At 46.8% G+C, this 262,046-nt stretch overlaps 4 protein-coding genes across 36 annotated transcripts; 2 read left to right on the top strand and 2 right to left on the bottom strand.

Moving 5' to 3' along the window:
- Window positions 1-20,701: 20,701 nt before the first annotated feature.
- Window positions 20,702-55,997, top strand: VSTM2L (V-set and transmembrane domain containing 2 like). The gene is made up of 4 exons (XM_004272831.3): window positions 20,702-21,075; window positions 44,605-44,774; window positions 46,365-46,415; window positions 55,554-55,997. Exons 1-4 carry the CDS (start codon window positions 20,955-20,957, stop codon window positions 55,827-55,829), a joined length of 618 nt encoding a protein of 205 aa, XP_004272879.1. The 5' UTR covers window positions 20,702-20,954; the 3' UTR covers window positions 55,830-55,997.
- A 19,749-nt stretch (window positions 55,998-75,746) lies between these two features.
- On the bottom strand, window positions 75,747-131,553 carry TTI1 (TELO2 interacting protein 1). 7 transcript variants are annotated; one of them, XM_049699991.1, is made up of 10 exons: window positions 131,299-131,418; window positions 123,220-123,278; window positions 119,804-119,916; window positions 115,045-117,387; window positions 110,683-110,892; window positions 107,596-107,744; window positions 104,517-104,657; window positions 101,951-102,155; window positions 101,574-101,661; window positions 75,747-78,492 (listed from the first exon to the last, which is right to left on the bottom strand). In XM_049699991.1, the coding sequence occupies exons 4-10, from the start codon at window positions 117,344-117,346 to the stop codon at window positions 78,408-78,410; spliced, it is 3,180 nt and encodes a 1,059-aa protein (XP_049555948.1). In that variant the 5' UTR covers window positions 117,347-117,387; window positions 119,804-119,916; window positions 123,220-123,278; window positions 131,299-131,418; the 3' UTR covers window positions 75,747-78,407. The 7 variants fall into 7 exon arrangements, with proteins under 7 accessions (XP_049555948.1, XP_033289595.1, XP_033289596.1 ...); XM_033433704.2 differs by lacking the exons at window positions 75,747-78,492; window positions 131,299-131,418 and adding exons at window positions 83,164-89,657; window positions 131,451-131,508; XM_033433705.2 differs by lacking the exon at window positions 75,747-78,492 and adding an exon at window positions 83,164-89,657 and having other exon boundaries at window positions 131,299-131,417.
- Window positions 131,554-131,705: 152 nt separating this feature from the next.
- On the top strand, window positions 131,706-208,673 carry RPRD1B (regulation of nuclear pre-mRNA domain containing 1B). Of its 27 annotated transcripts, none has more exons than XR_007472375.1 (9): window positions 131,706-132,140; window positions 137,681-137,810; window positions 145,223-145,356; window positions 154,324-154,436; window positions 155,993-156,119; window positions 162,450-162,625; window positions 199,115-204,515; window positions 204,774-204,890; window positions 208,522-208,673. XR_007472375.1 is itself a non-coding variant. In XM_049699993.1 (8 exons), exons 1-7 carry the CDS (start codon window positions 131,990-131,992, stop codon window positions 184,996-184,998), a joined length of 981 nt encoding a protein of 326 aa, XP_049555950.1. In that variant the 5' UTR covers window positions 131,717-131,989; the 3' UTR covers window positions 184,999-185,003; window positions 199,119-199,251. The 27 variants fall into 27 exon arrangements, 6 of the variants coding, with proteins under 6 accessions (XP_049555951.1, XP_033289609.1, XP_033289608.1 ...); XR_007472373.1 differs by having other exon boundaries at window positions 204,979-208,673; XR_007472380.1 differs by lacking the exons at window positions 199,115-204,515; window positions 204,774-204,890; window positions 208,522-208,673 and adding exons at window positions 182,802-182,982; window positions 183,075-183,175; window positions 184,849-184,999 and having other exon boundaries at window positions 131,709-132,140.
- Window positions 208,674-220,799: 12,126 nt separating this feature from the next.
- TGM2 (transglutaminase 2) lies at window positions 220,800-254,166 on the bottom strand. Its single transcript, XM_004272835.3, has 13 exons — window positions 254,009-254,166; window positions 250,350-250,529; window positions 244,251-244,493; window positions 240,506-240,624; window positions 237,721-237,849; window positions 236,498-236,675; window positions 234,075-234,210; window positions 233,071-233,174; window positions 231,254-231,496; window positions 228,973-229,245; window positions 224,527-224,687; window positions 223,403-223,539; window positions 220,800-222,687 (listed from the first exon to the last, which is right to left on the bottom strand). Exons 1-13 carry the CDS (start codon window positions 254,016-254,018, stop codon window positions 222,537-222,539), a joined length of 2,064 nt encoding a protein of 687 aa, XP_004272883.1. The 5' UTR covers window positions 254,019-254,166; the 3' UTR covers window positions 220,800-222,536.
- Between the last annotated feature and the right edge of the window lie 7,880 nt (window positions 254,167-262,046).

Genomic DNA, 262,046 nt, shown 5'->3' with positions numbered 1-262,046 from the left:
CAAGAGATAAACCAGCAAGGCAGCCTGAGATGGTGCTTAGGAGCTATAAGGAAAATAAAAGAGTAACTGGAAGGAAGGGTAGCTACTCTGGTCTGGATGGTCAGCCTTTCTGAGGAGGTAATGTTGGAGTTGAGACAGGACTGCTGAACAGAGCAGCTGCCGGGGGAAATTGGGAATAAGGTTCTCGACAGAGGAAATAGCAAGCGCAAAGGCCGTGGGGCAGGAGTGTGGTTCACCTATTGAGGAACGGCCAGATGCGCCATGAGAATGAGGAGGAGAGCGGGAGGAGATGAGTTTGCAGAGTGGGGCTGGGACCAGACCGTACAGGGCCTTGCCAGCCACAGTAAGGAGTTTGGATTGTCTCCCACATGCAACGGGAAGCCATCGGAGGATTTTACGCAGAGAAGAGACATGCGTGGAGTACGATGACTGAGTCAAGGAGGGAGGGAGGGAATGGTTGAGGGGAGGGAGGATGAGAGGATGAATGATGGAGGGAAGGGTGGAGACTGAGACTCTGGCCGCCTGCATGGAGGAAGCGCCACCGTGTGGGACAGGATCTGTTCCCCTCCTGTCCCTCTGGCCCACTGTCGGGAGGGGCCGGCGCCCAGCCTGGGCTCACAGTGGTCAGAGCGGCAGCCACAAAAGCGTCTTGAGTCAGGGTGGGAAGCAGTGGGAACATCTGAACTGAATTATGTCTGGGAAGGTCCCCGCCACTTCCTGGAGGAGGCTGCTCTGGCCCAGGAATAAAAGGGAGAGTGGAAATTCCACAGGTAAGAAGACAGGAGGGGCTTCCAGGAACAGAAATGAGCAGGCAGAGGTGGGGAGGCAGGAAAAAGTCCAGCTCTGAGCTGGGGACCTTACAGACCCAAATCCAGTTAGTTGTCACCACAGCCCTGTGAAGGGCAAGCTGCTGTCCCTGTTTTATAGATGGGAAAATCAAGTGTCAGAAAGAGGAAGAGGCTGGACGGTCACAGGCTATTGTGGGTGAGAGCTGAGACTTGAACTCAAAACCCAAGAGGGGTTAATAAAATACATCCCCACATTCTTTTTTTTTTTTTTTTTTTTTTTTTCATCCCCACATTCTTGTGGGAAATGAGGATTCTACGTGGAAAGCAAGTGGGGAGTAGGGGGAGGATACTGTCAAAGACCCACAAAAACACTTGTGGGCAAGCAGAGTAGCTCATTCTCCCTGGGGCATCATGGAGGGCTTCGTGGAGGAGGTGGCATCTGAATTCAACTGTGAAGCGTGGAGAATTGGGTGGAGAGGAGGGAGCGGGGCAGGAGGGGAGAGGTTGCCGAGGGAAGAGCATGGCAAAGGCCCAGAGAGGGAAAGCGTGTTGGAGGAAGTGTGCCCGCTCCAGGGTGGCCAGAGCAGCAGGCAGGGAGGCGGGCGGGGCAGTAGTAGAGACGGCGACAGGGAGGTGGGCAGGAGCCAGATTAGGAATGCTCCAATGCCAAGGCCAAGCCTTTGTACTCTTTTCAGAAGGCCCAGAGGGGCCCTGGAGGTGTTCTGAACCAGAGAGAGGCAGGTCACATATGTATATGAGTCCGAAAGACGCTCCGGTCTTGCACATAATGGATAGAAAGGGGTAGATCAGGAGGCTGTGAGAGCCAGGCAGCGGCTGGTACTGCTGTCTAGGCAAGCGTGCTGGTGGCTTCAGCCAGGGCCATGACCTTGAGGATGGAGAGGAGGAGATGTATCTGAGAGCTATTATGGAGTTCTAGCGGGCCGGGCTCGGTCAGGGAGAAGGGGGCTGAGAGCAGAGGTGGGTCCCCCTGGGGGTCGGATAGCACTGTCACCTCCCTGGCCCAAGACTAAAGCCATTCATTAATGCATTTATCCATCTTTCCAACCATCCATCCACACATCCACCCACTTACCCTTCCTGCCATCCAGTAGGTATCAGTCCCCTCTCTGGGAGGATTCCTCTATGTTTTGCAGGGTGGAGCGGGGCATGAGATGCCTGGACCGGTCCCCAGCTCTCTGGAGCACTTCGTGGTCTAATAGGGAGACCATCGTGACAAGCGATGGTCACAACCCAGTGTGCCGAGCACGGCTGAAAAGGGAGACAAAGTTGGAGAAAGAGGGTTCGGGGGAGAGAAGAGGAGGAGAGAGGTTCAATGCAGCCCAGCTCCACTTTGGGACGGTGGGTCTGCAATGTCATTGTCCCAGACAAAGGACAGTACATTATTAGTATTATTAATTATCATTAATCTAATTAAATGGCAATTACAATTAAGAACACAGCGATAAAAATGCCACCTTGGGTTTAAATGCCTCTTCTCCTCCGGCATCCGAGTGAGGGATGCTCCACGAACTCAGCCCACCCTCCACTGTGGCACCACCTCCAGCCCTTGCGTCTCAAAGTCCCCGCTGAGGGGTCACAGAGTCTGACTCCCCTCGTTTTACAGATGGGCAAACTGAGGTCCAGGGACAGGAAGTGACAGGCACCGGGGTCGCCCACAAATCTGTAGCTAAGGTGAACTTAAGCCAAGAGGCCCCATTCTTGCTGCTTCCTGACTCACCCCATCCCTAATAGCATCGTTTTTTCTGGGAAAAACAGCTGTCAGAGGCAGCCATCCTGTTACTGATTAAACAAGGCAAATTCTATCGGCGCAGAATCAGAGACACCCCTGGACACCTACTTACATGGGCGGAAACGAGGAACACAGGCAGGGAATAGAAATATGAACAAACAGTGCAGGGAGACAGCTGAGGTGCCCTCTCCGTCACCCGAAGCCATCATATCCCTGAGGCTTCCAGACAGGAAGCATCTCCCAGTCCTTGAATAAGATGCCTGCTCCCGAGGAAGGTGTTCCCCAGCCGGGGTTCACACACACACACCCCAAAAGACAAAGAGACAAACTGGAGCTTGTGCACGCTGGACTGGAGCCGTTCCCCCCCTCGGAGCTTCCTGCAGGGCCTCACGGACAGCCGGTGTCATTTCAGGTCTCCAGCCAGGGCCATCGGGGCCAGGTGAGATTGGGCAGAGCTGGGCTGGAGCCCACACTGGCCTGGCCCCAGTGCTCTGACCTAGACAGGACCCAGGGCTCTGTCTGGATGCTGCCCCAGGCGCACTGCCCCTCATCTGGCCAACCCCCGCAAGAGGGCTGCCCCAGGAGGTTTTATCCCGTCAGTAGTGTTAGGTACAGGGGGCTGGGCTTTGCTGAGATCCTGCGTTTACATACTGGGCAGGATTGTGAGCATGTGAGGGCAGAACATCGGTCTAATTCCATGTCTGCATCCCCCACATGGACAGGCACAAGGCGGATACTAACGAACAGGTGAATTCAAAGTTCATTCCACCATATTTGTTGAGCTTTGTGTTTCTGCCGGGCTCTGGGGAGATGGAAAGGAGCAAAACAAAGCTCTCTACTCTTTTATTTCTTTTTGGCCACACAGCATGTGGGATCTTAGTTCTTCAACCAGGGACCGAATCTGTGCCTCCTGCAGTCGAAGCGGAAAGTCTTAACCACTGGACCACCAGGGAAGCCCAAAGATCCCTGCTGTCAAGGAACTCATGAGTGGAAGGAGACAGGCACAGAGCAAGCTAAACCAATCAAAAGAAGAAGAATGAAATGATATGATTTCAGATAGAAATAGGTGAGATGAAGAAAATAAAGTAATGAGGTAAAGAGCAAATTAGAGGGACTTCCCTGGTGGCACAGTGGTTAAGAATCTGCCTGTCAATGCAGGGGACACGGCTTCGAGCCCTGGTCCAGGAAGATCCCACATGCTGTGGAGCAACTAAGCCCATGCGCCACAACTACTGAGCCTGCACTCTAGAGCCCGTGAGCCATAACTACTGAGCCCGAGTGCCACAACTACTGAAGCCCGCACGCCTAGAGCCCGTGCTCTGCAGCAAGAGAAGCGACCGCAGTGAGAAGCCCGCACACCGCAACGAAGAGTAGCCCCCGCTCGCCACAACTAGAGAAAGTCCGCGTGCAGCAACAAAGACCCAACGCCGCCAAAAATAAATAAATAAATTTATTTTTTTTAAAAAAGAGCAGGGCTTCCCTGGTGGCACAGTGGTTGAGAGTCTGCCTGCCGATGCAGGAGACACGGGTTCGTGCCCCGGTCTGGGAGGATCCCACATGCCGCAGAGCGGCTGGGCCCGTGAGCCATGGCCGCTGAGCCTGTGCGTCCGGAGCCTGTGCTCCGCAACGGGAGAGGCCACGACAGTGAGAGGCCCACGTACCGCAAAAAAAAAAAAAAAAAAAAGAGCAAATTAGAGAGTGTGTTGTATGGGAGTGGCGAGGTTCTACTTGAGATAAGATGGTTCTGGAGGGCCTTTCATAGGAGGTGATGTTCCAGCTGAGACGTGAAAGGTGAGCAGGGCAGCCAAGGGCAGAGCTGGAGGAATGTTCCAGTCAGAGAGAACAGCGAGTGTGAACAGAATGAACCCCTGAGTGGGTGTACATGTGAATGAGGAGGAGGGGGTCTCCTGTGAGAAGACAGGCTGGGAGCCAGGGCCAAGCAGGTGTCCCCCCATCAGGCCCCGCATCCTCGATGGCTCACAGGCCTCTCCGAGAGTCCCATGTACTGGCCTGGTGCACCGTCAGGGCGTCCTCGCCCCGCCCTCCATCTCCCGCAGCCCCCGTGAGAGGCCTCCCCCAAGGTGACTTGTTCATTGTTTACTGTTGGTATTATTGGTGCACATTAATAATCATCAGCCCTCAACTGCCTCCCTGCTGTTCACATTCTACCTTTATTTTTGGCTGTGCCATGTGGCTTGTGGGAGCTTAGTTCCCCGATCAGCGATGGAACCCGAGCCCCAGCAGGGAAAGCGCCGAGTCCTAGCCACTGGACCACCAGGGAATTCCCTACTTTCCACCTTAACGTAGGTCAAAGGGCCTAAGTCACTGGGCTGTCTGAGTCTTGGGTCCCCCATCCCAGGGTTCGGCCTCTTCCAGGCCAGGCTCTTCCAGGGCTCTGACTCTGGCCTTCATGTCGTGTGACCTAGAACAGGTTACAGGTCCCCCTTAGCCTCCCTTTCTGCCTTGAACACGGAGAGGGGGGCAGTACCTGCACCCCCTCTACCACATTGCTTCCTACCCATCACCCAGCGGCTCGTTGTATCCACACCGACAGCAACCCTACAAGATAGAGATAAGATTGTTACCTTGACCGCCTGCTTTAGATGTGGAAGCGGGGCCTAGGAGGGGCCCTGTGGCTTGGCTGGAGTCACACAGCCAGCAAGTGATGCAGTGGGTTTAAAACTCAGGCCCTGGCTGAGATTAGACACAGTGATGTTTCCACACAAATGTCGCTATCCCTGTGGTTATATTGTGGTTTTGTAAGAATACGTCTTTGTTTTAGAAAATGCACACTGAAATTTGGAGGTAATAGCGTATCACATACCATGCTTGCAACTTTTCTGTAAGTTGGACATTAGTTCAAATTTTTTAAAATTTAAAACATCCAAAATACAGAAACAAAAACCAAACAAACAAGGCCTGTGTTCCTTCCACCCGGAGCTCAGTGTCTAGGCACGGCTGGCCAGGCTGCCGCCAGCAAGTTGGGTGATGTGACTTTACCCCTCACTTTGCAAACCTGGAAACAGAAGCTCAGAGTTGTCCAGTCATTTTCTGAGGCCACACAGCCAGTGAGGGGCAGGATGCATGCCCATGGGGCGCTCCCCACCTAGTGAGGCAGAAAAACCAGAGAGAGGGGAACACAAGGGTGGGGAGGGCAGGCGGCGGCTGGCGATCTGCGGCTGGGGGCCCCAGCAGGAAGGCCCTCTGGGGGATGCGGGGCTGGTGTTGGATGCCAGGCTGCTGGGGGCCAGGGCACTGGGCCAAGTGGTACCCCTGACCCTGCCTTGTAGACCCCTTATTGGGCTCCCACCCCGGTCAAGGGCTGATTGATCCTCTACCTCCCTGGAGCTGGTCCCACGTCCGCACCTGGAGCTGCTGCATGTTTTCTTGTCTCTGATTGTAAACAGATTTGACTAAAGAGGTAAATTAGAAGTTAATTAGAGAGAACATGATTGATGAGGCAGTTTGCCGTGATTGGGAGGCGTGGAAAGGTTGGGCCTCCCTGCACGGAGGCGACGGGAGAGGCGGGTAGAGGAAAAAATTCACAGGCCCATGGATCTGGAGGGGGCACCCAGCGTGGTGAGGGGCCCGCTCAAGGCTGCCCTTTCTCCTAGGCTCCAGGGTCAAGGCCAGGGCCACCTGGGCACGAGGGCCCAGGTGAGCACTCCGTGAGACCCTGTAAATGGGGCCCAGGCCCTTGCTGGGCTTGGAATGAAGCAGCTAGTTTGTCCTGTGAACGGCCAGAAGTTGCATCCTCGATGTGCAGGCTGGGCTGGGGAAGATGCCGGCACTTTCCAAACACTTACATGGCTCCAGGCCCTGTGCAGCTTCTCCAAACCTTGCAAGGTCAAGGCTGTATCTCTGTTGTCTAGATTAGGTGCCCTTGGAGATTCAGAGCTAAACTAGCTTGCCCAAGGTCACACAGCTAATAAGGATGGAGCTGAGACTGACCTCTAGAGTCTGTGTCTTTCCCAATTCCAGGCTATGTGCCTGGTCATGTGTCCAACTGCCCAGGCAGTGCGGGGGTCTTTCCCCACAGCGCCCCCTGCTTATATACCTCCAGCAATGGTGAGCTCACTTCCTCATGAGGCAGCCGGTCCAGCAGCAGGACAGCTCTGACTGTGGGAACATTTGTCCTTATGTGGACCTGGTCAAACTCCCTCCAGTCCTACCTCCAGGTCCCAGCTCGGCCACTTGCCCACTTCCTTCTTAACCCCCTGCTACCCTCCACGTTAGACGTCACCTCACCCAACTGCCTCATTCTTCTGGGGAAACTGAGGCGCAGAGAGGGAGCAAAACCCCAGAGTGACACAGTGAGGGGGTGTCAGTGCAGGGCCCGGGCTCCCCTGTGGCTGCAATGCCATCCCCCACCCCGTGCCCCACATCTTTTGCTCCCCAGGCTGAAGAGTCAGCTCTTCATTTATTTATCCATTATTTCCCTCGCTCATTCAATCAGCGAGATTCACCGAGGCCCCCCTACGTGCTAAGCTGAGGCTGATCAGGAGATGTTCACTCCGGGGTGGGGCGGGGCAGGGGGCTTGGGCATGGATCCCATCTCAGGGACAGGATAGGTGGATGGACGGGGGCCGCTCCTGAGATGGGAAGCCCAGATGAGGCGCCAGACTGGAGGGGAAAGATAGAACTTCGGGTGGGGATGGGGCGTGTTGGGTTTGAAGAGCCATTCAAGAGGAGATGGGCTCTAGGCAGGGGAATACCGGAGGGCTGACCAGAACCAGAGCCAGCCTTGAGTCCCCCAGAGGCTGATGAACTCACCCAGGTGAAAATATGTGGTCTGCAGGCCCGCCCGGTCCTGACACCTCCTTCCCTGCCAGTGGGTCAGTGTCCCTCTTAAAAGGGGTGGGAGGGTTGGGGGAGGGTGGGGGGAGACTAGGGCTGGACAGAGCAGGGCAGGCCATCCCTTCCCTTGTTCTAGGCTGTACCCTCCTGTCAATGCTACCAGTGGCCACGTGGCCTGGTCACTGGCCTCACCCTACTGGTGTCAGTGGAGCTGGAAGCCTCCCAAGGGCCTTGAGGCCTGACTGTCAGCTTTCCTCATTCCTCAGACTCCTCCAGACCCGAGCTGAGCCCATCGGGAGAACGTCCCCTGAACCAGACCAGCAACACGGGAAGTCGGGCCTCACAGCTACCTTTCCTGAGCCTGAGCCACCATCCACCAGGTGCTGCAGTGAGTGATGGGTGTTTAGCTAGACAACGATCCTATGTGCTAAGCTTGGTTTTTATTCCCAGTTTACAGATGAGGAAACAGAGGCTCAGAGAGGGAAAGGGCCCAAGGTCACACAGCCCAGAAGAGGCAGAGTCGGGATCCAAACCCAGAGCCAGCTGCCTCTTGAGAGATCAACGGGGCCTTCCCAGCCTCATTGGGGTGGGTGTGGGGAGTGGGACGGAGCCCCTGCTTAGAGGCAGTGGGGCCTTGCATACCACATCTGGTTGAGGGGAAAGGAGCACGGGAGAAAAGAACAGTGATCCTTAGAAACTACCTTTCTAGGGACCAGGGAAGCAGGAACAGCAATTGAATATTGGACACTGAGACCAAGGTGGAACAGGGGCCCAAAGGACACACACTTGACCCGTGGCCAGAGGTGGCCTCCTTGAGGACAAAGGCCTTCCAGCCTGCTCAGTGCTGGGGCTTCTGCTTCCTCCGGGCATGAGTGGCCAGTGGGGCACAGGGTGGAGGATTGTGATGGAGTGGGGTGGCGCCCTGGATGCAGGCCTCTTTCTCCCTATTCATGGGATGTGTGGTCTCAGAAGTCTCTGCCCTTCCCTGGGCCTCAGTTTCCCCACCTATACAATGAAGTAGGGCAATAAGATGACATCCAGAGACCCTGACAGCTATAGATTATCCTAGAGAGAGTGAGGACAGACAAATCAAGAGCTAGCATTTATTGCGCCTCTACTGTGTGCTGAAGAAGGGCTTTTCATGCTTATCTCACTTAATTTTTATGAAACCCAGTAAGATAGGGATCACTATCTCCACTCTAGAGATCAGGAAACTGAGGCTCAGAGAGGTTGAGTAGCTTTCTCAGGATCACACAGCTGGGATGGGGTGAGACCAACTTCAAGCCTGCCTCTGTCTGGCTTCAAACGAGGCCAGTGTTTGTTCTGCTGCACACAGCCCTGCACGTGGGTTGTGAGCGTATGTCCCTTCGGAACTCCACCCTCAAGGGTGTTGAAACAGGTGGGGTTTGGGGGAAAGGGGTGGACGGGAGTATGGAAAGAAAAGTGCGGTGAACGTGGGTAGAAGTTAGCGAGAATAAGTCAGCGTGTGGCTCTGAGCAAGTTTCTTTACCCCCTCCAGTCTCCGTTTCTCCATCGTGAAATCGGGGTAATCCTGGCCTCCCTCCCTGGGTGGTTTAAATGCGATGATATATTTAAAGCCATAGGCACAGTGCCTGTTGGTAAAATGAATGCTGAGATTCTGTCTCATCTGCTCTTGCAACAGCCCTACGGTTGGGGGAGGGGAGGTACACAGACGAGGAAACTGAGGCTCAGAGAGGTGAAGAGACCCTCCCAAGGTCACACAGGGTAGGATTTGAAGCCAGTGGCTGACCTTTCACTACTGCACACACCGCACTAGCAAAGAGGAGATGTTGGATGGATGATCAAAATTGGATGGATGGATGGACAGAAAAAGGACAGAAAACATGCCCATAGTCCTGGGAACTCTTCAGAGCCCCTGAAGCTGCCTTGTGGCTCTTAACCAGGTTTCTCCTGGGGGGTAGGAGGGCTGCACCTCCAGGATCGTGGGCTTCTGCTCAGCCTCCTGTGTCCCTCGCCTACTTCTGCTCCTGGAAGGCTGCCTTCCCCTGGGGGTGGGGAGGCTCTGAGAGCCACCCCCGCCGCAAGGTGCTGTGCTGCGTTCAGGATCACAGCTGGAGGTGTTCCTGAATTAGAGGGGAATTTATCCCCTCCCTGAGCTGCTGTGGCATGATTTACAGGCCTTGGCAAGTGGCATGAAACTCTGGAGCAAGTTCCAGCTGTTTAAATATAATTACCCGGCACCTCCATCCGGATTCTCCCAATAGATCGTTAATATGAGAGACCCAGGATGCCCGATGATGTGTTCACTTCAGCAGGGACCCCTGGGGAAAACCCTCTCCCCCGACCCAGGCCCAGCAGCTTGGGTCAAGTTGGTCAAGACTTGTCCCTAACCCCAACCTTGCCTGAAATTTCACCATTAGAATGTCATTCCTTTGGTTTAACACTACAGCTCTGGCTTTAAAGGGCATTTTCTTCAGGGCGGAGAACAATGGCCCAGGTGTCTAAAGATCTATGTTGGAAACCTTGTATATCTTGGTCAAGTCATTATCCCTCATTTCCTTCTATGGTATTGAGCTGGAAGGGCTCTGCAGTGATGATCAAGCTATACCCTCCCATTTTCGAGATGGGAAAAGCTGTAGTGCAGGGAGAGGATGGCTACTAGGGGAGACTTAGAATGCAGGGGAAGAGGGCCTGATTAGGGCCTGGCGTGCCTGACTCCCAGGTCCACCTGATGGGGGACAAAATCCCAACATCATCAGGAGTGGGCCAGGCTGACCCTCTCCCCTCCAGTCAACAGAGATTTTGGCCCCAAACCACACCCTTCTTGCGATTAAGAGCTCAGGCCCTAGAGACAGGTCACCCGGTGGCCACAAGCTGTGTCATCTTCAGCACACGTCTGATCCCTCAAAGTCTCAGGCTGCTCATCATTAAACAAGAATGTCAGTGGTGGGACCTCACGGGGCCACTGTGGCTGCGAGGAGGACAGTGAACATCGCACTCAGCTCAGTGCCCAGAGGGGCCAACGCAGGGAGTGTTATTTCCTATTTGGAGTCAGGAAGGGCCAAGCTGGACCCCAGATCTGCACTTGCCAGCTAGAAGACCTTGGGTACCTCTTGGGACTCAGTTTCCTCATCTGTAAAATGGGCATGAAATATCTACCTTTCAGTATCGTGAGGATTTAATGAAAAAACAGGTAAGCGCTTGACGTATGACCTGGCACATTCTAGACCCTCAGCAAACGACGGCTGCCAGTCATGGTAACACAGAAGTCATAACCCTTCCCGGAGTGTGGTGTGTCCAGTTCCACACGGCCAGTAGCAGCTGAGGGCCCACTGTGTGCTTGGCCCTGCAGGAGCAAAGTGATGAGCAAAACCAGCTCGGCCCCTCCCAGTCCCTGGGGGAGACCAGCACAAACAAGTTTCAAAAACCACATTTGTGTGTTCATTCAATAGTTAGTTCTTGAACACCCACTCTGTGCCAGGATCCAGGCTGGAGAACAAGACAGCCACTGCCCTTGTTCTCATGGGGTTTCCATTGTAGTGAGGGCAACAGAGAGTCAAGAAATAAACATGTAATGTGGCAGATAATGGTCAGAGTTCAGAAAAACAGAAAGGTAAGGGGCTTCAGAGGGGCAGGGACCGCAGTTTTATATTACATGGTCAGGACAACATTTGATCAGAGGCTGGGGGTCTGAAAGGACCGTGTTCCGCGGAACACGAACATCAAATGCAAAGGTCCTGAGGCAGGAGTGTTCCAGGAATATTTGAGGAGCAGCAAGGAGGCCAGTGTGACTAGAGCAGGGGAGGCGAGGGGACAGCAAGGAAGATAAGGGCAGAGAGGTGACGAGTGACAGGCCCAGATCATGGTGGGTCCTGTGAGGTGTGGTGAGCACCCGGTCTCGGCCTGAGTGACAAGATGAGCACTGTGAAGAGAGTCACCAGCCTCGGGACCCCTCAGGTCTAGCTCTGGTGCAGAGCACATGGCAGGCACTCCAGACACGCTTGAAAGGAAAGAAGGAAAGAAAACAAGCAAAGGCACTCAGGCGGTAGAGGGGGCTGGGGACACCTGGGCACAGACAAGAAAACATGCGGGCCTGGTCCCTGTCTTCAAATATCTAAAAGGCACAGAGCCCTCTTCTCTGGCCCAGAGGGTCCACCGAGGGCCCACCTGTGGTTGTGACGTAAGTCCCATGATATTAATAAAGGCACCAGTGGTAACTGACACAGACACAGCAGAGAACAAAGTGCGTCCCATGTGCCTTTCCCTCTGGTCCTAAAACAACCCATGAAATGGGCTCTTTTATTCCCATTTTACAGGTGAGGAAATTGAGATTCAGGAGGTTTGAGTGACTTGTCCAAAGCCACATGTAAGTAAATGGCCCAGCAGGAGCTTGAGCCCAGGCCTGGGGCTGCCTTTTCAAACAGATCATGCCCTTCAGAGGTGGAAGGAGCCTCCTCTGGAGCTCCTTGTGATGGAGGAGGTTGCAGAAGAAGCGACCTCAGAACCTACCAGGTGCAGCTGGCTGGGGCAGGCTGTTTGGCCTTGAGGATATAGTGGGGAATAAAGATCACACTGTTTTTTCCTTATAAGAGCTCACCGTCGAGGAGGGGAGACAGACACTAAACAGCTAGTTGTACAACTAATTAGTGAATTAAAATCGTGATACGGGTTCTGTCGTTGCTGCCACCCTGGCGCTGGTGCCCTACTCCCTCTCCAAAGCTCAGGACGAGGCTGGCCAAACCCCTTCCACAGGCTCCCTTTGCTCGGCAGCCAGAAATCTCAAAAAGATGTTTGAGGGGGAAACGAGAGGGAAATAACTCCTGAGGATTCAGGCTCATGTAAGGCCACCTCGCTGAGCCTCAGCAGAAGTCTCGGGCAGCGGACCTTGGTCCCAGCCACTGTGTGACTTCAGCCCAGTAACTTCACCTCTCTGAGCCTCAGTTGTCCCAGCTATAAGATAGGGTGAACATCACCTGCATTCCAGATTCGTCGTGGGGATTTAGTGACATCAGTCCCAGTGCCTGGCATATAGTATGTGCTCACTAGGTTCCTGTTCCCTCCCTCTGTGTGGGGTCTGTGGAGACACCCCAGCCTCCCCCTGGAGTGGTTCAGCTCTTTGTTGTCTGCTAGGGTAGTCAAGAACCACATGTGGCTACCGAACACCGGAAATGCGGCCAGTCCGAATTGAGATGTGCCATCAGTGTGAGATACGCACCAGATTCTGATGACTTATACGTAAAAGGAATGTAAAATAGCTCATGAATAATGTTTTATATTGATCATGTGTTGAAATGACAATATTTGGGGGTTACAGCAAATATATTATTAAATTAACTTCACCTGTTTCTTTTTACTTTTCGTTATTGTGGCTACTAGAAGCTTTTTTTTTTTTTTTTTTGCGGTACGCGGGCCTCTCACTGCTGTGGCCTCTCCCGTTGCGGAGCACAGGCTCCGGACGCACAGGCTCAGCGGCCATGGCTCACGGGCCCAGCCGCTCCGCGGCATGTGGGATCTTCCCGTACCGGGGCACGAACCCCTGTCCCCTGCATCGACAGGCGGACTCTCAACCACTGCGCCACCAGGGAAGCCCCTAGAAGCTATTTTTATTTATTTATTTTTTTGGCTGCGCCACGCGGCTTACAGAATCTTAGTTCCCCATCCAGGGCTTGAACCGGGCCCTCGGCAGTGAAAGCGAGGAGTCCTAGCCACTGGGCCACCAGGGAATTCCCGAAAAATTTAAATTACACATGCAGGCTCGCATTTGATTTCTACTGGACAGTGTTGGTCTAGCTAATTACTCACAGCCATGGAATATTTAGACTGGCATTAACCACACCATTAACGTCATTTTAGGATTTAAAAACACTCCCACAAGCAGAGCCTCGAAATTGGCAGAGACCCTGCTGTCCTGTCGTGTTTAATAAGCACCCGGTTGGCAAGGGTGAAGGGCCCTAGGAACCCCATCTTTCTGCTGCAGTTAATTGCCCTTGATGGGCTTATCATTAGGCTCCTTGCTGGGACAGCACAGATACACAGCTCGGGCACGTTTCACTGGCCTTGGTAGAGTGCAATTTATGGGCTTGGGTTCAAACCTGAGAGCCAAGGCCTAGGGGGGTTCTCTGGACCTCAGAGAGGTGTTCCCTTTGGGAAACCCCAGAGTGGGATGCCTCTGGAGTAGCTGCCTGGCTGCAAAGTTGATGATGGGTTCTGTCTGCTCTCCTCATGACATGTGGAGGAAAGACTCCAGCTGGAGTCAGGAGACCTGGGCCCTTGGCCTGGCTCTGTCATTTCCTCCCTGTGAGACCCTAGGCTTGTCCTTACCCCTCTCTGGGCCTCAGTTTCCCCATCTATACAATGGGGCAACCGTGGTTGATCCTTGATGACCCTTCTCTGTTAAAAAACAGAGTTATTTTAAATTCTAGGTTTTAGATGATGTCTTCACTCTACGTGGTCCACCCAGGCTGCAATCCAGAAAGAAAACCTCCGAGTGGCCCCGCAGGTCTTCATGGGGTTACTCAGCCTAGAAGGGACAGGGGCCAGCCTGGAAGACCTCCCCCTGTCTCTGGCTTCTGGCCCAGGCATGGCCCTCAGCCTAGCTAGGGGCTTCCTAATTGGCCCATGAGTTCTGAGGGAGGCAGAGTGCAGATGAAGTTTCAGAATCCACGAAGATGGGAGGATCTGGGTCTGCATCATGGGTGAGCCACCTGGGCAGAGGGAAATCTGGAGGCTCATGTGACAGAGACATGGCCTGACTGTAGAGGGCACTCACGGCTCCTGCCCAGCTTGTGGGAGAACGGATAAAGAAATCAGTCATCAGAGAAGAGCGTCCCAGACCTGGATGGGAAGGGGTCACAGCTCGGCCCCCTGTGCTGCCCTGCACATGAGAGCTGGGGCAGGTGGCCTTCTTGCCCCAAGAGGCTGGCTGGACCCAATTCAAGGACCAGAAGAGGAGGAGCCCCTGTCCTCCCATCCTGTCGGGGTCCTCACTGTGGCCCACTGGATCCCTACACGAGGTACACCTGAGAGCTTGGTAAGCCGGCAGATTCCCTGATACCTCCCCCAGCCATACTGGAAGAGAACCCCCAGGAGTGGGGCCTGGGACTCTGCAGACACAACCAGCCTCCCCAGAGAGTCTGAAGTCCACTAACATCTCATAACTGTGTCTAGGCCAGTGGTGCTCAACCCCAGCTGTGCGCTGGGATCACCTGGGAAATTTCGAAAAAGCCTGATACCAGGCCTAGCCTCACCCAAAGCAGTTGGGTCAGAATCTCTGGGGTGTGGTCGGAACATTATTATTATTTTAAAGCTCCCTAAGTCACCCCAGTGTGCATGCAGAAGGGTACCCCAGACCTCAATCAACTCTAAAAGCCTCCAGATGAATGTTTGCAGAAAAAGGGAACTCATCGAGCTCAAAGAGGGGAAGTAACTTGCCCAAGGTCACACAGCAAGATGAGAGCAAAGTCAGTCCCAGAACCCAGGCCTCTTTTCTGAGCCTGGGCCAATTTTTCTCCTGAGGCTGCATCTCCTTTCACAAACCAGAGCCCAGGCAGGCAATGCCCACAGTATTTCAGTTTAATAATATTGGATCTTGGTACAGTCAGGGCCACCACAATGATGGGATGGGAGCCGTGATGGAGATTAGGAGAGCTGTAAGTCTTTTGCTTTATCCAAATTTTGGGCAGTAATTTAGGAAATTTAATTAAAGGGGGAGAAATCGGGACACCTCAAGCTCCTTGCCTCCTGTTATAATGAGTGAAATACACCAGGCTGTAAAAGGAAGTGCTCTCTGAGACACAGCTCCGATGTTTTATTGCCAAGTTTTATTCGCTGATGTAAACATAATCGCTGGAAACCAGAGCTCTATTAACGCACATATTTTTACCCATGCAGGGCCCCGCCTGCCCCCTCTTCCCCTCTGGGTTTGCTCACCCCCTCCCAGGGTCAGCCCTAGTCCTTTCTGGGCATGTCTCTGCTAAGTCTGGATTTCCCCGCAGGTTTCATACCCTCCCATGACAGATAAGAGTTTAATAGAATTCCATTGCTCCTTTGAGCTCAGTAATGCATTCTAGAAATTAGGCGGTTACATACTGAAGCCATTGTTCCCCCTTACAAATGGGCTCCCTCCCAGCCAGCGACCGTGGGGTCTCCGATAAGCTCTCGTGAAGCCGCGCTGCACATGTTATTGGTGTGTTAAAAGGGGCAACTCGGGGCTCAATTGCTCATTGTTAGGAGATGATACATTCAGGTAGTTTCTCCATGAATCAGGCAGCTTAGGTATTTCCCCCCTCTTGGCATTGATAGATGAGCAGAAGGGGGCCATTTAGACGACGCTATATAGCGCCCTGGCCCACGTGGTGAGTGATTCCCAATACCTGGTTTAATTTATTTTTAAATGAAATTTGTTATTGATTCTGGATTAAAAGGACAAATCTTATGGCTGTTACCACTGACAGAGCCATGGTGCTCAAGTGACACCTCTCAAGGAGGAAAGGGAGGCTGGCCTCCCTGGGTCAAGGGGAGGCTGGGGACTCTCCAGGGAGCTTGGGTCAGAGACAGGGGACAGTGCGAGATCCCCTGCTTGAGGGGAACTTTTAAAAGATCGTCTTTCTTGACTGAAATCCTTAACATGATGTTCACCTTCTGAGCCTCATGTGGGTCATGGAAATAACAGTGATATTTGCCTCTCGGCATCCACGTGATCACTAGATGCTTGTTTAATTGCCTCCAGGGATGGGAAGCTCACTATCTCCTAGAGCGTTCCCAGAGTGAAATGAGTGACAGCAGCCACCCGCCCTGGTGAATTCCTAGAGACTATTTCCTGGAATAGTTTTCGTTTACCTTGTGCCTCCACTAAGCTCTTAGCTTCCACAGTGTCTGCTGTTTGCACTTGGATCGCAAAGCAGAAAAGAGGCAGAATTACACAGAGGAGAAATATGGGCTGAGGATTCGTCCTTTCACATCCAGCTTTTGCCCTGCTTCCCTGTGCCATGTTGAACAGGTTACTTCATCTCTCTGAGCTTCAGTTTCCTATGTGTAAAAGAAGGAAGGTAATGATAGTGGCCTCGGGCTTCCCTGGTGGCTCAGTGGTTACGAATCCGCCTGCCAATGCGGGGGACACGGGTTCAAGCCCCGGCCCAGGAAGATTCCGCATGCCGTGGAGCAACTAAGCCCGTGTACCACAACTACTGAGCCTGTGCTCTAGAGCCCACAAGCCACAACTACTGAGCCCGCAAAGCACCTAGAGCCTGTGCTCCACAACAAGAGAAGCCGTAATGAGAGGCCCATGCACCACAAAGAAGAGTAGCCCCCGCTCGCTGCAACTAGAGAAAACACGCACACAGGAACGAAGACCCAATGCAGCCAGAAATAAAATAAATAAATAAAAAATAATAGCGGCCTCAGGGGTTGTTGCGTGAACTATATGAGACATGGATGTAAATGTGATTCATAAACTGTAAAGTACATTTTAGGTGCTGTAAGAAATACAAATGGGACAGTCTGGTATTTTGGGAGAGCCCTGAGCTGGGAGTCAGAGGTCCTGGATCTAGTTCTGTCATGGTTGGCTCTGTGACTGAGGAATTCACTCATCCTCTCTGGGTCTTAGTTTCCTAAGCTGGGTGGGTTGAACTAGATGTGCTTAGGTATTATGCCAAGAGCATCGGCTCTGGAGTCAAACATATCACGGCTCTACCACTGTCTTGTGAGACAGTGGGGAAGATACTTAACGTCTCAGAGCATCTGTTTACTTATCTGTAAATAATAATAACAGTAATAATAATAGCCAACATGTATATGGCTATGTATTTACTGTGTATTACTACTTACTATGTGCCAGGCAATGTTCTAAGTGATTTCCGTGTAGCAAGTCATTTAATCCTCACAATAATCTTGTGATGGAGGTGTTATCTTTAGTTTACAGATAAGGAAGCTCAGGCACAGAAAAGTTAAGTAACTTATCTAAGGTCACACAGCTAGCAGTTGGCAGGATTCAAAATGAGAGCCCATACTTATAACAACACTATTCTACCCTATACGGCTTGGTAGTTCTGAGGATTAAGTGGGATAAGTAAAGTTCTTAGCACAGTGCTGGGTAGACAGTAATGGGCCAACAGAGGCTCAGAGATCGGGAGAAGGCAGCAGGCATTTCTTCCTGTGGGGGATGCAGACTGGACCTTGGCCAATGGAAGACTCAGCTAGACAGAGGGGAAGGCATGCATCTGGAGGGGGAAGCACTGGGAAGGGTAAGGACGGGATGAAGCTAGGGCATGTTCAGGGAGAGGACATGGGGCGAATGATGTCTGGCATGTGCAGGAGGTGAGGCTGGGACCTTGAATGCAAACCAGAGACGTCAAGATTTCTGTGATAAACAAGGCCATTAGAGGGTTTTGAGCAGAGCTATTACAGCACGAGCCTTTTCAAACTCATTAAATCCCTGGAGGTCTGTCCTTGAAGGAACCTCAGAGGTTACAGGGTTTAACCCTGTCCCAGACTATAAGAAAAAAAGATTCCTCAAGGTCAGTCAGTGGGTTAGTGGCAGAGCTGCTGTCCCACCCTGACCTCGTTCCTCTGCAGCCCGCAAGCAGAGTCTCTTGTTTTCTCCTGTCTCTCCTAGTCTCCGATCTCTCCCTGTCCCCTTGCCTCTGCCCCCTTCCCTCCAATCTGAGGTTTAAGAGGAGAAAGCCCTGGGTTTGGGCCCCATTTCTGCCATTACCTTCTCCTGGAGAGGCTTCAGCCTGGGATTGAAAGAATCCTGGGTTCCACTCTTGGTGCTGTTATGTGATCAATTTTTTTTTAAGATTTATTTATTTTTAAAATTTTTGGCTGTGTCGGGTCTTAGCTGCAGCACATGGGACCTTCGTTGAGGCATGCGGGATCTTTGGTTGTGGCGTGCAGGCTTCTCTCTTGTTGTGGCATGCGGGTTTTCTCTCTCTGGTTGTTGTGCACAGGCTCCAGGGCGCCTGCGCTCTGTAGCTGTGGCACGTGGGTTCCAGAGTGCGTGGGCTCTGTAGTTTGTGGCGCGGGTTCTAGTTGAGGCAGGCGAGCTCAGTAGTTGTGGCAGGTGGCCTTAGTTGCCCTGCTGCATGTGGGATCTTAGTTCCCTGACCAGGGATCAAACCCGCGTTCCCTGAATTGTAAGGCAGATTCTTTACCACTAGACCACCAGGGACGTCCCTGCTATGTGTTCTTGAAGATTCTCAGTTTCTCCATCTTTATAGTGGGGGCAATGAAGCCCATTTCACTGGGAGTGAGAGTCAATCGAATTAATGAATGAGGAAATACTTTCGTACCCAAGACAGCTGGTCAACCCAGGATAGCCTAAATACCACCTCTGAGTGGGAAGGAAGTGAGAAGTAAATTAATCGGGCAATAAATAAATAAATAAAAGGCCACTTCTTCCAGATAATATGGGCGGGAATGAGCTAGGACGGAGTTTTGTCCTTCTGCGGTGCTGAAAGCAGTGCCGCGCCACCGGTCCTGTGAGGGCTGTCAGTTGTGCAGAAACAGTATTTGTAAGTGCGTGACACTTCAGGGTGCTGAGCATAGTTTCGAATAAACTGTATTGTTGCTGGTGACCACAGGCCCCAACTGGTGTGCTGCCCGCCATACTGTTGTAAAGGGGTGTGCATGACGGAGTAAAGACAGGGGTGGAGGGGTGGAGGGAGAAGCTGTCCTTCGGGCTCTAACTTCATTCTCAAAGTTGGGGTGCTGTCCACAATGCGGGATCCACCTATGTGTGGTCTGGAGACGGATGTGGGCCGTCTCAGGCGCTGACTCCCATTCGGCGGGGGCGAGGGAGGAAATCAGAAGGTCAGTCCTTGGTGCTGAACCCGTGGAGCCCGCGGAGGTGCGGTCGGTGAGCTTGAAAAGATGGGTGTCCGTGGGGCTTCCCTTGTGGCACAGTGGTTGAGAATCCGCCTGCCAATGCAGGGGACACGGGTTCGACCCCTTGTCCGGGAAGATCCCACATGCCGCGGAGCAACTAATCCCGTGCACCACAACTACTGAGCCTGTGCCCTAGAGCCCGTAAGCAACAACTACTGAGCCCGCGGGCCGCAGCTACTGAAGCCCACGCGCCTGACGCTCGTGCTCCACAGGAGAAGCCACCGCAATGAGAAACCCGCGCACCGCAACAAAGAGTAGCCACCGCTCACCACAACTAGAGAAAGCCTGTGTGCAGCAACGAAGACCCAACACAGCCAAAAACAAATAAATAAATTTATCAAAAAAAAAAAAAAAAATGGGTGTCGGGGTTAACGCTGTCCTCCTCCGTGGTGCTGAAACAGCGGCGGACACGGCCGTCGGGAATGATGCCTGGCAAAGCACAAGGGATGAGAGCAGGAGGGACCCTGTCCGGGAATCAGGGACTTAGCCCCAGACTCGCTGTGGGGCCTCAGATAAGCTACTTCTCTGATTTAATGTGCTTAATCTTCTTTTAAATGGGGCCACAGTAGGTCCGCCTTGTGTCTGTACTGAAGGTCTGTCCCAGCTGCCCCAGTTAAGCAGTTGGAGAAGGAATCGGAGTATCTCGTTGCATTCCTGCTCTTGGGAATGAAAATGGCTTCATTCACTACCACCTCCTTCCCCCTCACCACCCGCCCAACATTCCACTATGCCCACCTGTCCGAGGAAGGGAGCCCTACAGTCCAGAAGGGGGCGATCCAATCCACTGTGCAGGGCCCAGCATCTCTAAGCTAGAAGAAGACCCAGCAACTAGCCTGCCTTACGCCCACTATTACAGACGCGAAAACTGAGTCCCAGAGAGGGGAACAACAACAGTAATAACTATTGAGCTCCTACCACGAAGGCGGCATTATGCTTAGCGCTTTACACACATGATTTTGTAAATCCTCACCAGGATCCCTGAAGGCAGCTATTATTCCCACTTCTCAGTTGAAGACCTTGAAGCTCAGACAGGGGTAGACACCCGGACACGATCACACTGGGAGCCAAAGGCAGGCAGGTCTAACCAGGTCTAACCAGGTCTCCTGTGCCTCAGCCCAGGTTCCCATCCTACCTCAACCTCACCTCCACCCCACCCCCACGTGCCTCCCTGACCCTGGCACCGCCCTGCTAGCAAAGTTGAGGAGACCCTCCTGAGCGCGCTGGGCCTGGCGGCTGGTCGACTGGTTTTTCCCCTTTTCCCGATGGAGAGTATTTCTGTTTCTGAAGCCAGCGGTGTTATGCTTTGCAGGAACCGGGTCCCTGGGGTGGCTTCCTCCACCCCATCTCGCCCCCGCCTGCTCTCTCCAGCCGGGGAAGTTGCGGGTACCGCTTTAAAAATCCCAGCCTGGGCAAAACTTTGATGATAAATCAAGCGACAGATCCCTCCGCCGCCGCCTCCTCTGGGCGGGCGGGAGGGGGTGCGGCGGCGGCGCACCGAGCGGAGTGGCCTTCCGCGGAAGGGAAGAGTCCCGCAGTCGGAGACGGCCGGCAGGGCGTGCGCTTGCTAACCGCAGCCGGGGCTGGGCCGGAGCCGGGCGAGGACTGGAGCCGGGGCCAGACCGGGTTCAGCGGGCGAGGGGCAGCAGCCGCAGCGGGGCAACCAGGCCGCACCGGGCAGGGGACGGCGGGCGTGGTGTCTGCGGTCTCCTGAGCCCCGATGTGAGGCGGCGGCGCCCCCGGCCCGAGCGCGCACCATGGGGGCCCTGCTCGGCGTGGCGCTGGGCGCCCTCCACTACCTGGCACTTTTCCTGCAACTCGGCGGCGCCACGCGGCCCGCCGGCCACGCGCCCTGGGACAACCACATCTCCGGCCACGGTGAGTTGGGTCGCCGCCCTCGCGGACTTCCACGCCAAACCCCACCCTGGGCCGCGCGTCTCCAACTTGGCCGTCCCCGGGCTCGAACCCGTGCTGCCGGTGGCGGGAGTCCCGGGGCGCCTCCTGCCGGGTCTATGGACCGGCCCTGGCTCCCTGGCCACCCCTGCGGAGGAGGGGGCACCCCTTATGCCCCTCTCGCGGAGGGCTCTCTCCAACCCCCCCACCCCCCCCAACTCCCTGCGATACACACACCTCCATGACCACACACATATTCACAGCCATGGACACACAGCCACACTCACTGCTTTCTCACACTCACAACTCCTTCCCTCACACATCTCCAGACACCATCTCAGATCCCCCTTCTCACTCATATGCTCACTACACACACAGCAGGCACTAGGGCTGGAGCACTCAGACCCTGCCAGCTGGCACCCAAGCGCACAACTCCTGCCTGCCCGCCTGCCTGCAGACACACTGGCATATACAAACACTTTGTGAACACACTCTGCTCACCCACCGCTCTCCGCCCATCTGCCTTTCCCCTTTGTGGGTTTAACCCCACAGCTGTCCTTGTCCCTTCCCTCTCCACACCTCCCCCACTGGGAAAGGTCCTGGGGGACAGAAGACCCCACCACTTGAGAACTGGTAGCCTGGGCTGCAGCCACCCCTGTCAGGTGGGTGGCATCTTGGGGACGAAGGCTTGGTGGGAGCCCCTCGAAGACATTGGAATAGTTGGCATTGTTGCTTCCAGCCAGAGGCATGGAAGGGGAAGAGGGAAGCCAGGAGCTTTTGTCTGCCTCTGGGGAGGCGGGGGGACAGGAAGCCCCTGCCATCCCTCAATAGGGTACCCACCCGTCCTCATCTTTGACCCTAGAGGACTGAAAAGTGGGAAATCTCAACTCAGCCACTGTGAGAGCCAGGGAGCAAGAGAACATTCCCAGCACTGGTTGCCTGAGTGTCAGAAGCTCCTTCTAGCCCCGGAGGAGCCCAAGTTGGCAGTAGAGTTGGATTGTCTGAAGCTGGCAGCTCTGGGGGCGCCCCTTGCCCCCATGAGCCAGGCTCCTTCCGGTATGGGGACCAGGGCATAGATGAAAATGGAGACGCTTTGTCCATCCATCTCTTCCCTGCAAAGGCTTCCAATCTGGTAGGAGAGGCTGCAGCACCAATGTTGGGCACTGTATGCCCAGGGCTGGGGAGAGGTTTGCACAAATGGCAGAGAACTGGGTGATTTATTCTGATGGAAAAGAGTGAGGGCCATGGTAGTAGGTAATCAGAGAAGGCTGCTGGGGCATGATGCATGAGTGGAATTGCTTTGGAAAGTAGGGGGCACTTCCAAAGCCCTTCTCAGGGACTCTGCTTTTGGGAACCATGACTCCCTGCACCCTTCCTCCTTACCATGTTAAATAGAAACCGCTCTGTGTACCATTTACGTACCCTTCTTATCCTTCATCTAATTTCTACTGACCTGGCTGCAGTGGTGGTAAATAGGGGAAGGCTTATATTGATCCTTAGTTTACAGATGGAAAAATCAAGGCTCAGAGAGGCAAAGGGACTCGCCCAAGGTCACACAGTGAGTGAGTGGTTGAGCTGAGACTGGCCCCAGGGTCTGTTGGGCAAAGACACTGCTTTTTCCAGGACATTCATCTCCCTGTCAGATTGCCTCCCATTCAAGGGAGACTGGGAATTCCTCCTTCCGCTCCCCTTCTGGCTCCGCTCAGTTCGCTCAGTTCCTTGGCACAGTTGGAACTTACACTAGGAGGGTTTTCCAAGGAAGGGCTTTCCTGAGTTTGCGGTCCCGAGACATACAAGGACTGGGGCTCTGAGGTTTACCATCATCCTGTCCCTGGATCACCAGACCCCTAGGATCTGGGTGCCACTCTGTCATTCCTGAGGCCCCAAGGTGACCCCCCCATAGGAAAGCAGGGTTTGCCCTTTGTGTGGCAGTCTCTGCCTGCCCCCTGGTGCCAGGCGTGCTTAGGGCACAGCTCTGCCCCACTAGCTGTAACGTCCCTGCTGAACCCTGGGGAGGGCCAGCAGAGGCCCAGAGGAGGGGTTGGATGTCAAGGACACAGCACTGGCTGCGGGGGAACCTGGCTTCTCTTAGTGACCCGCCATGCAGTTCTGGGCCAGCGAGTCACCCCTCTAGGGCTCGTTCTGTCCCCCAAGAAGCGAGGAGGCCAGGCTGCTCTGCAGGGGCCAGACTGCCATCTCCCAACACTGCCAGGTTCAAAGTCACCAAGTAGTAGATGCCGAGGAGCCCCCGTGCTGCCCCTTTGCCAAACGCCCGAAACCACGGGAAGGGTTTGGAGCCACTCACTTAATCACAAAAAGAAACTGTTATTAATGATAGTGAGACACGGCGGAGAAGTGGGTCATGTCTAATAGCCGTTTGCGTTCAGGAGGAGAATACCAATTTAATAAAAGCTACGTGTGCCGAAAAAGCCCAGAAATTGCTGTTTAGCAGATTGGAGCCTGATCATTTCATTATTCCTGGGCTCCGCGTGTCCTCAGCTGATTCAGGAAACGTGGCTGGGTCAGGCAGGTGTCTCTGCGTCTCGGGTAGGGGTAGGAGGCTGGCAGCGGGGGTCCCGGGGAGGAGTCCATTGACCCCAGCCGCCTGGTAGCTGCTCACCTCTCCAGCTCGGTCCCAGCCCAGCCGCCAGGCTAACGCCTTCCGCCTGCTCGCCCCGGGGCTTGTCACAGGGAAAGCCCGGGGTCAGATGGGTCCGCAAGGACATCTATCTCACTTCCTCTCTCCCTGCTACCTCCACTCAGTCCGCTTCGCAGAGGGCTTTTTAAAGGCATGAGGAGTGAATGGGGAGTGAGTGGTACCTGCCTCTTAGGGAGCCCTCAGGGAAGTGGGAGGCGGGGGTGGTGATGGTCAGTGTCTGTGCCCAGTAGGTATTCAATTAATGGCAGCTACTTTGATTTTTCCTCATCAGACAGGGTTAGCTCATTGCCATGAGCACAGCGGGTGGGAGGAAAGGGAGCTGACATTTATGAACTGCCTACTGTGTGCTGGGTGCTACCAAACCCCTTGCCAGTGTTAACTCACTAAGGCTGACATTATTCGTGCAAGGCTGGTGCTGGACATATGAGGAAACAGGTTAGAGAGGGCCAGTGACTTGCCCAAGGTCACTGAGTCTGCACAGAGAGCTGGGGAGCTGTGCCTACACTGAAGGTGTGTCTGGCAGTTCTGCTCTGGGCCTGCCTCCTCCGGGACAGCCTTGAGGCAGGCTTGGCTAGTTGTGTGATGGGTCTCCTTCCTCTGCCCAGCTCTGCCCAAGGGACTCCCTTCCACTTCCCCAGAGAACTGGTAAGGCAGCAGGTTCCACCAGGAGGAGCCAGTAGCTCAGAAAGGTGTTGGGATCTTGCTGAGGCCACATGCAAGTTAGAAGCAGGAAGCTGGATTAGCCGCCTTCTCCAGGACTCTTTCTAGATCTTGTCCACGGCAGGCAGGATCTTGTCTTCTTTTTTTCTGGCCGCATTTCACGGCATGTGGGGTCTCACTTTCCCCAGACCAGGGATCAAACCCATGCTCCCCTGTGGTGGAAGCTCCGAGTCTTAACCCCTGGACTGCCAGGGAAGTCCCCGGAAGGCAGGATCTTTATGAAGATCTCTGTGCACCTCTTGCATTGCAGTCACCCAGGGAGTTTGTTAAAATGCAGATCCTGGGGTCCTCCCCAGACCCATTGGCCAAAATGATTGTTGATGGGACCCTGGAATTTGCATTTTAATAAGCTCCCGAGATGATTACCAAGCAGCCTGGAGTCTGGGAGCCACTGCCTTAAGTATTCACTCAAACCTGATGAGACATGTAGGGATGGGAAATTGTCTGGTGCCAGGGGCTGCTGGATTGGTCTGGTTTTGCAAGGGAGGAAGAAGTTCAGGCTGGAGCAGGTATGTGGACCCTCAGAGGAGCCCCAGGAAGCCTTACACTGCAGCAAACATGCATCCTCCCGCCCCTGCCCTGACACACACACACACACACACACACACACACACACACACACACACACACACACACACACACACACACACACACACACACACACACACACACACACACACACACACACACACCCTAAGCCAGCACCTTCAATTATTAATACACCCTGCAGCAGACAAAGATCCTGGTTTGGCCTGGCGCTTTGTCCATTGAGTAATTCACTGTCCTGAGGTTTTCTCTGTTGCCAGGAGGGAGCAGCGGGGCGCTGGGGGAGGGGGCGGGGGCCGCCGGGCCATTTGGCAAACAGCCTGTGCACTGAAAAATGACTCTGGCTTTCTCGCATTCCTCAACGCACTATAGGTATCTCCCCATCAGTAAGCTGGCTGGTTTGGTGGCTGGGAGATGGAGAAAACTGAGTGCTGTCTTCTGAAGGTTATGATGTTAAAAATGTGTTCGCCGTTGTCTCCGGTGTTCGTGATTATTCTATCAATTACGCCCGTAAACACTCCGCCTTGGGCTGAGGGTTTCCCGGCCTCCGGGAGGGAATTGACCCTCGCAAGCGGTTTTCCCCAAGTCCTTCACACCAATTGCTTTTGACACTTTGCCTATCGGCGGCTCCCTCAGCCTTTTCCCCAAGTAAGGGGAGCCACAGGCAGCCGGCAGGACGGGGAATTTGGCTCGCTGCCACCCTGACAGCAGGGGTGTTGGGGAAAGTCTCCTGTTGACAAACAAGTGGGCAGGATCGGGGGTGCCAGGAGAGTGGTCCCTTCCCACCCACCGGCCACCGAGGCAGGAGATAGAGCGCTTGGAATGAATCACTAAGGCTCAGGCCAAGCCAGCAGGACCTCTGGGACCATCTCCTTCTACCCATCTAACAGAGGGGAAGACCAAGGCCACGGGCAAGAGAGCGTGTGCCCAAATTGCATGGGAGGTTAGTGCTTGGCTTTTGGGATCACCTGACCCAACTCGATACAAAGAGAGTGAAAATTATACGCAAGCAAATGTTTATTGTCATGCCAGGGCCGTAAATGGCATTGTCTCATTTGATCCTCATAAGAACCCTAAGGGGAGGGGACTTTCCCTGGCCCGATGTTTTCATGAGGAAACTGAGACGTGGTGAGGTTAAAGGCTTGCCCAAGGTCACGCACCTAGCAAGTGTTGGAGCCCAGAGCGGAGCCCGGAATGTGGCTCCAGGGCCCACGCTCACAGTGCTGTTGTGTCCCAGAGAGGACGAGGGAGAGGCCCAAGGTCACGAGACTTCCTGTGGTGGAAGGAGTGAGCATGGTGACCTCCACATTCCATGCCCCAGCTGTGCAGCAGCAGACATGGCAACCCCCAGACCAGGACCCTGCCTCAGTGACTTTCCAGCTTCTGTTGGAGGTTGAGAAAATCATATGCGTAAGGAGAGGAAGTACGTGGTGTGAACAGTGATGTTGGCACCCACATGAGGGGCAGGTGTCAGAAAGAGGGGAAAGGGGACATGAAGCAACCTCACCTACTGGTGCTTGGCCATGACCTTGGACTTCAGGGACTGAACCGGCTGTTGAGGGGGTCGTGGGAAGAGTCTCTCGGCCCCGAAGGGGATTTGGGGCCAGCTGGCTATACAGTGGCCAGCATCCGGCCACTCTCACCACTCCCATTGTAATGACCGGGGGTACAGGTCAGATTCCCTTGTGTCCTGGTACCCTCCACAATGCCCAGCCTAGGGAGGTGGCAGGGAATGACTGAATGGGTGGCAGGGAGGATAAGGCAGAGGTCTAAGGTCTGAAATTCTTCAACTTTTGCTCATTCCAAGTCAGTATTGTTTTAAACATTCACATAATTTTAATTTCATTAGAAATCCATGTTATTAGTAGAAAAATCACAAAACTGGAACCCCTCCTCATCCTTACTGACCACAACAAGGACATCTGGGGTGGGTAAGGCTGATTTCACCTTGCAGTGGGTGGACTCAGGCCCAGTCCCTTGGGGTGCATATGAGATGCTGCAGCCTTGAGGGTAATGGGGTCCCAGGATGTATCTTCTTCTCCCAGACCCCAGTGAGATTCTTCCAACAGGAAAAGGGGCAGTGGTCTCACTGGGGGAATAAATCCGCTCCTTTCCCAGCTGGTGACCCCGGGATCCCTCTGGTACCTGCTGCTGTGGAGAAGGGAAGTAGGGATGGGGGGGCAGAGGGGCTGCTCCTCCTCCGGGTCCCCCTGCCCACCGCTGTGTCCCCTCCTCTTTCTTGAAGCCAGCAGAGGACTCAGCTCCACCATACCCAGTTGAAACCCTTCTTTAAGAAGCCTCCGGGGCTTCCCTGGTGGCGCAGTGGTTGGGAGTCCGCCTGCCGATGCAGGGGACACGGGTTCGTGCCCCGGTCCGGGAAGATCCCACATGCCACGGAGCGGCTGCGCCCGTGAGCCATGGCCGCTGAGCCTGCGCGTCCGGAGCCTGTGCTTCACAACGGGAGAGGCCACGACGGTGAGAGGTCCGCGTCCCACAAAAGAAAAAAACACATAGTGGGTTAGTTTATAGAAAAACACAAACGACATACTAGTACGGGTGGTACCCAGGCCCATCTGTGTGCGGGGATGACTGGACTTGGGGGCTGCTGGCCTGCAGGCCAGCCCCTCCCATCTCATACTCCGTACTCCTCATACTGGGAACTGCTGGCCTCACAGGGGCTGCTGCCATTTATTGGGAGCTTGATCATTCCTTCCTTCCTTCATTCCTTCAACGAATATCAGTTGAGAACTTGCCATGGACCAGGCTCTTTTAGCCACTGGGGACATATCAGTGAAGAAGACAGTTAAGGCTCTTGCTCAGACAACTAAACTTATAAGATACATATAAGTATAAATTGTGATGAGTTAAGAAGCAGGGATGATGTTAGCCTGGAGAAGGGCGCTCACTCCTGGAGCAGTTAAGGTACCCAGTGGTGAGCTCCCCATCACAGAAGGTATGTAAGCTGGACCAGTCATTAGTTGGGGATGTCACGGGGGGATTCCTGCCTTCTTTCCCAAAGGAGCAAAGACTGGTGAAGTGGGCAGAGAAGGCAGAACACAGTGGGCGGTTAATAAGGATGTTTTACCCAGCAGTTTAGTGGTGGGGCTGGATCAAGGGCTTAGGTGGGCGGAGCTCCAGACTCCGGGGATGCCTGGTCCCACACAGGGAACGGACATGGTGGGAGTGGGGCCTTCGCTGCTCCCCATGTTGAGGGGTGGGGATAGCGACTCCTTTGTCATTTCGGCCCCCAGTTAAAGTGCCAGAATTGGGGCGGGGAATGGGACCTGGGTTTTTATCCACCCTCCCACTGCCTCCACCTTCTGGGTGGCTTGGCACGTCCCTGCCCCTCTCAGTTTCCCCACCTGAACAGTGCCGAGTTCTCCTAAGCTCTAAGCATCTAGAATACCTCCATCTGTATCCTCCCAAGCGCTATTCAACAGGTGAGGATGGAGCCGACGATGGCGTGGGATTCCGTCCAGCACATGGTGCTTAGCTCTCAGTGGCCTTTCGGGCTATGAACCGAAACACCAGCCAGCACTCATGGGGGATTTTCTCTGTGCCTCACTTCCCCCTCCTCCTCTCGTCTAATCCTCGCCCGGCCTGGGAGGAGGGCACTCCCATTTTACAGATGAGGACACTGAGGCTTGGGGGGTGATGCGATTTGCCTGAGGACACACAGATGCTGGATGGCAGAGCCAGGCCTGAGCCCAGCCTGTGGCTCTTCACCCGCTCATCTGTCCTTTCCCGGCTGCCAAACCGCATGGGCTTGTGGGCAGGTGCTTTGTTCCGCAGTGGCGCCCTGGATGCGTCAGATTCTCTCAGGGTCCGTGATGCCAGAATGCTGAGAAGGCCTGGGTCTGGATGAAAGAGCCCAGGGCTGAGAGTCCAAGCTCCTGGATCCAAGTCCAGCATTGTCAGTGGGGAGCAGCGGGGGTGTGGGCGCGCCTGCCCGAGTGTTCTACTGGGGGCTGCTGTTTTTGTCTGAGCCCGAGTCTAGAGTGAATGTTCGGGTAGGGTATTTGCTCACGTGCAGTTGGAGGAGCTGTGGCAGTGGGGGAAGGGGCCTGGGAGGTCCTTTAGCGGGCTGGCCTGAGGGGCCAGGCGGGTGCCCTCTGCCTTTGCGTCTGTACCAGCCTCCCCCTCCAAGCTGGTGCCCTTGGGATGCGAGGCGTGGAGGCTCTGGGAGCATCTGGAAGGTGAGAGCCGGAGCCGGGAGGGGGGCCTCGCTCAGAGCCATCAATTAGGGGGGCTGGCATTGCCCATCGGTGGCACATGCTCGCCTTCCCCTCTTCCTCCAGCTCTCTCTCCGTGGGTTTCTCTCTCTTTCGATCTCTGTCTCTGTTGTTCAGTCTCTCCATCTTTCTTTGTCCCTTTCCCTGTGTCTGCTCTATCCCTCTCCCTCCCTCTTCTCATCTCTCCCACCTTGGTCCTCCCTTTCCCTCTCTCTCTGTAGACGCGCGCGCGCGCGCACACACACACACACACACACACACACACGTGCGCTCCTCTCTTCAGGGGACATCTCAGGATTACACATACACAGGTTCTGTGCTTGACGATGACACCCACACGGAGCAGGCACCCAAGAAATGTTGGTTGAATGAATGAAGCGAATAAACGAGTGAATGACCGCGTGGGGAAGCTACAAGGGACGCTGGACATTGTCTAGACCAGTGGTTCCTAATTTTTTTGGAGGTTGTGATCCTCCTGAGAGCTGGAATGTTGATGAAAACTGGATTGTTTCCTGAAAATGCCACATGGTTTTGTCCAGCATCAGAGGGTTTGTTGAGGCCCCCAGAGCCCACCTGTGGTCCTCCAGGGAAGCCTTCATTTCACTGGGGAGGTAACTGAGGTCCAGACAGGAGCCAGGGCTGGCCCTAGGACACAGGGCCGGTGTGCAGCAGAGCCAGGCTCTGGAGTCCTGCCCCCCACTCCCCCACACAGTGCTCTCTCGTGACCTGGAAGAAGCTTCATTCACTTTCCTGGCAAGTCCTTGGTGAGTGTCTTCAGGGGGTGAGTACTGGGAGAGCTAATGGAGGACAGTCAGCCAGAGGTGGGAGCCCAGGAAACAGGGCAGGTGAGCCATTGGAGGGAGGTCTCTGGAGGTTTCCAGCGAGAGTGGTTGCTGTGTCCTGGTGCAGTCAGGGACGACTTCCTGGGGGAGGTGGACTCCTTTTCTGCCTGTATCCGGGGACCATCAGGGCTGAGAGGAGACTGGTGGTCAGTAGGGAGCCTTGCCTGACTGCCTGCGTCTGGGAGGGGCTTCATTTGGAGAGTCGTGTGTGCATATCCGGAAAAGCAGGCTGCAGCTGGAGGTACTGAGAACAGGCTGGGAAGCTTGGTTTTGATTTCCGGGGCAGGGGCAGCCCTGGAGGGTTTCTGAGTGGGGAAGGCACAGGGCGTGGCTGGAGTTTGGGTGGGGATGGCACTGTGAGTTGAAATGGGGGCTCAAACAGGACTTGGAGGCTAGAGGGGCTAGCGGAGGAGGAGAGGCTGTTTGCCGGGGGCTGGGGGGCTGAGTTTCTGGGCTCATAGGATGATGGGGCTGGTCCAGGTGTCCAGGGAATGATGGGAATGTGGGCCTGAAAGGAGATGGAAGCCCGTGTGCGTGTGTGTGTGTGTGTGTGTGTGTGTGTGTGTGTGAAGGTACACTCGCTTCCTTTCTTGAACACCCAAGTTCCTCCCTCCTCAGATCCTGCATTCTGGTTCTCTGCTTCGTGTACGTCCTCAGAGAGGCCCGTGACCTCCTGTCAGAAGCTCGTCATGGTCACCCCAGCAGGCACCCCAGGCACCCATCAACACGCCCATCTTGACCAGGAGGAAACTGGGGCTTAGAGAGGTGTCTGGGGCCCCCCACCTAGTTCAAAGCAAGGGAGCAGAGCCCAAACTTTGTTTTCCCCCAGCCTGGCATGTTAAGGGTGTCTCTGGGGTTGGGGGGGTCTTAACTGAACCCCCCTTTCTTGGAAACCTCGGGCTTGGTTCCCGGCTGAGGGCGGGGAAGGCGAGAGCAGACGGCAGGGTGTCTGTTTTGCTTTGTGAGGTTTTAAAAAAATCGTTTCCGACCTTCAAGGCGGCAGCAATTACTGCTGGCTCGCTGGGGAGCTGTTGGCTGCCTGTCAGCGGCCCCAGGAAAGGGTCCCTAATGGAGGCCCGGCAGCCAGAGCACATGGTAGTGGAAATAGTGCTCAAAACAAAGCCACACTAATGGTCTCGGGCAGGCAGAGGAGAGGGAGGGGGAGGGCAGGCTGGCTGACAGCTGACAGGAGGGCCTGGGGGGGCAGGGGCCCTAAGACTCACCAGCTGGTCTCCTTATGCCCCCCAGAGACCCCCAGCAGTGGTCACTGAACTCCAGCTAGGTGCTGGGTGCCCCAAGCCCCATCCCAGCTCTGCTGCTTTCTGTCAAGTCCCCTTCCAGGCAGAGGGAACAGTAAGTTCAAAGGCCCTGGGGTAGGGCAGAACCCCTTCAACTAGGGCTTGTTTGGTTCTAGAATAGTCCTTGTATTTAAAAGGCCAGGTCAGGCTAGTCTTCTAGGTGAGGAAAAGGGAGGTGGGAGCCTTGGGGAGGCAGGAGGTGGACCAAGACCCCCTGAGAGAGGAATAGCAGCCTGGTCATTGCCGTCATGATAATACTCCATGGTGTGTATGACCCTGTTGAGTGCCCACAATACCCATTCTACAGATGAGGAAGCTGGAGCTCAGAGATTTGCCTACCTCGAGGAAGTGCAGTCGGGGTTCAAAGCCAGGTCAGCTTGACTCCAGAGCCCACGTGTTTACAGCTGCATTCTTGGATTTCTCAAACACAGTTGGACAGGAGTAGGAGGGGCTGGGACGGGGGCAGGAACGAGGTCCCAAGCGGGGCCAGGTGTAACCCAGGCCGGGCCCTGGCGGGGAGGGTGTGGAGGAGGGGCAGCATGGCCGCTCTGCTCTCTGCCCCGCCTGCTGGGCGCCCTGAGAAGCTCTGCTCTGGGGGAAGCACCCCTGGGGGCTGCCTCGGTTTCACCTCTCCGCTTGGTCTCTGCACCTGGCTTTCAGATGCCCTTGTCTCTGCCTCTCCCCTTCTGCTCTGTTCTGCATGGCCCTGGCCTCCCTGGCTCCACACTTAGTGCCTCCAGACATTGCTTGCTTTTCTCTCCTCTTCTCAGTGGATCTGGGGATGCTCCTTTCTGGGGTTCTGGGGTAACCACTCATACGATGGCTGATGCAATCTCCCTGTGCTTCCTCCATTTGCCCCCTCTCTGCCTGTGACAGGCATTAGGGATGGGTACACGCCTGGGCTTTGAGATCAGACACTGTTGGGCTCAAGTTCTGGCCCCCACTCAACCTCACTGGCCATAGGTGCAATGGGCTTACCCCACCGGCTTCGCAGGATGTGCAGGTGAGGATGAAAAGAAATGGTACCTGCACAGACATCAGGATGCCTACTTGCATTCTCCCGTCCCTGGCTGCCCCACCCTGTCCCCGCCTCCCTGCACATTCCCACACTTGCCTTTCTCCCTCCCAAACCCTTTCATCCCCTGTGGCCCAGATGTGTGGGAAGAGGCGGCAGGAATTCCACTGGGGAAACCTGCTCAACTCCCGCAATCCTGCAAGTGCCAGAATAGTTTCACTCTCCTTAAATCTCCCTAGATTTGTAATTCCACTGCTGTCTCCTTCAATGTGCGCTGGTGGCCTTGGGAGGCACTCTGCCCGCGGCCTTAGGTGCCAGCACTGCCCACCTGGCTGTGTTAGGCTGCCTGGCAGGGGACCTGGGCAAGTCCCCACCTTCTCTGTGCCTCAGTTTCCTCATCTGTAAGAAGACGAGGGTGATAGTGGTTACTTCCCAGGTCGTATTGGGGATTCAGTGAGATATTTTATTAAAGAAACACCTCTACAAAATGGAGTGACATCTGATATACGCTACAATGTGGATGAACCTGGATAACATTATGTTAAGCGAAAAAAGGCAGTCCCCAAAGACCACATATTCTATTATTCCATGTATGTGAAATACCCAGAACAGGCAAATCTATAGAGACAGAATGCAGATTGGTGGTTGCCAGAGGCTGGGGGAAGGGGGAGTGACTGCTTCGTGGGTAAAGAGTTTCCTTTCGGGGAGATGAAAACGTTTGGGGACTAGATAGAGGTGGTGGTCGCACAGCATGGTGACTGCACCAAACGCCACTGACTTGCACACTTTAAAATGGTTAATTTCATGTTATGTGAATTTCACTTCAATTACAACTAAATGAATAAATAAAAAGGAAACATCTTTATAAGCACATACTTGGTGTCAGGCAGTCACTTTATAAATGTTAACGCATTTAATCCTTACAACAGCCTTATGAGGTGGCGGTTATTATTATCCCCATTATAGAGATGAGGAAACTGAGGCACAGCATCTCCAGGCACTTCGCACATAGTCAGTGCTCAAAAGTGTTAGCTATTTTAATTGTTATTGGGTGGGTCATCAGCCAGGGCTGGGCAGGGGCCCCACCTGGGTGAATGTGCTTGTGTGTCCCTAAAACTCAGCAGTGAGTGGGCGTTGAGGCCCTATTGTGTCCCGAACACTGAAACAGGCTCTTCACCCGCGTGAGTTCATTTAATCCTCAAAAATAAGCCTTTAAGCAATGACACATGTGGGAACCGAAGCCCAGAGAAGTGCAGCAACTTACACGAAGCCACGCAGCAAGTCAGGGTGGAGCTGCAACTTGGCATCTGCATCTGTAAATCCTGGGCTTCCCCCTCCCCCAGCCCCTCTCTTTCCTCTTGGTCCCCTGCCCCTTCTGCCGACGCATCAGCACTCCAGCGTGCAGAGCATGGTCTGAGGAGCCTGAGGCTGCAGAGGTGAAAGCAGCTTCTGATTGGATCAGATGGAGGCCCTGGACAAGGGGTTCTCCCCATGCAGGAGAGTAAACAGCTCCCAACCAAGGACAGTATCTCTTTGATGTCTCCTATTTCATTCAAAATGCATGAATTCTGTATTCTATGCCATAATATATTCATGTTTGTTTTAATACAAAAACAGTGCTCTGTCCCCACTTGGGGGGAGGGAAACCAATGCCTCAGGAAGTCACTGCCCTGGTCTGAGCAGCACAGCACAGAAGGGAGCCCTCCATTCATATCTTTGGTCATTCATTCTACTAGCGTGCATTCGGGCCTCCTCATTCCTGAAATGGGTGTTAGCCCTCCCCATGCACAAGGCACACGGAAACTTACAGCGAATCAGACAGGATGCTGCCCCGTATAGGTGAGTGGCAGGAAAGGCTTCCAGGTCTATGGGCCAGAGTGAGCAAGGTCTTGGAGGTACCAGCTAAAGGTGAATCGTGGGGGACTGGGCCAGCGGCCAAGGAAGTCAGAGCCGGGGACAGTGGTGGCGGTGGTTGCCCACTGATGCCCACTGGTGTCAGCTGGACCTGCATCCCAGGCCCTTCTGATCAAGAAGAAAGTTTCTGCTCGGTGCTGCTCTGAATTTAACGCCTAACTCTCGCCAGTCTCCCCTGTTAATGAGAGGAATGGGGACTGAGGCGCGTAGCCTTCAGCAGGCAACCTCCCCTGGCTAGAATTTACGAACGCTGTTTGGTTTTCGTAGTGTTTATTTGTACTGTTACCCTCTCTTTATGGCACGTGTTGCTGATTTTCCATTTATGGCAGCAATAAAAGTCTCCTTTTAAGCTGAATTCTCCTTTTAAGCTGAATTTATTTAGTAAAAAGGGAAAGATGCTTTCGAAAATAAATATTAAGTAAATGATAGTGCAGGTGGTACCGGGATCCTACGGAAATGGTAAAGGTGGTCCCCCAAAGGTTGGACTTGGGAAACTCTACTTCTGGTATGCCCTTTCCTGTCCTGAACACCCCCAGCTGTGCAAACCCCATCAGTGTTTAAGTCCAGTCATGTCCCCACTTCCCAGAAGCCTGACTCTCCAGGCAGACATGGGCCTGCCCTTTCCTCTCTTAGCACGTGCACCTCCATCCAGAGCTTCTGCATGCAGTTGTGCCCTGCACATCTCTGTGCACTATGATTCATGGCTCTGTGAATGGTGCACACCCTGAACAACTGTACGTGCCGATCCAGGCTCAGTCCCAGCTCTTGTCCAGACTGTTCTGTGTGTTTGTCACTCCTGCAGAGTGTGGGCCCCTTGAGAGTCAGGGCCTGACCTAAGCATCTTAGGAAGCCCAGCACAGGGCCTAGCTCAGGGTAGGAGTCCATGAAATTTGATCTCTTTCATTCCTTCTGCAGGGAGCCCTTGAGCCCCTGCTGTGTGCCCAGCCCCCCATCTTCCCAATAAGGCATATTGCAGTTCCTCAAGCTTTGGTACAAAATGCATTCCCTGTCACTTCTTGAGAAGGGAAAACCTGTCCACTCCAAGATGAAACAGCCTTCGTTGACTCACACCTCGATCCCTGTTGCTGCAGGCCGCCTGCCAGAAGCTGGGGGCTGCCCAGGAGGAAACAAAGAGAACCTCAGGTGCCTCCCCTGGGTCCATCCCAGGGCAGGTGCCCTGCACCCATCCCTTCCAGCCTCCCCATTCCCTGGAGGCTTTTCCATCCCACTTATTTAGGTTTTCCTCTTATGGACATTTTACATCCCCTGATTTCAGGAGCTCTGTGAGACTCGCCTGTGAGCTGGGGCTTCCTTGTAAACACTCCCTCTGCAGCCCTTTTCCCTATTCTGCCTCCCAGCTAGGAGTTCCGGGGACTGCAGGCCTTCCTGACCCTGTGTCACACACCCTTTTGGCCCCGGCACCCTCCTGAGCTGGGTACAGAGCAGCCTTTCTGGAAATGGCCCTCAGTGAGTCACACTTTTTATTTTTTTAATTTAATTTAATTTTTTAAATAAATCTATTTATTTTATTTTTGGCTGCGTTGGGTCTTCGTTGCTGCGTGCGGGCTTTCTCTTGTTGCGGTGAGCAGGGGCTACTCTTCGTTGAAGGCTTCTCACTGCGGTGGCTTCTCTTGTTGCAGAGCACGGGCTCTAGGCGTGTGGGCTCAGCAGTTGTGGCTCACGGGCTCTAGAGCGCAGGCTCAGTAGTTGTGGTGCACGGGCTTAGTTGCTCCGCATGTGGGATCTTCCCGGACCAGGGCTCGAACCCATGTCCCCTGCATTGGCAGGCGGACTCTTAACCACTGTGCCACCAGGAAAGCCCTATTGATACATTCTTATGTTTATACTACCTTCTAAATTGAGTGTGGACCTAACTGAACAGCCATCTCAGTTTGGACTAGCTGTGTTTCAACTCTCCACAGCCACGTGTGGCTCAGGGCCACCCTACTGGACAGCGCAGATTTAGTGGAAAGTTGCCTTGTGGCACAGATCCCTGAAAACACACCGCTGCAGGGCTGGGAAGCCACGGGAGGTGTTTTTTAAAAAGTTGTGTTTAAGATACGCATAATGTAAATTTCACCATTTTAACTATTTTTCAGCGTACAGTTCAGTGGCATCAAATATAATCAGGTTGCTGTGCTGCCATCACCACTATCCACATCTGGGAATGTTTCGTCATCCCAAAGTGTAACTCTGTACCCATTAAACAATGACTCCCCCATCCACCCTCTTCCAGCCCAAACATTCTGCTTTCTGTCTCTGTGAGCCTGACTACTTTAGGAACCTCATGGAATCATACAGTATTTATCCTTTTGTGCCTGGATTATGTCACTTAGCCTGATGTCCTCAGGGTCCATGCATGTTGGAGCACGTGTCAGAATCTCCTTGCTTTTTTTTAAGACTGAATAATATTCCACTGTGTGGAGGCGCCACATTTTGCGCATCCATTCATCATTGGAGGTTTCGAGTAAGCGGTGACTCTATGTCCTGGCAAGAGATGGGGCCTGAGATAGGGATGACCAAGGGGCCCTTGGGGCAGCACTGGTTCTCTCTGCTCTGCCCCCTTTGTCTCTCTCTAGCTCCAGTTCTGCCTTGGTTCCCCTGACTAGGGCATGCCCCTACCACCAGTCCCCAAGGGGAATCCTGCTGTCGCTCTGGCAAAGACTTATGGGTGGGCTAGGGTCCAGTCCCTGCAGGCTTCCTGGACCAGAGGGTCTGGGATGGGGAACCTGAGCTCAGAGATGGAGGGAGGTGGGGCCTGGGCTGGGGTCACCTTGGTTGACAAGCCCCTCAGGACCTGTGTGAATCCCCCTGGCTTGGCGGGGGGACAGCTGTTGGGAGCAAATGAGGAAGGAGAGGAGGTACAGGACTGATGGATGAGAGGTCTCGTGGTCCAGGTGTGAGTGAAATACAGATGTCGCATCCATCGTATAATCTGATGAGGCTACAAAGGAGCATCTTTAAAAATCTTCCTGGTGATGGTAGAATTTTGAGCTAGAAGGTGAGAGAAGGGAGTGCTATTTGGTGAGCACCTACTATGTGCTGGGCGTGAGGCATATGTTGCCTTGTATAACCCTCTCTCTGTCCTCTCATTCTCCCCTTTTTTCAGCTAAAGAAACTGAGGTTCGGAGAGGTAAAGGGGCTTATCCAGCTCACACAGCTAGGGACTAGAGGAAACAGGGTTCGAATCCAGACCTGAGGCCAAGCCCTAGGTGTGTGTGCTGAACCAGGGCCTGAAAGGTTAGGAAGAAGGTTAGGGTCCTGCTCTTGAAGGGCGGGTGAGATCTTCCAGGTCATCCCCTGCCTTTCCCAGAAGCCAAACTCAGTGACTCAGGCCAGGGTCACGAGCTGTTTCCTGCAGATGATGCCCTGTTAACCAGTCCTGGGGTTAATTAATACAATTAAAAGCAGAAAGGAAGGAGATGTTGCATTCAATGAAGTCCCTTTCTCATTCTCCTGTAGAATCCTAATTTGTGGACAGTGGTTCTAATTGTCTTCCCAGCAAGCCTAGCCCTGCTCGGGCCCTGGGGCTGGAGAGCACAACTGCATCCTTTTCAAAAATCTGTAATTAGGGCTTCCCTGGTGGCGCAGTGGTTGAGAGTCCGCCTGCCAATGCAGGGGACGCGGGTTCGTGCCCCGGTCCGGGAAGATCCCACATGCCGCGGAGCGGCTGGGCCCGTGAGCCATGGCCGCTGGGCCTGCGCGTCCGGAGCCTGTGCTCCACAACGGTAGAGGCCACAACAGTGAGAGGCCCGCATACCGCATACCGCAAAAAAAAAAAAAAAAAAAATCTATAATTATACCAGCCTCCCTAGGCACGGGCTGCGAGGAGTTAACTGAACAGGGAGAGGGGTGCTCAGGGGTGGGAGGATGTCAGAGAGGAGAGAGGATTTTAATGTCCCGAACTCAGCAGGGATGCTGACGTGGAGATGGGGTGGCGTAGGGAGTTGGGGATGGGGTTGTCTGAATGGTGGAGGGAAGGAGGTTGGGGAGACTGGGAAGAGGGGCTATAGGAGCATGGTCTAGAAGTTACGAGCTCCCACTCCTCAGTCCTCTAGATCTGGGTTCATATGTAACCACTTACTCACCCTGTGATCTTGGGCAAGTCACTTAACCTCTGTGAGCCTCAGCTTCCCCATCTGAAAAATGGGGATGGTAATGATCACACCTACCCCATAGCATCCTGGTGGGGGCATGAGAAAATATGTGTAAAGAGCTTGGCAGAGGGCCTGGCAAGTACTCCGTATTTCTCAGAGATCATCATCATCCTCCTCATCAAAACTAATGTGGATCAGGCTTCCCTGGTGGTGCAATGGTTGAGAGTCCGCCTGCCGATGCAGGGGACACGGGTTTGTGCCCCGGTCCGGGAAGATCCCACATGCCGCGGAGCGGCTGGGCCCATGAGCCATGGCCGCTGAGCCTGCGTGTCTGGAGCCTGTGCTCTGCAACGGGAGAGGCCACAACAGTGAGAGGCCCGCGTACCGGAAAAAAAAAAAAAAAATTAATGTGGATCACCTTCCAGTGTCGGGTGCTGATGCCACGTCCTCGTCACAGAGTTAGGAGAGGGAGCAAGAACCTCTTGCCGATTAGGGCTGCCCACTTTCAGTGGATGCAGGAGAAACTGAGTTCCCCATCTCTGGAGGTGTGCAAGTGGGATACAGACGTGTGGAGCCTGGTGACTAAACTCAACCTGATAATTCAGAACAAATTCTGATGGGAGCTGATGGACCCCTGGGTCTTGGTCATGCCTGCTGGTCAGACCCAGGTTCAAATTCCAGCTGTGTGTGTGTCTTGGGCAAATGATGTCACCTTTCTGAGCCTCATTTTCCTCATCTGTCTAATGGGAGTGAGTGGATTAGAGACTGTTAGAGACGATGTCTGCACCATGCTAGGCGTGCAGTAGGTGCTCCGTAAATGGTGGACGATGATGATGATTTGTGGCTGCACCGCGCGGCACGCAGGATCTTAGTTCCCCGACCAGGGGTTGAACCCATGCCCTCTGCGGTGGAAGCTGAGTCTTAACCACTGGACCACCAGGGAAGTCCCTATTATTATCATTTTTAAGCAAGGCTCCCTGGGTTTCCCTCCTTTCCTCCTTGGTTCACACCATCCCTTTTATCCTCCTTGGCTTGTCAGTATCCACGCCTCCTTCGGGGCCTGGCTGAATGACCAGGCCACCTCCTCCTCCCTCCAGAGTCCCCTTCTCCCCCAAGTAGTAGGGACCCCTCCCCTTCCAATGCCCAAACCATGGCTCTTAGGACATACATCACTTTCTCCCTCAGGCCGTCTGAGCTGGTGGGGGTCTCAGACCGTGATGTACAATCCCCATTGTATACAGGAGCAATCTGAGGCTCAGAGAGGGGGAGAAATTCTCCCAAGGTCACACAGCAAGTCTGTTGGCAGAAACAGGCTCAGTCCCTCCTCCCCATCTCAGTCCTGTGCTCCTGGCAGTTATCTGCACACAGCTTCTCCCTGGGGGGAAGGGGCTTCCTTGGGGTGGAGCCCAGACAAACCTTCGTGTTGCTGCCTCTGGAACAAGAAGACTCAGATACGCCATCAAATGTCTAGAGCCTCGGTTTCCCCACTTGTCCTGAGGATGCATTGCCCCCATCACCACTGAGGTTGGAGTCAATGGGATCCTGAGGGCGCCTCCCCCAACCCATTCCACCAAGTGCCTCCAGGCAGGGTCTGAGGGGATCAGAGCCCACCGTGGCGAGGAAGAGCTGGTGGCTACACCTGCAGACACCTCTCCTGGCTCCCAGGAGTTCTTGGAGCTGGGTTCTCCCTCCATTCTCCCAGCCAGTGCCCCTCCCCACTCCAGCGCAGGACCATCTGGCCCACCTGGGGATGGGGGGAGCAACACCCCCTCTGGAAAGCCTCCCTTGATCGCCTCAGCCTGGGTGAAATGCCTCCTCTGTACCCACCCAGACCTTTACGCTCAGAATAAAACAGACTCCCCACCCTGTCCCAGAGGAAGGGTCCTCTCCAGGACCTTCCAAGGCAGGGTTGGCCATTTGGGACTGTTCCTTTTTAAGAAAGAGCCCTCTGGGAGTAGCATGGCCTTGGGAGTCAAACAGTCCTGGATTCAAATCCAAGCTCTGCCGCATGGCCTTGGAAGGGTTACCACCCTATGCTGGGCCTGGGCCGCCTCCTCTGAGCAATTGGGACATGTGAGGGAGAGGGGAGCGAGGCTGGCCCAGCGTCACCACCTGCCAGGACACCCGCCGTACGTGGCAACTGAGCAGTGGGAATGTGGCTAGTCTAAATTGAGATGTGTTGTAATCATGTAAAATACATGCTGGATACCCAAGACTTAGCACAAAAAAGAATGTAAAATATCTCATTAATAATTTTATACCTGTTGAAATAATTTTTTGATATCTTGGGTTAAATAAAATAAATGATTAAAATTAATTTCATCTGTTTAAAAAAATTGTCACTTTTTAAAATATGGCAATAGAAAATTTAAAATGCCGCATGTGTGTTGCCTGCCTGGCTTGCATCTGGTGTCTGTTGGACAGTGCCCTCTAGGGGATGGTTATTGGGATCCGGGTTGGGGGATAAGGGCTGTGTGTTGGGAGTGAGAGGGCCTGAAGCCTGACCTTGCTGACCCCTGGCTGCTGAGTAGCCCCAGGCCAGATACTGCCCGCTCTGAACCTCATTTTCTGCATCAGTAAGAAGAGCTGGTGGGCCAGGGTCAGGGTTTTTCAGTCAACTGGGGGAGCTTATGGGCAGGGGGAGGCTGAGTGAGGGTGGATGGAGGCTGGCCCTTCCCCGGGTCACCCTCATGGAAACCCCACCCAAGGACAGCCCATCTGTGCCCTTCCTTCCACCCATGAGACCCAGATGTACCATTTCCCATCCTCCTGTCGGACAGATGTGCTTCCTCCACTCAGCCATCTCTGGGAGGAGAAGGGCCGTGGCTGAGTCACGCAGGCCCAGGCTCCAGGGCTGGCTCCGCCCTTCCTAGCTCTGTGATCCTGGGATGAGCAAACCCCCCACCCCCCAGTAGCTCTGGACCCCCTTTCTCCATTTGCAGGAGGGAGAAGTGTGGGTACTTTCTGATTCCCATGGCTCAGGCAGTGGCACCTGGAGAGGGTCACAGCTGTGTCCCTCCCACTGTCTCTTGGCCAGCAGGGTCACACTGCCGGTTACCTTGGATCCAACTAGGGGGCCTCACCACTCTCCTCCTTCCTCTGTTTGCAAAGGGTACCGGGTGGGCAGGGGCCCGGATCAAAGCCGAATCCGGCTGTCCCAGAACCGGGGGCCAATGGCTCGCTCTGATCACCTCCCAGCCCTCCTGGTGGCTCGGTCCTCAGCGGCCCCCTTCAGTCCTGCTTGAGTTGGCAAGTCAGCGTCAGAGCAGGCATGGAGGGCTGAGCCTGGCCTGGGACCCTCGGACAGGGCCCCTCCTGCCTGTGGACGCTGCTCCACCACTGACAAGCCAGGTCTGCTCATTTGTTTATTCAAAAAGTATTTATTGAGCACCTACTATGTGCCAAGCTGGGGATATATCAGTAGACAAGACAGGCACCGCCCCTGCCTCCTGGAAGGGAAAGCAGACCATAAACATAAATATTAGCTGTGCTGTCCGATACAGTAGCCATTACCTAGCAATGGCCATTTACATTTAAATTTAAATGAATTTAAATGGAATAAAACTTAAAATTCAGTTCCTCATTCACACTGGTCATATTTCAGATGCTCAATAGATACATGTGGCTGGTGGCTACTGTATTAGCTCAGATATAGAACATTTTCCTTGTCACAGAACGTTCTAGTAGACAGCACTGTTAGTATATGGGAAGGGAAGAGGGATTTGAAGCACTGGGTTGGGGCAAAGGATGCAGTTTGTTTGTTTGTTTTTTTAATACAAATTCAATTTTGCAATTTTCTTTTCATTTAAAAAAATTTTATTTATTTGTTTATTTTGGCCGTGAGGCTTGTGGGATCTTATTTCCCCGACCAGGGATCGAACCCAGGCCCTGGCAGTGAATGCGCCTGAGTCCTAACCACTTGACTGCCAGGGAATTCCCAGGGATGCAGTTTTAAGTGAGGTGGTCAGGGTAGGCCTTGCTGAGGAGGTGACATTTGAGCAGAGTCCTGAAGCAGGGGAAGGAGGGAGCCATGTGAGAATCTGGGGGAAGAGCCTTCTAGGCAGAGGGAACAGCACGCGCAAAGGCCCTGAGGTAGGATCTCAGCTGGAACGTTGGAGAAGCAGCAAGGAGGCCATCGTGTCAGGAATGGAATAAGCAAGTGGAAAAGTAGCTTGAGGACAGAAGAGACAGGGATTGATTTGTGTTTTGCCAAATTACCTCTGGCTGCTGTGTCGAAAATAAATTGTCGGGGAGCGGGCAGGGAGGTCAGTGAGGAGGCTCCCCTACTGTTACAGGTGAGAGGTGGTGACGGCTGGCCCAGCATGGGGCAGTCGGAGTGGGGACCGGAGAAGGGACCAGATTCAGGAGATGTTCTGGAGGCAGAACCCATGGGATTCCCCAGAGATTGAAAGGGGGTGTAAGAGGAAGAACGAGGGAGGCAAGGACAACTCTACAGTTTGGGGCCTGGGCACCTGGAAGGCAGAGGCGGGTGGGCGGGTACCTTCCTCCAGGAGCCTGCTGCCCAGCTCTCAGCTGACCGCACACCTCGCCTGGCTTGTGTTCAGTAACTCCAACAACACCCATTCTTATTAAATGGGCCTTATTATGCAACAGCGGCCAGTCCCTCCCGAACCTCAGAGGATGTGGGCAGCCTGAACGCATGACCCTGGAGGTCAGGGATGTCACAGACTTTCTCTTAGCCCAGAGACTCGTTGCTGGAGTCAGGCTCCACTTGGAAACCCTCTGTGCAGAGCAGAAAAAGCAACTTATCAATCCCGAACCTCCCACAGCCCTTGGGATCATGGGGAGGGGGTGGAGGGAGGTGGCCCCAGAGCAGCACCCCCGCCCCCAGTCAGACTCTGTCCTCCTCCTGCCCTGAGCTGAGCGGTGCCTTGAGGGACCACGGGGGCTGCAAGGTGGGCTTGTCTGCCCACTGGGTCGGGGTGTCTGGCGGGCTGCAGCAGCAAGGTGGGCATGGGATCGGGGCACTGATGGATGCAGCATTCCCTGGGTGACCTGCCTGTTGCCAGGTGTCTTTCCAGGGTGAGAAAATCTCTCCTGAGAAGAGGAAAGGATTCTAATTACATCTCAGGACAGTATTTGTTTGGAGAGACGAGTGTCAGAACACATGGTGGGGAGCGGTGCTGGGCCGCACTGAGCAGGGATTTTTCTCTTACCTGCCAGCCTGGTGGGCATGGCAGTGGGTGGGGCTCCTGCTGGGTCCCAGGAACCACCTGCTCTGGGATTTGGTGGGCGAGCTGGACCCTGCTGGAGGGATGGGGGTCACATGTGTCTCCCACCGCCTCCTGGGGCTCTTGAGAGGATGGAGGATATATCACACCTACGAGGTGCCAGGAGATGTGTAGCCACAGGAGAGCTGGTCCCTGTTCTCATGCAGCTTGCACAGGCAGTGCAGGCAGTGAACCGATGCAAGACCGTGACCATTCCCCAGGCAGGTGGGAGGTGGGGGGTTGAGGGGAACCTACCCACGTGGTCAGGGAAGGCCTCTCTGAGGGGACCAAGTTTCAGCTGAGCTTTGAGTGACTTGCTGGACGAAGAGGGACCAGGGGAAGAACATTCCAGGCATTGGGAACAGCGAGGGCAAAAGTGAGGTGAGAAAGTGAGGCATGTTCACAGGACAGAATGGAGACCAGGGGGAGGTGGGCAGGGCTTGCCCCCCAACCTGGTGCAGGGGGGACCCGAGGAAGGGTTCCGAGGGGGCCGGGGGGGTAGGTCTGATTTGGTTTTGCAAAGACGGTGATGAACGCTGTGCCCTGGGGTGGGGAATGATCCAGAATGGGGGCAACTGGAGAAATCGGGGAAGAACTGATGAAAACAGCAGCTTCCTCCCTGCCCTCCTTGCTCACACCTTCCAACCAAGCCCTCCTCGGATCCATCGCTCCCTTCTCGAGAATCTGGTGCCCGCGGGCTCCGGGATCAAGGCCCAGCTGTGTGGGGCTTTCGGGGCCCCGGGCCTACGCCTTCATCCCCAGGTCTGGCCAGCTGCCGCCGCACAGGCCTCTGCGCAGCCTCGCGGAGCTCGTCTAGGTGCCCCACCTGCAGCCAGGCCACACCCGCCCGCAGGCGCGGTCGCTCCCTCTCTCTCAGCTCCAGCCCCCGCACCAGCCCCGGGCCGCCGGCCCCGCTGTTTCCTGAGCCCCGGCCACCCCTCCCCCGGTTTCTCCGCACAGCCCTGTTCACAGAGACGCCCCACGACATGACGGCGCGGACGGGCGAGGACGTGGAGATGGCCTGCTCCTTCCGCGGGAGCGGCTCGCCCTCCTACTCGCTGGAGATCCAGTGGTGGTACGTGCGGAGCCACAGGGACTGGACGGACAAGCAGGGATGGGCCTCGAACCAGGTACCGCCCCTGGGGAGACTTCCGAGTGGGGCTGGGAGAGCCCTGGCCCACCCACCCCCGGGGAGGAGTGTGTCTCTGCCCCTCAGCTCCTCGGAGGGGCGTGGGCCCCGGCTACGTTCGTCCTCTGAAGCCCCCAGCTGTCTCCTTCCCTTTTTCCCGGAACGGAGGCCTGTTTGTGGGGAGGGGCAGGGGGCGGAGCCAGGCTGAGCACTTGGGATGGGCCCAGTAAGAAGGGCCTTCCAAGGAGTAGAGTCCCTCCCTTCGTGTACAGGTGGGGAAGCAGGCCAGAGGGACAGAAGCTGTCACACACACGTGTACATGCATGCCTTTCCACATACGTGCAGGCACACGAGGCCGCCCAGTCACGGCACACACATTCACCTCTGCACTCGTACACGCTCCCACGCACACACTGCGCCAGCCTGCGGCGGGGAGCGGGGGAGGGGGTGGCGGAGTGCAGACGCTATTGGTGTCCCCGCCCACGTGCCGGGTAAGCACCGTCCCCTGCCACCAGCCCCGCTGCCAACACTGCTGAGGGTTTTCTCTGGACAACAGAGCCTGCTGGCTAGCAAGGCGGGCTGGAGGAGCGCCCCATCAATGACTGACGGGAGTTGGAGGGTAAATACCCCAGCTCCCTTGCTCCTCCGTTGGGATAACTGAAGAGCATCTGCTCCCTTTCCCCCAGGTGCCCAGTGGGAGTAAGTTCCAGTTGCCCAGGGGGGTAACTGGCTTGATGACATACCCATTATTGACTTCCTTCCCTCTTCTGTCTCACTCACTCATTCCTCTCCTGATGTTTCCTGGGATCACCTACCAAATAAACCACTTGCACCTGAATCTTTGTCTTAGGGTCTGCTTCTGGGGGAACAAACTAAGACACTCTCATTCTTACGCTTGTGTATATGTAAATATTATGCAAACATATGTCTGCCCACCTGTTCACTTATGAACACTTACATGACGCACCTTCATATGCACATACGGGCATGCTCACACATTCTTGCATGTTTCATGAAATGGCCTCTAACATATTCACAAATATATATTAAACTCATCTAGCTCCTGGAGGTGTCAACCCCCCCAGCACACAGGCTCAGAGGACTCCAGTGGTCAGAGAAAGCCCTTAGGCAAAGAGTTGCAGGCTTTGTCGTTGGATGCCTCTGGGGTCAGCTTGCCGGGGGATAGTATGTGGGCAGGGCTCCGACAGCGTCTGCTGCAAACACTCCTGAAAACACAACACATTCACAGATAGAGAGATGCAAGTGTACAGACAGACACTCCTACAGACACACCAAGCCCGAATAACGTTTTTGCCTGTTCACACGTACCCTCCCTGTGTATCTCTAAATACCGTATATATCAGAATGTGTAGCACATGCACAGTCAGTTTTATAGGCACCTCCTTTATCTTCCTTTGCTCTGACTCACCTCCATGCCCTGAGTGGACATAGAGCTGAAGGACCCCAACCTCTAGACCCGTAGTCCCCAGAGCATCACTTGCGGTTACGAGAATCTTAGCCATTGCTCGTATCCCCACCCCGTGATCCTAACACATTGTCTCTGTTTTCTCCACCCTCCCGCTCCCAACAGCTAAAAGCATCTCAGCAGGAAGACGCAGGGAAGGACGAGACCAAAATAAGTGTGAGTTTTGGTAATGACTTCTCACAAGGGCTCTAATGGAGGACACAGCTGTAATTTAAAAAAAAAAAAATCCAGTTCAGCAGGGAACTTGGGCAAGAAGATGGAGGAGAAGGAAAAAAGAAGGGGGAAAAATTGGCCTGGCTCTGTTTTTTAAAAGCCAGAGGTTTTTCAAGTTCATTGAATGACAGGCACAAACAAATGACAGGGGGTGAGAAGGCGCATTCTCTCCTGTTGGGGCCAAGGCTGTGTGCCTCCCTGATGCTTCATGTCTGTCTCAGCAGCATTTTTTATTTGGGGAACCAACAGGGTATAATGAGACTGAGCCGGCTTTTTTTGGCCCATCACGAATGACTGCTGTGGCATCTCATGGTCACTTGGGTCATCTGGTTCCAGACGTGAGGCAGGACAGGGGGACTACAGCTGAAGGATTTCAAGACTGGCCGGGCCTTCTCATGCATTGACTCATTTTATCGTTGCTCCATCTCTATGGGGAAGGGCAAGCTTTCACCCATTTTACAGGTGAGGCAACTGAGGCTTAGAGGGGTCAAAGCCTTGCTGGAGGTCGTGACTTGGCTGAGCTGCCTCCAGCTTTTTGTCTTCAGGCTACGCTGGAGCCCAGTGAGGTGGGGCACCCAGGGGACTCAGGGATTGACAGTTTTTGTAGAGGAGGGCACCCAAAGCAGGGCCTGGTAGAGGCAGGCAGGATCGAGAAAAGAGACTGTGTAGAGGGGACCGGCCTGGTGACACATGTGGCCATGGGACCAGCTTGGGTTTGTGCACGGGGCATGTGGTCAGCCTGGCAGGAGGTTAGAAGTCCACTGGACACATACTCAGAAGATGCAGGTGCCCGCCGGGGTATGAATGTGCATGTGTGGGAGTGACCTCCAAAATCACTCTTTTCTGTTGCTCCTTCTGAAGTCCTTCAAGGACCTGCGGGGGAGCTCGGGACCCCAAGGCCAGTTAGATGCAGAGGAGCTCCCTGAGCGGAAGTCACAGTGTAAAGAGTGGGCATCGGGAGGCATGAGGTGCTGTGCCAGGCACTGGAGGTGGCAGAACGGAGGCAGGGAGGCCAGGAGGGAGGCTCCCACAGAGGCTCAAGCAGGAGGTAGGCAGATGACAGGCAAGGGCCTTCAAAGCATCATTAGTGCAGTCTGCCCGGGGCCTTTCTGAGTTGCGATCTGGAAATTTGAGCCATTTCCAGCTCAGGGCAGCTGCTGGTCCACCCTCTCTAAATCCCTAGCCCTCACCCGAACCCTCTCTCTCTGCCAAGGGCACACCCATACGTAATACCCCATTTCTCGCCCAAACACCCATCCGTTAAGCCCGGGAAGGTAGAAATCGGTGTGTGTATTAATATACCCCGTTCATGGCAACTCTCTCGCCGATGATTTTGTTTGGGGTTTAAGGAGCGTCTCAGGCACAGGAGAGAATAATCTAATTGACTTAGAGGATTAGAATTCAAGGCTGTTGGGCCCCACGTGAGGGGAATGCGAAGGTGCTAACTAGTTAAATAAAATAAATGTGCTCAGCATGACTGTGCAATCCCCCCCCACCCCATCCTAGCCCCGGCGATTCTTGCACCAGCGGGGGCTCTGGGGCTCTGGGGCTCTGGCCAGGAAACTCACAGACAAGCACAGACCCAGTTCCTTGTGCAGACAGCGTCTTGCACGTGACCGTTCTTAAATACACAGACGCGCAGCTAGTGGACACCTGTAAGCAGAGGCACACGCCGGTTTCCTGCAGCTTAGGAGAAGGCTCAGACTTTTCTCTGCGGGCTTCGAGGTTCTGTTGCAACTTGCTCTGCTCACCCTCTGGGCTATCTCACCTCGCTTGACCCGGCTCACACTGCCCCCTTCCACCCGCTGCCTTCCAGCCTCCCATTCCTTCCACCTCTGGGCCTTTGCACAGGCCAGTCCCTCTGCCTAGAAAACTGTTCCTCTCTCTTCCTTCAGAGCTCAGCTCAGCAAGCCTCCCTGGACCCTGGAACTCAGCCGGCATCCCTCCCTTCTCCCTGCTGGCTGCATTTCTGTCTGCATTTATCCATGCCTGTGAGCATTTGTCTCAGGCCTGTCTTCCCCGGAGACAGTGGGGCTGGGACTGTGCTTGCCTGATTGACTGGTACATTTCCAGAGCCTGGCACAGCGCCTGGCAGGTAGTTAGTGCTCAATAAATATTTATCAGGTGACTGTCACATGTACCCACACACCCCCAGGCCAGTGGCAGTGTAAAGCCAGACACAGATTTTTTTTTTTTTTTTTTTTTGCGGTACGCGGGCCTCTCACTGTTGCGGCCTCTCCCATCGCGGAGCACAGGCTCCGGACGCGCAGGCTCAGCGGCCATGGCTCACGGGCCCAGCTGCTCCGCGGCATGTGGGATCTTCCCGGACCGGGGCACGAACCCGCGTCCCCTGCATCGGCAGGCGGACTCTCAACCACTGCGCCACCAGGGAAGCCCCCAGACACAGATCTTGATAAACGGACATGCCAACACTATGTGCGTCATGCCTGTGCATGGACGTGTACGGGGGACGTGCAGCCATGAAGGGGCTTGTGTGAAACTATGGGACCTGGGGACCGCAGGCCCTGTATCTGCAGGAGCTAGATGAGCCAGGCAGGAATTCCGGCCCCATAGCCCCATGTCACCTAAAAATCCCGAGTTCCATGGAATAATCTCCCAATTTTTAACTGTTGGGACCTAATTTGATTTTTGAAAAACTGTGAAAACCAAACGGCTCAGTCTCCCCGCTGGTAGCGTCAGCACCTGGGGGGCCTCGGGTTCGGAGGAGGAAGTACAGTGAGTTTCTGGGAGTTTGGTGTGGGCAGGGCTCCATGATGGGCTCTGTAACCCATTGGGGCCGCCGTGGTGGCCCTGGGCAGGTTGAGATACGGCAGTGCTAAGTGCGGGGGTGCGACAGTGAGGACACAGTGGAGCCAGCCCTGAATGTCACAGGACCTGAGTCCTGGTCCAGCTCTGCCAGTCCCCTGGGCCTCTCTTTCCCCCCTTCACAGCTGTCTAATGAATATATGAAAACACTCTGGCAACTGTGAAATTCCTCCGGATTTGGTCATGTGAATGACAGTGGGTAGTAGAGTGGAAACTTAATATGAGTATTCGAATCACGTGACTCCTATTCCTAGCATGTGTGGAGCGGGGAAAGGAGGCCCAGCTTCTCTACAGGAAATGGGAGGGAATGAAAAGAGCTCAGAGAGATCATTTATATGGGAGGACAGGCATCTGTGATGATGATGATGATAATAATAGTAATGATAAAGCAGCTAACATTTATTGAGTGCCCGCCATATGTCAGGAACCATGATGAGTACTTTACATGAATTACCTCATTTAACTTGGGGCCTGGGAAAGGACCCCCTGGCCTTAAAAGTGTCTCCCTTGGGAGCTTGTATATGCTAGGATTCTACCATCAGGGCCTTATTCCTGTGGCTCAGGTAAATTTTGCTATGTCCATTTTCAAGTTCTGGACGCTTTTCTTTTGACCTAACTGAAGTTCTGTCTTTTGGAATTTAGGTTAATTTCCCCTTAACCAGTTTTGCAAGTTGAGATGGCCCCCGACTTCCTAATTGTAAAATAAGGTGAAATTCTCCACACACCTTTTTTCCCAGGGGGCTTCCCTGCCTTCATTACTGTTAGTTCCTCCTTTGGTCTAACCAAAGTCATTTGTGCTGTAGATTCAGTTCATGTAACCTGTTTCAGTCCAAAATAGCCGTGGGCAGCCTGGGTCTCCATGTACGTGTAGCCTCGTGCTCCAGCCCACTCTTCCTAAGCCCCGCCTCCTCTCCAGCTAAGCCCCAAAAGCCAGGTACATCCAAAGTGGCCTCAGGAAGCATACTGCAGCCCCCTGTCCCCCAATCTCCATAAATGGTTAAAAGGCAGCTTCATTGGTCAGATCAATCAAGTGGCCCTATAGGTCAAGCCCCTGTTTACCCCGCTTGGCTGCCCCACAGGTATGATACACATATGGATACCGCATCTTTTCTGGTGTGGGGGATGGGGGCTGGGACCACTGGAGCAGCACATGAGGTCTGCATCCTTCACTAAGGATTAACAGGCCAAGTGGCAGGTCATGGTGTATTATGACTTTATTTTCTGCAGTAGGCGTTTCTGTATTTTCTTGAAATTCCTGCCGTGATCCACAATATACAAAGGGCATGGAACTCTGAAGTCTGAAAGGGAGGCAAGATTCATGTGGAGTCAAAAATCACTCCATCCATCTTGGAAATCCCTTGAGACATCCGTAGAGCAGCCGGCCTCTGGCTGGGACTGAAAAGATTCCTCTGTGAAGGCCATGGTCACACACTCCCAGTCCCTGCTCTCACGGTACTCCCAGTCAGTGCGGGGGATGGATGTTAATCCAATAATCCCTCATGATAAAAAGTAAAATTACAACAACGACCATCAAAATGAGAAGGAGCGCAGCCAGTAACAGAGGACCTGACCTAGTCTGGTGGGTCTGGAGGGCTTCCTGGAGGAGGTGGAGTGAGGTGAAGTGAGCACTGAAGTGTAGAGAGGTTGACTAGAAGTAGGGGGAACTTCTCTGGGTGTGTGTGTTGGAGGAACTGCAGGAGGCTGTTGTGGCTGAGGGGAAGGTGGGGATGAGACCCCAAAGGTCCCCCCCAGCAGCCACTGCTGGGAGCCATCAAAGGAAGCGTTCTCAGTTGGGGGCGTTTTGGGAAGATCTGTCTGGCTGTCACGGGAGGACGGATTGGAAGGAGCCAGAGTGGCTCTGGGGAGACCCTGGAGGAGGCTGCGATGTCCTGGCCAGTGCCTGGGGATCTGGATTCTGGAGAGCAGGGGAGGGGGCCCAGTGATGTTTAGAGGGAAGGTCAGTGGGATTCAGAGATGGATTTTGCCAGAGTGTGAAAGGAGCAGCGGGGATGACGACTTGGGAAGGTCTAGCTGGAATGGGTGAAGCCCTCTGGGGCCCAGATTTGGGGAGACTCTGGGTTGGGTTCTGGACATGCCAAGGGGCTGGCGGCTGGGTGTTGCTGACGGAGGCACGGGAGTGGCGGAGCTCAGGGCAAGCCCTGGCCTGGGGCAGGGACCCTCTGACCCCTCTTCCCCACCCAGCACCTTCCCAGGGCCACCACGTCACTCCTAGGCTGAGGCCACGTGGAGGAAAGGTCTGGCACCATGGTCGCAAATTAGCATCACCCATTCTTCCTGGCTCGGCTCGGGAGAAAGGTCCCAGCCCGCCCACCTGATGGTCTGTGGGCTCCTGCCGTGTCCAGAAGGGCCTGGGCCGTGGGCAAGCAGGGAGGAGGCTCAGCTTGGTCCTGGTGTGGACTGGCCTTGCCTCTTTCAGCATAATTAGGTGCTTAACTGCACTGCTAAGGCCTGTCGATGCCTGTGCCGAGGTGATTACGATTTACAGCCAGGCTGCCGCCTGGGGGTCTCTTCCCCTCATAGCCTCTCCGGCTGTGTTGGAGGCCTGGGCCGCAGGATTTTTCTGCCCAGTCTGTGAATGTTGAAATCCAACAGGCTGCTCCACCACCCACAACAAGCCTGGGTAGGATGATGGGCCCCCTCCCACAGGAGATGCTTCTGAGGCGGGACTGGGCTCCCCCAAGACATGGAGGGCTGGGGGCCTATGGAATGACGGGGGAGGGGGTAGAAAGACCTGTGGTTTACTGGTTCCGGGAGGCTCCCCAGAGATGTGGTTAAGGCCTGGTCTCTGTCACCAGCTGGGTGGCCTTGGGCAAATCACTTCACCTCTCTGAGCCTCCGTTTTCTGACCCATACAGTGGGTATCCCAGCAGTGCCTACATCGTGGGGTTATTATGAGGTTTAAATAAGGTATAGACTATTTAGCGCATCATTTCACAGGGATCAAGCGCTCCATAAACACTAGCTACCAGCAATACCGTGACTGTTGTTACTGTTTTTATTACTTGCCTTCTCCGGATGGTGCTTAAAGGCGCAGACCCCTGGGGCTGGGAGGGAGCAGCCTCTGATGTGTGTCCTCTCCCTTCGTCCTGTTGGAAACCAGCTCCCCGGGGTGCTCGGTTGCGGGTGTGAGGTCTGGGTTTTCCGTTAGACCTGGAGCCCGCACGGATGTTGCTGGGGTCTGGCTGATTCACAGCTGTATCCCCAGCGCCCAGCTCGGAGTGGGCGCTCGCTAATCGTCAGCTGGATGGATGGATGGATGGATCTAGCCCAAGAAAACCGAGGCCAGCATGCTGGTGACTTGTCAGGGTCAGAATCAGCCTCCCAGCACTGTCTGCTGTGCTCCCTGTCTCCCTCCTCCTCCCTGAGCGGGGAGGCCACACAGGGGCGACAGGGCAGGAGGGAGCTGGTGCCCAGGCCTTGGCCTCTGGGCCGGGGCTGGGCGGAGAAGGGGGCTGGGCTCGGTGCTCCCTCCCTAGCGCTGCTCCCAGCCTTCACATTATTACTCCATTAGCGCCTTGTAGGGTTGACAAATGAAGGATAATTAATATCCGTGAGGGAAACAGATGTTGAGGTAATTCACTCCCCGCTGCGCATTTGCAGCAGCATCTCCTAACTCTCCTGAGAGCTTGGCAGGGCCGCAGGACCTCTCCGTGCCCTTGGCCAGAGGTGATGGAATCAGCAGGGCTGATGGCCTCCAGCTGGGCCCAGCCCCGGTACCCGGAGAGGAGGGGTCCCCTGCCCAGGCGGGCAGCTGGAAGAGTCTCCCGCTGCTTGCTCTGGTGGAAAGGTGGGAAGTTCTGCCTCTGTCCCACCTCCTGCTTCCTGCCGTGCCGTAAGCCCATGCTTTCCTGCCTCGTGGGGGGATGACGACCAGCCAGGAAGGCTCAGAATAAGGGGGGACGGGCCAGGCTCCTTGTGGCTGCCCACTGCTCTCTTCCCTTCTGGAGCCTGGGAAACCCCCCTTGGCCCTGCCAGCTCTGCGTGACCCTCTGTGGGCCTCCGTCATGCCTTTGGAGGGTTAGAGTGCATGGACTCAGGCCTGGGGTCAGTTCCCGGCTCTGCCGTTCACTGACTCAGTGCCCATGGGAAAGTCGCTTCTTTCAGAGCCGTAGCTTCACTATCTGTAAAGTGGGTAGGATCATATATACGTGACCTAAAATCAAAAAGCATAATATCTGGGTACCACTTCATTTGGAGAAAGGAGCTAGAGTGAGACCATTCATTTAACAAATGTTTTTATCGTTATTATTTGCAGGGTACCAGCCTCTGCGATGGTCACTAAGATGAACAAAATAGGTATCATCCCTGCCCTCGTGGAGTTTATAGTTTAGCCAGAGAGAGAAACAAAAATCAAGTAAACAAACTGGTTCTCAAATTGTGATGACTGCTAGGAAAGAAACAGACAGGGAGATGTGATTGAAGGCTTTTTGGAGGAGGTGATGTTGGAGAATGAATGGGAGTCATGGAGACAGCACCCAGGCAGAGAGACCAGAAGGCTGTGAGGCCAGAAGGAGCTTGGCATCTGGGAGGAAGGGGCCAGGGAAGCTGGAGCAGATTAGTGGGGTGATTAGAAGTCACGTGCGTTGAGTGCCCGGCCGCACATGAATGCACTCCCTCAGAGACCGTCCTCTTCCTCATCCCGGCCTCCTCACTGCAAGGGTGATCGGCCGGGGTGTCCTCCTCCAGAACTTGGGGTGTGGCAAGAATAGGCAGGCTGGTTGTCCCCATTGCCCACCCCCCAAGGGGAGAGGGACCAGATGGGCTCAGCACTGGGGCCACAGGTCTGAATCCCACTCAGCTCCATCCTGGCCCTGGCGAGCCTGCAGTGCCAACTGGTGGTGGAATCATCGGGCAGGGGGCCCGTGGCTGGTGGTTGGGGACTTTTCTCCCCTGTTCTGTGTAGGTGGGGCAGGGGCTACAGGAGGTGGGGCAAGGCTCATTTTGGTTGTAAGAAATAAGGGGACAAGGAAGGATGGAAGCCCCCTCCCATTACCACCCCCCCCACTCTATAGGCCCAGCTGTTCTCTTTTTTTTTCCAGCTTTTTATTTTGAATTGCAGACTCATAGAAAGTTGCAAAAAGAGATCACAGAGTCCCCTGTCTCCTTCACCCAGCTTCCCCAACGATTTATCTTATATGACTGTCCTTTTCTTTCTTAATTGAAACTGCCTTTTCTTTCTTAATTGAAAAAAAACTCACAGTAGCTTTATGTTTGTGGCAGATTTATTCGTAAGAGCTGTAGTCTGAAAACTACCCAAATGTCCATCAACAGGTGACTGGATAAACAGATTGTGGTATATCCATATGATGGAATACTACACTGCAGTAAAAAAGAACACACTGAGCCGTGCAACATGAAGGAATCTCACTGATACTATGTTGTGTGAAAGAAGGCACACACGGAGGAGTTCAAGAACAGGGAAAACTAATCTATGCTGATAGAAATCAGACTAGTGGGTAACCCCTTGGGGGTGAGTATTGACAAGGAGGGGCCACAAGGGTGCGCTCCAGAGGGCTGTAAGTGTCCCATGCCCTGCTCTGGATGGTGGTCACACTGGTGTACACGTGAGTAAAATTTCATTAATCTGTGTGTACCTTACTCTATATAAATTATATTTTAATTTTAAGTAAAATTTTTAAAACCATATCAAATAAATAAACAAGCAAAAAGCCAAAGTACAAAGACGGATGTCACTCTCTTGCTCCCCCCCAACTGGACAGTTGTTAGCATCCTGATATACTTGTGATCAGCATTTATTTATTTGTTTTTGTTTGAGAAACAAAGCTAAGAATTCACTTTGCAGTCTACCCCAGGTCCTCGGCCCTTCCCTGGGCTCCACTCCAGAGACAGCCATGGTGGTGAGGCCACTGTGTTCCCTCCCATCTGTTTCCAAACTTGCACACACACAAGTCATCAAAACCAGTGTAGAGTATTTTCCCGTGTTTCTTTCCAGAAATGGCATCACACCGTATGTAGGAGTTTTGCAATGAGATCTTTTCACTTCCTGCATGTCCCTGAGCTCTAACACGCCTAGTTCTAGCTCATTCTTTTTCACTGCTGTGCAACAGTCCACTGAATGAACTGACTACTGCCTATTTATCTGATCTGTTGATGGCCATTGAAGTTGCTTCTACTCTTTTGCTGTTAACTCCGCGTGCCCTCATGGGAGTGTCTGGGGCCCCACCCACGGAGTGGGCTCCTGTGGCCAGGTCACCGTCTCTCTGTCGCCCCCAGGTGGTCAAGGTGGTGGGCAGCAACATCTCCCACAAGCTGCGCCTGTCGCGGGTGAAGCCCACGGACGAAGGCACCTACGAGTGCCGTGTCATCGACTTCAGTGACGGCAAGGCCCGGCACCACAAGGTCAAGGCCTACCTGCGGGTGCAGCCGGGAGAGAACTCCGTCCTGCACCTGCCCAAGGCCCCGCCCGCAGCGCCCGCCCCGCCGCCGCCCCCCAAGCCCGGCAAGGAGCTGCGGAAGCGCTCGGTGGATGAGGAGGCCTGCAGCCTCTAGACTGATGCCCAGCCCGCCGCCGGCCCGCCCTGCGCCCCTACGGCTGTACCGAGTGCATGAGGAGCCGCTGGACCGCTGGGGACGGGACTGCCCGGGTCCAGCTGCCTCCCCATCCCGAGACCGCCCGTGGCCCCCACGTCGGCCCTCCTCCCACCACCCCTCGGCTCAGCATGTAAGGCCCGCCCAACCCTTCCCCTTCAGACCCTCCCCGTGACCTGGCTCAGAGACGGTGGCCCGGGCACCGAGGGGACAACCGCCCCGGAACGCTGGGGTGGGGCACCAGGCCGGGGCCGGGCTGCCCCCTTGTGTCACCAGCTTCAGTAGAGTCCAGTGTTTCGCTTTGCTTGCTTGTCCCCCATCCCGTCCCAAGCTGGGGCCTCCCAGCCTCACTCCCCCTCCTTCCAACCATCCCCTGCTTGGACCTGGAGGTGTGGACAGTGACCCCTCCCCAAATTCGGACTTGAATCTTCTGAGCAGAACTGGGGCCTCTCCTCTGGCAAAGAACTGGGAGCAGAGCCCCCAGGAGAGCTGTGGCCAGTTGCCAGGGTGGCTCACAGGGGCCCTGGGAGGAGAGGGAGACCCCACTGCCTCCAGGTGGGTCCTTCATGTTCAGCCTCCTTATACTAAGAAACAGCTCCCTGCCCGCCCCAGGGCAGGAATCTGCCCCTTCACATGGCAAGTCGGAAGGAGGGCCTTTCCTTTCTGACCCCACGGCCCCATGCAGAGTTCTGCACCAGCAGGACCCCTTCGAGGGGCTTCGAGGCTCTCCAGGAGCCCCCTCTGCCAGCTCCTAGTGTCCCAGCCGCCTCCCAGGACCCATGCCGAATCCACCCAAGGGCCTGGGGCTGTTGGGAGCCGAGGGCCCCCCAATACCAATCCCCTCACAATTCCTGATCGGGGGCACCCACCCCCTGGTGATTTGTAAATATTTCTATTGGGCCCAACACCCCTTCAGAACTGGCTCAAACCTCTGGCCGCACCTCAGCGATGGAGTCGGGGGACGTGGGAGAGGCTTTGCCTAGGGGTGTGTGGGTTACCCTGTACACATGATCCAGTCCGTGACTACCGGCCAACCTGAATAAAGCGGTTTAAAAAAGCCTTTGGGCAGTGTCTTTCTGGGGCATTTGTATCTGGGAGCAGCGCCACCAGAGAGGGGCAGGTGGGAAGGGCTTGGCCAGCCCACGCCCCCGCCTCACTCAGCATCTTCTCGCTCCTGCTCTCTGCCCCCCAAGCACAGAAGAAGCACTGGAGGGGACACAAAAAGTCAAAGGAAAACCAGCCTTTGTCCAGGGCCAATCCAATTACCAGGCACTTGAATTATTCTCAGATTTTGAGATAAGGACACACACAGAAGAGAGCATAAAATATGTGTACACTGTTCTGTGAATAAATAAATTATAAAGCAAGTAGGGGTGAGCTACCAGCTTATCAAGCAGCACCCCATAACTGAACCCTCTGCCCAGCCCATGCCTTCCAGATCACTCCCCTCCCTCTTAGAGGTCACCACCACCCTGATTTTTAAGGTCATCCCATTCTCAATGTTCTTTTTACACGTTTACTACCTATATGTATATCATCTTAATATAGTTGAGTTTTGTCTACGTTTTTTGAGCTTTATATGCGTGGAATCATACCATATCTAGTCCTTAACGCACTGCTGTATTGTGAGATTCATCCATGTTTCATGTGTCTGTAATTTGTCCATTTTTATTACCGCATGACTATCTACAACTTACCAACTTATTTATCCATTATACTGTTGACAAAAGTTTGTGGTCCTATCTGGGTGCACGATAACTAACAGCACTGCCCCGAGCATGTGAGCATGAGGGTGGACTGGCTGGGTTGGAGGTTTAGGCACTGCACATTAGGGGTCTCATTTTCTCCTCGGGTATCACCATCCCCATACTACAGTTGAAGAAATGGGCTCAGAGAGGTTAAGTGGCTCGCCCAAGGTCACAAGGTCACAGCGATCGAAACCTGCTCTGCCAAGCTGAGCTCCGGCTCCCACTATGCCCTGGGCTCTGGACTCCCCCCTGGCTCATCCCAGCCTAGAGTCCCACCCGCCGTGTGAGGGCATGTCCGTTAAGCCTTGGTAGCCACTATGGCTAGCTGCTGCCTCCTTTGTGCATCTACAGAAATCACGAGCATCACCCACACTGAGCCTGGGGCATCTGCCTGCCCCTGTGCTCCCCTGCCAGCCAGACTGAGCGAGCCTCCCTCAAGGGCAGGGGCCGGGAACTGTGGAAATGATGACTGACATTGGCTGAGCACTAAGTGTGTCCCAGGCACTGTGCTGACGGCCACAGCAGCCCCAAAGGGAGGCATGTATCCTGTTTTGAGATGAAGAAACTGAAGTTCAGAGAAGAGTGGGTTGGAGGCTGGCTGGCTGGCTGGATGAGGACATGGATAAACCAGGCTATGAAGCAGGCAGGGCTCTGGACCGGTTGCAGAATCCTTGGGCTGGATGGTCTATGACCTGTGGTCCTTTCAGGCCAGCAGCCAGTCTTTATTCCATGAACATGGTCCCTTCTAGAAATGCCCAAGTGCAAGGCAGACTCTGAAAAGCCCAGGTCCCTCTGGGAAGGTCTGGAGGGTACAGGCTCATGCTAGAGTGATAATAATACTTACAGGTCTTGAGCACCTCCTATGAACTAGTGAAAGACTTTCCACAGGAAATCCTGAGGCTCCACAGGATCTCATTTCACCCTCCCCAGGGCTTGTGTCTCATCTCCGGTCCCCTCCCCCTTTAGAGGGGTCCCCACCTCCTTGGAGGGATTTTTCTTGCTCTATTAGGAATGCAGCTCAGGGGAAAGAACAGTGTCTGGGTTAGAATCCTGCCTCTGCCCACCCTTGTTTCAGGACCCGGGGCAAAGCTCTTCATCTCTCTGAGCCTTAGTTTCCTTTTCTGTAAAATGGGAATGCTCCCAGGGAAATGCAAATCAAAATCATAAAGAAATACTACTTTGCACACACTGAGATGGCAAGAATCAAAAAGACAGAGAATAACAAGTGTTGGCAAAGATGTGGAGAAATTGGAACCCTCATACACTGCTGGTAGGATTATAAAATGATGCAGCCTCTTGGGAAAACAGTCTGGCAGTTTCTCAGAATGTTAAACATAGAGTTACCATATGACCCAGCAATTCCGCTCCTAGGTATATACCCAAGAGAACTGAAAACATATGTCCACACAAAAACTTGTACATGAATACTCACTCATAGCAGTGTTATTCATAAATAACAGCCCCAAAGTGGAAACAACCCAAATATTCATCAACTGATGAGTGGATGAATAAAATGTGGTGTGTCCAGACAATGGAATATTATTTGGCAATAAAAAAAATGAAGTACTGATAACATGCTATACTGTGGATTATTCTAAGGGATAATCAAAACGTTATTCTAAGTGAAAGAAGCCAGATGCAAAAGGTTATGTATTGTAGGATTCCATTTATATGAAATGTCTAGAAGAGAAAAAAATCTATAGAAACAGAAAGCTCAGGATTTTCCTGGTGGCACAGTGGTTAAGAATCTGCCTGCCAATGCAGGGGACATGGGTTCGAGCCCTGGTCCGGGAAGATCCCACATGCCACAGAGCAACTAAGCCTGTGTGCCACAACTACTGAGCCCACGTGCCACAACTACTGAAGCCTGCATGCCTAGAGCCTGTGCTCCGCAACAAGGGAAGCCACTGCAATGAGAAGACCGTGCACCACAACGAAGAGTAGCAGCTAAAAATAAATAAAATTTTTTAAAAAGACCCCTCCTCCTTTAAAAGAAAAGAAAGCAGACTGGTGGTTGCCAGGGCTGGGGGAAAGGAAAATGGGGAGTGACTACTAGCGGGTATGTGGTTCTTTTTGGGGTGATGGAAATGTTCTAAAATTGATCGGGGATGTTCTAAAATGATTTACACAACCTGTAAATAAACAAAAAACCAATGAAATATTAATATAGTACATTTTACATGGGTGAATTGAATGGGATGTGAATCATATCTTAGTAAAGCTGTTGAGGGAAATGGGACCCTCTTAACGACAGCCCAGTGCCCACGTGCCCACAGCAGGCACATGGGAGGCACTTGGAAAATTCTGGCCGCTATTAATATTGCTGTGATTTTTATGTGGAAGCCAAAGCCAAGGTGTGCTGACCTCAGAGCAGAGCTGGAGGTGGTAGCCTGGGGGGTGGGGCCAGGGGGCAGCAGAGAAACAGGAGACCTGGGAGAGGGAAGTTCTTAAAGGGGGTCCCCAGGCCCTGCCCTGAAAGCTCAGAAAACCCCCCTCACACCCCCAGGTTAGTTGTCCCCCAGTATAAGAAAAACCCAGGGGAGGTGTTTTTCTAAATTCAGATGTGCAGGCCTCCTCTTGGCCTTCATACCCACACGCAACCACATCTACAGCTAGTGCCCCTGGCAGTTCTCATGCTTCTGAGTGACTCCAGCCCCCCAGCTCCCTTGGTCTTCAAGGCCCTGAATTCTGACCCAAACCCTACCCACGCTGCCTGCCCAGCTGCCCTCAGGTGTGGACCCTCACAGGGCTCCCCTTTCAACTCTACCCCAGAACCTCCCTTTCCATCCCCTGCTGGGTGAGAATGGGGGAAACTGACAGCAAGGATCAGGCCTCTGCCCCCTCATTCTTTTTTAATTAATATTTATTTATTTATTTGGCTGCACCGGGTCTCACGCGGGATCTTCGTTGTGACATGTGGGATCTTTAGTTGCGGCATGTGGGATCTAGTTCCCTGACCAGGGACTGAACCCAGGGCCCCTGCACTGGGAGCATGGAGTCTTAACCACTGGACCACCAGGGAAGTCCCATCTGCCCCACCCCCTATTCTTGATCCTTCATCCTAGGATTCAGAATGTGAGGCAGGGACGCCCCATTTCAGAAGGTGAGAGAGGGTCAAGCAAGTTTCAACCCAGGGGCTGGACCCTCCCAGCACAGGGCAGGACTGACTGTGCTCCGAGCCGCTAGTAAGCGCTAGCTTATGATTAGCTAACCAGAAGGGCAGGGACTGTGCAGAATCATCCCAGCAGTTCAGTAAGAAGCCAGCTTGGGGCAGGGGATAACGGAGGCCTGGTCCAGGGAGAGGGGGAAGGAACTCAGGAGCCCCATCAGGATCCCTGGAAATGGGTGAGGCCCGCTGCCCTCTTGGGGCCCACACATCACCTAATCCTGGGGCCATCTGAGTCATGGCAGCTTGTGAGCAGCCCAGGTTTGGGGCTCTATCCCCAAAGATTCTCACCCAGTAATTCTAAAGTGGAGCCCAGGAATCTATATGTCTAACTGGATTCTGATGGAGGTGGCCAGTGCAGTATAGTTGGAGAAATATTGTACTATATGATTCTTTAAAGAAAAAGACACAGATAACTTAAAAAAAATACTTTTTTATAAAAGTGGGTGTTTGTTTCACTTAACCACATGCCACATATAGACCTATCTCATTTTTGCTGCTAACTGGAGAGCATTTCAGCAGAGGATGCACCACAATTACCCTCCCCACTTGCCTCCTGATGGACATCTAAGTTATTTCTAATGATTTGCTATTACAGGTAATAATTATCTGAGTATGGCTCTATGAACAGCGTGGCACTCTTGGGGTATTTCAGAGTGTGTGGGAAATCCTTAAACATGGAATTGCTAGCACCAGATATTCTATCAAATTGCTCTCCTCAAGCAACCTTGACTATCTTAAAAAAAATTTTTTTTCGAATAAGTTAATGTTAAAAGTTCAAAAGAGAATTACATTCTGTTCCCACCCATCCACCATTTCCCAGTTCTTCCAGGAGCCAATTACCATTAGGAAGTTCTTAACTCTCCTTCCCGTTATAGTGTGTGTGTTTGGGGGTGTGTGTGTGTGTGTGTGTGTTTGTATGTGTTTAAATACCCAGATGATAGTGTGATATACACAGTTCTGCATCTTGCTTTTTCCACCAAACAATCTACCTTGGCGATGGTTCCACATGTTTATTGGCTGTAGAATAGCCCGTTATATGGATGAACCATGATTTATGTAGCCAGTCCCCTAGTGATGAACACGGAGGTTGTTTTCAATCTTGTGCTATCATAAACAATGTTTATTGTGAATTTCCTAGAGTATAAATCTGCGCGTACATGTGCAAATATGTCTGTAGGATAGTTATTTAGAAGTTAGAATTGCTGAGTCAAAGAGTTTGTGCATTTTTAATTTTGGTAAATATTGCGAAATTGATCTCCACAGAAGTTGGACCAATTTACACTCCTGCAAGCTGTGTTTGTGAGAGAGCAACCTGTTCCCTGATTCCCCCACTCTCATGTTTTGATCCTGGTCAAACTGTTGGCTAAAATGGGATCTCATGGTGGTTTCAATTTGCACTTTTCTTATGAGTGAAAGTGAGCATCGTTTTGCTTATTTAAGAACTATTTGGGGACTTCCCTGGTGGCGCAGTGGTCAAGCATCCGTCTGCCAATGCAGGGGACACGGGTTTGAACCCTGATCTGGGAAGATCCCACATGCCACGGAGCAACTAAGCCCGTGCACCACAACTACTGAGCCTGTGCTCTAGAGCCTGCAAGCCACAACTACTGAAGCCTGCACACCACAACTACTGAAGCCCGTGTGCCTAGAGCCCGAGCTCCACAAGAGAAGCCACCACAGTGAGAAGCCCGTGCACTGCAAAATGAAGAGTAGCCCCCGCTCGCTGCAACTAGAGAAAGCCCACATGCGGCAACAAAGACCCAACGCAGCCTAAATAAATAAACAAAACAAAACAAGAAAAAGAACTATTTGTACTCCCTTTTCTGTGAACTGACAGCTCATAATCTTTGCCCATTTTTCTATTGGTTTGCTGGTTGTCATCTTACTGATTTATAGGAGCTCTTTGTGAGATGAATTGAAATATTTTTCTCAGTCTTTTGTTTGTCATTTGGCTTTGTTTTTGGTGTTTATTTTTTTCTCCCAGGTAAATTTTAAAAAATTGTTAAGTACTTTATATCTATTAATCTCTTATTGTATCATTTCCATATTATGTTTCATTTCTATAAATGTAAATTTTACTCTTCAGGGATTTAAATTGCTTCAAAGTATGAGATAAGGTTCCCATTTTATTTTTTTCTAGATAGCTATTGCTTATCTCAACACTATTTTTCCTCCACTGATTTTAAATGTCATCATTATCATATTGCAAACTCCCACATATATATGGACCACTTCTCAACTTTCTTTTCTACCCCCACCTCCCCAGTTCATGGGTCAGTACTATACTGTTTCAATTGTTATGGCTTTATAACATATTTTAGCATATTCTAAGCCTGTTTTCTACTTCCCTTTCTGTTTAATTTTTGTTTCTAGAACTTGCCTGGATTCTTGTTTGCTTTTCCATGTGAACTTTAGAATCAACTTCTCTAGTTAAAAAGAATTTGATTGTTATTGTAGTTGGGATCAGTAAAACTCATAAATTAACATAGCCAGAACTTGCATTTTATGACAATGCCTTCCTATTGTATCTCAACACTCCCCTCCCTGGTAATGCCCTCTCATTTTGTCTGAGACTTATTTTGTGTGCTTCTAAAAAGAGTACTTAAAAAATAACGGATTTTTGAATGAACAGAAGGATTATATATGGACTGATATGTGTAATACATGTGAAATACAAAAGATGTTATTTGGAGAATCTAGGTGGTGGGTATATGGGTGTTCTCCGTATAATTATTTAAACTTTTACGTATGTTTTAAAATTTTTATAATAAGATGTTGAGGGAGAAGAGAGCATTTAGATGTTTCCTTCCTACAGACTTTGCATTTTAAAAAATTAATTCCAAAACACTTGTGTTGCTGCTATTGTGATGTAATCTTTTCTTCTGTATGTCTTCTAACTAGATGCAGCTGGCATAAACATGAGTGCTATTAGTTTCTGTATTTTAACTTTTGTATCCAGCCACCTTATTGAATTTTTATTGTTTATAATAGTTTTTCATCTGATTACTTATCTCCCCAAGTAAGATTATCTTTCGTATTTCTTTCTGATCTATATAAGCTTTATTTATTTTTCTCTTGTCTAACAGCATTGGCCAGTTCCTCCAAGACAATGTTAAATTATGGAACTCATAGAGGACATCTTTGCCTTGCTTTTTAGCTTTAATGTGAATGCTTCTCATGTTTCCAATGCTGCCTTTTGAATATACATCTGGAGTCTCCTGTGAATGATTTAGGAGACTCAAGTCTTATTGATGAGACACTCAAACACTTCAATGTGAATGCCCATTTCAAGTTGGCACCATCCAAGCCAGGTTCCAGGAATATGCCCACCCCACTCCTTAAAAAAAAAAAAGGGGAAAAAATGACTGGACCATCAGGTACAGCTCTGAAAACCAACAGGTATGGTATTTAGAGAATGGACTTTGGGGTCTGATAGACATGGGTTCAAATCTCAGCTCTGCCACTTCTGAGTTATGTGGTGTGAGGGCCACCTCCCCTCCCTGAACCTCAAGTGTCTTTGGGGAATTGAAGGGGACACTGTGAACTCAGCATCTAGCACACTGAGGCTGTTCTCATTCACCAGCATGGGGGAGGGCAGGGCCTAGGACTCTGCATTGCTAACACAAGAACGTTTGTAAGCTGGTGGGATATCACATGTGCATAGCAAGTAGTCTGAAAAGACATCCATTAAGCTGAGAGCTGTGGTCACTTCTAAGGAGTGGGATAGAAGGGATATATTCCAGTAGGCTGAATATTTGTAAAAGGCAAGTTTTATATCTGTACCTTGAAATGCATACAAATGTTTAAAGAAAACCAACCAAGAAACAAAAGTAAATAAAACGGGGGTGGGGGGCGGTATGTAAGATGCCAAGGTTGGCAGGAATCCTAGTATGTCTGAGTCCTTTTGACAAGGTCTCTTCCTCCAGTGATGAGAAGTGTTCTCCCTCTGAAGGAAGCCCTCGCTGACCCTACACAGAGCAGACCCTGGAGTCAAGTTCACCCCACTCCTCCTCTACCCTACTCTCCCACCCTCTTCACACTCTTACTTCTTTTTTTGCTTGAGTTAATCCTGATTTAGTTTAGATATCCACACTCCTTTGAAGTCACTTGTCTCAGTAAAGACCTGCCCACTCCCAGACTCAGTATGTGAATCTCAATTAATCTAAGCTATGGGCTTTTAATGAAGTCCACAGACCACCCCTACCAAGGGTCTGTGGATGGAATGCACGGGATTCACAATCTTGCATTGGGAAAAAAGAAAAAAAAAAACTATGTCTTTCTTTTCATTAAACTCCAACTGAAATTTATCATTTCCTTCTATTACGAATGTAAGCAACAAACCGCAGTATCATTAGCAGTAACTTGTGACTTTGTCACCAATGGAAATCACAAATATTTTCATATCACAAAACAGTTATTACAGGTATCTCAGAACATTGTTTACCTTTATCACTACTTAAAAATTATGGTTGTTATTAGATCTGCCGCTAGATTTTGTTATTTAGTGCACTAATAAAGAAGCCAGTTTATTCCTATATCGCTTAAAAAATATATTTTTTGATATAGTTGGTTTCTTTTGTAATCCGGTCATTTTATTCTATGCAATTAAATAGAGTATTCTGGGAAGGGGTCCCTAGGTTTCACCAGACTGCCAAAGGGGCCCATGGCACAGAAAAGGTGAATAAACCCTGGTCTAAGCCAATGCTGGCAATTCCATTATCCGAGCTGGAGACTACTTAGGAAGTATCATGTGACCTAGTGTGTCACATTCACAATGAGACGCAATGGGACATCTGTTGGAGGGAGAGTGGAGTCCCTCTTGGGAAAGGTTTCTTAAGAGGAGACACGAGGAAGTCATACTTTCTTCCTCTACTTCTTAGTGTCTGAGCATGTGAGCTGGGAATTTCTTCCACCATTGGGTAGCCATGTGAAGAGCAGCTGATCCACTTGAGATGCAGAAAACACTGATGGGAGAAGCCTGGGTTTTTGAGGATGTGGTTGATCTGGTGAATTAGCCAGATAGGAACCTCCCTACTTCTAGACTCCTGTTATCAATCGATAAATTCCTTAAGACTTAGGCCGTTAGGTCAGTTTTCTTTTACTTGCAGACAAGAGCACTTTCTCTAATCCACCATGCTATTTTTGTTCCCCCATGTTTTCCACGCTTGGTCCTAACAATTAGTGGGGTGACATGGAAAAGAAGTCAGCTCCTTGTTCCATCTGAGTCTTATGATTGGTCAGATCTTCTTTCCTCAAGGCTGAACATCTTCAGGTCCTTCAACTGGACTCATGTGAGATGGTTTTGAGACCTTTTTCTACCACTAACACATATGTCTATCCAGATCACTGGTTCTCAAACTTTAGCATGCATCAGAATCATGCTAATGTTTGTTAACATAGGTTTTTTAAAATACATTTATTTATTTTATTTTTAAATTTATTTTTGGCTGCGTTGGGTCTTTGTTGCTGCACGCGGTCTTTCTCTAGTTGCGGCGAGCGGGGGCTACTCTTCGTTGTGGTGTGTGGGTTTCTCATTGTGGTGGCTTCTCTTGTTGTGGAGCACGGGCTCTAGGCACGTGAGCTTCAGTAGTTGTGGCAGGTGGGCTCAGTAGTTGTGGCTTACGGGCTCTAGAGCGCAGGCTCAGTAGTTGTGGTGTGTGGGCTTAGTTGCTCTGTGGCATGTGGGATCTTCCCGGACCAGGGCTTGAACCCGTGTACCCTGCATTGGCAGGCAGATTCTTAACCACTGCGCCACCAGGGAAGCCCCAGCATTAGGTTGTTAAAACACAAATTTCTAGGGTCCCACTCCTGGAGTTTCAGATTCAGTGGGGCTGGAGTGGATCCCAATAATTTGCATTTTCTAACAAATTCCCAGATGCTGCTGCTGCTGCTGCACTTGGGGACCACAGTTTGAGAACCACTGGTCTAGGTCCGTTTAAAAACATGGCTTTCAAAAATGAAACCACTACTCAAGGCGGGGGTCTGGCTAGTGCTAAGCAGAGCAGAACTATTACCTCCCTCAATACCAATAGCATGCTCTTATTATTGCAGCCCAAATTACAAACTGCTTTTTCATGCTGTTGAACCCTATGTCACCAAGACTCTGAAACCTGTATCACACATCTGGCTCCCAAACTCTCTCCCTGTTTTTGTTGAGTGCCTATTGTGTGCCAAGTGCTTTAAGGAATTATCACATTTAATTCTCATGACAACCCTTGAAATGCGCAGCGATTTCTTTGGGGGAGGCTGATGCCCAGAGAAATAAAGAAAAACAATTCCCAGGTAAATAAGTGAAGGACCCAGGATTCGAGCCTGGGTTATAGAACTCTACAATTAAGAACTCTCCTCCGTCTTAACAGCATCAATTAATCAGCTGCCCTTTGGGGCCCAAGACAAATTTACCTAATTGTGCCTCATCTAGCTCATTTCTCTTTCTTGTTTACAAGGTCATCTAATGTGATTTTTTTCAAATGCCCCAGGTTTCTTGAGTACCTCCTTCACCCACAACTCAGCCCTTTCACTGCCCTCACTGCTGCCCTAAAGAGAAGGAGGTTAAGTTTGCTGAGTTGCATTTAGAGCCATACGAGTTTAGTCTCTGAAAGTGTTAACTGTGGGCACATTTTAATAAAGGCCATTTTCTAGGCTACCGCTACATAAATGTTCCAATTTAATATGCAAATGTACCACAAGTTATTTAGGATGTGCTGGGCCTTTATTGTTCTAGTTGCTGTTATGTTGATTTAGCCCAGAGCTTTATAGTTAATAATTTAGTAGACAACCTTATTTTTTAATCTCCCTTTGTCCTCATGCCTCACCCTTTTTTACATTACGGGACTTAGGTCTGTCTGAAGATTCAGTTTAACGAACGATCAATCCTTGAATAAGTGTAGTGGCCAAAGGACTCCCTTGAAATCTAGGAAAAGCTTTAGGTTCATGAGTTTTCACCTTCTTGATGGGATTCTTGGTTTCATCATAAATATCATGACTCAGTTTATCCCTAGTAGTCCGTTTTGTATTATATTCTGCTTTGCCCAATAGTAACATCGTTAGATGAGTTTTCTTTGGTTAGTATTTGCCTGGTATATCTTTTTCTATTTTCATCATTTCTGTGTCATTGTCTTAGGTATATCTCTTACACACAGCTTATGCTGAATTTTGATTTTTTAAAATCTTATCTTATAGTCTCTGACTTTAATAGGTAGGTTTAATCCACTTACATTTCTTGTGATCACTGATTTATTTGGACTTATTTTCTACCATCTTATTTTGAGTGTATGTTTGTGTGTGTTTTCTATTATCATGAGATTTTTTTTTGTGGGGGGAGCACATATGGTTACTTTAATTTTTTTCTTCTTTTTTGACTTTTGATGGATAGCATTCTTTAGCACCCCCATCCTTTTTCTTCCCCACTGATTTAAAAGCTGTGTATCACATTTCTTTTAGGGTTTTCATTTTAATTTTTAACATACTTAAGTATATATTTTCCTAACAGTACAAAGTTTTTCAGTATCTATTTTCCTCTTAACAAGACAATCCCTCTAACACCATGTAACTGCCAACTGAATTGCCCCCCTCCCATCGTTCTTGTTATTGTCTAGAATATTAGTTCCACTGTTTATCACAGAAATTAATGTTCATATTATCAGAAATTATTTAGATCCATCAGTATATTTGACTAATTTCTGTACTTAATGTCTTCCTTCTTTCACTTTCCCTTTTGCTGAAGTACTTGCTTTAGTAATCCTTTCAATGAGGTATAGGTGGTAAACTCTCTTAATCTATGAAAGTCTGAAAATACCTGTAATTTGATTTCCTTCTTTAGTGTCCATCTAGCTGTGTATTGAGGTAGGCTGATCATATTTTACCCTCTGCATGATCAACATATTATTTCTCTGTCTCTGTCATCCATTGCTGTTGATGAGAAATCTGCTGTCAGCTCAACTGGATTTCCTTTCCTTTGTAGGCAATTTGTCTTTATTCTCTGTAAATCTTAAGATTTTTCTCTTTATCTTTGATATTCTACTCTACTATTACAATGTTTCTGGTTGAGATTTTATTAATTTATTTATTTTAAATTTTATTTTTTTGGCCACAATGCGTGGCTTGCAGGATCTTAGTTCCCCAACCAGGGATCGAACCCAGGCCCCAGGAGTGAAAGCATCAAGCCCTAACCCACTGGACCACCAGGGAATTCCCGAGATTTATTTTTAACCATTCTATCAATATTTTGCACACGGTATGTGTTTTTCATCTGAGGACTTTCATTTTGATTCTGAAATATTCTCAGTCACCATCTCTTAAATATTGTGTCTCCATTACATCCTTTATTCTATCCTTCTAGAATTCCTATTACACATATGTTGGACTCTTTCCATATGCTCACTATGTCTTAACTGCTCTTTCATATTTTCCATTTCTTTATCTCTCTGTGCTGGGTGAATTACTCAGGAATATCTTTCAATTCATTAATTGTCTCTTCAACTGTGTTTTATTTAGAATTTATTCCATTTGAATTCACTTCAATAATGATACTTTTCAATTTTAGGATTTCTAATTGTTTCTTTTTCACAGCAACAGTCAAATCTGTTTGTCTTTGTTTCATAAATTTTTTTTTCTTTTTACAAGTTGTTCATTCCTTTACCTTTGTTAGGATCCTAAACCTGTAACGGAATTTTCAGATTGCTCTATTATTTGCACTTATCATGAGCAAATTCATCTGTTAAGAGTTGAGTTTGTTGGCCATCTCTCTGTCAGTTTACTTCAAGTGCTTTAGAATTTTGGTTTGCAAGCTTATTTTGAACAGGAATCTTTCTGTCCATTTTCTTTCTTGGCACTTGTCTAAATCCTCAGGACCCTAGTCCCAAACTGTTCTTCCTATTGGCAGCTCAGGATTCCCAGTTTTGGGTGCTATCAGAGATGTCACAGATGCAGTTAATGAGTCAAGGTGGCATAGCTCAGGTCCCAATTGCTAGACCTGCATCTGCTCCTCCCTGTTACCTAAGTTATGGTTTCAAGCAAGAGGCTGATGCTAGACCTCCACTTCTTGACCTCCACTTCCCCTCACCTTTTTTCCCCCTCCTCCTCTTTTTTACTATTGTGGTACTGTTGTACCTTCCAGTTGTTGATTCATCAATATTTTTATTTTTATAACCTTCCTAACATATCTGTTAGTTTCCTAGTCTAATTTTATTTTTTACTTTGCTATTTTTATTTTATTTTATTTTATTTTGCCCTGGGTGGCTTGCAGGATCTTGGTTCACGAGGCTGGGGTCAGGCTGGAGCTCCTGTGGTGGGAGATCTGAGTCCAAACCATTGGACTAACAGAGAACCTCAGACCCCAGGCAATATTCATCGGAGTGAGGTCTCACAGAGTTCCTCATCTCAGCACCAAGACCCAGCTCTACCCAATAGCCTACAAACTCCAGAGTTGGAAACCTCAGGCCAAACAACCAGTAAGACAGGAACACAATCCCACTCATTAAAAAAAAAAAAAGAGAGACAGCAAAAAAATATGTCACAGATGAAAGAGCAAGGTAAAAACCTACATGACCAAATAAATGAAGAGGAAATAGGCAATCTACCTGAAAAAGAACTCAGAGTAATGATAGTAAAGATGATCCAGAATCTCGGAAATAGAATGGAGACATGGATTGAGAAAATACAAGAAATGTTTAACAAAGATCTAGAAGAACTAAAGAACAAACAAACAGAGAAGAGCAACATAATAACTGAAATGAAAAATACACTAGAAGGAATCAATAACTGAGGCAGAAGAACGAATAAATGAGCTGGAAGACAAAATGGTGGAAATAACTGCTGAGGAGCAGCATAAAGAAAAAAGAATGAAAAGAATTGAAGACAATCTCAGAGACCTCTAGGACAACAATAAATGCACCAACATTCGAATTATAGGGGTCCCAGAAGAAGAAGAGAAAAAGAAATGGTCTGAGAAATTATTTGAAGAGATTATAGTTGAAAACTTCCCTAACATGGGAAAAGAAATAGTCACCCAATTCCAGGAAGCACAGAGACTCCCATAAAGGATAAACCCTAGGAAAAACACACCAAGACACATATTTATCAAACTAACAAAAATTAAATTCAAAGAAAAAATATTAAAAGCAGCAAGGGAAAAACAAAAAATAACATACAAAGGAATCCCCATAAGGTTATCAGCTGATCTTTCAGTGGAAACTCTGCAGGCCAGAAGGGAGTGGCAGGATATAATTAAAGTGATGAAAGAGAAAAACCTACAACCAAGATTACTCTACCCAGCAAGGATCTCATTCAGATTCAATGGAGAAGCAAAAGCTTTTCAGAGAAGCAAAAGCTAAGAGAATTCAGCACCACCAAACCAGCTTTACAACAAATGCTAAAGAAACTTCTCTAAGCGGGACACACAAGAGAAGAAAAAGACCCACAAAAACAAACCCAAAACAATTAAGAAAATAGTAATAGGAACATACATATCGATAATAACCTTGAACGTAAATGGATTTAATGCCCCAACCAAAAGACACAGACTGGCTGAATGGATACAAAAACAAGACCCATATATATGCTGGCTACAAGAGACCCACTTCAGACCTAGGGACACATACAGACTGAAAGTGAGGGGATGGAAAAAGATATTCCACGCAAATGGAAATCAAAAGAAAGCTGGAGTAGCAATACTCATATGAGATAAAACAGACTTTAAAATAAAGACTCTTACAAGAGAAGGAGGGACACTACATAATGATCAAAGGATCAATCCAAGAAGAAGATATAACAATTATAAATATTTATGTACCCAACATAGGAGCACCTCAATACATAAGGCAAATGCTAACAACCATGAAAGGAGAAATCGACAGTAACACAATAATAGTAGGGAACTTTAACACCCCACTTACACCAATGGACAGATCATCCAAACAGAAAATAAATAAGGAAACACAAACTTTAAATGACACAATAGACCAGATAGATCTAATTGATATTCATAGAACATTCCACCCAAAAGTGGCAGAATACACTTTCTTCTCAAGTGCACAAGGAACATTCACCAGGATAGATCACATCTTGGGTCACGAATCAAGCCTCGGAAAATTTAAGAAAATTGAAATCGTATCAAGCATCTTTTCTGACCACAACACTATGAGACTGGAAATCAATTACAGGAAAAAAACTGTAAAAAACACAAATACATGGAGGCTAAACAGTGAGCTACTAAATAATCAAGAGATCACTGAAGAAATCAAAGAAGTAATAAAAAAAAAACATAGAAAAAAAAGACAATGAAAACATGATAACTCCAAACCTATGGGACACAGCAAAAGCAGTTCTAAGAGGGAAGTTTATAGCAATACAATCTCACCTCAAGAAACAAGAAAAATCTCAAATAAACAATCTAACCCTACACTTAAAACAACTAGAGAAAGAAGAACAAAGAAAACCCAAAGTCAGTAGGAGGAAAGAGATCATAAAGATCAGAGCAGATATAAATGAAATAGAAACAAACAAAACAATAGCAAAGATCAGTAAAACTAAAACCTGGTTCTTTGAGAAGATAAACAAAAATGATAAACCCTTAGCCAGACTCATCAAGAAAAAAAGGACGCAAATCAATAAAATTAGAAATGAAAAAGGAGAAATCACAACTGACACTGCAGAAATACAAAGGATTATAAGAGATTACTACAAACAACTATATGCCAATAAAATGGACAACCATGAAGAAATGGACAAATTCTTGGAAAGGTACAGTTTTCCAAGACTGAACCAGGAAGAATTAGAAAATATAAACAGACCTATCACAAGTAATGAAATTGAAACCGTAATTAAAAATCTTCCAACAAACAAAAGTCCAGGACCAGATGGTTTCACAGGCAAATTCTATCAAACATTTAGAGAAGAGCTAGCACCAATCCTTCTAAAACTCTTCCAAAAAATTGCAGAGGGAGAAACACTCCTAAATTCATTCTACGAAGTCACCATCACCCTGATACCAAAACCAGAAAAAGGTATCATAAAAAAGGAAAATTATAGACCAGTATCACCGATGAACATAGATGCAAAAATCCTGAACAAAATACTAGCAAACAGAATCCAACAGCACCTTAAAAGGATCATACACCATGACCAAGTGGGATTTATCCCAGGGATACAAGGATTCTTCAATATATGCAAATCAATCAATGTGATACACCACATTAACAAATTAAGGAATAAAAACCATATGATCATCTCAATAGATGCAGAAAAAGCTTTTGACAAAATTCAACACCCATTTATGACAAAAACTCTCCAGAAAATGGGCATAGAGGGAACCTACCTCAACATAATAATGGCCATATATGACAAACCCACAGCAAGCATCATACTCAATGGTGAAAAACTGAAAGCATTTCCTCTAAGATCAGGAAAAAGCCAAGGATGTCCACTCTCACCACTCTTATTCAAAACAGTTTTGGAAGTCCTAGCCACGGCAATCAGAGAAGAAAAAGAAATAAAAGGAATAAAAATTGGAAAAGAAGAAGTAAAACTGTCACTGTTTGCCTATGACATGATACTATACATAGAAAATCCTGAAGATGCTACCAGAAAACTACTAGAATTAATCAATGAATTTGGTAAGGTTGCAGGATACAAAATTAATGCACAGAAATCTCTGGCATTCCTATATACCAACAATGAAAAATCAGAAAGAGAAATTAAGGAAACACTCCCATTTACCATTGCAACAAAAAGAATAAAATACCTAGGAATAAACCTGCCTAAGGAGGTGAAAGACTTGTACTCAGAAAACTATAAAACACTGAGGAAAGAAATCAAAGATGACATAAACAGATGGAGAAAATACCATGTTCTTGGATTGGAAGAATCAATATTGTGAAAAATGACTATACTGCTCAAAACAATCTACAGATTTAATGCAATCCCTATCAAACTACCAATGGCATTCTTCACAGAATTAGAAAAAAATTTTTTACAATTCGTATGGAAATGCAAAAGATCCCAAATAGCCAAAGCAATCTTGAGAAAGAAAAATGGAGTTGAAGGAATCAGGCTCCCCGACTTCAAACTATACCACAAAGCTGCAGTAATCAAGACAGTATGGTACTGGCACAAAAACAGAAATATAGATCAATGGTATGAGATAGAATGCCCAGAGATAAACCCACACACATATGGGCACCTAATTTATGACAAAGGAGGCAAGAACATACAATGGAGAAAAGACAGCCTCTTCAATAAGTGGTGCTGGGAAAACTGGACAGCTACATGTAAAAGAATGAAATTAGAACACTACCTAACACCATACACAAAAATAAACTCCAAATGGATTAAATACTTAAATGTAAGACCAGACACTATAAAACTCGTAGAGGAAAACATAGGAAAAACACTCTTTGACATAAACCACAGCAAGATCTTTTTTGACCCACCTCCTAGAGTAACGGAAATAAAAAGAAAAATAAACAAATGGGACTTAAAAAAAAAAAAAAAAAAAAGCTTTTGCACAGCAAAGGAAACCATAAAAAAGACAACCCTCAGAATGGAAGAAAATAACTGCAAATGAAACAACAGACAAAGGATTAATCTCCAAAATATATAAACAGCTTATGGAGCGCAATATAAAAAAAAAAAAATTCCAGTTAAAAAATGGGCGGATGACCTAAATAGACATTTCACAAAGGAAGACATACAGATAGCCAAGAGGCACATGAAAAGATGGTCAACATCACTAATTATTAGAGAAATGCAAATCAAAACTACAATGAGGTATCACCTCACACCAGTTAGAATGGGCATCATCAGAAAATCTACAAACAACAAATGCTGGAGAGGATGTGGAGAAAAGGGAACCCTCTTGCACTGTTGGTGGGAATATAAATTGATACAGCCACTATGGAAAACAGTATGGAGGTTCCTTAAAAAACTAAAAATAGAACTATCATATGACCCAGCAATCCCACTACTGTGCATATGCCCTGAGAAAACCATAATTCAAAAAGAGACATGTACCACAATGTTAATTGCAGCACTATTTACAATAGCCAGGACATGGAACCAACCTAAGTGTCCATCGACAGATGAATGGATAAAGAAGATATGGCACATATATACAATGGAGTATTACTCAGCCATAAAAAGAAACGAAATTGAGTTATTTGTAGTGAGGTGGATGGACCTAGAGTCTGTCATAGAGTGAAGTAAGTCAGAAAGAGAAAAACAAATACCCTATGCTAACACATATATATGGAATCTAAAAAAAAAAAAAAAAATGGTACTGATAAACTTAGTTGCAGGGCAGGAATAAAGAGATAGACATAAATTTTAAAAAATACTTGAAAAATTATTGAATAAAAATATTTCAAGCTAAAAGAAAAAAAGAGATAGAAAATGGACTTGAGGACCTGGGGTGGGAGGGCGAAGCTGGGGTGAAGGGAGAGTAGCATTGACGTACATACACTACCGAATGTAAAATAGTCGACTAGTGGGAAGCAGCAGCATAGCAGGGAGATTGGCTCGCTGCTTTGTGACCGCCTAGAGGGGTGGGATAGGGAGGGTGGGAGGGAGGCTCAAGAGGGAGGGGATATGGGGACATGTGTATGCATATGGCTGATTTGCTTTCTTGTCCAACAGAAACTAACACAGTGTTGTGAAGTAATTATACTTCAATAAAGATGTATTAAATTTTTTTGATGGAAAAAAAATTTATCTATTTTTGCAGTGTATAAACGGAGGTTATTTTTCCTCACTAATTCATGGATGGTGTGGTTAAATTTTCTTACATCATTTTTATTGAGGTATATATGATTAATACACAATAAAAGCATCCATTTAAAGTGTATAACTTGATATAGTCATACAATCACCATTATGTTATAAACATATACAGTCATATAATCACATTACAATCAAGAAAAGAACACTTTCATCAACCCCCAAACTTCCTCTGTACCCCTTTGCTATCAATCCCCTTCCCCAAACCCCAGCCCCAGGTAACCAGTGATCTACGTTTATAGATTAGTTTTGCCTTTCCTAGAATTTCATATAAATTGAATCAGACAGTATATACTCTTTTGTGGTTGGCTTCTCTCACCAAGTGTAGTGATTTCGAGATTTATCCATGTTGTGTATACCAGTTCTTCATTCATTTTTACGGTTAAGTAGTATTCTGTTGTATGGGTATATCACAATTTGTTTATCAATCCTTCTATTGATGGACATTGGGGTTGTTTCTAGTTGGGGCTATTATGTATAACTCTGCCATGAACATTCATACACAAATCTTTGTGTGGACACGTTTTCATTTCTCTTGGGTAAATATCTAAGAGTGGGATTTCTGGGCAGTATGGTAAATGTATGTTTAACTTTATAAGAAACCTCCAAACTGTTTTTCAAAGTGGCTACACCATTTTGCATTCCTATCTGCAATGTATGAGATTCTGGTCGAGGAGCAGGTTATTTTAAAAGTATGAGCTCAATGCCATATTCACTGAGGGTGACTGTAAAAACACTTAGAAGGTACACTGAGCTATAAAGTCAGGAATGGTAATGAAGGCTCTGTGAGGGCACTAACTTTTAGTGTCCTGTGTACTGCTGAGTCCACAATGCCTGGCACAGGTCTTGGCTCATGGCATGCACTCAATAAATGAATCAATGAATAAAGATTTGTCCCTGACAGACATTAACAGCTTTTAAAGTTTGGGTCAAAGTTTGGACCTACTGCATCCTATTTGAGCAAAGGAAGTTTTTTGGAGCCCTGTTTTCTCCTTCCCTAAATTTCACAAGACCGTTGTTTTGAACTAGTTGGCATTTCTACCCCATTTCTATGAGATCTACCATCCCTTTAGCCAGGCTTCTCTTCAAAGCCCAAGATGATCACTGTACCCCCAGTGCTGCGTCTGCATTGCAGCCAGGAGGAAGGAGGAAAAGGGAGAGAAGGGCACACACCCTCTCTTTAAGGATACTTGCTTGAAGTTGAAGATCATTTCTGCTTATCTATCATGAGCCAGAACTTAAGCCACATGGCCACATGGCAAGGGAGATGGGAAAGTGTGACCTTTACTCTGACCAGCTGTGTGCCTAGATAAATAGCGGTTCTTTTACTTAGGAGAAGAGGAGGTTATGTACTGATGACTTCTAGCAGGGCCTACCCTGAGCCTGCCTTTGTCCTGAATGCTAGGCACTAGTTCAATATACAGTATTAGTAGAAAAATATGTTTATTCCTCAACTCCAGGGAGAACTTTTTTTTTTTTTTTTGCGGAACGCGGGCCTCTCACTGTTGTGGCCTCTCCCGTTGTGGAGCACAGGCTCCGGATGCGCAGGCTCAGCGGCCATGGCTCACGGGCCCAGCCGCTCCGCGGCATGTGGGATCTTCCCGGACCGGGGCATGAACCCGTGTCCCCTGCATTGGCAGGCGGACTCTCAACCACTGCGCCACCAGGGAAGCCCCAGGGAGAACTTTTTGATTCACTACACAAAAGGATGCCACGCTAGTGGGTAAGGAGGTGTCTCAGTCAGCAATTCCAGGCCTCACCCCCTGCCACCAGACCAGCCACTGTGGCTTCTCCCTCAAGGTTTTCTGATCCAGCTACAGGGGGTAGGGAGCAGTTGAAGGATGGTGCATTCAGAGAAGGGGGAGTTAATAATGGAATCTGTAGACAGGCCCACATTGTTGACCACCCTGGGACCCAAGTGTCTGCCTTCTGGTGACCTACCTGAGGAAGCTCTGATGGGCCCAACGGCTGAGCTGGGTGCAGAGAGCTGGGTCCACTCAGCTGCCCTTCCCATGGTCCATCAGGCTGGGTGTCCAGGAAACTAAGCAGCCTACAGAGGGTAGGGTATATCCCAGAGCTGTGTGTCCAATACAGTAGCCATTAGCCCCATGTATTTATCTCAATCTAAACTAATAAAATAAAATATTCAGTTCCCTAGTTGTACCAGCCACATTTCAAGTGCTTAGTAGACACCTGTGGCTAGTGGCCACCATAATGGATAGCGCAGACATAACACACTTCCATCCCTGAAGAAAGTTCTATTGGACAGTGCTGCCCCAGAGGAGAGACATCTCAGGTTGAATTATAGAGGCAGAGTACTAAGAAAGAGGCAGGTGATGGGTCTGATCTACACTGTGCCAGGCAGACCCAAGCTGGGCCACCATGGTCCATGGGCCCCACACTCTGTGAGGGAAGCAAATGAGAGAGAGGAAGGTGTCCAGGAAAGGGTGCAGTGGGGGCTGGAAACGTATCTGTGTCTTGTTTAAAGGATGTTTTAGTATGGGTTCCTCCAGAAGCAGATGCTGGGACAAAGGTTTAATGGCAAGTAGTTTTCTGGGGAGGTGATTCCAGAAAGTACCAGAAGGGGAGGGAGGAAATGAGACAGGGAAAGTGTGAGTGGTCAGGCAAGCGTCCACTGTGAGCAAGTGGGGCTCCGTCCTACCAGGGAGCTCTGGGAGCCACTGCACGGCACGTACCTCAAAGTCACCCCAAGGGCTTGGGGAGCTGTGGTTTTGATACATTAACTTCTACTAGTCATTGGCTGAAGGCTGCTCCCAGGGTGTTAATTTGCTAAGACTTCTGGTCTGCTAAGTATGGAGATAGAAAGCCTTCCTTACCTGTGGAAAGTCCTCAGGCAGAGATGTAAACATGGGGCAGCTGGAAGTTGGCTGGAGCAGACTGAGACGGTAAGACTTGAAGGATATGGGCTGGGCACCTGGAGAAGACCAACATCCTTAACCCCCAGCCTCATCTCTCTCTCTCTCTCTCTCTCTCTCTCACACACACACACACACACACACACACACACACACACACACACACTCCTTGCGTATCTCTCATCATGCTGGCCTCTTCCTTTTCCTCAGACTCACCCTGCTCCCTCCCACCACAGGACCTTTGCATATGCTGTTCTGGGAATGTCTGAAGCACTCTTCTACTCTTTCCCATCCTTTTTCATCTAGTCAAGTCCTACTTATTCTTCAGATCTTGGCTCAAATGTCCCTTTCTCTAGGTAGCCTTCTCTGAGGGACACCCCACCCCCACCCCAGGACAAGAACAAGTCCTGTTGCACACCATCCCAGCTCCCTGTCCTATAAGCGCGTCATTATATATTCACGAGGTTAGTTGATCACCACTGTCTTCCAGTCAGACTGTAACGAAGGGATCTTGCTTGTCTTATCCACAGTGACACATAGTAGGTCCTCAAGAAATATATGTGGGGTGAATGAATGAAAAATGAGTGAATGAATGATTGAATTCCAGTCCAAATGACTAGGACTCCCAGTATCCAGAGAGAATTTACTAGCTTAAGACCCCAGGAAGAGGAAGAAGCTAATTAGCAATTCATTAGGATCTGTTCTCACTTCTGTAGTCAATGCTAATCACTTGTTTGTTTAAAACAGGAAGTTCTGCACTCATTAAATCCATTAGTAAATGAAAACGTTTCTCAGGGAAGTCTGGCCTCCCACACTGGAGTGTAAATTCTAGGGCTGCACCCCCACCCACCCCCCCGCACCCCCCGACTTTGTATAGACTTCACAGAAGTCAGGAAAGCAGGGTAATTACTAGCAAGCTGTAATTACCCTGGGAGAGGACTTGAGTCCTCCTTCACAGTGGGACCTTAGGAACCTGCTTCTTCAGCCCTCTGAGCTCAGTTTCTGCCCCTGTACAACGGGCACATTGTATCTCATGGCTAATTGTGAAGATTAGAGGGAGCTGTGGCGCCAGGAGTGTCAGCTCACACCTTGGTGTTATCCTCCCTGATGGCCGGTAGAGGGTCTATTTTGAGAACATAGCTACCCGACTGTCCTGAACTCTTTCCTTCTAGTTAACAACCAGGCTCCTCTCTCCTCCTAAGCAGCCCAGCTTAGAGGCTCACAGGCCATGATGTGCTCACCCTGGCCTTGCATTAGCTCATTTAGTTCGCACAGCAAATCCATTATTAGCTGCATTTGCAGATGTGAAAACTGAGGCTTGCAGAGCAGAGGCGCTGGCACATGGACTTTTCTCCTCCCCACGCTGGGCTGTCTCCTCCAGGAAGACGCCTCTGCCTCGAGGCATACTGGGCTCTCCCCAGTCTGTTCTTCATCAGGTGTGTCTGTTGGTCCTGGGTCTTACTCATCCTCCTGTTCCCAAGGACCTGATGCTCTGTAGAAATGGAACATCTACCTGGGTCCCGGCATTAACTACATACTAGCCTCAGTGCTGCTTTTCCTGCATTAAATCACTGAGTCCTCACCAAAATTCTACAGGCTGAGCTACTATTATTAACCCCCATCTTACAGATGAGGAAACTGACGTGTCAGAGGTCACAGGGCTGGAAAGTGCATCAGTGGCCAAGGCAGGCTGCCTTCAGAGCTCGTGCACTTCACCCCACAGAGGACTGTTCTGCCCTCACAACAGGCCTCAGGAACGGTGGAGAGGAGGGCTTGGGGGTAGCCTGGCAAGGGCGAGCTCAGCCCTCCATCCAGTCAGAGCCCTGCAGAAAAGCCCCAGACAACAACTTCCCTGGTGCAATGCTACCAACCCATTCCTTAGGCGCCTACTGAGTGCCCACTGGTAGTAGAGTTGTGTCTGCCTTTGGGTATCGAACAGATCAGCCTCCCTTCCCGAAGTTTCATCCTTTTGTTCAGCCTTATTGTTTACTGTTCCCACCTCCCATTCACATGAGCCAAACACCATACGTGCTGTTCCCTCTTCCCAGAGGGGATCCTTCCCTTTGCGTCTGGGGGGCAAATACTGCAAAGCCAGTTTGGACAGCCTCTCTTCCATGAAGCCTCCCAGTTTCCTTTCAGTTCTACCTCTGGGCTGCCACTCATACCTCTAAGGTATCATCGTCATCATCGTGACCAACTCCAACAGAGCACCGCCCAGGGGCTAGGCCCTGAGTCTAGCACTTTATTCTCACCATGCTCTCAGGGAGGTATTATTTTTATTCCCATTTTGTCAAAGCTCGGAGCAATGAAGAGACTTGCCCAAGGCAGCAGTGTCAGAAGTCAAACCCAGGCTGTCTGTGTCCAGAGGCCATGCTCTTAACTGCTGCTCCCAACCTCCTCCCAATCCAAACTTTATTGCTGCCTTCTCATGATGATGGTTTTGTTTAGCTCTCCTCTGAGCCTGGCTCCTAGGGGACAGAATTTATGTCTTTTTGTCTCTGGGCCTGGCACATAAAAAGCCTCGGAAAATGCTTGTTGAACAGAATTGAAGTTTCCAACCTGAAGATTTTGAATTCTGTTGCATAAACCTGGTGTAACTGATCATGTAACTCATCATTTGATGTTGGCAGCCTCAGGTTTGAATCCTATCTTTGTGCTTTATTTGGTGCCTTTGGGCCCGTCACTGGGCAGCTGGCATTCTAACAGCGAGAGGAAGGCACAAGCCACAGCCCTGTCCAAGGTGCTGAAGGTGCAGTCATGAATGCAACCCCTCCACGAGGGAAAAGGCTGCAAGCTGGACAGAGCCTCACTGGGGGCTGGGGCAGAGGGCACCATGCAATGCCCTGAGAGCAATGAGTGTGCGTCCTAAATTCTGTCTGGGCAGTCAGGAGAGCCTCTGAGGCTCGACCTGCTTCTCTTGGGGTTCTGAGGGCTCAGGTGAGCTGGGGCACGGATGGGAGATGGTTTTTCTGCATTCATACAGGGGCTGTGGGTTGGCTGTCTGTACAGCACACAACCCATCCCCTGAAGGGATCCTCTCTAAGATCCCTTTTCTTATTTGGCTTAAGCAGTACCTCCTCTCCCCCCAGCCTGGTTCCCCTTGAGAAATGCACAGCACAGGAGAGGGAGCCCAGATGATGTTACACTCCTATCACCAAAATGTGAGTTTACTATAGAATTATAGACTCACAAACGTCTTATATTTTAATAATAACATTTTTGTGAGTGAATAAGTTACACATATATATGATTTAAAAATGTGAAGAGTAAAGGGAATTCCCTGGTGGTCCAGTGGTTGGGACTCAGTGCTTTCACTGCTGAGGGCCCGGGTTTGATCCCTGGTTGGGGAGCTAAGATCCCACAAGCCATGTGGCATGGCCAAAAAAAAAAGTGAAGAGTATAAAGGGTACAATGTGAAAAGATTTCTCATCACTAATCCTGCTACCCTTCCTAGAGGCTGCCACTTGAGTGTTCTTTAAGAAAATTCCACACATAAAGTACCCCTGTCCCTCATAAATAGTATAAGTGTTCTGCTTGCCTTCTTCTTTAATAATATATCTTGGAGATATACACAGAGAACCAGCTCTTTCTTTTTAAAGGCTACTTGGCACATTACACGTTAGTAAGACACTTATTTAGCCAAGACTCTCTGGATGGACTTCTAGGTTGTTTCCAAACTTTGATTAATGCAAACACTGCTTCGATGAACTCTTTGTCCCTCATCTTTGCATGTGGACAAGGAAATTCCTAAAAGCGGGACTGCCGAGTCAAAGAGTACGTGCATTTAAAATTCTGATAGCCATTGTTAGTTTATTCATTTTATTATATGGACGGACCATAGTTCATTTAACCGGTCCATCCCTCCCTCCCTCCCCAACCCATACTCCTGCTTTCTTTTTAATTCCATATTTACATTTAGGAAATAGTTAACATTTCATGACTTTTGATGTACCATTTGTTCAGTACTGTTCACTAGAATTTCTCTTTTGGAGGGGAGCAAGAGGGTGTTTCAGTCTCTTCTGGATGGATGTTTAAGTCCTATGATTAGGTTACTTCCTATCTTTTGCTTCCAGTCTCTTGAGATGTTCATGTAAAGCATTAGGCATAATGCCTGATACATACTGGGCATTTAGTATTTGTGAGTTTCTATAAATCAGGAACAACCTCGCAGTGACTTGCCTGTGCATGTACTCCTTTGTGCACGTGTGAGTATTAAATTCTTAGAGGCAGAATTGCTGGTCAAAAGGTGTGTACATTTAAATTTAGGAGATATGGCCAAACTGACCTCCAGGGAGCTTGTACCAACTTACATACCCGTTTCCCCCAATACTTGCCAACACTTTATTATCCAATCACAGTTTAGGAGATGGTGCAATTTTGGAGACCAACAGTTTTAAATCCTAGCAGACAGGGAAACTGAGACGCTGGGGAGGAGGAGGGACTGCCCAAGGTCACCTGTGAACTGTGGCACAGTTAGATTCCCATTTCTGGCCTCTCCGTCCTCTTCTAGGGGATGGAGCAGTGCCCAGGGTGGAATGTGTGAGAGCACCAGGTGGGGTCCATGAGGTAAGAAAGGATGTGAAAATGGGGTGGAGGGGAGGTGGGGTGCACCAAGGTCTGGGTCCACTACACACCTCTGCCTTGGGGAATGTAACATGTTTTATTTCTTGTTATTTTATTATTATTATTTTTTGGCTGTGCCATGAGGCATGTGGGATCTTAGTTCCCTGACCCCGGATCGAACCCGTGCCCCCTGCGGTGGAAGCGTGGAGTCTTAACCACTGGACCGCCAGGGAAGTCCCATGTTTTATTTCTTGAAGAAACTTCTGACTCTTCTCCGTTACCTCTCCTCATCTCCACCCCCACCCTACCCCCCAGCATCTTTTCCCTTGGAAACAGCCTCAGAGATTCTGAAAGGAGTTTTCCTTACTTCAGAGCCTGCCTGTGTGGGAGGAAGCTGAGGACGTGAGGGTACTGACTGAGAGAGCAGGTTGAGACCCAGGAGCCGTTGTGCGAAAAGAATGGAAAATTATATAAGGAGGGAAAACGGAAGGGGGTGGTGGAGGCAGCCATTCATCAGTGCTTTTTAACCCTTTCCTGCTGCAAAAGCAGGCAGCCCCAGATGCTGGGAGATGGCTGCAGTGAGAGACGTTTTCATAAATGGCTTGTGCCTAAGGCTTTGAAGGGTGGTGGGCACCACGCCCTCCTAGCCCTTAGCAGGCGGGTTTTGTACTCTGGGTAGAAGTGTCAGAAAAGGTAGAACAGCTCCTAATCTAGGAGGTGATTCCTCTGGGAAATCAGGCTGCTTTTCAAGTGTAATTTGAAAAGTCGCTGCCTCCAAACTTCATTGGGGGTGGGGGAGGCAGGGGGGCAGAGGGAAGAATGCCGTTTATAAAGCAATCAGTGCTTCGACAGAGGCAGCCATCACTCAGAACTATTTTCTGAAATTTGGCCTCTCTTCCTTACTCTGGAGGAAAGGCAACATGGGCACTTTGCTTCCAGTCAAGCCCGACACAGAGGCTAGGGTAAGTCACACAAAGGGAGAGGAACCCTGCCCTGTTCATCAGAGCTGGAGCTGCGGAAAATCATTTCTGGGCTTCTCAACTCTTCCGAATGAGCTGGAGGAAGCCTCATCAGAGGTTCCATTCATCTCACTTCTTACTTTTAAACTTTAAAGCACATATTTATGTGCCTCAAGTTGCCCATGAACTATGGCGTGTCAAACAGTTTGGGGTTGATGGAAGAGGTACATTTTCTCGTCCTGGGACTTTCAGAAACACAATTTCATCACCAGGCTCTCTCCCTTCCAGTTTCTCCTGTATGCTGCCACGAGATGCATATTCTGCAAACGCTTTCAGTGCATTACTCACCCGTTCAAGAACCATCCAAGACCTCCCCTCTTGATCTCTTAAGTCTGGGAACCCCAGGTTGACAGTCAAGGCCCTTCGTACATGTGGCCTCAGTGACCACAACCTTCTCACACCCACCATCCCTAGACCACCAAGCCACCCTTGTCACTCGCCACAAATATGGGGTGGTGAATGCCTGTCATTTTGGCCCCTCTGCACCCTGCAACACTTCTCCTGGTAACCGAATGCAGGGCTTCCTTTTGGGGGAAAGCACCGCACCCCAGTTCCCTCTCCATATGGTTTGGGTGAGCTGACCTGACACCTGCCTCCAGGCCTGCTCATGAGAATGTAGATCTGGGCTTGGCAAACTAAGGTCCCAGGGCCAAAAAAAAAAAAAGGCCTCCAGCCTCTTTTTTTTTTTTTCTTTTGCGGTACGCGGGCCTCTCACTGTTGTGGCCTCTCCCGTTGCGGAGCACAGGCTCCGGACGCATGGGCTCAGCGACCATGGCTCACGGGCCCAGCCGCTCCGAGGCATGTGGGATCTTCCTGGCCCGGGGCACGAACTCGTGTCCCCTGCATCAGCAGGCAGACTCTCAACCACTGCGCCACCAGGGAAGCCCTCCCCAGCCTCTTTTGAAAGACTCCTGAGCTAATAATTTTTACATCTGTAAAAGGTTGTAAAAAAAAAAAATCAAAGAAGATGCCATAGAGAACCTATGCCCACAAAACCTAAAATATTTGCCAACTGGCCCTTTACAGAGAAAGTTTGCCGACACCTGCTTGAATGCACAATGCTTGGTTTGGTTTGGGGCGGGGCGACGGAGGGGCTGAGCTCAGGAGAGCAAGTCCCAGGACTTGAGCTGGAGCCGTCAGAGGGTCGTGCACACTCTCCTAACTTTGTTCAGCAGAACGAACATAAGTCTGGAACTACTGGTGGCCATCTTTGACACTTTACAGAAAGAGGCTGCTGGAGAAGGAAGGCAACACTGGGGGAAGCAGAATCAAAAGACAGACTGGCTGTGGGACCTGGAGCCAGCTGGGCTGGTTGGTCGTGCGAGCCCAGACATTTCTTTCAACTCAAGCCAGTTTGAGTTGGGTCTCCTGTCAGCTGCAAGGGAAGGAGTTATGATGAGTACAGATACTGGCAGGTATGGCCGATGCATTTGGGCATGTTATTACCTTGTCTGGAATGCCCTTTATCCTCTCTGCCTGCCAAAGAGTCTGCTTGTCTTGCCAGGATCTTTTTTTATTATTTTTTTTAGCTTATTTATTTAATTTTATTTTTGGCTGCGCTGAGTCTTCATTGCTGCGCGCAGGCTTTTCTCTGGTTGCAGTGAGCGCGGGCTACTCTCGTTGCCGTGCACGGGCTTCTCATTGCGGTGGGTTCTCTTGTTGTGGAGCACAGACTCTAGGCGTGCGGGTTCCAGTAGTTGTGGCATGTGCGCTCAGTAGTTGTGGCTCACAGGTTCTAGAGCACAGGCTCAGTAGCTGTGGCACATGGGCTTAGTTGCTCCAGGGCATGTGGGATCTTCCCGGACCAGGGCTCAAACCCGTGTCCCCTGCATTGGCAGGCGGATTCTTAACCACTGCGCCACCAGGGAAGCCCTCTTACCAGAATTTTGTCCACGCCCCAGCCCCCCACCCCCGCTGTGGTCCTCTGTAGTTCCTGGGTAGCTCGTTCTGAGACATAACCATCTATTTCCTCATCTATAATTGTCTTGGAAGAGTCGGTATTGCATCCCTAACAAAGCCACGAGCAATGGGGTGGGGATAGGGGGAAGGAAAGCATGTTGTCGAGCCCTGGGCACTAGCTAAACACCATAAACACTACAGCACTTATTCCCCCTGAAGCAGCCGTCAAAAGAGGGGGAGGCAGCAGCTCCATTTTAGAGATGGGAAAATGAAGTGAAGTGACTCACCGAGGTCACGCAGTTACTAAGAGGCAGAGTCAGAAATCAACCCCAGCTCTGATGAACTCTACATCCATGCTCTCTCCACAGTATGGTGCCCCCTGAGGGCCACATCCAGCTCTTCTCGGGATCCCTTGGATCCAGCTCTACACCTCCCTGAATCCTCCAGGAGCCTCTGCAGATCAGACCTCAAACATCTCATCCTGAAATGCAAAGCCTTTCAGTATCTGCCGATTAATCCCTTCCCCACCCGTCTCCAGCCACACTGATACTCAGAGTACTCAGGGTGCACCCGGAATGAGAGAAGAAACCCTCACTGCACCAGCAAGTTTTAACAGGGGAAACGATCACTTTGCAAAGCCTTCGTTAACAAAGACTAGATTGAGTCAGCTGGACAGCTTCAAAATTAAAGTTGCCTGAATATAATAATAACCGGAGAGGCACTCTAATTAGTTTTTGTTTTTTGTTTTTTAATCAAGTGCAACAATCTGCCTGCAGTAATCTGAGAGTGACTCGGGATGTCTTAACTCTTTGAGGAAGAGGTGGGTTTTTGGAACATCACGGCAAGTCCTCCCACGCAGATGATCTCCTGGAGGGCTTCCCCAGAGCGAGAGTTTTGTTACAGCACAGGGTGGGTGTGCATGTCCCCCCCCCCCACTTCTCAGCACACCATCACGGCCTGCCACACCTAGGGACCTGGGGAAGGAAGGCAGGCTGCTTTAATCTCCCTGGGAGCTAGGTCATGCTCGACAAGTCACGCCACCTCTCTGACCTGTTTTTTCATTTGTCAGGACCTAGAGATTGAATTAGCCTATCACTTTGTGTCCCCAGTGGAATTAGGAACAATGCTCTGTGAATCCTTCTACAATCCCCTCAATTAGAGGGCATTTCTCAAAGGAAATCATCCCAGAATTTTAAAACTGGAAGAGAGTTAAGTGGTTCTCTCTCAGGACTTCTTAACTTGGGAGTTCCTCTGGGGTCTGAGGTGAAGTCTCTGAAATTGTACCCAGAATTTTGGGAGGTCAGCTAAGCAGACCCAGCGGGAGGTGGAGATGGTGCGTGACTGTAGGCTTGGAGGATGCAGCGCCCTCCTGGGAGTGACAGGGGAGGAGGAATGTTTCGGGGGACTGGGTCCTCAGATCTCATCTGATTCCTGGAAGAGCGCAGAATCCTCAAAGCTTAAGAACTCTCTCTGTGGCCCATTCCCTCCACTTTACAGGTGGGAGAACTGAAGGCCAAAGGTGGGTGGTGATGACTCACTGACAGAGCCAGACCAGAAGCCAGCTGGACATCTCATTGCCCTTGCAGGGAAGGTCCTAAAAGGAAAGGAGTGGGGCCTTTCTGGAACTGGCTGGGGACCCTTGCTCCAATAAGTCCCCATGCCAACCATCTTGTTTTGTTTTGCTTTTTTAGAGCTTGGGGATTATCTATGTCACTGGAGGAATTATGTACATAGTGCCTCACCATGCATCTGGGGAGGAAGCATTCATCATTCTCGAATGTGCATCTTTCAGCATGGGTGAGTGAGTGTGTGCATGTGGCTGAGTACCTGAATTTACATAATCTGTGGGTTTTAAATCTCCCAGCTAGAAAAATCAAGTGTTTATCCTGCCTTTTCTACACAAACTCCCTCAAGGTTACCACGTGGTTGATGAAGGGACCAAGGCTCTAGCTACAAGCAAGCCGGCATGGCGGAGCTGGAACAGCGCTGCTCTGTAATCCCTAATGAACGAGAGGGTCCAGGTGAGGCTCACCAATGGCTGCCAACTTCACAAGAAGAGATCAGACATCATGTACCTCCTGATGGAAGTAAATAATACCACCCACGGCGGAGTGCAGACAAAAAGCAAAAACAAAAAAACCAAACCCGATCAAGCCTCTTGTTCTGCTTCCTCATTTACAGGAAACACAGGTGACAGGAGCAGCCCATGAAATGACCCCCCACGGGGATGCAATCAGTAAAGCCAGACTGTGGGAAATGCTGCAGAATAAATGACCTTGTTTCCTCAACAAAAAACTTCCCAGGAAAAGAAAAGAGAGGTGGAGGGAGAATCTATAAATTAAAACAAATTTATTAAGGGACATACCGATAATGGCAATGTACACACCTTATTTGCATCCTGATTCAAACACACAGGACCGTTGTTAAATGTTTTAGGTGTGATAATGCTATGCTGGCTGTACATTTGTTTTAAAAAAAAAAGAAGTCTAGATATGACATCTGGAGTTTGCTTAAAAATAATCCAGGGGCCAGGTGTGGTGTGGAGGTAACTGGGAAGGTGCAGGATGAAGCAGGGCTGGCCACGTGCTGGTGACTGGGTGCAGCTGGGTTATGGGCACATGGGGCTTCAGAGTACCATTATCCCTGATGGAAAGTTAAAAAATACTTAAAAGGTATCCAAAAAAACTGGCATGACTATTTGCCTTTGGAGAGGGAAACTAGATGTCTGGGGAATGAGGATGGGGAGACTGAGTTTTCATTATTTTGTATTGCTTGGATTTTATACCATGACTTTGTATTATCCATTCATGAACATAGACTCAGTTTTTTTCTTTTTTTTTTTTTTGGCCTTCCCTTGCGGCATGCGGCATCTTAGTTCCCTGACCGGGGATCAGACCCAGGCTCTCAGCAGTGACAGCGCACAGTCTTAACCACTGGACCACCAGGGAATTCCCCATAAACTCATTTTTAAAAAATCACCCAATTTAAATAACAAACTTCAAAGTGAGTTCTTGATCGTACTTTTCATCCAAGAAGTGCCTTTATTTCATTTTCTTCCAAAGAACAGGTAGGTTCTTATCTCCTTCCTTGAAGAGGGGGAGGTGTGTGAGTCCATGCTGCAGGCCGGTGATCTGAAAACTCTCCAATGTGTGATACTTCCACGTGGTCCTCAGGCGGCCGAGGTCATACATGATGGGTAGTACAGGCCTCCGCCCCATGTATCCTCAAGCTCTTGGGTGTGGGTGGGTGCGTGGGGCGGCTTGAGAGGCAGCTAGGGCCGCAGAGATGGTAAGCTAAGGAGTTAAGCCCTTAGAGCTGCCAGACAATGTCATTTGAAAATACCAGGTATGAAAGAGAAGTAACAGCTGCTTTCCTTCAATCCAATTTCTAAGCAGTGTGATCGATCAATTTATAAATCGATTGGCTGTCTAATCCACCTTGGCAGTCTTCTCTGAGGCCGACGCCACCGCCCTCGGCCAGGGTGGGGTGGGCCCACATCCTCGGCAAGCTCCGCTGGGGACCTCCTCGGGCGCCTGCCTGACTCGGGGGCGGGGCGGGGTCACTGCAGCTCCTGGAGCAGGCGGAGAACGTTGGCTGTGTACGGGTTCTGCTGCCCAGTGGCCCCCCGTAGCTGCACCGGGTGCAGGCTGGGGTGGGGAGGTGTGAACTCCTGTGGGCAGTAAAGCTCGTTCAGGAGGAGCCAGGTGGAGTCGGGGTCTGCCTTCATCAGGTGGAGGAAAAGGCTGTGGAGAGGTGGAGAAGGGAGTGAGGGCACGAGGGAGGGCTGCTGGTCCTCCACCCCAGAGGCTGCTTAGCGGGCTCTTGGAGAAAACAATGATAATCGCATCACTCTGCACAGCAGAACAAAGCCCACTTTCGTGCCTAATACAGGGCCATTAGGACGGTCCCAAAGCCTAACAGAAAGAGAGGTAAAGAGCTTCATATCCGTTGACATAGAGAAAAGGAAAGTAGTTAGTCTGAGCAGAACAATATTGACATCAAACAAGCTCTTGGCAAAGAAACCGGTTAAATGCTGGGCTATAAAACAGTTCTCAGAAGGAATAAAATGGATAGGGCCCACCCCTTATTACAGAGTCCACTTCGCTCACAGGACCAGCCCCAGTGTAGGGACTCCCTCTCCTGCTTGGGGAGCCTGGGCAAACCCTCAACTCCTGAGTCTCAGGTCCTTATCTCTGACCCTCCAGCACGCTGCTGAACTCAGTAGTTGGCCCATTTCTGGCCCCTGAGAGCCATGGATTCTCCGTGGTCTGGATCCCACAGAGGGATCAGATGCAGTTATTCTCCCATGGCAGGATCGGCTGAGCCTGGCTCTGGGACCTTTAGCAGAGGCAGAGCACTGGTGCCCTATACACGACATGAACACAGCTGAAGGGCCGGGGCCACGCAGCACCAGACACCCACCACGGGTGAGGTTCTTTATCTTGGTCTGAACCGTGAGGTCACAACCCTTTGCCTCGTATCTGCTCACATCCCATTTCTGAACGATACCCAGGCCACTGTGCCGGGTAATCCAAGTGTAGACTTCCTATGCCTGGCTGACTCAGCGATTCGGAGTCTGGCTTTTCAATCTCGGGAAGGATGAGGCCCTCCCCTAGCTGGGCGGCTCTCTCTCAGCCACCCTGCCCATCTCAGCTCACGTATCACCCGTGCAGAGAGGGTGGCCTTCCTGACCATGTCACCTAGGTGGTTGCCCCTTATTTCTCTCTCTCAGGACACCCTCCCCAGCATTTATCAATTGCCTGTTTATTGACCATCTCCCATCTCCCTTCCTCACAGCACAAGCCCCTGAGGGCAGGGACCATGTCTGTTTGGTTCACTGCTGTATCTCAGGCACTTAGCACGGCACATGGTTAGCATTCAACCAATACTTGATTGAACAGGTTTCATGTTTAATAAGGGACTTATTATGCTGCACACTAATGATTTCAGATGGCATCCCTCTTTGAAGTAAGTTATATTCTGTAAAATGATCTAAAGGAGAGGTCAACTGCTCACTACCAAGGAAGAACCAAGGATGTTACTAACAGGAGTCACGTTACCGCAGATGTCACTAGCTGTATGGCTTGCCTCCGTCTCAGTTTCCTCATTTCTAAAACTGGGGATGTACTTCACCCAGGGTTCTGCTGGGGTTTAAACGAGAAAACACAGATCCAGCCCTACACAGGGCCTCCCACATGCGATCCCTGTCTACCAACTAACAGCGGATAGAATCTATTTGATGGATCACATTTTATTTTTGATGACCATTCCTAGGAGCCTCTCCCGTACTGCTGGGCATCAGACAGGAATGTAAATGCTTGCTGAACAGAGCTAAATTCTGTTTTTAATTTCGTTAATCTAAAAAGCCTATGACGTCAGGGGATTTGGGTTTTACTTTGGTGAAACCAATTTTTTTTTTTTTTTTTTTTCCGGTACGCGGGCCTCTCACTGTTGTGGCCTCTCACTGTTGTGGCCTCTCCTGTTGTGGAGCACAGGCTCCGGACATGCAGGCTCAGCGGCCATGGCTCACGGGCCCAGCCGCTCCGCAGCATGTGGGATCTTCCCAGACCGGGACACGAACCTGTGTCCCCTGCATCGGCAGGCGGACTCTCAACCACTGCACCACCAGGGAAGCCCCGGTGAAGCCACTTCTGCTTTCTTCCTTGGGTTTAACAGACATATGCTAAGGAGGCAAGGGAGACAGGTGGAGGGGGCACTTTGACACACTTTCTGGCCTGTTTTGTGCCCGAACAATTTAAGTTTTCTTTACTTAGGATAATCTTGAATTTATAACCTCAGCGGTGGTTGCTGGAGAAGTGATTAGAATATTCTAATTCATCGTTTCCACTTCACCGCAGAAAGGAGATGGGGCCTGCGTGGGAGACAATTTTTGTTTAAAAACAAAAATATCTTTGATAATTAGAGTGGCAAGGGAAATTATGAAAAAAATGCACCAAAAATGGGAAGCAGATTTCTATTTACACGTGACACAGTTGACAGTTTTCCCTGGTGCCAAAGACTGTTAGAATGCAAATGGTTTCATTTGATTTTTTTTTTTTTCCCCTTCAAGAACTGGAACAAGCTGCAGCATGGGCGCACCCTCAGCTTCAAGGAGTATTTTGATCTGGGCGACACCCAGCAAAGTGGTGCCGTGGCCCAGTTCAGTCACAGCTCTGCTCTGACTTACACGGCATGGAAACGTCGCGGTGTTCATTTTTGGTCTCCTTTTTAACTTACTAAATGCGGGTGTTGTACTCGTTGGCAGGAAAGGAAAAGGCAGGAAGCCACTCTCTTTGCCCTTCGAGATCCCTAAATAAAATGCCAACAGGGAGGCAAAGGAAAAATCGTGTGCAACGTTCATCTTCTTTTGGTAAGCTAGAGCCATATCTTGGAAGAATTATTTTGGGTCTCACTTCTGAGCTCTTAAAGAGGTAGAATCCCCAGAATGGCAGGTGGCAACGCAAGTTTCTTCTCCACCTCTGTGGCCGGGAGCAAATTATTTTGCCTTTGTGAACCTGTTTCCTCCTTCTCCAAAGGAAAATAATCACACCTACCCGACCCTCCTCACAGGTTTGTTCTGAGGCTCTAAGGAGATGAGGTGCAGGAAAACACTCTGAAGTGTATAATGAAAACACTGTTCCTTCCAGAGACTGTGTGTGTGTCTAAGGAATAATTATCACTACCAACCCTGGCAGCACTGCCATACCATGGAAAATTCTCAGATGCTCTGTAAAGGGCAGAACATTTGTCTTTTGTTTCCGTCATAATTTCCTTCATACTGACTTGATAGGGGTCCCAATTCTCAGCCACTGGGGTTGTAATTTTGTCCATTACTTTCAGGAAGAAACGAATGTAATATTCTTTGCCCTCTGCATGCCTGAGGTTGGGAGCAAATGCCGTGCCATGCAACCAGGTGGCTGGCAGGCATAGCTGTGCTCTTGCTTGGCAAAAGGCATGCAACCCGCTGAACACTAAACACTGACAAATTCTGAACCTGGACCCTTGTTCACTTTGAGGCCCTGGGAGCTGAGCCTGAGACCCAGGAGGTCTTGTCTGAGTACTCAGCGGCCCAGTTTTCCCCCAAACTCCAGTATTGCTTTGTCCTGGGACCAGTTCCTGCCCTTTCTGAGCTGGCAAGAGGGGCTCCCAGACAATGAAGGGAAGAAGGCTGAAGACCTCGAAAGCATCCTTTTGCATAACCAAAAGACAAAAGACAAAGAGGAGACCTCTGCTTTGAAGTGATAGGAGTAACTGCCTGGAAAATGTTCCTAACACATCTTGAGACATGGCCGAGATGGCTGTTGAACATGCCAAGTGGCTGACTCCATCTTTTTTCAAACCCAAAGAGAAACACTTTAAGAAAATATATGTACACCATTTAACTCCTGAACAAAAATTTCTTTCTCTTTCCCCCAGGCCCGAATCAGTGGCTCCAGGGAGCCCAGTTATCAAGAGATTATCTGGTCCCCAGAGTTTCGGGAGCCACTCAGCTGTGCCTCCTGCCTCTGAGTGTCCTGAGGCGAGTGATTATCTCTCAATAACCTGTAGGGTCCTGTAGCTTAAATGATAACTTGACTTTAAAAAATTTAGAACTCGCTGTTAGGCAGTTTCTAAGCAACCTCTGTTTCCATGGCAAAGAAGCCTGGTGTTTATACTGATTTTTCACTTAAAATGCGGTTTTATTGAATTTCACTTCATGCAGGCAGCCATTTCCCTGCACTTCAGCCCTATCTACAATTGACGGGTATCAGTAAGTACCTAATAAACTCCAGACACCAAACCAATAGAAGGGATTCATTCCTTTATGATCTATATCAGGTGATCGGAGTGACAAAGCTGGGGGTGATGTCGCCTGGGGAGTTGGGAAATGTGCTGCTAGAATCTGGCTGGCCGGGTCTGGTTCCCTCTCTGCGTGGTTCACCAAATGTTTACTAGCACCTGGTCCAGCTCAGGCACTGCGTCAGGTGCGTGGGACACAAAGACGGATGGACAAAGGCTCTGGCCTCAGGGCTCCCTGTCTGGTGGGGAGGACAGACTGACCACAGAAGCCCATGATACAATGTGAAGAGGGCCAGGCTCAAGTCACAGGTGGGCCAGAGCCGGGGAAGGATTCCTGAGGTGGGGACATGGCAAGTCACTTCTCTGTACATCAATCAGATCAGTTCTAACCCCCTTCCAGCTCCAACACTCCCAGCAGTTCTCAAGCATAGGGGCTGGATCATGGGCCCTTTCACCCCAAATGCAGCAAAAAGACACCCCTCTGTTGAAGATGCAAATATTACAGAGTATGTCCTCACCATCTTGGGTTAGACAACACCTGCTCAAGGGGAGCTCTAGAAAACCTCTAGCCAATCGAGGCCCAGCAAAGCTAAATAAACTTAACTGAAATTCAGAGCTCCCAGCTCTCCTGGGTGACAGGCTATTCTTTCTCTGTCAATTACTTGCTTGAGGGATCTGCTGCTCCTTGTCTCTTTCTGGGTTTATAAAATGCTCTCATGAGCTGTCTGCGTAAATGCCGGTGGTAAAGGACTTGCGGCTTTGTGATGTTTATTTATTTATTTATTTCGGGGCATCTGAAGAAGTTATTCAGGGTGTCTCCTTAGGGACACGATACAGGCTATCTCTACGTGGGCACAACTAAACGCAATCGGAGGGTAAACTCACTTGTTGGAAAGCAGGCACACCTGCAAAGTTATTTTGGCTTCCCTGTTATTCCCCTTCTGGCAGAACAGCCTTCGCACTCTTTTTTTCTGTGGCCATCTCTTCTCCCGTGACTCCGTACATGATGATGCTACAAATGAGGTTGTGTGTTTCCTTTTAAATAAACGGATGCTCAGGGTGTCGACGTGTCCGAGCCAGCAAGCAATGGGGCAATGCTTCCATACTCAGTAATTTACTCTAATGGGTCTCGGTTCATCGGTTAACCAGTATTTCAAGCCTGTCCTTTCTTGCTATTCAATTTAGCTATCTTCCCCTGCACGCGGGTCGTTTTTTGTTTCTAAATGTTGGAAATGGAGGATTATGACTTGAAGCAACAATTTACTCTCCAAATAAATACTACCAATTACCTCTGCAGCTATACATACTCATTCGACTTAACTCTATTTACCTGTTCACAGTCATTCATCTATCGATCGCCAACCCACACACTCACACAGAGGCCGATATTAAAAATATTTAAATGCAACGGGGACAGGATTTAAAACCATAAACACCAGTGGAAGCTTACAATGATAATCGAGTCCCTAAAGTACCACAAGACAAAGTACCATAGATGCTGTGGAATGACTCCATTGCTTTGTGCATATTTAAAAAGATATGGCACTGAGAGGCCCAATCTGTTACTGACAATTCAAAAATAAGCCAGAACCAAGAAGGGTTTAAATCCCACTGGGGCAGAATCTAAAAGCAGCCCTTTCCATCTGGCCAGCTCTCCCCGCTCCAGGCCCCACCTTCGGCCTAGATCCCATGATGACAACGCTGCTGGGCGCAGATTTCAAAGTGGCCCCGGCCGTCTGCACTCTCAGGCCGCATGCAGCGTTTCCTGGTCCTCCCTGGAAGATTCACACCCTTGCAGATAAAGACATCTTCGTGGCAACCTACCTGTTTTGCGCCCCCCTGCCCGCCACCCCCGAACTGTTTTCCTGTAACCCACGCTCTGGCACTAAGCCAGCAGCCTCCACTGATGGAGCCATCAGAAACAGCTCTAGGAAATGGACTTCTGTATTTACTGCAAGGACATTAGGAATAATCAGTCACAATGGTACCTAGCGTTCTTCTAACATGGCCCATGGGGAAATTTTCTCAGGGTTCAGCACCAAGGGAATTCCAGAGCTGTGCTTCCTTCTAAAAGCTTTCTTATTTCAGTGATGACTGGAATTTGTGCAGCAGATGCGTTTCCCTCTTTGCCTTGTCTGTTAGGAGGCCCAGAGCCACGCTGCAGGCTCATCTCTAGCGGAGGTGAAGAGTTCAAAGCCTGCATTTTATATATTAACCTCAACCCTGGCTTCACCTTGTTCTCCCTCTTATTATTTTTCCCTTAAAAAATGTCTTCACTTCTTATTTACCTTGCTGCATACACTTAAGTTTATAAGATGCTTTAGGTCTTTTTTGGAATGAGGAGGAAGTTTAAATACTGATAACAAGTATTATTGATTGACTTTTTAACTCTGGGCTGACATTTTGTGCTAAAGACTAATGTACATGACTTTACTGAATCTTTGTGATAATTTTATTAGGTGGAAAAAATAGATATGCTTATTCTAGTCTTGTAGATGAGGAAATTGAGACTTCGAGAAGGAAATTAATTTGCCCAAGGGTATACCACTACTGAACAGTGATGTGAGGCCAACTCTACCTTGATCTTCAGCTTAGAACTCTCAACACAGTACGTGGCTAATAAGAGACTCTAAAGCATCTTTTAAATAAATACACATATAATAAGACAATTGAGGCCATGTCCTTGGCTACTTTACTTGGTGCTGAGATCATCAACATTCACTCCTGCCTCCCCTGCAAAGGGATGAAATGACCACCCTGTGGTCGGCCAAGGCTTCTGATATTTGAAATCTACTTTGTGCACGTGGTCCACCTACCAGGCTCGATCTCCCGCCAAGAGCATCATGGTTCCTGACCCAGTCTGGCATATAAAAGTGCATGTACGCCCCACACTCGGCTTTCCAACTGGGTGGTGAAATGGATGACCCTGGCAGATTATCAATCACGTGACAACACCAAGGAAGCAGGGGAAGGGCTGGCTGCATTTGATTTTAGTAGCACAGAGGTCCCTGCCTTCAGATCTGAAACTCAGCAACCCACTTTGTCTGTAATCTGCATGGCAGATGTCTCTTATCTTTGACACCAGGAAATCATGCCTATATATGCACAGTGAACAGCTTCAGATCTGAGTGTATTTTTAGAACAATGAGCCTTGAAGAGAAAAGCAGCAATGCCTGTCAAAAGATGGATAATGGGAAAGCTAACTACTTGGGTCTGGATTTGTCAACTATTAATCGAATGTCAAAAGGGAAAACATTAGGAGTGCCCTCATTTCCATAGGAAACGGCTTTGCAGCCCAAGCTCAAACAAACTGCCCACACCATTTAAGGGGCTGAGCTACTAATTTCAAGCTCAGCTGAACTACTGGATCACCTCTGTGGCTCCTGATCCATTCAAATATAATAGGCCCACGTGTGAGAGGAGTTGGGGCTCTGACGGGGATGAAATGAAAGAGCTCTGCCAGTCTGACTTCCTCCAGGGTTTGAAGGCAGCGGCTGCATTTTTGATGGGCTGGGATCCTACTGCTAGAAAGAAAGCGGGGAAGTCAGTCAGTAAATGAACCTTCAAACTCTTGGTCCTGGCTTCTCATGCAAAAGGCGGTAGGGGGAGGTAGAACAATTAACATGAAAGAGATCCTTCTGAGATGAAAACCCCAGTTTAGATTTCAGTCAAGATGAAGCAGGCTTCCAACAAGAAATTCCATGCCCAAGTGTATATGTGTACATGTAACATATACACAACGCATTATATATTTGGCAAATTTATATATCTCCCATAAGGGTGTGTACACACGCATAAATAAAACTCCAGAACGTAAGCACCACGAGGGCAGAGGCCTCCTCTCTCCTGCTCCCTTCTATTTTCAGTGCCTACAACAGTGCCGGGCACACAACAGCTCCTCAGCCAATCACCAGAATGAATGAACGCCGAGCGTACTCTCTTACATATTAATGCTATTCATCCGCATGATGGTTCTGGAGGAAGGTGTTATCACCAAACCCAGTTTACAGAGGAAGGAAATGAGGTGCAAGGAAATGAAGTCATTTGCTCAAGGTCACAGAGCCAGTAAGATGTGAACCTAGGTTTGTCCACCTCCAAGGCTGGTGCCCTTTGCCCGTACATACAATGGCTAAGCGAGGAAGATGGGAGGGCCCTCTCCCTTCGCCACCACACACATCAGGAACCACAGCACCCAGCACCTGTACAACCAGGAGGTGCAACAGGCTGGTCACTACTTGCTGACACCCTGCGTCCCCACCTGGGTTCTGGGGTTGACAGGTGGAGGTAGGACTAGGGGGTGGAAACCACGTGGCCTAAGAGCATTGTTGGGCATGGACTTCAACTTTTAAAAAATAGATATTTCCTAGTTTTGTTCCGTTTAGCCCCAGGGTGGAAGACTGACTGATTTATGCACAAGAAAGGGAGCCTCAGAGGCTGCTCAGAGAGAGGCCTAAGGAGTGTGGTTTTAATGGAGTTGAGTTGAACCAGGCTGAGAGCATGTACTGGTTGGAAGGAAAAAAACAGAAATTTGGGGAATGTGCTCTCATCTCAAATTCCTTTCATATGCAGGAAGGAAGAGCTCCGTGGCCAGGAAGGCACAGAACTGTGGAGGCCCACTGCATGCTGGGAGGTATCTCAGAGGCTTCTAGGGCCACTGGAGAATTTATATCAGTTAAGTCTGCCAAGGTTGAGATGCGGGCGTGGCTGATATAACCTGTTATTTTGTAATCCAGTGCTTATTCTCAGGGACTCGGCGTTAATTACAACTCATGATATGCTGACCCCTCTTCCCATACGCCAAATATGGTTTTCTCATTTGTTATCCACTGAAGTCATTTAAACTAGGTGGACTCTGGGCGAGTCGGTATTTTTTCTTGCATGGCCAGTTCACAGTGACACCTGGTGGTAACAAATGGCAAGGTTACACCCTGCTCTTACCCCCGCCCCCCAACCGCCCCCCACCCAACCAAGTTGCAAGATTTATGTCCCTCCTTACAAGGCACATTTGCTAGATAAAAGCATTAAACTGGAATGGCTTCTCCGTTCTTAGCATTTACAGCCTTGGTTGTATCAACCACCCCCTGATCAATTTCCATTTCTAGAGTTTACAGCCTGGATGTAAAAGCCTGCCACAAAGGCTCTATTTAATACGACAAATTAAAAAAGCAAACACAGGCTTGGTCATTCTTTGGAGCCAGGAGAAGCAAACAGGAGGAAGGAAAAATCCAACTGTAATGCACACAAAGAGCAACTTTCACGGAGCTGCCGAGTTCGCCTCCATTCCAACGTGAGGGAGGCTGCTCTGCAGAGGTCCCCACCACCACCTGCCAGACCTACAGACACAGCTGCTCATCCACCTCTCTGAGAATGCAGGAGGCCTCAGAGCAGCCACCTGCCCTCACAGGTTTCCTCACCAGCCCCGCCTGATCCAAAGCCAGCCGGTCAGCTGCCCAGTGTCGGAAAGTCACTACTTCTGAGGGAGCTGGGGCGTCTCTGGGTGGCTCTGGCTTTCACTAGTTCTTTTGAATACGGAGCTGAAGCTTGAGTTTTTGTAACCCTCTGGCTACAGATCTCCCCCTTGGGCCCTGGCAAAGAACACACAGCCTTCTCTTCTCCCCTGAGTGGGTGGAGGTGTCACTGACAGCTGTGTGGGGAACACTGAAGGGCATGTGTGGAAGCGGGGGGCTGGGGTGGAGGCTCCTGCAGGGGATCAGGTAAGAGATGAGGGTGACCTGGCCTGCCCTGGCAGCTTGGAGGTGAAGAGAAGCAGTTTGAAGAGAGATTTTGCAAGTTAGGTAGACAGGCTTCACTTCTGGAATGGATGTGGGGTGTGATGGAAAGAGAAGAATTCAGGACAAACAACCGGATGGATGTGCGGCCACCTGCTGAGCTGGGAACTCTGTCTCACTCAGGGACCTCATTAGTTCCCGGAGGTCTGACTGTTTTCATACTAATTGGCCCACCCATCTCCCTCTCTTCGCTCTGTAATGAGACTCACAAAGAGACCAGATTTCCTATTGTCCCAGACGGCTTCTCCCATTTAGAGAGCTTATTAATTTCTGAATCAAGATGCCAAGTCAGCTCCTGATCAAGGACAACACAGATATTTTTTTCCCTGACTTCAAAATAAGTTTGCAGATGATATGTACGTAAAGCAGTCAACTTTGCACTTCCTCCCTGCCCCGCCCGTCAGAGGGAGGTCATCTGACTCAACCTCAAGTGGAACAAAGAGGTGCTGCAGTCAGGCCTCTGGCTGCAATCTCCTCCCCGCAAGGCACCTGGAATTCCAACTCAAGAGTCAGTAAGGTCCAATTCGGGTTTAACTGCTTTCAGTAGCAAATAAGGAAAATTAGAAATGAAAAGATAATGAATTGTGAATATAAGCTTGTTTGATGGGTCTAAACTTGAAGGATGGGTATGGGGCGGGTGTAGGAACAGTAGAATGGGACAGGGAATGAGAAAACCAGATCTTTGGGACTCTTGGCTGTAACAGGCACCCAGAAGAATTTGCTTCAAGATGGATTCATCATGTTTGTGAGTTGTACTTTAAGTCATAGCACAATTAGCTTCAGGAACACTGCCCGGAGGGGGACTATTTTCATCCTAAATTGGTTCTTTAAGGAATAAGAATGTCCGGGGACAAGAAGCTCTTTGGGATGCACTCCTGTGCTTGAGAAACCATGATGGATTCTGGGCCTAGGGGATGTGACAGGAAAGGGACAGAAAGAAAAAACGGAACTGGGGAAATCAAGAGCAGAAAACTGCAAAGGATAATAAGTCAATTCAAAGAGATATTTCCATCGCTCCAAGAGAGTGCAAGGCTTATAAGGGAGCAAGTTGGCTTTCCTCATTTCACAGACAGAGCAGCCTTTCAGCCCTTCAGGGAGTAAGATGACACCTACCCCACCAAGGAAGATCAGGGACACATTTCCAGAAGCTGATGAAGTGGGAAGAACTGTTTCTTTGCCCGGGGAGGTGGAGCTGCAGTGCCCAGAGCGGCAGGCAGTGCCAGGCCAGACAGGCCGGCTTTCACCCCAGCTGTAGATGTCCAGGGCTGGCAGTTCCAGGGCACAGGCTGATCCTGGCTAGAAGGAGAGCTGGGGAAAGGGGGTCAGGGTACATTTTGGGTCTCAAGTCTGGGGAATGCTCCTGTGCTCAGAGTTTTAGCTTTTGATAAATAGCCTTTAGGACTCTAGGAACCAGACATAGCTTCTCCTGTTAGAGGTGGTACAGCTACTCTCTAATAAGCAAAACTCTTAGAAATTAGAATCACATAATTTCAGAGTTGAAAAGGCCCTTTAAATCATTAGTCCAGTGGTTTTGAACGTTTCTTGGTTCACAGACTCCTATTATAATCGGATGAATGATGTGGAATCTGTCTAGAAACAGATACGTACATGTCTGCTTGCACACACACAATTCTGCACACAATTTGTGAGGGTTCACGGCACCTGACACCCATTAAGATGCTCTGTGGAGCCAAGGTTTGCTAGATCAATAACCCAATGCTTTCACCTTGTGGATGAGGAAGCTGAGAGAGAGGTGCCAGGGTCACCTGGTCACCAGAAGAGTAGGGCCTAGAAGCCGATCACCCTCTGACCAGGAGAGTGCTTTGTCCCCTACAAGACACCACCTTTCTGCTTTTTGCCCCTTTGGAATTGTTGCTGATGCTGCAGCAGCTGAAAAGGTTACTTTCAAAGAGAAATGTGTCTAGTAAAAATACCATCTCTAGATGTTGGCATAGTTAAAGAAATCATCTTAACCTGGCAAGAAGAGAGAGAAGAGAAAAGAACAGAGATGCCTCAACTCTGCTCCCCATTAGCAAATCATCTATAATTTAGGACAAACGTAAAGAGATGCGGGTGATCAAGCAGACGTACCTCCTGGCAGCCTCTTGTAATTTCACGGGCTGTTTGGCACTGAGGTAAATCAAGCAGGCATCAGCTACTTTATTCAGGTCACCCTCACCTGCAGAGAGGAAAAACAAAACAAGCGTTGGCCCTCAGGCTTCAGTGGGGATGAGCAGGCACCAACTGCTGTCTGATGAAACTGGAACAGCTAGGCAAGATGCTGTGGGCTCTGTACTCCATCCCAAGTCAAAAAACACAGCAAGGTAAATGGATAAATGAGGCCAAAGTGAGATGGAAGGATGTGCACAGGACAGGAGATGACAGGAGCATGGCTTAGTGAGGAGGGCAAGGATGGGGGTGAGACAGTGTACAGTGTGTGTGCCCAGGTGAGACTGGCTGGTACCTACCTAGGTCCAGTCTCTCACAGAGGGGGCCCAGGCCCTGCAAGACGGCCAGCTGCAACTTGAAGGCCAGCGTGTGGAAGTAAACTGGTCCAGCCCTGGCACTGATGGGAGCCTGGCTGACTAAAGAGCCAGCCAGCTTTGGCAGGACATCTTTGCAGAACCGGTTCCTTAGAAAATCGCCACACTTGCCTCCCAGGGTACGCAAAACCTGTGGAAACAGACCCCAACCCAGTGACTGAACGTTGCCAAGGCAGCGAGAGCACTAAAAGAATGTTTGCTAATTCAATTTCATCTAGGTCTCTGCTTGAAAAAGAAAAATAGAATTATTGCTGTTAATTCCTTGCCCACGGTTTGTGATTCTGACAGTTATGAATTTGGAGGTCTCTGCTCCCGAGGCATGGCTGCTTCTATCCATAAATACAGATTACATGGAGAATAATTCAAAGGAATCTTGGGTTGGATGAATAGTATGGTTAATACCTGGATTTCCCTTCCTTTTTTGTTTAAAAAAAAAAAAAAAGAGCTTAAAGCAGTTCACATAGATCATCTCTTGAATCTTCCTAACATCCCTTGAGGAAAGACTTGTGCTTTTAACTCTAGCTAGCTGAACAAACATAAACAGGCCCAGTAGCTGAGGTCCAGCTCAGCTGCTGCCACGTACAGGCATCGAAAAGGGCAGTGGCTGGCTGAGGTCCTTGGCTGGGTCAGGACAGGGTCCCCAGTGGGCCGAGCCGAGTCAGAGTTCCTTCTGTTCCATGGCACAATCTCTTACGTACATCACCCTCATTCCATCTTTCACGACAGGCAGTCTCTTTGCATGTCTTGTTTTAAACCTTCTCAAGCAGAACATATTGAAACGTTTTGCCCCACTGCACAAGACTGAGTATACAGGATAATAAGAATTTCTTTAAAAATTGGTAAGCAAGGGACTTCACTGGTGGCGTGGTGGTTAAGAATCCGCCTGCCAATGCAGGGGACACGGCTTCAATCCCTGGTCCGGGAAGATCCCACATGCCACGGAGTGACTAAGCCCATGTGCCACAACTACCGAGCTGGCGCTCTAGAGCCTGTGAGCCACAACTACTGAGTCCGTGTGCTACAACTACTGAAGCCCACGTGCCTAGAGCCTGTACTGCTCAACAATAGAAGCCACCGCAGTGAGTAGCTCCTGCTCGCTGCAACTAGAGAAAGCCCGCACACAGCAATGAAGACCCAACACAGCCAAAAATAAATAAGTTAAATAAATAAATAAACCAAAAAAATTGGTAAGCAAGGCATATCCAGGACAGAGAACATTTACCGACTTTGTAGAGAACAAGGCACATATTTCAGGGCCCTCAGCAAGACTGCACAAGGCCTTACGGACCTCAAGGGTCACTAATGGGTCTGGGAGTGGAAAAGCAGCCTCAGTTACAGTGCACGTATCTTTATATTTTTTCATTTTTCTATATTTGCTGTCATTTCAGATAAACTATTAATTTTCATAAAGGAAAACGGCACATCTGAGTGACTTAGCAAGACCTCCCTCCTTCTCCTCTCCCCAACCTCCCTCCTTCCCTCTCCCCCACCTCCCTCCTTCCCTCCCCCCCCCCACCCACATGTGCGTGTGCGTGTATGTGTCATTTTGTGTATTTTGGTTTGGAAAAAAATATTAACAATTTTTTATATGTTTTAAATGTAAGCTTACATTTTGGTCCAGTATATGCTGAAGAATCTTACAGAAACAAAATACTTTAGCCAAGTATATTAGCTGCATTCCTGGCTTCATTCTATATCCTACGCATCTTTTTTCTTTGCCTCACCTTGCTCACCCACTTCTAATTGATGTTAGCTTGCTATGGTAAATGTATCTCTGTAACTTGCCTTAAGTGCTTTTCAGAACAAGGAAGGATATAAATAAATAAACCAAAATATGTGTGCTAATATAAGCCAAACTAAGTCAGGGAGAATAATACCTTACATACACAGAGGGCTTTTAACTTTTCAAAGCATTTCACTAAATAGTCCCACTTTATCCTTGACAAAACAACTATGAGAAAGGTGGGATAGGTGGTCATGGGCTTTGTCCAGAGTCACTCAGCTGGACAGAGGATGCCCATTGCTAGAACCTAGTCAGTCTTCATCTTGACTCTTGTGCCGTGCACAGAACATGGGCATGAACTCAGATTCAGGTACTATCACTTTCTAGCTGTGTGATCTTGAGAAAGTTCCTTAACTTTCTGGGCTTGTTTCCTCCTCTGTCAAAAATGGGGATACCAGTATCTTCCTTATAAGGTTGTTGTACGGAGATGAGCTCATGTGTGAAGTGCCAAGCATGTCGCCCGGCACAGAGGAGGTGCTCAATGAATACCGGTGGCCCTTTTCATCTACTAGTTCTCTCTGCTTCAAATTCAAAAGGAAACTGACTTTATTTTCTTCTTTGTGCTTTTCTTATTTGCCTATACTTTCTTCAAGGTATAGTAGGTCACAATTGGATAAAAAGAGAACTACCCCCAAAAGACACCACTGAGCTCTGTGCTCACTTCCCTCCATCCCCATGACTGATGGCGGTGGGGCAATAGTGCAGTACCTTGAAGGCTCTGAGCACTGCCAGGGGGTCATCATTTGTGAGTCGGTGCACGAGCGAGGGCCACGCCCGATGGGCCAAGGGAAGGAGCTGGTTCTTGTGGGACTGCAGAACAACCACACACAGATCCAGCACATCTAAAACCTGCAAGAAAAGAGGACAGTGTTTCGGCAGATAGTCAAGGCTTGAAACCAAATACCTGGGATCAAGTCACCATTTTAAAAGAGTAAAACTTAGAAACTCATGAGTCAAGGAAATCTTTACGAGTCCTGACTACATGCCAAGCACTGGCTAGGTACTGGGTGGGGGGCACACAGGGACAAAATACTTACGTTTCCTTTCCTTGGCTTATGGTCAACTGGGGAAAGACTTCAGATAACACCGAAATAACGGGATGAATGACTACTAATTGTGACAAGTACAAGGAAGGAAAGTCAAGGGGGAAATGCAAGACAATAAAGGGGGGGGATCTATACAATACAAACTGTTGGGAGGGCTTCTCTGAGGAAGTAACTTCTATAAGGAGGCATACTGGAAACAGTAACGAGGAAGACCCAGAGGAGGGAGAGCTTGCAGTGCTTAGAAAACTAAAGCAGGGCAGCGTGAGGCGTGACAGCGGAGGGGTAGGATGGGACTGGACCTCGACGACGTCACATTAAGACTTTTTAATTTTGTACTGAATGTGGTGGGGAGCCGTGGAAATGTTCAGGCACGTGCTGTGATACAATTCATGTTTTTAAAAAGTCACTCTGGCTGCTGAGTGGAGAAGGGACTTGAAGTGGGAGTGAGAAGAAGTGAGGAGGCCCTTGAGGGAGCCACGGCGCACCACATGGGAGGCGGGGAGTTACGCGGCTACATGGTCGTGGCCGAGGCAGAGAAGTGAAGGGTTTGAGATCTGTTTTGGAGATGATATGGCTTAAATTGCTGAAGGACTCACTCTTGGGGAGATGAAGAGAGGAATCGAAAAGAGCTGCTTGGGTTCAGGCTTAGCAACTGAATAGATGCAGGTGCAGCTTAATGAGACAGGAACAAAGGAGAAGGAGGAAACCGGGAGGGTGGGTGAGATCAAGTTCTGTTACCTCTAAATGGAGAGGTCAAGTAGGCAGCTGGGACACAGGTCAATCTCAGAAGAAAGGTCTGGGGTAGACTAGATGTAAATTGGGGTTTTTATCTTCCCTGAGAATATGTTTCCTGATCTCTCATGTCTCAAAGCTCACTGAAGACAGACGACCTGCTCAGTGTCACAGGCAGTGGTCGCCACGATAACCAAGTGCAGGCTTCCCTCCTGCACATATGGGCCAGCCTTCCCAGAGCAGGGGAAGGTACACGTCTGAGTCAGGAAGACAGAGTAAGGTCTGCAGTAAACCCTTACTGGATGACTACTGTGTGCTGGTCACACGGAGACTGGAACAGAAACAAAGAACAAAACAGGCCCTGCCCTTGAGGGCTGAATAGTTAGGCAGGGGAATAAGAGAAACCTCAGGAGAGCAGAGTAGTACAGTGGAAATGGCTTTGGTATCACTGACTGGCTTTGGATTTGAGTTCTGTCACTAACTGGGTAAGTTACATCATACTCCAGTGAATCATTCCCCTTCTGCCTGGAATGTTCTTCCCCCTCCGTTTGCCCCTGCAGGGCTGGCTCCTTCTCAGCCTTTAAGTCTCAACTTAAACATTATCACCCGACAACTGGTCTAAATCAGAACGTAGCTCCCTCTTATTCAACAGGGTTTGGTAGAGTAGGTTCCCAAAATGTGTTTACTACATGGGTGAATTTTCTATCATAGAACCTTCTTATTACCTTCATAGCATTTCCTCCACGTATATGTATTTGTGTATTACCCCTTTCCCCTCGAGAGACAGGAAGTTCCGTGAAGACAGGGATCATGTCTGCTTAGTTTCCTTCTATATACCCTCTGCCTGACCTATAGCAGTCCTCAATAAGCATTTAGTGAATAAGCGAATAAGTGAATGAGTGTATATGCCATGTCTGATGCTAACTGTTTTATATTTATAGTCAATGACCCACTGAGGTAGGTACCATCATTTTCATTTTACAGATAAAGAAGTTGATGCTCAAAAAGGTGAACTGACTTACTCCAGGTGGCACGGCTAGTGAAGGGCCGAGCCAGGGCTGGAACCTGGGTATGCAGATCTGACTCCAGTGTTGATGCTCTCAATAGCTACAGTGTATATACGCTGCTACAAAGCCTCCAGAAGAGGGAAGACACTTTACTGATGTGTCAACCAGACACCACCAACAAAAGGCTCCTGAAGAGTGCCTCCTGAGTGGAAAACCCGACAATGCTAAGTATCTCTGGGAAGACTAAACAAATTCCGCAAAACCCAGATGCTGAGTGAGGTAATCTGTGGGTCAGGGTTTCCCAGCCCCCACCCATGACCAGGGCAAAGTGCTCTCATCACTATCAGTAATGCATGGAGGCGGCTGTTTCTCACTCCTGTTTGGGGCTAGGGAGGAATGGGTCAGGCTGTGCTTTCCTTTGGGTATAAGATCTGCCCCCAGGTGATTCTGAAAGCTGTGTCCCCCATGCCCACCCCGCCCCACTGTCCTGTTATCGGAGTCACTACTGTATAGTTTAAGTCTTTGCTGATGGGGAGGCTGCTTGGGAAACTGCTAGCAAACAAGGATGTAAGATTAAGAAAAGTATTGGTGCCAGGCCTAGGATGAAAATGGAAACAGAAACAGAGACAAGGGCTAGCGTCAGGCTTGGACAAATGACCACTTCAAAATATTTAAACCTGTGTCCCACATTAAGTCAGCTCAGAAAGTGATATCCTTTCCAAATCATATGACTTTTTCCCCCTTGGAGATGCAATAACGCTCCAAAACTTTGTGGTTTTTAATTCTACCAAGGGGACTTGGATCCCTTTTGGCCTCTGGGCTGATACAGAAAGACGTAAGACTGGCATCCCACAGATAAATTCCTCCTGATGTCTTCTCTTGGCCACTGCACATGCACTGGGAGATAAGGGGGGGCTCCTTGCTCATCCATGTAGTCATTGCCAATAGACCAAACCTCAGTCCCGCAGCTCTGTGAATGCAGGGAAAGGGCCGCACACTGACCTTCAAGCGGATTTTCAGATTTTTGTCTGACATCAAGTGGATGCAGCGCTCCATCACGTCCGTGGCTATTTGGATCTGCACTGGCAGTGGTGGCTGCACACTGGGATCAGTGTCATTCTCATCCACTTCGGGAGGGTCTGACTGCTCCTCTGGAAAAAGAGCATAACTGGGGGCAGTGTTTTACGAGAGATGCCCCACCCCAACTTGATCTCCCAACTTCAGATAAGGAGTAAGACTTACAAGGGAAAATGTCTAGGAACTGATTCCAAGGAAACCATGTAAAATTTGGGTCAAGCTACGAGTCAAGATATTCACCAAAGCATTACCTGTAACAGCTAAAAACTGGGGGAAAACCTTCTATGTCCACTCAAGGGGGTACGGTTATATAAACCATGGTATATCCATACAATGAATGGCACATTATGAGGGCCTGAAATTTTGCATTTACCAAGGGCTTTAATGACAAGGGAAAATGCTTATGAAATAACATTGTGTTAAAAAGAGAAAAGCAGGATACGAAATTGCATACACAATGTGAGCACTATTATATAAAGTTTTATATAAAGATAGGAGGAAGTTCAAAATATTAACAGAGACGGGGTCATGAGTTAATGGATGATTTTTATTTTTTCCCTATATCCTTAGTTTTTTCTAAGTTGCCATTAATAAATATTTAAAATAAAAACATAAGAGGGCAAGATTCTAATTTGGAGCCCCGAGGCTGGCAGTTCCCTAGCTGGCCTCTGGCCCTTTACTCTCTTTCCTTTCCTTTTGGTTCATCTTTTGACTAAAGCGGGTACATGTCTGTCTTCTCTACCAGCCTGTAAGATCTTCTGAGGGCCAAGATGAAGCCTTACACATCTTGGTATGAGGGACAACACCAGGGCAGCCTGGTGCAATATACAGGGATGGGGTTTGGTCAGAGGACTAAAGTCTTGCCTCCACATCCTATTAGCAACTCCTCTCATCCCATGTCACCTCATTTGAAAAAAAGGGATAAAGCATGTATACCTCATCTGCTTGCTGAGAGAGTTAAATGAGATGCATGGCACCAGCTATTATCATTTTTCTCATTGCCTGGAGTGTTGCATTGCATGAGATAGGTGTAAGTTTGTAAATTAAAACAACAAAAAGACTTGAGAGTTGCATGAAACCCTGGCCAAAATTCCTCCCCTGAAGGTTATCCTCTATCTGCTTATAGCCTCCAGTCTCCCCACACCCTCAATACCAGCTGTGTTCATTTACACTGAGCTAAGCATTGCTCCCCTAACTTTCTGCCATTTCAGTTTCCTCTGCTGGAAAAACAGAACCTTACAGTAGAGTCCACACCTGTCTCTAACAGATGCTGAAAAGATAAATGAAAATGCATTTGTAGAATGCTTGGATTTCTTGGAGGAAGGGACGTCAGATATATAAGGTGCTCTTACTGTGGTTAAAACAAAAAACCCATGTCAAACCAACATCAATCCAAACATTCCTTATAATGCCAAGTGTGTGGTGTGTACTTGATGAACGATAATTATAAGAATGATAAGGCTGTGCTTTTCTTTCTAGAGGAGGATTTGTTGTTTGAAATTCACCTACTGCGAAATGTTATCTGAGGGATGTGGATTTTGCTACCGGAAGAAAGATTTGATTCATTCAATCTGCTCCTAGCCAACATCAGCTAGAACCAGAAGATCCTAATCATGAAAGAACTGATTCAGTGACAATGCTAGAATTTCAAACAAGAATGGCAAATCTGGATTATGAGGGATCAAGATGCCTCTTCTTCACGGTTTCTAGGCTTGAGCAAGGGGTGCAGTTTATGAGAAGGATTGGGTTGGCTCAAGAGACAAAACTGAGAAGAAAAAGCCTGATAGATTTCTGATTAGAAAATTCTGTTCTTGGGGAGAATAACAACTCAACTCTGCATAAATCATTATTTGGGCCTTGTGATGCTTCCCTGCTATTTAGAAGGAATTTGTTGCAGTTAGTTGCACTGAACTACTATTTCCTGTTATCCTGGAGGTATTTCCTGTTATCCTGGAGGTATTGGCTTTAGTTCATCAGAGTCTCAGAGTAGAGTGCCAAAAAAAAAAAAAAAAAAAGAAATCTGCTCTATTCCAACCTAACAAACTAATTTGGGACTCAGTTTGATTTAGGATAGTTCTGAGACCACCAAGCTCATTATGACTTGGCATTTTATATTTGCAGAGGAGATTCTAATAATTTATTAATCCTTCCATGACCTGAAGCTCCAGATTGAGCTTGTGAATAAAACAATAGGCCAGAGCTTCAACTCGCCTGAACTCCCTTCTCCTTTATCGTATAAATTGGTAAGAAAAACACTGGAATCTACTCCTACCAATAAATAAAATAAATGGACAAAGCATGTGAAAAGATAATGGACATAAGAAAAAATTGTTAGGAAAGATGCATATAGAAAGATGTTCAACCTTTCTAGCAATCAAAGAAATGCAAAATAAAATCACGAGAACCATTTTAGTTTAGCAAGAAGTAAAACTGGTAATAGTCAATGTTGGCAAGCTTGTGGTGAAACCAATATTAATCCTGAACTGCAGAAGAGAAGGTGTAAATTGCCACAACCTTTCTGAAAGACAATTTGGCAAGCATAACATGATGTTCATATCCCTGACCTAGAAATCCCACTTCTGAGATTTATACAGAAATATGCAAAAAGAAGGAAAAGGTCACGTGCCTATAGAATCATGCACTGCAGCACTGTTTATTAGAGTGAAAAGCTAGAAGCAACCTAAACTTCCCACAAGGGAATGTATACTTAGTGGCAGCTATTAAAACATTAATTATGAAAACTCCATAGCAACATGAAGAGTTCCTTATTATATAACTAAATGCAAAAAGGGTATAATGCATTTAAACTGTGGCTGCAACCAAACAAAAACAGGTTTGCAATAGAAAAGGATGGAAAACGACTACACACAAAGAGAATGCTTACGTTAGCATGGCGGGGGTTATTTGTGACCTTTCTTATTTCCAAACTTTCTATCATGATGTTTCATTGTTTTTACAATAATCTGCTTCCAAAAGTAGAAAACAGCTGAGGCCAAAATAAATAATAGTTACCTTCTTCATTATCAAAACCCGAGACATTTCCATCTGCTACATCCTTTTCCTTGAGGTAGTTCAGCACAAACTGTTCAATGTCTTCGGCTGTTGTGGTATTCTCAAGTCCTTTCTCAAGACTTGCTGGTCTTTGGCTCAAATGACTTCCCTCTTCCCCTACACTTTGCTCTTGGAGTTGCCCGAGATGATCTGCGTCTGGGAACCACTGGGCTATAAATAAAGTGTTATAATGATCACCTTGGTCATTGACAACAGGCATTAGTACTTTCTAAGTAGAATAAGCTCTCTGCCATGGCCTGCATGGTGCCCACAGGAGCCAGTCCCTACCTGTCTCTCCAACCTCCTCTTCTAACCACTCCCGGCTGCCCAATGTGCCAGGTATCCTCCTGCCTTAGAACCTTTGCACATGCTGTTCTTACTATCTGGAATACTTTAACCTCCTATGTAACATCTGGTTAATTCCAACTCACTTTTCATGTTTCAATACAAATATACATTACCTAGTAAAGCCATTCCTTGACCCCTGTGCCCCCCCAGCCCAGCCCCGCCAATCTAACTTAGGTCTTTTATACGCTGTCTTATACAGCACCATGTTCTTTTCTTTCAACTCATCACAATTTGTAATTACTGTATTTACTTTGTATGTATTGTTTAGTGTCTGAATCTCTCATTAGACACTGTGTTCCATTGATCACCACTGGAAAGCCAATATGCCCAGCATGGAGTGGGTGCTCAAAATATATGCTGAATGAATAAATATGCTAGACTGGAGGAAAGCTACCAGTGACAAAATTCTGAGTGCAGGATACACTGCTCATTAGCGGAAGAAAGACTCTGCAGAGCCTTGAGAACGGACACAGTCTCACATAGATATCTGATATAAAATGCTTCAGAAGGCTGGCATTTTCTCTCCAAAGCTTTTCCTTTTTTAGTGATGCTCCAGTACTTCTGATGTGTCACCGCAGAATAAGCCTTAAACATTACAGAACCAGTGGTTTTCAAACTGTGTCTTGAGGAGCCCTAGGGCTCTGCAGAAATGTCTCAGGGTCACAACAGGGAGGGCACCCAGAGACAGCAGGTTAAAGGGTGGGAACAGAGTTTCTATGCCTTCTTTTACCAGCCCTGCTCTAATTTGAACTCTTTTTGTATACTGGGGTCCCCCAGGGCTTCATTTCAAAAAAGGCTCTTGATACTTAAAGAATGAATCAACAAGAAAACTCTATGGCCTGAATTTTTGCCCTCCTTTTGCAGACAGCAGGGGAGAAGTCTCTGATGACCTTTAGCACCTGCTAATCTCTTTTCTATCAAGGAGCATCTGCACAGAGCCACAGCAACAGCAGATGGGCTACGCCAGGGCCAGGCCACTGGGAGCAGCAGAGAGCAAATGCTGGATATGAGAGCGTTTGGTCCAGTACCTGGAGATTCCTACGTGAAGGGATCGATTATGCCATTTCTTCAGTGCCCAGACATAAATCTGTCCTTAATGTACTCGGAGGGACTGCATTCCCAATGGGTTAAAGCCAGGGCCCAGCATTTACACTGCTAAAAGTAGACATGCTGCAAAGATTATTTTCTAGATTTAAGGCAAAGCAGCTCGACCTCACTCTTAATGCAAATTAAACTGTAATAAGGTGCACTTTTTCTCCTACTGGATTAGCAAAGATCAAAAAGCTAGGTAACATACAGTGTGGGTGACGGGGTGGCAAAATTGGCGCTCTCTTACATTGCTGATGGGAGTTTAAACTGGTGCAACCTCTTCACGGAGCAATTTGAAACTCTTTATCTATCACAGATTTAAATGTAATACCCTCTAAGCCAGCAACTGTCTTAGGAATATACTCTACTGGTATACTCAGACATGTCCATGACCTACAGAGAGTACACTACAGCATTTTGGGGGTGGAGGGGGGCAAAAGACTGGAAACAACCAAAATGTCCACCAAGAAAGGGCTGCTTAAATTATGGTGCAGCCACACAATAGAACATTATGTGTCCAGAAAAACACGGCCTTGCATGTGTGGATGTGGCACAATCTCCGAATGCTGAGGTATGTGGTATGGATGCTTTCTCATTTTCAAAGCTACCCAACTTTTTTGTTGTTATGAATAATCACTGGATCAGTAGGTGGTGCTAAGTAGTAATTTAACTGATGGTTCTTGCCTTCACTGTGGAACCTAATGCTTTTTTAGTCAATGCCTGTGAAACACTGTGTATGTGGTAACTCAATTTCCTAAAAGACATAGTGGGTTCTTTTAAAACCTTTTGGAAGTTCTCTGAGACCACACTTCCACTCCCATCTTAAAAGAGTGACCATCAGTTAGACAATTCGAATGACAAGAGGAAACGCCAGCAGGCAGTGCTACTTTGATTTGTGTGAGACCGATCCACTCCCCAGGACTGCTTACCATTCAAAATGCAAGTGTGGTCTGGGTTATTTCAAAACTTTCAGAAAAGCTATCCCCACTTCTGCTGGTTTTCCTAGGATGCTCTCAAGTCAAGCTTAACCATCCTCATTTTCCTCTCTGCAATTTAGAGAAAAGGTGCTACACAGGATTCCTCTTCAGAGATGACCAAAGACACTGGCAATCCAAGGCAATTCAATTTTCATGGCCCAAATGGAGATATCTCCTGAGAGGATATATTTAATAGGCCTTTTGTTAATATATATTTTAAAACTCAAACTGACATGTAGTAGAGTTCCTCAAAACACTAAGGATGGAAGCCTGGGGTATATTTGGGCCATGGAAGCCACTCATAGTCTAAAATCTATAAGCAGTAAGCCAGTCTTAGGAGCGTTTCCATGTTCTTCTTGGTCACCACTGCCATCCCAGTGACTAGTCCAGCACACAGGCTTCCGAGTGGTTGCAAAATACAACCCCCACTCCTTCCCTTGGTCTACAAGGCCCCGTGGGATTCATCCTCACCCAGCCTTCCAATTTCATCTTGTGTCACTGTCTCCACAATGATCTCTTCTCCATTCTCCAAAGACCCCAAGCCCTTTCTTCCCTCCAGGCCTTTGCACCTGCTGTTCCCTTTGCCTGAATGTTCTTAAAAAACATAAAAATGATGTGACAGCTCCATATGTACTGATGGGCCCTTCTCAGCCTTCAGGTCTCAGCTCTAATGCCGTTTCCTCAGAAAGCAAGTGCCATGATCAAGTCCCCTGACCACTCTGCTACTGTCCTTTTGCCCTCCTGCAGTAGCAGGAAAGCTCCTTGAGTTTATTCATCTTCTTCACTGCTGAATCCTGATTACTTAGCACAGTGTCTAACATACTGCAGGTAAGCTTTACTGAATGAATAAAAGAATATGTACACTGCATGTGAACGTTCATGAATGAATGAATGAACACTGGAAGTGGTATCAGCTACAGGGCAGAGAACTGTCCCTGTTCAGTCACCTTCCTTGAGAAACTTTCTTACATGGTCTTAGCTTTTTCAGCTGACAAAATGAGGTCAGTGACCTTTCCACCTACTTTGGCGGCTATTAGAAGTACTGAAATAAATACTGGAGGTATGCTCTTTGGATAAAAGGAACTCATGTATATAGCTCATATATATATATATATATATATATTTTTTTTTCATTCGAAGATTGACTATCCAGTGAAGGGATTCTCTTCCTTATAGTCCAAAACTTTGCCATTTTAATGGTGGGTTAACACCTCCAACAGACACCCAACAGGGTGAAAGGGAAGTAGAGAAATTCAAACCACCTCATACAATTAAAAGGTTAAAAGAAAGTTTCTAGACCTGCTCTGTCCATCATGGTAGTCACTAGCTAGCTACATGTGGCTATTTAAATAAAAATAAAAAATTCAGTTCCTCAGCTGCACTAGCCACGTGTAGTTATTATATTGGACAGAACAGATATAGAACAGTTCCATCATCACAGAAAGGTCTATTGGACAGTACTGTTCTAGATTATCTGTGGACTGAATAATTTAAGTTAGCCCTGTTCTCCATTAGCATAGACACTGCTAACTCTAAATATTGTCAGAAACAGTCTGGTATATTGAAAAGAACAAAATTGTCATAAATCCTGACTTTCCTCCTTATTGTGTGACCTTGGCTAAGTAGGAGCTCACTGAGCCTTAGTTTTCCTTACCTGCAAAATAATGTTTACATTTAGTCTGCAGGGTTTATGTCCCTGGGACAGAGCAGGGGTTCAATAGATGGTAGAGATTATTAAAAGTATAAAAACATAAGCAATGGAACTCTACCGTAACATGTGGGACCAGACAGACACCTAGTCAAATAACGTCCTCCATAGCATAACCCCAACCAAAGAAAAAAACAGTTAGATGAACAAGGATACTAGTCCTTCCCTCCAATCAGCATTAAAAAAGGGCTCTCAATGTACCTAATGCTGTCAGCAGGGCATGCAGTACACTGACAAAGGAAGTTGTTCTCTTATCATAAAATTGGTCCAGGGTAGCCAAGACATCTTGAACCACATCTGCCACCAAAGGGAGCAGGCTAGCATCTGAGTTCTGTAGCATGACTTCCAAGACCTTCGGGGTATGCGGGTGGAGAGATAGATGACGCAGATTTAAAGAGATCCCATTTACCAAATAGTCTGAATTCTGATTGATCAGCTGCTGCAGGGAGTCGTAGCCACAAGCCTGGCAAATGTCCATCATGGTACTGATGGCCGCCTGACTGATAAGCAAGGTTTGGTCTCCAGCTTTCTCCAGGACTGGATAGAGGGCTGACATCAAGAGCAAACGGAAGTCTTTCCCTAGTGCGTGTGCAAAGTGGCCAATCCCTTCCAACTGGATGCATATTTGCCAGATGTTGCTGTTCATGGAGCAGATCGTGGGACTTGGCTTTGAGAAGGTGGGAGAAGAGGTAGCCTGGCAGGTGTGTGCACCAGAAGTGAGGGCCTGAATGCCTGACTGCATCATCGTCAGCTCCTCTCCCACCTCTTCAGCTTCCAGGCAAGTGACCAAATACCAGTTTTCTTGGCTTGTGTATTCTTCAAGTATTGATGTCACGATCTCCCTCAGTTCCTCTGGGTTTGTTTTAATGTGTTTTTCATGAACATTCTCTACCCCTAACCCAGCAGCCCCTACAACCAGTTCATTTAGGATCATGGCGGCCTGCTTCCGGTAAACCACAGACTCGTGGTACAGTTCCATAAAGGGATCCACGAGCAAGTAGAGGTTCCCATAGAAACCAAGAAGCTGACAAACCTGCCTCAAGAGCAGGAAAACCCTCTCGTCATTGAAGAAGCGAAAATATCTCCTCTGCATTTGAGCCCACGGCCGGGAGGCGGAAGTCTCTGGAGAAGTGCTCAGATGCTCAGAGTTCCAATGCCGCTCTTCAACGATTTTGACGTCGGCCACATCTAATTCCAGAACTTGGATAAGCGCTTTGGAAAGGCGCTGGAGATGGGCCACAGAGTTGAGGACAAAGTTCACTTTGGGGCCCAAGAGTTTCAGGTACCCGAGTAACAAGGAGAGAGTAGACAATCTGCCCTGATCGTCTTGGGAGTTCATCAGGCGGGGAAGGGACGTGGCAAGGGAGTGCAGGTTTTCTGACAAGATGTCAGCAAAGGCTCTGCTGCCCACCACGACTTTCTCATCTGCAAAACGTCTCAGAATTTTATTGCATTGGGCTTGGACGTCAGGACTCTCATCATTTACCAGACTCACCAGAGCCTTCAGAAGGGGACCAGCCGATTCGACCAGTGACTGACTGCACTTCAAGAGAAGGGCCTCGACAAAGTCTATCACTTCCAGCCTCACCTTCCAGTGTGGGTGAACTGAAACGCACTCAGTTATCTTTTTAATAAGGACAGTCAACCTGTCGCCGGTATTTTTTACCCAATTGGCTTCCCTGTGAACCAACAGCTCCGCTACTCTGTGCTCCACGGCAGGCTTTTCTCGGACCTCTGAGACTCTTCTGAGCTGTTCATCAGCCATAATGAAGCTCACTGTCTTGTAAAAGACCTTTAGGGAAGACACGACAATGCTGTGCCCTTGTTTAAAGTCTCCTGTGATGATCCTGGTCAGTGTAGTTGAGAGGCCAGGTAAAAAAGAAGCAAACAAATCCCCCAGCTGCTTTTGCTCAAGTTCATCCAAGGACCTTGGATGGTCTTGACACTCACATTGAAAGAGTAGAACCTGTAAACATTTTAAGGCAGCCATTTTAATTTGTTTTGATTTCTCCTGTTCTGCTAGGCCTAACAATAAAGATACAGCAAATCCTAAACGAGGCAGAATGGAGGGCTCATAAATAGTCAGAATGATGTCCCCATAAGCCGAGTGCATTAATGCACTGAGGCCCTGGATCACAGCCAATTTCAACTCCTCTGACACAGCTGCAGGTTTCTGAGAGTTGGGTGAATACAGGCAAGCAGAGAGTTCTGAAAAGAGTTCCTGGAGAAGTTCTTGTTCCTTCACACACGTTGAAGAGAGGACAAGGGTGATGCATTCCACCACACTCTGGATCAAGTGCTCTCTTTTGGGGCCCGGGGTCTTCAGGGTAAATCGCAAAGGGAAGAGGATGTACTGCTGAAGTTCCTGAAGGGCAGAGTCACTCACGACTTGTAACTGTGCCTGCAGACACTCCACATTCTCCACTGTCTGGGTCTTTGTGAGCTGAACACAGATGGGACGCAAGACGCCAAAGGCCTCCTCTGGAGTATCAAAAACCGCCATTGTGCAAGAGGCTTCCTCTCACTGAGCAAACACCCTGCAGGCTGGAGGGAGGAGACTTTTCAGTAAAGAAGGCCAAGCTCAAAGAAAATACAAAGTGAACTTGCACTCATTCATTCAACAGACATTCAGTGGGGGCTTATGTACCAGTCACTCCACACAGTGCTAGGGGAGCAATGGAACGGAAAAGAGCCGGTTCCTAGTCTTAGGGAGCTCCCAGTCCAGGGAGGGAAGCAGATGTACAGTTACAACACAGTCTCTTAAGAATTAGGCTAGGCCTGTGCTTGTGGTCCTACGTGAGTATAGAAGACGTATGCGTCATAACACTCAGAAAGCCAGGGTGGGTTTCACAGGAGGAAGATGCTTGAGCCAAGACTCCAGGGAGGAGTGAATTGGAACCTGTGGGCTATTCTAAGGAGTATGGATTTTAACCTGTGATAGTGATGGAGAACCACTGAAGGTTTTGTCTTTTTTAACTTGAGGTATAATATACATAGAGCGAAAGGCAATAGTCTTAACATAGCAGCTCAGTGAATTTTAATGTACGCAGAGACTCACAGAACCACTACCCAAAATAAGATATATAATATTTCCAGCACCCTGGAGGGCTCCCTCATGCCCCTTTGCAATCAATTCCTATTTCCCCTGCCCAGAGGTAACCATTACTCTGACTTTTATCAGCCTGGACTAATTTTGCCTGTTCTTGTCATGGAGAGATTTCAAGCAGAGGTGATAGGAACAACTTTATGCATTGAAAAGACCCCCTGGCAGCCAGTAATACAGGAGAAGACTCAGAGCTGGGTGAGACTGAAAGCAAAACAAAATGAAAGGGAGTGGCCAGAGAAATGGGAAAACCAGGAGCACACACTATCACAGAGACCATGGGAGAAGAGAGATTTGAGCAGGATGGAGAGGTGGATGGCAGGCAGGCAGTGAAAGGAGACAGGTTTATAGGTAAGTGAAGGAGCTGTGTGACTTTACACATGGGCTATCAGCCCATGACTTTGCATTTCCCCTCACAGAGAAGAGGCTCTTTTCTCTGTGAGGGGAAATGCAAAGTCATGGACTGATAGCGAATAAGAAGGCGGGTAAACAGAGGGCTTGAGGAGAGAAATAAAATTCTCAAATATTCCCTTTGGGGAAGCAGAGCATGCTGGGAAGACACAAAAGTATGGCCCAAGGGTACTGAGGACTGAGTTGAAGCTGGAGACCATTAAACATGCACAACTGTAAAACGCTGGTACCGGATGGAGGCTTAGAGATCACCTAGTCTGGTGGTGTCTCCTTCTCTCTCTCTGTCTCAGCTCTATTTGCTGGGGGCTTCTGAACAGATGATGACAAGAAAGTGTCCGCTGCTTCTCGCTGTCCCCAGTAGTGCTGGCAGGCAAGTGGTGCCTGGTGGGTGTGGGCAAGACCTGCTCAGCCCAGAGAGAGAGCTGGTGCTGGATATCCTCCATGGGTCAGGAGAGGGCTCCAGGGCAACAATCAGGCTCTCATACCCGGGACAGAGTCTGGTCCACAGAACTCCATGAGAGGAAAGGCAATGCTGTTCTGTGAGGTTCCTTGGGGGGATATCTCCTGGTCTGTGACCCTCAAGAAGCCAGGGAAGGGAAGAAGCTCAAATTTTCCCTATTCCAGACTAGCAAAATGCCAGGTGTGGAGGCCAGAAAGCTGGGCCAGGGACTACTGACACCCTATCAGCACCAGCTCACACACTGATGACCCCGAGGCTACTGTGCCACCCCTTGCCCAAGGTACTAGTATTTAGAACAACAGAAGCAAAGGAAGTAACCACTTAATGGGACCCAACAGTCAGGAGCAGGAAATGCAAATATAGCACCCTTGAGGTGGTGAACCTTAGTTTAACAGAAATGCTAAAGGAGACAGACAAGAATATGAAAAATAATTAAGACCAATAAGGAAATTCAATTACAAGACAAAAGATATTTCTTAGAATTTAAAAACATGTCTTTCCACACTAAAAAAGCTCAATTGATTAAAAAAAAAAGGCGGTTAATTGCTGAGATCCAATTAGTGGCTGGGAAGATCAAGTAGAGCTATCTTAAAACTCTGAGCAAAAATACAAAGAGATGGAAAATGTGAGACTTGGAGCACAGATCTGGGAGAATCCACATATAAATAGCTGGGAATTCTGGAAGGAAAAAAAGGAACAGATGGAGGAGCTAAAACAAATAAATAACTGAAACATTTCTCTGAGCTGCAAAAGTATTTATCTGGAGATTGAAAAGACTGAAGGATACACACGTAGTCAAATTGTGGTAAAATTCCTGTACACTAAAAGATAAACGGAAAAGAAAATCACATATGTCTTCAGGAAGAAACAACAAATAACTTACAAAGGAAAAAGACCGGCTTTGGACTTCTCATTTGCAATAGAAGACAGTGGAAGAGCATCTACTGACTGCAAATAAAGGATTGTGGCCCCCAAACCCTACTTACAGCAAAGATATTCAGCTGTCAGGGTGAAGAGCCATATGTGAGGATTCAGAGAGGGTAGCGCCACATGTCCTACCAGAGGACTCCATTCAAACAAGAAGTGACTCGAAACAGACCTAAAATGGGAAGATGAATGAAGAAGGAAACGTTGCTGAGTAACTTTTTTTTCTTTTAGCATGGAAAACTTTCTTCAAATAAAACGTTTAAGTGGAAGCCCAGCACGTAAAACAGATAAAATCAGAGGGTCTGGTTAAAGCTGGGGTGAAGGCGATGGCCAGGGGCTCTGCATCTCTCTTATTTATCTCAGGAGTTTCAAGACAATAACCTGGGGTCCCCTGAACTATGTTCTCAGATTATATGACAAAAACTGTAATACAGCAAGTGAGGTGAGAACACAACCTGTGCCAAACTGAACTTATCCGCTTTCTTCTGTATTCCCTTTGTGATTTATGGTCCTCACCTGGGCTAGACGCCTTAGCCTCTCTGCTTTCTTTCACCTCCCTCTTAATTCCACTGTTCCCTAAATTTCATCAGTTCTACCCCTTCAACATCTTTCAAAGCTGTTGAGGATGATAATCATCTATTTGATATTGGACTGACCGTAATGGTTTCTTCTCTGGCCACCCTTGCCCTGTGTGCTTGCCCTTCTTGAATCCATATTTCACACTGACATGTAAGTAATTTTTTTAAAACAAAAATCTGGATCACTCTTTTCCATGTTTAAAATCCTTCACCTGCTCTTTGTAGCCTGCCTAAAGTACAGACACCTTTCTACCATGGCATACAGGGCCCTGCACCATCAGGCCCCTGCCTGTCTCATCAACCTCATTTCGCACTGCTTCACCCCTTGAACTTGAAACTGCAACCATGTGAAATTATAAAACTTGCAATTTCCTAAACAGGTAGTGCTATTTCATATTCTCCTCCTTTCTCCTACCACTGTACACACTGCTATTACAGTATTTAGCATGCCGAATTATTTTGTATATGCCTGTTTTACCTACTTTAGACTGGGCAATCCTACACCTAGAACCTACAAGGGCATCTGGTATATGATAAGCAGTCAGAAACATCTGTACAGATTCTCCTTTCAAGTAGGATACAGTAGGGTATGGCAGGCCAATACTCCTGGTGACAACTAGAGAAACTAGATAAATTATAAAAAGCGTTTCTTAAAGCATCAAATAGTTGCAGAAGCAACAAAGACCAGATGAACTAATACTCTAGTGAAGGATGAAAGTTCACAGTGAGTCAACAATCAATAGTTGGGTTTTTTTGTTTGTTTGTTTGTTTTCCATTTGCTGATCCCGGACATGGCTCAGGATTACGAAGAGGCCCAGGCTGAGGGCTGTCACTGAGGAAAAAGAAACCACGACGCTTTTAATGTGGTCATATAGGACTGGAGTCCTATATGCAAAACCGTAGTCTTCAGGGATCTCAAAATACATGACTTCTGAGAGAAGGCCACTGCTGGGAGACAAATGGCTGAGAAATGTCCAAACAAATGAAAGAGATCAACCCACAGATTCAAGAAGCTCAGCAAAGCCCAAGTTGACAATACAAAGAGAAACACACACAGACACATCATAGTCAAACTGCTGAAAAACCAAAAGTATGGAGAAAAATCTTAAAAGTAATGCAGCAACAGAAGTGACAGGCAACTTCTCTAAAGAAATGATGAAATCCAGAAAACAACAGAATGACATCTTTGAAGTGTGAAAGGAAAGTAACTGCCAGCCTTGAATTTTACACCCTATAAAACTCTTTCACAACTGAAGGTAAAATGCAAGACAATAATGCACAAAAGGTGCATGGATAGTATAAAAGGAGTTAAGTGTATTAAGAGTCTAGCAGTATCAGGAAGTGATAAAAAAAATCTGTATTAGATTGTCAAGAATGCATGTTGAAATCTATAGGGTAAACTCCAAAAGAGCTATAAAAGTTCAGACAGTAGTAAAAATGGGATAATTAGTACTTCTGATTGATCCAAAAGGTGAAAAATGAGAAAAAGGGAAGCAAAACTGGTGGGTCAAACAGAAAACAAATACTTAATAAGATGGTGGACAGAAGCCCAATTGAAACACTGATTACATGAATTCAGAGTTTCTCAACAGTGGCACTACTGACATTTTGGGCTGGATAATTTGTTGGTGGAGAGCTGTTCTGTGCATTGTCAGATATTTAGCAGCATCTTTGGCCTCTGTCCCCAACATGCCAGTAGCACTCCCCCAAGAGTACCAACCAAAAACGTCTCCAGATACTGCCAAATGTCCTGTGTAGGGCAAAAATCGCCCTGGATAAGAACCGCTGGTATAGAATCAACATAATCCCAATCAAAACCCCAGCAGCATTTTTATAGAAAGTTATAAGACGACTCTAAAATTGATATGGGAATGCAAACAACCTAGAATAGCAAAGACAATCTTGAAGAAGAGGAATTAAATTGGTAAATTTTGGTGGTGAAGTTTTACACTATCTGATTTCAAGATTTACTGTAAAGATACAATAATTAAAGGGCAAAAAGAAAAACAAACAGATTAGTGGAACTGAATAGAGTCCAGAAATAGTCCCCATATATACAACAGAGACTCCATATATAGACTCACATACCTGACAAAGTTGACACTGAAATCAACTGGGAAAGAATGGTCTTTTCAATTAAAGGTACTGTGCCACCTGGCTATCCATATGAAAAAATATATAGGTCTTGATTACATCTCATACTAGATTTAAACATGGAATGTCAAATAACAAAGCTTTCTGAAGAAAACAAAGAACGTCTTTGTAATCTTGGAGTAGCCAAAGATTTCTTAAACAGAACACAGAAAAGAGCTAACCATAAAAAAAAATGATAAATTGGACTACATTGAAGTTAATATAAAAGATTTTCTATAAATCATTAAGAAAAAGACAATCCAACAGAAACATGGAAAAGAAGTTGAACAAGCATACCACAATAGAGGATATCCAAATGGCCAATAAACACATGAAAAGACATTAACATCACTGCTCCGGAAAATCCAATATAAAACTACAACAAAATACCATTACACACCCACCAGAAGGGCTAAGCTGAAAAAAAAGGGGAAAAAAAGAAAAAGGAAGAGAAAATACTAGGCGTTGGCAAGGATGTAAAACAACCAAAACTCTCATTCAATGCTGGTAAGAGTGTAATTGATACAACTACTTTGGAAAATCCTTAGGCTAAAGGTAAACATACATACGCTCTATGATCTAGTAATCACATTCTTTGGTATGTACCTAACAGAAATGCATACATAAATTTACCAATAGATGTGTTCTGGCATACACTATCCACAACTGTCCCCACAAAGAAACTACCCAAATGCACATCTATAGTAGAATGGATAAACTGTAGTATATTCTCCCAATGGGATACTATACAGATGAAGACTTACCACAATTGGAGATCTTCAAAAGAATGGGTTACGGGCTCAGAAATACATAAACCAGCTTTCTGTAAGGAAGAGAGTATAACAAATTGCTAGTATGGCATGACTATAAAAGGCAATCATATACCTTTATGGGATGGTCATGAAATCACACCTGTGTGACAATATGTCGATTACAGAAGGAACTGCTCAGAGATTTAGAAGCATAGGAGTCCTAGATTCTATTCCGATAAAATGCAACACTGATTAAAGTGGCACTGCAAAGTTTGATGTTTATATAACTGACAGCAACTGGCGTATTCTGGCCCAGAAAGTGATACTGGGATGAGGCTTTCAGAACAAGCTGATTCTCAGGGTGAGCAGAGAAAACAACCCAGAGTTCAACTGTGACAGACAGTGACTATATAAACCAGTTCTTGACTCTAACCCTTTCTGAGTTCAGTGAACCCCTTCTGCGGTCATAGAAAGCAGTCACTGGGGAGGTGGGGGAAGAGAGCTGCAATCGGAGTGCTTGAGTGAACCCATTCCCCTGGCAGCTTCTTCCCCTCCTTCCCATCTCTTTCTGCCTTTTCACAGGAATGGGCTGTGTAAGATCCCTGGGCCATGGCATCCAGGTGGTGCAGACAAACGGGACAATCTGTAGGTGCTATACTTTACAGACACTTAAAAGATAAGACGCTAGACCACAAGGTACTTTTTGTATCATATAATTAAAAAGTGAAAAAGGGAGGAAAAACCCAAGAAGTACAAAAGGAACTTAGAAAAAGAATGAACACCAAAAGGGAAGGCTTCATGGAGGGAGGAGGATTTATGTTGGGGTGGGGGGACTACACACTTGGGGCTGCATGGGAAGGCTGTTCAAGGAACAATACCTCACAAGCAAAGGCCAGAAAGCAGAAAAGTTGTAGCCCCTAATAAAGGCAGAGACGAGAGGGAGACACCATCATGGCAAGTGAGCCATGCCTCACACAGGGGTGATGTTCTGATGAAACCACCTGCTCGGGGCCTTTGTAACTTGCTGTTCCACGATATATCCTCACGGCTTGCTCTCTCATCTTTCAGGGCTTTACTCAAATGTGAATTCTGAGGGAGGCCTTCTCTGATCACCCCAATTTAAAACTGCAACCCATCCTCACTCCTCTCCTGCCCTGCACTCCCAATCTCCTTCCCCTGTCTTTGAAATTTTCCTCCATAGCATTTAGTACCATCTGTCAAACCAAGTTATCCACCTATTTGTTTATTGTCTCTCTCTTCCCACTAAAATATAAGCTCTATGAGGGCAGTAATAGTTGACAGTTTTGTTTATTGCTTCCAGCAAAGAGCAGGCATTCAATAAATGCTTGTTGAATCAATCACCATAGACCAAGGTCTGGCTCTCTTTGGTGGATCTTTGATATCAGATATGTGTGAACTGGAGTCTGGGAAAAACCCACCATCCTCTTCTTCTCCTGGGGTGAGTTATTCCTACAGGTATTTGATCTCATCCATTACAGGAGGATCTTACTAGATTCACTCTCAGGAGGCAATCATAGTTCTAGATTTTGACTGTATGCCAGCCCATTTTTAGGGTGTTTCCAGACAGAATAAGTATGAGAACAGGAATCTGACAATCTGGGTGATAGTCCTGGCTCTGACAGTACCTGATCTGTGGTTTCCATGAATTTTAGTTTCTTCAACATAAAATAAACTTGGTGGATAAGATGATCTCTAAAACTTCTAACTTTGAATTAACTAGCACATGGTAGAAAGACTGGGTTTAGATCCCAGAAATAGGAGTTTAAATAAAAGAATTGCCAACACAAGTTCTTGACTAGAAAGAAGAGAATTAATATTTGTTGAAAAAACCCACCATATGCTAGGCAATGTACATAAATAAATTCCTTGTCTACAAGCTGAGTAACACAAGGTTCAGACAGATTAAGTGATGCCCAAGGTTACACAGCAAGCAGTGGGATTCACGTCAAGCCTGTGTGACTCCAAAGGCTGTATGCATTCTTTTCACTACACCAGAGGTTTCCAACCCAACTGTTTATCAGAACCAAGGGGAAACAATGTAAGTACAGATTCCTGGGCCTCACACCAGATCTACTGAATCAGAATCTATGTTGGGGGTGGGGTGGAACAGGTATGTTTTGGGAATCTATTATAAAAGTTTGCAAGGTCAGTCTGATGATCCATGAAGTTGCTAAAAGAGTAGAGTAGATCTCAAATGTTCTTACCACACACACAAAAGGGTAATTTTGTGAGGTGATGGAGGTGTTAACTAACCTTATTGTGGTAATCATTCTCAATATATATACACTGATATGTGTATCAAATAGTTACATTGTACATCTTAAACTTTTACAATGTTGTATCTCAATAAAGATGGGGGGAACAAAGAAAAAGAAGGCTAAGTAGGAGTGGGGAGACAGGACTCCCACTTCTACCTAACAGTAATTAGGAGCCCTCCCTCATGGGTGTCAAAGGAGGCTGAGTGAGGAATCTGGACTTCTACCTACACTTGGAAGTAACAAGGTTGGTCCCCCCACCCCTGCCTTATCCTGCCAGAGTGGTTTCAGAGGAAGCCAACTAAAAAGAAGACTTCTATAAGGTCCAGAATCTTAGAACATAATACAAAAATGTCCAGTCAAAAATCATTCACCATACCCAAGAACCAGGAAGATCTCCAAATGAATAAAAAAAGAAAAATCAATCAATATACGTTAACACTAAGATGACAGAGACATTAGAATTACCTGACAAAGTTATTAAAGCAGCTGTGATGAAAATGCTTCAATAAGCGATTATGAACTTGTTTAAAACAAAGGAACAGAAAACCTCAGGAAAGAAATAGAAGATACAAAGAAGAAACAAATTTTAGAACTGAAAAATTCAATAACAAATAAAAAGCTCAGCAGATGGGCTCAACAGGAGAATGGAGGGGACAAAGGAAAGAATCTGTAACATGGAAGACAGAATAAGAGAAATTACTCAATCTGAACAACAAAGAGAAAACAGACTGAAAAGAGGCTCAGGGACCTATGGGACTATAACAAATGATTTAAGCATCCCAGAATGAGAGAAGAAAAAGGGCAGGGTTGAAAAAGTACTCAAAGCACTGAAAGCTCCCCAAATTTGGCAAGAGAGATAAATCTATATACTCAAGAAGCTGAGTGAACTCTAAACAGGATTACCCCAAAGAAATTTGTACCAATTATAATTAAAATTAAAAGTTGTGAAAACAAATGACAAAAAATCTTGAAAGCAGCCAGAGAAAAATGATACCTTGCCGATACGGGAAAAACTATTTGAATGACACTGGAATTTTCCTCAGAAGCCATGTAGGCCAGAAGGAAGCAACACAATAATTTTCAGGTGCTCAAAAAAAAAAAAAGAACTGTCAACACAGAATCCTATACCCAGCAAAAATGTCCATCAGGAAAAAAAAAAAAGAGGAATGAACTGGAAAGATATCCTCAGATGAAGGAAAACTAAGAGAATTTGTCACCAGCAGGCCTACTCTACAAGAATGGCTAAAGGAAATTCTCTAAACAGAAAGGAAATGTTTAAAAAAAAAAAAAAAAAGAATCTTGGAACATCAAAGAGGAAGAAAGAACATGGTAAATAAAAATATGTATAAATACAATAGGTTTTTCTTATTCTTTTAAATTTTCTAAATTGTGTCTGATAGTTAAAGCAAAAATTATAACACTGACTAATGTGGTTCTAAATGTATCTAGAGGAAATATTTCAGACAAATATAAACAGGAAAGGGTAAAGAGACATAAAGGAAGTAAGGTACATATACTTCACTAGACCTGTCAAAAGTAAGTTATATACACATAATATGATACCTAGAAGAACCACTAAAATGGTTATACAAAGAGATACACTCAGAAACACTATAGATAAATTGAATGGAATTCTAAAAAATGTTCAAGTAAAGGAAGTCTGGAGAAAAAAAGAAAATGGAGAAACAAAAAAAACAGAACAAACAGAAAACAAAAGAATTAAATTTCAGACTTAACCTCTAACATATCAATAATTATATTAAATATAAAATGTCTAAATACACCAATAAAAAATGACTGTCAGAATTGGTTAAAAAATATGACTTAACTACATGCTGTTTACAAGAAACTCACTTCAAACATAATGATATAGTCAGGTTGAAAGTAAAAAGATGGAAAAAGATATTATCATATAAACATTAATCAAAGGAAAGCAAGACTAGCTATATTAATATCAGATAAAGTGGACTTCAGAGCAAAAAAATTACCAGAGACAAAGAAGGACATTATATAATGATTAAAGGGTAAATCTATGAAGAAGACATAGTAATCTTAAGTGTGTATGCACAAAACAGAGATGCAAAATGTGTGAAGCAAAAATGGATAAAACTGAAAGGAAAAGTATAGGTGGTCACCACAAGTATAGGTGGTGACTTCAACATTCCTCTCTCAACAACTGATAGAATAGCAATTATAACACAAGAGCTCAACTACACCAACCAACATTTACATAATTGACATTTACAGAATACTATTGACAGTAGGATATACATTCTTTTCAAGTATCCACAGAACACACACCAAGATAAACCATATCCTGGACCACAGAATAAACCTCAACAAATTTAAAAGAACTAAAATCATACAGTGTGTTCCCTAACCACGATGGAATCAAACTAGAAATTACTAATAGAGAGAGAACAGGAAAATCTTCACACACCTGGAAATTAAGCAACACATTTCTAAATAATTCATGGACCAAGGAGGAAATGTCACGGGAAATTTTTACAAAATACATGGAAATGAGTGAAAATAAAAGTTCAACAAATCAAAATTTGTAAGACGTAGGTACAGCCATGCTGAAAGGGAAATTTATAGTATTAAATATATATATATATTAGAAAAGAGGAAAGCTCTTAAATGAATATCAATAATCTAAACTCCCACAGCAAGAACCTAGAAAAAGACAAATAAAATAAAATAAAGTAAAGCAAAATAAATCCAAAGCAAGCAGAAGGAAGAAATAATAAAAATCAGAGCAGGAATTGAAGTTTAAAACAAAAAATAGAGAAAATCAATGAACCAAAGAAATGGTTTACAGAGATCAATAAAATTGGCTTCTAACTAGACTGATGGGGGTGGGGGGAGGGAGAGGGAGAGAGAGAGGGGGAGAGAGGGAAGGAGGGAGGGAGGGAGGGAGGGAGGGAAGGAGGGAGAGAGAGAGGAATTACCAATACCAGTCCTACAGACTGCAGATATTGAAGGATAATACAGGAATACTACAAATAATTTTATACACATAAATTTGACAGATGAAATGGCAAATTTCTCAAAAAATACAAACTACCACAATTCACACAAGCTGAAATAGATTACTGAACAGCCTTATAAGGAAACTGAATTTATTATTTAAAGACTCCCAAAATCAAAGAAAAAAGAAAGAAGAAGCCTTCAGGCCCAGATGGTTTCACTGCAGATTTCTACCAAGCATTTAAAGAAAATTAACACCAGTTCTACACAATGTTCTAGAAATGGAAGAAGAAACACTTTCCAATCCATTTTATGAAGCTAGTATTACCCTGATACCAAAACTCAATAAAGATAATATAAAAAAATTTTAAAACGGCAGACCAATTTCCCTCATGAATATAGATGCCAAAATCCCAAACAAAATATGAGGAAATATAATTTAGCAGTATGTAAAAAGAATTACACACCATGACAAAGTAGGACTAATTTTCAGGGATGTAAGGCTGGCTCAATATTTGAAAATCAATCACTGTTATTAATATTAACAGGCTAAAGAAGATAAATCACATGATTATATCATCCTCATCTTTCTGACCTCTAAATGTTGAAGTGTCCTAGGACTTAGTCACTGGGCCTCTTTTCTTTCTATACCTGTTCCCCCTATGACTCCCACATTTATAGCTCTACCTCAGATCTCTCCCTTGAGCTCCAGACCCATAAACCCAATTGCCTATGAGATACCTCTACTTGGACAGGCATTTCCAATTAGACATATACAAATCTAAACTCCTGCTCTTACTACCCAAACCAGCTCTTCCCACAGTTCAGTACATACATGCAAACTCCATTCTTATGGTTGCTTAGGCTAAAACCCTTAGGGCCATATAAGCTCTTGCTTCTTTTATACCTCATACCTATGCTGTCAGTTAATCCTGTGATCTCTTCCTCTAAAATATCCCCAGAATCTGACCCTTTCTCACAACCTCCACCCTGGTCTGAGTCTTCCTTTCACCTGAGTTATCACAACAGCATAGTCCTGCTGCTCCTACCTTTGCACCCTTACTGTCTATTTTCTACTTAATAGCCACATGCTCCTCTTTTGCTCAAAATGGTCCAATGGACTCTTGTTTCATTCCGAGGAATATCCAAAGTCCTTACTATTGCCTATAGTCCCCCACACGATATGGTCCCCGGCAACTTTTCTAAGCTCATTTCTAGCCTTCTGGTTCACATCACTTGAGCTGTCCTCTTTGCTGGTCCTTGAAAATGCCAATGGTCTGACCTCAGGACTCTGCACTTGGTTTTCCCTCTGCCTGGAACATTCACCACATAGCATAGGGCTATGCTATGAAGGCTGTGATCAAATGTCACCATATCAGTGAGGCGTTCTCTGACCTCACTAATGCACGCCTATCCGCCCATACGTGCATTCCTCATACCTCCCTTTATTTTTATTCAAGGCATTTATAACTTTCGGGCTCATTTTACACACATGTTTATCTTCCCCTGCAGAAGGTAAGCTTCCCAGGACATGGATTCTGTCTGTTTGCCTAGAATAGTGCTTCAGACATAGGTTCTCAAAAATTATCGGCTGAATGAATAAATCAACCACTGGCTCGGGAGTGAAGAATTTGGGATAAGATAACCTTGATTTGATTCCTGGTTCTGTCATTTCTTGTGTCCAAGTGACATTGATTACTCACCCATGTTTAATGTTTTCTCATTTGTCAAATACTGATAATAACCCATACCCCACAGGACTGTTGTAAGGATTAAATAAAAGAATGTTCATAATGTGCTTAATACACAGTGACTTGGTATAAAAGTGCTCAGTATATGACACTGTTACTTAATACAGAAAGATGGCCTAGATTTGGACTCAAAGGCCCTAGGTTATAATTATGACTAGATATTGACAGTGATTTTAAGCTATTCACTTGTTTTATATTAATTCACCCAGTCAGCTACGAATAAGGTGCTGGGGTAAAAAAGACAGATAAAGTAGAGTCCCTTCCCTCTAACCTTAGTTATGTGATCTTGGGTAGGTCACCCAAGCTCCCTCAGCCTCATTTGCCAAATGGGAATAACATAATACCTATTGCATAGCTTTGTTGTATTAAACGAGTCACTATGTGAAAACACAGTGTCTAGCCCATAGCAGCAGCTCGTTATGTTGGCTCTGATTATGATGATTCCATTCTGAAGGAGGAAAAGCACCTAAGCAAAGAACAGTGCAGTATGAGCAAAAACAGGCATCAACTAGTACAGTGCCTCCTAACTGGAATCTGCCCACAACTGGTCAGTTCCACTATGATCAGGACATTTAAAAATTCTACTATGTCTACAATAACCTAACTCCCTACCACCACCCCACAGCAGTTAGAAGAACAAATTTCTCTGCTGATGTGATAATTGGAATTTAAAACTTTTTAAACAGTTAAAGGATAGAGTCTCAAATAGTGTTTCTTAAAGGAGGTCAACGAACCCACTGACTTCCTTACCCCACTCCCCCACAAAGTTAACATGTATTACTTAAATTTGAGCAATAGTCAAATGAACCCCCAGAAGGCAGCCTGTAATTCCCTGAATACAACAACCAACTGAGCCGGGAGCACAAGGGTGTGTTTGATGGCGGTCCTGTCACAGACTAAACATCGGAACTGGCCACTAAAGGTGGTCCTGGAGGCCTAGTGGGAGCCCACCGCGTGAGAAGGGGGGGGCGTCACCTTTGGAAAAAGAACAGCAAGAGCCAAGGCGTGGAGGCGTGAAAAGTGCACGTGGGTGGCTTGGCAGAACCAAAAAAAGCTTTTTGTGGGGGGCGGCCAGAGAGCAGGACACGTACAGAGGAAGAGTGCTGCTGGGGCCTGCCAGGTGAGGGAGAAAGGTCCCGTTCCATTCCCAGGTCATGATCTCTCTGCCTCAGCATCCCCTCAGGATCCCCCTCTAAGGGCTCGCGGTTGCTGTCTCCCTCTCTTTCGCGCCACTCTCCCTTACCTCGTCTTCCAGCCTTTCCCTCACTCTCGCACCTCCTCTGCCGCGCCGGAAGTGACGCGTAACTCGCGCGCCGCACCGCGCCAGAAAGGTTCTGCGGGAGCGGGAGAAAGGGTTCCGGTGACACTCACTGCGCCGGCGTGCGGGCGCGAGCGGTCAAAGCGCCTTCCGGAGGCCGCCGAAGTGCGCCCTTTTCCCTGTCTGTCGCTTTCGGAGTGCTCCGAGCGAGATTCAAAGAGGCATTCGCCACGGGAGGGGTGTTTTACTACACTCTGACCCCCGCCTCGGTGCCCCGCCACTCCGGCCCTTGCCCTTTGACCCTGCTCTCGCGGCGGGGTGAGAGGTCGGTGGCCATCTTGTGGCGGCGGCGCGGGCGGCCGTTACTGCGGAGACCCATCCCCTCCCCCTCCTGGCCCCCCGGCCGTGTGTCAGTCATAAAGAGTCCCGCAGGCCGCCAGGTGAGGTTCCGGCCTCGTGCCGTCGCTCTCCCCGCCGCACTGGGCGGCCCAGGCCGATCCCTGCCGGGCCTCACCGCCGCCACCATGTCCTCCTTCTCCGAGTCGGCGCTGGAGAAGAAGCTCTCAGAGCTGAGCAACTCTCAGCAGAGCGTGCAGACCCTCTCCCTGTGGCTCATCCACCACCGCAAGCACGCGGGACCCATCGTCTCGGTGTGGCACCGCGAGCTCCGCAAAGGTAAACACTCCCTCTACCCCCATGGGTCCTCCTCCCGGGTAGCCCTCTCCCGCACCCCGTCCCGAGGCCCCTCTAGCTTCTTAGCTGAGCATGGCTTTCCAGGCCTGGGCCTGTGATTGATTGCGCTTCTGAGATTGGAGACAGTGTTATCCCCATTTCTCGGAGAAGGAAACCGAGGCCTGGGAAGGTTTAAGGTACTTGTCTGAGGTTCCACCGACCGGGGCTCAGGACTCCCAGTTAACCCAGCCGCTTTCCTCTCCGGCTCCTCCTGACACTTGTGACCATTATTCTCTCGGCAGCGTTGAGCGCCTGGTGGAGGGTACAGGCCTTAGCCTGTTGTGTGCCAGGCAGTTGCTGGGCATTCGGAGTAAGATTACCTAGATCGAGCCCTTGGCTCAGTCACTTGCTAGCTGAGTGATATCGGGCAAGTTTCTTCTCTCTAAGCCTCTGTTTTCTCATCTGTCAAAAGAGGACGAGGGTAACTGCCACTTCCAGAGCCTTTATTCTGTGCCAGTCACTGTACTAGGACCTTATGTATATCCTCGCACTTAGTCCTCAGCACTGCCCTGGGAAGTGGGTATGGTCACTGCCCTTGCAGAGAAGTCAAGGGGCCGCACCACCTAGACCTTGCCTCTCAGGTTCCTCTTCTCATGCAGCTTTCCTTGGTTCTAGGCCCTGCTCAGCATCTGGCAGCCATTGATTGAGCTCAGCCTGTTGTGTGCCAGGCACTGGGTTGGGAGCTTGATAGCATGTTGGCTCCAGAGGCCAAGTGCCTCTGGAGCCTGACTTTGCCATTTACTGAGCCCCCGCAGCTTCACCTCTCTTTGCCTCAGTTTCCTGATCTGTAAAATAGAGATAATGATAACTGATATTTACTGTGCCTTTGTTCTGTGCCAAGTGCAGTACTGATATCATTACATACATTGTCATTTTTTACGGTCTCAGAGTTCTGTGAAGTAGGAGCTCAGCAGATGAGAAAAAAACGGAGGCTCAAACAACTTGGGGTGAAGAGTAAACAGGATAATCCACATGAACATCTAGCATGGTGTCAGGCAGAGTGTAGGCACTGGATAAATAATGGTGAGGTGGGATACTGATTACTCAGTGTGGGGCATGTTCTTTGCCTCGAATTGCTTACAGTCTGCTGGGGAAAGATGGGCACCTACACAGCTATCTGATACCCCAGTGAGCTTCATAGCAGAAAGCTGAGCAAATGAAGCTTAGCGCTGTTTTGGACAGCCTGTATGTGGTAGGCCCTTTATAGCATAGGAAGTAACTCTACATGTGTTCTCTGCTATCTGTGAGGTCAGGATGTCACTCTGTTTTACAGATGAGGAAACTGAAGTGGCTAAGTGGTATTTTCAAGGCCTTAGAACCAGTGAGGCTCAGACTACATCAGACTGGCAGACACCAAAATCCAGGATTCTTTCAGGAGACCCAGTTCTAATCCTCTGGCAGAGACCCCCCGCCCCCCAAATATGTGCTGTACTGAGATGGGGGTCCCCTCAGCCCTCAGGGTAGTTGGCGGATAGATCCTGGGCCTCCCAGAGCCCCATTCATGTACCCCACTGTGCCATTCAGATACCATTTCTGTCATCTGAGATGTGGCGGAAAAATTGGAATTGCTTTCTACAGGATCCTATCTGGTAGGATCTCAGAGGCACGTCAAAATCCACCTCAGATGTCACTTCTGTGAAGCCATCTTGATTCCCCACCTCACCCTATTTGAGATACAGAAAATAAAGAGTACTTTCGTTTATGAAGCTCCTTTAACCCTAATCTCATATGATGAAACCTTAAGTTGTAAGTAGGTCAGCATTATTATCCCCATTTTATAGATGAGAAGATACAGATATGAAGAGATGAAGTGCTTTGTTCATGAGTGTATAGTTGGGACATTAGCCCAGAGCTCTGAGACGCCGAAACTTGTTTTCAGGTGCCCGGTGCATCAGTGCACTTAATAAGTGAAGGTGATCATCTTACTCCAACCAAACCCGTAGTGCTTTTATTAGAATTAATCTGCATTTATTTCATTCTTACTAGTTATGTCTCTTTCACTGGATTATGTTTTGAGGGAGAAACTAGCTCTTCTAGTTGTCCGTAATGTACACAACATTTAGCATGGTGCCTGTTAACAGAGTTAAAAAATAGTTCAGGTGTTAAATTGTGGTCTCTTGACATCATTTTCATGGCTGAGTAAAGGATCCAAGCGGCACTGTCTAGAGCTTTCTGTGATGAGAGAAATGTTTTATATCTGCTCTGCAACAAGGTAGCCTCTTGCCATGAGCACTTGAAATGTGTGACTAAGGAAGTAAACTTTCAAATAAATACAATTGAAAATTTAGTTCCTGAGTTTTGTTAGCTACAAATTAGGTGTTCAGTAGCCACATGTGGCTAGTGGCTATCATACTGGACGGTGCAGAACTACAGGATGCTCTTCCAAGCATCAGTGTACAGTTTCCTAATACCCAGCCTTCCTTCATGAATTGAAAATGCCCCCGCACTGAAGTGGAAAAAGATTTTGTGCCCTAATGTTAGAATTGACTAGCCCTTTAGGTTCTAGCCCACCCTGAATCTTTAAAAATGGACATTTCTATCTATAGCCAAGTCATTTCCTTAAGACATTTCACAAACCATCTCTGTTTTGCCTCCAAATATTTATGAGACTTTAAAAGTTTTCTTTTTCCTGCTTAAGTACTACTTCTATTCATGATGTGTTATTTTCTTTCCATTCCCTAGGAATAATCCTTAATTTATCCCTTTGGGCTCTGTTCTAGGTAGAACTTCTCCCTTTCTTTTTGGAGCAGTTTGGTGTAAAATACCCTAAGATGAACATTTTTTAGTAGTGCTTTTGTACCTTACGTTTGCACTCCTACTACCTTTAGTAGTGCAGGTAAATAGGCCTTTTTTTAAAAAAAAAATTACTTTCTCTAGATGTCAAAACCAGCCAAACAAGTGAAAAATTTTGGTCAGCCAGTAATTTAAACTTTGCTCAATAACTATTTCAACCAGTTTGGAATGGGCCTCGGTAGGGAGTGAAAGAATCCATACTGACATATTGGAAAGACATTTGAACAAGTGAGTTACCACCCAGGGCTGGAGTAGAGGGTGTGTGTGTCATGTGTATTATGACCTTGTGTGTTCAGGTGCTCTAGGGCTTTGTGGGTTTTTGTTGTTGTTTGTTTGTTTTGGCCGCACTGCGAGGCTTGTGGGATCTTAGTTCCCCGACCAGGGATCGAACCCCGGCCCCTCGGAAGTGAGAGCGAGGAGTCCTAACCACTGGACCTCCAGGGAATTCCCTTTAGGGTTTTGTTATGTTACCTTTACACACATGGTGCTCATGTTGATTATTCAGGATGCTGGATGTGGAGGGAAAAAGTTTTATCCTAAATTCCCATTGCTAAGTTTGACGGTGATGAGAATTAATTGGCATTGTAGATAGTGAAAACCTTGGCTATCTTAGCTATCACATTTGTAATACTGCAAAATGTTTCAGGTCTTGAATGGCCAAATTGACATTTTACAATATGGATTCTGGGTTTTTTAACATAAAGTATATTAGTCCGATTTGCTTTGTAGAAGTTGTTTTACTTTTTTTTTTTTAATATTTATTTATTTATCTTTGGCTGCTTTGGGTCTTTGTTGCTGCGTGCGGGCTTTTCTCTAGTTGTGGTGAGTGGGGACTACTCTTCGTTGCGGTGCACATGCTTCTTACTGTGGTGGCTTCCCTTGTTGCGGAGCACAGGCTCTAGATGTGTGGGCTTCAGTAGTTGTGGCTCGCGGGCTCTAGAGCGCATGCTCAGTAGTCGTGGTGCACGGGCTTAGTTGCTCCCCGGCATGTGGGATCTTCCTGGACCAGGCTTCCAACCTGTGTCCCCTGCATTGGCAGGCGGATTCTCAACCACTGCGTCACCAGGGAAGCCCTCTTTTACTTTTAAATCTAACTTTCATGGCATTATAAACTTGGTAGTTTAACTTGCTGCAACATCCTAGAACAAGGTTTGCTTTAAAAAAAAAAAAGCTTTTTGCCGTAATCATACCTTTGTAGCAACAGTGGGATATTGAAGCTATTGACACTTTTGTTCTGTTTTCGAATAATAATTAGAACTGTTAAAGATAGCTCCAGGTTTTCAATATTCTCATCAGTTGGCCATCTAAACTAGGTTATTATCAGGTTAATACATTTCAGGATATCCATATTTAATTTTATGAGCACTTTAAGTCATCAGTTTCAACTATAACATGCTTTAAAAATCTTGTTTTTAACTTAAGTTATTCTCCTGTAGCCACATTTTAAAATGTCAGATCTTGAGCTTGCTGTGTCAGAATTTATACATGCTGTGTGCATTTCAAAAGAAACAGAAATGGTTTCTGAGAGCAGTGGAGTAAGGACTAGTAATTCAGGTGTAAAGGTTGACATAGGGCTTGCTTGAGTCTTTTGGGCACTTTGGCATTGGAGAAAACTTAATGTTTTGAACTATCTGATTGTGTTATTATTTATTTCTTTTAAAAGAAAACTGGGACCAAAAATGGTAGTGATGTAACTTTACGGTTGAAAAGTTATATGCATAGAAGCCAGGAAATTCAGTAATGTTCCCCCAAGCAACTGTAACTCAGACATATTGCGTGAAGTTTTTATGGTTTAATGCATGCTACCATATAGAGTAATAGGAAATACTACATTTAGTAGGTATAAGAAAGAATTATATTTTTTATAGGAGCCATAATTTTGCATATCCAGATTTCAGACGTGTGTAAACTTTCAGTGATCATGTAGCAATAATGTATATTTGAATTTTGAGATAAATATCCATTGGTGCATCTAGAGATTCCTCTGGATTGTAGAGTTGATAACATTGACTGATTATGGTTATTGGAATGTTCAAAGAGAAATTCTTGGTCTAGGAGCATAAATTACAAGTATCTTTTAAAACTGAAACTTAACTCAGTCTTTCATTCTGTGGTATTTGATAATTAACAGTGAGTAAGAAATGCTCATTTTTGCAATATAATAAATGAAAATCTTGGTTTTAACATGTCTTCTGGAGATGTATTGACAGCTTATCCTTTAGGAATTGACTGGAGAATACTGACTGCTTATCCTTTAGGAATTTTCTTTGGATTATCTTAATTTTTACTGCCAATTAATTACCCTGACTGAAATAACACAGAAATTAAGATGGCGTATTCTTTTTTTTTTGAAAAACAATTTTATTGAACTATAATTCACATTCCACACAAATCACTCTTTTAGAATATACAATTCAGTGGTTTTTAGTATTTCGCAGTTATGCAACTATCACCACAATCAATTAAAATGGCGTATTCTTGTTTTTTAGTTTTTTCAAAATTGTATTCTCAATCCTGTTTTACTAGACACCTCCAGGAGTCCCTTAAATTGTTTTTTCAAACATAGCAGTCTTGACCTCAAGTAGATAATGCTTGTCTTAGTGTTCTTTAGGAGTAGCTTAGGGCAGAAGAATGGTGGATTGAGAATTTCCTTGGTGTAAGCTAAATTATCTTCTTTTCTTTTTTTCCAGCCAAATCAAATAGAAAGCTTACTTTTCTGTACTTGGCCAATGATGTCATTCAAAACAGTAAAAGGAAAGGACCTGAATTCACTAGAGAATTTGAATCTGTCCTTGTGGATGCTTTTTCTCACGTTGCCAGGTATGTTTTCGGGTTTTTTGTTATGTTTTGTTTTTGAATGCATTACCTTTTCCTTTTTGTTCTTTCTTTTTTGTGTGTGATAGCCTTTGTAACTTGACAACTTCATACTTTAAAGAGAGGTACTTTATAGAGAGTTGCAGAGGCCAAATTGTGGTTTTATATTTTGCCTGAACCCTTGAGAACTATCTCAGACAAGTAAATATTTTGATGCGTTGAAGGGACTCAGTCTAGCACTTGAAGCACATCTTTTCTCCTAGATGTATTCACTATTGAATTCACTTCTTGAATGTGGTACTTTCCTTGGTTTGGCTGAGTTGTCTCATTAGCTTATGGTCAAAAAACAAAGCTAAATAGTACAAGGGAACTTTCCAGTAACAAAGCCTTAATGGCAAGAAATTAGTTGCTGTGCCTTTGTTTTTGCTTACTTCTGGATGTCTACATGTCTAACTTACTAAAAATAGTAGTCATTACTGTACCTGCAAAGATAGTAATTATTAGTGTGGAAAGTAGATATTTGCTCTGGCTCTGTCATATTAAGTGTGTGCCACTATTGTGGTTTGTGACAGAGGACGGGGGTGGGTAGAGCATACTTATAGCTGATATCACGGAAACTATACATTTAATTAAAAGTTTTACAAATCACTTTTATTTATTTAAAAACAAACTGTTTTTTGTAGATATAAGTTAGTTGCCTAGGAGTAGCAAAGAAAAACTATTTTTCACTAGAATATTAATAGGTAAGCAAATCAAACAAAACATCTTTGCCAAAGGAAACTGGGAAGGGTGAGAAGGAGACTAGTGGGTTAAACGAAAATTGTTCTAAGGTCTAGAGTGTATGTGAAAGACCTTAAGTGTGAAAGTAAGTCTGGCATTCTGTGAAAGATTTGGAAAGTTTGAAGGAGTGAAATGAGAACTCCAAAAGATTTTAAAGAAGTGACATCTAGCTTTGTAGAGATGGATAAAAGATTTTTGTTAGTCAACTGGCTTTTTTTTTTTTTTTTTTGAACATGGATACTGAAAAAGCAGAATGTTTGGGGACTTGAAAAAATACTGAGTTGTCATAACAGAGAATAAGCTTAGAACAGACTACTAGAGTAGCCCTCTGAAATTGGAGACAGGCATTTTCCTGTTTTGAGGAGAGTCAGTTCAGTTTCCTAGACGTTGGCTGTAGCTCTGCCTCCAACACTGAGTGGCCTTGGATGTGTTATGTAGCTTTTTGAGCCCACATTTCCATGTTAGTTAAAAGGGAATGTCACCACCTGTCTCATTAGAGTTGTGAGGGTAAAGTAAAACAACAATGCTCAATCCACAGTCTTTGCCCATTCATGGGAGTATACTATATTATAAACTATATGAAGAGAAAGACTGTTTCTTTTTTGTTCTTTCCTGTATTCCAGACACCCAATAGAGTATCTGGCACAGAGCTACTGGGTTTTGTACCTTCGGGAACACCATTTAGATAGTCTTGATGTGAATGGTGGTCTGTCCTGGCACAGAGTAGGGATTCAGTAAGTAGTTGTTGAATAAGTTAATAAATTTAGGGTATAAGAAATTGACTAAAGTAATTCCCTATAGGGATAGTAAACATAACATTTTTCCTTAAAAATTTAACAGTAATCATAAGCTGCTCCCAAATCAGAAAAGTGTAAGTAGAAAAGCGGATGGGAGAGGGGGGATGAGCAATACCAGGATTAAAAATTTTTCTACTTGGTTATCATCTTAAAACCTAGCTAGGAGGCATTGTAAAAATGTCTTGGCAAATTCTGTGGCTTTATGGGGAAAATAGACCTGATCCTTTTAAATAAAAATAGATAGCTCTATTACCTTTCTTTTTTGCATTCTTCTAGTTCTTTTAAGGTCCTGTTCAGATATTATATTCAAGGTCCCCATGTCTCTAAGCTCTCTCCCCACCCCCACCCCCATTATTAGAATAGAAAGTCCAGCCACACCACTTCAGTCCTGATGCACCTTATCAACAGTAAAAAGTGCTCTCTGTACAGTTTTTCTGTGGCCAATTGATGAACAAAGATAGTGGACCCATTAATATTGACTAAAATAGATTAGGAATCTCTTTATGATAATTTCCTACCTCCTCCCTCAAACCTCCTACCCCCTAGGAAAGAAACAACAAACCGCTCAAGTCAGAGAAAGCTGCCAAGCTCATGGGGTGGTTTTAATTTGAATAGCAGTTTAAGTAACCAGACTTTAAACTTATTTTCCATACAAATGCCTTCTTGTTTTCTTCTCAGTTGGGAGATAGTTGTGCACTTAATCTTTCCTTCAAGATGTATTTAGGTGCCTTTGTGCAAAGTACTGATCCAGACACTAGGGGGGCAAGCAGTGAACAAGGCAGGCAAGGACAAAATGAGTAAGATACTTTCAGAGAGTGATAATATGGACATAATAAAATAGAATGACGTTCTTGAGTGGGATCTCTTCTAGTGTGGTGAAGGAAGGCCTCTCTAAGGAAGTGACATTTGAGGTAATCATGCAAAATAGGAATAGCTATTAAAAAGAACCTAAGGTACAAATAATCTTGGCATGTTAAGAGGATCAGAATGAAGGCCATTGTGGTTAGAACACAAGGAACAGAGGGGAAGTCATATCCAGGTGAGATCAGAGAGGCAGGAAGGTGACAGTCACACATGCCTTGTAAGCCTTGGGAGAGAGTTAGGATTTTGTTCTGATGGGATGTCAGTGAGGAGTTTTAAGCAGGGGAATGATATATTCCAAATGCCTTGTTCAAAGATCCCTCCAGCTTGGGGTGGAGAATGGATTATAAAGGCCAAGGGAGAGGCAGGGACATGAGGTAGAGGGTGTTGCTCTAGTGTAGGCTAGAGATGACATTGGCTAGGATTCAGGAACATTGAGGAGATAATAGCTTCCACTTGTTGAATGTTTACTTTGTTTACTTCATGGGTAGATTTGTGCCCCACCCCATGTAAAACTGATAGGATTAGTGGGAGCTTGGTAGTGAGGGAAAAGAGAAATCAAAGATTATTTCTAGGTTTTTGACGTGAGTATGTGGATGGCTGATGGTGCTGTTTACCGAGGTGGAGTTTGAGGTAAAGATATGGTAGAGGAAATCAAGAGTTTTGTTTTGGCCATGTTAAGTTTGAGATGGCTAATAGATATTCCAAAGGGTGGTGCCATATAGGCGGATGGATGAAACAGTCTTGAAGCTCAGTAGGAAATTGATTTCTGGAGACATAAATTTGGAATTATCACCATATACATATTTATTTCCTGTTATAACAGTCGTGGGCCCCCAAGACCACTTCCAGGTCCGGTGACTTGCTAGGAGGACTCACAGGACTTGGGTATAGTTGTGTTCCTGGCTATGATTTATTACAGTGAAAGGATATAAAGCAAAATTAGCAGAAGGGAAAAGGTGCAAGGGATGAAGTCCAGAGGAGACGAGGCATAAGCTTCCAAGAGTCCTTTCATAGTGGAGTCACATAAGACATACTTAATTCCTCCCCCTTTGAACTGTGGCAACAAATGTGAAGTGTTTTCTACCTGAGAAGCCCATTAGAGATGTAGTACCTAGGGATTTTGTTAGGGTTGGTCACAGGCACTCTGCCAAAATTCTAGGCTCCCAGAAGGAAAGCAGGTGTTCAGCATAAACCATACTGTTTGTATAAACAGTTTAAGCACAGTAAACCACCCTTATCAGTTAGGAAATGATAGGAGCACTTCTGAAATCCAGGTTCCGAGATGCCAGTCAAGGGCCAACCTCGTGAGCAGGCCTGCTAAGGGCAGCAGTCTCAGGCCTGCTATGTTAACTCTTTTCCACACAATTGCAAAGGACTGTTTCTGCTCTACCTTTACATGAGGTGCTGTTGGAAGTGCTGAGGATACTTAGAAAGAATTTATGCCCTGAGTAGGCCTGCCATAGGCCTACTGTGCTTGGGATAAGAGAGAAGTACACAAATTATAGCGGGTGTACCAAGGCAGTGCCATTAGAGCTGCAGAGGAAGAAAAGGCCCCCATGCTGGCTTGGCAAGCCCTTTGGTATCCAGCTGGCACTTCAAGCAGTAGTCCTACGTGTATATAACACATACTTTTCACTTTTTAGATCACATTTTCAGTGGTTGAATTTATAAATATTTAGAATTAAGATACTAAGTTGTGTTCTGCAAAATAAGTTACATATGTACTTATTTATCATCTTCCAGTTTATTCATTGATAAGTGGCAAAGATTTTTTGTGTTTTTTCACTTAAAGATTTCTCAAGTTAGAATGGAGTTAATACAACTTGAAAAGATAGCTCCTTGTGTCATAAAATGACTTTTTTGCTTTGGTTGTATCCAATTTCAGGTGCTAAAGTGATTTCCACTTCATTGGAGCTACTTAGGGCAAAACCACATCAGTAAAAAGATTTCTTGACTGTTGTGTCTATATCTTTAGACCTTAGTTGGCAAAACTTTGATTTACTGTAGTGCTCAAAGAATTAACCTATCATGGTTAATTATGTTCACTAATTAAAGTAGAGCACCCTTTTGGCTGTAGCGCTTAGTGGTGAAAGCCTTTTGAAAATCTTTTGGTTACAACAGGTTTGAGCATCATTATCCATTATACAGTAGTGTGACTGCAGCTGATTAAGACTATCAGTCTTAATCAAGCCCCAAATAGCCCCAGGAATGGTGGATGGTGGTTGGATGGGTGTTGTGCCCCTCCCAACCCTTTTAACTAAATCCTTGATAAGAATTTGTTTTCATGATTAGTTTCTCTTTTAAGAGAATTTGCAGAGAACAGATTTTATGTTAAAAGTACCGACCAGTTAAGTTCTGATTAGTTGTGATTTTGTTACAGTAGTTATAATGACTTTATTTTTCTAAAGCCTGCATTTCATCACATTAGGGACTTCCCATTGCCTTCAGGATAAAGGCCACATGTTTAGTATGGAATTTAAGGTCCTCTATAATCTAATTCCACTGTATCCCTCCAGATTCTTCTGCTGTTTCCACCCCCCCACCCCACCCCACCCCATATAGTACTTCAGCCACCAGAATTACTCAGAACCTTTTGCTCTTCACCTTGTTCTGTTTTGGGGATTCCATTCAAGCGAGAGGAGAAAGCATGAGCATAGGCACACGTAACAGTGGCAGCAAGTGCTGAGTAGAAAATACTTACCATTGAGTGTTGCTAGAACATGAAGCCTCAGGTAGGGTGTGGAGAGGTGAGGGGCTGCTGGGTCAAGAATCTAGAGGTCAGGACCTAGGCCTTGTTCTTTGTATTCCAAGCACAGTATTTCAGAAACCTTAATGCGCAGATGAATGCTTAATTGATGTCTGACATGAATGACCTTGATGTGGTAAAATGGTCGTCGAAAGTTAACTAATTGTATGGCCTACTGAAACCTTTCTAACATTTTTCGGAAAAAACATTGCAATTAAATATTTACTGTGCTTGTTCTGGGGCATATAGCAGTGGGGGAAAAAGACAAATCCCTGCCCTTGTGGAAATCCCATTCAAATGGAAAGAGAGTATAAACAACAGGGAAACCATATATATAGCACATCAGAAGATAAATTGTGTGGAGAAAAATTAAGTAGGAGTAGGGAGTGTAATTTTAAGTCGGGAGATGAGAGGATTCACTGAAAAGGTGCTGTGTGAGTATACGCACCTGAAGGAGGAGAGCAAAGGAGCCTTGCCTGGCCTGAGCCTTGGTTCCAAGCTAAGTGCAAAGGTCCTACACTTTAATGGCAGGAGGGCCGGGGAGCTGTTGAGGAGGGAGGGGAGAGTGAGGATAGGTGAGGTCAGAGAAATAATGGGCTGGGCTGAGAAGGGCTTTGTTGTAGGCTTCATTAGGACTTTCACTTTTATTCTGAGGGAGACCAGGAAGAACCATTGGAAGTTTTTAGCAAAGGAGCAACATGATCTACTTTAACACAACAGTTAGGATTGGATTTTTAAAACTTGAGAATAGATGGTTGGAGGACAGGGTGGAAGCAGGGAGACTAGTAATGAGGCTGTTGCAGTAATCAGACAAGAGATGATAGTGGCTTGGATCAGGCTGAGAGCAAAGAAAGAGGTGAGAAGTAATTTGTTTCTAGATATATTTTGAAGATGGAGTAGAGATGTTTTTATTATAAATATCAAGGTCATATCTTTAAGTTTTATAAATATCAGTGGAAATATTTTCCCCCTTTTCCCCCTCACCCTGACCTCTGACTTAAAAAAAAAAAGCTTTACCAATAATTAATAATTAGTTTGTATGTATCCTGATTTAGTTAGTACTTTAACCCCCAATTTAGTGAAATTTGCCGCTAATAATTCATAAGTAATATAATCTGACCAGCTTAGGCCGAAAACTCAGCTCATCTTGAGTGTTAATATAAGTTTTAGAAAAGTGCTGTTAGGGCTGGGGGTGGGTGAAATTCCATCTGAGTTGAATTTTATATGGTTTCTTCTTGAGGTTCCTACTAAAGATATTGACTTAGATACTAAGATGTCAGGGTAACCCTTCTTGTTTATAGTTCCTCAGTGTAAGGTCATTGACATCTAGACAGTCTCACAGAACAGAACAATTCATAGTAACACAGTACATGGTGAGGGAATTTGTTTTCCTTTCGGAAAGTCTTCCGCATGCTTCCACTTGCCGTCTGACACTTTATGGTAAACAACTGCTTCACCCTGAGTGCGAGTTATGGTCATCTCACTGAAAAATAAGAGAGTGATATGTTTTAAGAGAGTAATACGTCAGGAAAAAAACTAGCTTCTTTCATTCAGATATAAATTACAAAGGACTGTACTATGCTCGGTGTGTTCTAAGATTATCTGCTAGGCATCTTTGTGTGAATCTGGAATACAGACCTAGCCTGGAATTAAAATAATTATGAAGTAGTTTAAAGTTGAGAGTCTTGACATGTATGTGTGTATGATTGTATTTATACATATTAGAGGTGTTGGTGTGTTAGCATTGATGAGTTATTATGAATTTCTTCCCCACTTTAAACATTTGGTTTTAATCATTGTTTTCCTGTCCTTAAACATTTTGGCCTGCTTTAATTTCCAGCAGCATATCTGGCACTAGATTTCAGTTAATGCCTTGTGAAAAGCAAGCCGTCACAATTGATATGATTGATTTTTGATAATTCTCTGTCAGTAAATATCAGCCTTTGGCTTTTTGCCCTATTTACCCCCATCTTTCAAAGAGGATAAAAGACACAGATTAATTCTGTAACATAATCCCTCTCTCTTCCCTACACACCACAGGAAGAATGTAGTTTTGGTCAAGTTTTGAATATCCATTAAGTACAGTATGTACCTTACTCTTCCTTCTGTTTTTAAATATGTAAATCATTTAGTCAGTTGTTGGTTGTTTTTTTTGTTTTTTAAGTAAATCTGTCCTAATTAAAAGCAAAAAATCTTAAGCTTATATATATCTTTTCGTCTTTTCTGGGCAGAGAGGCAGATGAAGGCTGTAAAAAACCTTTAGAAAGATTGCTGAACATCTGGCAAGAAAGAAGTGTGTATGGCGGCGAGTTCATACAGCAGCTGAAGCTGTCTATGGAGGACTCCAAGAGCCCTCCCCCCAAAGGTAGAAACATCACCACATGTTTACAGCTCTTGGTCTTTGCCTACTTTCGAATCACATATGAAAAGCTGCAGTGGGGGTTGCTGTGAACCACCAGCGATTATATGATTCTTCAGAGAGAGATGATCATAAACGATGGTGAGAATTTATGTAGTGCTTGCAGTGTGTAAGCCTGGTTCTAGTATTCATGCTATTCATCATCTCATATCCTACCTTTTGATCTGTATTCCCCTTGGCACGCTTATGCCTTTCAGAGACTTTCCTTGCACAAGGGAAAGGAACAACAAAATTGTTCAGAGTTATAGCGAACTAGGAAGTACCCTGGGCTAGGATTTTGTCCGAGCCTTGCCGCTAACTGTTATAGGATCTTGGATAAGTCCTTCAGCCCTTATGGAACTTGGTTTCATTAAATATTGATGTGGTTTGGGGACATACTTTTGATGGTTGTCAGCTGCTGTCTAAAATTGGTTTTGGTCCTTATTGAACCCAGAATATTCTGAGGTAGTGTGTTCATGTATGTGTGTGAATTTTACCAAGTCCTTCTTAAAAGCTATGTTATTTTTTTCTTTTAAAGAGGAGTAAGATCAAACGTTACTTGATTCTTTGGCTTCCAGTTAGTTGTGGCTTAATTCTAGCTGGCATGACATGTTTCTAAGCTACAGATCTGATCTGACTGTACACATGCTCATTGCCTGGAGGATCAAGTCCAAATACTAACATAGTATTTAGGACCCTTTATAATGTGAACTACTCTACTTTTCCAGATTCTTCTCCCATTTTCTCACATATACCATATTCTTTGGCCATACCTAGCAATTTCCCCTCTGGATGCTCTGTTGGTACCCCTTCCTTTGCATCTGCTGTTACCTCTGCCTAAAATGTCCTTCTGCCCCTTTTGTGTGGTGAACTTATTCTTTAAGAATGCTACTCACATTCTGACATCTTTGCTAGCTTGTCTGGGCACATGTAACCAATTTCCTCCATCTTCCTCTGGGACTTTGTACATGCCTCTGCAATAGAACTTAACCACAATTAGCATATGTGATAATATCATTCATTCAGCAACTCTTTTTATTGTATACCTTTCATGATCTCTTCCAGGTCTGAGTTTATATGCGTTTTAAGGTGGAGTAACTTTCCTGTGAAACTAGAGGTTAGAGGCTTTCTAAGAATGACATAAGTGCTTTCAGTCTGCAGGTCATTGCTGTTTTACTTGGAATTGATAGAAAACAATTTTGGGATTGGATTGGATTCTGGCAGTGTTTGTGTTGTGTCCTTTGGAAGTATTCTACACAGTGTTGGGGAATTATCCAGCATTCTTTTCTCTCCTCTGACTTGAAGTCCATTGGTAAACAGTGCTGATTTTTTAAAAACACCTTTGGGCAAGTAGGAGAGCTCTGAAAGATGATGTTTGAAGCTAAGTGTTGAATTTCAATTAAACAAGCATTTGCCAAACATATGCTTTGAGTAAACAGCTATGCTAGACAGTATAGGAAAGAGCAAGAGAGGAGTGAGAAATAGTTTTGCCCTCAGGGAGCAGTCAGACAAATTGGGGAATTTGTGGCAGTGCTAGATTTGAAAATAGCTCCATTGGGTTTCTGATTTTTTTTTTTTTTGAGTGTCTAGACATTAACAGCAATAGAGGCAGTATTCCTCTTATGTAGAGGATAATGCTGATATAAAGATAATTTCTCTTTCTCTAGTTTGTAAAGATGAAAACACATATCAAAAGGTTCCAATGTGTCTCAACTAACTCACTCTGTCTTCTCACTGTCTTTTTTGGACCTGAGTTATCAGAATATTTTACACAATCCTTTCAAAATATTGATGAGTTTTCCAGAAGCTTATTTCCAAATTTAAATAGTCCTTTTATATTACAACCTTAATTCAAGGCTAATTCTTTGTCTTCAGACAACTTTACAGAGTTTACTTTTGGAATAAAAAATTTCCTGTGGAGCTGACATTTCTAATGTTGGAGAATGTGTGAGTTTAGGAATTTTGTTTTAGAACTGGAGTTTTCTTGAGTTTGTGTACCTGTAATTTAAAATCTGTGGGGGTTTTTCTTTGTTTTTTCAATCCCAGGTACAAGACCCAGTGATTCTAAAGTTGTCTCTGTATTCTTGGGAATACTCATGCTGTTGCTTGACTGAGTGGAACTTCATTATTTACTTCAGTCCCACGTAAATCACACGGTATCCTATAGTTGCAGGCTTTAGAAAGGAAAGGTAGATACAAAGGAAATAGCATTTATTGAGCACCTATTCAGCACCAGCCCCTCTGCTGGCTGCTTTTCATGTTAATTTATTTTAGATCCTTACAACTACTCTATGTACTAGGTATTATTTTCGTATTTCAGATGAAGATATTAAGACTCGCAAGGGTACAGTAATTTTGTCCAAGTAGATATAATTGATAAGTAGAGAATTCAAACCCAGGTCTGTATAACTTAAAAGCCTATGTTCTTCACACCATAATTTTTCCTTGAAAGCACATGGATTCAGTAGACTTGAATGAGGGTATGAATTCATGAGTAGGTCACACAACTTTCCTGGACCTTAGTATAGTTAGTTTAGCTATTCAGAGCAACGGTTTGAAATCAGACTTCCAGAGTATGAATCCCAGCTCTGTCATTTCCAAGCTGTGTGACCTTGGGCATGGCATTTGACCTCTCTGAGCCTCAGGTTCTCACTGTACAGTATGGCTATTATTATGGCTAGTAATAATACCTCATAGGGTTGTGTGAGGATTACTTGAGATAATGAAGGTAAGATGTTATTAATGTGATCATATGACTTCTATTTGGTACCCCCTCCCAGTTCTAATATCTAATATTCTGAGTTTCTAAATACAAACCAATAGCAAAAGTAGGAGGAGTCATGTTAGTATGTTCAGTCTCCCAGATTTTGTGCAAGGCTGGCGAGCATGGTGGTTAAGAGCACAAGCTCTAGGCTCAGCTTACCAGGTTCAGGTCTGGACCTGGCCATTCAGTTCAGTGAGATGATATGGGTAGAGTGCTTTCAGAACTGTGCCTCAAGTGTCAGCCCTTTGTTGCATATCTTTTTCTCTCTACAAGTAAAGGTAAATGTGCTTTTTAAAGAAAACTCCCTTATTTTGCAGGGAGGGGACAAAGAATGAGGGAGCTCTTGGAAACAGTATTTCCTGATTCTTTTTTCATTATAAAAGTAATATAGAAATGGAAATAAAAACAAAAGTAAACAAATGGGACCTAATGAAACTTAAAAGCTTTTGCACAGCAAAGGAAAACATAAACAAGATGAAAAGACAACCTCAGAATGGGAGAAAATATTTGCAAATGAAGCAACTGATAAAAGGATTAATCTCCAAAATTTACAAGCAGCTCAATATCAAAAAAACAAACAACCCAATCCAAAAATGGGCAGAAGACCTAAACAGACATTTCTCCAAAGAAGATATACAGATTGCCAACAAACACATGAAAAGATGCTCAACATCACTAATCATTAGAGAAATGCAGATCAAAACTACAATGCGGTATCACCTCACACCGGTCAGAATGGCCATCATCAAAAAATCTACAAACAATAAATGCTGGAGAGGGTGTGGAGAAAAGGGAACCCTCTTGCACTGTTGGTGGGAATGTAAATTGATACAGCCACTATGGAGAACAGTGTGGAGGTTCCTTAAAAAACTAAAAATAGAACTACCATATGATCCAGCAATCCCACTGCTGGGCATATACCCTGAGAAAACCATAATTCAAAAAGAGTCATGTACCACAATGTTCCTTGCAGCTCTGTTGACAATAGCCAGGACATGGAAGCACCTAAGTGTCTATCAACAGATGAATGGATAAAAGAAGATGTGGCACATATATACAATGGAATATTACTCAGCCATAAAAAGAAATGAAACTGAGTTGTTGTTTTTTTAAGATTTTCTTTTTTTTTTTTAAATTAATTTATTTATTTTTGACTGTGTTGTGTCTTCGTTTCTGTGCTAAGGCTTTCTCTAGCTGCAGCAAGCAGGGGCCACTCTTCATCGTGTTGCGCGGGCCTCTCACTGTCTCGGCCTCTCTTGTTGCAGAGCACAGGCTCCAGACGCGCAGGCTCAGTAATTGTGGCTCACGGGCCTAGTTTCTCTGCGGCATGTGGGGTCTTCCCAGACCAGGGCTCGAACCCGTGTCCCCTGCATTGGCAGGCAGATTCCCAACCACTGCGCCACTAGGGAAGCCCGAAACTGAGTTATTTGTAGTGAGGTGGATGGACCTATAGACTTATACAGAGTGAAATAAGTCAGGAGGAGAAAAACAAATACCGTGTGCTAACACATATATATGGAATCTAAAAAAAAAAGGTTCTGAAGAACCTAGGGGCAGGACAGGAATAAAGACGCAGACACAGAGAATGGACTTGAGGACACAGGGAAGGGGGAGGGTAAGCTAGGACGAAGTGAGAGAGTGGCGTGGACTTATATATACTACCAAATGTAAAATAGATAGCTAGTGGGAAGCAGCTGCACAGCACAGGGAGATCAGCTCGGTGCTTTGTGACCACCTAGAGGGGTGGGATAGGGAGGGTGGGAGGGAGACACAAGAGGGAGGGGATATGGGGATATATGTATATGTATGGCTGATTCATTTTGTTATAAAGCAGAAACTAACACACCATTGTAAAGCAATTATACTCCAATAAAGATGTTATAAAAAAAGTAATATAAAATCTGTGGGGGGAGTTTCCTTATTTTCTTTTTTCAATCCTAGAAATTTCAAGTGGATTATTTAGAAGATCCAGCTTTACGGGTAGATGACTGCATTTTGTAATGTGATTTGGGATCCTTCAGGCTAACTTTTTGCCTTAAAATTAGTTTCACAGCCTGCCATAGTGTCTGAAATTCTATCAGAGGTCTCTAAGAGGCATACCATAAACCCTTAGGTAACCAGATTACTTGAAGGTTAGCTAGTACAAGGCCCAGTGAAGACACAGGGATGTGTTGAAGGATAGAACAGAAGGTGTGCAATAAGGACAGAAGGTTTTCGGTCCCTGTAGTGTTTGCCCTGCCTATAAACAGAGTGGTTGAGGAAGTGAAAAAAGGAGTGAGTGTAACACCTGTGGTCAGAGCAGAATTGATAGTGGAAGGTACCTGATGTGAAGTTCAGACACAGGAACAGGACTGGCAGATTTCCCGGGTCATTTTAATGGTTGTCCGACTTGATTGAGAATTCTGGGCCTTCTCGCTGCTAATTCTGTACACATGAGCAGGGGAGAGTCTGGTTTGTGTAAAGGGAAGCAGGGATAGTCATTTCCGGCACAGCACTAGGACCTTGCAGTCGCTATGCTTCCTCTGCCTTCAAGAAGTTTCAGACTCAGGTGTGTTGACACTTTCCTGGGTATAATAGCGATGTAAAGGAATAAGACACTTGCTGTTTCGATCAGAGAGGTAAGGCCTGTGCCTGCCAGTTGCCACGAAAGTGGCAAGGGCCCAGCGCTTTCAAAGAGAGGCCCCGATGCTGTGGGGGCTGGAGGGAGAGAATGACAGTCTGAAGGGAGTGCTCAATGTGGTTCTGCCGTTACCATCACCAAGGAGACTTTGAACTTAAGTGGCCTTTTCAGGGTTTTGAGTAGAGGCATGATGGGGTGAGAGCTCAGCTCTAGGAAGATGGTGTAGTCTAAGTTGCAAGAGTGACTAGAAGAGGCAGAGAGCCCAGATAGGACAGCGGTCTGGACAAGGCTTGCGAAAGGACAGGTGGCTGATAAGAGGCTTTGGGAAGGAGCAGAAAGAGGATGTAAGGAAGAATTCCTCACAATTGTGGAATCTGCCAGAAGTTGGGACTTTGGGAAAGATTCCACTGTTCTCCAAGGCATTGTACCTGGAAGATGGGGCCAGTGGCAGTGTTCATAATGGTAGTAGTTAGCTCAGGAAAGGAGCCTTGTGGGGGAAATGATGAATAATTTATTTCCAGTAGGTCCTCTAGTGGAGATACGAGAGAACTGGAAAAGTAGGATGATAACGGTTACCTCCTGTTATACCCTCTTCCATCAGGATGGCGAAGGACAGAAATGGCCCTAAAATTGTCATCAGTTTGATTTTGGTTTTGCATTGCTAGAAGTGAGTGGCAGCATGAAGTGGTAAAAAGAACTCCAGATTAGGAGACAGAAGCTTTTTGCTGTAGGACCCAGACTTAGACTAATGAGCTCTCTGGCTTTGGACACACCACAGCCGGTGGGCCTTGATATTCTCATGAAAAATGAGGTGGGGAGCAGTGGGGAAAGCAAATACATAGGTCTGCCTAAGGCCTTCCAGTGCCAAAATTCAGTGATTCTGAGTGTCCTGAGATGTTCAGTGATGTGTGGTTTTTATATATAATAATTTCTGGATGAGAGTTGGAAAACTGAAGGATTCAAGTTTTATATTTTTTTCTACCTTCTTTAGTGTTTAACAATTATTTATTGAGCATTCTTCTAGGTGTTTGGAAGTAAACAGAACAATACTGTAAATTTTTTTTTTTTTGCTCTTATGCTTACATTCTCTAGTGGCTACTCATCAAACATGGCCACTTTGATGCTGTAATGGCTAAATGTTTACACAAGTCATACCACACACTACACATTAATTAGGCAGCCACTGTGTGCAAAGTACTGTTAGATATTTCATATGCAGATTATATCCTTATAGATTTTCTGTTTGAAAAATAACAGCCATCCTTGCTTTGCATAGGAGTGCAGGACTGTAAAAATGACCATTCAAGCTGAAACCGTACAGAGTGATCTTAATAATCAATGGGAAAAATTACAGTTATTCTGTGACTTAAAATTTTTTATCGAAGAATTAAAAACTCACTGTTGATTACAATTGTATAGGAAAACAAAAAAATAGTAAAATTAAGACTTATTTAGCACGCTGTAACATAAATTAGAAACACTGTGAGTTAAAGTGTTTATTTCTCTGTAACAAACTTACTAAGAGCGGTTTGAACAAAGCTTGTTGCATCTTTTCCATCTTTGTCATACTCCTTCCTAAATGTGGATCAGCTTCCAACATTCTATCCTTTGTGCTTTCAGTGTTGTGAAGTGTATCAGAGTTCCTTTAAAGTGAAGTTTTTTGTCAGCATCACTTCCTCTGGGACATTGTCATCCTTTTCATCACAGCCACATTCTTCAGTTATGTTGATGAGTTGACCTTCACTAAATTCCTCTGGCTGCGAATCCAGCGTCTCCAGAAGAGCACGGCAGTGCCGGCATCCCCACAGCCAGCTGTTTCTTCTACAGCCCCATTTGTGTTCCACGCAAACTTCATTTCCAGCGTTAACTTTCGTCTTAGTTTCTTTGCTGCTCTTTCATCTTTGTCAGTCAGTTCTCTGTTTTGATTATTTATTTTTATAAAATGTCACGTGGATTTTGTCACTGGGAGACTAACAACACAACTAAACACTTTGTTGTTTGTGTGTGAACTGAATAACGGAGGTGCAGTAACCAATTACTGACCTTGGGAGAAGTGATGCAGTCACTAATCATGATGCATTTCTATTATTTAAGTGATGATTTGTGGACTAAAGTTAGCAGCGAGGGTTTGTTGTTTATGCAATTACACAGAGTAAATATGCCATGGTAACTGAAATTTGAACTCTGTTGTTGGGGGAATAGTGTCATTTAACCAAACTGTGGTAATAAATCTGTGCATAATAGAACAGTGCAAAGACAGGACTGCCGGTAATGCAAATGCTGCTGTTTCTCTTCGTTAGTAGAACAAACAAAAACATTAAGAAAAAATAAAATCCACAATATTGACTTGACTTTCACGTCAAACATAGCCTGGTCAGTTAATATGTAAGGTAGAGAACAGGAACTACATCCTGGGTTCCAGAAGAAAATGTTGAATCAAGCAGGAAGTGTACATGATTCTGTTTGTATCTCACAGAGTTCTGAGGCAGGTGCATGGTGACCCTCATTTGACAGATGAGGTGGAAATTGTGTGATGCTAAGTAAGTTGAATTCAGTGGAAAGAGCGCAGATTTTGAAATCATACCATTACATGAGTTATTTAGCCTCTCTGGGTCTTCATTTTCTCATCTCTAAAGTGGAGATACTATTGTACATCTTAGAATTGTTGGAGGGATCAAATGTAAAGAAGCTATTGCAGTGCCTGGCACATGTTAGGCATCCAATAGTTTCTTTACTTTCCAAACCTGAATTTCTCATTTAGATTTATGTCCCTCAGTTGTTTGGCATTTATTTTGTATTGTCCAATTTAATGCAAAAGGAATGATTTTGGAGTTAACACATCTGTCGTAACAATTTAAAAGCACGTGGTACGGATAATAAAAAAATGTAACCTGCTAGCCTCAGAAGTGGTTAATTTTAAAATGGTGACTTATGTAATTTCTCTCAGTAATATGTCATAATGCTCAGGAATGGTTATTTTAAATTTTAAGGTATAACTAGGTTTGTTTTGTTCTTAAAGGGATAGTTTAAAGGATGTTTGTTTTTAGAGCTTTTGACACAATTTTATTGCTGGGTCTCTCTACTACTTATTTTCTGAAGTGACCCTGGAAAGCGTAAAGTATCTCATTTTGTACACGGTATATTCCCTACAGACCCTTGCACACAACAGCTTGCTTCATTACACGTTACATTTTCTGATGAGGTTTCGTACCTTTTTACTTCTCCTATTAACTTTTTTTTTTTTTAAGATAATGACGTTTTTAATGAAATGTGTTAGTTTGGTAAATTTCACTTTTAGATGCTTTTTTTCAGTAGTATTTTTCCAGTGAGTCAATCTGAGATGACAGACTGAGGCCATTTTGACTCTTTTCAGTAATGTAGAGAATGACCACCAATTGAAAATAAGTGGCTTAAAGGTTAATGTTAAGCTATCTCTGGAAGTGTACACCCCTTCTACCCTTTCTTACTTGCAACCCATTGTGCATAGCATTTGACTCTTACCTGTACAGGCTGTGGTGATGCAAATTTGTCACTTTTTTCTTTCCTCTAGCAACAGAGGAGAAGAAATCTCTAAAGCGAACTTTTCAGCAAATACAAGAGGAGGAGGATGACGACTACCCTGGAAGCTACTCTCCCCAAGATCCTTCTGCAGGACCCCTCTTGGTATGTCTTGACCCCCAGAGAGTAGGGCGGAGTGGCTTGAAGTGACCTCTAGTTGAAGATTCTGGCCACAGGGTGGCGCCAGTGACCAATAGTATGGAATCACCAGAGGGCAGCTCTTGGCACTGGGTGCAAGATCCACCTAATGAAGCTTGCCAGACAGCAGGCTGATTTTGTCTCTGCACGCCCTGAATCTGGGATGGACTTGTAAGAGTACTTGGATTTGGGTTTTTTCACTCCTAGAAATTGAAACTATTCTTTAAAAAAATAGACTTTTGTAAAGGGGTAATGTTACAAAGGCATTCAAAAGTCCTCTACCATCGCTTGTCTCCAATAGCACGGCTGTTTCTTATAAGTAAACAACATATTAGTTTCTAAGGACAGTCTGTGTAGCAGTAGCAAATTTACTACACTATAACCTATTTAAATATTAAAACAGGGAGCTAGCACTTATTGAGTTTTTAGCCGTGTATCTGCATTGTTTGACCCTTTGTGTAAGTTAGTTCATGAACTCTGTGTGGTTGGTTTTAGCTGTTTGTTTATGTAGTTATTCATTTACAGTCAAAGGAAGTGAGGCTCAAGGAGACAGATTAAGTAACTTGCCCAGTGTTCTAATTGAATCTGGGTCTGACTGACTGCAGAGCCCATGCTCTTTTCACTGAGTTGCACTGCCTCTCATTTTGCCTAAAACAGCTTTATTTTATTACACGTGGGAGTGTTTAAGGCTTGTGTAAATAGGAAGCATGTCTGATCTGTGTTACGTTAAAATGTTGAATTAGTCCGGGGGGTCAAATGAAAGCAGTGTTAGGCCATATATCTTTGCATTTAAAAACTTTCAAGAGAACAGCCTGAATTACCAACTTTCAGGATAACCTGACTACCATCTACATGGTAGCCTTAGGGTCATTATGGACTAGCTAACCTGTCAGCACCGTGTGTTTCCTGACAATTAAAAAAAACCCTTTCTGGTATTTACAGAAGATGCATTCTTGGTTTGCTCTTCTTGCTTTTCTTCCCTCTTTGTTTGTAACTAATGAGCTTGACACAGTTAATTTTGGGAGTGACTGCCCAAATCAAAAATGTCATCTTTGTGATATTCATTTTGTAGTGCAAATTCAAGAAAGAATTGAAGTTGGTAGTGTCATTTCATTTAATCAGTCAACACATAAATTGCTAAGCATTTGACATGTATACTTTTATTCTAAACTGGAGGCCATTCTGTACCAGCGATCATGCATCCTTTGAAACTAAACAGTATGAACCAGACTCCATTTTCTTAAGTTGCCAAAAACATGTTCTTTAAAAAAATTCTTTTTCACAGTTATGTAGAATTTCTTTTGTGTTCTACCATGGACTTAGAAAAATTATGTACATTCTCTTAGAATTTGTATCATTGACTTCAGTATACACTCTGGGATAAGAGCAATGATTTTTTTAAACGTCAGGGATGATCATATTTAGAATTTGCCTCCACCTTGTTTAACTCCAGCTAAGTTTCTTTACACCCCATATCCCCATATGTCTTAATGGATAGTGTTGTTTGTGTTTTCATTGTACAGACTGAGGAACTAATCAAAGCTTTGCAGGACCTGGAAAATGCTGCATCAGGGGATGCTACTGTCCGACAGAAAATTGCTTCTTTACCCCAGGAAGTGCAAGATGTTTCTCTTTTGGAAAAAATAACAGGTGAGAAGGTAGTTTGGGTGAAAGATGAGGGGAGAGAGACATATCTCCAATGCATCAAACCCCAGGACATGCTTATGTCTGCAAATACAGACCTTCCACATGGTGTTGGGTTCTCTGTCATCTTGGGATTTGCAAACATAACTCACATGCTGAACAAAGAAGCTGCTGGAATAGTCCGAGCTTGAATAGTGACTCTAGGAATTATTTCAGAAATGCTAGCATGCTACAGCCTGTGGTACTCAGTACAAGTAAGGTCTTTTGAAACCACAGTGCAAATTATGTGTGCGGGGGGCAGACGGGGGGAAGGCATTAAACTCATGACCCTTTCCAAAAAAAAAAAATTGTGATTCAGTGCTGTGACTTCTACATTGTCCACTGACATACCCCATAGGTGATAGTGCCTTCAGTGCCAAGAACTCCAGGTTTGTATTGTTAGTCATGTCATTTTGCCCTCTTGATGATCACCCCCAATTAAACAGGGAGGGGCAGTTGGCATTTTCCCGCTTTATGCGTGGGCTGTTGAGAGGAAGGAGTGAAGTGCGAACTCATGTAGAGTATGCTCTGCGCCAGGTGCTTCTGCCAGCCTAGGCTGCAGAGCCTGTGTTCTTCCCGTTACAAAAGCTCGAACCTTTTGTTCCACTCTCGTCCGAGGGCCACCATTTTCTCCTTCCAGTCCCTTACCTTGGCTGCTTCACTCATTTCCTCCATATCCATTTAAAGGAAATCAAGGTTACTCATGAAATACTCCTTCACTCAACAGACATTTGAGGCACCCCATGTGGCATCTGCTCTAGGGGCCGCACCCACATCCCATCACAGGTTAAGTGCCCCAAAGGAAAGGAAAGCCAGAGGTGTGGGGGTGGAGGCGCTGTTCCAAAAGTGCCCAGGGAGGTCTTCCTGATGAGATGGGCTTTGATCAGAGCCCCCCCCCCCCGGCCCCATGAAGAAGCAAGCTGTGAGGAGACCTAAGGGAAGGCAGTGCCCCCCAGGTGGAGGGAGCGGTACCCGGCAAGACCTTCAGGCAGGAGTGTGCTTAGTTGGAGAAGACGACACGGAGGCCTCTTGGGCTTGCTCTCTCTACTGCCACCATCCCTCACCCCAACAATTAAACCCACTGGATTTAACAGCCTGTTGATGCCACAGTCTGTCAATCTTTCCACCTTTTCCCAGCCTTTACTCCCCTTATGGCCTCGTTTTCTTCATTACTCAGCTTGGAGTTGTTACACTTAGAGTCTTTATAATCACTCTCTCACACACACCCTCAGTCCCTTTTGCTGTTTTTTCCCTTCACTCTAGTCTCGTGGCAAAACCCCAACTTTTCTCCTGGTTAAATCCAACTTTGTTGTTGTTATAAGGACCACCTCATTTATTCTTACTGTCAGAATCACAATCTGCAAAATTGGAAGCAAATTAATATAAAACTAGCAGTGTATATAATTTCATTTGTTTTCACTGATTTAAAGGATTTATATGGCTTTTAAAAATTATTTATTTTGATTTTTAATTATGGTGAACTACATCTAACAAAATTCACCGTCTTAACCATTCTTAAGTGTGCCACTCAGAAGTGTTAAGTACATTCACGTTGTGCAACCAATTTCAAGAACTCTCTTCATCTTGCAGAACTGAAGCTCTATACCATTAAATAACAACTCATTTCCCCCACCCCAGCTCCTGGCGGTCACCGTTCACAACTGAATGTGGCTGGGCAAAACAAATAAACACTGGCTCACTTCTCTTCCTATTTCTGTGGATGAGCATGCTGTTTTCTAAAGCAGCCCCTCTGCCTGTTAGACCTATTCCTTCTCACCTACTCAAGAACACTGCTCCAACAATTCTCCCCTTTTCTCCTGCATCTCCAGTTTTTTTTTCCCCTTTACTGGATCATTCTCCATAGCATAAAAACGTGTATTTTTTTCCCCATTTGGGAAAAATTTTTTTCTTGACCCATATCTTCCTCCAGCTACCATCTCATTTCTCTGTTCTTTATAGCAAAACATTCTAATATAGATCGCCAGTGCTCATCTGTCTCCATCCGTGCCCCGTACCCCGCCCGTCTGCCCGTTTTCTTTTGGTTCCACATCACTGACTCTGCTCTTATTAGTGTTGCTGGTGACTTCCATATTGCTGAAATTCAGTGGTGAATTTTTTGCCCAATCTTAACTTGATCTCAGTAACATTTGGCCCAGTTGATCATTTCTTCTTCCTGAAAATACTTTCTCACTTGGTGTGGTAGACAGAATAATGATCCGCCAAAATGTCCATGTCCTAATCCTCAGAACCTGTGAATATATTATCTTATATAGGAAAAGGGACTTTGTGGATGTGACTGAGTTAAGGATCTTGAGGTGGAGAGATTATCCTGGCTTAGTCAAGTGGGCCCGGTCCTTATAAGAGGGAGGTAGGAGGGCAAGAGTCAGAGGAGCTGTGACTGTGGAAGCAGAAGTTAGAGAGATGCATTTTGAAGATGGAGGAAGGGGCCATGATAATGAATATTAAGACAATCCATTTATGTTGTTTTAAGCCACCAGGTTTGTGGTGATATGTTAGAGCAGCAGGAGGAAGCTGGGACTGCATATTCTCCTAGCATTCCTCCCCTCTCTCTGATTGTGTCTTTTCAGTCTCCTTTGCTGGTTTCTTCCCTTCTCCTTCACCTCTTAATTTTGAGTAATTAGCCCTCTTTCCTAGTTAGTTTCACTGACAGTTCCTCTCATTCTGTTCGATGACTTTAAATAACAATTTTTATGCTAATGATCCCCTAATTTATATCTCTAGTGTTGACCTGTCCCTTGAACTTGAGACCCATATATCCAGCCTCCTGCTCAGTGTTACTATTTGGATAGCTCGAAAGACATTTCAGATTTGACCTGTCCGAAACCAAACTTCTCATCTTCCCTCCAAAATTTCTCTCACGGTCTTCCATCTCAGTAGATGACCCCCTCATAATTCCTGTTGATCTGGGCTACAACTTGTATCTGACACCTTGTTACCACCTCCACTGCTGCCACCTGGTGAGAGTCACCACCTTCACTTGAATTATCACAGTACCCTCCTATCTGCTCTCCCTGCTGCCTGCTTGTCCCCCAGTCATCTTTCTGTCGTCAACATAGTAACCAGAGTGATCTGCTAAAATGGAAGTTGGATCGTGTCCCCCCTCTGCTCAGAACACTCTAGTCATATGGGTTCCTTGCTAGGCACTTTCCCCTCCAAAGGCCTTTGTACTTGGCTGTTTCCTCTGCCTGGAATGATCTTCCCCAGATAGTCACATGGCTTGTTCTCTCACTACCTCCAGCCCTTGGTTTCTGTATCACCTCAGTGAAGCCTACCCTGGCTACCTTTTTTCTTTTTTTTTCCTTTGGCTGCATTGGGTCTTTGTTGCTGTGCACAGGCTTTCTCTAGTTGCAGCAAGTGGGGGCTACTCTTCGTTGTAGTGTGCGGGCTTCCGTTGCGGTGGCTTCTCTTGTTGCGGAGCTCAGGCTCTAGGTGCGCGGTCTTCAGTAGTTGCAGCATGCGGGCTCAGTAGTTGTGGCACGTGAGCCCTAGAGCACACGGGCTTCAGTAGTTGCAGTGGGTGGGTTCAGTAGTTGCAGTGTACGGGCTTCAGTAGTTGTGGCGTGCAGGCTCAGTAGTTGTGGCTCACAGGCTCTAGAGCTCAGGCTCAGTAGTTGCCGTGCCCGGGCTTAGTTGCTCCGTGGCATGTGGGATCGTCCCGGACCAGGGGTCGAACCCGTGTCCCCTGCATTGGCAGGCGGATTCTTTTTTTTTTTTTTTTTTTTGTGGTACATGGGCCTCTCACCGTTGTGGCCTCTCCCGCCACGGAGCACAGGCTCCGGACACGCAGGCTCAGCGGCCATGGCTCACGGGCCCAGCCGCTCCGCAGCATGTGGAATCTTCCTGGACCGGGGCACGAACCCACGTGGCAGGCGGATTCTTAACCACTGCGCCACCAGGGAAGTCCCTGGCTACCTTATTTAAAATTGCCTTCTTCCCTCTGAATGCCCCATTTTTCCTCCTTTGCCTTATTTTTCTGTAGAGTTCTTATCTTCAGCTGGTGAATAACTAAAATATAGTGTATTACTTATTTCTCTTCCTCCCTGAGATTGTAAACTTGCAGGCAGAGAGTTTTTGTCCTTTGTGTTACCTTTTGACTCAGAGCCTAGAACAGTGTTGGACACACAATAGGAGCCCACATGTTCGTGAGGCTAATTGGAAGATTTGGAGTGTAAAATTTGATTGGAGTGAGTTTAGTGACAGCAGTAGGGGAGGAGGTGGGTACCAGGAGGATAGACAGCTCTCTTGAGAAGTTCTGCTTTAAGAGGATCAGGGATGTGGAGCAATAGCTAGAGAGTGACACACAGAAGATAGAGCAGCGTGTGTGTGCTGGTGGGGTGCTTCTGGAGGGAGAGAAGTTGATGAGGCATGGGGAAACGCAGGGGACAGACCCAGAAACTTGAGTCTTGGAGTAAGCAGGAGGGGGTGGGATGCCCACGCGCAAGTGAAGGGCTGGCCAAAAGAGGCACACAGCCCTCGTCTGTGTGGCTGGGAGGGTAGACAGAGCATGTGAGGACAGCCACAGGTAAGTTCTTCGAAGTGAGCATCTCGCTGCTACGTTTTGGCTGCATATTCTTCTATAGCTCATAAAACTATTGCAGCTTCTTTTTCTGGTTTGTAATTATTTGTGTGAATGAATTATTTCCTTTGTACACTTCTTGGAGTGTAAAAGAATTGGTTTTGTTTATTTATTTTAATCTCAAAAATTAGTGTTTTCCTTGCCATTTTCTGCCACAGGCACTTACACATTTTAATGAATTAACCATTACAAACAATAGCTAAGCAGTGACAAAGCTAAAGCAGCCCACCCGCCCCAGCAGCTCAGTCCCAGGCCGCACCGCCAGTCTAGAAGAGTAAGTGTCCCGTCTGCTCCACCCTCCACGGCTGACGATGTCTCTTTCCTTTGTGTTCTCTTTGGCTCAGTGCTCCTCCACCAAGAACATCCTGTTGTTTCCCTGCCCCCAAGGAGCATAGAAGTACCTGATCTTTGACATCAGGCCTAATTTGGAATCCCTCAACAGTCCATCTTCCAGTATTCACATAGAGAAGGCATCTAAAAGTCAGGCAGACTGTTTGCCAGAGAAACTGTGTTGGAATTCTTAAATCCCGGTTAACGTATGACAGTGCTGAGGTCTCTCACCTTGTCGACCTGTATTCATAGGAAGCACTGGATCTGTATCACTGTGTAACTCACTTTGAGTTTGTCCCATGGAACTACTGGAATCTCTAGTGCTTTGTTTCAAAGCACCGATCTCTCTCGATCCTTTAAGGCCTTTTTAAAATGAGGTATACCTGCTTAAAAATTTTAATCTCACCATAACCACACGTAATTAATTACATCACTTCTTTGAAATACAAATAGTCCTTTGTCTTTTCTTATTTCCTAATGTTGAGCCTTGTTCACCCCTTCTTTCCAAGGATACCCTTTCTTTGATTCTTCTGCACAGTTTTTTCCCCAAACAATGAGTTGCAACCCATTAATTGGACCTGAAATCAGTCTGGTAGATAATGACCAACATTTTTTTTTTTTTTATGGGTTAGAAGATAGAACACCCTGCACATACTAAGGAAAGTATTGTTTTATGAAACTTCTGTTTCTTTTATTTTTGTGTATTTATATAAAGTATTTCTCAGCGTGGGTCGCATTTGAAAGCTTCTTATCAGACCCTATATTTTGTTAAATAGAAGAAGAGGTTTAAGGCTTACATAGTTTAAGAAGTAGAATCCTATAGGTCCATTTTATAGATGTGGTTTTGAGTCTCAGCTCCTCAGCAAAGAACCTGCTACTGAACCTGTCACTTTTGTTAAGTCTTAGTTTCCACACCCAAGAAATGAGTGCTTGCTTTTGTATTTCAGAGGGATATACAAAGAATATTTAATGAAATAATATGAATGAAAGCACCTTTGAAATTCTCAGAGGCAGGGAAATATTATTTCACAAATGACCTTAAATATCTCTTTCTGTTTATTTGTAGAGCTTTTGTTGCTATAGATATTTATATTTATTCATTTTTTGGTAGAAGCGTTTAGAAATCATTTACCAGATTCCCCTCTTTGTACAATTGCCTCACTTCAGGTAATTCAGAAATGTCCCATCTTGTTGACAGGAGTGAGTACCTTTGGATTTCTCTGTCAGCCAGTCCATTGTTTGTCTACAGGTTCTGGCCTGTTCTTGGACTTGAATGTTAGGGGAGAAACTAACCTCCCCCAGAAATGTTTGCAATTATGCCTGTGTCATTGTATATTGTCTCTCTTTTTTTTGGTCTCATTTGTACTTAGACAAAGAGGCAGCTGAACGTCTTTCAAAAACAGTAGATGAAGCATGTCTGTTACTAGCCGAATATAACGGGCGCCTGGCGGCAGAACTGGAAGACCGACGCCAGCTGGCTCGGATGTTGGTGGAGTACACCCAGAACCAGAAAGATGTTTTGTCAGAAAAGGAGAAAAAACTAGAAGTGAGTACATTGCAAGGCAGACCCAAACTTCCCAAGTTTCCCTTCCTGCAACCCACATTAGGAGGTTTTTATTATGCCTTAAATAACATGTTTTTTTTTCTTTTTAAAAAAATTCATGAGATGAGAACATCCATCAGATTTTTTTTTTTAATTAATTAATTTATTTATTTTTGACTGCGTTGCATCTTCATTGCTGCGCGCTGGCTTTCTCTAGTTGGCGGCGAGCGGGGGCCACTCTTCATTGTAGTGCGCGGACTTCTCATTGCGGTGGCTTCTCTTGTTGTGGAGCACAGGCTTTAGGCACGCGGGCTTCAGTAGTTGTGGCTCGCGGGCTCTAGAGCGCAGGCTCAGTAGTTGTGGCACACGGGCTTAGCTGCTCCTTATCAGATATTGTAATTATCTGAACCTAGTTAAAAATCAAAGTCATGTTTTTATATGTCCAGGAAAGAACAAATGGAAATGCAGAAAACAAACAATGAAGCCTTAAATAACAGCATTTAGGGTACTACTGTTGCTTTAGTTTGAACTCATATTAAAAAAACACAACTGTAGGGCTTCCCCGGTGGTGCAGTGGTTAAGAATCTGCCTGCCAGTGCAGGGGACACGGGTTCGAGCCCTGGTCCAGAAAGATACCACATGCCGCAGAGCAACTAAGCCTGTGCTCCAAAACTACTGAGCCTGTACTCTAGAGCCCGCGAGCCACAACTACCGAAGCTTGCGCACCTAAGAGCAGGTGCTCTGCAACAAGGGAAGCCACCGCAATGAGAAGCCCACGCACCGCAACGAAGAGTAGCCCCCGCTCGCCACAACTAGAGAAAGCCCGTACTCGGCAACAAAGGTCCAACGCAGCCAAAAAAAGCCCAAAACGTATATTGAGGTACAGGAAGAATAGGCATTCAGCAAAACCAAAGAATGTTTGTTTGGTAATATTTGGTAAATGCTTGAAATTTTTTTTCTTTTGGGTTATACTGAGATTTATTTCCAACTTGTATCCTTGCTGAGGCCAATAAGTAGTGTGCCTCTAAGCTCTGTCTGCAGTCTGTTCTAAAATTCCACGTAAACATAGTGATGTTTATGGAGCCCAGTTCTCGTACTGTTGAGAAGGAACTAATTTCTACCCTGAGCTGACATTGTCTGAGTGCCCTTGGAGAGGGCCTTCAGAACTAGTTTCTCTAGTTTGCGTTTGTCTGGCTTCTTAATTAAATACATGGTGGCTTATCCTCAGTCCTTTGAGATAACTGAACCGGCAGTGTGGACATTTGGGAACTTTGGCTTGCTTCCAGCTGCTACGCTTCCTTTTCAGGAGTGTCTGCCCTTCTTTTTCTCAAAGAGACGTGGAGAAGAGTTGCAGCCAGTGGTTTGGGAAGGGAAGACAGTTTTGAGTTGGAGAATCAGTCGCTTACTACAAGAAACAGAGTAGATTGGGGAGGGAGGGGATGGTCCCCCTCCCCCAGCCCTGTACTTAAAGAAACACATTCTCTGGCACAGAGGGAGGGAAAAGTGAGCTAGCCCTGTGGCTGACATGGTTGTGTTTGCCTTTCAACACAGTCACCTGACTTGTGCGGGGAAGCGAAGGATGGACGCTGTTTACCATGTTGTTACCTGCAATGACTACAGGAGCTGTGATGGGTAGTAGTGGTGGAAATTTCATATTCCTAGCCAGCTTGAAAGTGGAAGATGGGAAACGGCTATAAAAATAGTATGGCTTAGGTTTAGAAATCAACACTGACCAGAAATCCTAAAGGGAGTTTGACAGGCAGTACCAGACGGTCATTTATCTGAAATGCTCATCTTTCACTGAGGAAGCATTTTCAGCACTGTGCCCTGGGACTAATAAGAGAGTGTAATTAATGATTCTGGTTGTAAGTCACCATGCCATCTGTTGAACTGCCCCTTGGCAACACATTAAGGGCTTTCTCTGATCTGTCAGACATTGATTATCATGAGCAGCTGCTGTTGGGTGGAACATGGCACGCTACCATAGAGGACAGAGTCTTTGAGAAGGAGATTGGGTTGGTAGCGTGAATTAACTCTTTGTACGTCTCCCTTCCTCATAGTTGCACTTTCCTCCCTATATTTCTTGGGGGATCATTCTGGTTTCTGTAGAACCAGTGGTTTGCTAGATGCCACAAGAGGTCATTAAGGCAGAGAGATGGATCAGAGATTTGAGTGTGTTTTGTTGCTTTCCAGCCCAAATTTCTTTACTCATCTGGGCATTGGAATTCCATTGCTTTAAGAATCAGAACAGGTATGTCCCACCACTGGAAAGTACAGATTCTGAACTGCCAGTTCTTATTCCAAACCATGTCTCTCAGCCACATGAGCAAAACTATTCATCATAAAAGTGGAGCTAAATTTGCTACATTTAAAAAAACAAACTACTAGGTATAACATAAGATGTTGAAAGATGGTTTTAGTTCTTTCTTTATCCATGTTTGCTAAAAATATGAACAGTTTACTCCCTAGAATCTGAGATTTTTCTCTCATATCCCATAATAGACTGGTCTTAATTCCATTATATCCTTACAGTGATGATAAAACTTGCTAAGTATGTGCCACTTGAAAGATGCATTATTACTATGAATTCTTATAAATCTTCCAAAAGTCTCTTACTGATGAGGACAGTAAATAAAGTTACCTACCTTTTCAACATTTTTTTTTTTAATACTGCCAGTACTTGTTTTAAAACTGCCACATGATGAAGTCTGCTTTTATTTTTTTCTTTTGTTTTGTTTTGTTTTGTTTTTGCGGTACGCGGGCCTCTCACTGTTGTGGCCTCTCCCATTGCGGAGCACAGGCTCCGGACGCGCAGGCTCAGCGGCCATGGCTCACGGGCCCAGCCGCTCTGCAACATGTGGGATCTTCCCAGACCGGGGCACGAACCCATGTCCCCTGCATCGGCAGGCGGACTCTCAACCACTGCGCCACCAGGGAAGCCCTGCTTTTATTTTTTAATCTTTTCATTGCTGTCGGCGTAGAATATGGAATTCTTAGAACTCTAGAAATGTAATTATTTGCTTGAGGGTCTTTTCTTCCGAAAGTTCTAATTTGTTAACACGTAAGGTGTTTTTTTTCCTTCAAGTTTATATCTTCCTTACGTAATAATCATACCTTTTTATTCTTTCACTTGAGAATTTTATGTTAGACTTCTCAGTGGCTTCTGAAGTTTGGGATAGGGAATATAATGATTCAGAGCCTAGGATGATTCAGCCCCTGGGATGTAGAAGACAGAGTTATGGCTCACAGAGAGATTGTGTTTCTGCCCTCAAGGAAATCATATTCTTGAGTAAACAGCATCGGTGAACATAAAACCAAACTGAGGGATTGTATATAATATAGATCAAGGAGACAACTGGCAATTGTGATTGTGGTTTAAGGTTAAGTCCAAACTTCCTCGCAGGCACTAAAGCCTTTTCTTAAAAGGAAGTAGCAGTTGAAGAAGGGAAATATATTTATAAATGGAGAACAGCCAGGCTGGAGCAGACAGATTTATGAAGGGAGGCAAAGACAGAAGGTATGGGAGCGGGGTGCCGGAGCCCTCCTGTGGGAATTAGGCTCCATACTCTTTCAAGGGCTGCTTACTCAGCCATGAAGTCAACAAAGCCCATGCCAGGCAGGAGGTAATCGGAGAGGAGCATGATGTACGCTCTCCCGTCAGTGAGCTTCCACTCTAGTGTGAGAAAAACAGCGAAAAAGGAGTTAAAGTAGAATGTGAGACATGTTCTAAGTAAGGGGACTGTCCTAACTCACTGTGTCTAAGTTAAAATAGACCAAGGAAAAATGAATATGTTAATGTTTAACATTAATTTGATCTGAAGTTTATTTAAAATTTAAGAGATTTATAAAATGCACGGGCAGTTTTTGAACAACATACTGCCTTCAGCAGGTCTTCCAAAGTTCATTCGACTATGTGCTCTTTGGCTGCTCTTACAGCGTCAGGAACATAATTGTTCCTCAGTAAATATTTGTTCTGTGAGTGAAATTTATCACCTGATGAAACCTTATTTCATAAAGAAGAGGATTTTCTAGGTTGAATTAAAAAATTAATTCTTGGTTGTAAAGAATATATCAGTAAAGAAAGGTGAGTATTTGATGGAAACTGGGGGTTTCCTCCTTTGTGTTGCTTTTCTTTTTTTTTCCTTGAAGTAGAATCATGATTCATTTTGAGATGATTTTTTTTTTACCTTTTCTTTTATTTCTGCTTTTCCTTTTGGGTGTTATGGTAGACATTGGCCTTAAACTCCAGGCAGGGTTAGAAGGAGAGTTGCTTAATATTTGTCATGAACATGAGGAAACACAGAAATGGGAAAGAAGGCATGTAGAAGGAAGCACAAACAGCAGCCCCGAAGTGAGGATAAGGAATGTGGAGGATACAGAAGAAGGTGAATTCAAAAAGGAAAAGGCCAAAGGTACCAGAAAAGCCTTTAAACTTCAGTTCTTGGAGCAAAAGGAAGGTTTGTTTCTGGGTGACAGAGGTGACCATTACCCCAAGTGACTGCTAGAAGCTTACAAGCCATAGAGTAGGACAGACAAAGTTCCTGTCTTGTTTGGAGAAAGTATGATGTGGTATGTTCCGTCTGACTGATCAGGGCATGTGAAAAGCAGAGAGAGAGAAGGAAATCTATTTGTACAAGCATTGAAGAAAAAAAATCAAAAGGGGGAAGGTACCCAAAATTTTACCACCTTAACACATCAGTTGGTTTCTTTTACATCGTGGTGTTTGACTAGCAGTGCTCTAGAACTGAAAGGAGACAGTTCTGTGATATACATGCCACTTGGTACACACACAGACTATATGCCACACAGGGAAGAGCTCTGGGGAGATGTGTTCCTATCTGCAGATTTTTTTTTAATTGAGGTGAAATGTATAGAACATAAAAGTAATAACCATTTTAAAGCGTATGCATTTCATGGGCTTCCCTGGTGGCGCAGTGGTTGAGAGTCCGCCTGCCGATGCAGGGAATACGGGTTCGTGCCCCGGTCCACGAAGATCTCACATGCCGTGGAGTGGCTAGGCCCGTGAGCCATGGCCGCTGGGCCTGCGTGTCCGGAGCCTGTGCTCCGCAACGGGAGAGGCCACAACAGTGAGAGGCCCAGGTACCGCAAAAAAAAAAAAAAACAGTGTATGCATTTCAGTGGCGTTCAGTACATTCATAGTATTATGCAACCAGCACCTATATCAAGTTCCAAAACATTTCACATTCCGTCATACCAAAAGAAAACCCTGTACCCATTAACGAGTCATTCCCTATGCGCCCCCTCCTCCCAGCCCCTTGCAACTGCCAGCCTGCTTTCTATCCCCATGGATTTGCCAGTGCTGGATATTTCATATAATTGTGTCTGGCTTCTTTCGCTTAACATGTTTTTTAGGTTCATCCACGTTGTAGCATGTATCAGTACTTCATTTCTTTTTATGGCTGAATTGTCCATTGTATAGATATGAAAAAATGTCTACCCATTAATTTGTTGATGGACAGTTGGATTGTTTCTGCATTTTGGCCATTATGAATAATGGTGCTGCAAACAGTTGTGTACAAGTTTTTGTGGGGACATACGTTTTATTTCTCTTGGGTATATGTATAACTAGGAATAGAATTGCTGGGTCATAAGGTGAATGCTATGTTTAACTTTTTGAGGAACCACCAAAACTGTTTCCCATAGCAGCTGTACCATTTTACATTCCCATTAGCAGTGTATGAGGAGGGTTCCAGTTTCTCCACATCCTCCTCAGCACGTGATAACTGTATGTCCTTTTTAAATTCTAGCCATCCTGGTGGATGTGAAGCGATATCTTGTGGTTTTGACTTGCATTTCCCTGACGACTAACAGGGATGAGCATCTTAGCATGTGCTTGTTGGCCATTTGTGTATCTTTTTTTTTTTTTTTTTTTTGCGGTACGCGGGCCTCTCACTGTTGTGGCCTTTCCCATTGCAGAGCACAGGCTCCGGACGCACAGGCTTAGCGGCCATGGCTCACGGGCCCAGCCGCTCCACGGCATGTGGGACCTTCCTGAACCGAGGCACGAACCCGCGTCCCCTGCATCGGCAGGCGGACTCTCAACCACTGTGCCACCAGGGAAGCCCTGTGTATCATTTTTTTGAGCAGTGTTTATTCAAGACCTGTGCCCATTTTTGAATTGGGTTGTTTGTTCTTGAATTGTAAGAGTTCTTTGTATGTTCTGGATATTAAACTCTTACCAGATAAATGCTTTGCAGATGTTTTCTCCCATTTTATAAGTTGTCTTTTCATTTCTTCATAATGCCCTTGGATGTAGTAAGTTTTTAATTTTGGTGAGTTCTACTGTGTTTTTTCTTGTGTTGCTTGTGTTTTGGTATCACATTTAAGAATCTGTTGGCAAATCCCGGATCATGAAGATTTACTCCTGTGTTTTCTTCTAGGAGTTTTGTAGTTTTAGCTTTTACATTTGGGTCATTGAGTTAATTTTGGTATATGACGTGAGGTGGGGCAGGGGGACGTGCGTGCAACTTCATTGTCTGCATATAGATATCTAGTTGCCCCAGCACCATTTGTTGTCCCCCACTGAATACTTGGCACTTTTGTAAAAAATCAGTTGGCCATAGATGTATGGGTTTATTTCTGGACTGTCTGTTCTATTCCACTGATCTGTGTGTCTGTCCTATGCTGGTATCACAACTATTTTGATCACTGTAGCTTCATAGTAAGTTTTAAGATCAGAGAATGTGAGTCCTCAACTTTGTTGTTGTTTTTCAATATTGTTTGGCTATTTGGGGCCTGTTGCAATTCTGTGTGAATTTGAGGATCAGCTTTTCCATTTCTACAAGAAAGGCTGTTGGAGTTTTAATAGGAATTGTATTGAATCTGGAGATTGCTTTCGGCACTATTGCCATTTTAACAATCTTAAGCCTTCTAATCCATAAACATGAGATGTCTTCCCAATTATTTAGGTGTGCTTTAATTTCTGCTGCAAGATTTTAAAAGAGATGCTAGATTATCACTTACTGATGCATTTGATATTACAAAGGCCCTGTTTAGGTGCCCTCGGTATCAGGGACCACAGTAGAAGACAGCGTGCGCCTCCTTTCAGTAGGCAGTGTCTTACACACCTCTAGAAGGCACGCATATGTATGCGTGTGCGCTCAACAAAGTCACCGCCAGCTTCACTCTGCAAAGCAAAGGCCTGGATGTCTAGGTAAGGTCGTTAACAGGATTACTGAGCTGGACAGAACCTTAGAGATTGTATAGTCCAGCTTCTGAATTGGTAAAGAAACTCAGACCCAGAGTTAGCCCAGACCAGGAATACAATTCAAAGCAGACATCTTGTGATTTTTATTGAGTTTGTGTTTGTTTATTGTGGATTTTTAAAATTAGTTTATTTATTTCATAAGGTCAGGTCACAGCAGAAAGACACTCTACACAGAAGAGTAGCCAGAGTTGATCATTTCAGCAATCCCAAGAATCTTGTTTCAGAGACATGACATCTTATGTAGGGGGATTAAAATGGTTGCATGAAAGCATTCTAAAGTGGCCCTCGAAAAAACCTTTCTGAATTTGAGAGAGCCCATTTTGCCACAAACGTTCCGAGTACCCTCTGCTATAACTGTGCATGCTCTTGCTCTGCGAGGAAGGGAGAACTAGTTCATGGAACTTGGGCCTGCTGCTCTTTCCCCAGCGTGGCTCCTCCCCCTCAGCTGTGATGAATACTTGGGAGCACAGCTTTCTACTTCAGGCAACACGGCTGGGAAGGGGGAGACAGCCCGGAATCCAGCGCTGTCTTGTGATTCTTCATGTATCTGCTTGTAATTTGGTTATAACAGACTTGAGCAAGTCTTTGACTGTAGCTGAGGGGCGCTAAACCAAACTGCTGGCCGTCTGTTGTTTTTGGCAGCATCCCCCACCTCCCTGCAGGGAGCAGGTGGTTAGAAGTGTTCATTCCTGTAATGGGATAGGCAGTAGGTGGAGATAGAGAGCTCCTTTTTTGTCAGCTTTGGAGTAAATTCTCCCCTTTCCCCGTGGTGATGAAAGCCAGTATCTCATCGTCCATTATAGTGAGGGCAGATGGGAGCAGGTGATCTAATCCTCATTTTATAATCGGAGGGGGTTTTTGTTTGTTTTTTTGGTTTTTAAAAAAATTCTGGCCACACTGCGTGGCATGCAGAATCTTAGTTCCCTGACCAGGGATTGAACCTGTGCCCCCTGCAGTGGAAGTTCGCAGTCCTAACCACTGGACCACCAGGGAATTCCCTAATCCTCACTTTAGATGGGAAGACAAAGATCAGCATTTATATGAGCAGTTCAAGGTCACAGAGGAAGTCAGTGAGGACCAGAGCCCCAGTCTCCTGAAACCTGACTCCAGTGATCATCTACTGTGTTCCCCTGGGAACTGAGAGGCCCTGCCTGGTCCCCTGCTAAGCAGTAGTCACTGCCCTTCCTCAGCATGTCATTCTTTCCTCCCTAGACCAGCAGTGCTGTCAGCACCACGGGCTGTAGAATAGTCGTTGAGGCAGGTCAGTCTGCTCACATGGGTCAAGTGATCGGGGGTTTGTACTCGTGTCCTTCCCCACACAGCAGGCCTTGGCTTGCTTACTGCTTTTTCATCCCTTTGATGTAGGACCCTTTTTTTTTTTTTTTTTTTTAAATAGGTTTCCCTCCAGTAGGTGGGGACTTTTCTTGAGTTGTGTGCTTCTGTGAGTAATTTGGAGTTTGGAGGCAGTGTTTAGTCCTTGGATTCCTTCCATTCATTTTAGGTGCTGATTATAGCTCAGGCCAGATTTGCAGCTGGAACTTTTATCTGTCGGTGTGTGTGCTTAGGTGTGTGTGTGTGTTCTTTCTATATTAATCTCTTGTCACTCCAGGGGGGAAAATGCCCCATATAATGTACTTCACTTACTTGGTGACCTAAGGGCATGGTTCACTGACATTTGAGACTTTACACTGAAAAAAGTGATGTGATTTCAAAGCTCTCCCAGCTGGAATTCCATACTTTTTTTTTTTTAAAGAATTTCTTTTGGTGTGGACCAATTTTAAAGTCTTTATTGAATTTGTTACAATATTGCTTCTGTTTTTATGTTTTGGGTTTTTTTGCCGCGAGGCATGTGGGATCTTAGCTCCCTGACCAGGGATCAAACCTGCACCCCCTGCATTGGAAGGGGAAGTTTTAACCATTGAACCACCAGGGAAGTCCCTGGAATTCCATACTTTTAGCCACAGTGTTGTTTTTGTGTTTATAGTTCAACTTTTGATTAATCCTCCTCCTTCCTGAAACAGCTCCACTGAGTTTTAGCTGGTGTATGTAGCACTAATTTTTCATATTTATTTATAAAGTGCATATACATATTGAGTCAAAACAGCCTCCGGGCCCCATGTCACTGCTTGTCTGAAAACATCCATTCTTATTCAACTAATATTCAGTTTTTTCTCTTTTCTTTTTTTCTGATTATAAAAGAAGCACATCATAGGAAACGTAGAAAAATTAAGTATAAAGAAAAAAATTGTAATCTCACGACCCAGAGATAACTACTTTTAGTTTTGGTATATTTCTTTTATTTTTTTCCTCCTATTTTAAAATTAAAATAATCATAATGCCATGCTTTTTAAAACTTTTATGTGATCATTTTCCCTTATTGACAAAAACTTTATAAACATTTTAAATGGATGCTTGAATATCTGTGGTTGGATATTCAATGATTATTTTTATTGTACTGTTTCTTTTTTCTCCCCCCCGCCCCCACTTTTGACTAACTTTTAGTCTGGATTATTTCCTTCCTATAAATTTCTAAAAATTGATTCTGTATGTGTGCAGATGTCTGCTTGTCTCTAAGTACCCTGCAGGTCATATGCATTTCAAAGTCTTTGCCACCAGTAGGCATTTCTGTCTTAAGCGTTCTTGATCTTTTTCAAAGCATCTTAGGCAGTCTAGAACTTTATTGAGCTTTATAGACAGACAGATAGAAGATATATATCTTTAATATGTGTATATATATCCACAAGTTAAGGATTAATCTTCATTTTATGAAGGAATGAACATTGAATAGTTTAATCAGACAAATAGGGCTCTCTTCTAGGTTTTATCTGTTTACATTTGAAACAGATGTGGGAAAATAGCAATTCTTATTATAGTATTGACTTGAGTGAGCATAGCTTTTTTTGTTTTGTTTTGTTTTTTGTTTTTTGCGGTATGCGGGCCTCTCACTGTTGTGGCCTCTCCCGTTGCGGAGCACAGGCTCCGGACGCGCAGGCTCAGCGGCCATGGCTCACGGGCCCAGCCGCTCCGCGGCATGTGGGATCTTCCCGGACCAGGGCACGAACCCGTGTCCCCTGCATCGGCAGGCGGACTCTCAACCACTGTGCCACCAGGGAAGCCCGAGTGATCATAACTTTGAGAGCAGAGTTCAGATTACAGAAATTTGAGCTCTTGTGTCTAGGTGTCTATTTGACCCAATGGGTACATGTTATTTTGAGCAAAGATCTATTTTAGTCTTTATGAATGTTCCTACTCCTGTTAAGGTGGGCCTTCTACTCCCACTTCAAGTTGTGATTTTTGAAGAAAGTAAAATTGGATTGTGGCATACTCTGCAATCTTCTACGTTATATCTCTGACTTTGTTTTTCCTTATAAAATGTAGGGCCTGAAATAAGGTCAGAAAGAGTCTTTTTCCATGATTAGGGCAAAAATGTGCATGCTTATAATGAGTCAACCTGAAACCTTTACGAAGTCCCTGAGGTACCTACAGCCTGCTTCATGTAAAGAAGTGATGGTACCAGCCAAATGTCATTATGACTCTGCCAGCCTCCTTATTTGTTCTCTTCCTTATTCAGCTTCTTTCAGCATCTTTAGGAAAAAGTGTGGACCACTCTCTTGCTTCTTCCAGTCGTTAGGTACTTTGAGAATTTTAAGCAGAGTAACTTTGCAAATTTCAACTCAGCAAAAATTTGCCAGCAGCCTCCTAAGCATTATTGGGGTTTGAATAGTGATTATATATAGACACAGCCCACTTTTTCTTCATGATGTCTGGTATGATGTATTTGGTGCTTTTCCGAGCCCTTTTATTTTGCCCATAGTGTTTCTGCTCCGTGGGACATAAACTCACTAGGAGTTATTCCCAGAAAGATACCGTTTGCCCCAGTTAGGATTTAGTGATGAGGACCTAAAGTGCCCATTCCAGGCTCTTTCTGACTTTCTCTACTGAGGCCAGTGGTCTTTGCAGCCTCTTGTCTTTGGTGTGGTTTTTCATTTATAAAATAATAATTTTACCCTCACCTGGGGCAAACAGGTTCCAATACTTGTCTAACCTAAGTTGTTAGTGTTTGCCTTTCTTTATCTCACAGGATCTTTAGGGCCAAGTTATTTTCCTTTCTGTGGAAGAACTCTCCAATAGGCTGGCTGAAAGCGTCCTTCTCAGCACGTGTAGCATACTTTGCCTCTCTAATATTTTTTTAAATCACATTCACACAAGCACACCCCTGCACCACTACCACTATGCCTTTGTAACTTCGTGTTTCTCCTTGCTGCCTCTGCTTACCCCATTGCAGTTTAGCAGGCGTATCTCCATTACTGTCTTTAGAATCTTCCACCAGTGGTCTAATCTCAAAAGCCAAAAGATACTTTTCAGTCTCTGTCTCTCATCTCCTTTTCTCTTTTTGGCCCTCTCTATAGCATTTTATACTGTTTAATAATTTTTATGTGTTTTCCTTCTCTGGTTTCTGTATCCCACCTTCTGCTGGTTCTAGGACTTTTGTCCTTTAATCAGCTTTTCTCCATCCTTGCCCTGTAAATATGGGTTTTCCTTTAGCTTTTTTCTTATTCCAGACCTTTTCCTTGAGTGACATAAAGTGGCTTCAGCTACCACCTTTGTGCTGATGGCTTAAATCTAAATCTTTACCTAGACACTTCCTTGTACTTAAGACCCATTTATCTTATTTCCACAGATACTTCTTACTTAATATGGTCAAAACACACCATCTCTTCCCTTCCAACCTTTCCTTTCCTGCCCTTCCCCTCTCTTGGAGAAGAGCATTGCCATTCATCAAAACCAGACACTGGACCTCATCCAGTGTTTCTCCCCCTATTTTTTCCACCTCCCACGCCAGTCATTTCACCCTTCTCATGTCCCAGTCTCTCCCTCAGCTCCTCTGCTGCACCCCTGCCAGACAACCTCCCGTCGCCTGTCTTCCACATTGGAGTAGTCACCAAGCCATTGTGATCTTTGTCTCCTCAGGTTTTCTTGAATTTGTCCCCCTTCTCTTCATTTCTGTGTCCACCTCCACCACCTTAGTTCAGGCTGTCACTGTGTCTCACCTGGTCGCCTGCAGTAGCCTGGTTACTGATCCATCTGCATTTGTTCTTATGCCCTGTGATCCATTCTTTGCATGGCACCCTGTGATGTTTTCAGCATGCAGCTTTGGGCATGTTATTCTCTGCTCAAACATTTAAATGGCTTCCCATTGCTCCTAGAATATAGGCCCAAATCCTCGCATGTGGCCGTCCCCCTACCCCACCCCGGGACTTGGCCCCTGCTGACCTCATCAGCCATATCTCTTGCCGTGTTCCATTGCATTTTGTCTGTGCTGACCTTCTTTTGTCTCTGGCTTCATATGTGCTGTTCCCTCTGCATAGAACACTCTCTCCCTCCTTTACTTCCCACTGGTTACCCTTACATTGTTGATCCCCATTCATCGTTTATATCCTAAGTCAAACAGTATTTCCCAGAAACCCCATCTCCACCCCATAAAGCCAGGTCTCTCCCCGCTGCCCCCCACCATATATACTGTCGTAGCTCCCTATCATTTTCCTTTAGAGCACCACATAGTTTGTCATTCTCTTAAGGGATTATTTGGTGATTCTCTGACCAGATCATAAAATCCTGGCTGTATTGTCATTCTTTCATCCCCAACCCTAATCCTGATGCTTGGCTCAGCGTCTGACCTCAGGTGGCACTTACGGTTGCAGTTCGGTTTATCTCCAGGTGCAGTCAGAGGATATCTTCAACGGGGACTCCTTCTGGTTGAGGACGTTCCTGCGAGATCTAGGCTTTACTCCTGAGACAAATTCTTTTTCTCACTCAGCTTTTAGATTGATAGGGTTGGACTATGGTGCCACCTAATTAAAAATTCTGTGACTTTTTTCCCCTCGTCTTGGAGGTCATGGGCCTTTTCATTTTCTCAAGCCAGCTTCTAGTAAATGTGCTAAATTTTCAGGTCATACTCAAATGGTTTGTGGGAGGAAGGATTTTGTATCCCATTAATAATTCTCTTTTTCTTCAATTCTGTACATCTTTAACATATAAATCAGGAAGATTAAATATTATAAAATAATAAACATGGGAAGGGTGATTGTTCTTTTCCCCTCTCAGATCTGCTCATTGACATTGAACAGTTTAACAAGTGCTTGGTCTCATTCAGAACTCACCATCACCCCAGGATATAGGCATTATTTCTATTCCCATCTTAGGAGGATGCTAAGCCCAGCAAGGTAAAGTCACATGTCATACCACAGACAAGAGGTAGAGTAGGATCTGAACCTTGGATTTTCTGACTCTGAGTTTTTTCTGTTCTACCACAGAGACCTACCTCCCTCCAGTGGGAGGGTGATATACCTTCAGTCTTTTGGAGGAGCTAGGAAATGCTTTTTCTTCCTTTTTTCGCTAATGGGAAGGAATTGATGTTTTTTTATTGCTTATAGAGAGAGCTGTATCCAAATACTGTGCAGTAACCTACAGGCTAGCCTGCTTCAGGCAGACCATATAGCACTTAAAATTATAGTAAACATTGCTTAAAATTATTTTTTGTGAAAAATATCCTTTTCCTTTCTACCCTTTGCTTCTTATCTGCCTTCTAGGAATGCTTGACTCCCCCAGTATTAGGCTCAAAAGGAGAAACAGGTGAAAAGTTGGCACCTTCGATGCTTGCACAGCAATAACCTGGGTCTTTATTAAAATAGTCATTAAGGAAGTCAGTTTGTGGGGGCTTTATTTGCATAAAACTTGCATTTTTGAAGGTTAACTTTTTAAAAAAGAATTAATTATAAATAATTCTTCCTGTACATTAGTATTTTGGTTTTATCTGGTTTTGTATGAGGGGTCCATTGTGTAAATGGTGTAAGCATTTTTGAAGGACCCAGGTCATTTTTAAATGTCTCTTTTTAGAGCACTTTTATGGACATCTGTTAAATTGTAAATTTTAGCTTTATGGTTATGTTAAGGTTTGAAAATTTGCCCAGTCCTAAAATTGATTTTATTTTTGTTAGTTTCATTTTTATTAGTTTAGTTATGTGTATACAGTGACTTTTCATTCTTCTTCCCTTGCTTTTGCAATTCCCTATCATAAGGGGGTTTTTCTTGTGATAGTAGAAGCTCCCTTAAACCTTTTGTGTAGAGGGTCCTCTGGGGAGAAGGAAATACCCTGAAAACACTTTGTGGTATTTCAGGTTTAAGAAGGCTGTTCCCATTTGATCCCTCCAGTGGCTGGTTGGATTGCTCTGAGAATACTCCTAATTGTGGTCATTTTGTCATTTTCCCTTCTGGGAAGTACTTTGTGTGTTCTGTTGGAAGCGGGTGGGGGTGAGGGATTTCTTCCTCTGCCCCTCTTGAGCTTTTGTGGCTGGACTAAGAATAAAATTGACAGAAGGCAGATTAAGAGGAGAAAAAGAAACAAATTTTAATCATGTGCATGGAAATCTCATAAAAATGGGACCTAAGAAGTAGCCAGAGAAGGCAGCTTTTATACTTTTTAGACAAACAATAAATTTGTGAGGAATTGACAGCACAAAAAAACTTAGGCTTTGGGTGCTGAATTAGAAAAGACTCTAAACAGAGTTTAAGCTTGGGGTAGTAAATTAAAGAAGTAAAGTAACAAGGTTTGTTTATACAGGCTTCTTGGCTCTGAACTCCTTGTCTCTGACAGTAAGTGTTTCCTTCTACCTCCAGATGCAGAGTGAACCTTTCACATGAGAGATTTATTTCCTGCTTTTCAGGGAGACAGAGGAGGGTCAGTCTTTTTTTTTTCTTCCTTATATAAGCGGCTTCTTAAGCAGCTTCAATTCAAAATAATCAATATGCCACGGTGGCATATTTTGGGGCAGCCCACTCTGAGCCTCAACAATACCTTTATTACTTATTTTAGTAATGGAGCCGCAAGGCCCTGAATACTGGGATCAGAGCCACGACTTCCTCTTTTCCCTGTATCTTGCATCTTACTCAGCAGCTCCAGCCCTGCTGTGACATCCCAGAGTGTGTCATTTTGAGATGTCTCCGCTGCCACTAAGTCATATGGAGCATGGAGCTGGGTGAGAGAGAGGTGCAAGTCAGTGATGGGTTTTCAGCGTTCCCGTGTAGATCCTTGAAGGAAAATTAAAAACAGCATTCTGATTTTCAGTCCAAGGATCTATAGGTTGTATTTTCCCTTAAGAAAAATGAATGAAAGAAAGAGAAATTAATTAACTAATTGGGGTTTAAGTAGAAGCTGTGACTTCTACATGTAGATCCTGTGAGCCTTAGTGGCAAGAGGTGAGCCTCCTGGCAGGACGAGGGGGCTGAGTGGGCACGTTAAGTAATCTTAGGGGAGGATCAGCTTCCCCTTTCTGCCTGGCTCTCTTTACCCTTCATGCAATGAAGCCGTTCTTTGAGTCTGAAGCCGTTCTCTGAACAGGGCCCTTCATAAACTTCTTCATGCGTAATAACCCTTTATGATTCTTAATTGGGAGTAGCCAAGCAGTGGGTGATTTTTATATACCGTATGTCCTATAGCACAACAGGGCAAGATAAAGGAACACATGAGTCTTGTTACTGGAAATCTTATCAAATCAAGCCCCTGCCTGTGGTGTTATTTCTAACATAATATTTCTTACGTAAATACTTCTTAGCAAGAAGAAAGTAGGTTTGACAGTGTTTACATTTTGATCAGTGATTACATTTACATGAGTTGCTAGAGGGTATGCTTCTAATTTTGTTTGTTTTGAAAGTGAAATTCCTGTCTAAAGGTCACTGTGATGTCGGACCCTGTCATTTCTAACCATCTTATGCCCAAGCTCATCTGCAGCGTGTCAGATTTGGCTTACCGCTGTAACCAAGAAAGGCAAAGAATGTGTCAGCCTTGCTTCCTTCAGCCAGTTGTCTTCGTACTCCATGCTGGACTGTGTTCCCACAAAGTCAGCAGGGGGAATTTTCTCCCTCTGGTTTGAAGAGTCTGTGAGGCAAGATTCCAGAGCTTTGTCAGGACCATAAATCCTCGGCATTATCTTAGAACTACGTGTTGGGCCTTTACCTTCTATGTTTTGAACATTTCTTGGCAGTCAGATAAACCCAGGCAATTCCTCACAGGTGCCTGCTTTCCCCTCCACCTCCTCTCCTCAAGGATCCTGAAACAGGGCAGCCGTAGCAGCAAATCTGGTGGAACTCCTGCCTGTTTCATGGCTCCCCATGGCCTCTCTAGGGTGGTGTGGGGTTTGCTGCAGTAGGTGCCTGTAGCAGAATGGAGGATTCAGCTCAACCCATCACCTCTGCCACCACCCCAGTATAAATTATTCATGAGCAGGGAAGGAAAAGCAACAGCTGCCTGGGTTTGCCTTGTCTTTTCCTGCTTAAGGTAGGTAGTGGAGGAAGAGGCAAGTGTCTGAAGACAAGAGTACGAAAAAGAGCCGTGTGAAGTGTGGGTGAGGTGAATTAGCTGGTAGGGAGAGAAGACTGATGAGCAGGAGCGGTGCAGCGGCGTCATCTGCTGGTGTAAATGGTACAGGGCTTGATCTCTCGAATTCCTGTACCAGGCAGGGGAGCATGAGCCTTAGATTAAAGGCTAAGTCCTCTGTTACAAGTGTAAGGTATTTTAAGCAAGGCGCATGTGACCACCTTGCCACATCATTTGTCTGAATGGTACTTGGTGTGCTAAAGAGACTGTGGGATGCAGCACACTTAAATGAGTCAACAGAACTTGAATAGGTCTCATCACTTTGAAGTTGGTTTTCATGGTATCATGAAAGGAAGCCTGGATTTCTGCTGAGCACAGGAGTTGCTGAGGGCATGGTTTGGAACCTTGTAGCAGCAGAGCTTGTGGACCACAGTTGTCAGAAGGCAGGCTAGTAGTTTGAGAAAAAAGCTTCTTGGATTCTCCTGAGGTCTGTTTCCTCTGCCCGTCCAGAACCTAAGAGAATAACTGGAAAGGCAGCTAGCTGTCAAGGGAGTGCCGTGACCTGACTGGCAGATTCTTCACAGGGACCACCGAGGAAGTCCCTGTTTTAACAGGTTTAAAAGCAGTCTTTACCTGTATTTAGATATTTAGAATATATATCTAGTCACTCTTGCTGATACATTTTAACCTCTTGTCGCATTGGTCACTTTTTTCGAAGGCTATTTTTTAGAACAGTTTTAGGTTCACAGCAAAATTAAGACGAAGGTACAAAGATTTCCCACATACTCCCTATCCCCAAATATGTATAGTCTCCCAACTATCAACATTCTCCAGGTGTGGTACATTTGTTACTGTTGATGAACCTACACTGACACACTATAATCACCTAAAGTCAGTAGTTTACATTAGGGTTCACATTGGTGTTGTACATTCTGTGGGTTTGGACAAATGTATAATATATCATTACAGTATTTTCACTACCCTAAAAATCATCTCTGCTCCACCTGTTCATCCCTCCCTACTTCCCTCCAACCTTTGTCTCCATGATTTTGCCTTTTCCAGAATGTCATATAGTTGGATTCTAGTTAGCCTTTTCAGATTGGCTTCTTTCACTAAATGATATGCATTTAAGGTTTCTCCATGTCTTTTCATGGCTTGATAGCTCGTTTCTTTTTAGTGCTGGATAATATGCTGTTGTTTGGATGTACCAAAGTTTATTTATCCATTCACCTACTTAAGGACATCTTGGTTGATTCCAGCTTTTGGAAGTTAGGAATAAGGCTGTTATGAACATTCGCGTGCAGGTATTTGTGTGGGCATAGATATTCATCTCCTTTGGGTAAATACCAACAAGCATGATTGCTGGATCATATGGTAGGAGTATGTTTAGTTTTGTAAGAAGCCACCAAATTGTCTTCCAAAGTGGCTGTACCATTTTGCATTCCCACCAGCAATGTATTTGAGAGTTCCTCTTGCTCCACATCCTAACCAACGTGTGGTGTTGTCAGTGTTCTGTGCTTTGGCTATTCTAATAGGTGTGGGGTGGTATCTCAACAGTGTTTTTTTGTTTTTGTTTTGTTTTTGCGGTACACGGGCCTCTCACTGCTGTGGCCTCTCCCGTTGCGGAGCACAGGCTCCGGATGCTCAGGCTCAGTGGCCGTGGCTCACGGGCCCAGCTGCTCCGCGGCATGTGGGATCCTCCCAGACCGGGGCACAAACCCGTGTCCCCTGCATCGGCAGGTGGTCTCTCAACCACTGCACCACCAGGGAAGCCCCTCAACAGTGTTTTAATTTGCATGTCCCTGATGACGTGTGATGTCTTTCACAAACATTTTCTCCCAGTCTCTGGCTTGTCTTTTCATTCTCTTGACAGTCTATTGCAGGGTTGAAATTTTTCATTTTAATGAAGTCCAGCTTGTCAGTTCTTTCATGGATCATGCCATTGGTGTCGTATGTAAAAAGCCATCACCAAACCAAAGACCATTTAGATTTTCTTCTGTGTTATCTTCTAGGAGTTTTATAGTTTTGTGTTTTACCTTTAGGTCTCTGATTCATTTTGAGTTAATTTTTGTAAAGGATGTAAGATTTGTGTGTAAATCTGGTTTTTTGCATGTGGTTGTCCAGTTGTTGAAAATACTATCTTTTCTCCACTGTATTGCCTTTGCTCCTTTGTCAAAGATCAGTTGATTATATGGGTCTATTTCTGGGCTCTCTATTCTGTTGCATTGATCTGTTTGTTTATTCTTTTGCCAGTATTGGCGTTGTCTGGATTACCACAGCTTAAAGTAAGTCTTAGAGTCAGGTAGTTTCTAACTTTGTTCTTCTTTTTTAACATTGTGTTGGCTCTTCAGAATCTTTTGCCTCGCCATATAAACTTTAGAATTAGTTTGTCTGTATCTACAAAATAACTTGCTGTGGTTTTGTTGGGATTGCCTTGGATCTGTAGATCAAGTTGGGAAGAACAGACATCCTAATAGAATTGAATATTCCTATCCATGAACATGGAATATCCTCCATTTATTTACTTCTGTGTTCAGTCATCAGAATTTTGTAATTTTCCTCCTATAGATCTTATACATATTTTGTTAGATTTATACTTAAGTATTTCATTGTTTTGGGGCTAATATAAAGGTATTGGGTTTTAATTTCAAATTCCACTAGTTCATCGCTGGTATATATAGGAAAGTAATTGACTTTTATATATTAACCTTGTATCTTGCAACTCTGTGTTTTTTAATCCTTTTCAGTGAATCCCACTTTCATCCTTTCTCTCGTGATGCCCTCCTCCTAGGCTCATGCAACTGCTCTTAAAATAGAAATCCCTATGGGAAGAGAATGAGAAGAAATGCCCATGGCACAAGGAGGTATGGGCATGATCCATCCACTTTCAGAGTGGCCTGAAGAGAGGACTTTAATATGGAACATATTTCCTTTTATTAAAATGAAGTTTCTGTGGTGATATCTAGAATATAATAGCAGCCTAAGCATGATGAGATACCTCTCCACTCTCCTAAACAGGAATAAATGGGATTTTTTTTTTTAAGATTGCCTTTGAAGAGAGTTATTTGAACTTAAGGTAGTGTGGGGGTGTTATCAGATCAATCACCTTTCTTTTTTAAAAAAATATTTATTTATTTATTATTTATTTATTTAGGCTGCACCAGGTCTTCGTTGCAGCATGTGGACTTCTTAGTTGCGGCACGCATGCGGGATCTAGTTCCCCAACCAGGGATCAAACCCCGGCCTCCTGCATTGGGAGTGCAAGAGTCTTCCCACTGGACCACCAGGGAAGTCCCAGCCACCTTTCCTTTTGACTTCAGGTGGACTTGCTAAATTAAATTAGTCTAAGGATTACCCAAGAGTGAGGACCCTTGGATTCTGATCTCAGGTCAGCTCACTAGAGACTTGGTGATTTTCAAACTGTTCTTGAGGAATTCCTTCAACTGAAGTGCTCTGTAGCTACCAAGACTGGATGGCTCTGAGTTGAGGTGGCTTTCATTTGTCAGCTTTGGTCAGAGGATTTGGGCAGGGAGCAAGGGGTAACTATTCAGTAACTATTTTACCTTTTTTGTACCTAGAATTCAGGAGAAGTTAAAATAAATGAATCCATGTCCAGTAATAGAGAATTGGTCTTCTCTATTAATTTCCTGTGAAGTCTGTGAAACCAAAGAAGAAAACTGTTTGTGGAGGGAAGGACAGAGAACCTTCACGTTTTAGGTCCTCAGATTTGAAAGTAGTTTTCAGTTTCAAGAATGAAAGGTGATTACTTTATGTGGTGTGCTTGTGCATGATATTATCTTTTATATATTGTTAATTCATTGGGCAGCTGTGTAGACACCTACTGTTTACAGGGCACTGCTGGGCATGGTGGATGCTGGGTGAAGCATATAGGTCTGGTCCTAGCCTCCCGACGCTTACTAGTTTGATGGAGGAGTCACTATCAATAATTAACGTAAGTCATTATTTTAGTTGTATTAAGTCTACGAAGGTAAAACATGGGGTGCCAGGAGAGCTTACTTTCTTAACCTGTCACTTGTCTGTTCGTTTGATGACTTGTGTGAGCAGCTCTCATTTCAGGTGGAAGGCTGACCGCCACCAGTCATGTAGGGGTGGAGCCTCCCTGCCCATTTCCCCATTCCCCTCTTCCACTCCTTGCTTGGAATTTGTCTTTACAACTCAAAGTAAGTGTTCTTCATTTAACCTTTTTCCTGTCTTATCACTCTTCCTAGGAGTGCTTAAGCTTATGCCCTCAAACCCTTTGCCTCTCAGGTGTCTGGCATGAAGGAATGTGGAACTTGAAGAAAAACCTTACGGGTGGTTCAGTTCCTTCAGTTTTCAGATAAAGAAGGATGAAGGAAAGGAGGGAACACATCCACAGTCACACAGAAACTAAAAGAGCCAGAATTAAACCCAGGGCTTTGCATCTTAGCCCAGTGCTTTCTGTTACCTTCCTGCAGGAGACGCTTTAGTCACCAAGGGCCCAGTCTCAGGAACCTCCTTATCTTTGCAGAAACACCAAGGATGGTGACACAGTTAGAGGGAAAAAGTCAAGCCCCAAAGGGGTTGTAAACCACAGATCTCACATGGCCCAGAGTTGTTACTCCATACAGATTTACCAAGAAGACCTTTTAGCTGGGAGCTGAGGAAAGAAAATAGTATATTCAGTTCCTGTCATCAGGGGAGTCATATTTTAGGGGAACATAGAAGTCTTGTATGTATGGAGAGAGTACCTAAGAGCAGTCTGTTAGGGGCGCAGTGCACAGGAAGGCCAGTGGAGATGGGGACCAACGTCTTGGATAAGGAGGAAAGATTTTTCTAGAGGAGTGGGACTCAGCAAGTAGGCGAAGGAGTGGAGTCAGGACTTTGCCAGGACCAGGAGAAGAAAGAGATCCCTTCAGGCTTGAGGGGAATCTGAACAAACGGCCTGTGCAAGCTCTGGCATATGCATGGGGGGTTGGGAAGTTGTAAGAAGACCTTGCTGCTGGGAGCAGTCATGGAGATAGTGCCGTGCCATGCTTCCCTTTCTCAGAGGAGTGACTTGAAAGCTGGGCTTCTGGAAGATAAGTCTGTTCAGGGGAGTCTACTAGAAGGCGTCAGCTGGGCCTTGCTGCACTTCTCAGGTGTGGAACAAGGAAGTCCTGGACACAGGCAGTGGCAGTGGGAATTTTAAGCTTCTGTAGTCCTTGTCTACGAAGATAATAACTCTGGGTTAATCTAAGTTTAACACACAAAATATAGCTTTATAGTGGTTTTTCTAGCCATGTCTAGGTGGAGTTTTCAAAATGATTTTAAAGCTTAGGCTTTATTTTATTTTATAAAGTATTCTGAAATAGATAAGAACCAAAGACACCGCAAATACAGAACATCACTTTTTACTTCCAAATCTCAAGTGCTTAGCTGAATACCATTTCATTCACTGTTGCCAGTATTGAGCTCTTGAGCTTTCCTTTTTTTATTTAAAGTTTTGCCTTTTGAGAGTTTGAATGAATGTTTAGCTGAATGGGGGAGGGGCTCTCTGGTGAGGAGCACACAGAGCAAGAAGGTGAGAGTATCTGTATCTCCTCTTTAAACCTGACCATCAGCACACACAGACTTAACTGCATTGTGTTCTCTTTGTCTCCTTAGGAATATAAACAGAAGCTTGCTCGGGTAACCCAGGTCCGCAAGGAACTCAAGTCCCATATTCAGAGCTTGCCAGACCTCTCGTTGCTGCCCAACGTCACAGGGGGCTTGGCCCCCCTGCCCTCTGCTGGTGACCTGTTTTCAACTGACTAAGGCAGGTGTCATGCCCCAGACTCCCATCTGTACCAGCAGAAAGAAGAGGGCAAGTCATGGTTGGAAATAACCTAGTAGCCCCTGGTTCTATCCCTCTTTCTGCTTAGCCCCCCCAGCCTCAAGAAAGAACCGCAGGGTCTGATTCGCCTCTCCAGCCTCTCCTGTTGAGCACAATTGAGGACAGTGGCGAATGGAATCCAGTTTAGCTTTATATTTGGAAAGCATACAGACTCACTTCATGTTTCCACGCCCCTGTTGGTTTTCCATTCTTAGCTCTCTCTTTACACCCAAGAAGTTATGAAAATCATGTGTAGAAGAATCTTGTCTCTCCCGACAGCATTGTGTCATGAAAGCAGCTTCTCCTTTCTGAGTTGGGCTTGTTCAAGTTCACTTGAACTTCTGCTGAGGGACTCACTTCTGGAGTAGTTGGCTTTCCTGGCCGCCATCCACCCCAGAGGTTGGAGGCACGGCTGTTGAGCAACTTTGCCGTACAGAGTTTGCCAAATCTCGGATCCTCCCTTACTGTGACTTCTAACAATGCGTAGTCAAAGGTTAGGTGTGTGTGTGAGCAGACTAGAGGATCTAGCAATAAAGCTGATCTGGGACATCAAGTCATAGTTCAGAGAACGACTAACAGATCACAAGCATGAATTAAACATAAGTTATTTGCTTTAGGTTCCTATCCAACAACCTTCCCAGGCTGCACTTATCAAGGGTGCCACCCACTGTCAGAGAGCGCGTTCCTCGAAACATGATCTTTGCCCCAGTTGGTTGTGAAGGCTGCTGTTAGAAATGGCACTGTGGGCCTCCAAAGCTAAAGGCATTCTGGGAGTCCGGGCTCTGCGTGGGTGTTGCTTTGACCCTTTCTTTTGGGGAGTCGGGCACACACTAACATTTAATTCACTGCGTGGGCACGTGTCCACAGCATGGTGACTAAACTTGAAAATCTCCCCTGCAAATATGACACTCTGTGCATGCTTGTCTGTCCTTCACTTCACACCACTGCACGTGTCCTTGTGCCCCTAGGAGGAGGAGTACTTTGTGTCAGATGTTACTGAATAGCTCATCTCGGGAAGGGGGAAAGTGAGGGATATTAATTGGGGGTCTTAATTCCATTATCATGCCAGCTGACATTATGACTATATAATGTAGTTAGGGAGGATTATTACCTTGCTTTTAGTAAAGGTTAGGCCTGCTGACTGTAAATCATGCTAATTTGGCAGGCTTATTTTTGACATTGGAAAGGGCAGAAAACAATTTGCCCAAATAGTGTAACAGGAATTATAGCCCAGAGGCTGAAATCCAAAAGCTATATAAAAAGGAATTCAGTGGAGGGGGCTTCAGAATCTCCATTATTTTGAGTTGCTCTTTTCAGGATTACCAAAAAGCCAATTACATGTAATTTTACATGTTCAGCGTGTTAGAACATAACGTCTGTTTTTAAAAGTGTAACAGGCTTCCCTTCAAGAAGCTTTCCTGCCTGCCGTGAGGTGAAAATGATAAAAAGTCATAGCAGGTGTGCAGTTTAACTCTGTGTAGAACCTAGTAGCATTTAAGCTATTTTTCAGATTGAATATGGTCTGTGTGTTGTTTGCATATTGACACTGCCTGTTGTCCTGTCATTATTAAATTAATGAGTCTATATATAAAGCTTTTCTCCCAGAGGCCATAGGGCAGTAAATGACTTTTACTAAAATTGCAGAATAAATTCCAGTCTTTGCTGTTTCTGCATCTAAGCCCCCTCCCCGCGTGGTGTGCTGCTTTAGTCCCGCAGATGAGCTTGCTTCTGAACAGACCCATCTTGCACAAACTCTGTGCTTTCTTTCACCAAGGAAGCAAAGTCTTACCAGCCACAAACCAGCCAAAAAGGTGTAGTAGATATCTGCTGTCATCAGCTAGATGAAAATATTATAACATAATGGATTTTGCCCACTGCTGTGTTTTATCTGATTGAGTCTTTGACTAGAAACTGGTGCATAATTATTACAGCAAGAGCAAGAAATGAAACTTTAGCAGTTATGTAAATGAATGTGTTGGCCTCTTAACACCTGTTACTAGTGGACTTCCTGTAAGGAAGTTAGTTCTGTTTTGTTTTTTAACTCTTAATTCTCTACTTCATTTGTTTAATTTAAATGAACCTTTCTCCTTGTATGTGTGAGGTGATCTGGCAGGGCGGGGTGGGTGGATTTTGTTCTGTGTTCTCCTATACTTAGGGCATCCATTGGCCTCTAGGACCTTTCCTTCAGGTCTTCATTCTCAGAAAGTCTTCAATCTTCCCTTGTTTTTTGTTCTGTTTTTTTTCTTAAAGAGTATTTTTAAAGCTTAAATTTGTATATTAATTTAGGACTTTATTTAGAAGTATAGGCTGCCATTGGCGGTAGCAGTATATTCTGAAATGTCTCATAGATATATATTTTTGAATAAAGATGGTGTTGTTGAATGACATTGTGTAATGTTTCTTTTCCCTCCCCTGTTAGGGAGCACCCAAAGCTTTGTTTGTAATCAGTGGGTAATTAGTAATCATCAATAGAGATTGTGCTGTCTCTGCAGAGTCTTGTCTCTTAGGAGTTTTTGTGACTGTTTAGTAGCCCATAAATACTCAGCACTTAGATAGTATTTTTTGGTTCTTTCCAGGGGGTTAATTAGCTTTAATTAGCCAATTCACACAGTACACAGGAGAGATACCTTCATAGTTTTATCTTCATTGTACAGAAGTGGGATTGATGGAGAGAGGTTAAATGACTCTTTGCCTAGTACCACACGGTCTCCGACAGATTAAAACTTGCAGGTTCTTTGATTTCAGCACTTCTGTTCGTACCACTAGGCCTCGTAAGAGAGATTTGATTTTGGCAGTACAGTGAAAACCACTCTGAACAGTAAAATAAACATGAGATAATTGCAAACCCAAGTGATATGTCTTTTAAAAACATTTTTTGTAGGTTTCTTTTCACTTTTAAATTCGGTGAGAGCATATTGACTATTACTGGTTAAAACTCAAAATAACAAAAAATGGTTTGAAATACTTTCCTTTGAAGCAATTGATATGTTTAGAAGGATGATTTTAACCTTTCTTACTGGGTGAGGGCAGCATTTACCAAAAGAAGTACAGTTACCAGTTTATCCCGTTTATCTCATGACGCAAAAAAACTGCTGTAGCCCTGGTCCTTCAAGGCTAAGTGCAACCCAAGATGAAGATCAGATTTGGAAAGTTGAGGCTATGCATTAACCAAGTTCTGTCTTAAAATATAAAGGTTGAATGTAATATGTGAATCTCGGGAGACAAGATCTCCTTCTGTGTCCCCAGGTTTCATGGCCTAGTTAATGTCTTCACTCCTGCCTATAAATAGTAAGTCCATAATTCCTCTGGTTTAATTAGCACTTCAGGCTACAAAATGTGACTCTGAGGTCCTCAGAGCTGAGGATGGAACTAACTACCCAAGAGTTCATGAATCTGTCAAAATGCTTAACCTCTGTGATTAGAGCCATTAACAGTGTGACCTTCCTAGGCAAGGTGCTTTCCTCTCTGGGCCTCAGTTTTCTTATCTTTGAAGTGTATTGGACTAAATTGTTTCTGGACACCTGCCAGCCCTAAAGCATATGATTGTTGTCTTGCAGGAGAATGCAGGACTGAAGTCTGAGAATGCTGGATGGCATTTTCTGGGTTCTCCATAGTATTTGATAGATAGAGTAATAATATCAACATCGTGCTGTAAACGCTTATTTTTTAAAAAGTTTACATGAAATCTTGGAGGCTGTGAGGATCAAAACACGAGACAGTGCCAAGACTAGGAAGATGAGAGTAAGCACAGTAGCTCACTGTCTGGGGACAAGCAGTCTGCACTTGCTTTATTTGAGATCTTTAAGAAAAAGCCACCCTCCAACCTGGTTTGCTCTCTTGCTTTCTCTTAAGATCATTCATCTAGCTAAACTCATTTCTCATCGCCACCTCTGTGGGATTTTCCATTTAAAAATCATTTTTCCACTCTGAGGCACAGATTCAATTAAGAATCCTTTATTCTCCTGTACAGTATATTAGGATTCGCACAGCTTTACCTAGTGTTGGAAGCCCAGTTTGTTCAATTTTTTAAGACTCTGAGACAGTTATTTTACATTAAGAATTCACTTCTACCCCTGGTTTGATAAATCTTAAAATTAGCAGTATGCATTAGAATTTACCTAATACTTTTTAAAATAAGAGGCAGCTGTAGCAAATGATAACCCCCATCTTCTGATCTCCTCTCACTGTGATGACCTTCGGCAAGTCCCTCAGCCTTTCAGGACCTCAGCTGCTTCTTAAAGGAAATGAGTGTGGTTGACTAACCTATGAAGTCCTTTCCAGATCTAAAGTTCTGTGACTAGGCTTTCAGAATATTTCTTCCTATTGAGAATCTTATTAATAATACCTCACTCTGTAGATTTTTAAATGCCAGTTATCTGTATGAACTCGTGAAATCGATAAGGTAGTTATAAGCATACCTATTAATAACTTTAAATGAGATGTTTGTAAAAAGGACCTAGTACCATGTCTGGGACAAAGTAGGGGCTCAATAGTAGCTGTTACTATATTCAGATGATTGTAGTTATTTAAATGCACATGCAACAAGAGGTTAAAATAGATGTTTTTTGCAAGGCAGCAATAGATACCACATAAGTATACCATATGCTGTATTTATAATGGAGGTGGTCGAAAACCTGTAGCCATCTTAAACTCCCTCACCCACATCAAGGATATAAAAGAAGAGTTAAGAGTTGAAGAAGGAGTGCTTCCCTGGTGGCGCAGTGGTTGAGAGTCCGCCTGCTGGTGCAGGGTACATGGGTTCGTGCCCCGGTCCGGGAAGATCCCACATGCCACGGAGCGGCTAGGCCCGTGAGCCATGGCCGCTGAGCCTGCGCGTCCGGAGCCTGTGCTCCGCAACGGGAGAGGCCACAGCAGTGAGAGGCCCGCGTACCACAAAAAAAAAAAAAAAAAAAAAAAAGAGTTGAAGAAGGAGAATTTTTGGTGGGGATTTCTTTGAAGAGAGCCATTTGTGTGTTTGGAGTCTCCTCAGCAAGAGTAATGGGTGCCAGTTGCGCTCACCTCAAGGCTAGGGAAAAGGGCCTCACTGGAGCTTAATATGTGCATCCCCTGTAGGGTGACAATCTGATAGACTGTACAGACCCTGGCCTGGAAAAATCTAAAGGATGAGATACCAGTGGCTGGCTGGGTGCTTTGATGATGGAGCAAAGGAGAGGTGGCAGAGGTGGGTGCAGCCTCCACTCCCAGAGCTTGTTGGGCCAGGGATGTGTCTCTGCCTCCCAAGCACCAGATGTGGGCTGCGTGCAACAGAACTGGCACGCAGTCATCTCAGAGCCTGAGCAAGAGCCGAGGGTTTACTCCAGGAGATGAACTTCCAACTCGCGGTGCTGATGAAGGATCAAAAAGCAGAGTCATGGGGAAGTTGTCACCCTTGAGGGCTCCCTGGGGCATGAAGATGGCATGACAGGGAGAGAGGAGAGGACGGATGAGCCACCCTGAGGAGCGTTGGAGGAGCCCACATGAGAAAGACAGTTAAACTCTTGCCAAGTCAGTGCCCAGTCACCACAAAGCCTCAACTAAGGCTGTTTTCTTGCTTTGCCTTCATTTCCTCACTCCCACGGCCCTACCCCAGGAGGGTCAGAAGCCTTAATACACAAAGAAGGCCTCACTTCCCTGATGCTGGCTTATGGTCTGCAGCAGGCCCAGAGAAGGCCTCAACTTCAAATGATAAGCCATTTTTATTATAATGGAATTGGACATTTAAACTTCTGAACTGAGACTGTTTTGCATCTTAAGTGTGACTACAGGATGATATTATGATGATGATGTAAGATTGACTAGAGAAGTTGTCAAGGCCTGATTTTCTTCTAGAACTAAGGGATACGCTAGTCCCACAAGTTGGATTTCAGGAGATGGTAGGAGACAAAACTTGCTTTGTGATTGTAGTTCCACAAGACTACATATCGCAATGGTTACACATATTTTATGACCTTTAATTCTTTTTTTTTTTTAATTTTTAAATTTTATTTATTTTATTTTTGGCTGCATTGGGTCTTCATTGATGCGCACAGGCTTTCTCTAGTTGCGGTGAGCGGGTGCTACTCTTTGTTATGGTGCTCAGGCTTCTCATTGCGATGGCTTCTCTTTTTGTGGTGCACGGGCTCTAGGCGTGCAGGCTTCAGTAGTTGTGGCACACGGGCCTTAGTAGTTGTGGCTCGCGGGCTCTAGAGCACAGGCTTAGTAGTTGTGGCACACAGGCTTAGTTGCTCTGTGGCATGTGGGATCTTCCCGGACCAGGGCTCGAACCCATGTCCCCTGCATTGGTAGGCGGATTCCTAACCCCTGCACCACCAGGGAAGCCCGACCTTTAATTCTTGATTTGTTGTTTTATTTTTGTTAACTTAAAAAGTTCCGTTTCCACATCTTCAATTTGTTTCTTAATTAGTAAGTTCAAGAATTATCCTTCTCTGTGTATTTGAACACTTTTAAAAATTGTAGTAAAATGCGCAATATAAATTAACCATTTTAGCCATTTTAAAAGTGTATGATTCATTGGTATTTAATACATTCACGATGTTGTGCAACCATCACAACCTAGTTTTAGAATATCTTCGTCCCCTCAAAAGGCAACCCCATAGTCATTAAGCAGTCACTCCTACTCCCAACACCCTGGCAACCACTAATTTGCTTTTTGTCTTTATGAAATTGCCTATTCTGGATATTTAATATAAATGGAATTTTACAACGTGTGATCTTTGCGTCTGACTTTGTCCACTCACCATAGTGTTTTCAACATTCATTCATGTTATAACATTTATCAGAATTTTATTTTTTTAATGGTTGAACAATATTCCATTGTATGGATATCCATCAATATTTATCAGTTGATGGACATTTGAGTTGTTTTTATCTTCTATTGTCAATAGTGTTGCTATGAATATTCTTGTACAAATTTTTGTTTGAACACCTGTTTTCAATTCCTTTAGATATATACCTTGGAGTGGAAATCCTGGGTCATATGATAACTCTGTGTTTAACTAATTGAGGAACCACCAAATGATTTTCCACAATGGCTGCACCATTTACATTTCCATCAGCAATGGATGAGGGTTCCAATTTCTCCACATCCTTGCTGTGTTAGGATTTTCCAGAGAAATAGAATCAATAGGATATTGATATAGGTAGGTAGATAGATAGGGATTTATTTTAAGGAATTTGCTCACACAGTTGTGGAGGCTTAGTAAGTCCAAAATCTGCAGGGTAGGCCAGCACCTGGAGACCCAAGAAATAGGTGCAGTTTTAGTCCAAAGACAGTCTGCTGGCATAATTCTTTCTTGCTCAAGGGGAGATGTCAGTCTTTGTTTTATTAAGACCTTTGATGGGTTACTCACATTGTGGAAGGTAATCTGATTTTCTCAAAAGTCCATCCATTTAAATGTTAATCTCATCCTAAAAACACCACAGAAACATCCAAAATAATGTTCAACCAAATATAGGGGCACCGTGGCCCAGCCACATAAAATTAACCATCACATTTGCCAACACTTGTTATTTTCCATTTCTAAAATTATAGCTGTGTTGGTGTCCTAGGGCTCCATAAGAAAGTACCACAAACTGGGTAGCTTAAAACAGCAAATTCATTGTCTCACAGTTCTGGAGGCTAGAAATCCAAAATCAAGGTGTTCACAGGGCCATGCTCCCTCCAGGTCACTAGGGGAGGATCCTTCCTTGCCTCCTCCAGTTTCTGGTAGCCCCAGGCATTCCTTGGCTTGTGGTAGCATGACTCTAATATCTTACTCCATCTTCACATGGCCATCTTCCCTCTGTGCCGTTGTCCGAATTTCCCCCTTTTATAAGTAAACCAGTCATATTAGATTGAGGCCCACCTTAATCACCTCATCTTAACTTGATTACATCTATAAAGTCCTTATTTCCCAATAAGGTCAAAGTCTCAGATACCAGGGGTTAGTACTTCAACATATTTTGCAGGGGAGGGGACACAATTCAACCCATAACAATAGCTATCCTAGTGGGTATGAAGTGCTCTCTCATTGTGGGCTTGATTTGCATTTTCCTAATGACATTGTGCTTCTTTTCATGTGCTTAATGTTCTTTGTATATCTTTGGAGAAATGTCTATTCAGGTCCTTTGCCCATTTTTGAATTGAGTTGTCTCTGTTGTTGAGTTGTAAGAGTTCTTTATATATTTTGGATACTAGACTGTTATCAGATACATGGTTTGCAGATATTTTCTCCTATCTTGTAGGTGTCTTTTTACTCTCTTGATAGTGTCCTTTGATGTATATAAGTTTTAAATTTTGATGAAGTCTATGATCTATTTTTTCTTGTGCTGTTTGTGCTTTTGGTGTTATATCTAAGTAAACACTGCAGATCCAAGGTCATGAAAGTTTACTCCTATGTTTTCTTCTAGGATTTTACACTTTTAGCTCTTATATTTAGGTCATTGGTGCATTTTTTAGTTAGTTTTTGTGTACAGTGTGAGGTAAGAGTTCAACTTCATTCTTGCTTATGGATATTCAGTTATCTCACCCAGTACCATTTGTTGAAGAGATTATTTTTTCCCCTTGAGTGGTCTTGGCACCCTTGAACAAAATCTTGAACACTTTAAAAAGTGAATTTAAAGGTTAAGTAATGGGTTGTGTCTTGATCAATTCGAGTTAACCTTGAAGATCTTTTCCTAGTTCAACTTTTCATAAAATCTTGACAGAGCCTAACTTCCTGGTAGAATTGTGAAACTCAAAAATATTCATGAACTAACTCCCAACACAATTTTCTTAAATTGTCTCTAACAACTTTTAATGAAGTCACCATCTATTAGTTAAATATTTTAAAGTATAAACCAATGGTGAAAACAACTAGGATAGAGATTTTCAGTTCCACCCATGAAGGATTAAGTGCTGTGGGAACTGCCTTCCGCCATAAACAACTAGAAAAGCAGACAAAATATACGAGACAAACGTTTTCAGACATTGGACATCAGGAAGCATTGGGACATCTCAGGGCTGTGACTCCCTGAGAGAAGGAAAACACACAGGAAGAGGGGAATTGCCCATCTTACTCATTTAGGATTTTTCCAGTCTTCACAGAGATGGGGAACCAGACGCCCACTGTATCACTGAACTGGGAGACAGGGGTCAGAGTTCAGGAAAGCTGAGGCAGCTAAAATTTACATGGAGAAATAACAGAGAGAAGGTAGCTTCATAGAGGCAGAGCTCAGAAGATCCACAGAGGGCTCCCTTGACCCTTAGGTAAGTTCTGATCAGGACATATGTGGGATGAAACTCCATGCCTCCAGAGAAAGAAAAAACAGAAAGCAGTAATTCCCAGGGCTCACAGAGATCTGGGAATAGTTGAAGTTTCTGCTAGCCAAAGAAGAGACATTGTAATACACAGTGTTGGATAGAATCCTGAAAAGGTCATGCCTTTGTGGTGGGGCTAAAGTAGTCCTAGAGTAAAGGTTGCTTTTAGCCTGCCATAAAACAAGCTCAGTATTAATCCTCAAACTGATCTGCAAGTAACTGCTTGGCAGAACGAAGTCCAGCACTGTTTAAAGAAATACAACAAAACCCAACACTCAACAATGTAAAGTTTATTATATTTGGCACAAAAAAAAATCACCAGAGTAGCAGAAAAATATGATCAGAACCAGGAGAAAAATAATTCAACAGATCCAAAACGACACAGATGATAGAATTAGCTGACAAAGATTTTAAACAGATATTATTAACATTATAAATGCTCAAGGAGATATAAAGGAAAACATGAACATAATGAGGAAAGACATAGAATGTATTTTTTAAAAATCCAAATCAAATTTTTGGAGATGATACATAGACTATCTGAAATTAAAATAAACTGAATGGGATTAACAGCAGAAGAAATTAGACCCTGCAGAAGAAAAGATCAGTGAAATTAAAGGCACAGAAATAGATATTATTCAAAATGAAGCACAAAGAGAAAATACTGGAAAGGGAATGAAAAGAGTAGCCTGTGAAACAATACCAACTGTCAGAAATACATACCAGAAGGAGAGGAAAGAGAGAAAGAGACAGAAAACATATTTGAAGAAATAGTGGCCATTCCCCAAATATGATAAAAATGTTAAAGGGGCATAGGTCCAAGAAACTCAGTAGTCCTCAAGAAGAACAAACATGAAAAAAACTTAACATCCTAAGACACATCATAGTGAAATTGCTAAACCACTGATAATGAATAAGAAGAAACATATACCAAGGAACAAAGATCAGAGTAGCAGCAGACTTCTCATCATAAACTATGCAAACCAGAAAGGAATAGCATGACACCTTTAAAGTGTTGAAAGGGGGGGGAAAATGTAGAATTCTGTATTTAGCAAAAATGTCCTTAAAAAATGGGTGGGGGTGTGGCCAAGATGGCAGAGTAGGAAGACCCTGAACTCACCTCCTCCCACAGGCATGCCAAAATTATAACTGTTTAGAGAGCAACTATCTATGAGAACAACTTGGAGGCTAGCAGAAAAGATTTTCCACAACTAACGACATAAAGAACTACAACAAGGTGGGTAGGAGAGGTGAAGATACAGTAAATCCAGGACCCACACACCCAGGTAGGTGACACACAGTTGAGAGCATAATCACAATTGCAGAGGTTCTTCCCAAGGAGTGAGAGATCTGAGCCCCACATCAGGCTACCCAGCCTAGGGGTCCTGCACTGAGAAGATAAGCCCTAGAACATTGACTTTGAAGGCCAGCAGGCTTGCATACAGGAGAGCTGGAGAGCTGTGGGAAATAGAGAGTTTGCTCTTAAATGGCACTCACAAAATCTGACATATTCCAGGTCCCCGTGCAGAGGCAGTAATTTGAAAGGATCCTGGATCAGACCCTCATGCTAACTTTAGAGAGCCTCCTGGAAAGGCAGGAGGCAATTGGGATTCTCCTTGGGGACACAGACACTGGAGGCAGCCATCTGGGAGGCAGCCATCTGGCAGCCATCTTGTTTACCATGAGGACACTGGTGGTGGCAAGCATCACTTTGCAGTCTTCTCTCTGACCCATTAGTGCCAGGGTTTTACCCACCTGCCAGCAGACCAGCACCAGTCCCAGGACCCCCCAGACCAAGCAGTCAGCTGCCCCAGGACCCAACCCAGCTCACCACTGCACAAGGCAAGGCCTGGCAGCCAACCAGACCAGGGCCCAGCACCCCCTTACTAGCACACCCATAGTAGTAGGCCCTGTTACAACAAAAGGGCCCATGCCACCCACATAGGGGACACCCCTAGAGCATACAGCTCTCGTGACCAGAGGGGACTGTGATGCTGGGCCCCATAGGACATCTACATAAGGCCGCTTCTTTAAGATAAGGAAACATAACCAACCTATCTAATATACAGAAATAAACACAGGCAAAATGAGAAGACATAGGAATATGTTCCAGACGAAGGAGCAAGACAAAACTCCAGAAGAACTAAGTGAAGTGGAGATAATCAGTCTACGCCCTAAAGAGTTCAAAGTAATGATCATAACGACACTCAGCAAACTCAGGAGAAGAATGAATGAACATGTGAGAAGATTAATGAAGAGTGCAAAAATATAAAGAACTAAATAGGGCTGAAGAATACAATAACTGAAATTTAAAAATACACTAGAAGGAAGCAACAGTAGATGAGATGATACAGAGCAGTGAACTGGAAGACACAGTGAAATTACCCAAGCTGAACAGAACAAAGAAAAACATAATTTGAAACAATGAAGGTAGTTTAAGAGACCTCTGGGTCAACATCAAGCATATTAACATTTCTGTTACAGGGGACCCAGAAGGAGAAGGGGGGGTTGCTATTTGAAGAGATAATAGCTGAAATTTTTTTTAACCTAGGAGAGGTAACAGACATCTAGGTCCAGGAAGCACAGAAAGTCCCAACTAGATGAGCCCAAAAAGGTCCACACCAAGACACATTATAATTAAACTGGCAAAAAAAGATAAACAGAGAATCTTAAAAGCAGCAAGAGAAAAGCAACCAGTTACATAGAAGGGAACTCCCATTAGACTATCAACTGACTTTTCGTCAGAAACTTTGCAGGTCAAAAGGGAATAGCATGATCAATTTAAAGTGATGAAAGGAAAAAACCTACAACCAAGAATAGTCTACCCAGCAAGACTATTGTTTAGATTTGAAAGAGAGATCAGGAGTTTCACAGGGACTTCCCTGGTGGTCCAGTGGTAAAGAATATGCCTTCCAATGCAGGGGACGTGGGTTTGATCCCTGGTTGGGGAACTAAGATCCCACACGCCACAGGGCAACTAAGCCCACACACCACAACTGTTGAGCTCACGCATCTCAATGAGAGAGCCCATGTGCCACAAACTACAGAGACCACACTCTGTGGAGCCCGTGCGCTACAACTACAGAGCCCATGTGCCCTGGAGCCTGCACGCCACAACTAGAGAGAGAAAACCACACGCCACAACTAGAGCGAAGCCCGCGCGCCACAATTAGAAGGCTGAGCGCTGCAGCGAAGAGACTGCTTGCCAAAATGAAAGATCCCGCATGCCTCAACGAAGATCCTGTGTGCTGCAACTAAGACCTGACGCAGCCAAAAAAATGAAAATAAATAAATATTTTTAAAAAGTTTCACAGTTAAGCAAAAGCTAAAATAGTTCAGCACTAGCTTTACAAGAAATGTTAAAGGGACTTCTCTAGGCAGAAAAGACTACAACTAGATATATGAAAATTATAAAAGGAAAAATCTTATTGGTAAAGGCAAACATATAGTAAAGATAGTAGATCAATCACTTATAAAGCTAGCAGGAAGGTTAAAAGTCAAAAGTAATAAAATCATCTATATCCACAATAAGTAAGGGATAAAGAAAACATAAAGATGTAAAATATGTCAAAAACATTAAATATGGATAGGAGGAATAAAAATGCTTGGTTGTTAGGTGTTGAACTTAAGAGATCATCAACTTAAAATTATCATATTTACATAGTTATATATGAGTCTCATGGTAACCACAAACCAAAAATCTATAATACACACACCAAAAAAAGAGAAAGGAATTCAAACACAACACTAAAGATAGTCATCAAATCACAAGGGAAGACAACAAAAGAAGAAAAAAGGAACTATAAAAACAACCGTAAAACAAACAAAGTGGTAATAAGTACATACCTATCAATAATTACTTTAAATGTAAATGGGCTAAATGCTCCATGAAAGACAGAGTGGCTGAATGGATAAAAAAACAAGACCCATGTATATGCTGCCTACAAAGACTCACTTTAGATCTAAAGACACACACAGACTGAAAGTGAGGGGATGGTAAAATGAATTCCATTCAAATGGAAACTAAAAGAAAGCTGGGGTAGCAATGATTAGATAAAATAGACTTCAAAACAAAGACTGTAACAAGAGACAAGGAAGGACATTACATAATGATAAAGGGATCAATCCAACAAAAAGATACAACGATTTAAAATATATATTCACCCAACAGAGGAGCACCTAAATACATATGGCAAATAATGACTATAAAGGGAGAAATTTATAGTAACACAATAATAGTAGGGGACTTTTAACACCCCACTTACATCAATGGACAGATCACCCAGATAGAAAATCAGTAAGAAAACACTGGCCTTGACCAACACATTAGACCAGATTAATTTAGTAGATATCTTATAGAACATTTTATCCAGAAGCAGCAAAGTACACATTCTTTTCAAGTGCACATAGAACATTCTTCAGGATAGATCACGTCCTGGACCACAAAACAAGTCTCAATAAATTTAAGAAGATTGAAATCATATCAAGCATCTTTGTTGACCATGATGGTATGAGATGAGAAATAAAATACAAGGAAAAAAGAAACTACATAAAACACAAACACATGGAGGCTAAACAATATGCTACTAAACAAGCAATGGATTGTTAAATCAGGAAATTTTTCAAAAACCTGAGTGGGAGAAGGTGTGTGTGAACAATTTGGCAAAAAGAGGTTAATACCCAAAATATATAACTCATCAAAAAAACAACCCTATTTTTTTTTTTAAATGGGCAGAGGAAAATAAAGAGCAGAGAACCTGAATAGATCTTTTTTTCCAAAGACAGGTGGCCAACAGACACATGAAAAGATGCTCAACATCACTAATCATCAGGAAAATGCAAATCAAACCACGATGAGATGTTACCTCATACCTGTCAGAATGGCTATCAGCAAAAATACAAGAAATAACAAGTACTGGTGAGGATGTGGAGAAAAAGGGAACCCTCGTGCACTGTTGGTGGGGATGTAAATTGGTACAGCTGCTGTGGAAAACAGTATGGAGAGTCTTTAAAAAATTAAAAATAGAACTGCCATATGATCCAGCAGTTCCACTTCTGGGTATTTTTGTGAAGAAAACAAAAACACTAATTCTAAAAGAAACATGTGCCCCTATGTTCATTGCAGCATTATTTACAATAGCCAAGATATGGAAGCAACCGAAGTGCCCATCAACAGATGAATGGATAAAGAAGATGTGGTGTATATATACACAATGGAATATTACTCAGCTATAAAAACGAATGAAATCTTGCCATTTGTGACAACATGGGTGGACCTAGAGGGTATTATGCTAAGTGAAGTCAGAGAAAGACAAATACCATATGATCTCACTATACGTGGAATCTAAAAAACAAACTGAACAAACAAAACAGAAACAGACTCATAGATACAGAGGTCAAACTGGTGGTTGCCAGAGGGGATAGTGTGGAATGAAATAGGTGAGGGAGATTAAGAGGTATAAACTTCCAATTATAAAATAAGTCATGGGATGTAATGTTTAGCATAGGGAATATAATATTGGAATAACTTTGTATGGTGACAGATGTTAACTAGACTTCTCGTGATCACTTTGTAATGTATAAAAATATTGAATCACTATATTGTACCCCTGAAACTAATTTAATATTGTTTTGATCCCTGAAACTAATTTAATATTGTAAGTCAATTTTACTTTAATTTTTAAAAAGAGAAAAAAATGGAAATGAAAGAAAAATGTTTTCAAAGCAACAAAAGCTGAAATAATTCATCACCAGTAGACCTGAACAATAAGAAATGGTATCTGAAGAAGAATGATACCAAGATAGAAATCTGGATCTACACAAAGGAATGGAGAGCACTGAAAATAACTCCATGGGGAAGTATATAATTTTTTTTCTTATAATTTAAATGTCTTTAAAAGATAATCGAGGGACTTCCCTGGTGGTCAAGTGGTTAAGAGTTCGCCTTCCAATGCATGGGTGTGGGTTCAATCCCTGGTCAGGGAGCTAAGATCCCACATGCCTTGTGGCCAAAAAACCAAAACATAAAACAGAAGCAATATTGTAACAATTTCAATAAAGTCTTTAAAAATATTCCACATCAAAAAGAAAATCTTAAAAGAAAGATAATTGTTTAAACAAAAATAATAATGTACTTCGAGTTTTATAACATACAAGAAAGCAAAATATATGACAACAAAAGCATAAAGTCAGAAGGGGGAGAAATGGAAGTATTATTATAAGGATCTTATAGTATTCGTGATGTGTTATAATGTCACTTGAGAGTAGAATGTGATAAGGTAAAAATATACACTAAAAAGTCTAAAACAACCATGAAAATAACAAACAGCTGTAGCTAATAAGTGAACAGAGGAGATGCAATGAAATCATAAAAATTATTTTCAAATATTCCAGAAGAAGGCAGAAAAAGGAAAAAATGAAGCAAAGAATAGATGAGACATGTAGAAAACAAATAGCAAGGTGATATGCTAAAATCTGATCATATCAATAATCACATTAAATGTCTAAATACCTCAATTAAAAGGCAGAGATAGTAAGAAATTTAAGGTGCATGGTTTCAGGTGTCGGAGTCACCAAGTAAGACACAGCTCACATAGGCACTAGATGGAATGATGCTTTACTCACAGAAGAAAGCGAGACCTGCTTTAATAGCACTGGTTCCCCATGGTCAGCGGGTCCTGTCCTGCAGCTGACACAGGAAGATGGTCTGCATGTGCCCCTCATTGTGCTGCAGGAGGAGGACCCTGTTCCCTCTCCCCAGGAACAGATATAAGCAGTGGGGTTGGCCAGATGCCACTTAAGCAGAACAAAGACATATACATCAAACCTGTTAGCAGGGGAAAGATATTTGCAAACAAGGTGATATGCCCAGCACTAGCTGTGAGGGCTCCTTACCTTCCTGTTAGGAAATGTTTCAGGCCCCAGGAACACGTTCATGCAGCTGTGCAGGAGTCAACAGGCTGTGTATGACCACATTTCCCAACATATTTACTATCTGACCCTTTACAAAAGTCTGCCCATCTCTGGGTTAATGTAATATGTACTTCAGCCCAACAAGAGACCATGATGACTGCTGAATTATTGGGGTATGAATTAATGAGGTCTCCATGTATTTCCTAACGTGCACTTTCAAAATATCAGATGCTTAGGTTAATTAGTTTTTGTCTCCCTGGACCAGGAACCCACTGGGTAATTGTGGACTGTTAGATATGCATGTGGGCTTAAAGCCAGGTTAGAATGCATTTCACTTCCCTGGGTAGGATCTTTGTGATGTTGCTCCCCTGGAGGATTCCCCTTCAATTAAATCTGATGAGTCCACTCGGCATGCTCTAGGCTAGAGCAAAGAGCCCTGAACTTGGAACCCAGGTGAAGTCCCAACTCCATCACTGCAGAATGGAGTGACTTAAGGCAAGTCACTTCACATCTCAGGTTGAGGCTGACTTACCCAGGAGACAAAGTATTTCCAGATCTCCCTAGAGATCTTCATCACTGTGCTTAACATGAACAACTGCACAGAGAGGCAGCACAGGGAGGTTACGGGCACCAGCTCCAGACTCCAATGATCTGAGTTTGAGTCCCAGTCTCCCCACTTTTTAAATTGTATTCTATTTTATTTTATTTATGGCTGCGTTGGGTCTTCATTGCTGCGCGAGGGCTTTCTCTAGTTGCGGCGAGTGGGGGCCACTCTTCGTTGCGGTGCGCAGGCTTCTCATTGCGGTGGCTTCTCGTTGTGGAGCACGGGCTTGAGGCGTGCGGGCTCTGTAGTTGTGGGTCGTGGGCTCTAGAGCACAGGCTCAGTAGTTGTGGCGTGCACCGGCTTAGTTGCTCCTCGGCATGTGGGATCTTCCTAGATCAGGGCTCGAACCCGTGTCGCCTGCATTGGCAGGTGGATTCTTAGCCACTGCGCCACCAGGGAAGCCCCCCAGCCTCCCCACTTAACTGGTACTTTGGCCGAGTGACTTTACTCCCCTGTGTCTTGGTTTCATCATCTGTACACCAGGGATGACAATAATAGACTCGAAACTCCGAGGGTTATGGGGATTTAATGAATATTGCTAAAGTAAGCTGAGCTACATGAGTGTTTGTTAAATAAATAAAAGCTGTTTACTGTTAGGGAACAATCAGTGCAAACTGGGCATGTGAGCCTGGGATGTGGTACAGCTGGACTCAGCCGTTCTTCTCTGGAGGCCATAGAGCAAGAACTGTGTCCTTTTAAAGTCACAGCTGTTGTGAAAAGATGCTGAAAAGGGGCACTGGCCAATTGCAGGACAGTAGCTAGGCCTCAAAATCAAGGCCTCCCAGGAAGGATGACTTGGAACAGTTTAGCCTGCAGATGAGAGGGCAAGTATGGTGGTGCTCAATGTACATAGATAAAGGCAGGCATAAAAATGGTTCTTATTTTGAGGATAAAAGTGGGGACAGGAGTTGGACGTTTCAGTGGGGACAGCTTCTGACCCACTATCAGGAAGACATTGCCCCACCAAGGCTGGCTGACCCTTCTTGTCCGGGGTGCTGTAGGGTACTTCTCAATTAAGGTAGAGAGTTAGACGAGATGAAACATACAAGGGCTCTCCCATATCGAATACTCCTGGACTCTAATATTTCTGTTGGCTTTGAGATTTGACTGCTGATACGTGTGGTAGGAACGAAGCCATTGCTTTTAAAGTTCCAAAATTTGAAGCTTGCCAAGAACTCTCTAAGAGTGTCTGCCCAGATTTCCTGGGCCACCTCCTGATGGATTGCTCAGCAGCCTGTCTTTACTCTAAACCTCCCCCACCTCCATGGATTATGAAACACGGGTTGGTGGTGACAGCCCCTGGCAAGGTCATAGAAAGGCATTATTTATCTGAGTGCTGTCATTGCTCAAGAACCTGAAGACAGACCTCCAGACCCTCTTGATATCGGCACTGGTTGCCTTCAAAACTTCCAAAGGGCCATCCAGACTTGACCCCTAGTTTGCCCAGAATGCAATGGCATCTGGATTTCATTTCGATGGCTTGACAGTCTATGAAGTCATTTCCAAGAGGGGCCTTCTTATCTGCCTCAACCAAAACAAGCATGTTCAGTCCTGGTTCTGAGGTAATTAAAGTTCATTAGGCTTTGGAAGTACATTACAGCATGACCTGTTATACATGAATTCAGATCGGCCATGGTTCAAATCAAGCTCTCTCTCCCCACCACCATCTACGTGGCCAACCATGGAACAGACTGGAAGCAAACTCCCTGGAGGCAACAAACAGTGCCTACGTGACCCCTTATCTGGGGAATAGTAACAGAGGGGATTCGCAAATCTCAATAGAACAGGGGCTGCAAACTCAGATGCCTTCAGGACCTGGGGAGGCAATAGGAAGGAGGCAATTTGGCCAGCTGTGGACAGGCAAATGTGTGACAACCGCTGTGTAGTTCAGCCAAGTGTCGCACGCCGAAAGGGAAGATCAGTATTACCAGATTGTCTGATTTTTCTAAGAGAATGTGGAATCCTGGATTTGCATGTAAAAATAGTTTTTTAATGTTGGCAACTAATTTGAATACCAGTTTGGAATTTTGTTTTTTTGGAATATCAGTTTGTCCTTGGAATGCCAATTTGTTTTGGAATGCCATATTGTCATTTTTGCACGTAGAAAGTTACTCAGTGCTGAGGACCTGTGACAGGAGTTTGCACAGCTGACCACAGTCTGAAGAAGACCACACCCCTGTTCAAAGAAGACTCTATTAGCCTCAGATCAGAGCCTGCAAGTACCTTCAAGTTAATCCAGTCCGACTACTTACAGCCTGCTGTAGAGACAGGAGCACTGGCCAGAGAGTGGAGAGCCCAGGTTCTGGTCCCAGCCCTGTCACTGATTCCCTGTGTGACCTTGGGAAAGTCTCTGTCCTTCTCTGGCCTCGGTTTCCCCTTCTGGAATTGGCCCAGAATATCTCAGGTCCCTGCCAACTCAGATGGTCTAGAACTCTGCCTGAGAGGAACCCCAAATTGAGAATCCTCAAAAACAGGGCTTGTTCTTAATTTGGGGTGAAATGGCTATTTTCAGGACCGGTTGTGCATCTTTGGAACCAGTAGTTCCAGAGCTAAGAAAAGAATTTACCGGAAAGGAGGCTTTGCCAGCAGCTTCTGGAGTTTTTGTGCCAAGATCTTAGGGCTGATGGAGGTGATCAGTTAGCATTCGTCAAGTGCCAATGGTGAAGGTAAGTGGGGCTTATGACAGATGGGAAATGGCAGGTGAGGGGGTCACACAGAGGCCTGGCTTCTTGTCCTGTTCTCACTCACTCTGCATCCCGGGAAGTCCTTCTCTGTCCCTGTGTTTCCGTTTCCTCTGAGGAAATTGTCTGGCTGGTTTCTGAGCCCCCTTTGAGCCCTGGAGTTCTGTGATTCTAACAAATTATGTTTCAGAGTTATAGTTTTATCATCTTCCCAAGGACTTTAATTTTTTTTTAATTCAACAGGTGTTTCTTAAGCACCCCCTGGTGATAGGCACTATGGATGCAGCTAGCAAAACCAGAAACAATCCCTGTCCTCATGGCACTTAGAGTCTTGGGGGGAGACAGACAGCAACCAATCAGGTAAAGGCACAGTGGGCCCGGCAAAGTGCTATGACCAGAGGATGAATTTTCAACAGGTGACGTGAACCTGGGTTGCGGCATCTTCCAGAGCTCACGGCCCCCGGTTTGCCATGTTGAGAGTCCAGAGGGAGGTGCCGAGGGGCTACCCCAATCCACAGAGACCACCAATAATCGCATACAACATGTATGCAGCACCTTCTGGATGATGAGCCCTTACATTCACCATCTCGTTTAATCCTCACAATAACCCTACGAAAGTAGGAAGGCCTATTAGCCCCATTTTGCAGGTGAGAAAACCAAGGCTCAAGGTCAGGTAGCTAGAGAGCACAGGACTGACCCAGGTCTGCATGCTTATGTGCTCTACCTCCTGGGCCCCTCTGGTGAGGATTATGGATGGTGGCTGGGTGGTATGGGGGAGCTGCTTTGGGGGATAAGGTGGCAAAGCTGAGAAGTCCAGGCCCTCCATCCCTGCTCCAGTGAAAGCAGCTGCACTGTTCCGTGTTGTGCCTTTGTGTTGTGCCTTTAAGGGACTATGTTAAATTTCACTGGAAAAACAGTTACAAAAACCAAACCAAACCAAACCAAACCAGATGGCATGGTGTTTCAGAGTGTGTGGCCTGAACTGAGAAAGTCCCAGTCCCAAGTCCCCACTTAGTGACCTGGGGAGCTAATAATAGGTCCTACCTCATGGGGACTCATGGGGGATTCCATGAATCAAGCCCGTAAAGCCTTAGCACGGTGCTGGGAACCGAGTAAATACTCAGTGGGGTGCTATTTGCAAGGAAAGATTTGCCTTTATCAAAGGGGTCTGTTGTTGGAAAAAAACCATGACTCTAGGCAGCGGGGAGACTTTGAAGGCTTTGAACAGGGTGAACCCACTCAAGTTTGTGCTTGTGGAGAAGCCCCTAGGCCGGCACCTACAGCCATCGGGGGAGCTGTTCCGTTTGCCACAGAACTTGAACTTGGTAGATAAGTCTGGTGGGGCCGGGGGCGGGGGCAGGAGGCAGGGCAAGAGAAATGCCGTTGTGGGTTTTCTCTGAAAGGAAAGCCTAGGAGAAGGAAGTGGACAGCGATAAGATTAGGGATTGTTACAACATGTTCTGGAGCCATAAATCCTGGTTTATTTTACCCACTTTACCGAAGGATTAAGTTGATTCTGAGAGGAACCAGAAGAAAGGAGAGAGGCTGCCTCCCAGGGACAAGTGTGAGAAGAGCTGAGGTCCAGCCTGGGGAGAACCAGCCTCTCACTCTGAGCCCAGTTTCTTTCTCCAGCACCCCTGGACGCAGCCCATCCTGTCCCTGCTTGAACCCTTCCAGTGACGGGAAGCTCACTCACACACAGGGTATCCTGTTCCGACAGGTTTATCTCTGAACGTTCAGAAGACCTTCTTGTCCCCCAAGTGCAGATCTTCCCCCCAGTAGCTTCTTTCAATAATTCAGTGGGTGATTATATGGAAACATATTTTTAATATGTTTATTTTGAATCCAATAAAAATGCTAAATTTTCTTGTTAATTTAGATAACATAGTTGTAGATCATTTGGGGTTTCTCTATATATACTAATTATAGCACCTTTGAAAGATGACTTTTATTTCTTTTCCAACTCTTACATCTTTTATTTCTTTTTCTCGCCTCACTGCACTGGATAAGACTGCCAGTAAAATGTTGAATAAAATGGGTGCAGTGGGCATCCTTGACGTCCTGATCTCAAAAGGAAAAGCTTGCAATATTTTACCATTAATTATGGTAGCCACAGACATAATCTTTATCAAGTTATGGTAATTCCCTTCTGTTCATAATGTTGTAGATTATCATTTTTTTTAGTTTTAAAATCATGACTAAATATAAATTTTTTATCAAATGGTTCTCTGCGTGTAGTTTTTGTCCTTTAATCAGTTTCTGTGCTGAATTGTATGAATAGATTTTCTATTGTTAAATCAACCTTGTGTTCCTGGGATTAGCCCACTTTTGTGGTATCCTTTTATATAGTGATTTATGTGGCTAACACTTTATTAAGGAGTTTTCATTTATATTTATGAGTAAAATTGGCCTGTAACTTTCTTTTCTTGCTGTATCCTTTTGCTGTTTTGGTAGGCAGGTTATGTTACTCTCATAAATGAATTGGGGATTATTTACTGTTTCTCTGTTCTCTAGAAGACTAAAATTGTTTCTTCTTTGAATGTTGGATAGAACTGGCCAGTGAAACCATCTAGACTTAAAGTTTTCTTAATGAAAGGGATTTTCAGTGTTCTTAATTATTAGAGGACTCTCTAGGTTTTCTATTTTGTCTTGAGTCAAAATTGGTATATTACACCTTTCCAGGTTGTCCGTTTCATTTAAACTTTCAAATGTATTGACTCAAAGTTGTTCAGAATACCCTCGTTTTTCTTTAATGCTGGCAGCGTCTGTAGTGATGTCTCACTTTTTATTCCTAATATTGCTTTCTTGGTGCCAGTTCTGTTTTTCTCTAGACCAATTTCCTTCAGGGGTCTATCAATTTTACTACCTTTTCAAAGAACTGTCTTTTGGCTCTGTTTTAATCTTTGCTTTCTTATTTTATTATTTTCTGTTCATGCCTTTATTATTTACTTCTTCCTACTTTTATTGAATTTGTCTTGACATTCCTTTTTTTTTGGCTGCGTTCTGTCTTAATTGCTGCGCGCAGGCTTTTCTCTAGTTGGAGCAAGTGGGGGGCTACTCTTCATTGTAGCTCGCGGGCTTCTCATTATGGTGGCTTTGCCCATTGTGGAGCATGGGCTCTAGCTGTGGGGGCTTTAGTAGTTGTGCCTCGTGGGCTCTAGAGCACAGGCTTAGGAGTTGTGGTGCATGGGCTTAGTTGCTCTGTGGCACGTGGGATCTTCCCAGACCAGGGATCGAACCCGTGTCCCCTGCATTGGCGGGCAGATTCCCAACCATTGCACCACCAGGGAAGTCCCATGCCTTGACATTCTTTTTACAACTTCTTGGAGTCGATGTTTATTTTATCAATTTTCAGCTTCTTTTCTTCTCTGACATATGTATCTAAGACTATAAATTTCCCTCTATGTACTGATTTACCTACACTCACAAATCTTTATATGAATTAATTTGCTATCAGTTCATTCAAAATATTTTTTAGCTTCCTTTATCAGTTCTTCTTTAACCCATAGGTTATTTAGAAGTGTATTTAAAATTTTCCTAGCATATGGAAATTTCTAATTATCTCTTATTATTGATTTATACCTTAGTTATAAGAAATAGCTGGTTAGCTAATATGCTCTATATGATTTTGGTTCTTTGAAATTTGGTGAGACTGGCTTTATAGCCCAGGTTATAGTCAAATTTTGTAAATTGTCTTATGTGTCTGAAAATAAGGTGTTGGACACAGAGTTATCTATGTATGTCTATTAGGTCAAGTTTTTTCACTGTTTTGTTCAAATCCTCTGAGTAGAGACTATAGGTTCCCGCTCCGGCCTGGTTTTCCTCTCTTTTCTGGAGACATAGGCAGACTACACTTCTCAGTATACTTAGAGATGGGAGAGAATGTGTGACCAGTTCTAGCTAAAGAGATGTGAATGAAAATGATATGTGTAACTTCTGAGCCAAGGCAATTAAGAGCCAGTGTGCTTCCTCCACACTTTCTCTTCTTTAGAAGCATCTGTGAGAACTACAGAGTGAGATGGCAGAGGCATGTGATGAGAGCAGACTGGATCTCTGGGTCACTCCTTGGAGGAGAACTGTCCTGAGAATTGCCTGACTTCACTGGACTTTGTGTGACTGACAAATAAACCTTTGTTGAACCAAGCCACTGAGACTTTGGAGTTTTTTGTTACTGAGGCATAACCTATCCCTATCTGATAAATACATCTTTTATATCCATACTGACTTGTCTCCATGTTCTGTCAGATACTGAGAGAGATGTATTGAATTATCATTCTATCGATTTTTGTTTTGAAACTATGTCATTAGGTGTATATAAAATTAAGATAGTTATATATTCTTATAAATTAAAACATTTACCATTATACAGCAGCCTTCTTATCTCTAGTAATACTTTTAATGATAAAGTCTCTTTTATTTTATGTTAATATAGTCACCACCATTCTTTTGTAAGCTATATTTTATTACCTCCTTTTACTTTCAGTCTTTATATATCCTTATGTTTCCTGTATGCTGCTTGTAAACCACGTATAGTTGTATTTTTCAAATCCAAGCTATACAACGATCTTTATATTTTAACTGAAGCATTTAGTCTTTTGATATTTAATATAATTATTGATGTATATGGGTGTAAATCCACTCGCTTATTTTGTGTTTTCTTTTCATCTCACCCTTTCTATGTTATTTTTCTATTCTTTTTGGCTATTCTGAATTGATTATTTTTTAATTCTATTTCCCTTCTCGACCAGCTTGGAGATTATACATCTTTTCTGTTTTTTAAATGTTGTCCTTGAAATTACAACATGAATATTTAAATTTATATAATCAGTACCTTTTATCTTTTCCCAGCCACTGCAATGCTACTTTGACATATATGCCGTAGTTTTCATGTATTATAATGCTACCAAATACTAAAGAGAGAAAGAAATTCTACTGGACATTAATATTATTGTTTATATATAGTTAATGTTCAGATAGACCTGCAGATGTATTTATCAGTTTCTTTGCTCTTCATTTCTACTTTTATCTCAAGCCTTCCATCAGGGTTAATATTCCTTTTACACAGAGTATATCCTTTAGAATTTAATGAGGTTCTATGAGCAGAAAGTTCTGATTTTGTTTGTCTGAAAATGTCTTTATTTAAACTTTGTTCTTGAAGTACATTTTGGTGGGTATAGAATTTTATTTGGGTAGCTATTTTCTTTTGGCCCATCAAAGATAGCATTTCACCATTACCTGGCTTCCATTGTTGCTATTTAGAAGTCAGCATCACCTGTCATTCTTTTGAAGGTAATTTATTGTATTCTCTAGATGCTCCTTAGATTCTTCTCTTTGTCTTTAATGTTCTTCAGCTTTTCTATCATGTATTTAGACATGGATTTATTCTTATTATTTAGCTGGGGGTTTGTTGGGATTCTTGAATTTGTGGATTATTAGCTCTCATCAGTTTTGGAAAGTTCTCAGTCATTATCTCTTCAATTATTGTGTCTGCCTCTTCTTCTCTCTTACATCCTTCTGAAACTCTTAATAAACGTATTTTAGACTTTCTCGCCCTGTCTTCAATGCCTTCCCAATTCTCTTTCATGTTTTACATCTGTCTATTTCTCTGTGGTATATTCTGGATCATTTATCTTCTGCTTCTCTAATTCTCTCTTCAGTTCTGTCTAATCTGCTATCAAGCGCAATCATTGAGTATTAAGTTTCAGTTATTAATAGTTTTCATTTCTAGAAGTTCTGTTTGGTTCTCTTTTAATTGTTCTAGGCACCATTTATGCTTTCCTGTACCATGCAGATATTTGCAAGATCATACTCCTTCCTTCTTGCTGTTGCCTATCTGGATTGCAAATCCTCACTTGTCCCTACCCATCCTCCACACCTGGATGTAAGTCTCACCTCCTTTCAAAAACTTTGGCCGACAGTTACGATGGAAATTAAAGCCACATTCATCATTTAATCATTTTGTGTTTACTCAACAAAAAAAACCTACTAAGTGCTAGGCAGTTTCTATGGGGGATACAATGATGCATCAGGCCTGGAACCTGCCATTGAGAAGCTGTGTCCTGGGAGGAAGCTGATATGAGAAAAAGGAAATGTAGAATGAAATCTGTATACCTTTCTTGAATGCCTTTTGTGTGCCAGTCACTTGGCGGGTTCTGAGTACACAGAAGGGAACAAGATACAATCTCCTCCCTCCAAAAGGTTACAGTGTAGTAGCAGAGATGAAATGAGGACTTAAATAATCATGTGAAATGTAATAAGTGCCAGACACATGATGGGTGCCTTGTAAATTATCTCTGAGTGAATGATGTAAGTTAATGTGGCAATTCAGAGGAGAAAGAGATTACTTCTGATGGGAATGGATCAAGGAAATCTTTGTAATGACATTTGAGTTGGGCCTTAGCAGTCAGCTATTTTGAGGGCATTCAGATAGCAAGGAGAAGGTAGGGGCAATCCAGGTATTGCATGAAAAAAGGCATGGAGTATCTTTTTATTTTTAAAAAGATATAATTATTGAGATATAATTTATTGAGATATAATTTACATACCATAAAGTTCATCTATTTAAAGTGTACAATTCAGTAGTTCTAAGTATATTTGAGTTGTGCAACCAACATCATAATATAATTTTATAACAATTTTCATCATCCCCAGAAGAAAATATTAGCAGTCACTCCCTATCCTCTTGACCCCACCCTTCCCCATCCCGTGACTCTAGGCAACCACTCATCTATTTTCTGTCTATTTGTCTATTCTGGACGTGTCATATAGAATGGAATCATAGAATATGTGGTCTTTTCATTTAAGATAGTGTTTTCAGGTTTCATCATGTTGTAGCATGTATCAGTACTCTATTCCTTTTTACTGCTGGATAATATTCCATTGTATGGATATACCACATTTTATTTACCCACTCATGAGTTGGTGGACATTTAGGTTGTTTCTACTTTGTGTGGGGGGGTGCGGGGGTTGTTTCTACTTTTAAGCTACTATGAATAATGCTGCTATGAGTATTCATGTTCAGCTTTTTGGGTGGACATATGGTTTTTTTCTCTAATTCCACTAGGAATGGAATTGAATGAAATGGTAACTCTATGTTTAACCTTTTGAGGAACCATCAAACAGCTTTCCAAAGCAGCTGCACCATTTTATGTTTCCAGCAGCAGTGTATGAGTGTGCCAACTTCTCCACATCCTCGCCCACACTTATTATCTGTTTACTGATTATAGCCATCTGGTTGCTCTGAAGTGGCATCTCTTTTTGGTTTTAACCTTCATTTCTTAATGTCTAATAATGTTGAACATCTTTTCATTTGTTTATTAGCATCTGTATATCTTTTTTGGAGAAATGTCTCCAAGTCCTTTCCCTATTTTAAAATGTGATTATTTGACTTTTTATTAATGAGTTGTAAGAGTTCTCTATATATTCTGGGTACTAGACTCTTATCAGATAGATGATTTCAAATATCTTCCCCATCCTGTGTGTTGCCTTTTCACTTCTGGATGGTATCCTTTGAAACAAAAGTTTTAAATGTTTATAAAGTCCAATTTATCAATCTTCTCTTTTATCACTTGTGCTTTTAGTGGTGTGTCAATTGTTCTATTTTTTAACCTGGATGCTGGTTTCATGGCTGGGTCCAGTTTATGATTTGTGGACTTTTCTGCACATGTACTTAAGGCTTTTTGTTAAGGGGTGATAATAATAATTGCAGCTTCTTCCCCTGGGTCATTGTGGGGACCGAATGGGCAAATGCCTGCACAGTGCTCGGCACAGCATCTGGCTCCCCTCAGTGCCAATACACAGCAACTGTTATTGTTCTTTTATTGTTAAAATCTAGCTCTGCCCCTGACTGAGTGGGTGATCTTGGCCCCAAGTCACTTCACCTCGTCAGACCTCACTTTCCTCATCTGTGAAATGGGTTAGTACTACCCACTTCACCAGGACCACCAGGTGCCTCAATGATACAAGATACAACATCATCGAGCTTCAGATCTGCCCCAAGGACACCATCACGAAGGTTTGAGTCAATAAAACAGGGAAGAGGGGGAAAAAAAACAGTCATGACTGAGGAGAGACAAATTGGCAGCGCTGTGAGCATCTGGGTGACTGCCAAGAGCTGGCTGTGGGCCGCTCAGAGTTTCCATGAGCAGAGCTGACCAGGCCTGGGAAGGAATGAAGGGGGAGTTGGCTGACAGAGAGTTGGCTTCCATGTGGAGCTGGGTGTACCAGGCTTGGGCAGGGCTGGAGCTTGAGCCTGGCCGGGCAGGGGGCAAGGAAGCTCATTCTGGAATGATCAAGACCAGCCCTCCCTCTCCTCCTCAGCCCCCCACACTGGCTGCCCCTGTTCTATTTCAGTCTCCCTGTCTTTGCCCAAAATATCCTCCCCAGCCACCTCCACCTCCTCCGCCCCTGTCTTGCCTTTGAGGTCCCGCCCAGGAAGAATTCTCTGCCCTTCCTCCCTCACTGGGCATCTCTGCAGCCCCTCCCAAGCCTCCCCTCTGCTACCCTGGCATTATCACTCCCTCCCTGGGGTGGCTGGAGGGAGCTTCCTAAAGCATCAGGGAGATCATATCACCTCCTGCTCACAACCGTCCAGTGGGAACCACTGCATGGTAATACCAAACCCTTCTCTGGTCTCAAGGTCAAGTCAAGGTTTCAAGGGGCTTGAAGCTTATACCATTGGAGAGGGAAGCATTCATTAAAGTACAACATGCATATAGAAAAACATACGTCATAAGCATATGGCTGGATGAATTCCCCCAAATTGAACACACCCATGTAAACCGGCCCCCAGCTCAACAATCAGCCCAGCATCAACACCCCAGATGCCTCCCTGATGCCCCTTTCCAGTTACTAACCATTCCCTAAAGGCAACCACTGTCTGACTTCTCACATCATAGATGAGTTTGCCTGGGGTTGAACTTCACATGAATAAAATCATTCAGTGTACCGTGCATCTGGCATCTTTCCTTAACATGCTTGTGAGATTCAACTAAGTTGTTGCATGTAGGTGTCATTTATTTTTTTCTCATTCTTTCTTGTAGTGTCACTTTGAATGACTATACCAATTTATATATCTGTTCTGCTAGTGTAGGACTTTTAGGCTGTTTTCAGCTTTGGGGTATTATGAAGAAAAAAAAAAAGACTGTTAGGAACATTCTTGCACATGTCTTTCAGAAAATATATGGGCTCATTTCTGTTGGGTAAACATCCATGAGTGGAATTGCTGCCTCATAAAGATAAATGATTGTACATTTAGAAGATATGGCAAATAGTTTTCCAAACTGGTCATAACTATTTACATTCCCCTCACAGTCACATAGGAAAGTTCTTATTGTTCCATATTTTCACCAACAATACGAATTTTTTTTTTCTTTTGCTTTGCATTTTAACCATTCTGGTGAGAAGGCTGTGTTATCACATCATGAATTTAGTTTTAATTTGGGGCGGGGGGACCACCTTTAATAAAAAGAATATAAGATAAAATTACAAATATAAAATTGAGTACAAAAGTGATTATTTATGAAGAATGTGAAAAGAAATCATAATAAATTGCTGGAGAGTTGCTAGTTTCAGATTCCCTTCTTCTGGGCATTTTTCAAGCTATTTCCCAGAAATGCTTACATTGAAATGCTTCCTGATAGCAATCTGGCTCCCCTCCCTGCCTGCAGTACTCCACAGCTGCCTGTGATCTTTGTGTGAACAAGGCCCCACACAAGTGAGGGTCCCAGAACCTAGAGCATCAGCTTTCTGGGAAATGGCCTCTGCCCCCACCTCCCCCACCCCGAACCTGCCCCCAACCCTTCCCTGGGCTGGCTCCTCCTCCCTAGGGTTTCAGCTTCCACATCACCTTCTCAGAAGGCTTTCCCTGACCTCCTTGTCGAAGACCCTCTTGTTTTGTAAGTCCACATCACAAGACAGATGACAACAGAGCAGGAGGTTAGGAGCAGTTGCTGTGAACCCAGCCTGCCTGGTTGGCATCCTAGCTTCCTTGTTTTCTAGCTGTGTGACCTTGGACATGTCACGTAACCCCTCTGGGCCTCAGTTTCCTCGCCCACAGAGTGGAGAGGGTAATACTAGCTCCCGCCTCACAGGGTGTTATGAGGACCCAGCAAGTTCATGCATGTGATGCATTTAAAAGGGTGCGTGGCACCCTTGCTCTTACGATTGTGCTGACGGCCCCATTATCCTGAGCCTTAGTCTTTTTTTCTGACACATCTCACTTCACACTGGTGATCTGCTTGAATACTCTGTAGGACAGGCCTGCCATGGTGACCACTGTATCCCCAGGGCCTAATGCAGCACCTGGTCCACAGCTGGGGCAAAAAAAGATGTTGTTGAATGAATGGATCTCCTCTGTGTACCTCAAATCCATTCCGATGACTCCAAGACAGCCACACCCCGGTCCAGGCCACCTCATCCTTTCCCTTCAGGCAGCAGCCACCTCTGCTGACCCCATAGCTACTACTGGTTAAATAAATGAGCCTCAGTCGCTCGCCTTGATCTTGCCTTTCTCATTCACGGCTGGAGTTCCTGTTGGCTTCCATCTCTACAGCCCTTTACAGTTTATAAGGCCTGTTCCCATCATAATCACATCCCTGGTTTGGGTGACAGGGCAGTAATTGGGAGCTCCAGTGCGACAAAGGCCTGGAGAGGGAAAGTGGCTTCCTCAGAGTCACACAGCAAGAGAGAGAGGGGAGATGGGACACAGGCCCAGGACTCCTGGGGAGGGGCTGCCCACACTTGGTCGGAGGCCCTCTCTCATCCCTTCTGGAGAGCACCTCAGGCTGAGCACATAGTAGGCTCTTAGGCTTGTTCAAGACAAGTGGAAAGAGAAAGTCCTTGGGTTCAGCCTTGGATCTGGGACCATGGACCCACCCCTGCCCCATCTGTGCCTGTTTCCCCATCTGTAAATGGGCTTCACTTACCAAGTGAAGGCGGATCCCTGTCTCACCAGGTCTGGCTGGCATTTCTCCTTGGTCTCTCTGTATGTTTACTCCAGATGACTTTGGAATGAGCTGACGTGGAGTTGGGAACTGACTAAGGGCCTAGAGAGAAACTGGGATTTCCACTGCGCCTCTGGTATCCTTGACATGGAGCAGTGGCTGAAAGCAATGTTTGGAAAAGCATCTCTTCTCCCATTTTTAAAGGCTGTTGAGGAAATGTTGCGCTTGTGACCAGAGTGCAAAGATCTCATGAACGATTAGGGGTTTACTAGCCCTGGGGGACCCCCAGACTCCACAGGCTGGGCCAGGAGCCTATGTGGTCATGGATATGATGCCCACATCAGTGGTGTTTCAGCACTCCTCTGCTGCTACTCTCTCCTCTCCCCTGTGGCAGCAGGGCCAACTAAGGCCCAGAGAAGGGAAGAGCTTTACCCAAGGTCACCAGCACACCCAGGCAGACCTCCTGAATCTGAATCAAGTCAGATTCTGGGGCTCAGCCTTCTCCTTTTTCCCCCTGTTCATTATTTATTTTTAAACAGCTTTATTGAGATATAGTACATATACCTTGCAACTTACCCTTTTAAAGTGTATGATTCAATGGCTTTTAGTATAAAATTGTGCATCTATCATTACGATTAATTTTAGAACATTTTCATTACCCCAGAAAGTAACCCCATGCTTTTTAGCTGTTACCCCCTCCCAGTCCCTCCAGCCCCCCAGCCCCAGACAGTCACTAATCTACTTTGAATCTCCATACATTTGCCTCTTCCGGACATTTCATATAAATGAACTCATACAAATGTGGTCTTTTGTGACGGGCTTCTTTTCACTGATTATAATGTTTTCAAGGTCCATCTATGGTGGAGCATGTATAAGTACATGGTTCCTTTTTCTTGCCAAATAATATTCCATTGTATGGATATGCCACATTTTATTTATCCATTCGTGGATAAATTCATTTATTTATCCATTCGTTATCCATTTATTTATCCATTTATCCAAACCAAATGGACATTTGGTTTGTTTCCACTTTTTGGCTATTATGAATAATGCTGCTATGAACATTTACATACAACTTTTTGTGTGGTTATATGTTCTCAGTTCTCTTGGGTTTATACCTAGGAATGGAAGTGCTGGGTCATATGGTAACTATGTTTATGAGCCTTTTAGCTCTGGCTTTCTCAGACCTTGGGGGCTGCTGATGGAAGACTTGTTACTCCCAGTGGCCAGGGTCTGTGGATCAAGTCTCCACCCCACTTTGGACTTAATTTTAGAAACTTCAAATACTATGTTTTCTGAACTTGACACATTTTCACAGGCTGAATGTACTTGTTTACCTAGCACCCAGATGGAAAAAAATCAAAGCCATCCCAGTGCCCCAAAAGCCCCCTCGTGCTTCTGTCCAGTCTTTCCCCTGCCATGGAAAACACGACCCCAACTGCTAACACAACAGATGAGTTCATGAACTTTGTCCGAGTGGAATTATGTGGATCGTGGTCTTTCATGTCTGCCTCTCTTGCTCAACTTCAGGTTGTTAGAGTTCCTGTGTTCTCAAGGCTGTATGCACCACCTTTTTTGTCATTCCTTCTGCTTTTAATGGAACACTTTGGACTTTGCATCTTGAAACAAGACACAGGGCTTCACGGTCTCGTGGGTGTGCGTCTCTGTGTGTGTTCTCAGGCCTGTCCGGGAGGGAAGTGGGGAGGCTGGGAAAGTGTATGTGATGACCTAGTCCTGGCCCCAAGGCACATGTGCCTCTAGGAGGCCCCTACCTGGCCCTCCCACTTAAGCCTCTCCTCTTGGACTCTGTCAAAGTTCTGTTATTCTGGGTTTGACTTGAGGCCAAGGGGCGGAGCTGGCAGGCATCCCAGGTAAACAAGAGCAGCTGGAAAGGAGAGGGACTTTTGGGGGTGGAAAGATAGACCGGATCAGACCTCCATTCCACGGGGCCTTTTTTGGAGGCCTGTGCCCCGTGCACCCTAGCACTTGGTGGGAAGGGAGGGTTCCAGTAGAAATCGGGCCTCCTCTAGGCTAGGCCGTGCCCTGGGGAAGGCAGGCTGCCTGGGTTCAAGTCTCCCCACTCTGCACCTTACCAGCTGTAAAATGGGGGGAAAAACTGGATAGGATTGTTTCAGAAGTGAAGAACTCAGTGCATATAAATGTTGCTGACCTGGAGGAAAGTTGGCTGTTATGGTTAGAATGTGCCAGGAGCCAGCTGAATATTTTATGGACGCTGTTATATTGAACTTACACACCAGTCATGAAAGTAAACACCAAATCATCCCCATTCGACAGATGAGGAAGCAGAGGCACAGAGAGGTTGAGAACCTGCCTGAAGCCACACTGTGAACCCGTGGCAGAGCCAGGATTTGATCCCAGGTCTGTTTGACTCCAGAATCCAGGCCCCTGCCACCCGGGCTATGAGCCGAGCTTTTGGTGTGGGCCCAGTAGCTCTGAGCTGCCGCGGAGCTGTGCCCAGCACTGTTGTGTAGGGCCCCAGACTCAACCCTTGCCTCTGGTTTGTGCAGAAGGAGCTCAGGCTCTTTTCCCCTGTCTCTAATGGGCCCACGTGACCAGCAAAACCTTCCTCCTTCCTGGGTTCCTGGCTAGTGAGCCCTCAGGGATGGGGCAGGCCTAGGGGGTGGTCAGGAGGGACCTCCCAATCTGTCCAGCATTGGCAGACCTGGCCGGGGCAGCCCTGTCTCTCTTTAGGAGGCGAGGCAGTCAGGCCTGGGAGCTAGAGTCGGCAGTACCGCGTCCACTTGGTGACCCCCTTGTGTGAGGTGTGCCCTGACTCTGCTCTTGGGGTGCTCCAGAGCATGGGCCAGGCACATCAGCAGCTGGTCCTAAGCCAGGCTAACCTGAGTGTTGTAAAGGGCTCTCTACCATATGCCAAGGGGAACAGAGCTTGAAGCAGTCGGCTGCAGTCCAGGAAGGCTTCACAGAGCAGGTCTCCCTGGAGCAGGGTTTTGAAAGCTGAGTTCCTTCGGTGGAGATGATTGGAAGGGTGTTCTTACAAAGGGAGCAGCCATAGGTATCGGCTACTCAACTCCATGCCCCCAAGCCCTTGCCTCGCCATGTCTGTTTTTCAGGGGCTGGAAGCCTGGAAATGATATTTGCCAGAGCCCCTCGCTAGCTATTTCTGGTGAGGATCTGCCAGTGGGGAGAAGGCAGGAGGATGAGAGATGCCAGCCTGCCTCTGGCTCCTACCAGGGCTGACTTCGGCAGGATTTGTAGATTCGGCAGCTCTGTTGGTTCCAGAGCTGGAGTGACAGTGCCTCCAGCAGCTGGGTGGTGGGGACCGGCTCCTGGGCTCCTGCGCATCCTGGGTGGCAGCTGCTTCCCTACTTCTGGGTACCACTCCTTCTCCCTCTGCTCTTCCAGCATCTCAGATGTTTTTGGAGTCAGTTTCCCTTGTAAACTCCCTCTCTACCTGAAATAGCCGAGTGTTTTCTATTTTCTTGCTGGTCACTAATTGATAAAATGCTCAGGCCATCAAGGCCAGACCCAGGTGTAGTTTTTAAGGAACAGAAGGATTTAGCACCCCGAAAATGTCATGTCACACTTTGAGTTTGATTTATTTTTTGCGTGCATGTCAGATGTTTCAACATGGGTTCCCTGAAGGCAGAGACTGTCTTCCATCATCTATTTAATCAACAAACATTGATTAGTGCTTCGTTGGTGGGGAATGAGATGAATGACCAAATCCCCACGCTCCTGGAATCAGTCTAGACTTGGAACCATTCAACTGAAACTGAGTCCCCTGAAACTGAGTTCCCCTGCTGAGTTTATGATTCATCTTTCTCTGTCCAAAACTTTATTCACGTTCTTGTCCCGCCCCTGTTCCCCTAAGGATTGAAGAGTATCAACGAAAAGAGGGGATTGAAACCAAGCAGGACCTTGTGGGGTCTTCCCAGGTACAAAAGTCCCTCTGTGTCCCCTGTTTCTTGTTTGTAAAAAAAAAAAAAAAAAGGCTTTAGTCTCCTAGGCCTTCCCTGAGTTCCAAAGAGCAGATTCAAGCAGTTAATGATGAAGACCATAGAGTCACAGGGCTCCCAGTTCCTCCTGAAAGGATATAGATAACAATCTGATGCGTATCTTTGAGTTGCTCTGTAGAAACTAAGAACCCCCGCCCCGCCCAGGTGGAGGATGGCGGCTACATGCTGACCACAAGCACGTACCCCAGACTGGTTGGAACCAGAAGGTTGAGATTCCTGAAACATCACCTGTTACCTCACCACCAGCCAATCAGAAGAAGGTCCACAAGCTGATCACGCATCCTGAGACCATATCCCCTCACACTGTCTTTCCCCTGAAAGCCATCGGGGTGTTCAGGTCTTTTGAGCATGAGCTGCCCATTCTCCTTGCTTGGCGCCCCGCAAATAAAACCTTACTTTGCTGCAAACACCCACTGTCAGAGTTTGGCTTTCTGTGTGGCAGGCAAACGAGCCCTTGCTTGGTAACACAATGTAGTAGCCAGTAGCCACCTGCAGCCATGGAGCACTTGACATGCAGCTAGTTCGAATTGAAACAGGCTGTCAGTGTAAAATACACACCACATTAAAAGACTTTGTATGAAAATTAAGAATGTAAAATATCTCACTTATAATTTTTATGTTGATTATGTGTTGCAATACAATATTTCAGACATATTAGTTTAAATTAAATGCATTATTAAAATGCATTTTACCTGTTTCTTTTTCTCTTTTTAATATGGCCACTAGAAAATTTAAATTACATATATGGCTTGCATTTGTGGCTCACCTTATATTTCTACTGGACAGTACTGGTCTTATGGGAGCTGAGTTGAAACACATTGATCCAGCATTTATTAGTGTCTGTTTAAGAGATTCTTGGTCTCTGCCCTTGGGACTTCAGACAGGATGGGGAGCGGGACAGGTATATCAACATGGAACTAAAAGTCACTGTGATAAATGTTTGAGTTGTCCATGTTCCAGGGTTCTGAGAAGAAATCTGGGTAGGCTTCACAGAAGAGGTGACTTTAGTGTTAAGCATTATAAGATGAATAGGAGTTCACAAGCTGGGTAAGGAAAAAGAGGGGCACTCCAAGCTAAGAGGTTGACAAGTACACAGGATGTTAGAAGAGATACAGGCAGTTCATTCTGGTCTGGACATGGTTTGTTTGGAGAAGAGGCTGGAGGTGGAGCTGGACAGTTGTAGAGCATTGAATGCCAGTAAAGTTTAGATCTGAGGGCGGCGCTGAGGCTAGGGAAAGGCTCTTAGGCAGGAAGTGGCTGGTCCAGATGTTAAGTGAGCTCACCCACCCACTCTCCTCAAAAGCATGCAGCGAACAGACCAGACCTGGTTTGAATGTGAAAAATAAACTCTTTTATTTCAGTACTTGCTCTTTGTGGCTCAAAAGCACATCTACTGCTTGCTTGGAACCCAGAAGTATTTATAAAACCATAGAGAAATCGAGCAATATGTATACAGAATAGAACATATATATTTCGGCTCAAGTGCTTCTTCCTGTGCAAAGCAGAAAGTTCTAAGTGCATCAGCGTGACTTTCCCCAAATCCCTCTCTGGGATTTGGGGGACTCTGGAGTCTTTGACCCCACTCCAGATACAGAATTCTCCCCACTTCCCTCTTCCAGGCTGAGGGAGGCCCAGTTACATGGAGAGAACGAGTGGTAAAGTCAGAGATGGCAACTTGTGGGGTCCCCGAGCTTAGTCAGGGGCAAAGGCTGTGTTCTAGGGCCCTGGCTCTTCAAAGAGGGGTTGGCTGAGATGCCAGCCTTGTTGGTGAGTGACCAGCACAGGCAACTAAGGCTCCTGTGAAGTCTACACATTGTGGTGGGTGGGGTCATGGGTAGGTCAGGGGCCTCCGGGGCTCTTTTCCCCTAGAACTGGGCTCTGAAGGAAGATGCCTGGGCACAGGTGGGGGACTCAGACAGGGCTGGGGGCAGGAAGGTGATCATGGTCATGGTCTCATTCTCCAAAACATCCTGGCCTGTGACCTAAGGCTCTGTGAAGCCAGGGAGTAAGACTCAATGTCATTGGCAAGGCTGAGTCATATAAGGCACCAGAAGTGCAGAGCTGAAGGGGCCTTGGAGATGAGCTGGTTCAACCACTCTGTGACCGATGAGCAGACTGAGGCCCAGAGAGGGGAAGGCAGTGGCTGGCCAGACTTGGGGCTCAAACCCAGGGCTCTAACCCCACCAATTTCCTCCCCACCTCCTCATCCGAACTGGATCCTTTTTGATCAGGCCCCAGATGGCCTCTCTGACAGTCAGGTCAGGGCTGGTGTGGTAAACGGGGCCCTGGACTCAGAGTCAGAAGGCCTGGCTCCATTCCTGCACCTTCATATTAAGCAGCCTTGCAACTATCCAGCGGGGCGGGGCGGGCCACCTCCCTTCTCTAAGCTGCAGTCTCCTCACTGAGAAAGTGGCTCCCACTCTGCAGTTTTCCATGGCAATTAAATGGGTTGGTGGCCGTGTGAGCCCAGGAAGCACTTAGTAGGTGCCTCACAATTGCGGCGTGCGGGGGTACTGTTGGGCCAGGGCTGCTGGGATGTGGGGGGAGCTTGGGTCTGGACTATTCCTGGGACCCTCTCGATCTGCACCTGCTCAGGCTCTGCCAACGGCCCCTGGGGCCTGGGCACAATCTGGGGAAGGGGTTCAGGACACCCCAGGGAGCTGAGTTCCTTGATCTGGTCACTGGGCACACTGTTTTTCGCCTGCTCCCAGGGAAGGGGCTCTGGAGTTGATCAAACAATATGGCAGGTGGTCAGTGGCTTTCCAAATGGCATCTGGGCTGGGAAGGGAGGCTGGAGTCCCTCCTCCCCGGCCCACCCCCCAGGCCCAGTCAGCCAAGATCAGGGCTCCTACTGTGGAGGCACAAAACATTCCTCACAGGTGAGGGAGGTGGGGAGCCAGGCTCAGGGGGACCATATGGGCCGGAAGTACATTTGATTCCAAAGAGGCCCCATAGGCAGCCCACCGTGCCCTGGGGTCTGGGGCCCAATAAGGGGCAAATTTTGCTCATTACCTTGGGATAAAGATTGGGGTCAAGTTGGGGGCCCTCGGCTGGCATGGGGGCCCTTAGGAGGTGTTAACAATGACATTCCTGAAGCCCTTCACGGCCTTCAGCCTGTTGCTCTCGAAGTTCACCACCAGCTTGTGGCGGCCCGCGTTCAGGGGCAGCAGGTCCACCCTCGCCTTGACTTCCTCCCCCGCCTCCACGGGGTGTGGGCTGGGAGAGAGAGAGAAAGAGGGTGCGATCAGGGCCCTGGCCTGGTCCCCACAATGGGGACAGGCCAGGATGACACGTGACTACTGAGATCTTAGCCTAGAAACTCCATGGATGTATAGCTTTGTGCCGACAGAATACAATGGGTCCCGCTCACCACTCTCCGAAGGCCTGGGCCATCTGCCCTCCTATGTGTAGAGGGGCTGGTGTGTTTGTGTGTGTGTGTGTGTGTGTACATGGAAGTGGATGGTGTGCTTGGGGGTAAGAGTGCGGATGCTCACGTGACCACATGCATGAAAATGCATTGAGCTGTACATACGTGACTTGTATGCTTTACTCTATATAAATTACAATGAAAAAGTGAAAAACAAGAAGTGTGTATGCTTGTAAGTGTACGTATATATAAATATGTATCCATGAGGGTACACCACACAGGCACGCATGTACACCTGTGTGCATGTGAGGACTCGGGTGTCCCGAGGTGGGTGCTTAGTGAATGTGTACCTGTTTAGGTTTGTGAACACATGTGCACAGAACGCAGCTAACGTGTGGGTATTTGGGCGTAGACACGGGGGAATATTAGGCAGGTGTGTGGGTGGGTGTGTGGAAAGGGAGAAGAGGGGGTTACGGGCCTGGGTTCAGTGCCGGAGGGCGCCCTTCCCCCCGCAGCATCTGCCCTCTGCTCCCAGGCCCCCAAGCTGGAGGGACCAGCACTTACATTTCCACGGTCTTCTGCTCCTTGGTCAGGCCCGCCCCCTCCACGGTGAAGGTGCAGCCTGACAGCGGCACGGTGAGCGGGTTCCACAGGGACACCTCAGCCACCAGCTTGCGATTCTGCTTGGGCTCTCCCAGGATCTAGAGGAGGCATGGGGCAGATGTCAGGGGCAGCACGGAGGGAGAGCAGCCCACAGCCCCTCAAGGGCATGCAGGGTCCCAACTGGGCCATCTCCATCTTTGCTGCAGTTTGGCCCAATGTCTGCCCAGCTCCGCCGCTAACATTCCTCGCCTCATCTGGAAAACACAGATGATGACACCTGCCCAGGCCTCCTTCATGGAGCTGAAGTGAGGCTCCACGCAACCCACAGGATGTGTAAAATGCCTCCCTCATTCTAGGGTCTAGGGTGGAAAGATCAGAGTCTTTGGAGCCAGGCTGATCTCTGACCCTTTCTCACTGTGTGACCTTGGCAAAGTTACTACCCTCTCTGAGCCTTGGTTTCTTCATAGAAGAGAAATGCCTGACTGCAGGGTTCTCATGAGGATTAACTGAGCTAATATGTGCAAGCTCCTAGCAGACTGTCTGGCACACAGTGCTCACTCCCTCCTGCTCTGCTCTTTACCATTTATTTGTAACTGCAGCATTTGGGGATCTGGGGCTGTGACTCCTCCAAGTGAATCACTATGGTGACCATGAAGTTGGTGATAAGAATAGTCAGTTTTTATTGAGCCCTCATAATGTGCTAGATGTGGTTCTATGTGCTTCCTGTAGACTCACATTTAATCTTTACAACACCCATTGTATAGATGAATAAATGGACTCCAGCGTCTGTGCCCTTAACAACACATCCCTTCCTGCCCCACCAGGGCCCCAGGACCTGGGAATCTAGCATTGGTAGTTTAGCTTTTAAGGGTCCACGAGTCTGAGATCCCTAAGTGCCATGATCCTACTACTCTGGGATTTTAGGATTCATTCCTAGAGGCTGTGAGTCCCAAATTCTGCTTCATGATGCTTTTCTTTGATGAACCTAGGATCTGAGGAACCTGGGGCATCAGAGATCTTGAGGTTGCAGGGAGGGAGGTGCATGCACGTGTGGGGACCTGTCCAGGGACCCAGCCAGCCCTTACCCGGATCTTGATTTCTGGATTCTCCAGATAGATGTCCCTCTCAGCCAGCAGGTAGCTGTTGGCAGCTGGCTCGACGAACAGGCCCCGCACCTTGATGAGGTTCGACTCGGTCAGGTAGTCACAATACTTTTCGTAGAGGATTCGAAGGGGAATGCTCTTCTCTGCAGGAGGGGAGAGGGGAGAGCACGCATGACATCTGAATCGTGGCCCCCACCTCTCCTATGGCATCTCCACAAGGCACAGAGAGGGCAAGGAATGAACTCGAGGTCACACAGCTGGTGAATGGAGGGGCATGTCCCAGCACTTTCCCTCACCTGCCCTGGCTCCAAGGCTCCCAGGGAGGAAGTGGGGAGGAGAGGCTTGGGCTTTAATCCTGCCTCTGCCCTTCGCTGACTGGGGATGCTGGGCAAGTCACTCCACCTCTCAGGACCTCCATTTCCCCCCATGAGGTCGGTAGAATTGTACCCATTTACAGATGAAGAAACACTTCTGCCAGTAAGTGTTCAGATCAGGAGAGCTGGCCCTGCTTGGCCACTGTCTGACTGTGTGAGCCTGGGAAGATGACCTCCCCTCTCTGTTCCTTCTCTGTTCCCTGGGACATCTGGCACCCGCTGGGCAGAGCTAAAACCAGAGGTCATTTCAGAGCAAAAGCCACACAAGTGATAGGGGTGAGAAAAAAGCCGGCAGGGCCAACCCCTCCCGCTGCAGAGAAGCGAAGTGTGGATTGCAGCCCCATTTCTCTGACAAGAACACTGAAGCCTTAGGGCACCAGGGGTCAGCTTACAGGAGGCAGGAAGGAGCAGTGAAACGGGCACAGGACTGATTCTCCACAGGCCCTGCTTGTTCACTCGGTCGCAGGGAACCTTGGGAAAAATCCCTTCTGCTCCTCGGGCTTCCCCCCATCAAACAACAATGTTGGAGGGATGGTCTTGGGGCTCCATGGAGCCCAGCCAACCTCTCCTCACTATCCCAGTGCCATGATGGGAGATGCTGTTTCTTCTTTTTCTGCCATCTGTCCCCTCCGTCCCTGCACTAGACCAGCGTTTCCCAAACTCCAGCCATTCATGTGATTTTTCACATGTCTGAGTAACTCCTCAGTAAATAATTTTTCTTTCAGTCCCCTCACTTTACACTTTTTAACCTTTTTTGCTTAGGGAACCTTTTCATCATTATTTGCAGAAAACCTGTCTCATTTACCATAAGTAGAAGGAAGCTGGTAAAAACAAACACCAGCAAACAAAGTCATGTTTATTCAATTCGGGCCAATATTCCCATCCGCTGAGGGCTCTGAGTTTGAGACCTGAGCTTACTGTTAAAGAGGGAGGTTAGCAAGGGTCTGGGGTGCCCGGGCCAGTGAGCACCCGTTGGGAGGTCATCTCTAGGGCCGTGAAGGCCCGAACAGATTGTCACCTTCTCTCTGCATGAGTCAAGGTCCAGGTCCTGGCTGGGCACATTGGTGTTCCCCGTCCCACTCTGGAAAATGTGTGCCCAGCCCTCTAGTCACTCATTCCTGGGGTGGATCTGCCCCAACCTCTGCTCAGATGGCGTGGGGGGAAAAAAAAACCAAAGCTTCTGCCAAAAAGGAGTGAAAATTCCTGGGTCAGGACCTGGTGGAGCAGAGTAGAAACTCTGACCAGCTCCACAGGAAAGAAGGAAACCATTGTCCTCCAGGAGCCTGGAGGAGGTGGCCCCAGCTGTTAACTTTTCCAGGAGGCTTAGGCCAGGGTGGGGCTGGACCTTTGAGAACTGCTGTCTACAGGCCAGGGGCCTTGGCTTCGGGCCAGATGCTGGCTGAAAGAGGGAAACATTCGCGGTTAGTGTCTATTCATTCCTTAGATGATTCCTTTGATCATCACAGAGATCACACTGCCTGCATTCCTCATGACCCACCTGGAGGGGTGAGGGTATCCAGAGAGAGAGAAGGGGTGGGTGGCAGGAAGGAAGAGAGCAAGGAGGCGGGGTGGGGTCAGCTGGATTCAATTCAGCTGTCCTAGGCCTGGCTTCCTGTCCACTAGCACATGGAAATCCCCCAGATCTTATCATCAAAGAATAACCGCAACTCAGCCAAAGTTCAGGGTCTCACAGGGTGGGAGAATCACTCTCAGGTTGACTTTGGCCTTGGAAGCCTCAATAGAGCATCCTGGCCTAGCCCCACCTGAGGGCAACACGCAGTACCACTGCCCTTCTCTGCCCTCTCCCGACAGGCTGTGCCCCTCAGAGGTCTCCGTAGCAGGAGGGACCCCTCCGCTGTGAACACATCCCCAGGAAGAAACCCTGGCGGCTGTGGCTGAAGCAGAATGCTGCGAAGGGCCTGAGGGTATCTGGGAGGCAAAGGGTAACTCAGCAGCAGCCTGGGTGGAAGTTGTTCTGGCATCCCTGGCTCAGGCTGGAGTTCACCTTATGATACACATTCCAGGAAAGGCACTTCCTCCCTTTGAAGCGGTTCTGAGCGTGAGGAAGAACTGACACGTGTGCATTCACACAAAGGGGCTGGAAGGGCTCTTCAAAGATGAGCCAGCCTTTGTACAAATGGGGAACCTGGAGCCTGGAATGGAGAAGAGAAATACCCAGGAGCCACATCCTGTGGGCAGAATTGCAGGAACTAGGACCTCGGTATCCCGACCACCCCACACACCTGTAGGGATGGAGCCCTGCTCCTGACTCGGGGCCTGGATGTGGAGATGAGAGCTGAGTCCTCTGCACACCAGCAAGGCTGGCAGTGACTCAGGAAGCACTGAGCCCAGCCCTGAGACCATTGCCTGGCACAGCAGGGTTCAGGAAAGATGCTTTTCGGCCTCCCCACACCTGTTGGCACTTGCTCAGCGAACAGTGAAGAGCCCCGCCGTGTCCAGGCACCATCATACACTTTCCAGATCTTTCCTGAACACACGTCTCCTTTGCAGCCCATGAGGGGCAAGCCAATGCCCCATGTGATGGATGAGTGTGAGTCAAGGCCCAAGGTTATACATCTAGAAGGCGGGAGAGGGTCTTCCCTGGTGGTCCAGTGGTTAAGACTCCAAGCTCCCAATGCAGGGGCACAGGTTGGATCCCTGGTCAGAGAACTGAGATCCCACACGCCACATGGCACAGCCAAAATTAATATTAATAATAGAAGGTGGGAGAGGCCAGATTCAAAGCCAAGTCTGGCCTCCGAACACGCCTTTTAGCAGCATAAGTGTTGGGGCCCCAGCCCTGGTGCCACGTGGCTCTGCCCCTAGAGTGTGCCGCTGCTCAGGGACCCTGACAGAGGGTCTGCTCTGTCCCGGCGTGTGGCTCCAGGGTGCCTGAGGTGGCCCTGAGATAGAGGCCCCAGGGTTGACTGATGTTCTACTCAGATCATGCTGACCCCGGGTCCTCTCCCAACTCGAAGACCCCCCTGCCCTCCCCATACCCACAAGCTCCAAGTGCAGGAACAGAGAATGGGCTGCTGGGGGGGATAGGAGACTGGGCTCCGTGCTGCCTCCCTAAGTGACCTCGGCTGCCGCAACCCCTCTCAGGGTCTCCAGCTTAATTTTAGGGAGATAACCAGTAGTGGTGACAAAGCCAGCAGTGAAAAAAGGGATCAAGGGGACGATGACTGTGTAGGCATCCGACCAAGAAGCCAGAGCGACAGAGGCTCTGCCCAGGGTTGAGGGCTGGGTGAGCTACTGACATCATTTCAGCCCCAAACGGGGAAGGGGATCTGCTCCCAGGGAGGTCGGGCCAGGCACTGGAGCCATGGAAGAGGAGAAGATCAGGGCTTTTCCTTTCCTATCACTGTTAGAGCCACACTGTCCAGTATGGCAGCTTCCGGCCACATGCGGCTGTTTAAGTGAAATTAAAACTTTAGTCCCATAATTACACCAGCCACACTGCAAATGCACAATAGCCACATGGAGCTAGTGGCCACCATACTGGACAACGCAGATACAGGACATCCTTATATCACAGAAAGTTCTCTGGGTAGTGCTGGTCTTGAATCTCTTCTCTCTGAGCCTGAGAACCTCCAGAGAAATAGGAGAGGTTCTCAAAGGGGCTCTGGGGAGAGGCACCTGTAGTGTGAGTTGCTGGAGACGGAGGAAAGGAATTTGCTGGAAGGGGCAGCAGAGAGTCTGGGAAAGCAGTCAGGGGTCCTGCGAAGATGAGATGGAATGAAGTAGAATAGTTGCTACGAGTACAGGTTCAAGTCTCCGTCCTGTCACTTCCTGTGTGGCCTTGGGAAAGTTACTTAACCTCTCTGTGCTCAGTCTTCTCATCTGGAAAATGGGACCATAAAAGAATCCACCTCCTACTTTTGTTATAAGAAGGAACTGGGTTGCTATTTATAAAGTGCCGAGGACAGGGCCTGACCCACAGTGAGGGCAATGGGAGTGTCTGTGAGGTAGATGGCACACGTTCAGCTCTCAGGGCACGACCTAGCATGTCGTCAGGGTGGTCAACAGCTGCTCCAGGAACACAGGGCCTTACCAGAGAAAGGCTCTAGGGAAAAGTTGAGCAGGTCCTTGGTGCCACACTTGGGTCCCAGGATCCCGTTGTAGCTGACGGTGCGGGCACAGAGCAGGAGGCAGCCAGCGTGGTCCTCGGCAGTGTTGTTGGTGATGTGGGCAAAGACGTCGAAGTCGCTGCCCCTGTTCATGCCCTGGCCCGCACGGATCCTCATGGCCACCCCTGTCTCCTCTTTATCAGCCAGTTTGTTCTGGCGGTTGGCCCTTGTGAAGGCTTCCCTCTCCTCTGCGGACCCTGTGGGGACAGGGAAGAGAGCTTCATCACAGCTGGAAGGGGGATCAATGAGAAGGAGGCTGGGAGCAGGGCAAGCTGGCTTCTCAGAGTTCTGGTGACTCAGAGCACCCCCTGAGGGAGCCCCTTCTTTACATTACTGTGCCAGGAGGAGGAAAGAGTATTTTATTTACTTTCCACAAGTGAGCTCCTATACATCCCTCAAGACCCATCCCCAAATGACCCCTCTTCCAGGACACCTTCTCTGACTCCTCCTTTCCCAGGATGAAAGAGTCACAATGTCTTTTGGAGTTTCATAGCTGCCTATTGCCTGTCATGGTGTTTTGGCCCACCAGGTTTTTTTTCTGTTCATATGCTTACACTCTCAAGCCTCTTGAGGACTAAGACTGTGTTTTACTTAATCTGAAGTCATACCCAATGCCTACAACAGTGTTTGGTGCCTAGTAGGCACTGATACAATGAGAACTTTCTCACCTCTAAGCATTTTGCACAGGGACCACTTCTACCTGAAATCCTTTCCCTCCCTTCTCTACCTGTTGAGCTTTCCAGCAGGAATGACTGCCCCCTGCTTTATATTCCATTTACTTCTCCCCATGTGCCTTTTATTTTTGTCCCCAGTGTTGTTGGGTACATATTTATTTCTTCTATCAAATCATCAGCTCTAGACCTTTCAGAGGCCGGGGAAAGCATCTTTTCCTTCTGTTTTAGCCCTTCCCACTGGAGCACGGCCACTTAATACCCAATCCCAAGTCAACCCTGGAGAGTCAACGGGGGTCAGATAAAGCCTGTGGTTTCTTAGTCACTTCTGTGAACCCTACTGTGCTTGGCACACCGTAGATGCTTAGAAAATATCTGTCTATTGAACTGGCCATTGGATGTGCTCAAATTCAATTTTTAAAATAAACCACATCTTTTTCCCACTACTGATTTAATATTAGTAGCAGAAAGAAGCTTCATCTTTGTGTCTGATTGAGCCCATCTTATTAAGTTTCTTTTGGTCCATTTCTCTTTAAACCTTTCCAGTCTACCTTCATGCCCACTTCCCCACCTGTGTGTGAAATGCTAAAACAATTAATACTACAGAGTTCCAGGAACTTCTCTTCCTGGCCCCTCTGGACTTCCAAGCCTCTTCAGCACAAATACGTTGCAATAAAAAAGCATGGAGGGGGCTTCCCTGGTGGCGCAGTGGTTGAGAGTCCGCCTGCTGATGCAGGGGACGCGGGTTCGTGCCCCGGTCCGGGAAGATCCCACATGCTGTGGAGCGGCTAGGCCTGTGAGCCATGGCCACTGAGCCTGTGCGTCCGGAGCCTGTGCCCCACGACGGGAGAGGCCACAACAGTGAGAGGCCCGCGTACCGGAAAAAAAAAAAAAAAAAAAAAAGCATGGAGGGACCTCCCTGGTGGTCCAGTGGTTAAGACTCCGTGCTCCCAATGCAAGGGGCCCGGCTTTGATCCCTGGTCAGGGAACTAGATCCCTCATGCTGCAACTAAAGATCCCGCATGCCACAACTAAAGATCACGCATGCCGCAGCTAAGACCCAGTGCAGCCAAATAAATAAAATAAAGCTTAAAAGAAAAAGCATGGAATTGACCATCTATTGTTGGAGCTCCCACCACTAATAAGCTCTGTTAAACAACATGGACATCATGATTTTTCTGTGAAGATGAAAGCCTCTCTTGTATAACAGCCATCCCTTTCAGTTTTACTGAGTCAAACCAACAAAGAAAGTGAGGCTTAAAAACCAAATGAAATCTTTTTGTGGAATATAGAATTCTTTTCCTAAATGAATGATCCTTTACCACTGTCCCCCTGCCCCCAGGGTGTTTGTCAAGTTTGCATCTGATTCTAAGGAATTTCTTGAAATGGAGAGCAACCTACAGATCATTGTTGTTTGCAAGCTGCCAGAAAACACACCACACCCCCCCCCCCCCCCCCACACACACACACACGCCCTCTGGGCTGGTAAACAAGCTGCTTATCCACAAGGCAGTGATGAGCCCAGGGCCCCTACCCTCCGGGTACTTGTAGGTGTGGGTAATGTCCTCCCGCTCGTCTCTGCCCACGCTCTTTGTGCTGATCTTCTGCCCCACGACCAGGGAGTGGTTGATGGACTTGTGCATGGACCCATCATCCTGCCGGATCCAGTCCACCACGTCGGCGTTGACCTCGGCAAAGACGAAAGGGGCGTCGTACTTGGTGCTCAGGTCGCCCACCTTGATGGCACGAACGGGAACCGGGCCACAGCAGTATGTCCCTGGTTGGGAGGAGGAGAAGGGTAAGATGAGCCTGGGCTGAGGGGAGGGTGGTACCTCCAGAATCTTCCACAATTCAACCACACATAGCCGAAAACCTAGAGACCATATAGCCTTTGACTCAGGGATTCCATTTCTAAGAAGGCAGCATCAGGTAAGAATTAAGAATTCCAGGGGAGGGAGTTCCTTGGTGGTCTAGTGGTTAGGACTCTGCGCTTTCACTGCCGGGGCCCTGGGGTTCAACCCCTGGTTGGGAAACTGAGATCTTACAAGGCATGCAACAAGACAAAAAAAAAAAAAAAAAAAGAATTCCAGGAGACCCTGGAACCCAGCTTCTGGGGTTCAAAGCTCAGTCTCTTATTAGCTGTGTGACCTTGGAGAAGTCACTTAACTTCTCTGAGTCCTGGCTTCACGTGGGGATATTTGTACCTACCTAATGAGGATTGGCAAACACTTATTTCTATGTGTTTGATAAACAGAAATGTATCCCAAGGCACTTAAGGAAATGAGGAAGCCAACTGTAGGCAATACTTTACAAGGGTGTGTGTCTGTCTGGTTTCCTGCCGAGACTGAGAGTAGCAGTCAGTGTCTGACACTGACTCAGGGAGTGTGTGCTAACGAAATGAACAAGAGAGCTAGATGTTTATCTGGGTGTGGTGTACCACTGCCTCAAACTGGTCACAAATTTAAATGTTGAGGACTAGAGGCTTGGTAGCTATATTACAGTGCGTCCATTTGATGGAATGTGGTAACATTAAATTAAAATTAAAATCACAGAAAACTGTCTGATAGAGAAATGCTAATGATATATGGAGAAGTGACAGGGCCAGGATGAAAGACCATGTGCAGGAAGAGTTCTTAACCTGGGGTCCATGGAACCCCCAAGGTGCAGCAAATAGAATTCAGTAGCTCATAAACTTGGATGGGAAATTACATCATTATTTTCACTTCCTTCGACTGTGAAAGACCAAAAACCACAGTCTTAGGTGCACTTATGACTTGTCACTCATAAGAACCACAGATATTTTTATCTCTCTTTATAGTTGTTACAGATAACCGGAAATATAGATTGCATTCATCTCTACCACAAAATTATGGAACTTATTGATTCTACTAATAAATCTTGTTATATAGAGCATATATTACTATATCACAGATTTATTTAAAAATTTTTGATAACTATTTTGCAATGTAATTGAACCCTAGGTGTTATATTGTGTGTATTTAAAATATTATTCTGAGGAAGGATTCATTTGAAATTATTGGAAGCTGTGTGTGAATGTTAATGAAATTTCTTGGGGGGAAGAGGACAAAGATGCTATTTGACTTTTTTTCTCTGTGCTTCTCTATATTTTCTGTTTTCCACAATGTGCATGAATTACTTTTCAAATTATAAAAGAGGTGTTTTATAAAATATCAATGAGGTCCCCCAACACTCAATGTTCTTTGGAGTCAGCCAGACCTGGGTTAGCATCCCAGCTCTGCCCCTCTCCAGCTGAGGAGCCCCTCTGCTGGGTGGGTCCCCTCCAGCCTCTGTTACTTCATCTCGGTAATGGGGCCACACCTGCCAACCCACCTTCGCTCTTCTCCTGGGGCGTGGGGTCCAGGGCCTGCCACCCCTCGTATCCCGGCTGCAAGTCAGGCCTGGTCATCCACGACTCCACCCAGCAGTGGAAGTTCCTGTTGGGGAAACAAAGCAGAACGTGGACCAGGACTCTCATGCAGACGTTCACGGTCACCTCCTGCGGGCTGTCCACACTCGCCTTGTCCTAAGCTGACCCCAGAACGTCCCCCCCCACACTTTGCTCTTCCTCTGGGGGCCCCAGTCGGGTGCTCCCAACTACACTGGGAATCCTCAACCCCTCTCCCCAACTCCTTTCCCCTCTCAGTGGCTCTGCATGCCCAGCTGACCAGACCTCCTAATTTCTCGACTCTTCCTTCTTTTTTTTTTTTTGCTGCTGTTGTTTTTTTTTGTTTTTTTTTTTTTTGCGGTACGCGGTCCTCTCACTGCTGTGGCCTCTCCCATTGCGGAGCACAGGCTCCAGACGCGCAGGCTCAGCGGCCATGGCTCACGGGGCCAGCCGCTCCGTGGCATGTGGGATCTTCCCGGACCGGGGCACGAACCCGTGTCCCCTGCATCGGCAGGCGGACTCTCAACCACTGTGCCACCAGGGAAGTCCCGACTCTTCCTTCTTTTTCAGCTCACAGGCTCTGCCTGGATTCAGACCCCACCACCACCCACCTGGACCACAGCCCCGCCCCCTGCTTCCGATCTGTCCCCCCGGTCATCAGCACACCCCTCTCCAGTCTGAAGCCTCTGGAATCAAGACCAGACCCCCAGCCTGGCAGTGCAGACCCCGGACGGTGTGTTCTCCCTGACGCCCTTTCATGCTCCCTGCATTGACTTTCCTTCCTCTTGGCCTTTGCTCCTGCTGTCCCCGTCCTGGAGCCTCTCCAAGGCCCGCTTCCTTTTGTCCAAATACTGTTGAACTTTTAAACCCAGTTCAAATGTGACCTCCTCTGAGAAATCGCCCCAAGTTTCCTCTCCAGGGGATCCTTCCCACTGAGCGCCCGCCTCACCAGATCATCTCGCTCTTGTCACTCTGGATCTCCCCAAACTCGTTGCGGAAGTACTCGATGAGCAGGTTGCTGTTCTGGTCGTGGGCCGAGTTATAGTTGGTCACAACGCGGGTGGGGACGCCGAGGCACCGCAGCACTGGGTCGGGGGACACAGTGGAGAGAGCTTAGGGGATGAACTGAGGCCCTAGACACATCTGCTCTGCTTGGGCCTCCACGTGCCCATCTGTACCCCAGGGAGCACTGCACACTGGTAAGGGTGTACCCACCCAGACAATGGCACCCACCTCGCTGGTTGGCCCATGTCCACTCTTTCCCTTTCACATCACAGATAACAAAAGACTCTAAATGCAAATCTGACATTAACGGTCCTCTGCTAAACCCTCAATGGCTCCCCACAGCCCTCGAGGTCAAGGCCAGACCTCCACCGTGGCCCTTACCCTGGAGGGTCTGGCCCCTGACCACCTCCTGCACACTTTGCTCCAGCCACACTGGCCTCGCTGCTCCTCCAGCACTCCATGCTGCCAACAGCCCCAGGACATTGGCATATGCTGTACCCTGGGCCAGGAAGCCCACCCGGCCAGGTTTAGATTACCCCATCATTTGCATTCATAGCAAAACTGGCGATTCATCATCATTCTCAATATACAGGTGTGTGAGGGATTCTTTAATTTGTCCTCTGAGGGCAGTGAGCAAGCTGTCTTATTTTATATCCCCAGAGCCCAGCACAGGCCTGGCACAGGCTAATTTGTCAAATGGGATGAAGGAGTGGGTGAAGTAGAAAGAAAAGGAGGAAGGAAAGGAATGACAGAGATTCAGAGTGAGGAGTGAACAGCGGGGCAAGCAGAAGAGGGAACAAAGGTCAGGAGCCCTTCCGTTCCAGCCCCAGCTGCTTCAGGCTGTGTGGCCTGAGGCCAGTCCCTTCGCCTCTCTGGGCCTTGTTTCCTCCTCTCTAGCCCGGGCTTCAGGTGCACTGGGACTCCATCGTGGACGAGGAGGGCCTGCATTTGGGCCTCAGCACAGTTTACAGAGAGCCCAGAGTAACTGGGAAAGGGACTGGTGTTGGAATGATAGGTGACAAAGAGGCAGGATATCAAGTGGTAACTATAGACCACAGAGGAGGGACGAAGACCCCGGGCATGAATCCTGCCCGAATGGTGATGTTAGGTGCTCCTGACAGAGGGAATTATGGGTGTTTTTCCTCCTTCATTTTTTTATGTTACTTTTTATGTAAAATGTAAAAGTAACATATTCTCAGGGTAAGGTAAAGAAAGTAACATCTAAAAAAAGAAAGGCAACAGAAAGGCCTACTAAATGTAATCTGTAGGACCTTTGGTTTACTTTTAGTTTTGATTGAGGTTGAGTCTCTGAGACGGGGGAGGGACAGGGATGTGACCTTTGCCCTGTGCCCACCATCAACCAGAGCAAGAGCTTCCCCGATGGCCCTGGTTCTGGCCGGGAGACAGGAGGGCACTGGGAGGAGGAAGGAAGGAGCAGCTGTGACCCTTCACCTCTTGTCTGGTTCCTGTGCCCTTTAACTTGGGTAGAGTCTGGATGCTCTGCTGCCCGTGGCGAGGGCTGATGTCCCAACCCCAGGCCTTGCCCCACCATGTGACAGGTTTCAGAGTACAGACCTGAGGCTTGGGGAGACCTGTCGCCGCTGCCCAGGGAGCAAGGCTCCACTCCTGTCCCAGGGATGGTGTCCCGGGAGGCCTCATCATCACAGTCTAAGGCCAGGAGGCTGGCCTTAGAGGGTCGGGCCCACCTCGTTCCAAGCCTGGCTGTGCCGCTCACCAGCTGTGCAACCTTGGCCAAGCCACTTCTCTTCTCTGAGCCTCCGTTTCCTCCTCTAAGAGGAGCTAATAATAGCAGCTTGTAATGATTCAGAGGGTAATGGGTATGGGCAGCCTGGCCGAACAGAAAAGTGTGTCACGGTGCCCATCACTGCAAACGTCCATCCGATCACGGTCAGCCGACTTATGGACACAGAGAAAATGCCCCAAGATCCAGCTGAGGAATCCCAGCTGCCCCGGAAACCCCCAAACCCCACCTAACTTGAACCAGAGACTGTGCTAAGTGACATCTCCCCGGGTCCTAAGAGCTCCCTGGCACTTGGGTCAGTGACTGCTGTCTCCATTTTACACATGAGGAAACAGGCTTGGAGACACCAGTTCTCTTGCCCAAGTCCTCCCAGGGGTCAGAGGCAGAGCTGGAATTCAACCCGGGCAGTCCATCTCGAGTCCCTGGGCCGATCCACCATTCGGCTCCCTGCAGAAACCCCGTGACCACGGGGGTCAGATGCCCCCTTATTTGACCAAATCTCCCTGGCTCCGTTACACATCAGGCCTGGGAGAAGGCTGCAGGGACCCGGGCTCACAGAAGCCAAGGGCAGTTCCAGGCCCTCTCACAACCCGTGTGCCGCTCACCAGTGCAGGCCACAGCAGCAAAGACCCAGCACTGGCCATACTTGACGCGCTGGCAGCTGTCATTCTTCCAGCGACGCAGGATGTCCACGCTGCCGATCCAGAACATGGGGCTGATGCCATCCCTGTAGTTGTTATCCCAGCGTCCCAGCAGCACGCCCTGGTCATCATTGCAGTTGACCTGCAACCAGCGAGAGCATCAGAGGGACCAAGCCCGGGGAAAGGGTGACAGCTGCACTAGGGTGGGCATGAATTCAGCACATGGTGAAAGGCAGGGAAGGGCATTCCAGGTTGAAGGAAGAGCAGGTGCAAAGATCCCAAGGTGTGACAGACCAGGAGGTTAGAGATGGTTGGTGCTGGAGAGAGAAGCGGGAGGGAGGAGGTAGAGAGGGGTCAAGGTCGTGAGGGTGATGCTGGAGATGTGAATTTGTCCGTGGAGTGGAAGGGGGGGAGTGACATGGCGTGACCTGAGTTTTACAAAGACCCCCTCTGGCCCCTGCCCAGATTGTGTCATTTGCCCCCAGACTCCCAGAACCTCGAGAATAAAATGCAGCCTCCTGACCGTGGCCCTGAGGCCTGCACCGTCTGGCCCTGCCCCCTCTGCAGCCCACCTGCATCCGACCCTCCTGCTTGTGCTCTGCTCCAGCCAAACCAGCCCCCCTTTTGCTCCTCAAACCTGCCACAGCCGCCCCTCCTCAGGGAGCCTTTGCACAAGCTGTCCCCTCTGCCTGGGATGCTCTTATCCTCCCAGTTACTACGTCAACTCGGGACTCATCACTCAGGGAGGTCCCCCAGCCCCTTGCTGGGGTTAGGCCCTGTGTCAGACACTGTCACACATCTGGCCCCTTTGGCGAGTGCATCGTAATTTATGACTGTGCACTCATGTGATACTGTGGTTCCGCCTGTCTCCTCCCACACACACCCTAGAATGGAAGCTCTATGAAGTTAGAGACCATTCATGTCTTACACCTGCTTTTCCCCGGTGCCTAGGATGTGGGTGGCACTTGACGAATACTTGCTGGATGGGTGAGTGAATGAATGAATGAATGGATTGCTTTGAGGGACCACATGGCATTACCCGCATTTGTACCTTGTCTCTCCAAATACAAGGTCTCCTAGCTGGAACTCACCCATCTCCTGGGTTCCCCCACCGTGCCCAGCGTGGGGCCTGGCCTCCATCATCACAGTAAGGGAGGGCCCCTGGGGCGGGCCTGCTACTCACTCACCATGGCGCTCACCACCCGGCCCACGTAGACTGGACTGCTGCGGCGGGAGCAGTCGCGGCCAGCGTTCCTCAGGAACTTGGGGTTGACGTCCAAGAGCATCAGGCAGATGTCCAGAATCCCGTCTTCAAACTGTCAGAGGAAACAAGGGGAGGATGAGGGAGCTGAGAAGTCACCTCCTCTGGGAAGCCTGCCTTGAAGTCCAGCAGTTGTGGGACCCCTCTGCTGTCTCACACAGCAGATCGGAGGCTCGGGCTGGGTCTGTCACATCTCTGTAGTGCCAGCTTTTCCTGGCCCAGGAAAGGGGGGATGAGGTGGGACAATGACTGAGTGTGTGAGAAAGGGGGAGGGGGTGTGACTGCATCCAGGCTGGGGGGTCCTGGGAACTTGGAGTAGAGCCCAGAGTGAAAAGCCCAGCGTCCCTGGAGCTTCCCTCCCCTCCGACTCACCTCAGGCCCAGCCACTGCACTCCCCCACCACCACGTCTTCACTTCCCTCAAGCCTGACTCACCCTGCAGAGCTGATGAGCCTCCCCTCCTTCCCCATCCTATCGCCACACACCGTTCGGATTGGAACCAAAGTATAGACTGTAAAGAAGTAAATCTAATCTCATCACTCCTGTTTCCACTGCACCCAGAGTAAAATCTAGACTTTTCCCTGTGGCCTGCAAGGCCCATTAAGATCTGTGTCCCATAGAGAACAAACGTATGGACGCGGAGGAAGGGAGGTGGTGGTGGGATGATTGGGAGATTGGGATTGACATATATACACTAATGTGTATAAAATCGATAACTAATAAGAACCTACTGTATAAAAAATAAATAAAATTCAAAAAAAACCGATCTGTGTCCCACCCCATCTTTGACCTCATCTCTCACCGCTCTCACCCATACTCATTCTGCTCCAGGCTCACTGCCTCAGGACCTTTATACTTGCTATTTCCTTTGCTTGGAATGCTCTTCCTGCCTCTCTCTGTGTGACGCACACCTTCTCATCCTTGCAACTCAGATGTTATGTTTTTCAAAATCTCTCCTTGTCACCTTTCATTGGACGACCCATCCGTCACGTTCAAGAGCTCCTCTGTCTGCCCCCTGCTCCCCGTCTCTGTGGTCTTGTCCCAAACCAGGCCTTATCGCAGGTCTCCCTCCATGACACAGAATAGCCCTCCCTGGCTTGAACCATTCATTTTGTGGCTCCCTATTGCCATCTGCCTGACATTCAGGGCTGTTCACAACCTGAACACTGCTGACTTCTCCCACGTCATCTCCTGGGGCCCCTTCTCATATAAGTGCTCCCCAAACTGTAACATACTTCTTAGGTACATAAACTTTCCCACCTCTGAGCTTCGGCTCATGCTGTTCCTTTGGCTTGGAATACCAGGCACCCACCTCTTCCAAAGCTCAGCTCAAATTCTGCCTACTTCAGGAACTGCCTGATTCCCTTCCTTCCTTTAGGTCTTATCATCCTGGCTAGTGATGACTTCCGGAAGTTTGCAAGGCCATGTCCCACGGCCCCGCACAACCTGGACACAGACCAGCAACTCAGAAAATGAAAGGGAGGAGTTAGCTTTGTTCTGTCTCTCAGGGGAGAATACAGAGCCCTGGGAAATAAGAGCCAATTCATTTTTTGATGTATTTTATGCATCACAGTCATATGACCATTTCATTTACATCCCACAGAGGGCTACAGGGTTTCTGCAGTTATTTGGAGGCAGACAGTTTTACGATTATTATCCCCAATATTCAGAAGAGGAAACTGAGACCAGAGCCCCAGATCTCAGGGATCATCCTATGATCCCAGGGCAGGACTCTCTAGTCCTGAACATGGAGCCTGATCCAGGGGCTGCTAAGAGAAATCTCAAGGTGAACCCTACCCCAGGAGGCCAACACCCACTAATACACCAGGAGGTTGAAGGGCGAGGGGTGTGATGGTTCTTGCTTCATGAGTTTTCTCAGCAATATCTCAATAATTTTTATGGGATGCTGGATAGTAGAGGAAATAAGAGTATTGATTTGGAGAACCAGCCTGGGCTGGCCTGCTGAAAGAGGAGGAATCACATGGTACAGTGATGAGCCAACCAGCTCAGCCTAGACAGCCATGTCCTGGTTGGCCCATAGATTTATGAGAAATAATGAATGATTGTTTTTTCAAGCCTCCAAGTTTTGGACTTGTTTGTTAGTCAGCAGTAGCTAGCTGATACAACAGTGATTCTCAAAGTATCACTGGATCAATAGCATCAGCATCACCTGAGAACTTGTTAAAAATGCAAATTCTCAGCCCACACCCAGACCTACTGTATCAGAAACTAGGGCTGGGACCCAGGAACTTGTGTTTTAACCCATTTTTTTAGGTGATTCTGACATATATTCGAGTTTGTGAACCACTGATCTAGATAATGGTTTAAAGCCCCTCTCAGCACATGCCTAGCATATCGTAAGCTTCCTCCAGTGCTGCCCATTATTTTGATATATGGCCTTGAATGTTCCCCTTCTCCCTCATGGAGCACCTGCCAGCCCCACAACTCTCAAAGGCCCTCCTATTCTTTTCCACCTTGAATCCAGAGCTGCTGCTCCCACAGTGGAAAGGGCCACCCTTTGCTGTGTGACCTCAGGCTTGGCCTGGGCCCTCTCTAAGCCTCTAGCCATTTCAGGGCCCTTGAATCTTTGACAGCATGGTGTGGGTGACTCAGACCTGCTCACACTTCTGACTTTGATTTTGACTGTCTCAGACCCAGGACCTAGTACACGGTGGGCCTAAGATGGCTGGGAGGGGCAGGGTGTGGCCTTACCTGCCCAAAATTCCAAGGTATTCTATTGATGAACTTGGCTGAGCCCTGGTAGATGAAGCCCTGTTGGGTGAGGACGTACTCCCGCCGCTCCTCTTCTGAGTCCAGGTACACAGCGTCCGCTGTGGGTGAAAAGGAAAGGGCCTCAACTCGAGGTCTGGCAAGGCCCAGGTTCCCCACAGACATGGCAGCTGGGGTGCCAACTCCCCAGGGCCAGGTCAGTTTCTCAGAGGCCTTTCTCTCTTTTAATCAGAAAAACTAGTCATTAATTAATAATCCCATATCAGTGAGATAAGGTATTATCAGTGACAACAATGTCTGTCTTTTATCCGACACTTGGCATGTGCCAGGACCCATGATAAATGTATGACATATATTAACTTGTTTAATCTCTACAAAAGCCCCATGTGGAAGGGATCCTTGGAAGCCCCATTTTACAGATGGCAAAACTGAGGCTCAAGAATATATTACAGATGGGGAAACTGATGCCAAAACAAGGGACAGGCACACTCGCTGGGCCACGAGTCAGGAACCCCCTAGCTCTGAGTCTCCTTTGCTGTGTGACCCTGGGCAGGTCACTTCTTCTCCTGCCACCTGACTGTGTTCCCTAAGAGTAAAATGTGATCCCAGATCTGAAAGGTGCTTTGCAAGCTAAAGCCCTGAGCCAGTGCGAGGAAGGAGCATCATTCAGGTGGAGAGAAAGCCGAGAAAGTGTCACTGCAGCTCAGGGGAGGAGGGTCCTTGTCCAGCTTGGGGGGTCCGCTGGCATCTGAAGGTTGCCGGGATGACATTCTAAGCAGAGGACCAGAGAGAGCAGAGGTGCGCCTGCTGGAAGACGCAGGGCACTTAGTTCCCTGTGGCTAGTGACGACAGAAAAGGGCCTGGGGCGGTGGGGCCAGATGACTGGAAGGCAAAGGTTAGCCTGGCCTTTCTAATCCTCACTTCACAAGTGAAGAAATTGAGGCTGGGAAGGGGAATTCCAGAGCCATGGTATGACTTTGGTCGGCTCTGGGCATTTTTGCCTCCGTGGGCTCCTTCCTCCACAAAAAAAATAAAAAAACAAAAATATATTTTATGACTGCATTGGTATAATGATGAACATATTAATATTATATGTTAAAACACATTCTCTGGCCTGAACATTCATTTTGTTTCTTCTGATTTTAAAAGAAATTAACACATTTTCATGGGTCCCTAAAAGTATGGCGGGCCCAGGCAGCGTGCCTACTGAAATCAGCTTGGGGAAACATGCCCAGTGCCTGGGATGAAGCTGCCCGGCCCCTCAGACCCCTGGGCTCCCTACAGCGACCAGCAACTTTACAGCTTGGAGGAAGCAAACGTGAAAGTGGCTGGGTGTCTTCTGCGTCCTGCCCTGTGGCTCTGAAGATTGTGCAATAAACATCAGCCTTCAGATAAATAAACTATGTGGCTGTCAATCAGTGGCAGCACGGGAGGAAGAATTTAAAGAAGGCAAAGCCCACGGTACTTTCTCATCCAGTGAAGGTGTCAGCACATGTTGAATTGTCCCCACCGCAGCCCAGGAAGCTGGGACTATGATGTCCCCGCTCAGGTCTCTAGCTGGTAAAGGTGGAGGCCTTGGGGCCGCTAGATCCCGACCCCAACCATGTTGGAGCTCAGGGATGGGAGGCCCCCAGGTCACGGGCAGATCCCCCCTCCCCCCAGAGGGAGAGCAGTTTCCTCCCCTAGTGTGCCCAGCACCACTGAGCCCAACTTCCTGCCTCCGCATCACCGGTTCCCGGCCTAGGATGTGGGTCCCTTTAGTCACTGTGCTGCTTGGCTGACTGTCAGGGAGGAGGCCAGGACACAGGAAGGGGACATACCCCAGACCCTCACTCCCCGTTCCCTGAACTCTGAAACCCCACGGTGTTGGGGTCGGGGAGGGGCACTGCCACGTTCCTGCCGTGCGGGCAGGGTTGCCAACTAGCTGTAAGTTCACATTGACTGAAATCAAAATGAGTGGACAGTGGGTCCAGCAAGGCCACTTCTGTCCTGAGAAACCATTCCGTGTGGCCACAGGGCATGTGATCAAGGGTGTTCCTCCCTCTGATAAGCCACAGGGGATCAACTCATGCCTGTGGGTGGGAGCCAGACTAATGAACCATCCACCCGGCAAGACCCAGGGCACTCCCAGCTCTTAAGAAAGATGAGCAGATGTCTGCAGACTGATGCAGAAAGAGCCTCAAGATGTACAGTAGAGGGAGAAAAAAACCAACCCAAGTTGTGGGCTGATGGATATGGTAAGATTCTTTTATGTTTAAGAAAGACAGGGAAACCCATAATGCAGTGAGGTCTTGTACAACATGATGAATGTAATTAACACTGCTGTATGTTACATGTGAAAGTTCTTAAGAGAATAAATCCTAAAAGTTCTCAACACAAGGAAAAAATTTTTTCTATTTAATTTTGTATCTATATGAGATGATGGATGTTCATTAAACTTGTGATAATCATTTCACGATGTACATAAGTCATCGTGTACAGTCATTATGCTGTACACCTTAAGCTTATACAGTGCTGTATGTCAATTATATCTCAATAAAACCGGAAGGAAGAAAAAATACAGTGACTTCTCCAGGCACATACATTGGAATCTAAGGAGATAACCCCCCCAAAGACATCTAATAATGGTGTTTCCCAAGGAAGAGAGTCAAGGGGGGCTTGTCTCTCTGTAGTGCTTGAAGCTTTTATAGAGAGGGTGTTCTCATGTCTTACTGTTATAATTAGAAATAAAAGTGAAAGTATGTAAAAGAGAAAATTTAAAAATCTTTCTGTTCAAATAAAATGCCCCAAAATGGAGAAAAAAGAAAGAAAGAAAGAAAGCAGTGGCCTAGTAAGAAGCTGGTTGTCTTGATGCTGGAGAGGCCAGAATTTCTGCCCTGGGCCCCAGGCTTTGAGGAGGGACAGCCCATTCCCAGCTGGCCCCACCCACAAGGCCTCTCTCTCTGCTGGGCTCCGTAGCAGCAGGAAGGAAAGAGAGCCCACTGTCTTGTAAGTCACATGCGGAAACTGAGGAAGGCCTGTGGCGCGCCCCTGTCTCCTCCCATCTGCTCGAGATAGACTCAGCCCTCTCCCGGACTCTCTAGTTTTGTCCAGCATCGCCCACTTGCTTCTTGAAGGACCTGCCTAAAACCACTTATCTCTGAGCCTCAGTTTACCGTCTGTAAAACGAGGATGCTAACCTCTCCCCCTGGGGATTGTTGAGAGCCATCACTGAAAGAGTGCATAAGGAGGCACTTAGGTGACCAAACTGCTCCTGCCCACCTCTCCTGGGTACCCCGCCCCTCCACCTCCCTGTTTCCCTTCCCCAAGCCAGTCTGGTGGGATTTAAAACAGAGCCCCACGGAACAGAACCAGGCGTAAAGCCGCGGCCCTGGGCATCCATTGGGCAGCCCTTTCCTGAACGGGGCTCCTGAACCCGGGCCACCTCCAGGCCCAGCTCACAGTGCCAGGGCCTCAGACACGGGGTGAGATCCCTTCGTAGCTACGTAGGCTGGGGCAAGTCATTTTGCTTCCGCAAGTCTGTCTCCTCCTCTGTAAATGGGAATAATAATGAGTTCCGACATCACGAGGTCTTTGGGAGGCTGGAGCACGGAACTGTATAGAGCAGGCCTCATTCAATTCAATTGCATGTCTCTTCCACCCCATCCCCCCACCCTCAGTGGTTCCCATGGGTGGGTCCAGCCCTGCCCATCTCCACACCCTGCCCCGCGGATGAAGCGCAGCTCACCTGGGCACCAGGCATTGAAGAGCAGGGTGAAGTGACCCAGCACGAAGCTGGAGCCCTGGTAGCCAGTGGAGGCCTCCAGGCTGAGGCGGTACAGGCCAATGGGGGAGCTGGCTGGGGTGCGGAGCTGCAGCGAGAGGGCACTGTCCTGCTGGTCCACCACTGTGGCCACCCAGGCACCCTCCTCCACAGCATCGGACAGCCCGAAGCGGGCCTTGGTCCCGGCATCCTCGCTGGGGGCTGGGCCTGCAGAGGGAGAAAGCAGGGGCCGTGAGCCAGGGGTGGTGAGGGGGGGTGAGTGCCAGGGCTGGCAGGAGCAGAGCACATGTCTGGGGTCCCCTGGGCCTGGGTTTGAGGCCTAGTTCTGTCACTAACCATTGAGGGAACTTTGGGGACAGGTTTCATCTCTCTGAGCCTCAGCTTCTTCATCTGTAAAATGGGGATCAGACCCCAAAATGTGCAGGATGGTTTTGTGGGAATACGTGAAAATGTGCAGGCACACAGCACGTCCTCAATCTCCTAGGAGGTTCCTCCTGGGAGAGGGGACAGTGTGGCCTGGGACAGGGTCACAGTCACACTGTTCTGGACTGGTGTGACTTTGGGGAAGACCATTCTCTTCTCTGGGCTCAGTTTGCCCATCTGTAACATGGACAGGAATTAGGCAAGATACTCTCCGAAGGTCCTCCTCTCCTGCCTAACTCCTTTAACTTTCAGAAAAAGAAGCTGAGTCTCTGAGTAGAATGGGATCTTGGTCCTCTGATGTCCCCAGTGGGGCCTGTCTGAAAGCCTGCCTGCTCTTGGCTAGCAGAGGGTGCTGGCCAATGCAGGTCTAGGTGTCTGTCTCCCAAGGGCCCCTCCAACTTTGCCTCTGTATCTCCATAGGCAGCCACGAAGAGCCAGAACTACCCCTCACCTCCCTACAGCCTTTTACACTTTACAAAGCACCTTGGCACTTCCTGCTTCTCCCAAGACCCCTTGTACAGGAGGGAAAACTGAGGCTCAGAGAGAAGGGCTCTCCCAAGAACATCCCAGGGGTCTGCAGCAAAGCTAACATCTGAGCCCACATCTCTAGGCCCTGGGCTGCCCCCAAGGTGCCTCTCATTCCCAAAAGGGAGGCTCCCTAGTCGGGGGGTTTCAGGGCTCAGTGTGGTGACAGCCTGTCTTGAACTAGCTCTTTTTCAGTTGGAGGGCAGGGCCTAGCCCATGTAGGCAGGTCTGAGTCATGGGGAGGGAGAGGGGTGCTGGTCACTCTTTCTGGACTTGGGCGGCAGAGAGAAGAAACAAAACCTTCTCTGCCTGGTTGGGCGGCTGCTCGGGAGGCTTTCTGTTTATTCTTGCATCTCCCTCCCTGCAGCTCTGCCCCCCCTCACTACTGACAATATGGGGCCCTGCTCACTGAGGGGCTACCTGCCAGCCCCACCCACTCCCAGGCCCAAATATAACTATGAACTAACTGGCATGACACAGGCCTCTGGGGCCCTGTCTGAGTGCCAGGAGCCAGCTGTAAGCCTTTAAATGCTCCCTGTCTTCCAGAGCCAGTATTTAGGGGAGAAGTGGGGCAGCACTGGGGCCCGAGAGCCAGCCTAGGTCTGGTTCCACCACTTAGACCTTGAGTGCTGTGTGACCTGGGCTAAGTCACCAGGCCTCTCTGATCTCCGATTTTCTCATCAAAGAAGAAAACAGACTTAGACTACACGCCTGGAAAGGTTCGACTCCAGGTCTGAAACTGGCTCTGTGGCCTTGGACAAGCTATTTAGCTTCTCTGTGCCTCAGTTTCCTTACCTGTAAAATGGGGTCAATTGCAATACCTCCTCATAAGGTCATTGTGAGGCTCAAAGAAGGTGATGCTTGTTAAGCACATTGCAAGGTGCCTGGCACATAGTAAGTGCTCAATACATGATAGTTATTATTAATTATTGTCACTACCACCTTCTAACGCTGTTTAGAAGAATCAGTAAGAGTTTAAAGTAGTGACTAGCACATAGTAATTATGCAGTAAATATGAACTACCCCCAGCGTCATCCAAAGAGACCATATTACAAATCAGAATTCTCAGGCCAAATAACAGATTTTGAGACTGGAGTGGAATGCGGTAATTGTATAGCTCAATTGAATCACTTCACAGATACAGAAACTGAGACCGAAAGGGGTAAAGTTGGGGTGACTATACATCCCAGTTTTCCCAGGATAGTTTCATTTTATGCCTGTGGTCCCAGCATAATTCTTTTTTTTTTTTTTAACATCTTTATTGGAGTATAATTGCTTTACAATGGTGTGTTAGTTTCTGCTTTATAACAAAGTAAATCAGTTATACATATACATATGTTCCCATGTCTCTTCCCTCTTGCATCTCCCTCCCTCCCACCCTCCCTATCCTACCCCTCTAGGAGGTCACAAAGCACCGAGTTGATCTCCCTGTGCTATGCGGCTGCTTCCCACTAGCTATCTACCTTACGTTTGGTAGTGTATATATGTCCATGCCTCTCTCTCGCTTTGTCACAGCTTACCCTTCCCTCTCCCCATATCCTCAAGTCCATTCTCTAGTAGGTCTGTGTCTTTATTCCTGTCTTACCCCTAGGTTCTTCATGACATTTTTTCCCTTAAATTCCATATATATGTGTTAGCATACGGTATTTGTCCTTCCCTTTCTGACTTACTTCACCCTGTATGACAGACTCTAGGTCTATCCACCTCATTACAAATAGCTCAATTTCATTTCTTTTTATGGCTGAGTAATATTCCATTGTATATATGTGCCACATCTTCTTTATCCATTCATCCGATGATGGACACTTAGGTTGTTTCCATCTCCGGGCTATTGTAAATAGAGCTGCAATGAACATTTTGGTACGTGACTCTTTTTGAATTTTGGTTTTCTCAGGGTATATGCCCAGTAGTGGGATTGCTGGGTCATATGGTAGTTCTATTTGTAGTTTTATAAGGAAACTCCATACTGTTCTCCATAGTGGCTGTATCAATTTACATTCCCACCAACAGTGCAAGAGGGTTCTCTTTTCTCTACACCCTCTCCAGCATTTATTGTTTGTAGATTTTTTGATGATGGCCATTCTGACCACTGAGGTGATACCTCACTGTAGTTTTGATTTGCATTTCTCTAATGATTAGTGATGTTGAGCATCCTTTCATGTGTTTGTTGGCAATCTGTATATCTCCTTTGGAGAAATGTCTATTTAGGTCTCCTGCCCATTTTTGGATTGGGTTGTTTGTTTTTTTGTTATTGAGCTGCATGAGCTGCTTATAAATTTTGGAGATTAATCCTTTGTCAGTTGCTTCGTTTGCAAATATTTTCTCTCATTCTGAGGGTTGTCTTTTGGTCTTGTTTATGGTTTCCTTTGCTGTGCAAAAGCCTGGAAGCTTCATTAGGTCCCATTTGTTTATCCAGCATAATTCTTAATGGCACCCCTTTCATTCTCAGAAAAGACTCTGTTTGGATGATCAGTGATCTGGTCTCCATGGTAACGGCCTGGGCCAGGTACCATAGCCACCATCATTATTGATACACCACCCTCAGGAACAGGCCAGGAAACACATTTCCCTTTCTCTCTGTCCCGCGGAAACCGTGTACATACACGCACTTACACACCCCTTTCTTCTGAGGGGTCCTGGTGGATGGGATGCGGACGGGCTGCCCCCCGGCCCCACTGCTGCTCACATAAACTGGCTTAGAAAACTCCTTGGCTGTGGTTCCACGCGGTACTCTTTGTGGGGCTAGAGGCGCCGCAGAGACCCGCCTGGGTAAATGGCCCTGGAGACCTGAGGGGTCCTGGCCACTACCCCGACCATGGCAGTGAGGGCCTGGGTGGGGTGGATGAGGGGAACCTTCCAGAGTCAAGCCTCCTATTAGCTGCAGAAGGCTTCTTTTCACTGCTTCAGGATGACCTCACTCTCACCCGACCCACCTTCCCAACCCTGGCCCGCCTTGGGGGGAAGCAGAGCTTTATTCCTTAACAAGGGTGGTGCTTGTCTGCTGTGGTCTGTACCCCACAGCAGAGCCTGTCCGGCCTCGAATTGTCAGGGTGAAATGCATGGCATCTGGGCATGGGTGGGGTCAGATCACACACCCCATTTGCTGAATGACCTTCGCCAGCTCTCTCCCCTCTCTGGGCCTCAGTTTCCCTGAAGAGGTAGGACAGGCTGATCATAAGCTAGAATGTTCCAACACTAGGGCAGGGTGCCCAGGCCAGGCCCAGGGTCGGGGGCTGACCAAAGCCAGGCCTCAAGGCAGAAGGCCCCGCTTCCTGGTATTGTTTCTCAGCTTCCCCAGCCCACAGGAGGGTCTCGGTAGCTCAGACAGGGAGGCCGAGTGCACCCAGAGATACAGTGCCTTCTGTGGCTGCCCCGGGGCTGTGGACGTTACCAGGGCAGGTTGGCTATGATTTGAGATAAGTTGGCAGAGACTGGAGAACAGAGATTAGTTGCTGGGGTAAGAAGGTCAGCTGCCTGCCTCCCCCGTGGCCCCAACCCTGAACTTGGGGCCTCGTGACCTAGTGTCAGGCTACCTAGACAAATGGAGAAGAAGGAGAAAGAAATTCGGACACCTTGAAAGTGAAAGAAGGAAAAAGAGATGGGAAATACCCCAGTTGGCAGTTCATCGACCATCCATTTCACAGAGGAATAAACTGAGGCCGGCAGGCACTTGTGGTGAACAAGTAAATGTCCCTGCTCTCAGATCACATCAAGGAAAAGCCTCAACTCTGGGGTCAGGGTTTCAATCCTGCTGTGTCCCTAACTTACTGTGTGACCTGGACAAGTAACTTGACCTTTCTGAGCCTCAGAGTTCTCATCTGTAAAATGGGTGTTAGTTATGCTTCCAGAACAGAAGGATTCAGGATGAGTATGCATACACCATAGATGTGATTTTCATCAAGCCAAGCCTGACACTTCTCAGGGCACCACACCCAGCCCTTAACTGCCATGGATTCAGCCTTCCACTTTACAGAGGGGGAAACTGAGGCTGGAAAGATCAGAGACTTGCAGGAGGCCCCTCAGATTTATTGGAAGAACCCCAAGGATGCTGGGTATGTGTGTGTGGGGGTGCCCTGGCTAGTAGGTGTGTTCCTGCCAGAAGGGAGGGGGGAGGAAGGAAAGGGATGAAGGGGATATCCGTGGCCGGTCTGCAGGCACTGTGATAAGCTTTATCAAACGGCCTCCCAGGTAGTACGGGCCTCAGCCTGCTTGCTCTCTGGCCTCAGAGACCTCAGAAAGAGCTAGAGCTCACCTTTCCCACACTTGGGCCAGAGTCCCAGCCAGGCGGCCCCTCTCTGACCTCAAGGGAGTGGTTCCCATCAGAAGCCAAACCCAGGGATTCGGCATTTAAGGCCACTTTCCTGGGAATAGCAAAGAAGACTGGACACTGGGCATCTGGGGATGGGGTGGTTGGGGCCTCAATGTCCCTTCATCCATCACTGGAGTCCCTGGAGCAAGACCAGCAAACAGCTGCTAACATCTGCAGAGCACTCCCTCATGTCAGGCCCTTCTCACCTAACTACCTTCCACCAGGAGCGCTTTACCTCAGAGAGGCTAAGCAACTTGCCCAGGGTCACACAGCACGTAGGCAGTCTGGTCCACACCAGAACCCAGGTCTGTCTGTCCAGCTCCTGAGCCTGAGGCAGCCTCCCAAGGCTTAGAGAAAGAACCAGGGGAACATAAAACTGCCCACTCAGAGGGCTGGAGCAGCTGGGGTTCACTCCACCAACCAGACCCTCTTTGGGCCTGATCCCAGAGGCTTCATCAGGTTGCGTGGGTTTGTGGGGGTGGCTGTTGATAAGAATTGGGAAGTTGTTCTCATGTGGGAAAAGGCAGGCAGGACCTTGATGGACCCGTGTGGCGGCAAACCTCCCCCTCAATCCTAGTGACAACAGGTTGTCAGGAACCCAGGCGTCCAGAAGCACAGACTTATCTACAAGACTGAGGGCCTGCGGAGACATCTCTGCACTCTCTGGCCTCAGTTCCCTCATCTGTAAAATGGGTTATGACTGCTGGGAATTTCTCAGGGGGCAAAGAGGAACGGCGTCACCTGTCCCATGGTCTGTCAGGGGACAACGAAACCACAGAACAGGGAGGTGCGGGCGTGGGACTCACCAGTCACGGCACAGAAGGTGAGGCTGTCCACGCCGGCCTCGTAGTTTCGGCCCTCGAAGTGCAGCGTCAGCCAGAAGGGCTGGCCCCGTCGCACCACCAGCTTCTCCCTGCACAGGTCAGCCGTGTGGTGGTCACGGCCATTGGCCTCCAGCTCCAGGTCACATCTCTCCAGAACAAGATCTGTGGAGACAGATCTTGAGCCGTGATTCCATCCCTCAGCCAGCTGTGAGCCCTGAGCTCCCTGGACGTGAGGGTTTCAGGGCGCCCCCCGGGAGCCAGCCTTCCCAATCCCCACCCTCCCTGTCCCCCAGGGGCTAACTGGGCCTGAATCTCCCCAACTCTTTTTTTTTTTTTTGGCCATGCTGCGCGGCTTGCAGGATCTTAGTTCCCAGACCAGGGATTGAACCTGGGCCCACTGCAGTGGAAGCCCGGAGTCCTAACCACTGGACCGATGGGGAATTCCCTCCCCAGCTCTTAATCACAGGTTGCGTGCACTGCGGCAAGTGGGGAAGCTTTGCACCTCCCAGCCGTGGACCCTCAGGCAACTCAGCTTTTCTGGGCCTCACTTTTCCCCATGTGTCCACAGGTGGGGACAGCAGGACCCACCTAACAGGGCTGTGGTGAGCCATTTAGCCCGGTGCCTGGCTCATAATAAATGCCTACTAAACACGAGCTAGTCTATTGTGATTGGAGGGCTCTTTTGGTAAAAAGGGGGGTGGTGTTCGGTATCAATTAATTACACAGGCTTTGCCTTTTAGGTTCAATTTCCAATTTCCAGAAAATACACAGGACTGAGGAAGATGTAAACACAGAACCAGGAAGCGATCAACAAAATTCATACTCTGGGAAACTATACGTAAAGTATTCGGTTTCTTTAACCAATAAATTACAAAAAAAACCCCAGAAAAGACAAGAAAAAAAAGTTGAAGGGATAACCTATAGACTAAGAGAAACCTAAAACACATTACAACCCACTGTGCTGTGTGACGCTTATTTGGATTTTGATTTTAAAAACTATTTATTACATGCATGAGGCAATTAGAAATTTGAATACTGATGTATAATGGTGGTATTAAGGAATTTTTAATTTGTTTATGTCTAAAAAGGAGTCCTTATTCTTTGGAGAGATATATTGAAATATTTACGGATGAAATGATGTGATGCCTGGGATTTGTTTCCAAATAATGGGTTGTGGGGTGTGAGGGCAGGAGGCAACAGTAGCCATAAGTTGGTGGTAGTTGGGACCAGGTGACGAGAACATAGGCATTTATTCTACTGTTCTCTCTACTTTTATGTATGTTCATTATTCTCCATAATATAAATTTTTTTCAATGACAGAGGTTTTGGAGTCTTCTGGACCTGAGTTTCAGTTCTGCTGTGCCGCTGTGTGATCCTGGGGAAGGTGTCTCTCCCTCTCTGTGCCTCCTTTTCTGAAGCATCAAAGGGCTGCTGTGAGGTCTAGCAGAGGACACCCTTTCCCCAGGGCCGAGCCCAGGGCAAAAGTTTGATATGTGAAAGTTCTCTTTTCCCATATTTTCAGAGGGAGCTGAAGACCAGGGGAGGGATTGGGGTGATGGGAGAGTGAGGGTCAAATCTCATAAACCTTGGCAAGTTCAATCTGACCTAATCAAGGTCAAAATTAGGGGGACCGTAGGGTGAGAGGAGTGGGCAAGGGAGATGCTCAGAATTATGGGGCCCTTAAGAGTATGTGGTCCCACTGAGGCCCAGGGGCAGGGATTTGCCAAAGTCACCCAGCAAGTGGGTCCTTCCACAGGGACATACATGCAGGTCTCCTCCCTTCCGCCATGGAATAGCCCCCAAATGAGGCGTGAATTGCCCAGTAACTGCCGAGGGCTTTGACATGGATTATCTCCACTTAAACCTCACAACTACCCACCTACACAGCTACTACCACTACCTTCACTTTGTAGACAGAGACATTACGCGGCCCCAGGTCTCATGGCAAGCACAAGCTGAAGCTTTGGGGTTTGAATCCAGCGCTGTAGGTTCGGGAGCCTGCACTGGTAACAACCTCACTCACAGCTCAGGATTTGTTGTCCATCTCCCTGACCCCCTCCACCCCTCCCATCCTCCGCCCACGTCCAGTGTTGTTTCAAGCCTAGGAGGAGACCTGGGGGAAGTTGAGGCCCCTGCAATCACAGCAAGAGAGACCTCCACTAGCCACAGGGAAGAACTTCTTGCTGGCCTGTTACTGTTTTGGGAAACTTCAACTCCAGAGAGCTTAAGCAAGAAAGAGGCCACTGTTGTCCCCCTAGGAGACCTTAGGGAGATGGTCAGTCCCTGGTCTGGGGCAGATGCAGCACTTTCTCACTCTATTGTCTGAAGAAAGATTTCCAGAAATCATGCCCAGCTCTAGAGGTGCAGAAACACTGGGGTCTAGGATCTTAGGATTTCTGCACTGAGAAAGGACCCGAGGTCTTCCAGGCCACCGGGACCCTGTAGGAAGTGGCCACTCTGGCAATGGGGCAGGGGGCTCATCATAATTGGCATCTCCAGAGTCCCCCAGGTCTACTGAACCCCACTCTTGGGGACAGGGTGGGAAACTGCATGGGGCACAAGTGGCCGCCTAGGTGACGCGTCACAGCCAGCCCTGAGCTGGCTTTCGATCGCATGTGTTGGGGAGCCGGGTCCCAGAGAGGGACAAAGGTGGCCCGAGATCACACAGCAGGTCGGGCATGTCGGTGGTTCCTCCTGCTTGTTCCTGCTCCACGCGCCCCGGGTCCCTCTCCATGTTCGCTCTGCCCACCCTCCTTCCTGGGGGCTGCGGTGGTGCAGAGGCCACCTCCAAATGGACTTGACCCAAGAGTCAGCCAGGATGCTGAGTCCAGCAGCATTAGTACAGGCGCATCTCCCATCGTAGAAATCCCTCCTCTGAAATGGTAGCCCTGCCCGTGTGTGTGTGTGTGTGTGTGTGTGTGTGTGTATGTGTGTGTGTGTGTGTGTGTGTAGGAAATGAATTGAGCCCCTTCTCCAGTCCTTTCACAGATGTACTGAGGACTGGCATTACTGTCCATGTTTTACAGGAGGGGAAACTGAGACTCAACCAGTGGCCAAGGACCAGGGTTGCAGAACTTGAGGGCAGGGAGGGACCTAGGAAAGCAAGTCTGCTCTCAGGCCTCTCCCCCATAGGATGCTGGGAGTTCCTCTCTGGCCCCCAAGGCCAAGGAGACAGCCAGGCTTGGGTTACACACCACCACGGACTAACCAAAACTAAGTACTTGAGCCCAGGCCAGCACCCTCTGTACAGCTTCACGCCTGGCATGCAGCAGGGAGCCAGCTCCCACTAACTGACGAAGGACAAGTGACAGTGGTCTGCTAACACAGTACTTTACCGTTCATAACATGCCTTCGTGTTCCATTGCCTCATCTGATCCAGGAAGGCAGAGGTTAATGACTATGCCCTGGGGATGGGGAAGCTGAGGCCCCAAGCAGAGCCAGGACTAGGAGCCCGGCACCTCTCACCCAGCCCAGCCCACCTGTTGCGCTCCAAATCGGGGACTTAGGGATTGAGCCCAGCCCGGTCCGGACCCCCACTGCACCGGTGGGACCACAGAGATCAGGTAAGGATGGCTGGACCCGGGGCCCCTGAGCGGTCGCAGCGGCGCTGACCCTGATACTGCACTGACCCTGATACTCACCCTCGGCCATGGTCGGGTGGTGGCTGTGCTCTTCAGACCCGTGGCAGGACTCTCCAAGTGCAGACCACTAGCAACGGGCAATGCAGAGGCTGAGACCGACGGTGAACTTATAGCCCGCTTAGGGGCGGGCTAGGGGCGGGGCCTTGCGGGAAGGCAGGGACCTGGCGGGGAGGCGGTGTCCTGTCTGGGTCCACGCTCCTCTCCACCAGCCGGCTGGGGCGCACCCGGGGGTCAGGAGACGAGGGAGGAAGTGAAGGTTGGGCAAGGGCGCCCCCTGGGGAAACAGAGCAGGGCTGGGACGGCAGCCACGGGGACACACAGACCAGGACACCCAGACACACCTGGATACATAGAGTCAGATCTTGGGTAACAGAGACCCCTGGATACAGAAACACACACAGATACAGACACACAATTGCACCAGGACACACAGGCATACTTGGATACACAGACATGGACCCGCAGTCAGGTCAGACCCGGGATCAAGAAGACACATACACCGTCAGATAAAGATACATATGGAGCAGACACAGACACACAATCAGGGACGTAGGGTTGTGGACGCACAGAGACACACTGTGACAGATACGACAAATAAACCTGGACACACAGACACGGTGACGTAGACAGAAAATCAGATTAAAATCAGAGACATGCCTGTACATAGCCACAGCCAGACACACACGGACAGGTACCCACCAAGAACTACACACAAATAAGCAGGTGTCCGGATGCACCCAGCTCGTAGACACACAGACCACACACCACCAGAGGTGGACACAAAATCAGATTGGGGCACTTACAGACACACAAAGGTGCAGATACTGGGAGACGGACACACAGACAGACATGGCCTCATGTACAAACATGCAGACACACCCACAAAGACAGACACAACACACCTGTCTCTGTCGCAAAATCCAGAGACATCCCTCTATCTCATCCATCCCTCTATCTATCTAATCGTCCATCCATCTAATCATTCAATCATCCATCTACTCACCCATCCATCCATCCACTTACCCCTCCCCCACTCCCTCCCTCTACTGATGATGTTCCTTCAGGTCCAGCCTGTGCCAGAAGGAAACAAAGCCAACGTCCCAGGGACTCAACCTCTGACGTCTCACTCCTAGCACCCTAGGGGATGGGGGGATCACCCATTCTTCTCCCTCTGGTCCCCCAGCCTCCTATGGTCCTTAGCCACCACAAGTCCTGAACAGGGAGGGTCCTTGGAGAGGCAGGGGCCTGTGAGCCTCCTCCAGCCCTTTTCCCAGAGTAAGTTCCATATTTATTGATGGATTAGGCTACAAAATTGGCCCCAGTTTCCATTCCTGTGTGACACAGCGCAGGGAACAAACCTGTGTTGTTTTAGTAGATGTGTGTCCCTGAGTCAAATGGACCCTGCCTGAGGTCTTAGTGAACAAACTTACAACAGTTTGGGGCCCTGCTGGCCCATAAAATAGCCCAATGGGTGAACCTTGTCATTGCCCCATCTTATAGATTGTTGTAGAAACTGTTCCCTACAGCTAGCGAGAGCTGAAAGGAAGGAGTGGGGTGCATGAACGTCAGTCAAGAAGCGAGGGTTTGAGATCACACTATGTAGCCATGGGCAGGTATTTTGGCTCTCCAGGTCTCAGTCTCCCCCTCTGCAAAATGAGGAAAAGAATTCCTCCCTCACAGGCCTGGAGTAAGACTCAACCATAATGACTGAGTTTGGGCACCTAGTACATAGTGATCACTCAATAACTGGGGCCTCTGAGTTTTGGAGCAAAAATGCCATGTGTCCCAGAACCTGGCTCTGAGAGTAGGGACCTCAAAGAGAAACAGGAGGCCCGGAGACAGTCAGGCTCTGCAGAAGGAAGGTTGCAGTCTCAGTGTTTCTACAAGAGTCAGACCTGCCCCACATGAAAGGATGGGTTTTGCCTTTGTCCATTCTTTTCCGTTTGGAAATGACATTTCTTCTCCACTTGGTACTAATCTCCCTTTATCACCCCCACTTGGGAGCTCCCTGGAGGGCAGGAATACACTGGAAGCTTTTTACCCATCACGTTGTTCCTGGTGCCCTGCATGGGGCTTGGTACAGAGCCCGAGACCCGTCCCTGACCACGCCAGCTGCCGCCTCTTCTTTCCTCTCCCTGTTTCTATAGAACTATGACCACCTAAGTGATTCAGGCTCTTAAGCAATCCCAGGGCTGTCTGAGTCAGAACTGGCTTCCTAGGAGTGACAATCGATAAAGACCAGACCACAGGCTGAGCCCAAAGACCCGGATTCCAGGCCTGGTGACCAGGGGGCCCTTGCCTCACTCTGGGCCACAGTTTTCCCATCTGCTCAGGAGGGTTGGGAAACCCTGCCTTGTCTTACCTCACTGTGCAAGTAAAAATTCAAAACCATTTTACTGAGGGGGAAACTGAGGCCCAGGGAGGGTGGTTGTGAGCTCAAGGTCCCCAGACAGTGCAGGAGGTGACCCTTCATCATCCCTTACAGGGGAAGTGCAGGGCAGGGCACAGCTGAGGTCATTCCTGACTGTGTGATCCTGGGTAAATTACTAGACCTGACCAAACCTCAATCTCCTTATCTATAAAGCAGGTACAATAAGAATCACCACTTCTGGGATTTAGAGATAATGTCTGTGCAGTGGGGGACACATAGTAAGTGCTCAGTAAATGCCACCTAAAACTTTTTATGATGATGTCATCAAGAGTCAAGTCTCCCCTTCCCCCACAGAAGGGAGATTCTGACGTGTGTAGGTGAAGCAGGTTGCAAACAAGGTAGAATATTTGTATATTCTATAATATTTGGGGGTTTCTTAGAAGAACTCCCTGCCTCGTAAGTAAGTCTTGGACCCAGGGTCACTGACTGATGCCTGAACTCCCCCATTTGAGGGATCAGTCCTTCATTCCATAAGGATTTCCAGGCCTTGAGGTGGAGACAAAGGTGAATTTTTAGAACTTTGGAATAACCCATTACCAGTCAGATATTCCGTTTAAATCTCACAATATGATTTTAGTCATTATTTATTTATTTATTATTATTATTTTTTTTTTTGCAGTACACGGGCCTCTCACTGTTGTGGCCTCTCCCGTTGCGGAGCACAGGCTCCGGACGCGCAGACTCAGTGGCCATGGCTCACGGGCCCAGCCGCCCCGTGGTATGTGGGATCTTCGTGTCCCCTGCATCGGCAGGCAGACTCTCAACCACTGCGCCACTGCGCCACCAGGGAAGCCCTAGTCATTTATTAAATGGGGAAACTGGGGCTCAGAGAGGTGAAGTGACTTGCCCGAGGTCACACAGTCAGTAAGTCAGGGCATGGAACTTGGGCTTGGTTCAAAAGCCTGGGCTGGCTCTTCCAGGGTTCAGAGGTCAGTCCTATCCCACACCCCCCAACCCCATTCCTGCCCACCCAGGGATGGGGTCTCAGGGGCCTGGGTCCTGTCTAATCTTACAGCTCTTGGCAAGTGAGGCCTCCAAGAGCAGTGGTCCATGCTTGTGACCCATGGGTGTCTGGTGTACTGTAGATGTTCAATAAATGTCTATGGCATGAGAGAGGGAGGGATGAGTCAGAGTAAAAGGAAGAATGGAAAGAAGGAAGGAAGGGAAGAAAAGGAAAAGGATTAAGGTTCAGAGAGGTTGGGGAAACTGCCTGAGGTTACAGCGCAGCTGGGCTCCCAAGCCCTGGCTGGGCTCAGCTATTCCCTAAGGACAGCGGACCCCCAGACCAGAGATGGCCCTGGATGGCTGAGCTGGGAGGGGAGGGAGGGCTGGGCGGTAGTGGGTGGGACCGTAATAAGGAAATGGTCTCAGCTTTTCTACCAGCTGGTGACTAATGGCAAATGAGCAGCGTCTAGCAGAATCCCCTGAGGTGGGAGGGGCTGAAGTAGGGGTGTTAGGACAGGGGACTTAGGGAAAATGTCAAGGGGCAGGCATGACCTTTTAGGCCCTTTGAGAGGGAGTATGGTGGGTGGCCTCTCCGAGGCAGGACCTGGGTGTCCCAGGCTGTGGGGAGCAGAGAGCAGGGCACCTGACTTGGGAGGGCCCTCCCAATGTGTCCATTTTGCAGATGGAAAAACTGACCTGGCCATGGTGTCCTCAGCTCCACCCTTACAATGTGCCCCCCTCCCAACTCCCTGCCCCCAGCATAGGGTCTCAGCCCCAACTCTGCCACTTAAGCTCTAGGGACCATGCGTACTTTAGTTCATTTCTCTGAAACTTCAGTTTCTGTTTCTGTAAAAGCAGGAATCACAACCCAGCCCTCCTGGGGCTGATGTGAGATAGAGAGGAGGTATGGCCAAAGAGAGTCTTCTGAGAAGTGATCTGAGCTTGTTCCTCTCCTTCTGAAACCCCTGGGGGAAGGTATGAGCTCTTCAGCCTGGCATTCAAGGCCCTGCAGCTCTGGCCCAGCTTACCCTCCAATCGCATCTCCCACATTTGTATCCTCCAGCCTCACCAGACACACTACCGGCCCCCAAATGCATCTGCAATTATCTACCTCCAAGCCTTTGCTCAAGGTGTGCCGTCAGAGACGCCCTCCCCTCTTCACCTATCAAAATTTCACCCAGGCTTCACGCCCCTCCAAAGGCCACTTCTTCCTAGAGCAGGATTTCCCTTCCCTCATGCCCAGTACCTGCAGGACACAGTCACAGTCTGCGTTGTATAAGGACCAATGTGTGCGTGCGTGCGTGCGTGTGTGTGTGTGTCTGTCTGTGTGTCTGTCTGTCTGTCTTTCTGTCTCCCACTGCCCGCCTGGCTCTTAGTGGCTGCTCAATAAATGTCTGTTGAATGAATAAGTGACCTGCGGCAGAGAGAGAGAGAGACAGACAGAGAGAGAGAGACTTATTCAAGCTTGGGCCAGACTCAGGGGGTTACCCCAGAGCCTTGGTTGGCAGGATTTGTGGTGCCTGGGGCAGGACCAGGAGCCAGGGCATGGTGCTGGGGCATCTTTCAATTCTTGTTGCCTCCACCAGAGACGAGAGGTCAGGGCCCAACTTACTCTCCAGTCATATCTCCTACAATCCCAGGAGTAGGCAGACTCACTGCTGAGCCTCAGAGAGGGCAAATAGCTTTCTCCAGATCACACAGCAAGTTAGGGCAGAGTCAGGGTGGGGCCTCCAAACACAATAGAAAAGCAAGTCCTGGCCTGTACCTCTACTCTCAATTTTGAAAAGGTAGAAAGGTGCTTTTATTTAACTTGGCAACAGGGCATTGCGTTGTAACTGGGAATGGGGTGAGACATGAGACTCGTACAATGGAACCAGGGTGAGTTGGTGTGGCAGGGGTTGACATGGGGTCCGAGAGCACTAGGCTGCAACCCTGCTCTCCCTCTCACTGGCTGTGTGGCCTCAAGTCTTTTTTTTTTTTTTTTTTTGCGGTACGCAGGCCTCTCACTGTTGTGGCCTCTCCCGTTGCGGAGCACAGGCTCCGGACGCGCAGGCTCAGCGGCCATGGCTCACGGGTCCAGCCGCTCCGCGGCATGTGGGATCTTCCCGGACCGGGGCACGAACCCGTGTCCCCTGCATCGGCAGGCGGACTCTCAACCACTGCGCCACCAGGGAAGCCCCTGGCCTCAAGTCTTAATCTCCCATAAAAAGGGACAACTCTCCTCCACCCCCAGGCTCAGAAGAGGAGACCCAAAGACGTGAAAGCCCCTCCCAAGGAGAGTAACTTGATTCTATTATTGTTGTCACCATTATGTGGTTACAGTTCTTAACTCTCCAGACACTCCGGGGAATGGAGAGTTTTAGGATTTTGGGGGAGTGGAGTCCTGACCATTTCAGGCAGCAAGATTTGCTTTAATCATAGGAAAACCCACTTCAGACCCTTACTCACAACCAATTATCACTTACTTGGCATACAATCCTAGCAAAGGCGTAACACTGTCACGGAAGTAACAGCCCCTAAAGGTTAGACGTTAAGACATTAGGACTGGAGAGAAGAAACACTAGAGGTGGGAAGTGCCAAGAGAGAGGGAGACGGCAGAAAAGCTGCACAAGCAGGTGCAGGAGCTCTGACATTGGTAAGGTCTAGGGCCGTCTGGAGTTGGGTAAATAGTCCAGCCTCATGGGGCAATCATCAGCGGTCATGATAGTGACCCAGAGGCATCCTATGAGTAGAAGGGACTTTGTGTTCTGCCCACTGAGCCCCTGAGACACTTTTCACTCCCTCCCTGCTTCTTTTAGCAGCAGTGCAGTTCAGCTGCAAGGACACAGGTATGGGGGCTCAACACACCTGGGTTCAAAGCCAGCTCTGCCATTTACTTTCCTGTGTGTGATCTTGGCTAAGTCACAGCATTGCCAAGCCCCAGTTTCCTCATCTGTAAAATGGGTATGATAATAATCATGCCTACTTCTCAGGCTTTTTGTGAGGATTAACACCATGTCTGGTAGAGAATAAACACTCAAAAAAGGGTTATTTGACAATTAAAAAAAATGAAGTAGTGACGCATCTACAACATGGAGGAACTTCCAAACCATTACGCTCAGGAAAAGAAGCCAATCTCAGAAGACCACATGTTCTGTGATTCCATTTATATGAAATGCCCAGAACAGGCAACTCCACAGAGACAGAAAGTGAATGAGTGGTTGTCAGGGACTGAAGGGAGGGGGGATGGAGAGTGACTGCTAATGGGCTTGGGGTTTCTCTGGGAGGGTGAGGAAAATGTTCTACCATTAGATTGTGGTGGTGGTTGCACAAATATGTGAATATACTAAACACCATTGAATTGAACATTATAAATGGATGAATTTTATGGGGTGTAAATTATATCTCAACAACATGGTTTTTTAAAATGAAAGTGGATTTAAAAAACAAAACACAAGAATAACGCTCTGAAAGCCCTGCAAATATTGTCCCATTTTCAAATTAAACTGAAGAGAAATACTTGCACGTGTGCCCAAAGGGTCTGTAAAGGGAGGGTCTTTACATCATTATTCCTTCTGGTGAAAACTGGCCACAACCTAAGTGCCCAGCAAAGGGGGATGAATTAATAAGCCATGCCTGGGAATATTATATGGCAGTTAAAAACCAGAAGAAGTAGTCCTCTGTGCATGGACAATGAAAACAATTCCAAGTCATAATGTTGAGCAAAGAAAGTAAATTGTAGGACATTACGTAGGTTATGATTCCACAAGACTGTTCATTTCCCATGAGAACAAATAAGTAAATATATGTAAAATATGTAAACAAGTATACAAAAGAAGGTCTGGAAAAATTCTCTCCAAATTGCTGACGGTGATGGGAGGAGTACTGGGGCCATAATTAGGGGGTAGGTCGTGGTGATTTAAGGTGGTTTCAGTATTTCCTGGAAGGTGGAAAATTTTTAAGAGGGTAAGTGTTTTTATGTATCCCTTTGGTAATTAAAGATTAATTTTTCAAGAGAAAAAGAATAACCTGTTTACATTTAGAATTGAGCTTTTATAAGAATAGAAATACTCCAAAATAAAGATATTCTAGCAAAGAAGGTAGAAAAAATATAGACTGAGAGAAAAAAAAAGAAAGGAAATCTGCCCGCCGCCCTCCTCCAAAAAAAACCCAAACAAAATCCACAATCAGCCCATAAAAAAACCCTTTTGTTAGTACTGGCACAATCTTACAAAACCAAACCCAGGATCACAGCACATGAGTAAAGGAGAAATTCACAAGGGTTCCCACATCTGAAATTCGGAATTTTGAGAATGGTACACTGAGTTTCTGTTTATGTCACAATCCTGTTTATGTCTTTAAATGCTTCTGGAGCACTTAATCCCAGTGAAATCCAAGAAAGTGTTTGAAAAATTTTTACTGTGTTAAAAGGAGGGTCAGAGAGGTGAAGTGACTAGCCCAAGGTCACACAGTTTAGAACGGGCAGAGCGATTGCTCTGAAGTCCATACCTGTAATCCATACTGCTGGAACTTCATGCCAGGGGAGTTAAGCCTTGGCATGGGGGCCTGGTTAAGCCCCCATGGCCGTTTGGGTCTGTGAAGACATGGGGGATGAACCACTGGATTCTGTAGCATTACCCTGCATCTCCCCCACTGAGGCTAGGTCATTGGTTGTGTCTGCTT

The sequence above is a fragment of the Orcinus orca genome, chromosome 16, assembly GCF_937001465.1.
Source record: "Orcinus orca chromosome 16, mOrcOrc1.1, whole genome shotgun sequence".
NCBI lineage: Eukaryota > Metazoa > Chordata > Mammalia > Artiodactyla > Delphinidae > Orcinus > Orcinus orca.
This window is presented reverse-complemented; position numbering and strand designations above follow the sequence as displayed.

Coding starts and splice junctions, on each gene's coding strand:
- VSTM2L (XM_004272831.3), top strand. CDS start 20,955: ATGGGGGCCCTGCTCGGCGTGGCGCTGGGCGCCCTCCACTACCTGGCA. Junction 44,775..46,364: donor AGGGATGGGCCTCGAACCAG/GTACCGCCCCTG, acceptor CGCTCCCAACAG/CTAAAAGCATCTCAGCAGGA. Junction 46,416..55,553: donor AGGACGAGACCAAAATAAGT/GTGAGTTTTGGT, acceptor TGTCGCCCCCAG/GTGGTCAAGGTGGTGGGCAG.
- TTI1 (XM_004272832.4), bottom strand. CDS start 117,346: ATGGCGGTTTTTGATACTCCAGAGGAGGCCTTTGGCGTCTTGCGTCCC. Junction 110,893..115,044: donor TGCCCTGCTGACAGCATTAG/GTACATTGAGAG, acceptor CTTTATTTATAG/CCCAGTGGTTCCCAGACGCA. Junction 104,658..107,595: donor ATCTGAAAATCCGCTTGAAG/GTCAGTGTGCGG, acceptor CTTTTCTTGCAG/GTTTTAGATGTGCTGGATCT.
- RPRD1B (XM_049699993.1), top strand. CDS start 131,990: ATGTCCTCCTTCTCCGAGTCGGCGCTGGAGAAGAAGCTCTCAGAGCTG. Junction 145,357..154,323: donor CAAGAGCCCTCCCCCCAAAG/GTAGAAACATCA, acceptor TCTTTCCTCTAG/CAACAGAGGAGAAGAAATCT. Junction 154,437..155,992: donor CTTCTGCAGGACCCCTCTTG/GTATGTCTTGAC, acceptor TTCATTGTACAG/ACTGAGGAACTAATCAAAGC.
- TGM2 (XM_004272835.3), bottom strand. Junction 244,494..250,349: donor CACCTTCTGTGCCGTGACTG/GTGAGTCCCACG, acceptor CTCCCTCTGCAG/GCCCAGCCCCCAGCGAGGAT. Junction 223,540..224,526: donor ATCCAGAAATCAAGATCCGG/GTAAGGGCTGGC, acceptor TGCCTCCTCTAG/ATCCTGGGAGAGCCCAAGCA.